General features: G+C 36.6%; 2 protein-coding genes across 4 annotated transcripts in view; one reads left to right on the top strand and one right to left on the bottom strand.

Moving 5' to 3' along the window:
- Positions 1-79,839: 79,839 nt before the first annotated feature.
- Nipbl (Nipped-B homolog (Drosophila)) lies at positions 79,840-254,181 on the top strand. 3 transcript variants are annotated; one of them, XM_013018583.1, is made up of 47 exons: positions 79,840-80,367; positions 149,447-149,589; positions 152,172-152,337; positions 153,479-153,606; positions 157,047-157,146; positions 157,948-158,099; positions 161,080-161,240; positions 161,958-162,054; positions 169,074-169,700; positions 176,569-178,194; positions 190,321-190,503; positions 195,073-195,270; positions 196,059-196,130; positions 196,211-196,300; positions 198,191-198,294; positions 200,680-200,766; positions 202,888-203,119; positions 204,215-204,366; positions 205,335-205,415; positions 205,848-205,948; positions 207,403-207,541; positions 209,318-209,400; positions 210,425-210,557; positions 211,397-211,540; positions 214,198-214,287; positions 215,149-215,363; positions 216,030-216,132; positions 216,578-216,676; positions 216,780-216,926; positions 219,459-219,593; positions 220,455-220,553; positions 221,336-221,389; positions 226,319-226,427; positions 228,632-228,768; positions 232,365-232,505; positions 232,667-232,760; positions 233,144-233,298; positions 233,669-233,759; positions 236,712-236,885; positions 237,448-237,638; positions 241,172-241,279; positions 241,948-242,148; positions 246,151-246,297; positions 248,620-248,894; positions 250,480-250,654; positions 252,151-252,339; positions 252,890-254,181. In XM_013018583.1, the coding sequence occupies exons 2-47, from the start codon at positions 149,526-149,528 to the stop codon at positions 253,253-253,255; spliced, it is 8,415 nt and encodes a 2,804-aa protein (XP_012874037.1). In that variant the 5' UTR covers positions 79,840-80,367; positions 149,447-149,525; the 3' UTR covers positions 253,256-254,181. The 3 variants fall into 3 exon arrangements, with proteins under 3 accessions (XP_012874037.1, XP_012874038.1, XP_012874039.1); XM_013018584.1 differs by having other exon boundaries at positions 252,151-252,380; positions 252,890-252,974; XM_013018585.1 differs by lacking the exon at positions 176,569-178,194.
- A 16,339-nt stretch (positions 254,182-270,520) lies between these two features.
- The window catches only part of LOC105987311 (chromosome unknown open reading frame, human C5orf42), a 97,704-nt gene continuing 87,724 nt past the window's right edge, over positions 270,521-280,500 (bottom strand). The window contains exons 46-54 of the mRNA XM_013018523.1: positions 279,525-279,893; positions 278,917-278,993; positions 278,313-278,480; positions 276,961-277,019; positions 276,210-276,464; positions 274,760-274,884; positions 272,479-272,568; positions 271,739-271,902; positions 270,521-270,997 (exon numbers count right to left, since the gene is read on the bottom strand). Of these exons, the coding sequence (XP_012873977.1) occupies positions 270,824-270,997; positions 271,739-271,902; positions 272,479-272,568; positions 274,760-274,884; positions 276,210-276,464; positions 276,961-277,019; positions 278,313-278,480; positions 278,917-278,993; positions 279,525-279,893 (1,481 nt within the window). The 3' untranslated portion in view covers positions 270,521-270,823. The remainder of the gene's footprint in view (positions 270,998-271,738; positions 271,903-272,478; positions 272,569-274,759; positions 274,885-276,209; positions 276,465-276,960; positions 277,020-278,312; positions 278,481-278,916; positions 278,994-279,524; positions 279,894-280,500) is intronic.

Genomic DNA, 280,500 nt, shown 5'->3' with positions numbered 1-280,500 from the left:
ATATATATATATATATATATATATATATATATATATATATATATATATATATAAAATACTCCAAAGGCAATCAATCAATCCCTTTTTTCCACCAAGAGAACTGAAGGACTAAAGGAAGAAGAAACTTGTATTATCTATGAATCTAAATTTGGAAAGTAGAAGGGATAGCCTTCATTTATAAGCAAATCCTAAGTTTCAGTAAGTTTTTAAAGCAACGATCAATGTCTAAAGCTTCTTAATCAAGAATATTTATGTAATTGGTGCAAAATAATGATCATAGAAGTAGAAGAGTCAGAGAGTTCTAAATCCATTGCTAAGTATGGTATTGTGAAAACAGAAAAGGAACTTGTGAAAAAGGATATAAAATAAGCAAAGGTCAGTTTTATTGGATGTCATTGGCCAAAATACTTTATAATACGTAATCAAAAAAAAATCTCTCAAGGGAAAATTATCAAAATTCTCTCTGGTAACAGTTGAAAGGCAGTTAAATTGACCTTACCAACCAAACAATTATAGCACAAAATAATAGTTAAAACAAAAACAGCAGTAGGAGAAGCACCTTTCATTAGAAGATCAAAGTTCTGCACAAACATTCCCTAATTAATTCTTTCCACAGCATCAGGAAGTTATTATCTAGCATTTTCATTGATAGTAGTGAGTGTTTTACCAACAGTAATTAGATGTACCTCTTATTAACCTTGGGAAGTAAGTCAGTTTCATTATCCCCATTTTAAAGAGAACCAAGGCAGTAAATAAATAAAGTCAGAGTGGAGACTGCTAACATAATTCTCATATAATCATTTCTGATTTTTATGCTCTGCTAATCTTTACAATATAAAAGCAGCTTTCAAAAATTGCCTCATCTTAATAATCTTCAAAAACCCAGTAGGAGCTAGGTACTGGTGGCTCACATCTATATAATCCTAGCTACTCAAGTGGCTGAGATCTGAGGATTCTGATTCAAAGTCAGCCCAGGCAGACAGATCCAAGAGAACCTTTTCAGCAATTTGTCACCAAAAAGCTCGAAGTTTAGCTGTGGCTCAAGTGGTAGAGTGCCATTCTTGAGCAAAAAAAAGCTCAGGGATGGTACCCAGGACCAGAGTTCAAGCCCTAGTACCAGTACCAAAAAAAAAAAAAAGGAAGAAAGAAAACACACACACACACACACACACACACACACACAAAAGGTAGAATTGTGTCTACAGATTTTTTTTTTTTTACCTCAGGTATATATACACACCCAGCCCTTCACAATGATGGTTACCTGTTTTGTCTGCTTTGGAAGTTCTAATTCAAACTATGGACCCAGGGTCTAGAAAAAAAAAAGTAGCTTCCCAGGCAGAAAACACCCATTTCCCTGAATAGTTCCCCTTTTCAGAGAAAGAAGTCCCCAAGCATTTGAGGCAGGTAGTGTAATGAGTTTTGTAAAATCTAGTTTATCCAGGTGCCAGTGGCTGCAGTGGCTCATGTCTTTAATCCTAGCTACTCGGGAGCTTGAGATCTAAGGATTGCAATTCAAAGCCAGCCCAGACAGGAAAGTTCATGAGACTCTTATCTCCAATAAACTACTCAGAAAAAGTTGGAAGTGGTTCTGTGGCTCAAGTAAGTAGTAGAGCGCTAGCCTTGAGGACAAAGAGGCTTAGGGCAGCACCTAGGCCCTGAGCTCAAGCCCTAAGATGGGCCCTCCAAAATATCTAGTCTAATCATGAACTTATTAGCAGACCTGAGGATCACCAGACAACTGAGGACCATGTTGAACAGAAAGATGAAACCTATTACATATGAAAATAAATGAAAAAACTCAGAGTGCCTAATGACTTTAGGGGAAAAAAAATCTTATTGAAAATAATGTGAACTAATTGGCCTTGGAGAAGAGAACTCAAAACTAGGCAATCAGATTTAGGAAAGTTTTGGCTAAAATAGAATCAACTTAAACCTACTTAGAAGGTTTTTTGTTTTTTTTTAAATCATATATGTCATTTCTTTTCAGAAAATATAAACATCCATATGAGTATCTTTTAAATTTTTCTGTTATTCTATTAGCCTTCATATTTTTATGAGAAAATGTCATCTGTGTATTTTATTTGCAACTTAGTTGAACTGTCAGCTGAATGTTAGCAATTATAGCAAAATATGAATAATAAAAATAAAAAATTGTCAGATCATAGCCTGACCTCTTTTTTCCTACTGCATGAATTTTGACTATATCAAAGCAAAATAAATTGGAATTAGTAAAAGGCTATTTTCCATTCATCTGGCTGACAATTAAGCTAAGTGAGGAAAATTTGGCCTTGAAGTATGTAGAATGTTATTCAACATTTATTCAAAAAAGAGCTCAAGCTAGTCAATGTATCTTCAGCCACTATTTTGCAAATGATGTTCTGCTATCTTGGAAAAACTGCTTGAGAAACCATATATATATATATATATATATATATGTACCTTTTAAATCTTCTTTTAGTTCTAGGGCATCATACTAATTCTGGTCAAATGTTTGTTTTCTTTAATATCATACTGAAAGTTTGATCTGAGGAGAACATCAATTGGAAGCCAAACATGAGCTATGACCGAATTCTACAAGTACAATATATCCTAAAGGCTCACATTAGGGGTAATTCCAAAAGCAGGCACATGCCAACAACCTAACAAGTCAACACTGTCGGAAATTCCCCTTTACTATTTTCCATGAGTTCTTGCTATTTGGCCTCCCTGAAGAATTAAAGCCAAAAGCATTCCATGATCTCCTTTTAAAGTGATTTCACTTCCTAATGGAAGTACTCCAATTTTGAGCAGAGAAGTATAACTGGAAATTCCTCCCTTTGAAGGAATTCTGAAAGCCTGCTACACTGTCCCCCTTAACTTCCCTTCTGTGGGGCGCCCAGTTTATTAAGCCCCTTTGGGAACACCATGAAAGATCTGCTGAAGGGACATGAGCCCCCAAGGATGGTGAGCAGTGGAAAGCAACAGGAACCAGGGGCTGGGACCAAACCAAAGGCCTCAATCTCATCTTCCTTCCCCTGTAGCACCCAGAGGTGCTCATGGACAGCCAGTGACTCTTGTCCTTAATCTTGCCTCCCTTCTAATGAAGCTGTCCACACTTAAACCAAGGCAGGTGCTGAATCAAGAATCAAGGTCTATTTACCTAGTCCACAGGTTAGTAAAGGCTGAACGGGATAAATTAAGGCACCTTGGAAATGTTCAAGTAAGGTACCACTGTCATATCTTGACATTCGAGGCTACTTTGCCTCCTAATAATAATAGTAATCATTAGTAGTTGTCTGGTAAGTCTTAGTACTTATAAACAATACCATGAAGTACACTTATTTCATTTTTTACAGACTTATAAAACAGACATGAAGAGGTTAAGCAACTAACTTACTAGGATTGAGGCTTCATTTTCTCTGACCTCAGAACCCACTCATTCAACCATATCTTCATTAACTATGCATATTGCCTTGCTCCATAACCTCAGAAAACAGAGCCGTAAGGCAGAAGGCTATGTGATAGGTAAGGCTATGGGATGCTTTTTCTTGAGGAAGTGCAACCTCAGGGAGCAGGAGTGAAGGGAACAGGGCCCAGGGCAGGGAGGCACATGCTGGACTAACCTCTGCTACTGCTGTTGACTGCTCAGTCAACAGACTTTCCCCTCAAGAAATCCTATCAATTATCGTATCAATTATGAGGGGGAAAGGGCAAAATTTACCCAGTGACTCCTAAGTTTACCTCGTAGGCTAAGTCCTCCCCCACTTCCAAGCTGCCCTTTAGATGGATATGAATCCAGAGACGTGTTTCTTATTCATATTAACAAGGACTCTAGGGCCTGAGGTGATGTATATAAATAGGCAGCACAGAGGGAAAAGGTTGTCAGCTTACACTTGAAATCAGTCAGAGTCTGTGTAGAGAGAGGAAGAAGGCTCCTGAAGTGGTCTATCAGAGGGGTCATGTAAGTATCATGCTTGGGTTTTTTTCTTGTCTATGGAAACTAAAAATAAACAAAAAGACCCCAAAGTAGAAGAGAGCCTATTGTGTGTGTATAGGTGTGTGTGCCTGCCCTGGGGCTTGAACTCAGGTTCTAGGCACTGTTCTTGAGATTCTTTTTGCCCAACAACAGATCCACTTCAGTTTTTTGTTTTGTTTTTGGTGAGTAGTTTATTGGAGATAAGAATCTCATGGACTTTCCTGCCCTAGCTGGCTTTGAATCATGATCCTCAGACCTCAGCCCCCTGAGTAGTTAGGACTATATACATGAGCCACCATCACCCAGCAAGAGGATCTATTAGGGAAAGAGCAGGAGGCCGGAAGGTTAGGAGGATGGACACACCCAAAGAACAATGTATAGAAATGTCACAGTGGAACTCATAAATTTGAACCGTTAATTTGTGTTAATCATTATAATGTTTTTTTAAGACAAAAAGAAAACCTAGACTTAAGAATCAGATTAAGACAATGAATCAACCACAGGAAAACCAGAGAGATTCTATTGAACAGGTAGCTTTTTCTTCTTCCAAATGTATTGATTATGAAACTTAACAAGTGACCTCCAAATCACTCTTTTCTAGAAACAAAATGAGTAACTTCAGGTTGTATAGGGTCATGGTTAAGATTAATGTGGTAAGCCGGGCGCTGGTGGCTCATGCCTGTAATCCTAGCTACTCAGGAGGCTGAGATCTGAGGATCGCGGTTCAAAGCCAGCCCGGGCAGGAGAGACTGTGAGACTCCTATCTCCAATAAATCACCAGAAAACCAGAAGTGGCGCTGTAGCTCAAGTGGTAGAGCGCTCGCTTTGAGCTGAAGAGCTGAGGGACAGCACCCAGGCCCAGAGTTCAAGCCCCACGACCGACAAAAAAAAAAAGATTAATGTGGTAACTTCAGCATGATAACTGAATAGTTCTATGACCCATAATTTAATTAATTCTTTAAATACTTGTAAGTGAAAAAGAAGTTGGAGGAAAGGGGAAATGGTCTTATGTACATTAAACTCTGTCAGGATAGTGCGCTGACAAATGGAGTAAAACCATAAACCATTCATATGAAACCATTCATATGTAGCAAGCTACAACTTGGAAAATCATTGAGATTCTCTACCACAGGACTTACAGTATAGACCACGCACGCACGCGCACGCGCACACACACACACCCCACATACACACACTAACCTGAAATCTTCTCATACCATAATAATAACATATAATCCTTTCCAACATTATTCACCTATAAAAACCCCTCAGAAACAACTCAAGAAAGAATTGGGAAGCATTTCCTAATGTCTTCCCTCACCAAAGGCTAGGTAGGTATTCCCCTGTGTTCTAATAATGTCTTATGCATATATCTGTGCTATCACTCTTTTCAACTTGTGTATAATTACCTGTTTAGATGTCAATCTTACCCAAGAAGATGTATAATCTTTAACAGGAGGTGCTGGTGTCATAGGCCTTCAAGTTCCCAGCACAGCATTGTATACTGTAGCATGTATTAGGTCCTCCAGGAATATTTTGTAAGGGAAAAGTTGGAGGTCTGAGGAAAGCAGAGGCCTGAAACAATCACTGAGAGGAGTGTGAGAGTTAGCAGGCCAGGGAATCAGGGAAGTATTCAGGTAGAATACATCTGAGGTTGCTTGTTGAAGTTACCATGGAAATTATTTGTCTACCTGTGTTGACTTTCCCACTAGCGCCTAACTGGAGAGGTGAGGGCAACGCTGAGCCAGGTGGTATGGATCTTGAATTGTATATGATTAAGATTCCAGGAGAGAGTGATATTAACAAAATGGTAAATGGTATGTCCGGGTTTCTGAAGAATGACAGCTGAGACTCCAATTAATGGATAATTGGTTAGAAACAGTTGCAGATTCAAAACAATGATGGCATCAGACTCATATCTAGGACATGCCAAAAGATGGACAAAAACTAGTCCTGTAGTCCTAAGCCTATAAGAACTTACATATGCTTTGACCATGGATACTGATGGACAGTTGGAATAGGGATCAGTAAAGTAAGAAATTGCCCATTCTCAGACACATCTAAAATCTCTAGAGACAATTCCAGTTGTCAGACTGGAAAACAAGATGACAGGAAGGGTAGAGCTGATCTGCTGATACCTAAGAGTAAAAACCAAGGATGCTACTAAATGTCTTTAATCAATCCACCCCTACCCCAACCACACCCAAAAAACATCACACAAGGGCTGGGAAGGTGGCTCAGTGGTAGAGCGCTTGCCTTGCATGCTTGAGGCCCTGGGTTCAATTCCTCAGCACCACATAAGCAAAAAGAAAAAAGCCGGAAGTGACACTGTGGCTCAAGTGGTAGAGCACTAGCCTTGAGCTGAAGAGCTGAGGGACAGCACCCAGGCCCAGAGTTCAGGCCCCATGACCGGACCCAAAACAAAACAAAACCAAACCAAAAAAACCCCCATCATGCAGCCCAACATACCAAGAGTTCTGAGGTTGAGAAATTCCAGTCTCTTCTTCCTCTGTCCTACGTGTGACAGAGGCAGCAAAGAAAATATGGGGGAAGGCAAAAGATAAGACCTCACAGCTTTCTGCTGAATCTTGGGGCATCCCTGTGATAGGAGACACGGGCAGCTTCAAATGCAATAAGAGATGCAATTTTTTTTTTTTTTTTGGTCATGGGGGCTGAACTCTAGGCCTGGCTGCCATCCCTCAGCTCTTCATCAAGGCTCTACTACTTGAGCCACAGTGCCTCTTCCGGATTTTTTCTTTTTGCTTATGTGGTGCTGAGGAATCAAACCCAGGGCCTCATGCATACGAGGCAAGCACTGAGCCACCTTCCCTGACCAAGAGATGCAATCTTGATAGGCCTAATTCATAATCCATGGTAAGATATCTCTATTAACCACACATGACTGGAAAAGCTATGAAGTCTGAAATGCCATCAGAGAAGAGTCAGGAAAATACAACCAAGTGTGCTTAGAGGCAGTGAAAAAAATACATACCTTAAAAATAAACCATCAAGAGATATCTGAATATCTACCACTGCAGTCAGCTAGTTTAACAAAGTGGTTAAAATACTAACTGGTTCAGCAAGAAGAGAGTGCAGCAGAAAGGCAGAAAATGCAAAGGAACAGAATGTTTTGGAAAAGGGTAGAAGTGCCCTTGAGAAATAAGGAAAATCCCTCTTGTTTTGGATCAGGTTCCCAAGAATCAGGGCCTGAGATAGGTGCTGTTAGACAAGAGAATCAATAAGAGAGTATGATCAGGCAAAACACCTTCCATTCATTTCCCAGGTATCGTAAACTGGATGGCTTGAAACAAGAGAACTTTCTCACAGTTGTGAAGGCTGGAAGTCTGAAATCAGTGTCAGCAGGATCAGTTCCTTCTGAGTACACTGAGGGAAAACATCTTCCCTGCCTGTTTCTTAGTGCTCAGTGATGATGGCCAGCGATCCTTGGTGTTTCATGACTTGTAGATGAACCACTCGTCTATCTCCATCCACTCAAGACCCCTGACTTTCCCCCTATTGCAGAATGACCTCTATTCTTGAAGAGAATCTCATTTCCAAATAAGGACACATCCTGAGGTAGTAAGGATTTGGACTTTGACATATCCTTGTTGGTAGGTAGGTAGGTAGGTAGGTAGGTAGGTAGGTTGGCTGGTTGATTTGGGATTTAGTCTTGAGATGGGATCTTTCTTGTGTAGTCCAGGCTGCCTTGAACTGGTGATCCTCATGGCTGTACCTTCTGAGTACTGGGATTACAGGCATGCATCCCTATGCTGGCTCAACATGTGTATTTTGAGAAACACAATCCAACTCATGACATCCTGTAAAGGACAAGGGTACAGCATAGCACAAGGGAGAAGTCTGGCGGAGACATGAGTCTACCTCAAATCCCAACCTCAGCCTTAGTCACAAGGGACTCTGAAACCTAAACAGCATGACAAAATTACCTCCGCCCCTCCCCATTAAAAGAAGGGCTACTACTCTTTTTCTTTTGTACCACCAGAATTAATTCTCTAACTCTCCCTGAAAGTATTACACCAGGCATTTCTGAGTTAAAGTTTCATTCAGACTAGAGCAGTTGTCAGATTTGGGGCACCAGAGATATAGACAAATGGACCCTAGTCCTATGTTTCTGACCCAAGGTCAAAAGTAGGAAGCAAGAATTTAGATTTACAACAACTTCCTAGGTGAAACTCTGCTGCTGGTGTAGGAACCATACTCTGAAAGCCACCGATTTAGGGCAGTTGCCAGAAGGGTGGAACTAGAAGTAGCCAATAACCAACACTTATGGCCTGGAGATGAGCCTATGTGGCCTAGAGGCTAAAGTGAATCTGGCCACTCCATCTTTCTGTACAAATCCAAGGTATGTGGGAGTGGGAAAATGAACCTACCAGGGCTACAGGGGAATCAGTCTCCTACGAACAGAGGCAGCATCTTGGTAGAGCAAAGAAGAGGAGAAACCCTCAAGAAAAGAGGTTATGGAAAGAAAGTAGCACTGTAGACTGCCCAGTTGCCTGCATGAAAGCCATCCAAAGGAACTTGTTTTTTTTAAACAATCAGTGAGCCGAGTGGGACATACAGTAATGATGCAGGTGATTTTAAAACTACAAAATCATTCTTGAAACTCTGCCTGCCTGGTGACCAAATTGGCTGCCAATGCCGATTCACTTTTTTTTTTTTTTTGGTCTCTGAGTCATTGAGTGGCTGTCAACTATGCAGTAATGCCTCTCAGTCACTCGGGGGTCCTGAAGGAGCCCATCAAGTGTGCTGCTGTCTGGTTTTTAACTGGTAGAGACAAAGCTTTATGGCAGCTCTAAGTTATGGCTAATGCTTAACTGTAAGGCTTTTCTAGTAAGATTATATAAAATTGCAGCAATTTGACTGAACCTAACAAAATGTTCTATGGATAGAAAGGAAATTATTTCAAATGCATTATATGAAAGACAAATTAGCATAAGCAGTTTGAAGAAATAAGAGTAAAAATAAGTAAAAGGAGTATAAAATAGATTAGCCTTAATGTCCATGGAGGTTGCCGGAGGAAATATCTGGCAATAAGGTGTGTATTAATTTAAGCGCATCAGACTGAGTTATGAAAATAGATGTTTAGAAAATAGCAGAATATCTTCAGACAAAAGGCATTATAAAAGAGGCTTTCTAAGAATGTCTTTCTATTTCTAGCTGAGTAGAGAGTAGAAAAGTTTTCATGCAATAAGAAGAAAAGCTTTGTTAAGAGACTCAACAATTTTGAAATTGGGACCCACATTTTAATTAGGTAGCCCCCCTAAAAAGCCTTACAGGACAAAAGACTAGAAAAGCTGGGTTTTGAGATATCTATAATTTCACATTGGAAGAGTACTTTCATTTTTCTTTATATAAAATAAAAGTACATAGTCATTGCATAAAATTTTGGAAAATGCACAATATTTCTAATTCTAAATGTATGTGCTGCTCATCAGAGTACTTCTTGAAGGATTAAGAAAAAAATCAACTGTGAAAGACTGAGAAAAGGGGTGACATGGCTCAAAAAGAAATGTACTCATTACCTGGTTTACATAACTGTAACCCCTCTGTACAGTGTACATTACTTCTACAATAATAATAAATTACATTATTAAAAAAGAAAAAAATCAAATGGTATTCATGATCTGTGCACAGAAATAAAATTATGGAATATATAATTTTTTCATTATTATAATTGAGATTATATTGTATTTATCACCTGGCATCACAATTTTTCCACTTGATCATAAACTATTTCAATATCTAAAAGGGTTTGATTTTGGGATTGGGTAGCAAAAGCCATAGGCATAGCTCAAGAAGTAGAGCGCCTGTCTCACAAGCATGAGACCTTGAGTCTAAACACTAGTATTTCAAGATGAAAAAGTATAATCAAAAGGGTCCTTTGGATTTACATAAGTCACCTTTGTTTTTACATTTGATACTTTGCTACTAAATTACAGTTATCAAAAAAATTCCAGGGTTATCTAGAAATACAGTGTTATCAGGAAATTCCAGGGTTTCTACACTGGTAACAAAAGCCAGAGACAAAATAAGCTGTTATAGTTGATATTAGTGCAGGAAGGGGCAAGTGTGGGGAAACAAAAATCAGTGTCCTACAATTATCTGTCCATGTTCTAGAAAGTCCTATAAACTCCTTCTTCTACTCTATAATATTGTCAACCTCAATTATAAAATAAGTGAAACTCTTAAATATCTCCACCTAATTCTGGCTATCTATACCAGTGTGCATGTCTGTCTGTGTGTATGTAATATATGTATGTGTGTGAGGAAATAAGGGTACCTAGTAATCTTGAAAATTATCTTTTCCAAAAAAGCATATTAACTCTATTTTTTCTGATTATAATAAGTAGAAGTTAGGACTTTGTATAGAAAATGTGACCATGCTTCATGTTCATGGAAAAATAGTGTCATCTTTAGCTAACTTACTATGAGAGCACAGTGTACTGGTTAGGAGTAAATGTATCAGGTAAGAACCATGATTTTGATGTCAGTTGGTATATTAGTCAGCTTTATATTGCCACCACAAAATGCATGAGGCATCTACCTTTTTAGGCTTTTTTTTTTTTTTTGCCAGTCCTGGGGCTTGAACTCAGGGCCTGGCCACTGTCCTTGAGCTCCTTTTGCTCAAGGCTAGCACTCTAGCCCTTGAGCCACAGTGCCATTTCAGGCTTTTTTTGTTTTTGTAATCCTGAGGAATTGAACCCAGGGCTTCATGCATGCAAGGCAAGCACTCTACCACTGAGCCACTTTCCCAGCCCTAGCATCTACCTTTTTAAAGCCCAAAGATTTATTTCGCTCCTAGTTCTAAAACTTCAAGTTTCAAATGGGCTAGGCTCTATGATGAAGGCAGTCCCTTGGCTATCTCACTTCCTGGATGGTAGAGGATCATAGCAGAATATGTGTTGGAGCAAGTAGACACATCATGAGCAGGAAGCAGAGAGAACTGAGTAAAGCCAGCCTTGCTCCTTTTGAAATCCTCTCATGAGAAGACAATGCTCACATAAGAACTGCCCTCTGAACACTTCCTGAAAGAGGTAAATACTTTACTTCCTACTAGACCTTGCTTGCTTGCTTTTTTTTTTTTTGGAGTCAAAGTCTCCCTATGTAGCCCAGGCTGGCCTCAACCTTGTGATCCTCCCACCTCTGCCTCCTAAGTGCTGAGATTGTAGACATATACAGCAATGCTCAACTAGACCTTATCTCTTAAAGGCCCCAAAGGACCTTCTCATATTGTCATCTTGAGAACATGAACATGAATAGGATGATACAATTAGACTATATCCAAACCACAGCAGTTGGTGTGGATTCACATCCCAGCTCTGCAGCTCTGATCTTTATCAAGCTATGTAACTTCTCTGCACCTCAGCCTACAGTCTTCAATCCACAAATGTAAGTTAGGAAAACATATAGCACACCATGAGTGTATAGACCAGATAGCTATTGTTATTTAGGTTCTAAAAATTCAACTTTACTGACTTTGGAGATAAGAATAAAGGTGATATTGATCACAAAAGCAATTTGACCCATCATTCCACTCATGGAGCCAATGCATTTTGTAAGTGAGAAGGGAGGTGTGCATCTGCAATCCGGCAGGTGGGACTTGGGCCCCAAATATACCTGTGGAGGAAGCTAACATTTAAAGCGAAGTGTTTTTCCTACAGCCAGGCCCTAAACACAGCCAACTACTTCATCTGTCCTCTCAAATGAAGAAACAACATGGCATTCCAGTGCCAGGAGGAAGAACTGCCACATTGCTCTCCAGTGCAGTTCCTTCTTCAGTGATTTTTTTTCGGGGGGGGGGAGGAGGGGAGAGAGGATCAATGCATCTATTTGTGACTATTGAATTAAATTCTGATCTCTAAGTTATCACTATACCATATATTTATGTTTGTTTCCTGTTGCTGTTGTTAGAAAATCACCACAACTCGATGGTTCAAGACTATAAAACATTTATTCTTTCATAGTTTTGAGGCCCAAAGTCCAAAAATAGTTGCCTTTTGTGAAGCAAAAGTGTTGGTACACCTGTACACTCTCTCTCACACACACACCTGTACTCTCTCTCTCTCTCTCACATACACACTTGTTCTCTCTCTCTCTCTCTCTTTCTCTCTCTTGGGGGCCAGTGAAGAATTTACTCCTTGAGTCTTCCGGTTTCTGGTAGCTGCCAGCATTCCTCGCCTATATCGTTCTCATATCCAACTTCATGGCTGCATTGCCTTCTCTTCTTTGGTCTATTATTAAACCTCTCAATGCCTCTCTTATAGGAAGATACATGTCATTGCACTTAGAATTCCCCCAGAATATCCAGAATAATCGCCCCACCTCAAGATCTTTAACTTAAACCCATCTTCAAAGTTGCCTTTTCCATTTTAAAGTTCTAGAATTAGAATAAGAACATATTTTAGGTCATTATTCAATCTATCAAAATTTTCATTTAAACTGTACATGTATGTGTATGTATGTGTGAGAGAGGGAGAAAGAGAGAGGGAGGGAGAGAGAGACAGACAGAGACAGAGACAGACAGACAGACACAGAGAGACAGAGAGTCAGAGAGACAAAGAGAAAAACAGAAACAGAGACCAAGAAAGAGACATAGACAGAGACTTCATAGTAAAGCCAGACTGTGGTTTGATTTGGGTACCATTGAGCCAACCCAGCTATGTGCATGGCACAAACTGATTTCCACAGACAAGCAATTCTTTATTGTTCAACGTGCTTTATAATCTGCTTTTAACACACCAGGTGGGTCTTTCATTGCAATATTTTCTGAACTGTAGCTTTAACAAAGCAAGTTCTAGCGTCTCATCCTCTCCATGTGTTGTTTTCTGTAAATACACATTTGGTCTTGTGTGAATAAAGAAGTTTCTGGAGCCCCGTTTCAGGATCCATGTATCCCATCCCATTCATATGACTCTACCAATACTTCATCCTCACTAGTTTTTCAAATGCTTTCAGGAACAACCAGTTTTGCTAAGATATTAAATATTTTAATTTTCCAGTGGAAGCCACAAACTATCTTTCATCAAAAGACAAGAATTATATGTGTGGGCATAACATCTAACGTTTTCGAAAGAAACTTGGAAGTTTGAGCTGGGCACAGTGGCTCTAGCTAGTAATCCAAACTACTTGGAAGAAGAAGATTTGGGGATGATGGTTTGAGGCCCACCTGGTTAGAAAGAAGTTTGAAGAACCCCATTTCCTCTGATGGCTGGGCACATTGGTTCACACCTGTTGTCCCAGCTACAGGAGAAGTACAATGGTACATGGTGAGTGTCTGTCTTCCTAGCAACAAAGAGAAGTCCAGAATCAAAGGCCAGGCTAGCCTAAGCATAAAGTGAGACATTACCTTGAAAATAACACTAAACAAGGGCTGGTGGTGTAGCTCAAGCAACAGAGTTCACCTAGCCCAGCAAGTGAGGTGAGGCCCTACACTCAATCCCCAATACTGCTAAAACAAAAGAAGATGGAAACTTAGAAAATGAACCCTCTCATACATAACTATTGACTAATTTTTGTTTTCTTCTCAATTAAAAGGAACAGAGGATTGCTTAGGGACTGATGCTAACAAATAAATAATGGCTACAGTGCACCTGGAGGATTACATCCATGGACAAGGATGGGGGCGGGGGTGAGGAGTTGTCAAAGTTATTTGAAATTTGGTCCCAAATAAGAAATTCATCTTTTTAACCTAGAAAATGATCCAAGCAACAGAGGGGACAAAGGAGAATGATGAAAGGGGTGACTGATCAAGAAGCACCAGACATATAAATAGATGTATTAATTTGTAACCCCAGGACTAGCAAGGTGGCTCAGTGGTATAGTGCTTGCCTTGCATCCATGAGCCCCTCAGCACCACATAAGCAGAGAAAGCCAGAAGTGGTGCTGCGGCTCAAGTGGTAGAGCGCTCACCTTGAGCTGAAGAGCTGAGGGACAATGCACAGGCCAAGAGTTCAAGCCCCACGACCGACAAAAAAAATAAATAAATAAAAAAATAAATTGTAACCCCATCTAAAGATTTAATAAAATAAAATACATATATATTTAATATATTTTTTAAAAAACAGTGAAAAAGATTTGAAGTAAAGAAATTATCTGTCCCATGCTACTTGCAATTAGTTTTTTTAGGTATACCCAATATAACACAATATTCTTTTTTAGGAGGAAAATAATAATAAAAATTATAACAGTAACTTAATATCAAGGATATCTTAGGAATTTCATTATATTTTATTAGTAATAAAAACCCAAAGAAGAAGAAGTGGGAAGAGAAAGAGGAGGAGTAGATAGAAACTAAACAAATGAAAATTGTTATTTTTTCACAAGGAAGTATTCTGAAGTTGTAGGATTCTGAGATGGTGTATGGCAGGTCCCAGGCATTTTTGTCTTTCTACTTGGCCATCCTTAGCTAGTGCTTCCTGGTCTCAAGTTCACTAATCCAACATCAGTATCATAATCCTATTCTAGGAAGCAGAAAAGGGAGGGGCACAGAGTGTAAAGCACTTGGTAGTTTATTCTAACTTCTTTTAGAGTAGCTAGCCCATGGTCTTCTGAGCTCCTCCCACTTTATAACTCCTTGGCCAGAGTGCTGACTTTTGGCTACTTCTGATCGTAAGAAAACTGGGTGGGGGGTTAGGGGGGAGAGGTTTTTTTGTGTGTGTTTTTTTAAATTTTGGTTGTTTATCTCTTACATTAGTCTGCTAGGCTTCTAATTTTAAAAAGTACCATAAGCCGGGTGCCAAGGGCTCACACCTGTAACCCTACCTACTCAAGAGGCTGAGATCTGAGGATTATAGTTCAAAGCCAGCCTGGGCAGGAAAGTCTGTGAGACTCTTATCTCCAATTAACCGCCAGAAAACCAGAAGTGGTGGTGTGTGCTAGCAAAAGAGCACAGGGACAGCACCCAGACCCCAAGTTCAAGCCCCATGAATGAAAAAAAAAAAGTGCCACAGACTGGGTAGCTTAAACAATAGTAATTTATTTTCTCACCATTCACAAGGCTGGAAATCCAAGATGCAGGTGAAAGCAGGGCTGTCAGATGACCATTTTCACCACTATTCCTCCTGTTTTTGTATCTTCTTCTTAAAAGGATGTCAAGCTTATTGGTTTAGGACCCACCCTAGTGACTTCATTTACCTTTAATTACCTCTCTAAAGATCTTTTCTTCTAATATAGATGCTTTTTGAGGGACTGAGGATTAAGACTTCAACCTATGAATTGTAGGAGAGCACAATTCAGCCCATAACACTCCAAATGTAATCCAGGTTCTGATGGTAAGAAAAGAGGAGGAAATTCATTTATAATAGACCTTACAATATCAGTAAATATACTATACTGCTTTACTTTCTTTAAACAATAAACAAATAAAAACAGCTTCAAAGTTGTATCATATGTGGTTAAATATTTAAAAGCAACAACAAAAGGCCTGTCTGTGTACTGTACTTAACTTTTTTATATGTACAAGACTCTCTCCAAATCTCCTTAGATACATTAGGAATGCTCTGAAAGATGTTGAACACCAATTGTATTAGCTTTACATTACTATAATGAAATGCCTGAGATAATTCACTTACAAAGAAAAAAGTTTTACTCAGCACTTGGTGCTAGTGCTTCAAGTCCAAGACTAAGTCCTATTTGCTTTTCAGCCTCTGGTGAGAACACCAGACAGCAGTAATGAGGAGTTTGAATCAGAGTGACTGCTCATACCACAAGCCATTAATAGAGAGAAGACTAGTAGGATGAACTGAGGACATTCCATAAGGCATCATCTTCTAAAGCTCCACAGCACCTCCTAATAGGACCCAAGTGTTTAACACGGGAATTTTCGAGGTATACTATCTACATTTAAATCATATTAGCAGTTACCACACAAAGGAGCATTTTCTTTCTTTTGGGGATCACCATTAAGATTCACTAAAACTTTTATAATTCAGTTTATAATTAAGTCAAGCTAATTACTTCTCCCCAACTTTTTAGTGTCAGATGTTTGTCTCTGCCTTGATCATTAAAATAAGGACAAATATTTGATTTTGTTGTTAACATCTTTCCTTTGATTTTTATTAGGTTATACCTCAATTAAGTGTATATAAGAAACTACCTATATTTTTTATTACCGATGTCTGTCTTTTGAAAGCTTTAGGAAAACAAAAAACAAAAAAAGGGAAAGCTTTCGGAAATGCTACATCTTGTTAAAAGTTTGAAAAATGTTTTATTAAATTTCCTTTCTTGCTTTGATTTTTTAAAAATATAACAGCTCTATTGAAATATTTCCCTTATCAGATCATTCACCCTTTTACAGTGTAAATTCCCAGCATATTTCCCCCGACATGTTGTACAACCATTAGCACTATGTATTTTCATCACTCCTAAAAGAGACCTTATACCTATTGTCAGCTACTCCTCATTCCCTTCCTTTAACTGTGACAACCACCAGTTTACTTTTTGTCCCTGTGGGGTTTACCCACCCTAAATGTTTCACATAACTGAAATCACACAGTAATATCTATTTATTATATTTATTATCATATTTAGAAACTTTCACATATTATGGCTTCAAGGTTTATTTATGTTGCCACATATAACAGTACTACATATATCTTTACAACTAGGTGCTATTGCATTGTCCAATTCTTGCTTTTTTTGTTGTTGTTATTTGTGGTACTTGAACTCAAGGCCCACATGCTGTCCCAGAGTTCTTTTGCTCAAGTCTATTATTTTACTACTTTGAGCCACAGCTCCACTTCTGGTGGTTAATCGAAGACATAAGTCTGAAGGATTTTCCTGCCCTGGCTGGCTTTGAACCAGGATTCTCAGATCTTATTTTCCAGAGTAGCTAGACTTATGGGTGTGAGCCACCAATACTGCACTTGCTGTGATTTAAAGATTGTATTACCTATCAAAAAATTTTGTATCAATCATCTGATTCGCTAGAGAAGTCAGAAAAACCTTCTTGAAAATCTAGACCCAGCTTTATGGAGTCCTTATGGACATCAGCTGTACTATCTACAAAATGAAATGTTTTCCCCTATCTCCTAAACGGTCCAAGCCTCAGAGTATCTACTATAGCTTGGATCTGAAAATGTCCCTTAAAACCCTATGTGTTAAAGGCTCAGGTACCAGATCTGGGCTTTGTTGGGAGGTGGTAGATCCTAGAAGAGGTGGAGCCTTATGGAAGGCAGCTAAGTTACTGGAAGTATGCCCTTGAAAGGAGTACTGGAACTCCTAACCTCTTTCTCTGTTTTGCTCCTTACACACCAGGAGATGAGATTGCTACCACCATGTGTTCCTGCCCTGATATACTACTACAGGCTCAAGGCAACTGCGTCAGTTAACCATGGACTGAAACCTTGAAATCATGAGCTGAAACAAGCCATTCCTCCTCACAAGTATGTTATCTCTACTATTTTTTCACAGCAACAGAAAACTGAGTCTCCAGTGAGCCCGCTAGTCCATTTTTCCATGAAATAGGCAGACATGCACTTCAATTTTATCTAAACTGGATATATGTTCCTATAATGGAATTTTTAATGTCCTTTTATTTTTCAATTGTTTTGAAAGAACTAAGCTTTCATAAGGATCTAAATTCATATATGATTAGATTTGTAAATACCCAGGCTCAGAAAAAAAGATAAAACCAGAATAGCAGTGGAAAATTCAATTCCCAGAAATTATATATTGTGGGATTAAAAACCATATCACCTAGTACTACTTCTGAAATGAACAAAGAAGATTCTGCTTTCAGGATTCTTAAAGAAGGAGGAATTTATTCAGCAAACATACACACACATAATGTGTGCCACTTGTATTTGTGAGCACATCTGGCTCAAAAATAAAAGAATCTAGTAGTCAAGACCCAACTGCAAATTCTGCAATCTACACACAAAAAAAGAGACAAGTCACACCCATCACATTTTAAAACATTTTTTTTTGCATCTGGTTTAAATGAACTTGGAACAAGATGCCTGTTATCAACATATTGTGTATTCTCATTCCAGAATCTGTCATTCAATTCACAGGGGACTCTGTGGGTGGGAGTTGAAAGTGTAGATGTCAGAATTGATTAATCTATCATTGTGTATTTTATAGTGGGAAGAGAAGATGGAGAGCAGCTGGGTAAGAACTAAATAAGTGCAGAACATCTGTGTATATATAAGTGAAAAGAACAGGCTTGAAAGAGTAGATAACAAGTGATTAATAGGATCAGAATGTCTTAGTGAAACACATTCAGGAAGATACATTCAGAAATTCATTACTTGAGTGAAGTTTCTGAGAATCCAGAAGATTCGCAGAAGACATGTCCAGAAGACATGTCAGACTCTCTCCCCCAAAAGATATTGCACCTTGCTCCTCTTCCTACCAAAAAACAGGTACAAAGCTTAAGGTACCTCTTGAGACTTAATAACAACATATGCTGCAATGCAGTGTTTAGTTCTCATCCATTTATAAAGTGACTCTTGAGGTAGCCTGGCCTACTTTGGAAGGTCCCAAGAAAAAGAGAATCTCTCTAGGAATGTCCTTCTTGATAATATGTCTCGTAAAGTTTGAAATATGTATGACTGATCTGAAAGAGTGCATTCAAGAATCAGGGCCCAAGCTCTCAGGTTTCATCAGAGAGGCCACACCCACCTTCTGAGAAACAGCTGTTGACTTGCTATTGTGTGCTACTAGAGACTTTAGAGGTACACTTACTTGTATTTGTTGTTGCTGCAACCAATTACCATATATTTCATGACTGCAAATGGTCACTGAAAGAAATGACTTTTAAATATTAAGCTGGAAATATGATCTTATATAGAAAAGGGTCTCGTGAGTGTAATTAAGCTAACAATCTTCAAATGTGCTAATAATCCTGTATTATCTAGGTAGGCCTATATTTAAGAATGAAGTCACAAATGTCTTCACAAGAGAATGGTGATGAAGAATTGGTAGACAGCAGAGAAGAAGAACACACAGAAAAGATACTGTGAAGATGAAGACAGAGACTAGAATAACCGAGTTAGAAACTTAAGGAATGACAGCAGTCACCAGAAGCTGGGAGAGATGAGGAATGGAGTCTCCCCTAGAGGTACAGTCTTGCCTATGCACAGTGACACTGATTCCAGTCTTGTCCACCATGATAGGAATAAATTTCTGTTGCTTTAAGCCACAAAATTTGTGGCTATTTCTTACAGCAGCCACAGGAAACTAATACTATGACTTACTAAAATTCACTCGCTTAATATTCTGAATGCCTAAAGTCTTAAAATCAGTTTGACCAAGTTAAGATGAGTATGTTGCAGGAGGACTGGTTCATTTCAGAAGATCTGAGGAGAGAATCTATTCTCTTGTACTTTTTAGTTTCAAAGAGCTATAGCCCTTGGCTTCTGGCTTCTTTCTTCAAAATGCATCATTCAAGATGCTATTTCCATCATCACATTGCTTTTTCCTCATTCTAACTACTCCTCCTGTGTCTTTCTAATTAGAAACATTATTACATTGGGTCTGTCCAGACAATTCAGGGCACTCCTCCTTTCTCAGGATGCTTAAATTCATTACATAAGGAAAATCTTTTCACCATATAATGTGACATCCATGGAGTCTCTAGATTTGAGTGTAGACATCTTTGGGGGTCTTTCTTTAGTCTATCATGCCATCAAACCACCAAGTTTGAAGTGAGTGTGCAACCTTATCTTCCCATTATGAGCTCAGGTGTTACCCCATCCAGTTACCCCATACCCCCCTAAAGTTGTGTGCGGCTACACTCCACCCCCAAGAAAGACCACTAAGTTCAAGCCGGTTCTGATTGATACCAGCATTTTACATAAACATGTGGCTTTTATTCTTATTACTCCTACTCCTGATGCTCAGCCATGAACTCCCTCATCTAACAAATAGTCACTGATGACAGTTGTCTAGGGAATAAAAAAATAAAACTCTCAATAAAAGGTTTTCTGATCCTTCTACGTAATATGTGGGCACTTTCTATAAGTGGCCTTCTTCCATACTACAGTTCTACTTACATAGTCCATAAGGAACAAAGGGGCCGACAGATTCAGTGAACAGAACTTTGAGCAAGTAGTCCATGTGCATATCCCCTTGGTTTGGAAATAGAAATGCCTAAAATACAGATGAACACCAACTCATCGGGAAAAGCTATGTATTTAGCTAAATGGGCAATGTCTTGTAAAAAAAATAAGGATGAAAAAATAGAGATGAGAACACAAAGACTGATAAGATGGTAGGGCAGATTGTGTTTTCTAAATATGGCCACACCAACATCTCTCATTTTACATGTCTCTCATGTCAATGTAACATTGACAATCATCCATTGAGGGATCAGATCTATATTGTTTTCTTAGTGACACAGATAATGTCATATGATTTCCAAAGAAGGCAATAAAGGTTTGTTTTTTGTTGTCCTTAGAGGAGACTCACCTTTGGAATCAAGTGACTATGTGAATGGAAGCCAAACAGCCACAAGGAAAAGCCACACATCTGTTCCAGCTTCGGTCCCAGCTGAAGAACCATTGGACAGAAAAAAATTGTGAGTAAGGAAAAGAATGCAGCCCCAGCTTTTACTCAACCTAAGTAACATCAAGTACAGAAGAGATGTATTATGACTCAGAGACCTCCTAAATAGCAAATTCATGTGCAAAGTAGTATCTTAAACCATGAAGTTGGGATGGTTTATTATATATACCACAAGATGCATAAACTCGAAGAATTGGCTCAAAGGTAAATGCATTTGTTTCCATGGTAAGTACTAAACCAAAGATCAACCACCACAGATAAGGCACTCAAGAATCTTCTGGACAAGTAACACTTGTCTGGGGATATCAATCAGACTATTTCCCAAGCACCTCTTGCTTACCCAGTGGCACATGAACAGGTTGCTATGATCCTTCACTAAGGATAATCTGGCTATTTCCATTGCTGAGTGATCAATCTGCCAATAGTAGAAGTTAGCCAAAGTCCATGATGGAGTCCCATAAGCTCTTTTCTGGTACCTGTTTGATTATATTGAAAACCTTCCATTACAGAGAATCAGCACTTGTTCTGGCAGAATAGAGACATATTCTAGATTTGGGTTATCGTTCCTGTCAAATTTCTGCCAGCAAGACTATCCATAGACTTACTAAATGTCTTGTTCATTCAACTATTGACCAAGGAACTAAGTGTACAGCAAAATAAACAGTGATGAATTAGTGCCTATGGCAGTCACCAACATTTTCCTGTGTCCCATTGCTCAGAAGCACTCAGCCTTATAAAACAATACAATGGCTTATCAAAAATTCAGTTAGGGTGTCACCTGGGAAATAATATCATGTTAAGTTTGAATGCTTTCCTACAGGAAGATACAGGCTGAAAAACAAAAACAAAACCCAAGAGGCCAACATGGAGTAACAGGGACCAGATTTATCCTCCAAGCTGTAACAACCGGAGATGAAAGGGGGAAAAAAAGGACACAAGAATTTGATAAATCAGCTTTACAGACACTAGACATCCGGCAAAGAAGGACAGAGATTCCAGAGAACAGAAGACAAGCTGTGTGACTTCCCTGGCCTGGCAGCTTGAGAGGATTCCAGGCTATCGTACACAGGGAAAGCCCAGGTAGAGCCTGGAGGACTCCCTGAGTTCAGAAGATGGAGCTGAGAGTCCTAGGATACCCAAAATGACAGCATTCACATGAAAGGATACAAAAGGAAGGAGTTTCACAAAGAAAGACTCCAGAGATCTGCAGCAGGGTAACAGTCATCCTAGATGCGTGAGGAAAATAGCCTAGGCTAAGGAAAGAACAATGTGAAATCTTCACAGCGAACAGTGTCTTGGTGCCCATACAGGCCCTGGATAATGTTCACCAATCAGACTGGAAAACCTCCCAATCCATAAGGTATTGGACTGAACATTTGAAAGACTCTTATCTCAGAGTGGGAAGTAATTAACTCTAGACTGATTTTAACAAATCCCAAAGTAAGATCCAAAGGAATCAAAATGTGTCCAAGCTACAGCTTGGGCAGCACATCAACAAAGCTCAAGAAATACAAAGGATAGCCCGAGTGCGGTGGCTCACTCCTATAATCCTAGCTACTCAGGAGGCTGAGACCTGAGCATCGAAGTTCAAAGTCAGCCCAGGCAGGAAAGTACGTGAGACTCTTACCTCCAATAAACCACTAGAAAACCAGAAGTAGCGCTATGGCTCAAGCAGTAGAGCGCTAGCCTTGAGCTGAAGAACACAGGGAAAGTGCCCAAGCCCATAGTTCAAGCCCCATGACCGACAAAGAAAGAAAGAAAGAAAGAAAGAAAGAAAGAAAGAAAGAAAGAAAGAAAGAAAGAAAGAAAGAAAGAAGGGAGGGAGGGAGGGAGGGAGGGAGGGAGGAAAGAAAGAAAGAAAGAAAGGAAGGAAGGAAGGAAGGAAGGAAGGAAGGAAGGAAGGAAGGAAGGAAGGAAGGAAGGAAGGAAGGAAGGAAGGAAGGAAGGAAGGACAAAGGATAGTTGTGGTGACACACCACTTTAATTCTAGAGTTTGGGCAGATGAGGAAGGAGCATTATCTGTTCAAGGCCATCCTGGGCAACATAGCAAAAGCTTGCTCCCAAACAAAGCTGAACTCATACCTTTAATCCTAGCTACTAGGAAGAGATCTGAGGATCACAGTTCAGAGCCAGCCCAGGCAAAAAAGTCTGTGAGACTCTTATCTCTGCTTAATCACCAAAAAGACACAAGTGGCATTATGGAGCTATGGTAGAGCATTAAACTTGAACACAAAAAGCGTAGGAATCGAGCCCAGGATCTGAGTTCAGGCCCTAGGACCAGCATGTGTGCTTGCCACCAGAATATTTATAAAAACTCAAAAATATATAGCACTCAACAAGGTATAAAGGTATAAACATATAAAGGTAGACCTTTCTGTACTACAGAGATTAAAGCACTACAAACATTTCCCTGTTTCCCCTCACAACTAGAATCTAATTTGTTTTAACTTGTTTTCTTTTGGCTTTTTTTTTTCAATTCAGATATATTTTATGTGACCTGGAGCAGAAATAAAACAGAAGCATTTTCTTTGATACTTATCTAATGCTAAAGATTCATATACTTACTTTAATCTGCAGTCACATTACTGTATCTCTGTAGGGACTTTAGCATACTGTAGCAGTAGCAACAGTGGCAGAGGATTTCTGGTTCACTGAGTAGAGCTGATTGAAATCAGATGTTCCAGAGGGAACATCCTAATTTTGTACCTTCTAAACAGTGGCAGAGGTAAATACTCTTCCTTGCTGTTGGGTACAGTGGTGCATTATTGTGCAAACCATTCTCTAGACCCATCAGCTCCTATATTGTTGGGAGTCTCAGGCAATCATGTGAAGAGACCTATCTAGTGAGGTACTAAGGCCAACAATATAAGTGAGGAACTGGGGCATCCTGTCAATGGACTTGCCAGCGAACTGTCTTGAAAGTGGATCTCCAGCCCTACTTGAGCCTTCCCAGGTCTGTATTCATTCCTAGCTTATATTTTTGGTTGCAACCACACAAAGGAGTCTAAGCCAGAATCTCCAAGATATCTGCTCCCAATCTTCTGGCCTAAAGAAACTGAGACACAGTACTGGGAAGGTGGCTCAGTGGTAGAGTGCTTGCTTTGCATGCATGAGGCCCTGGGTTTGATTCCTCAGTACCACATAAACAGAAAAAGCCAGAAGTGGCGCTGTGGCTCAAGTGGTAGGGCACTAGCCTTGAGCTGAAGTGCTGAGGGGCAGTGCCCAGGCCCAGAGTTCAGGCCCCACAACCGACTGACCACCCCTCCCCCCAAAAAAAGAAACTGAGATACAAAATATTAGTTGTTTTTTTAAACCACTAAGTTTTGAGTGGGTACTTTGTTACATGGCAATAGCTAATTACTACAGATTCCTGAATGGGACTTGTTTACATGAAGCAGATACAATTCCAGATGTTTTAATATAAAAGAGATATAAAAAGACCACATTCCCCACCCTCAAGTTGCCAATAAGTAGGAAATAATATAACATGGAAGATAATAACAAAGGAAAGAGGGGTGCTGAATTCTAAAGTAGTATCATAAGAATTCTCATTGACTGGTTGTTTTCAAATACTATATTCTTTTCTACCTGTACCTGGTTGGCTTTCTGTCTGATGATATCAATTCTTCTCTAATTCAGATATATTTATGGTTTTTTTTTCCACTCAAAAACCTGACATAAGTGGTTCTATAATGGAAAACACTGTATGAGAAATGAGTATATTTGGCATGAACTTTAAAGGATAAGAAATGATCTCAACAGATGCATGGAGACAACAGATGGCATTCACTATAGAAGAATGATAAGAAAAGCAAAGAGACTGAGAAGTGCAAAGTATTTTACTAGGTATAACATGATCCTACTTAAATAATGCTGCCCACTCTGAATTGAGATACACTGGGTACATGTAGGTACACTATGCCTGTTAATTTTGAAGAATGCAATTGCCTTGACTTACACAAGCCACCCATCAACCAAAAAAGGTGAACACACCCAAAGGAATGAGTCATGTATTTTTTCTACTGTTTACCTGTCTCATATGTTGTTTAACTCACACATCCCAATTAAAAAAAGAATAATTTGCTTTTTAGAAAGATGATTGTCATAATTGTTATTAAATATTATCAATTGTTATTAATTGTTATTAATATTATCAATGCCTGGGGAAGAAATGTCACCTAACTCACAATATTCTCTCTAAAGAACTTTTAGAATTTAGTATAACTAGTAGGATATGGAAGAATGATACACTTGACTCTTAACTACATGAAATGTAAAATAGTCTGATATCTAAGAGTAGTTGGAACAACAGTTTCTTTGGTAACATTACATAATGATTAGGGAAATTTTCTGACTACCTGTAATGTAATGAAAATGAAGATTATTTTAGAGCTGCCAAGCTATATAAATAATAGCTATAAGTCAGATTAGAGTGCTTATTCAACTCACATATTAGATACACATATTAGTTCTTCCAAGAATATTTACATAGCTACTGTGTGCTAAAGACTGTTCTAAGGATTGGGATAGAGGGAGTAAATAATGGATAAAATGGAATTCTTCCCTCAAAAGAATTTATAATCATACAAAGGGAGAGAACCATGGAAGAAAAAAGCTTTATTCTCTCTGTCTCTCCATATAACATATACACACACATATATTAAAGCTTTATTCTGTCTCTCCATATGTGTGTGTGTGTGTGTGTGTGTGTGTGTGTGTGTAATTTACTCCTTCCACTTTCCTTTAATAAAGGCAAATGTATCATTCTTCCCAAAGAGTCACAGAAGGGGCAGTACAGATTTTTTTGTATCTCTAATGACTTATTTTTTTATTTTAGCATATATTAATTGTACATGGTGGTATTTCCATACAGACACAACATATCTCCTGATTAAATTCTCTCTTTAATTGGTCAGCACAGATTTCTAACCTGAAATGAGTATGAGGAGAGATGGTGTGTTTAACAGATTTTCCTACATGGGAGGGTTTTCTTAGGAATCACCATCTGGTCTAAGTTTCACTAATGGAAAAAAAATCTACTAATTTGAACAATACCAAATAGCTTATTCCTTTTCTTTTTCTTTTTTTTTCCTTTCTGGACATCATCTGGAAGGCACTGATAATACAATATTCAGAAAATACCCATATGGATAATCAAGAATTTGCTATGAATATATTCACGTTTCTACAAATGACTATTTTCTCCTGATTTTCCTAACTCACCTAGAAGATTGTAATTTAGGAAATAAACTATGAACGAATCTTCAATTAATGTTCTAAGCATGATACTTGCTTTGGATGTTTGACTTAATCATGTACCTTTTCATTAGAATAAAACTATTAACATTTGTAAAGTACTACATTAGAAATAGGGACATATCTTGAGGTACAAATCTGGAAATGGTGCATATTTCTATGTATTTTTCATATTTTATCAGATGTGTAAGATGCCACTATAGTTATTAATTGTATTTGAATTAAATTGGTCCACCAATTGATACCTATCTATCCTTTGCACCAAATACTGTGCTAAATACCTCACAAACAATTCACTTTTCACAAAAAAAAATTTATTACCAAACAAAAACAAACTCAGACTTATGGAAATGTCTTCCAAGAATTCTATACAACTTCACTCAACAGAATGACCCCAAAATTACTCACAGCTATCATACAAGAAAGTATATTTAAATTAATGCTACAAATCTCAAAAATCTCCAAATACCTAAAAAAAAGAAACAACTTTGGCACAATTAATTAAAACTTGATAATAATAGAAAAAGAAACAGGAGATTCTGAAGCTGAATGGAAGAGTAACTGATTCAGCTCTCAAATACCAACTCCATGAAAAACAAAGTCAGCCCACATACAAACACACATTCAACAGGGTAAATGGAAAACAGAACTTATGTTCAAGGTTACAAATCAAGGGAAAAAGTAGTCTTAGCTATAGCAAAAAGAGTTTTTTAAAAACCCACTTATTCTCTATCAGAGTTTAGAATACATGCAGAGAGAGAGCCAAGCATAAAAAAATAATATGCACAACCAGGAAAAATAATCTGGCACATTTTTTAAAGGAAGGATGAAAAAATAAATATCAAAAGAGGAGGGAGAGGAAATATTGAAGAATTAGCAGAAAAGCTCAAACCAGAAGAAAATTCAATCCAAAGAACAGAGGGGAATTTCTCTAACGTTCACCACTAAGAAAATTAAAAAAAAAAACCTAAGAGATAAGACAAATATGAGATAAAAAGAGGGTGGGTGAATCTAAGGAAAAGTTGAAGAATATAATAAATAGTATTAGAAAGCTAAGTGCCTGGCTGGGGATGTGGCTTAGTGGTACAGAGCTTGCCTATCAGGCATGAAGCCCTGGGTTTGATTCCTCAGGACAACATACACAGAAAAAGCCAGAAGTGGCATTGTGGCTTAAATGGTAGAGTGCTAGCCTTGAACAAATGAAGTTCATGGAAATAAAGGCTGTGTATGACAAACCTATAGCCAGTATTATACTTAATGGTGAAAAGTTAAAGCTGTTTCCTCTAAATTCAGGAACAAGACAAGGATGTCCACTCTCTCCACTCCTCTTCAATTTAGTATTAGAATGCCTAGCTAGAACAATAAGACAAGATGCAAACATAAAGGGGATCCAAATAAGGAAAGATGAAGCGAAACTCTCCCTCTTTACAGATGACATGATCTTGTATTTAAAGAATCCCATGGATTCCACTCCCAAGTTACTTGAGCTGATCCAAAACTTCGGCAAAGTAGCTGGGTATAAAATTAACCCTCAATGCCGGTTGCCGGTGGCTCACGCCTGTAATCCTAGCTACTGAGGAGGCTGAGATCTGAGGATCATGGTTCAAAGCCAACCCAGGAAGAAATGTCCGTGAGACTCTTATCTCCAATTAACCACTAGAAAACCAGAAGTGGTGCTGTTGCTCAAGCAGTAGAGTGCTCACCTTGAGCTGAAGAGTGCAAGGATAGCGCCCAAGCACACAGTTCAAGCCCCATGACCAACTAAAAAGAAAAACAAAATTAACCCTCAAAAATCAATGGCTTTTATATTCCTTTTTATTAAAATTGCAATGAAAGGGAAAAAAATCAATGGCTTTTCTGTATGCCAATAATGAGAAGAGTGTGGCTGAAATCAGGAAAGCAACTCCTTTTGTAATAAATAAAAATAAAATACCTAGGCATTAACTAACGAAGTGAAGGGCCTCTATGTGAAAACTTTAAAAACCTGAAAATTAAAGCAGAACTAAGTGGAAGTGGAAAAACCTCCCATCCTCCTGGATTGGGAGGATTAACATCGTGAAGATGGCAATACTGCCAAAGGCTATCTACAAATTCAATGTGATACCTATCAATATCCCAACCTCATTCTTCAATGAAAAAATTTATATGGAACAATAAAAGACCCTGAATAGCAAAAACAATCCTTAGCAGAAAGAACAGTGCTGGAGGAATATCAATGCCAAATTTCTAACTCTACTACAAAGCCATAGTACTCAAAACAGCTTAGTACTGGCACAAGAACAGACCTGAGGACCAATGGAATAGAATTGAAGACCCAGAAATGAACCCACAGACCTATAGCCATCTAATCTTCGATAAGGGAGCTAAAAAAAATAGAAGAAAGACAGCCTTTTCAGTAAATGGTGCTGGCAAAACTGGTTAAACACCTGAAGAAAACTAAAGTTAGATCCTTACATATCACCCTGCATCAGAATCAACTCCAAATGGATCAAAGACCTCAAAGTCAAAGGAGACACCCTGAAAACATTATAGGAAGGAATAAGAGAAACTCTAGAGCTCCTTGGCACAGGCAAACTTTTCTTAATGAAGGCCCAAAAACAACAAATCAAAGAAAGCTTGGACAAATGGGATTGCATGAAACTGCAGAGCTTCTGCATGGCAAAGGACATAGCTAGCAAGATCAATAGAAAGCCCACGGATTGGGAGAAGATCTTCACTAGCCATACAACGGACAAGGCTCTCATATCTAAAATATACTTAGAACTCAAAAAATTAAATCCCCCAACAACAAATCCTCAAAGAAACAACTGTCCACTTAATAAGTGGACTAGGGGGAGAGAAGGGGGGGTGGGAGATGGGAAGGGATGGGAAGGGGAAACAAAGGAGGAGGCAACAATGCTTGATAAGGAATGTACTCATTACCTTGCCCATGTAATTGTAACCCCTCTGTACAGTATATTCACAATAAAAAAAAGAAACACTGAGAAAAAATAAGTGGGCTAAAGACTTAAAGAGAGACTTCTCTGAAGAGGAAATAAGAATGGCCATAAAAGAAATGCATCAAAACAACATTGAGATTCACCTCACCCCAGATAGAATATTTATAATCAAGAAATCTAGTAACAACAAATGCTGGAGGGGATATGGCCCAAAGGGAATACTACTGCATTGTTGGTGGGAATGTAAACTTGTACAGACACTTTGGAAAGCAGTATGGAGGTTCTTCAAAAGACTCCACATACAGCTTCCCTATGACCTGGCATTTACCCAAACGATCACAAAGCCATACTAAATCTACCAGCACAACTATGTTTGTTGCAGCATTAGTCACTATAGCTAAGATGTGGAACCAACCCAGATGCCCCTCAGTAGACGAATGGATCAAGAAAGTGCAATATGTGTGTGTGTGTGTGTGTGTGTGTGTGTGTGTGTGTGTGTGTGTGTTGGAATTCTGTGCCTCCATCAGAAAGAATGACACCACCCCATTTGTTAGGAAATGTAAAGACTTGGGAAAATTATATTAAATGAAGTAAGCCATAGGTCTCATGGTTTCCCTTATTTGCAATAACTAGTATACATCTAGGATAATCTTACCAGACAAGCAGAAAAGGTCAAAGTCTATGTACATATGACCATATAAGATAATGCTAAGCAAAATGAACTGCAAGATAGGGACACAAGAGGTTTTATCTTTGTCACTGTTGTTTTAATGTACTATGTGATTTTTTTGTTTCTTTTGTATGTTCTTCCACCATGTTTTCACTGTATTTGGTTCCAGTGCCCTGCATCTTGTATATATATTTTTCTAATTTGGGGAGGGTAAGGGAAATAACAAAATGATGAAACAAGGACACAAGTTGATCCATTGTAACAATGAGATGTACAAGACACTATGTTGAAAACGAACTTTACAACTTGGGGAGGGGGGGAGGGAGGAGTTGTGGAGGTGGGGAGGGAGGGATAGTAGTGGAAAACAAAGGAGGGGGTAACAATGCTCAATAGGAAATGTACTCATTTCCTTACTCATGTAACTGCAACTCCTCGGTACCGTATCTTTTCTTTTTTTTTTCTTCTTTTTTTTGGGGGGGAGGGTCCGGTCGTGGGGCTTGAACTCTGGGCCTGGGCGCTGTCCCTCAGCTCTTCAGCTCAAGGCTAGTGCCCTACGACTTGAGCCACAGCGCCACTACTGGCTTTTTTCTGCTTTTGTGGTGCTGAGGCCTAGAGTTCAGCCCCCCACAACCAACCAAAAAAAAAAAAAAAAAACCAACATGTGTGTGTGTGTGTGTTAAGAATAAAAAAAGAAGCTCAGGGACAGGCATAGGCCCTGAGTTCAAGCCCCAGGACTTGCAAAAACAGAAAAAAAAGGCTAGGTGCCTGTGGCTCATGGCCATAATCCTACCTACTCAAGAGGCTGAGATATGCGGATCCCAGTTCAAAGCCAGCCCAGGTAGGAAAGTCAGTGAGACTCTTATCTCTAACCAGAAAACTGGAAGTGACACTGTGACTCAAAGTGGTAGAGCACTTGCCTTGAGTGAAATAGTTCAGAGACAGTACCTAGGCCCTGAGTTCAAGCCCCATGATTACCACCACCACCACCACCAACAACAACAATAAGAGAGAGCAAATTTATATGAATTTATAAGAAACAGTCACAACTAAATATTTAGTCACTACTAAATATTTGAATTACATCTGACAAAGACTTGAGAGAACCACAATATTTTTTAAAGGAAATTAATACAGAGAAAAACAGAGATGGAAAGTAAAGGCAAATAACTGTTTTATCTAGAAAACCACCATTAGGGCCATGAAAATGCATCCCTCGAGTCTCCTATAAGGGAAGTACTACTTAGCAAAAATACCAAGTATCATCATGTGTTCATTATAACTTCAAAATAATAATTATTAGGCCTACCACATGATCTTATTACTCAATCCTTTAATAAAGCACATATTTCTATATCATGAAAATTTAAATATGTGTATTTTGTTCTGTTGCCAGGTTTTGAACTCAGGCTGGGCACTGTCCCTAAGTTTTTCCACTCAAGGCTAGCATTCTACCACTTGAACCACAGCTCCACTTTTAGCTTTTTGCTGGCTAATTGGAGATAAGAATATCATATAGACTTTCCTGGGCTAGCTGGCTATTCTCAGATCTCAGCCTCCTGAGTAACTAGGGTTATAGGTTCAAACCACTAGTACCTGACTATATTATTGATTTTGTGTGTGTGTGTGTGTGTGTGTGTGTGTGTGTGCTAGTTCTGGACTGGAATTCAGAGCCTAAAAGCTATTCCTGAACTTATCTGATCAAGGCTAGCACTCTACCTACCACTTGAGCCACAGCACCACATTCTGGACTTTTTGGTGCTTAGATGGAAATACGAGTCTCAAGGACTTTCCTGCCTGGGCTGATTTTGAACTGTGATCCTCAGATCTCAGCATCCTGAGTACCTAGAATTACAGACTTGAGTCACCAGTGCCCAGATGTATAATTGATTTTAATACATTTATTCAGTCCTCTTAATAACTCTTTAAATTTTACTTAAAGCTTTTTAAAACATTGCTCTGGTAATATTTCATATACCCTTGTATAGACTTTACCAGACTTCCCAAAGTATATATTGTACAAAAAATTGTCAAGAACTCCTACAGTTCTATTCCAGGAAAAGCTTGTGGTCCATTCAAATATATAGCACATCAATAAAAACTCATATAATTAAAGGGTTCTGATGCTAAAGATTTATTAATTTTGTAACAATTTGATCATTAGTAGCAGCTAAAATAGCCATTTTCAGCAAAGGGATAGTACCTGAATGTCGATAATGGCAGAGTCACAAGACAGGGATCTTTGAATCATGGAGAAGCCATACTGTTACTAGCTCTTACCAACAACAGTAACTCCCAGACTCCTAATAAATGGTAGAACTTGGGAGAGTCATCCATCACAGCATCTAGCATATATACAAGTGAAAATCCTTTTCAAAAGTACAGCATAGAGGTACTTTTACATATTTAAATGTTTTAGCTTTTTTGTCAAAAAAGAAAATGAAAGGCCAACCATCTATGCATCTCCTATAGCAAAAGTTATCTCATCACTCCCTACTCAAAATGCCCCCAAATCTTCTTATTAGAAAAGTAGTGCTTTAAGAGATGCGTTTGCTTAAATGAGTTGGTAAATGTAAATGTGTATGAACTCAGGCCTCTGTTCATAATAAGCCCAAACTTGTTTGGTAGCTCAGTATGAAATCTGAACCCTAGTTACTCTTTCCCTTTATTCATAAGAGCAATACACCCATCAAATGACTTTGTATTTGTGCTTTGACCCTAATTAATGTTTCCTGTGGATATTACTTTTGAATTATGTAGTTCAACCATTCATGTTCTTAATTTTTGAGAAATAAATGTCAAATTTTTAGAAAGTTACACATCATTAGTAATTTCTCAAACATGAGTTAACTTTGATTTTTTTTTCTGACATACTAATTCCCCATATGAGTTCTTTCCCTTCAGCAGCTAAGACAAGGGAATCAGTTAAAGTATTTTTCAAGTTCATAACCAACCTCACAAGATTAGGATGTCTAGAACCAAAGATCACAAGAAATACAAGTTAGGTAGACATGGTGGTCTTTCTGCCTAAAAGATCTGCTGCACCTATCAGCTCCTGTCCATTTGACAGGGCCTTTTTGCTCATCTATTTTCAGTGTCTCTATGGCTTCCTTGTCTTCTGTCTATCCTTAGCACTTATGTCATGGCTTTATATGTTATGGCTTTATATAACTTAGTTTCCACCAGGTATACAAGGATAAAAGTGGGAATCTAAGACAGAAACTAGCAAGAGCAAAGTTTGAAGGGAGATGGATCCCAGGTTGACTTCTCAAGCCAGACTTCACTAAAGTGACTTTATTTTTTAATGTATTCAGTTTTGTGTAAGAAAAGAAAAACTTAGGGATCCGAGCCCAAAAGAGTCTTACCAATTGTAGTAAGATACTATTCTTATAGTAATTTAAGATTCATCTCCAAATGTGCCTTTAATCCAGGCTGACCCATCCCACATGCGTAAGTAGCACAAGCACTCAGTGAAAGTAAAGGTGAAGTCCTAGCTTTCCTCCTTGAGACTGTCTTCTGCTCTTCTGCTTCATTTTCTCTATTTTTGAGTTCCTTCAAATGGAGTAAGAGGGCTTCTCTTTCAGATACCATTTTATCCTCTTCCTAGTTAAAGCCTGGGGAGCCCACAGGATGCCTATTAGAACTGTTGAATCCCCAGATTCTAGAGTTTGCTATGGATTAAGTGATGGAAGAATCAGAAGCATGTGTGAAAAGCACTGCTGTAGCTTACTGTCACTAGCCTGTGACACTATTTGGCACAGAGTAAGGTTTCAATGGAGTAGGGTTAAGTGACTATGAAAGGGATTTGGGGACCCTAGCCATTCTTCTCTCTCTCCCTCTTCCTTCTATCCCTTCCTTTTTCCCTCCTTCCTGGCCACCATGAGAGGATTAATCTTCCTCCATAACATGCTCTTGCCACCCCCAATGTACTATGCCTCCATAGGTTAAAGCAAGAGAGCCAAATGACCATGGCCTGAAATCTCTGAAAATGTAAAACAAAATAAACATTTTTTCCCTTTAAGTTGATTATCTCAGGTATTTGTCATAGTGAGGAAAAGCTGCTTGGCATTGGATTAAAGATTTGGGTAAGAAGAAAGAAACAGTGAGGGCTAGGCAGAGAGGGAGCCTTGGTGAAAGAGGCCCTGCTTCTCATGGCCTAAACCTGCAAAGCCTCCAGCCTTCCATGGTACAATGAGAAAGGAAAGTGTTAAAGTCTCAGTCTCTAGTCCCTGACACCATTCTATTCTGGGAGAGCTGCAGTTATCATCAAACAGCCTGTAGCTATCTGGGGAATTCTAGCAAGTAAGGAAGTAACTCAGGAAAGGGCTGTTAACTGTTTCCTGATCATCTTTCAGTATATACTAGTCAGTGCTCAACCAATGGAGTAGCAACAGTAGGAGATATGTATATATCCTGTGTGTATGTTCCCAGTTATGCTGGTCATACAAGTCCAAAGTTTACAGAGCAAGCAGAAGGGAAGATCACAAACAGGCTAGAATGCCAAGGGCAAAGATTAAAGTTTGCTGTTCATGGATAGAAGTCTGGGAGCATTGCTCAAATGGTAGAGCAAATGCCTAGCAAGCACAAGGCTCTGAGTTCAAACCCCAGTACTACCTAAATATTAAAAATAAACAAACTAGAGTGTAGGATATTCTCTTTCTCTGCCTCCATTCCTCTACCTCCCTCTCTTCTTTTCTACACACAAGGAAGCTCTATGCCACCCTTTTAAGGTCTTCTACCTGGTTAGGTCAAACCTACCCAAGTTAATCTATTTTAACTGATTAGAAAATGGATATCATTTGTAAGTGCCCTTCACAGCAGCACCTATATTTGTGTTTGACTGAGTAACTGGGAGAAGAGTTATATGTATTATAAAATAATTTTTGTCCATCTTCACCTTCAGCTCTAAGGATAGAATTTTTCCTACCCAATACCATAATAGAAAGGGAATTCTGAAAAATATAGTTTAACCTGGTAAACTGACATACCACAAAACCATCACATAGGGAAAATTGGCAGGGAGAACAAGAGGAGGGTACCAGTCATCCCTGTTAAATACTACATGCTATCAGTTACTAGGAGCTATCAGCTGACAAAGGTCTTACAAAGGAAAGCAACTCTGTTGATGAGAGAGACCAAAGACTTGAGTTCTCGGAAAAATACCCCTTCATGATCCCAAAGAAAGCCCACTGCACCCTTGACTAGGTGTCCTCTGCTGGATGAGGAATGGAACATCATTCTTGAGATCCAATTCTGAGGCCCAGTTTTGTGGGTCCTTCCTTCTATCCAGTGGTCCTTGTTCTCATATCATCTGGTGAATTGTTCAGGTTCTGTAACACAAACTAAAACTTCTTATTAAAAATTTTTAAATTATACCAAAATATAAGAAACAGAAAATTATCTTGTTTTATGTAGATTAGGCACAATTGCATTGTTAATAAAACCAACACCATCCATGTTCAGGACACTTCTTGTTTTTCCACACTAACACTCCATTTCCATTAATCCACAATTACACATCTTTCCTGGCCCTAGGCCCTGGAAACCACCATTCTGCTTTCTGTCTTTATGAATTTAATTGCTCTGGGTACCTCATATAAGTGGAATCATACAGCCTTTGTCCTTTTGTGACTAGTTTTTTTCACTTAAAATAATGTCCTCAGGGTTCAGTCATGTTCTAGCATCTGTCAGAATTCCCTTTCTCTTAAGGCTGAATAATATTCTTGTAAGTATACACAGTATTTTGTTCATCCATTATCTGTTAATGGACACTTGGGTTGCTACTACCCCTTGGCTATTATGTTCAATGCTGCTATAAATATGAATATACAAAAATCTCTTCGAGTTCCTTCTTTTAATTCTTTTTAGTATGAAACACATGGGTAGAACTGCTGGATGCATTATATTTCCATTGCTATCTATTCATTCATTCATTCATTCATTCATTTTGATATATTTTTTGGCAGTACTGGGGTTTGAACATAGGGCTTTATGCTTGTTAGGCAGGTATTATACCACTGAGCCACATTTCTGGCCTTTTTTGCACTTTTTTTCTGGGGGAAGGTTTCAAGGTCTTGTGCTCTACCCTTGAGTCATTCTTCACACCCTTACACTGTTTCATTTGCTTACTTTCAGCAAATAATGAATATGGATACTATTATTTATTATTGAAAATTGATACAATTTCCCAGCATAAAAAATAGAATGTATTAACTACATGCTAATTTCCATTCATATGTAACTTATCAATCACTGGCTTCAATCCATCAGTTAGCTTGGTAATTGTTTAGTTTGTTGTCCCTGTAAAGAAATCTTCCACTTACTCTACAGATGGTTTTGAGATAGGGTCTCATTTCATGCTCAAGTATGCACCTAGATGACAATCCTTCTATACTACCTTTCCATAATGCCTGGGTGACAGGCACATGCCACCATGCCCAGCTTCCTCAACTGAGATGGCATCTCATGTACTTTTTTTTGCCTGGTCAGTCCAGGCAAAAACTGCAACCCTCCTGACCCAGTTTCCCACTTGCTGGGATGATAGGCATGTACCATTGTGGGAGTTTTGCAAACTTTGACCAGTCTGACCTGGAACTACAATCCTCCTGATCTCAGCCTCCCAAGTAGCTAGGATTATAAGCATTAGCCATCAGCACCCATTTTCTGATGAAATGCCATACGGTTTCCACAGCAATGGAACAATTTTGCTTTACTAATGCACTTACAATGTAGCACACAAAGTTTCCAATTTCTCCATATCCTCACCACCACTTTTATTTTTCTTGTTTTTGTTTTTATAGTACTCATTCTAATCACTGTGAGTAGTTCTAGTTATTTTAAGCAGAAGGGGAATTAAATACTTTAAAAATATCTGGAACACTGGAACAGCAAGCTCTATACTAATCTTACTGAACACTACGAACTCATCTTCTGGGGGAGTGACTACATTCGTCACAGTCACAAATTGAAGGGAATCAAAAGGCTGTTGTTATCCCCACTGGCTAAAAAAAGATAAACAAAAAAAGGACCATTGCTGAAATGACTGAGTTAGGTAATGAGTCACCATCACTGTTGTGGAAGTTAGCTATGGCTACAACGATGCTTAAAAACCTACTCAACTCTTCATTAGCCTACTATGCTTGTGAGCTTGCCACTGGTTGATCTCAGTCTAGCTTATCAGGAGCAATTCCACCAAGGGAGCTCTGCTCCACAGATCTCCCCTCCACCTGTAGGGCACTCACAGGATTCTGGAAGAAGTTTCATCTTAAGTTGATGCTAGAAGGTGAATGGAAACACAGGTTTGAGTTCAGACTGATACACCAATATGTCTACCTATACTTTCAGCTTTGCCTCTTGCTCATTTGCATGCTAAAGGGCAGAAGAACAGGGAGGAGAGAACACTAGAATCAATAAGCTCCGAGCCAGTGTCCTCATGTGCACCTGCAATCCCAGTCCTCAGAAGACTGGAACAGGAGAATCACAACTTCAAGGCCCAGGTTGGGCTCCATAATGAGTCCTGGATTCAGATGCAAAACCAAAACACAATTTTTTTTAAAAAAGGAAGTTCCTGATTCTGCCACTTAATGATCTCAGCAAGTAACAACTACTTTCCCTATATTTGCCTCCGTGTATCCACAGAACTAGAGAATAGATCCTGGAATACTGCCATTTTTTTTTTTTTGCCAGGATAAAATAGCCAAAAAATAGTAGAAAGTAACCACTAGTACATCTTTCTTCTGAAGCCTACACAAATGCATCTCACTAGCAACTCTTAATGAATATCAAGAACCTAAGCTGCAAATTAGTCTGAAAAATGATAATTGGGGCTAAGTACCAGTGACTCACACCTCTAATCCTAGCTACTCAGGTGGCTGAGATCAGAGGATCATGGTTCAAACCCAACCTGGGCAGGAAAGTCCATGAGACTCTTCTCTCCAATTAACCACCAGAAAACCAGAAGTGGTGTTGTGGCTCAAGTGATAGAGTGCTCACCCTGAGCTGAAGAGCATAGGGACAGTGCCCAGGCCCAGAGTTCAAGCGCCATAACCAAAAAAAACCCAAACATTTTTAACTTTTTAGCATCTGCAGCACCAAAACATCATACGAGGAAGTAGGAACTAAGCCAAATGATCATTGGCCACATCCAACATACGTGGCTGCACAGTCCTAACACTGAGGTCTCCTAGATAGCAGGCGTTATTGCATTTGACTGGCTCTTGTGGTATCTAATGAACAAGATAATAAATACACTTTATTTAGAAAACTCCACTTCTGGGGGTGTTTTACTACCTGGCTACCCAGACTTCTTTTAGAGCAAGATCTGAGGAGTCACCCCACAGCAAGACTGCCATTATGTCAGACATGCTAAACAGGATCATTTATAAATGTGATCTTTACTAGCCATGAACTTGAAAAACTAATCCTCTCAAATTTTAGTTTTGACTTTTAAATGTTATGGGAGAAAAGCAGTCCTAGAAAAAGAAACCGATAACTTTTTTTTTTTTTGGTCGTGGAGCTTGAACTCTGGGCCTGGGCACTGAAAACCGATAACTTTTGTATTTTAAACTTAAGTGAGGCTTAAGATAAAATAAACTACATTGCTTATTTAGATTGTCACCAGCTTCCTAAAACAGTGTTGTCTTTCAAAATAAAAAGAACGTGACAGTTTGTACAAATGTTGTTCCTTTTTATGCCAGTCTGGGGCTTGAACCGAGGGCCTAGGCACTGTCCTTGAGCTTCTTTTGCTCAAGGCTAGCGCTCTACCACTTCAGCCACAGGTCCGCTTCCAGCTTTTGGAGTAGTTAATTGGAGACCAGAGTCTCACAGATTTTCTTGCTTGGCTGGCTTTGAACTGTGAACCTCAGATCTCAGTCTCTTGAGAAGCTAGGATTACGGATGTGAGCCACCAGTGTGTGGCTGTTCTTTATGTTTACTGTCGAAGTCCTTAATGAATATGGATGACCTTATCTCTGACCCTTCTTTATGGAACATATAGATCTTGAGAAAGCTGTAATCTGCAACTGAACATGTAGTCAGAAACTGTCAGACTCCTACTGTTATTTTTGATAATTGAGGGACTCAAAGAGTACCTAGGGAGGAGCAAGGGCCAGGAGGTGATACTGGTTGGCAAAGAAACAGAGAGGAAAGCCAATAGTTACAGTGGACATGGGGGGATTCTGGAAATTCTACACCCCTGACTGAAGAGCAATTGAGAGTAAATTAAGAAGAGAGTTGAACACAGTAAGAAAGGCTGTGCCCTGGAGAGAAAGCCAAGCCCACAGTCAAGGGGGGAAAATCTGCCATCTGTTGTTTATGAAAGAAATAAAGCCACACTTTGTTAAAGACTCATGTTCAAGTTGCTAAGATTAACATCGAAATGACACAAATTTATTGTGAACCAAATTGGTATTAGGAAAAGCAAGGAGGGCTATATAATAGGAATGGGAATTGGTGATGCAAAAAACTAATATCTGAGCCAAACAGAAGACACAAAAAGTAGAGTGGATAAGGGCTGGGGATGGAAAAGAATAGGCTGCCTTGCTACTTTGACTTCCACCAAGTTAGAGACAGAATGCAAAGAGGAGTTTGTCAGAACTGGAGTGAGACATGGACATGGTGGGTCAAGGCAGGCCCAAGGTGCCAGGCATCCAGCACAGAGAAATAAAGCACCATTGGCCAGAAGGTCTTCAGAATCCAGCAGCTGCTACAAAGACTCACAGACTTCTACTTGTAAGAAAAGCCAGCTCCTAAAATACACAATGCTCAGGAGACCCAATGCCTTGAAAATAATATGCCAAAGGGGTAGAACTTGACAGATCAGGCTACAAACAATGCGAGACAATAAATATCAACACTCTTATTATAGAGACAGGGTCTGAGATGATCCATTTTTAAAAATTATTTTCTTATTTTAAAAACACAATTGACTACAAAATACATAAAACATCTGTGCTTTTAGAAACATTTTCTGCTATTAATTTTTAATACATAAACATTGAATAGAAAGCTAAATTATTAATAAATTAGTTTATCAAAATCAGGTTTCATAAAAATTGCTTCTAGAAAGGACCTTTTATAGAAACAAGATTCTGCAAAAAACACAAAGAAACAAGTCTAGAATCTGCCATTAGTCTTATCTCTAATAATGACTATTGTTTCTAGTAACACATAAAAGAAAACACTATATACCTCAATTTCAATATTCAACCATTTCACAATATCAGTCAAATATGCAAACTATGTAAATGATTAAATATCATCGAATATTTAGAGGAGGCAAAAACTCGTGCTCCCTTATGCTTTCTGACACAGACCATATGATACCTGAGGTCAATGCCAGCTTAAATTATATAGTAGAAGACATTATAAATACATGACTGTGTGATTTTAAAGTTTATTGAGATCTATGTTGCCCTTCTGAAAACAAATAGATTTGTGCAATCAGTTTAAAGACCACTATACTATACAAGTATTGTCCCCAGACATTTTTTTTTGGTCATAAGTCTTGAACTCAGGGCGAGGGCACTGTCCCTGAGCTCTTTTGCTCAAGGATAACACTACCACTTTGAGCAACAGCCCCACTTCCAGTTCTCAGGTAGTTAATTGGCTTTGAACTGCAATCCTCAGATCCGGTGTGAGTGACCAGCATCCATCCAAGAAAATTCTTTCTTTCTTTTTTTCTCTTTTTTATGTCTTTTAATTTTTGGTCTTTATTTTTTATTTTTATTCTTTTACCAGACCTGAGGCTTGAACTCTAGTCCTGGGCAGTGTCCCTTCCCAAGGCTAGCACTCTACCACTTGATCCAAGGTGCCACTTTTGGCTTTTTCTGCTTATGTGGTGATGAGGAATCGCACCTAGGGCTTCGTGCATGCAAGGCAAGTACTCTACCATTTGGTAGAAGAGCTGAAGAGCTGAGGGACAGCACCCAGGCCCAGAGTTCAGACCCCATGACCAACAAAAATAAAAGAAAAGAAAAGAGAAGAAAAGAAACAAATTCAGGATAAATGCCAGGTATCAGTGAAGTTAACCAATATCTTTTAAAACTTTGAAATTGAAAATTTCATATATCCATATAAATCTTTGTCTTTCTATTTCACACTGAAATAGCAAACTAGAACCTGAGCAGTTGTACCTAGTTAATCAGCACAGGAGTGGTGATGCCTAGTAGTAAGATCTTCTGGCCAGAGACAAAATGACTGTAAGACATCTAATAGCAGGACAAATTGGAACATAGAAAAACTGTACTTGTTGTGATAATTTTGACCCATCAGCTAATCTGAATGAGTTTCAAAAGTTTGCCTTTAGCAAATTGCCAACAATGTTAGTTTCCAGAAAGCAATTTTACTTACTTCATTTTCTTCCCTTTTTTTTTGCAAAAACTTGGCATGACTTTCAAGAAAAGAGAAGAAACAAAAATAGAGGCTTGTAGATCTCATTTTTAATATGTTTTAATGTTATGATCATTGCTACTCAGCTTTGAATGTTATAATTATGTTATTTAAAGCAGCCTTCAAAAAACACCAATAGTATCATCTAACTATACAGAATAAAGGCTATGAAGTGTCAACTATAACTTTCAAACTGTTTTGTTTAAATCTTTAAATGACTCACAATAAACCCAAGATGAGTGAAAATAAGTCAAAACTATTTCTCCATAAACCTTTGATCAAGTTGTTCACCCCAAATGCAATTCCATGTAACTATTCTGTGTGCATGTAGTCTTCTAGTCACAACTCAAGATTCCAGATGCTCAACCTAACTAGCTCTAATGAAGAAACATTTATGAATTGCAGGTAAGGTTTCTTACGAGATATAAGACTAGCAAGCTTGTGCAAAACTGGAATTGAGAAATGGAAAGTTACCTGTTCTACTTTTCAGGAGCCATATGACCTGGTCCTTCTCTCTCTTGACTGGATTCTCCTGCTTGTCAACCATAATTTCATACCCTGGATTCTCAGCTCCACTCATCTCTACCTGATGAAATGACCTTTTGTGTTTCTTAAGTGTCTAAGAAAGGGGCTTATGATTGGGTTAGCAGAGCAACCTATAGTAGACTCCCCCTTGCAATCTCTGGAATAAGAACCTAGATCAGAGAAGACAGATAACACAATACTACATTTCAAATTTTACATTGTCTTGGTCAAAATTCTACTGGAAGCCAAAACTCATTTAAAATAGAGGGACTTTAATTCAAGGAATTTGTATCTTAGGTGATGGAAGAGCAGAAAGTAAAGCAAGGCATTATCTAGAGATGAGTAGCTGTGGGATATTACTGGCAACCCTGAAAGCCGCTTTCCTTGGCATTTTCAGCTCTCATTCAGCAATGCCCGTCAATCTACCTTTGGCCAATACAAGGCAGTTGATAAGCGCTTCCTCTTTTTGTTTCAGCTGAAAACTTCTATACTATATTTCTTAGGTTCCTCAGAAGATGTCACAGAACTAAATATCACTCTATTTTATTAAAAGTATGACACATCAATGGGCATATCAGCACAAGATATTCTGATTTTATCCCATACCTCTTTATCTGAAAATATTTAGCTTCTTAGCTTGCTAAATGATCTTTTATAGTTTTAAGTAACCTTCTGATTCAAGGACAATATTTTGGGAAGAAGGGTGAGGGCCCAGTCCTAAAAAATATGGCAAACTTTTGAATCAATGACCCATAAGTGGTACTATATGGGGTGGGGATGTAGCTCAGTGGTAGAGCACTGGTATGGTCAAGGTCCTTGTTTCAATCCCTAGCATCATAAACAAAAGCCAAATTATCAAACAGATATAAATCATGTTATGCCTCCAATGGTTTCCAAGTGCTGAAAACAAAGTAGAAGAAACATTAGCCCTTCTTTTCATCATTACAAGCAACGTATTTCAGAGTCTATGCTTCCCTTCTATGCAACTTTTGGCATTGCTATATTAGATTTTTTTTTCTTCCTAAGAGCTAGGAAACATCAGAATTTCACTGAGCTTGAAGCTACCACTAGCATCTGATTCCATTGCTCTTTTTGTGCCAGTAGACAGTCAAAGAAATCAGGTATTCTTCTGTTAGAGAAAATGGACCTGACCGAGGATGAGACCTGGAGGATCATAGTTTGAACCCAGAACAAACAAAATAGTCTGGGAGATGCCATATCCAATTAATCAGCCAAATGCCAGACTGGAAATATGGCTCAAGTGGTAGAGCACTAGCTATAAGCAAGAAGACTGAGCAAACGTGTGAGAACCCTGAGTTCAAACCCAAGTACCAACACACATACACACAAAAAGGAACAGCTCCCCTCCAAGAAATAACTTCCTTCAAACATCATGATCTATATGGACGAATCAGGGTATGAAGCCATATCTGACTAGATGCAAAGCTGATGTCTGTTCTTCTGTATCACAATACCTTGATCCAAGCTAATTGGCTTTTTAAAATTTATACAAACTATATAAAACTGTGATTTTTATTGTGATATTATGTGTGTGCATATGTATGTGCATCTATTTGCATATACATACATTAAAGAAATTATACATAAACTTATAGACATTAAACACACAGGTATAAATATATGTTTATGTGTGCATATACATATAGTATACATGCATATAATGTGTGTATATATATACATACATATATATATATATTATATATATATACACACATATATATCACTTGTGTATATGCCAGCAATCAGCAATGGGCTTGAATGAAGGACCTTGTGCTCTTGCTTAGCTTCTTTGCACAAGGCTGTTGCTCTCCACTTGAGCCTCATCTCCACTTTCTAATGTACTTTTTCTTTGCTTTTAGTACTGAGGATTGAACTCAGGGCCTCACACTTATTTTGCAACCGTCTACCCACTTGAGCCATGCTTACTACTTTTTCTTATTTCATGCACTCCTCTCTTCCCCTCCTGGTGTCCCTCCTCTTCTTAATAGTCGCTTCTACTTTCATGCCTTGTTTTGTCCCCCAAGATTCCACATATGATAAAAAAAAACATCTGATATCTATCTCCCTATTAGTCTGGTTTATTTCCTTTAGTGCAATGATCTCCAATTCTTCCCATTTCCCTGAAAGTAACAAAATTTTATTCTTCTTTATGGCTTAATGACAAACATGTATATATAAAAAATGGAGTTAGATATTAATCCTTCTGGCGTGTCCAACGTTAAGATGAGAGTATTGGTTTAAAAATGCATTTATGTTTAATTAAATGCAATGATGCACTTTCTTTTCTCCAGAACTTTAATTTCTGATTTATGCTTTTCTGTAGATAAAGTGATATGGAAAACACTTAAAATTCTGAATTTACCAGCTTTCACACTAAAATTGAGAAATTATCATCAAGCTATTTCACTGTTGCAAAAGCATCCAAGTTGGGATGCCAAAAGATATAAAGTAGGAAAATCAGCTAGAAGTGGGAGCTGAGGATAGCACTTGTCCTAAAAATTTCTTCACAATCTCAGAAGCTTCCAAAGGGGTGGGAGTGTGTGTGGGGGGGACAAAGAGCAAAAATCTGCCTACTGTGGGTAACAATCTGAGATGTTCAGTGTAGATGTTACTTTTGACTCATCTTTGTTTCTATTTTGGCTAAAAAGTAGTAATTTTACACTGCCACCCATACAACAAGCAGAACATGATTGTGTTGATCAATTTACATAGTTGATTTCATGTCTGTCATAGTATTGAAAATTATGCTTATTCTCATCATGTAGGTATAATGCTATATGGTATTGATATATTGTGGGGAGAAAAAAATGGAAGCAGGCTACTGGGTAAACGACAGGCCAAGGACAGAGCAATGTTTCTTAAACTGTGTTGCATGGATCACAAGATTCAGAGTTGTAAAGAATTCTTGATACAAAGTCTAATTCCTGACACCCTTGCCAGACTTCATCCTTCATCTTGGAGAAGCAAGACATAGAACCTGCTTTTAAGCTATCCTGGCGATAATTACATACACTAAATTTATATTCATCATAAAATATTGAGTCTTTTGTCTTAGTTCTGAGGATTTTTTTTTTTTTGGTGGTGGTAGTGTTGGTGGTTGTGGGGCTTGAACATAGCGCCTAGCCACTGTTCCTGAGCTGTGTTGCTCAGTACTAGCACTCTAGCTCTTTGAACTACAGCTCCACTTCCAGTTTTCTGGTGGTTAATTGGAGATAAAAGTCATGGACTTTCCTGTCCAGGCTGGCTTTGAACCAAAATCCTCAGATCCCAGCTTCCTGAGTAGCTAGGATTACAGGCTTGAGCTACAAGTACCTGGCAATGCTGATGATTTCTTCCTGAGACTGAACTCCCAGGAATCACACTAAGCAAAACTCAACCTGGGAAATAGCTGAGCAGAAGTCTGCCAAGGGGCTGCTTTTGTAACACTGGGATCCAGGATGCTACCTGGATTTGTGATCCTTCACTATTGCTAGTTTGCCCTTCTACTGTGTTTCTTAGTTGAAAAGAAAAGAAATCAACTATATAAAAACAAAAACATTTACATATCAGGTCAGATTTTTATGTGTATAAACCCCTATCTGAGGCTAATGGAGGGTACCTGAGAAAGTTGTATTAAATCTTTCAGCTCATGTACTCATTGTCTTCTTAAGTACTGCTTTAGTGTAATCAATTCCTGTGACCTAAAAGCATCGCATTACTCTCTAAAATGTTATTGCCCAATTCCATGGGGGCAATCTATATTGAAGATTTAACACATGAAATAATTTTACATATAAGTTATAACATATATAATATTTGTTTAAACAGTAATACACAGTGTCCACTGTGGAGAGTGAAAATACAGCTCTCAAAATGGGAGAAAACATTTGCAATTCATATGTTCAATGAGGGACTAATATCTAGAATATGTGAAGTACTCTTTTTTTGGGGGGGGGTCCGGTTGTGGGGCCTGAACTCTGGGCCTGGGCACTGTCCCTCGGCTCTTCAGCTCAAGGCTAGCGCTCTACCACTGAGCCTTCCCAGCTCCGTGAAGTACTCTTACAACTCAACAATATCGAAAATTCAAAAGTTGGTAAAGGACAAACATTTCACTGAAGACTATATCTAAATGGCCAATATGCACATTAAAAATATTGCAGTGGTGGCTCCCATCTGTATTCCTACTACTTGGGAGGTAGAGATCAAGGGGGATTTTGGTTTAAAATGAACCCAGGCAGAAAATTTACCAGAACCCATCTCAACCAATAGCTGAGAGCATTCCAGCTATTGTGAGGCTAAGATCATGAGGATGATTTCAGACACACTTGGTGGAGGTCAGGGTGGAGAAGGGAGGAAGCTCATAAGATTCCATCTCAACCAATAGCTTGTCTTGGTGGTATGTATCTGATATCCCAGCTATGCAGGATGCTGAGATCAGGAAGACCATGGTTCCAGGTCAGCCCAGACAAAAACAAGTTTACAAGGCCCATCTCAACATAAAATTGCCAACTGATTTAATTTCACATAGAAGAGGAAGCAGAGACACAGACAGACACTTGTCACATATCATTATTCATAGACACATTATTTATGATAGTGCAAAAAAAAAGCTTCAAATGTCTGAGTAGAAAAAACTCAAGTGTCCCTCAGCTTGTTTGGATAAAATACAGTATATTCATACAGTGGAATAGTATTCAGCCTTAAAAACACAGAAATTCTGATACAGGTTACAACATCAATGAACCTAGCAAGCATGATGGTTAAATGAAACATGCCAGATACAAAAGGTACACATAGCACAAAAAGACACAAATATTATTATATGATTCTACTTATATGAAATACCTATAAAGGAAATTCAGAGAGATTATGTGTGAATCTAGAGACAAGAGAGAAGGGGAAGTTGTTGTTTTAATGGGCACAACATTTCTGTTAGGCATGATGAAAAGATTCAGAAATGGATAGTAGTGACTATTGCACGGCATTGTGAAGTACTGAATGCCACTGAATTGTGTACTTCAAAGTGCTTAAAATATAGTTCCACTTTTTGTAATAAAATACAAAAGTATTATTAAAGTAATATACCTAAAGTATAAAAAAATTTACTACACTGATTATTTATTTACTGTTGTGCCTGTCCTGGGGCTTGAACTCAGGGACCTAGGCACTGTTTCTGAGCTTATTTGCTCAAGTCTAGCACTCTACTACTTGAGCCACAGTTCCACTTCTAGTTTTTTTTAGTGCTTAACTGGAGATAAGAGTCTCACGGTGTTTCTAGCCCTGGCTGGCTTGGAACCATGATCTTCAGATCTCAGCCTCCTGAGTAGCTGGTTTGTAAATATACAATCAGAATATTAGGTCAGCCAAATGTAATGGCTCATGCCTATAATCCTAGCTACTTAAGTGGTGAAGATCTGGAGGATCATGGCTTGTACCTATCCCTAAGCAAAAGTTAGGAAGGACCCATCTTAATAAGCAAAGTAGACATGATGGTGCATGTCTGTAATCACAACTCCATAGGAGGCATAGGTGGAGCAACTACAATCTGATACCAGCCAAACCTGGGTAAAAACACAAGGACTTTAAAAAAAAAAGTAGCTAAAGTAAAAAGAAGATAGTGGCATTGGATTATGCTTGCCTAGTAACCATAAGGTCCTGAATTCAAATTGCAGTACCATTCAAAGGGGAAAAAATATACACATGTAAAGGAAATTTCTGAAGTTTTCCAAGTTTCTTCAAATTTGAATGGCTTTATTATCTAAAACATTTGTTAGATATGGGTTAAAAAATACTTTTTTAATCTCTTTATAAGAACACACTCTATACTATTAGAATAAACAATGCAAAATTAAGTTAAATGATGATAGCAATATAATTCAGAGTCAGTGTAGATATTAATATTTATTAATCCAGCTATGGAAATTACATGTGCCAGATAAATATACATCTTATCAGCTTTCTATCTCTGAGGAGGTAGAAACTCTACCAAAAATTTCCATGTAGTGAATTTTCTTCTGTAGTCATAGGCAATATTATGAGTTTTTAAGTTTAACTAAATGTGTATTTCCTGGAAATCCCCTCAGACATTGACAAAAATGATGTCAGCTATTATGGCAAGATCTGCTCTTTTGCTTACAATTCCAAAAGAAATTTCAAAGATAAAACTGCAATGTGATCTGTACTGTGAAAAATACACAATGCACTCATAAATTGGTGAACAAGGTCTATAACTACACGAAACTGGGAGACCTAGTAAGCAATATAAAAATATGTCTTTGTTTTATTACTTAACTGAAATATTCACAGTGGCATACTCATTGCGTCTGCAGCACATGGAAGTTATTGTTTCTGTATTAGGTTAGAGCTATAAGATCTGCATTATTGATTATTATTTCCCCTGGGTTCACACGAGCCATTTAAATATACTGAAGCAGTTAATATTTCACTAAAGTAATACTTATTTCCTACTCAATTAATATTCAAACAAATCATTCCTTTTAGCACGCTTCTTTGTCTTCTCATTCTGAGCAGAAGTAAAAATTACTGCCAGTCTCTGTGTTTTTCTGTCGTTACACTACTACGTTTTCTTTTGAGTTTACTTTTCTACATAAAATATTTCAAATGAATTCTTAATAGTTTACAAGTAAAATATATTAGACGGGACGTGGTAGTACACACCTGTAAACCCAGTTATTTGGGAGACAGAGATAGGAAAATCACAGTTTGAGGCCAGCCTGGGCAAAATTCAGTAAGACCTTATCTCAAAAAAATACACCAAAGGGGGCTGGGAAGGTGGCTCAGTGGTAGAGCGCTTGCCTTGAATGCCTGAGGCCCTGGGTTCGATTCCCCAGCACCACATAAGCAAAAAGAAAAAAGCCGGAAGTGGCGCTATGGCTCAAGTGGTAGAGCACTAGCCTTGAGCTGAAGAGCTGAGGGACAGTGCCCAGGCCCAGAGTTCAGGCCCCACGACCGGACCCCCCCAAAAAATACAGCAAAGGATTGGGGGGCAAGCTCATATGGTAAAGTGCTTGCTTAACACATACGAAGTTGTGAGTTCAAAACTTCAATACTAACAAAGAAAAAAAGTAACTTCCTTCTTTTGGCTAGGTACAGTGGCCCACACTGCTAATCAAGGCAAATCTCCATGAAACCCCAACTCAACCAATGAAAAGGTGGGCATGGTAGTATACTCTTGTCATCCCAGGTACAAGGGAAGTGTAAATGAAAATATTCAGCCCAGGCCAATCCTAGCAAAAATTAAGATCCTATCTCAAAAGTACCAGAGCAAAATGGGCTAGGGTTCAAAAGAAAAAAAGAGAAAGATAGAGAAAGTGAGGGAGGAAGGGAAGGGAGGAAAGAGCAAAGGAGGGAGGGACAATGGGAAGAAAAAGGAAAGAAGGCAGGAAGGCAGGAAAAAAGAAGGAAGGAAGGAAGGGAGAGAGGGGGGAGGGAGGAAGGAAGGAAGGAAGGAAGGAAAGGGAGGGAGGTAGGGAGGGAGGGAAAATGATTGTGTTTATAACTCACATGGCATTGTTTATTGAATAACATCCATTTAAATGTGACATTTATTTCAATAATATGAGAAAAGGAATGCGACAGATCTGTATACATGAAAGATTTCTGAAATAATACAACAACGCAAGATGCAGAAAAGTGTATGAAGTTGCTCACATTTATAACTAGTACTTTATTTATATACATTAACTTATTTCATCCTCACAATAAAATTACAAGCAATTATAATACATGACTTTTTGTTTTAGAAATGAGAAAACTGAGGTAGAGAGATACTAAGTAATTTGTCTGTGTTCCATAGTAAGTGGAAGAGCTTGGATTCAAATCTATACAGCCTATTATTGGTCATGGGGTTTGAACTCAGAGCCTGGGCACTGTTCTTGAGCTTTTATGTCCAAGGCTAGAACTCTACCACTTTGAGCCACAGGACCATTTCCAGGTTTTAGATGGTTAATTGAAGATAAGAGTCTCAGAGATTTTCCTGCTGGGGCTGGCTTTGAACTTCATTCCTTAGATCTCAGCTTCCTCTGTAGCTAGGATTACAGGGATGAGCCACTAACATTCTTTTTGCATTAAAAAATCTATTAGTGTATATTAATTGTATGAAGTAGTGGCATTATGTAGCTTCATTGTGAAATTTTCATGTAGCTTCATTATGACATTTTCATACATGTATATCATGTACTTTGATCCTATTCAACCTGCCTTCTCATTAGCCTTCCCCATTAGCCTCTCCTGTTTTCAAATCCAAGAAGATTCTGCACTCAGAAAACTATACAATATCTTCCATGCTATCTCCATACTAATGAAATAGAAACCATAATATAGATAAAACCATAATCCATGTGGAGAAAAAGTTTTAAAAAACTGCAATGAGGAGTCAAAACACAAAGAAACTTGGGGCAGGCACCCATACTCATACTTGTAATCCTTGCTACCCAAGAGACTGAGATCTGAGGATCATGGTCCAAAGCCAGCCCAGAGGCAGACATATTCAAGAGATTCTTTTCTCCAATTAATCACCAAAAAGCCAGAAGTAGAGGTGTGACTCAAGTAGTAGAGTATTAGCATTAAGCAATAAAGCTCAGGGACAGCACTCAAGCCTTGAGTTCAGCCCCAAGTTCAAGCCCCAGGACCAGCACATACACACAAAAAGGAATAAACTTGGTCCCACTGTGCACTTAGAGAATGGAATGCATAAAATATGCTTAAAATATGGGGCACAGGAATGGAAGGAAGAAGGGTAAACAAATGTAGTTGTAACATTCAATATACATAAAATTTAGGCTATGTAACTTGAGGGTAGAGTTGAGAGGGAGAAAATGGATGAGAAAGATGGATGAGGTGACTTTGATCAAAAAGAATTGTACTCATAACCTGATTTAGGGGATTGCAATCTTTTTGTACAACTACTTTTTTAAAATTTAATTTTATTGTCAAAGGGGTTGCAGTCACATACATAAGGTAGTGAGTACGTTTCTTGTCAAACTTGGTACATACCCCCTCCCTCATTTTCTCTAGCCTTCTCTCCCCCTAAGCTCCCATCAAGTTGTACAGTTTATTTCCAAATTATTGTCTTGTAAGTATCACTGTTGCATTTGTTCGCCCTTTGTCCTTTGTCTCAGCATTTTGTTGTTCCCCTTCCTTTCCCTAATCAGCTATATAATTCCCAGGGCACCAAAATCAAATACCATGACAACAGGGGATAAGCCATAGGAGGGAAAACTCGAAAGAAAGAAAAAAGAAATCACATAGTATATTAAAAGCAACAACAAAGAAAAACCTCTCGTTTCCATATCTTGGAGTTCATTTCACTTAGCATCAATTGTCTTATATGGTCATATGTACATAGCTATTGAGCTTTTCTGCTCATCTGCTAGAACTATGCTAGACACGTACTAATTATTACAAATGAGGGAAGCCATAGGATCTATGTTTCTTTGGATCTGGCTCACTTCACTTAATATGATTTTTTCCAAGTCTTTCCATTTCCTTATGAATGGAGCAATGTCATGCTTTCTGATGGAAGCAGAGAATTCCATTGTGTATATATAGCACATATTCTTGATCCATTCATCTACTGAGGGGCATCTGAGTTGGTTTCATATCTGGGTTGGTAAATAATGTTATAGTAAACATGGTTGTGTTGGTAGCTTAGCATGGCCTTGCTTGTGATCATTTGGGTAAATGCCCAGAAGTGGGATTGCTGGGTCATGGGGGAACAATATGTTTAGTCTTTTGAGGAATCTCCACACTGCTTTCCAGAGTGACAACTACTTAATAATAAAATGAAAATATAATTTTTCCTAGAATTTTCCCCCTTCACTCATCTTTTTTAATTTACTAACTTTCAGCAATGAAGGTGTCAGCAACACTCACTCTACTAAGCTACAGTCTAGGAAGATTTGTCTTAACCATGTCAATATTCCAACAGGGGCTATTTTTCATAGTACAATTATTTTTCATGGCAAAAGATTTATATTATTTGACATATAAAATACATATAAATTTGGTTAAGTTCAGAATAACAATCCCTAGGATCTTAAAATGTTACTTTAAACATTATATTAATATATACATCTAATTTCTGAAATAAAATTAAATTTTAGCCATATTAAATTCAGCCTCTTAACTGAGCTAAGAGAGGTTTTTATTTTCTCTTTAATTTTAGCAGCAGTAGTGAGGACTGAACTCAGTACCTCATGCCTGCCAAACTAGCACTTTACAACTGAACCACATTTCAGCCCCTGAACTTAGTATTGTTAAGATTTACCTATAGACTGCTTAGTATAAAATTATCAATGTTGGTTTACAAAATGATTATAATTTATAAAGTTGTCATAAACATTAGACCAATAATTAGAAATTCCAGTATAACTTAAAAACATTATTTTTTAAATCCATACCATTCTTTTTATGATTCTTTCTTTTTGGAATGCTCCTACTATTCCTCCACTTACTAAAATCCTGTTCCTTCCAGTAAAGCAGATTAGTACTAACAATCTGGAAGATATAGTAAAAAATATCACTAAGACACTAAAATATCTTTGGTTGAATACTATGATTGGAAGAAATACTTTATAAACAGTTTGAAAACATATCTTGCTTCTATAAAAGTATAAAATTGTTGAAATCCAAAGGATAGGAATTCTACATCATTATTATGTTTTTCCATTATTGAACAGGGCATGCAAATTTGAGCTGAAATGGAGTTCTAGACAAAAGAAAAAAGGTTTCACATAACCACAGCAGGTATCTTTCTCACCTTGCCCCCTTAACCATTTCAATGCTCTGGGTTTAGGGAGCCACTATATTATTATGCTATCTGAAGTGTCCATATGATTGAGACACAACTAATTTCTTATTTCCTTAGTGATTTGCCACTTGCTATGCTACTAGTGGGAAGTTAATCATGTGATAGTTTGCAATGTTATTAATCTTCCTATCCTTGCATCTTGTCATTCTAATTAGATTACTTTGAGAGCAGAGAACTATTTTTGGTCTTCTTCATAACTTTGCTTTAGGTTACTTTGTAGGGATTATGAAGATAAGGATCAAAAGCAGAATAAATTAAAAATTAAATATAGTCATAGTACAGCATTCAGTATGACTAGATATTTAGAACATGAATTAGATACTTTCCTCAATGTTGAATACCAAAGTCTGAGTATGTAGCATACAAGTAGATTTGAAATTCAGCATCTGTAAGAAGATTATGTACATTTTCTATACAGCTGCATTGCTTTGATAAATGACTGATAGTTACCTAATACATGTTTGCTCAAAAATACTTGAGAATTCTCATTCAGTGCTTTCCAAATTTTGGAGAGCACAGACTAAAATTGCAGAACGTATTTTGATGCTAATACAAGATTTGTCAACGTATTAGCTGGTGAGAAAGATGTTTAAAAAATATGGCAGTGACTCATACCTGTAATCTTAGCTATTCAGGAGGCTGAGATCTGAGGATCATGGTTCAAAAGCCAGCCCTGGCAGGAAAGTCCATGAACCTCTTATCTCCAATAAATCACCAGAAAACAGATGTGGCACTGTGGCTCAAGTGGTGGAGGGCTCGCCGTGAGCTGAAAAGGACAGCGTACAGGCCCAGAGTTCAAGCCTCTCAACCAACAACAACAACAAAAAGAAATATGGTAACCACTATCTTTGTAATAAAAGACATTGTAATACCAAAATATTGAGTCATATATCCCCCCCAAATGAAAGAATCCTTCAAACAATTTCATTGAACAGCAATGTCATCATAGGATGAGATATCTTTTTTTTTTTTTTTGTCGGTCGTGGGGCCTGAACTTTGGGCCTGGGCGCTGTCCCTCAGCTCTTCAGCTCAAGGACAGCACTCTATCACTTGAGCCATAGCACCACTTCTGGCTTTTTCTGCTTATGTGGGGCTGAAGAATCAAATCCAAGGCCTCATGCATGCAAAGCAAGCACTCTACCACTGAGCCACCTTCCCAGCCCCCCTCTGATGAGGTATCTTTAAGTAGTTATAGTACCCTATCTCCATTTTTAAGCAAGGATTAAAGAAATAAAAACATTGTCCCCATGGAACAAAACAATGGAAAGAAGTAAGATCCGAATAAAGCTTCATGACCACAGATACGTGTATTACCAAGGATTCAAATGACACAAATGGTCTCATTCAAATAAGAGGAAATGAAAATACTTGGAAAAAATTATATTAAGTGAAGTAAGCCAGATCCAGAGAAACAAAGGTTATGTGGTTTCCCTCATTTATGGTAGATAGACTATGCCTATAAATCTATAAGTAAACATGTTTGAGTAGTATTCAAGTAGTTACAAATGAATTAACTGAAGTATGATAGACATGGAGTGGAGTCTATCATACTATGGAGTCTTTGGAGCTCAAATAGTATAATATTTAAGAAAGACTAGGTCAAAGCTCAACAAAATCAGCAACAGGAAATGGGTACTTGCAAGAGAAGGAGGTGGGGTCAAGGATAGAGCGGTAGATAAATGAAGGGGGAAAACTGAGGTAGAATGTAGTCAAAAATTCACTATGTATACCACAAAATTAAGAAAAGTGGTTGAACCACTACTAAATATCCCCATGCTGCTGATCACATGTATGGTGTATAACATGTGAACACTGTTATATATTACAGACTGTGATAGACAATTTGCTCCAGGAAAGTTGAATGAACTTGTGACTTAGAAATTATGTAATCACTTAATCACAATCAAAAAAAAAAAAAAAAGAACTTCGGGAAAGGGAGGGAGGGAGGGGATGGTAGGGGAAAAACAATGGAGGGGCTAACAAATAAAAAAAAAAAAAGAAAAGTGAGGAAAGAGGTGGGTCATAGAGGGGTATGAAAATGTTAAAAGGGGTGATATTGATCCAGATTCATTGTATTCATAATATGCTTTGTTAAATGGCACCTCATTTGTACAACTACTTAATGATAATTAAAAACAATTTTTTGAGAGTTGAAAGTTCCCTGATAATTGTGGAGGATGGCATCTATTATGGTTTCTTTTCCCACAGTCTCCCTTTAATCACTTGGTCCCCAGCTGGTGGTACTATTTTGGGGAGGGTAGAAACTTTTGAAAGTAGGACCTCGTTGGGGGAACTGGGGGCGGGGCATGCCCTTGCATGTTCTACCTCGTCCCAGGTGTCTTCCTCTCTCTGCTTGTAAGCTATTCTGCTCCACCATTTTTCTAGCCAAGATAGAAAAGTCTGAAAACATGAGGTCAAATAAATCCCTCTTCCCTTAGGTTCTTTATGTCAGTTTTGTTTTTGTTTCTTGTCATGGCAATGTAAGTAACTCAGGAGCCAGGTTCATTTTATGAAACAGAGAACTTTAGAACTACAAGCAGAATTTTATAGCAGCCAGAACCTCAGATTTAGGGCCCAAGCCTAGAGCTTGCCAACTCAGGATTTGAGTTTTCATTATTCCTACTAAAAATGAATCATGATTTACCACTCTAAGAATTGTATTCTAAATAGGAAAACCTAAAGTAGGGGCAAAGTGATTAAAAAAAAAACTACACTCACTGATAGAAAAGGATTAACTGAGAAAAGAAGGGAGTAGAAATATGATTCCCAATAAAGATAAACCTGTACTGAGGGGTAAAATCAAAGCAAGTAAGAAAACTGTTGCTGTGAAAGAACAGCCATAAAACTAAATGGAAGATTCATTCTCAAAGAAACTGAAATAATAGTAATAAACAAAACATAGTTTAAAATAATCATTATGTTTTATATCTTCAGAGATAATGGAAGAGCTGGGCGTCGGTGGTTCATGCCTGTAATTTTAGCTACTCAGGAGGATGAGATCAGAGGATCATGGTTCGAAGCAAGCCCAGTCAGAAAAGTCTCCACGAACTCTTATCTCTAATTTTACCACTCAAAAACCGGAAGTGGCTCTGTGGCTCAAATGGTAGACCACTAGCCTTGAGCACAAAGGGGCTCAGGGACAGTGCCCAGGCCTTGAGTTGTTCTGGGGCTTGAACTCAGAGCCTGGGCGCTGTCCCTGAGCATGTACACTCTACCTCTTGAACATCAGCTCTACATCCGACTTTTGGATAGCTTATTGGAGATAAGCTCATGAACTTTCCTGTCCAGGTTAACTTCAAACCACTATTCTCAGATCTCAGCCTCCTGAGTAAGACTTCAGATATGATTACCAATTCCTGGCTAGTAATTTCTTGTAAATGAAAAAGAAAACTTGAAGAGTAACTGAGAACACAACATAAGAAAACAAAGAGATGGGAAGTAGAAGAGCTGTTAGGAGACATGATAGAAGGATTGAGAATTTCCTGTATAGATTAAAGAGTTCTAGAAACAGAGACTGGAGAAAGTGACCAGAAAATTTCCAGAATATAAATAAATGTGGAAATTAAAAATGCAAATTTGTATATTCTCTCTCTCCTCTCTCTCCCTCTCTCTTTCCTCTCTTCTTTTTCCTTTCTCTTTCTCTTTTCTCTCTCTCTAGGCAATACTGGGTTTTGAACTCAGGGTCTCAGGTTTGCTAGACTGTCAATCTACCACCTGAGTCATTCCCTTCATCTCTGGTTCCTTCATCTTCAGACTGTGTGAGCCTCTGTGACATTCTTTTAACTGAAAAAGCACAAAAGTTAGACTATGTAACTTCTGAGGCCAAATCATAAAATACAATCATTACCATTCAATTCTCCCTTGAAATGAATGCACAGAGACACAGACATCCTTTGTGAGTTGATCATAGAAAGACTCCTTGAAGAGAACTCGAGCCTACAGACTTTAGCTCTATCTGAACCCCCAATTTTTTCCAGCTATGTACATGCCCTACATTGGACAGAGTTCCTTCGTGTCTCAGTTGAGTTACTACAGCTGACAACATATGGAGCTGACACAAACACCCCACCAAAGTTACATATTTGTGGGGAAAATAAATATTACTCTGTCAAGACACTAAGTATTTGATGATTTGTTATTCAACACTAGACCACTGAAACACATTCAAACACCATGGGATCATTACATACAGATTTTTCAATGAAAAAATATTAAAGACACATTGAGAAAGAAAAAAATCAGTTCAAAAGAAAGAAATAGATTCAAGAAACGATAAGCAACAAAAGTGGGATCTTTTGTGAAAATAGTATTATTAACTAAAAATCTAATACCATTTATTTATATTGAGAAACAAAACCATGAAACTACAATGGAGATAATGCAAAAGATGGATTTTCAGATAGGGTGCTAAACTTATTAAATATTGATTCCTGGAAAATACAAAGTGGAGTATATAAAGCAATATGTAAGTCTTTGAAGTTTCTTATCAATGATAGGAACAATTTTAGTTTAACTCCCAGCATATGACTATAATTTCTGTATGTTACTATGAATAACTCTGTGTTTCATGTTGTAACATAATCAGATTTGTTGAGAAAGAGGGAAAATGAGTAGATGTATATGAGCTAAACAATCTGAAGGAAGCAGGTGTGGGGAGAAAATAATTTGTGAATGTGCATATATACCGAAAGATCAGTGAGGAAAATAGAATCTTATGTGTAATGTAAGTGCTGGAATTCAGCTTACTTATTTAATGTGAGGATTTAAAACTGTGATAAGAGGCAGGCAAAATGTGGTGTCAAATTCAAAAGAAAGTGTGGTGATCTGCCTTGTTTTCAACTTGTTGATATCTGATGAAAACACTTTTCCACAAGCAAGACTGATGAGCAGATGGTGCTAATAAGGCCAATTAAGTGTTAAGCTTCTGGAAATGTTTTTGTTGAGTGACATCTTCAGACTGGTTTCTGCTTACATGCATCTTAAGCCATGTGTTTCTTAGGTACAATAGTATTAATGCTTATGGTAACTAGAATGTTCATTTTCAAGAATACAGACTTGAATAAGACAAATAAAAAACTTTTTCCCTAATTCCTAAGATGGTCTGGGAGTGACAAGATTCTAACCCCTTTGGGGGCTTGGGTTGGGGGAATAAATGGGTCAGTGTAGATAGATCATCAGTTTCCAGTAACTAGTGCATGAAGAAATTTTCTATAGTCTGCAATGAAAAATGCAATGAAAGAAAGAAACAGATTCAAGAAACGATAAGCAACAAAAGTAGGATCTTTTGTGAAAATAGTATTATTAACTAAAATTCTAATACCATTTATTTATATTGAGAAACAAAACCATGAAACTACAATGGAGATAGACACTGAAAGTAAAGGGGTTTGGGTTTTTTTGTGTTTTTTTTTTTTTTATGGAGGAGGGGTGCTTTTCCCCTCTTTCAATTTTGATTTTGTCCTCCTCTGGTGTTAGGTGGATACTTCCTGCTTCTAAAGTACTTCAAGTATTTTGAAAAGCAAAAAAATAAACAAAAGGATTATGCTTGACATTTCTTTTTTTTCCCAGCACATCTTGTGTAAGCTCTAGGATAGAAGATAAAATCAAACATTATATGGCACTATTTAGTCTTTCATGTGAGTGAGTTACGAAAAGGTAAAGTTAGATTTGGGTTAATATTTAAGTAGAAAGTATAATGATACAAAATTATAGTAAGTAATCTTACAAATAGATGCTGGAAGGTCATTGATAGGAGATATTACCTGCTGTAGTTTTTGTTATATTTCTTGTAGTAATACAAGCTTTACAAATATTTTCAGTCCTTGCCAAGGCATTCTTAGTTGAGGCATAGAGTATTAAAATATTTTTAAAAGAGTCTAACCCTCACTACAGGTTATCTCTCATATCACTCCCACCTACAGTCCCCACCACCACCACATACACCATCCCTAGAGGCAACTCAAACCATAGCCTCTCCTTCTTACTCTACCATTTTATTCTAACTACAGTCCTAATATTCTGTAACCATAAAAATGAAATAGCTAATTGTAAAACAGGCTGATATGATTGGTTGCCTACCATTATTTCCCCCACTTTTTATAACTGATATGGCAATGGAAGGAAACTTGATTTTTTTTTTCCCCTAGCTGACCAGAGCATGAACCATAATTACTGTAGACTAATGGTTTGTGTAACAGAGTTCTGGCTAATCCTGATAAGAAATATATCAAGGGAAGTCTAAGATGCACCAGCATTATGAGTATGAACCATTGAGTCGAGAACCCTCCCTAGCCAGGCACCAGTAGCTCATGCTTTTAATACTAGCTACTCAGGAGGCTGAGATCTGGTGATCACAGCTCAAAGCCAGACTGAGCAGGAAACCTGTGAGAATCTTATCTCTAATTAAGTACCAAAAAATCAGAAGTGGAGCAGTGGCTCAAGTGATAGAGCCTTGAGCAAAAGAAGCTCAAGGACAGCATCCAAGCCCTCAGTTCAACCACCAAAAAAAGAAAAAAGAAAAAAAAAGAAAGGAACCTTAGCTAGCATTACACAGATGCCAGAGGAGGTCATTTTGTACGGAGTCCTCCTGCATTTTGTTTTGTGATAGATAGATAACTAGTAGATAGATGATTGTTTTCTGAATTATATAGCCAATCAATGGATGATCTTTTAACTTTCAACAGAAAATCTTTTTTTTTCCTTTGCTGTACTAGGATTTGAACTCAAGGCTTGCAATTGTTTTTATTCTTTGCTTGTACTAGGATTTGAACTCAAGGCTTGCAATTGTATGGCTTGCATTTTACCACTTCATCTATGCTTCTGGCTTGGCTTTTGTTGATTTCTTTGGAGATGGAATCTCTTGGACTTTTCTGTGTTGAGCTGGCTTCAAACTGTGTTCTTTTGGAACTCAACTCTTTAGTAACCAGGATTATAGGTATGAGCCCCCAGAGTTTGGCTTCTTAACTGATTTTCTGAAAATTAAAAGACAATGCCCTAACTTGTTTAACTCAACTTTAAGTACTGTCTAATGCTTTTTAATAGTGCCTTTTTTGAAGAGAAGTAGTTTTTGAGGCTGTGTTTTGCCACAATCTTAATCTCATTTCTAATAAGCTTTTATTACTATAAAGGAACTTCATGAAATTTATAAAGAATTAAGTATTCTTAAAGTCCCCATTTTATGGACCTTCCTGGGCTTTATGAATGTGCAACTTTTAAAGCACAATCAAAAGTCCATATCTACGGTTCTTTCATTCAAGCGCTCTAGATGTGAGCACTCAGCCATGGAGAGAAAGTATCTGGAAAAGCAATGATCTATATTTAATATGTACAGACTTTTTCATGTCCTTCTCCCCTAAAAATGCAGTACAGAAACTGTTCACATAGCATTTATATAGCATTAGCATTGTAAGTAATCTAGAGATGGCTTAAAGTATATGGGAGGATATGCATAGATTATGCGCAAACACTGCTATTTTCTGGATAGGACTTGACCATCCATGGTTTTTTTTTTTTTTTGGGGTCCGGTCATGGGGCCTGAACTCTGGGCCTGGGCACTGTCCCTCAGCTCTTCAGCTCAAGGCTAGCACTCTACCACTTGAGCCACAGCACCACTTCCGGCTTTTTTCATTTTGCTTATGTGGTGCTGAGGAATTGAACCCAGGGCCTCAGGCATGCAAGGCAAGCGGTCTACCACTGAGCCATCTTCCCAGCCCGGGTTTTGCTAGTCTCAAAGCTGAAATGGAAAGGAATGGTACTGGAACCCACACCCCATATAATCTCCTCCTAAACTCCATTCTCAACATTAGAATGTATTTTCAGGAAAGACTATTAGAAAGTATAGCCTCAGGGTGATTTTTTAAATCAAGATGCTAGAATGCCCTCAGGCAGTGATTTTTCTCCCCAATGTATGTACACAGATCACCTTCATCAGTTACCTGCAGGGCTTGTTAAATTTTTTGTTCTAAAATGCTAGCTATTCAAGATACTCAGATCTGAGGGTTGCTGTTTGAAGCTAGACCTTGCGGACAAATTCTTGAGATTCTTATCTCTTTAGTCACAGCAAAAAACTGGAACTAGAGGTGTTGCTTAACTGGGTAGAGCACTAGCCATAAGCAGAAAAATGCTGAGCTAGGGAGAGAGCAAGACCAAGTTAAACTCCTAGAATCGTCAAAAGAAGAAAGCAAAGGCAGGAAAGAAGGAAGGAAGGAAGGAAGGACAGAAGGAAGGAAGGAAGGAAGGACAGAAGGAAGGAAGGAAGGGAGGAAGGGAGGGAGAGAGAAAAAATGAAGGAAGGAAGGAGAAGAAAGAAAGGAAGGAAGGAAGGAAGGAAGGAAGGAAGGAAGGAAGGAAGGAAGGAAGGAAGGAAGAAAAGAAAGAATGTCATGGGAACATGGCTCAAGTGGTAGCTTACCTGGCATGAGCAAAGTTTAATCCCTACTACAGCAAAAAATAAAAGGTGTCAAGGAGATAAGAATGGCAGAAGACAAAGTACAGAGTATAGAAATTGCAAAATTCAAATGCCTAGATAAGAACAGAACATAGGCTGGGCACAGTGGCTCAGGGCACTAGCTACTTCAGAGAATGAAGATCATTGCTAAAGGCCAGCACAATCATAAAAGTTATTGAGATTCTCTCTCAACCAATAGCTGGGAGTGATGGTACACACTTATTATCCCAAGCTATAAGGAAGCACAATACTTGGGAGCAGTGACTCACAACTGTCATCCCGGAGACAAAGGGAAGAACAAATAGGAGGATCACAGTCCAGGTAAGCTTGGGCATAAAATGAGATTCTTTCTTGAAAACAACCAACACAAAAGGACTAGTGGATCAGTACATGCAGTGTTGAGTCTGCATAGCAAGCATGAGGCCCTGAGTTCAAACCCCAATATTGTAAAAAACAAAAAACAAAAACCCACAATCAAAACATGTTCATTATGTGAAAGAAAAGGGCCAGATATAATTATCAATATCAAAACAGAAAGTTCATGTTCTCTCTGAATCCCAGCTTAGCCACAAGGCACTACACAGGGGGATTGTTCAGTGTAGATGAGTCTTATTTTTTTAAAAGAAGCATGAAAGTTTCCTAATTCTAAATGTGGTCTCAAGAGAACTTTAAATACTGTGTAAAGCCAGTAGAACCCATCTTCAAGGTTGAATTTGGCCTCGTAGCATATACTTGCAAACACAGAGTTTTGCCCTGGAAGGTAAAACAGAAAACCTAAATAACTACTGCCATTCCAAATTAACTAGGGGTGAGGTGGTAGATAAATTTAGAAAATTATGAAATGTATTCACCCCCAGTTTTCTGAGTACCTCGCAGCATTATCCTCAATCTACTAAAACATTGAGTCAACCATTGGCCTGGTGGGGAGAGAGTTGGGGAGAAAAGACCAAGCTTGTACTTACCTGCTGATGTTCAAAAGTGCTTTCCTTTTGTGGACTATGTCAGAAGCAGTTCGTAAGCATGACTGGATAGAGTCAGGCTTGAATAGTTAAGTCTTAATCTTGAACAGCTGTTTCCCACAGGTAGTTTCAAAGAAGCTATGGGGAATTCAGTGTTCTTCCATTCAGTACTATCTTTTCTACAAAATAGAAATGCATTCTTTGAATGCAGAAAAGCATAAGAAATTACTTGATATCATGTCAACTATGTAGCAGCAAAACATAGGTAATCAGACAGGGAGTGGATGTGGAGAGGGCTAGCAGGTAAAGCATCCATTTCAGTAACTTGGGAGTTAAAGTTCAAAGAGGCCTAGAAACAGGAAGTCACATCAGAGTTAGATAAGGACAGTAGCTACAGAATAGGGCAAGTGGGCATCTGTGGGTCTCAAAAGTCAATGGAGATAAGAACTAGAACGGCCTTGTCCATTATAGTTCTCTAGTCAGCTGGGGCTTGTGATCACTGGGAATAAATACACCTAAACTGAGATGTGCTAGAAGTATAAAAGACAGTGGATTTATAATATATCATAAAAGAATTTAAGATCTTCTCAATTTTTAAAGAATGATAGTCTTTTAGACATATGGGATAATATAAAATATGTATCATTAAAATTAATTTCACTTTTCCACTTTTTTCTTTTTCATATAGCTACTAAGAGGTCTAAAATAATAGATGTGCCAGGAACTGGTGGCTCATACCTATAATCCTAGCTACTCAGGAGGCTGAGATGTGAACATCAGTGTTTGAAGACAACCCAGGCTGTTATCAACAATTAACAGCCCAGGCTGTTATTGGGAATTAACCACATAAAATCTAGAACTGGAGGTATGGCTCGAGTAGAGTGCCAGCAGTGAGAGAAAACACTGAGTAAGAGGTCTTAATTCAAGGCTCAGTATGAACACAAATAAACAAAATAGTGAATGTGTTATATACTGTATATCCCTTGGTCTAGAACACACAGCACTAAGGCAAGAGGAACACCAGGACCTCCAGAGACATAGATGGCAAGGTACGTACTCCCTGATTAAGTGAGGGAGAAAGAGAAGGTGTGTGGGAATTAGGGTAGTTGTAGGTTTAACACTTAGAGAAGAACATTAGAGAAATAGATAACTGTGGTAATACACATGCCTGATTATGTTACTAAAATCCCCCAAAGGATTGGAAGTTTGGAATGCCTTCTCCCAACTACTCTCAGAACACAGAGTTTCCTAGAAAGTTCAATTAGTCCTGGCTCAATGGGAATTCAGATTTCTATCCTGGATGTGGGTTAACTCCATCCTAAGCTGTGTTGGAGCCTGAGGGTAGATTTAGGTTTATGCAATTACAAGCTGTTTACTGTTTAGCTCTCCTTCCCAGAATAAGGAGGTCATCTACCACTTGTATACAAAATAATGTCCTGCATGGAAGTTTGTACCTTATTTTCTGCTTCCCTGTACAAGACTAATAAAAATCTTGGTGAATGGAACCTTGGGATCTCAAGCTGGTGGAAGTCTACAGGTCCCTTAGTACTCCTTCTGGGACTTCTAGGTTGCAGGGGAGAGAACCAAGGAAAGGGGCCATTTCTCCCATGGACCTAACAGTCATGTGGCCCATTGGCATTTTACAAGGATTTTAATAGAATTTCTTGTGCTCAGACTCTATTACATGAAAATTAGAATATTTTATAAACATTCAATGAAGTTGGAGCAAATAAATCATCCTACAAAGAACCCCTATAATCCCAACATTGTAACAGGAAGCATTTGTAAATATACTATGCTCTTACAGTATGCTATATCACAGTATTAATCTCATTTAGTGAATTAGTTGCAGTTTAATGAAGTTATTCAGCCAGATGCTGAATAAATGCCAAAACAGGGAGCTACTTTTCACATTTTCCTTTCAATCAAGCCTTCACACTTATTGGAATTTCGTTAAATCTGTATCTATAGATATTTATTTCTTAGCACTTTCGGGTAATAAAAATTCAAGTATTTCAAGTAACATAAGTACATAATTCCATCTGGATTTTTAGAAATGTTTCCTAAATGGTACTCATTGTTTTTATAACCCCCTTCCCAGTTAATCCTTTCTTTAATTCTGTCAATTACTCCTCTACTCAAAACTATTCACTAGTACCCCTTCTCACTGAACAGAAGTCTAAAGACATGCTTATCTCAAGCAATTCTTTTTTCTTTTTCTTTTCTTTCTTTTTTTTTTTTGGTGTGTCAGTGTGGAGCTTGAACTCAGAGTCTGGGCACTGTCCAAGTTTCTTTGTGCTCAAGGCTAGTGCTTTCCCACTTGACCCACAGTACCTCTTCTGGTTTTTGAGTGGTTAACTGGAGATAAGAGTCTCCTAGGGACTTTTCTGCCCAGGCTGGCTTCAAACCCTGATCTTTAGATCCCAGCCTCCTGAGTAGCAAGGATTGCAGGCATGAGCCACTGGTGCCCAGCTATCTCAAACAATTCTGACCTTGGCCTTGAATCTGCAGCCATTTTCCTTCTTGTAAACTCTCTTCCAGAATCCTTGTTTTTCTGCAAGTACCTCAGGGCCTTTGCACTCATTGTTTTGTTGATTATACTCACTTACTGAAAATTTGTTCAAATTATTCTCCTCAATGGAGCGTTTTCTCACTATCCTTCCTCTCTTCTACTCCTGGTCTGCTGTTTTCCTAGCACTTCCAACGCCATATATGTATTTGTGATGGCTTATTTATTGTAATTGATGTAAATGTCAGGAAAATAGGGATCTATCATTTGCTTCACTCTTCCAGAAACAATACAGCCTTCTTGATGTTCTACTGCCTGCAATTCTTTCCTTCACCTTGGCCTTCACCCTTGTTTTCCCTCTGCTAGAAAATGGATCCCCAGACATTGACAGAGTTCACCCCTCACTTCTTTGGTTCTCTTCAAATGTTTGTGTCCCAGACAAGCCTTGCCCTGACTGTCTCCATCTTTCTCCATGCCTTTTATTTTTTTTCATAGTACTTATCACTTTATATTCCAATTTTCATTTAGTTTATTGACTGACTTAAAAAACAATAGCACACTTTTCATTTAAAATGGTTCCTTAGTATATGTTAATTCTCCAATAAATATCAGTTAACTAATAAACAACTATGAGAAATACTTTCAAATTTTTGTAGACATGGGTGCAATATCTATTTGTCATAAATATACTAATTTATTTTATCTTGATTTATAAATAGTTTAAAAAGATTCCATTTGCATACAATTCAAACACATGAAAAAAATTTAAAAATCTAAATGTTTCATAATGGTACAGAAAAGTGATGCTCGTCTTATGACCTTTGGTCTTATGCTAGTCTAGAAAAACCACAGAGCAGATAAAGTTTGTCTTCATCCTTCTTTCTTCTCTTCTCCATGAACTTAATCCTGCCTGTTTTTTTTTTATTACTGATCAGTTGAATGTCTTTTTAGAAATACATGTTGTACTGAATATCTAACAATAATTGATGTCTATTAGTGACCCTAGAAACCTAGGCTTACTGTCTCTTCTTCTCAGTCATTTAACTACTTCTATCAGAGAATGCTGTATGACTTGTTCAAACTTGTATTTTTAAATACGATAACTAACCTTACAGAAAAATATATTAATTCAAGAGGTATGTATTTCTGTAACCTACTTAGTGGATAATATAAAAAAGATAACAGTACCTAAAGAAAGAGTATAGGTAAGGCAGGTATAATTACACCCAAATATATGAATTTATTGTGAAAATTAAGTCTCAACTGCTCATTTGCATGAGGTTCCTTGGAGTGATCCCAGGCATGTGTTTATATTTTGTTCTCCAAATGATTTCTATGTTGACATTTTTATTAACATGTGTTAATTCTACATATTCATTGGATAAAAATTAATTTTAAATACACAAAGAACTCAAAGAAAAATATTAAAACCACAGTAAATTTCCTATTAGTGTTCACCAAACTAACAAAGTAACCTATTAATCACACTCTAAAGTGATGAAGTTGAAATGGATGTGAACACACCATATTAGTGATGTTGTGCATTTGGACAACACTACAGTTCTAAATAATAGTTACATAAGTGTTTATAACTTTGTAAAACTTTTCAAAATCAACTTAAACAAAAAGGGAAAAGCTTTTCATAAAACGGTGTTTAACAAGGTTTTATTTAAAACAGTGTCAGTTAATAGTGATCGTTTAGATCCCAAGTCAGTGAGTCGCAAGCGTGGTCATAGTTATTATTAGAATAAAATGTTTGTGTGAGAGATCTTAAAGCCTAATATGTATTTTTAGGACTGGAGGCTTCAGGGTGGAAATTCTTCCTTGGGCAGTCTAAGCTCTGTGGGAAGGTTCTATTAACTTGAAAAATGGAATCATGGGAAATTGGTAAAAATGAATCACAGGAATCACATGTATGAATATTAACAAAGGTTTGGTGTTTATAATATACAAAATATTCCTACAAATAAAAATATATATGTGATATGACATTGTTTATACAATGGCACAAAATGAAATGAAAATGGACAGTAAGTGTAAGATTTTTGGGAGGAGGGAATATACCAGTACTTAGCTATGAACTCAGGCCCCAAACACTGTCTTTTAGCTTAATTGCTCAAGGTTAGTGCTCTACTACTTGAGCCACAACTTCTCTTCCAGCTTTTTGATGGTTAACTGTATATAAGAATGTTCTGGACTTGTTGCCAAGGCTGGCTTGGAACTGTGATTCTCAGTTCTCAGCCTCCTTGAATAGCTAGGATTACAGGCATAAACCACCAGCACCTGGCAGGTGAGGAGGGGAAGGAAGAGGGGTAAGGGGGAGGGAAGGAGGGAGGGAGAGAGAGTGGGGACAGAGAGACACAGACAAATAGAGAGCAAGAGAGAATGAGATAGAGGAAGAGAGCATAAGAAGGAGGGAGGGAGGCAGGAAAGGAGAGAAAAAGGATTTATTTAGATTTTAAAAGATAAATGAGTGAATCCAAAGAAACAGAATATATGGTAGGTTTCACTATAGTAATGTGCATTACGGATGGATATTCTATTGTACTCTGTGGGATTGTAAATTGATAACATGTTTCTGGAAAGGCAGTTTGACAATAGGTACCCAATTTTTAAACAGGTAACTGTTTTTGATCCAGCAATTCCACTTCAAGAAATTCTAAAGTAAAAGTAACTCAAAGATGAATTACAAGGATATTTTCTGTGGTACTACTGATATGCATTTAAAAGTTTAGAAACAATTACCCTTTAACAGTGATTGATAGTCATAGATATTGACCTATATTTAATGACAGATGACATTATTTGATTAAAAAGCAGTGTATAAAATAGAATACATAGAGAATTATACAGTTATACAATACTATATGTGTGTGTAATATTCGTGTAATATTAGATGGCTGGAAAACGGGCAAAAGTTCAGCAGTGATTAATTGCTGGGCAATGGGATAGCAAGTGGCTTTCTCTGTTAGGCCTTTGCATCCTGTTTCGATTTTTGAGGCAATGCTCATACACAACAATTCAAGTCAGAAAAAAAAAGTTTTCATTTTTAAAAAGCCATTTCATATATTTTCGCAATCTTTGTACAGCTTTATCCTGAAAAAAAGGATTCACTGAAATCCACTTAATTTATGTCATCAATTATGTAAAAAGGTAAAAATACTGTTTGTTACAGTTCGAGTGTATTTTTTTTTATTGTCACACACATTAGCTGTCCAAGGCTAGTTTCACGGTTACATGTCATCATATAATATAAAGCAGCCGAGCAATCCCACCCTTTCCATCACTCTACCTTATAGGGCAGTTATCCTAACGCTGAATATATCTAGATAGGTATGTATGTATTTTAAAATACTGTTTTTCTCACTATTGACATTTTAAAAGTATGAGGGAGAGCCAACTGTTAAATAAAAAAACTTGTATTCACTTTAGTATAATTTCCGGCCTTTCCCTCGCCCGTCCGCCCCCTGCCCCCTCCCCCCCCCCACGCCGCCCCTTCTCACGCGGCGCTCAGGGCACTGGGTTGGGCCTACGGCTCCGCGGGGCTCGGCGCCGAGCTCGGCCCCGCCCCCAGCCGCTCGCTCCACCCCGACCGCCCGTGGACCGTTCCATTTTCCCAGAGCGGCGGGGGGAGGCGGAACTTCCTTGGTATTTTAGCTTAGTTACCCTCCTACTGAGTAAAGGACCGTCACCGTCACACGTGCGAGCAGCGGAGACAAGCACAGTACGGCGACCTGGATGAGAACCTAAGCAAAAGCGAGGGGAAACGGTCAGTGGAAATCCTCTCACCGCTCCTGTAAGCACCCCGCGGGAGAATGGTGCGATCCCAAACTTCCCGCTCAGGTCCGAGGCGGCGTCAGGGTCTTCTCCTCCCTCCTCGACGGGAACTCGGCCTGTCTCTGTGAGTGGTTCTCTCTCCAGACACAACAGACGAGTCCCTCTTCCGGGTTTCTCCGAAACGGTAGCAGTCGGTGGCAGCCCCGGGTCCGGCCCGTCGTTCCTCGGGGGCGCGGCCCGGGGCCGAGGCGCGCCGGAGCCGCCTCGGTCCGGAGCGCAGGCTCCTGCCCGGTGCCGGCTGAAACACTGACGTAAACGCACGCTTCTTAACGCGAGTCAACGGCTGTGGAGGTGGTGTCGGCCCCGAGGAGGGGAAACCCCGCCCTCGGTTTACCTGAAGAGCGGTGTTACTGCCAGCGATGATTCCCTGACCGTGGGAAGGGGGTTTGGTGCGTGTTTTTAAAATAACGAAGCAAGAGGAATGAGGGGAAAATGAAATCCCAGCACCCACCTGCATCCCGTCTTATTCCGTTCGCTTCACTGAAAACCCTGATGAAATTTCACTTCCGAACTTCAGTTGCTCAGGAGGAGCCCACACGTCCAATCCGGGCTTTTATCCCCCTGCCGCAGTTCCACGCTGCCTCCAGGAGGCGAGTGGTTATTCAAATTGTCTTCCATTTTCAGTTAAACAGTTTAGCTGGGAAGACTTAAGATGCCCACATGAATAGTTTGTGGAAATGAAAACTGCGCGATGGGAGTCTGGTGGTTTTCTTACTCTGCTGAAGCATGTTTTATCCTCTGCTTTTAACCAATGAAAATATGAAAGCTTTTTGTTTTTTGGCCCAAGGTTAGCACTCTACCACTCTGAGCCACAGCTCCAGTTTTCTGGTGGTTAATTGCAAAGAAGAGTCTCAGGGACTTTGGTGCCTGGCTGGCTTTGAACTGTGATCCTCAGATCTCAGCCTCCTAAATAGCCAGGATTACAGGCGTGAACCGCCAGCACTTGGCTTGAAAAGTATTTTAAACAATTGTTCTTAGCTGAGTGTTGGTGGCTCACACCTGTAATCTTAGCTGCTCAGGAGGTAGAGAGATCTGAGGACCAAAGCCAACCCAGTGGAAAAGCCTCTTGACTCTTATCTCCAGTTAACCACCTAAAAGCCAGAAGTGGAGCTGTGGCTCAAGTGGTAGAGTGCTAGCCTTGATCAAAAAAGCTCAGAGACAGAGCCAGGACTGACACACACACACAATTGTTTTTGTTTTTTTTCTTTTTGGTCGGTCATAGGGCTTGAACTCGGCCTGGGCGCTGGCCCTCAGCTCTTCAGCTCAAGGCAAGTGTTCTACCACTTGAGCCACAGTGCCACTTCCAAAATTGTTCCTTTTAAATCAACTAAAGTCTTCTCAGGATTAGCAATCTTTTTATTATGAGAGTAATAATTTCACAAAATTGGAAACAAAGATGTAAAAAATGCTATCATTCCATGACTAATGTAATGACTATTATTATTTTGATATGAATTCTTTTTATTGCTGTTTATTAAATTGAAATCATAAAGGGTTTCATTTTGACATTTCCATGCTTGTATAAGGTACTTTGATCATATTCACACTCTATTACTCATAGTTCAAAACACAAGTTCATATTCACTCTATTAATTTTAGGAATAAACAAGTCTGAAAGAATATTAGTAATTTTTTTCTAGGACATATAAGAAGTAGTGACTAATAATGCTATAGCATTCATACTGTTTTGTGATAACTTACATATAAGCTGACATATATAGATTTTTAACTGCATGTTCATGGGAAATTATGATGGCTCATCATTCGTATTTGTGTCTTTACTGTTAATTGTGATGGGCCAATCATATTCATCAGAGAAAAAGACACAATCTTATACTTTAGTAACAGCATATTAATTTCATAGTAAAGAATATTTGTTTTTAATTTCAGCAACATGGAAAGTTTCAGAAAAATTGCATAAAGATAACTGGTAATTTTTGGCTTCTAAGGAAGATGTTAAAGAGGAAAACATTTAAAAATTTTCTCAAGCAGCATTTAAAATATTAAAAATATTACTGATCCTTGCCAAATATTTATGTGAGTCGTATGTGGTAGATATTTAAAAATAGACACATTGGGTTATTTTGGGTAATTTGCCTCGTGAAAGTCAGTATTCAAACATCCTAATAATAAGCATTTATTTAGCATGATAATGGGCTAAGCAACAAGTATTCTTTCTTATCTATATGGTTTAGCCACAACTATTATTTCTAATTTGGGGTAAGAGAATTGGGATTTAGAAAGTTTAAGTGACTTGACAGGATAGAAAGTGCTACATCCAGTTTTTACTTTTACTGAGATGCTGGGGATTGAGCCCAAGACCTCATGCAATATATACAGAGTTGGGTTTTTTTTTCTTAAATTTACTTTATTGTTGTTTTAGAGGTGATATACAGTGAGGTGACATTTACATACATCAGGTTATAAGTACATTTCCTTTCACATTGTGTCATCTGTTCCCTCATTCTCTCCCATTCACTCTCTCCTATCTCCACCCATGAGTTGCATAGTTCACTTCCATCAATATTCAGTGCACTCAACTGCTGGACTTTTTCATCCATTTTCCTTTGATTCTGTGCCCTTCCCCCACCCTCTCACAGATGTGCATGTGAATATACCATAAATGCATACAGAGTTTTAACCATTAGGTATACTTTCAAGTATGCTTGAATAAGTGAAAAGGCAAATTTTTTGGCTTCTCCTTTCGACACATCTGATACTTGGTAGTATCACATTTACCTAGGTAAAAGTGATGTTACTAATCTAGCAGTACAAGTGTTGGGGTAGGCATCATATACAAAGAGGAATGCACTATCCAATTATGTGTGTGGTGCTATTCCTAGATAGCACAAACTTTAGATTTTACTTTTTTTTTTCTTCCATTAGTCCTGGGTTTGAACTCAGGCCTGGGTACTGTCCCTGAGTTTCTTTTGCTCAAGGCTAGTACTCTACCACTTGAGCCAAAGAGCCACTTCTGGCTTTTTCTGTTTATGTGGTATTAAGGAATCGAACCCAGGGCTTCATGCATGCTAGGCAAGCACTCTGGCTCAAACTGTATTGGTTTCTTATGTCATGATAATGAACTAATTGGAAGTCATTTTAATTCTGCTTATAATAGGTCCAAATTTGCTGATCAATTGCGATTAAATAGGATTTAGGATTATTAGAGAAGACACTGAGTGTTTATCTATTTTTGTGTGTGCCAGGACTGGGGCTTGAAGTAGAGCAGGACCTTGGTGCTGTCCCTAAGTTTTTTTGCACAAAACTAATGCTCTACCACTTGAGCCACAGCTCTGCTTTCAGCTTTTGAATGGTTAAGAATCTCACAGACATTCCTGCCCAGGCTGGCTTTGAACTGTGCTCCTCACATTTCAGCCGAGTAGCCAGAATTCCAGGCTTGAGCCACTGGTACCCAAAGGATTGTTTTGTTTTTGAGAGGCCAAACTGAGTAATGGTAAGAGGAGGTGGGGCTGATTTGTTCATTGGATGAAACATAAAGCACAGAGTAGAGGAAGAATGAATAGGATGGAAAAATGGTAAATGTTTCTGTAAGTGACCTGGATTCACAATTTGGCCTATAGTCAGCTTTGCATTTTTGCAAAACAGCTTTTTTGTTCATTTGCAACCTTTCTATTCTGCTTTTTATATAAAAAAGGAAAACATATTTTTCCTTATTATTAATGTAATTTATATTTATCCTAAAAATGCTGGCAAGTACAGATAGGCAAGAAATAAAAATAAGCTATCATTACTAAAAGATAATTTTGTTTAATTTTTTTAGGGATAAATTCTTTACTCAGATCTGACTTTGTTCACTGGAAGTCATTTCTTGATGCCTTTTCTAATGTCATCATTCTTTTCTTTGGATTAAGACAAGGTATGAGTTATTTTCCTTCCTTTTAAGTTTATTGTTACAAAGTCTTACATTATTAAATAAAAATTAGATAAATATACTATATATATTAAATATACTATATATATTAGATAAAATATATATATATTTTTTGAAATGTTGACTGTGGTAACAAATGAATTTTTACTATGCTTTGGTATGGGCTCATTGTTAAGATGCTTGCCGGTAAGAAAATGGTTCATGATGAAACTATTGCTACTTTATTAGTATAATTTTAAAAGGAGACATAGCTATTTTTCCATTATGGAAACATTAACAATGTGTGTGTGTGTGTGTGTGTGTGCACGTGTGTGTGTGTGTGCGTGTGTGCGCGCCAGTCCTGGGGCTTGAACTCAGAGCCTGTACACTACCTCTGTGCTTTTGAGTTCAAGGTTAGCACTTTACTACTTGAGGCATAGCTTCACTTCCAGACTTTTGGTATTAATTGGAAGATGAGTCTCACAGACCTTCAATACCTGGCTGACTTTGAACCATAATCTTCAGATCTCAGTCTCCTAAGTAGCTAGGATTACAGGCATGAGCCACTGATACCCAGCTTGCACATTATCAAAATTTAAAATATAGTTTAAAAAATTCAGATTGTTCATACAATTCTACTAGCCCACATTAATCACAACTTGTATAATAAAAGATACACATAAAGTAAGAATTACTTATTGATTTGCTTTTTTGGTTTTAAAATTATGATTAATATGAGATCAGTTGTTTTGAATATCATTGACATGACTAAAGTGACTTTACACTACATATATATATAATAAACGTCCACACTGTAACATGACATTATAAAAGAACTGACCTTTGAGAGGTTTAGTTTACCCCAGTATTCACTACTGCATTTGTACCATTTAATTGCAGCCAATAGTTGCATTCTGAATTTGTATGACTACTTATATATCAATGAAATCTTCCAATAAAACTTTAAAACTTGACCTAATTCATAAAGAAGACAGGTTTCCTTCCTATGGAAGTAGTGTTCAATATTTTTAGTGAATAAACGCATGAAAAAATGTAAATATGGCCCAAACTTGACCAAATCTCTTGTGTTAACATATAAATGTTTGGTCTTTAATTTTTTTTTGATGCAATTAACTCAGTTCTTATAGTTCTACTTGGAAATAATGAATAGACAATATATTCATTCAGAAAGCACTCATCTTACCAGACATTTTGAATCTCCTAGACGCTGACAGTAATACTAATTATTAATTAGTTATTATAGTCCTCCAAATATTTGTGACAAAACAGGTTGTATTTATAAGGGAGAGTGGAAATGATTCTGTTTTCTGTACTTAATGAAAAATCACCTCATTACTTCACTACAACGTCCTACTAAAATTTATCCCGTTTCTTATATTAAATGTATATAAACTTAAAAAAGTTCAATCTACTTACTTTTATAAACTGTACACACACACACACACATATCTACATATAACATTATATAAGTAACTACATTATATATATATATATATATATATATATATATGTATATGTATATATTTGTGCTGGGACTGGGCCTGGACAGTCCCTGTTATACTCAGTGCTAGCAATGTACTGCTTGAGCCACAGCTCCACTTCTGGCTTTGTGTACTTTTCTGCCTGGGCTGGCTTCCAGGCTGGCTTCCAGATGGCTTCAAACTGCAATAATCAGATCTCAGCCTCCTGAGTAAGCTAGGATTACAGGTGTGAGCCACTGATGCCTGGCCCGAACTTTTTAAATATGCCTACTTAGAATCCAGTTTCAGCTTTAAATAAACACAGAATTACAAAGAAATGTTCGCTGTTATAGCTGAATAGTGATTCCTCATGGCTGTAAGTTGTTTATTGTTTTTCCATGTTAGATTATAATACTTGTCTACTTTTACATATCTGAATTTCTTCTGCTTAATGGCTGGTAAACTTTCTGCAAGTTTTGATCCACAGTTCACTACCTATAGTAGGAAAAAAATCAGAATCCTAATATTTATATGTTTTACTTATTTTTAACATCTGGTTTTAAAAGAATTGTTTTTCATGTCAAATATTCTTCCTTGGGCTCTCTCTAGTTTGATATAAGTATATTGTTTCTAATTTGCTTACAAGATAACTGACAATTTAAATCATCACTCTATCCAGATTTGATATCTGGTAACCTTCCCCTTTGCTTGTTGTTTTTTGTTTTTTAATATACTAAAGGAAAAAGAAGAGAACAGCTGCTATAACAGTTAAATTCAAAACAGGAAGTCATGTGGTCTCTCCCAGCTACCTCACAACTGATTTAGCTCCCCCTGGTGGCTTACATTATAATTATTTTCTTAGGGTAATAGAGTAGTATTACATAGATGAAAATTTGGGGGTGAATAAACTTTGATTCAATAATTAGCAGTCATATTCTCTGCTGAATTTTGTGTTTAGCTAAGGTTTCATTTAAGATAGGACCCTTATATCTACCATCAAAAGGGCCCTAGAATCAGTTTCAAAACAAAAGTTTATCATAGTTATGATTCTCCTGCTTTAATCTCTTGAAATGTGAAGAAATCTTTTAATGCCTTTTAAAATACCTCATAAGATTATATTGAACTCTACACATAGTATATACGATGAAAAAGAAATGAAAACTTAAGTTGTAATGAAATGTTCAAAATTAAGATATTTCAGCGCAGTATAATCCTTATCCTAAAGTTTTGAACAGATTTTTTTCTCCATACCATTCATACAATATAATTTCTCTAATTCTGTACAAGATTCTGTTAAGCCTCCTTTTAAATTTCACGTATTTTAAGTGCATTTATTTAAGTATATAGAATGAGTTTGATAGCAAATGAGAGCCAACTATCTTGTTATGCTTTAGGAGAAAAACCTTTTTTCAAAGTTTTTTTAATTTTTGGAAGAAGGATTAAAAATATATTTTAAAGGTATAACTTGTTCTTATAATTACTCTGTAAAAGACGGTAATTTGCTTTGCTCTCTTATGAGTTAATAACATGTATTTTCTTGTTGTGAAGTTGAAAGATAGGGATAGGCAGAAACAATCTGTTTTTGCCTTACATTTATTATTTTGCTGTATCAGATAATAGTTTAGAAAAATGTACTAAATAGATCATTAATATAATCAATATAGATCCACTAGGAAAAGAATTCCTCCTCCATAGTTCACATTTTTGCCTACAATTTATTTTATTTCTGACACTTCACCTTAAGATTACCTTCCAGAAACTAGTATCAGATTTCAAAAATATTCTCACATCTCCTCTACAATTCACTACTTCATAGACACCAGAAAATTTTAATTCCTTTCTATTTTTTTTGATTTCCCATTTGCTAAAAAGGTAATAAAAGAAAATAAGTTAAAAAATAAAAACTCACGCTTTTATTTTTGCTGTATCCATGTCATACAGACTTACAAAATGCATGTCTATTTTAAGACACATATTTTTACATTCTGAAGTATAGTCATACTTCAGCATTTAAAATACTTCTGTATTTTAAATGCTAGTCCATAGCACACTAAATTAATAATAATTTATACTAAGACCAAGAAAGAGCTAGTTAACAGTAGTCTAAGCAGATACTTTAACTACAAGCAAATCTATGCAAAAGAGCCTTCATATCTACTATAGATATTTTAAGTTTTAATAGAACTTGTATCCTGGTTTCATAGGTCAAATAATTTTAAACTGGCACTTCTCTAGATTAGCTCAGTATTGAAATACATGTATACTTTAACTCTCTGGTTCACATCTAGCATGTGTGAAGGTTCCAAAATTCAGCTTTCATGCAGATTTATTACCTTAAGTAACTTTATATTGAAATCATATGCTGCAATGCATTTCCTTTTCTCTACATTGCCCTATTCTATGTAGTGCTCAGTGACACTTGTAGTATATATAACCTGTGACTGGTAACTTTGATTTAAAGATATAAGAAAGACATAGTTACACAAAAATATAAACCATAGTTAGGTCAGGATTACAAACAAATTTCATGGAATAAAATCTGTAACTTTAAAGCAAATTTTTAATTATGGGAGAAAAGGACAATTAATTATTACTTAATTATAGGAGAAAAGGACAAAACTTATTCAAAGAATAAAAGGCCAAGATGAATGAGGTACTGAGGGTAAATTTTTAATTTTAGCAAAAATGGAGAAAATATATTGAATTCAACGTTCATAAATAGCACCACAAATTTGATTAAGGAACTTTAAAACCTTGTAACAAGAACATATTTACAGAATGTTGTCTGATAATTTAGTAGCCATTTCCAATAGAGCTTGTGGCTCAAGTGGTAGCGTGCTATTGTTGAGGAAAAAGCAGCTCAGGGCCTGCGCCCCAGTCCCTGAGTTCAAGTTTTGGGACAAGCACATAACTATATAACATACGAAACATACATAAAGTATTTGTCTTTTACACTTTTCCTATCCTTTAAAAATTTGTTCCTATTAGAGATTTTTATTAATTTTTTTGTGCCTGTCCTTATGCTCTTGCTTTTCTGTTCAAGGTTAGTTCACCATTTGAGATATACCTCTAATTTGGCTTTTTGGGAGAGTCTTAAGTACTTTTCACCTGGGCCGTCTCTGGATTGCAATGTTCAAATCTCAGCTAGAAACGTGAGTAGCTAGAATTATAGGTATGAGACACTAGTGCCTGGTTAGAGATAATTTTATAACTAACAAAGGATAGCAGGCAATTCCAATGATTTTATGGTAAAATTTGTGTATTTATCTTGAAGATTGAAAATTCTTAATAAATTTATAACCGTCAGTTGTACCAATTTTTGGCAATCCAATTCATACACAGCTATCACTTAAAACCCATTTAAAATGTTTTATTAAGTCTTCTGTACTTCATTCACTAATCAAAAATGCAATGGGATCTAGGAATATTCCCAGCAAATAAAATTGAGTCAGACAACTCATTCCTTAAAGCAAAGATAGGCAATGTTGGCTTGGCTCAACAGTTTTTTGGACTATTCTTCATCTAAATTTGACAAGTTAAAGCATAAAGGGAGGGAGGGAGGGAGGGAAGAAAGGAAAATACCACCATAAGAGTAAATGATTCTATGTAAGATCCTAACTTTGAGCCAGCAGGGTAGTGATGGCCTTCAATCCTTGCCCAGGATGGCTGAAGCAAAAGTATAGAGAGGACAATCTGGGATACACAGGGTGTTTCAGGCCAGGGTAAACTACATAGTGATAACTTGTCTCAAAAATAAATAAAGTTTAAATTTAGGAAAGCAAATTATTGATTTACTGGGGAAATACTGATTAGGTATTCCAACGAATTGATTCTATAACCAGAAAAATCGGTGTAAACCATACATAGTAAACCCCTCAAAGACACTGACCTTGTTTACTTTCACTCATTATTTATATGAGGTGCCTACCATAAAGCTAATTTGCATTCATTATGCCTCCAATGTATATTTGAGAGAAACTAAAAGAATTTAGATACATCATAGTAGCACTAGAACTTTCTACCATAAAGTGTAGCTGCTGCAGTTATCTAGACATGCAAAATTACAATCTGATCAGTAGCATTTCAGAAAGTATACAGGGAGATAGCTGTGCTTCCATAGGCAAATTGAAATATTAGTATTTTGAAACTGAATTAAAAACGTTCTGAGCTATGTACATATTAAAGACGTTCTTAAAATTGATGGACAAATTTAATATGAACAATTTGATTTACTAAACACTATTAATTGTATTTACTGGTAATTAAGGCTTTCTAAGGGGAGGGAGCAATATTGCAGTTTGAACTCAGGACCTCCTAAGACTGTCTTTTCTTGTCCAAAACTCAGCAAATGAAATACAGAAAATTTTATAAAAACATAGGTAAAACCCATGCTTAGGTGTTTTAATTTAAAGGTCTATTTTTCTAGCCACTAGGAAATAATAGTTCTCACAATTGTTTTTAAAATGAAGTTGATTTATTGGTATATCAGGGTAAATGTAAACGGACAGCAAACTAAATAGTGAATGAAAATATCCACACTAAGTCTGACCTCAGCCTTCACTAGACCTTTTCTATAAAAATAAATCTCTCTGGCTTTTCCTTTGCTTGACAGCATAATTAAGTAGTAACAAAGCAGACATATGTGGTCCTGCATATAAGGCCTTGCTAGTAGTCTTAGAAACATGCAACTTTTGAATCATATGCTTGGCACACATTTTTGTGCCCAAAACTTACTGAAGTTTTACTGTAGCGCTGGATTTGGGCCAAGCCAACCAAATTCTCAGACTTTAGTTCAGTCAAAATAGCATGTATTTTGCAAGAAAGAGGGTAGTTTTGCTACACTCAGTAGAGCACAATGAAGCTCACTATAGATATGATCTGATGATAAAACAGTCCACTGGTCCTTAGCATGCCCACTTACAGAAACCTAAAAGCAGGTTATTATCACTAGTCCGTTGAACTTTTGGTGTGGCTTCTGCGAGCTTTCAAAAAGTGTATTAGTGATCTTTTTCCAGAACTCAATATACTTGCATATTCCTCCTACATACTTTTCCAGTTCTTACTACTTTGAAAGTTCTCTGTAGCATACAAATAAATTAGCTTTATATAGGAGCATATTACGGATAGGAGTTCAGAAACGAGGGGAAGAGGTATCAGGAGCATCTACTGTGTGGCATTATTCTGGCATAGGACACCACCACTGAGGAAAAGTCAAACCCCTTCTCCTCCTGGAACTTACCTTCTGCTGGAGAATGAGGGCAAAATATGCAAGAAAGGCTCCTTGAATGTTGCAAGGGAGCTTGCAGCTTCCATGGTGGCCAGGGAAGCACCGAGGGGACATTTGAGCAAAACTCGGAAGATGAGAAAGCCGACTCTAGGATATTGTGGGGAAAGAACCCAGCCGAAGGACTAACAGGCAAGAGGTGTACTGTCAAGGCTACTAAGACAGGTGCCTCCCTAGAGAGGGAGGGCGCGGGAGACCGCTCCAGGCCGATCCTAGACCCTCACTGTGAGTTCTAGGGCAAAAGAATGACCGACCTGTAGGCACGTGCTCCCCCAACTTCAGTGCATCAGTCCACACACGCAAATGCCAACGCTGCCATTAGCTGAATTCATTAAATAACACATTTCGTCCCGTATGACTGAAAGACGCTTACCTACTGCACTTTTTACCAGAAGAACAGCCCCCTTGTAATGTATACAGAGTAACAGAACTGCGGGTGAAGAAGTCACTGCGTTTAACACAACAAGGAAATACAACGGGCACAGCAGTGTACGCATGATCACACTTTGTACTCCAGCCTCGACCAAGGCCTCGGCATTTCCAACAGACAAGAGGAAAGCGACGATCGGAGCGCTCGGGCCTCGGGGCCGGAGCGAGGCCCGCGGCGGGCCGTCGGTCCTCGGGGCTCGGCTCCACCCCCACGGAGACCGGTGCGCCGGGGCCGGCAGCGCCGCCCGCCCGCAGCTCGCTCGCTCGCTCGCACGCACAGCGTCGCCTACCGGCCTTCTCCCGACTGTTCCGGGGGAAGCAAAACCACCGCCAAGGAAAAGCAAGTGCAGCAGCGACCAGATTTCCCGAAATTAGTGCATCACAAAGCAAACACCACTCCACCTCGATCCGGCCGGGAGTCTTCACACGTCCAACGACTGTTCTTAACTTCACAGACACAACCGAGACGCCATTAAGCCAGGCCTCTCAAAAGAAGAAGTGAACGATACATCCATCCGCCCGGCTGCGGGGACACCGCTGGGGAGGGAGGGCGAGGGGGGGCAAGCACCGTCGCCATCGAGTCGCAGGCGGCCTCCGAGCGGCCGTGCAGACCGTGGCTCCCAGGCGCCCAGCTCGGCCTCCATCGCCGCAGTCCCGGGCCCGTGGTGCCGTCCGGGGCCTGAGCGTCCGCACGCCCGCGCTCCTCCACCAGAACTCGGCCTCCAGGAAAAGAAAGCCCGGGTAGAAACCGGAGCCCTAGCGCCGCGGCACAAACGCCGCCTCGCAGGACCCACAGGGCAGGCAGCATCCACAGACGCCCAGAGCAGAAGCGCGCGGGAGCGGAGCCGCCGCCGCCGCCGAGCCGCCGGCCGCCGGCCGCACCCCGGCCCTCAGGAGCGCGGCGGGCACGGAGCGGCGCGGCGAGACGGGAGAGGCGAGCCGGAGTGACGGCGGCGGCGGCGGTGGCGGAAGTGGAGTGGGGAAGAGGGGGTGGTTGTTAGTGTTTGGCGCCGGCGGAGGGAGTCATTCCTGCAGCTGCACTTCCGGTCGGCATTTTGTTCTGAGAGGGAGAGACGGAACGAGAGAGAGAGACACACACAGGGCTCCTTCCCCCCCGCCCTCCCCCCTCCCTCCGTCGGTACCGACTCACCCGACACCACCAAGCCGCAGGGAGGGCCGCCCCCGCCGGCAGGAGGATTGGTTCCCGGGCCTGTGGCGATGCCCCCCCGGTAGCGCAGGCCCCCGGCCGGGTGTTTGTGAGTGTTTCTATGTGGGAGAAGGAGGAGGAGGAGGAAGAAGCAGCAGCGATTTGTCTTCTCGGCTGGTCTCCCCCCGGCTCTACATGTTCCCCGCACTGAGGAGACGGAAGAGGAGCCGTAGCCACCCCCCCTCCCGGCCCGGATTATAGTCTCTCGCCACCGCGGCCTCGGCCTCCCCGTGGATCCAGACGCCGATTCGCCCAGGTAAATTCCTGCTCTTTATTTCGGCGGCGGCGGCGGCGGCGGCGGCGGCAGTGGCGGCGGCGCCAGGTCCTCAGCGTCTCTTCTCCTCGCTCCCCTCCCCGCCGCTTCCTCAGCGGCCCCGGGTCTCTTCCACGGGCGAGTCGAGAGTTCGCTCCTCTCTGGTGGCAGCCACCCCGGGTGGTTGGTGGTTTTGTACCCTCTCCCGGCCGGCTCCCGTGGTGGGGACTGGGCTCCTGCCGGGCGGCCGGGGAGGCGTAGGCCCGACGGAGAGTGCAGGCCGCGGGCCAGCGGAATCTACTTGAGCTCGGGGATTAGGAGAGCTCCGAGCTGAGCGGAGCGACTGCTGGTCGGTGACAGGCCTCGCCCGGGAGAGGAGCCGTAGCTAGTGAGGAGGCGGAAACAATACAACTAACAGCGAATGTGCCCTGTTCGTCCCCATATTTACAACTTTCCCGGTCCGGGAGTGGGGAACGTCCCAGTGAAACAAACAACCCCCCTTCTTCCCCCTGTGACCCCATGAAGGGAGGAAGTAGTTTCAGTTAGTGAGACAAATGTAAATACTCAGGAAGGGAGACCGTGGTAATTCTTTCTCTTTGCAAAACTTGTTTGGACCTTACAAAGTTAATAACAGGCTCGTTTAGGAAAGAAAAAAAAAGAATTAAATCGTCCACATGTATATTAACTATAGAAAACCATAATATAGTAGACACCGCACATTTGCCCCCCCCCCCAAGAGCTTTTATTTTGACAGTGTATTGCACATGGGCTTTTTATTCAGAGATAAGTATGAAGTACTTGACAGGTTTTCTCTGCCGCCTTATATTTGTATGCGTTATGTAAGGACAATTTAAAACGACTGTACATAAAGCACTCAGGTACTTCCTGACCTAAACGTGGCCGAGGTTACAGAGTTTTAAATGTCACGAGCGTTGTGCCGAAATGAGAATAAAATCAGTTTTCTTCGAAAGGGTAAAAATCAAGTTATACGTAAAAATCCTTGGGATGTAAAAAAAAAATGTAGAAAGTGCCATCCTTTTATGTCAGGGCAGATCTTCTTGTGGTCCCAGGATTGTCATTGGCTGTTTGTGCCATGATGTTTGACTGTGTAATGAGAGAGGTGTCATTTTAATAGGTCAAATGTATCTTCAAATGCTGGAGAAAAATATCACTTCGATCTTAACAAGTTCCAGTTCACGAGTAACTTAAGTGTTTAGAGTTTGTTTGTAGAGGCTCTGGTATTGTAAATTGGTGTAAGAGGACAGTGGGGGAAATACTAATTTAAAAGTCATCATCAGTCTGACAAACTGCATAGAAAAATGTACGTACCTGAGTTACTTTTTGATACTTCGTTTCATATTCTCTGTGGGAAAACTGATTCGTTAAAATGAAGCAACACTTCTCAATAAAGTCCCTTGTTTTACTTGTGGGTGTCGACATTGGATCAAAATTTTGGTGTCTTATTATTGTTACTGTAAAATGAGTTTTTGTGGGATAATTTCTGAGTTTAGCATCCTGCTTACAATAAATTGTTCCATATTTGCAGAAAACATACCGGTAAATGTTAAAAAGAGTGAAGTTAATATAGCTGTCACGTACTAGGCATGTTTTTAATGCTATAAATCCGTGTAGTAGTCAGTAGCGTGTCCGTGATTTGTATTGGTCAGGGAGCAGTTTGAATTTTAAAAAGCCTGAAGCTCCTGCTGAGCCCCAATCCCGGCCTCCCTCCCTCCCACTAATCTCCTATTCCTGTCTTTGTGCTGCCTGCTCCTGTTATACACTGTTTGCTACAGGGCCTCAGGCGTAGGGCGGGTGGGAGTTATGGGGGGGTGGGGGGAGGGAGGGTACGGGGTGCACGCATGCCAGGGAGGGAATGTTCAAATGAACAGATCTGAAGAGTTAGGTTTGGATGGGATGGATAGAGTGGGATAAGCGCTTCATTATAAATGTTTAAGGGCCTTTATATGTTGCTATGATTGTCTTGATAACTTTTACTTAAAATACTGAGATGCAAGTCAAGGGATGAACTACTATAGATACTGGAAAGGAGAGTTCTTAGTTTTCATCAACAACTTACTTTTGAGTTTTATAGTTAAAGAGAGCCTTATGCAGATATTTGAATCAGTGTGATATAGATACCAATTTTATATGATTTTTTTTCTTGAGTCTTTGGAATTAGGTTACAGTTATTTCTTCATCTTATTTTTCCAATCTTACATATATAATAATTTGTAAGTAATAGAGGTGTGGCTAGCTTTCATTAAGATTGCATGATCATTACTTGAAAGTACAGTTGAAGATTTTTGTTGTTTGGCTCAGACCAATGAAATGGGTCCTTTTTAAAGAAGAAAATTCAAAACTTGAACTTTATAGCAGTTGGAAAAGACAATTTGTGTCTTACTAAGGGATACAGGTAATCTGTTGTACCTTCTATGTAGATTGAGATACTCACCAGTGAGTTATTTTACAACCCTACCTCTCCCTTTAAAAAAAAAAAAAAGAGGCAACCATGAAACAGTCCAATAGCTTTATAGTTCTAGTTACACTATTTGGAGAAATATTCTTAATATAGACTGAAAGGAAATCTCAATAGTGTGGTTTATTTTTTTAATCTCAAGATTTAATAACTTGAGAACAATTTTAAAATAATGAAAATCTAGTAAATCCAAATATAATATGAATACTTAGTTATTTTTAGTGGTTTTGTTTGTTTGTGTCGGTCCTGGGGCCTGAACTCTGGTCTTGGGCTCTATCCCTCAGCTCTTCAACTGAAGGCTAGCGCTCTCCCACTTGAGCCATAGCATGATTTCCAGCTTTTTCTCTTTATGTGGTATTGAGGAATTGAACCCAGGGCCTCATGCATGCTAGGCAAGTACCCTACCACTGAACCATCCTCCCAGCCCCTATTTTTAGTGTTTTAAAATGTGTTTATAGGATGCTTCCTTTAAAAAAAAAAAAACTGTTGAACTGTTTACTAAAGTTATCTGAATGTGTTTTTGAACCTATGCTAGGAGTCACTACTGTTCACCTTCAAGAAGAAAAACATGGTATCTGAAGAAAGATTTTTGGAGGGTGTCTTTAGGAATGAAAAGTGAAAGTTTGTACTATGGTAGTAATACCAAACAATTTTGGTTCAGTATACTGATTATTATTTAATTTCAGAAATATGTTCAAAGCTGTACTAATTCATAAGGGACATTTTCTTTGTTTGATATGAGACTACCAAACTCAAACATGTAGTTTCTAGGGCTTTCTAAACTAATTTCATATTTAAAATTTGGTACCAGTCCATCATCAAACTCTCATGGAAACATCTCAACCACCTGTGTTAGATTTTGACATAGACTATTGCGGTATTTTTACTTTTTCAAAATAAGAGTAAATAAAAGCTTTGAGTTTTACATAATTTTATTTAATTTTGTTCTTAGGAAAAGCATAATTTGTAAGTAATTTGAAATTTTTAAACTAATATTTTACTTTCATATTAAGTCATGGAAGGTCTGGGATAAATAAAATTCATTTTAGAGAAATGTAGATAAACAGAAATGATTCTGTTTATCATATTTAGCATAAAAGAAATAGTATGTTACTGATTGTTAACAGTAGAATTAATAGCTTTACAGATATTAAAAATAACTTTAAAATTATTTTTAGGAATTTTTCTCTATTTCTAGCAATTGTCACTTGCAATTGTCATAATTCTTTGCATTTAAATTATTTACTTTAGCCTGAGTCTGTTTACAAATACCTCATATTCCTGTGAGAGAAATAAGCAGCATGATTTTTAATCTTTATGAAAACCTTGAAAGAGGCCTTGTGATAAGCATAGATGCATATAGTGGTGAGTCAATTAAAGGGGTTCTTTGACACTTCCTAGAGATGATACTTGTTTATTGATTGTGTTTTCCTGGCATGAAAATAGTAATTTTACATTACAAATTCTAATCTCTTGTATATGTGTTTGGTATTTGATTCTTTTATTTTCCCCTGTTTCTAGTAAATATTATGTAAAATTCTTTTATTTGTAAAAAAAAGGGGGGGGAACTTTTGTTTCTATTTGAGTTTAAAGCAGTTTTTTTTAAAAAAAAATCTCTTTAAGGTCCTCATGATATCAAAGGGTATTTTATGTGTCCAGAATAATTTTCCTTAGTAAGTATAAAGTAATTAAAGTAATTTTAGATATTTGTTCTTGCATGTGATTTTTGTTTTGGTACAAATCTGGAGTTAGTTTTAATGAATTTTGTCAGATTGCATTTTAAGGCATATTCCTTTTTATTCCTATAGTGGTATTATTAAAAGACATACTTGATATAGCTTTGCCAACTAAGATTTTGCCTTAAGAGGTTTTAAAGGCTTATTTGCTAGGAATTGTGTTAAGTATGTCCCTCAGAATGTCATTTAATTTTCTTAGCCAACCAATGAAGTAGAAATAGTTAATAACCACAAATTACAGGTGAAGAAACTGAGGCTGGAAAGTGTTAGAAAATTGTTCAAGGTCTTAAAATCAGTAAATGCTTAATTTGATTTATATTTATTCTTTAGAACTCAGAGATGTACGTTTTTAATTTCAGTAATTTCTTTTTTCTAAATATTGGAGTTTGAACTCAGGACCTCTCATTTGCTAGGAAGGTGCTTTACTACTTGAGCCATTCCCTCATTTGTTTTAGAAAATCTTAATATTCCTTGGTTGTTGCACTGATTCAGCATTTAGAAGTTATGTAGTCAAAACAATCATGTGCTCAAAGCAATTAAGTTTCATATTCAGCTATATATTGTTCCTATGGTATTTTTTTAATTCAGCAGACCTTAACTATTTTAATTGTATTAAGCAGTATGAGATTTTTTTTTTCTTCAACGTTTTTTAGAATTGATTGAAATTGTGAAAACATTTTTAAGGAAGAAAAAATTTAGTTTGGGAGAATTATTTCTTAACAATGGATATGAGCAGTTTTAGTATTGTAAATAAGTCTATAATGTGACTACTATTTTTAAATTTCAGTATTTATGTAGCCAGCTAGCGCTGATCTTTTCAAAGACATCAACTTGGGAAGTTACATACTTATTCCAGGTGGTATACTTACTGCAGGGCTGTTGCTATTACATAACAACCTTATGGGAAATCCTTTGTGAAAAGGATTTATTCTTTGTGGTGAATCTTTATTTTTAGGGGTTTGAATTTGAGTTAAGTATAGTTTTTAAAACCTTAGAATTTCATCTGTTGGTTTTTGTTTTGTTTTGGATCAGGTACTGTGTTTAGTTTGTTACATTTGTAACATGTAATACTATTGTTTTCACATTCCAGAAACTGTACCAGGACCTTTATGTTATTTTTTCAAGGTCTTGACTTTGGTTCTTTTTGTGTTTATGTGTCAGTCCTTGGGCTTGAACTCAAGACTTAGGCACTGTCTCTGAGCTCTTTTGCTCAAGGCTAATGCTCTCTACCATAGAGCCACTTCCAGCTTTTTGGTGGTTAATTGGAGATTAAAGTCTCACATACTTTCCTGCTGGGCTGGCTTTGAACTACCATTCTCATACTCAGCCTCCTGATCAGCAAAAATTGCAAGAATGAATCTCCAATATCTTGGCTTGAGAGTTAAACTGACTTACTTACAGAATGATTAAGTGAGTAGCTCCAGGTTCACACCTAAGTGGAGAAAGTACTATAGAGCCAGTGATTTACCTGGTGGCCTTAACCACTACACTATGTATCATGATTTGAACCTCCAAGTTATCCACAGAAGTTACAATGTTTTTGTTTTACAGACATGGAAATAGAAACCTATTAGATTTAAGAAACTTGTCCTGGGTGGTAAATCTGGCAAGTGTTAGAGATAGAAGTCTGACACAAATATGACTAATTCTAAAATGTCTCTATTCTTTCTATTCCACCATCTTGCCTTTGAAGAGAAGGGGACGGTGAACAGTCTTAACTCTGTTGCCCAGGCTGAACTCTAATTTGTCACTCTCCTGCCTTAAGCCACCCAGATTACAGGAGTGCACCACCATGTCTAGCAGTACAACTTTTGGTGAAAAGAGTGGGTTTGGTTATGAAGTAATCTAATTTTGTCTGGCATGGTTTATATCAATCCTCAAAGAAAAATTTGTGTGGTGGTAGGAATGTAATCTAGTAGTGCTTTATTCATTCATGCTAAGCACATGCTTAAAACTGAGCTATAGTTATAATCCTCTCAAAATAGATTCTACAAAGTTTTAGTGTGTTATGGCTAATTCTTTATTTGATTGTAGTGTGTGTGTATGTGTGTATACCCACACATGTGATGTGTGTGTATGTCCATCCTGCGGCTTGAACTCAGGGACTTGGCACTGTCCCTGAGCTATTTTGCTCAAGGCTAGTGCTCTACCACTTGAATCACAGCTCCAATTCCAGCGTTTTGGTGGTTAATTGGCGATAAGAGTCTCACAGACTTTCCTACTTGGACTGGCTTTGAACCACTATCCTCATCTCTCAGTCTCCTGAGTAGGATTGTAGATGTGAGCCATCAGCTCCTGTAGATTGTAGGCTTAAAAAATATACTTTGTTACTTTGCATCAGTTAGGCTTATATATGTAAATAAGCACTTAAATAGGATTTTGATTTTTAAGTATACAAATTGTAGAATGTATTAGATCTATGTACCTGTGAAATAGACAGCTTTAGAAGTTTGGCAAAGTTAGCTTATTTTTATGATAATTGTGATTCATGAATTAGTTTCTAAAAATGTTAAGTGTTAAAAAAAAGTTCCCAATAGTAAATTAAAACAATTTATGTAGGTAAATTGCTTTGTCATCTTACATATATGAAATGTGTTTAACAGATTTAACTCCTTTAAAAGTTTTGCTTTGTATATACTTGTCCTTTGTCAAAAAAGAAATACTTTTTTGTATAAATATGAAATTATCAATATTAATTTTAATATATACATATATTTAAATAAATACACACCTCTCCTGAGAAATTAACAAGCTGTATTGGATTTTTTTGTTGTTACAGTTACCATATTTAGGTCACTTGTCTTCTTCTAAAGAATTGTACAGTCTTGTATAGATGAGATATAGTTGTTTCCATAGGATTTTTTAAAAAACTATTCTAGATAAGAAACTTTAAATCTAGCAGTGTCTATGAAAGAAAAAAATCATAAAGTCATGCTATGGTTTACTTTTAAAATGGGAATTTTTATGATTGTTTTTTATGATATTTAGTTTAGTTGCAAAACAAAAAACTTCAAAATTAAATATATCAAGGAAATATATCACTAAGTTTTATCAACACTAACACTAAGACTTGGCAACCCTTTTAGTATTTTAAAACTGCTTCTAGACTTGACTTTTACCTAATAGGATTGTGGGTTGCCAATTTCAGTTAACTAAATTAGTCATCTGAATGTAGGCTATATGTAGTTTTATTTCTTGGAATGGCCAAGTTGAAATTTTATGTGGGTTTAAATTGGACATAGCTCATTATTACTATTTTTAATAAATTGACACTGATCAAAGATACAGTATTCAAGATGCATGTTCAGTTGAAACTCCTTTGTACAACTATGTAAAGATAACAAAAATAAATTTCAAATAAAAAAGATTGATACACATGCAAACATTCCCCACCTCCCATCTTCCCCTCCCCCTTAGAAGATTCTTTTTTTTTTTTCAGGTAAGGGGTAGGTTTATTCAGTAGACCTGCTGGGACCAGGCAAGGTTGGCACTCCACGTGGCTGGGAAAGGAAAGAGGAAAGAGAGAGAAAAGAGCTAGAAAAGAGAAAGAGAGCAGAGAGAGCAGAGAGCTAGAAACAGAGAGAGCTAGAAACAGAGAGGGCCCCTTAGAAGATTCTTGCATTGAAAGTTAGAGCTGAGTATGGATGGTTCATGCCTATACTCCTCGCCACTCTGGAGGCTGAGACCTGGAGGGTCACAGTTCAGGTAGAAAAGTAACAGTTCAGATAGAAAAATCTGAGACTCTATTTCCAATTACCATGCCAGGCTGGGAGTGTGGTTTAAGTGGTAGAGCACCTGCCATGAGCAGGAAAGCCAACCAAAAACCTTAGGCTCTGAGTTCAAGCCCTCCTACTCCACAAAGGGGTGGAGAGATGAAAGGAGGAAGAGGAAGAGAAAAGGAGGTAGGGGAGACAGAGAGAGGGGGGAGAAAGAGAAGGAAAGGGAAATCTAATGACCTAGTGGATATGGCATACAATTATAATCCAAACACTGGAGGCGCTGAGGTTAGGAAGATCCAAAATTTGAGGATGGCTTGGGCTACACAGTGACTTCAAGGTTGGCCTGGGCTACAAATCTCTAAAAGAAAGGAGCAGGGGGAAAGAGAAGAAAGGAAGGGAGAGGAAAGAAAAGAGGCTTAAAACTATTGCCAGCTGGCTGCTGCTAGCTCAGACCTGAAATCCTACCTGTGGATTTCTGTTCAAATCTAGCCTAGGCAGGAAAGCCCATGAAATTATGTCCAATTAACCACCAAAAATCCAGAATGGAGCTGTGACTCAAATGAGTTCAAGCACCCAAGGACCAGCACCCAAAAACAACAACAACAAAACCCTGAAAGCAAATGACAGTTTGTGAAAGGGATAAGGAATCAACTATTTATTTCATGACCTCCTTTCAGGTTATTCCTAAAGACACATACAACATACCTTTATTTAACTTTTAATCTTTATTTTTTGTGGTTTTGGTCTGTATTTGTTACTACCTTTTTGTCTTTCATTGTAAATGGCATTTTTACATATGTTGGATAAATAGGTATTTGTTTGTGAACAGTCTTGTAATTTGTTACTTCTGAAATAAAGCCTAGAACAATTTGAAAAGCCTTAAATTCTGAGATCTAAGTTCAAATAGTGCCAATAAAAAATTGACATTAATCAATCATGAAAATGTATATCTTAGTAGTCTTCTGCTTTTCTTTGAAAATATGCATTTCAAATGTCAAAGAGCAGAAATTTTTAGCAAGAATGAAAGTATAAGGCATAACATTCATTAAGAGTTTCTCTTATTATTTATTCAATTTCATAGCAGTTGTTTATAACTGCTATGTTAGTTTATAACTTTATTTTTTTATGATAGTGGAAATTGAATTCAGTGCCTTGTGCTTAGGTTGGTGCTTTGTCACTTGAGTTGCACTTCCAGTCCTTTTCAATGAAATGGAATCCTGTAAACATTTATTCCATAGGCTGGCCTCAGAACCTGGATCACCCATCTTGGCTCTCCTAGTAGCTTGGATTTTGAGCTTCTGCCTCTGAGTTTGGCCTATAACTTGTATCTTGATAAAATAATTTATTCCTATATTTTTCAGCCACATAGTGCTTGTTCTATTTTAAATATGCCTTCCTCCTCCCTTCTTTAGTCCTCCCTCATCCCTTCTATGCGATGGATATCTAACTGGGCCTCATATTATTGATAACTTCAAGATACTGACTTTTGTCTTACTCTGTAGTCCTGACTGGCCTGAAACTCACTTTGTATCCAAGCTGGCCTTGAACTTGTGATCTTCCTGTCTCAGACTCTTGAGTGTTGGGATTTCAAACATTATGTCTTTGGATCTTCTCATCTTTGAACTTCGGGTTTACATATATCCCAAACGTTGCATGCATAATAACGTTGTATGTAATAAAGTTGTATGTAATAATGAATCAAAGAAAAGTTTAAAATAGTTCTATTTTTAGTTGTAAGGACTGTGAAATGGAGGATTTTTTCCATTCAAGTCCTTTGGACAGTATAATTGGATGCAAGATGCCGGGGTGTATTGCAAAAAGGTACATCTCTAAATGCTCCCTTATTTTAATTTTAAAAGTTGTTATAGTTTAAATTTTTCTATGTGTAATAATGGAGATAAGCTAAGGAGAACTACATTATTGCATATCAAAAATGCTATTCAGTTTAATTATTGACATTTTCTAACATTCAAAAATTATATTCTTATGACCTTTAAATAGTTGTATAAAACATTTAATTTTTGTTGTTGGTGGTGGTGGTCATGGGGCTTGAACTCGGCCTAGCACTCTACCACTTGAGCCACAGCACTACTTCTGGTTTTCTGGTGCTTTATTGGAGATAAGAGTTTCACGGCCTTTTCTGCCCAGGCTGGCTTTGAACCACGATCCTCAGATCTTAGCCTCCTGAGTAGCTAGAATTATAGGTGTGAGCCAGCAGTGCCCAGCCTTATTATTTTTTTAAAAAGATTTTATATTGTATCTTTTTATTTTCCTTTGGTATTGGGGTTTGAACTTGGTCTTACACTTGGAAGGCAGGTATTCCACCACTTGAAACATACCGTAAGCCCCATTAAAAAAGTTATGCAGTAATATTCTCTCCTAGGAGTTCCATTAGTTAGAGAAGACAGCCATTTAGTCTATATGGTATAACTCTTATAACTCTTTTTTTTTTTCCCGGTCGTGGGGCCTGAACTCTGGGCCTGGGCACTGTCCCTCAGCTCTTCAGCTCAAGGCTAGCACTCTACCACTTGAGCCACAGCGCCACTTCCAGCTTTTTTTCTTTTCGCTTATGTGGGGCTGAGGAATCGAACCCAGGGCCTCATGCATGCAAGGCAAGCGCTCTACCACTGAGCCACCTTCCCAGCCCCACTCTTATAACTCTTACAAAATACCTTAATTTTAAATACGAGAGCCCAAGTATATAAACAAAGTATTTAAAGAATAAATACATATTTTTGATAATTCTATTTTTTCTTAAAATACTAGAAGTTATTCTAATAAACTGTGTGTCCAGGCTGACTCTCAAAATAAAAAACAAGCTGGAAAAGGAATAGATTCAAGTGATATCTGACAAAGTATTACAATGTCTGGACTGAATGATCAGCTCAGCTGAAGGTACAGTTATAGAAGACAAATCAAGGATTATATTGTTTCTAGTTTAAGTAGTCTAGTTGATGGTAGAAACATTAATTTACTCGATTTGTTTGGAAGAATGGTTTCTCTCTCCCTCCTTTCCATCCCTCTCTCTTTTTCTGGTTTAACTGGGTGTGGGACTCGAAAAAGTTTGAGATGAATTCAGATCTTTTTATTTGGCCTTTTAATTTCTAATATTTTGATGACTATCAGAGATTCCCTGGTAGAAAACTGGATCTGGGGACAGATTGTGAGTCATCAACATAGAGGTAAAGTGAAACAAGTCATGTGAATAAATGAGATAAATAGGAAAAGTGAGTAGAATTAAGGTCGAAGAACCACCTTGGGAATACAAGTATTTAAGAGTAGTCAAGGAATAGCTCTTTCTATCAAGGGTAAAAAAGTACCAGGCCTCATAGTAAGTATATGCCAGTAATCCTAGAACTTGGGAGAAGATGCAGGAGAATCATGAATTCAAGGCAACCTGAGCTGCACTGTGAAATACTTGCCTATTTGAACTTGCCTGTTTGAAAAACAACAAAAGTCTAAAAGTGAGAAGTCAGATGGGAGAGGATGTTGAAAGGAGTGACAATGAACAAAATACCTTGTATTCATAAACTGCTTTGTTATATGGCAACTCTTTTGTACAATTAAAGATAATAAAATTAAAAAATAAAAAATAGAATGGGTCAAATACATGCAAGAATAGTAGAAAGGAATGTCCCTGAACATAAGAGAGAAAGCTATCTCAAAAAAGGAGGTGGAACCCTCTGTATAGTATCTTTACAATAAAAAATTAAAAAAAAAAAAAAAGGAGGTGGAAAAGGTCAAATGAAAGGATCAGAAAATGATTTTCTCATAATCTGCTTCTGCCTAAAGTAAACAGCACTGTTTTTCTAACTTTAACCATTACAGGATAGGGTATGATGGTTCCTCAGAATAACCTATGCTTTATATTTGGCATAAATTTACAAACATTAAATTTAAAGCAAAATGTAAACTCAATTTCAGTGAATTTTACCATTCCTCACTTCTTGTTCTACTGTCTACATGTTATAGGTTCAAAATACATTTTAGTGAATGCCATTATAATAAAGGTCTAGTTCACCTGCTTGGTAAAACATTTAACTTAACAGCATACACTAATACAAATAAATGCCATTTAATAATGTCAACTATATTAGATTTTGAAGGGTAAAAATGGGCAAGTAAGACTAATAGTTTTGTAAGAATAATACTAAGCTCTGAGAGAAATAGCTAAGGCTGATCATTATTTTTCAATAATATTGTTAGATAAATGTTCCCAAAGTTAGGAGTACATTAAATAAAATTCAGTACCAATAAACTACTGATACATACAAATGAAACCCAAAAGCTCTCTGCTAAAAGAAACCAGACACAAAATGCTGTATACTATATGATCCTATTTACATAACAAATGCAAATGGAAAGGTAAAACCTTAGGGCAGAAATCAGATTGGGTTCCAATGGTCTAGAGATAGCAATCTGATCACAAAAGGACTACAAGGGAACTTTGGGGAGTAATGGAAATATTCTGACTGTAATGGTAGTACTTTTTGACTGTAATAATGGTAGTATCTAAACTATAGGACTTCTGACTTAATGTCCAGCATGTCAACTAGAACAGTTTGAAAAAGGCATATTTTTGTACTTTGGTTTTAGCCTATTGTAGTTCTTGTAGGTATCCACTCTTTTTCATACTTTTTAAGTGTTCAGAAGTAGGATAGAGAAGAAAGGTAAAAAAGAAGGGCTTTGAAAGACATATGTTCTGAAATGTTCATTGGAAAAACATTTTCACTTTCATTGGAGGCAGTAAAAAAACTAAAAGGCCATGGATATACCATTCATTTGATAGGCATGAGAACATTTTTAATGAGTCAGATACGTTGTGATTATATTACCTGCTTATAATATAGGAATTATAGCTCATAGTTTTCTATAACCTTATAAATTAAGAAGCTTTATATACCCCTACTTGAACAATCTACTCACAGCTACTGGTTTAATTACTTGGGAGTCAGTCTCTCTGAGAGATGGTCTCACTGTGTCAGGACAACTAGAACTAGAAATCATTCTGCTTCAGCTACAAGTGCTGGTGTTAAAGGTGTATACCACTACACCCATCTGTGTGTTCCTCTATTATGATGGACATCTTAAAATGTAACACTAACTGGATAATCAAGCCAAAAACTAAAGTAGTAATATATGATATATTTAAATCCTAAAGCAGTTTATAAAGGCTGAAAGAAGAGCCAGTTTGGGTTATTGGATTCTGGTGGTGGCTTACAAATAGTAAGCACTCAAAAAACATATATTTGGGTGTTGGGAAGATGGCTCAGTGGTAGAGCGCATGCCTTCCATGCCTGAGGCCCTGGGTTCGATTCCTAAGCACCACATAAGAAAAAAGAAAAAAAAGCTGGAAGTGGCGCTGTGGCTCAAGTGGTAGAGTGCTAGCCTTGAGCTGAAGAGCTGAGGGACAGCGCCCAGGCCCAGAGTTCAGGCCCCACAAACGGACCCCCCTAAAAAATATTTGAATAAATTAGTTTGAATATATTTTAAAATTGGGTTGTAGAACTAATTGGAGAAATGAGTAAGCCTTACTAAATATTGAGCAAGTTGTATAGAGGAGAGAAAACAGGAAGACCCAAAAAGGTAGGATAGTGTTGACATTACAGAAGTGGCGTAGTTTAATTATTACTTGTACTTGGACAAATAGGTTTGATTAGCTAGGTAAGAGAAAGACCTATGCACAGGAAAGCTTTACATTTATTCTATTTGTACCTTACTTCAGCTTCTGGATCCCACATTCTGTATTGTTAAGAAACAAATTGATCTGGGTGCCAGTGGCTCATTCCTATAATCCTAGCTACTTAGGTAACTGAGATCCAGAGGATTGAGGTTCAAAAAGCCAGCCTGGGTAAAAAGTATGCAACACTCTTCTCCAAACAACTAGCTTTTTGTTGGTGTGGCTCAAGAGATAGATAAAAAAAAGTTAGCCAAGCAAGCATGTGACCCAGAGTTCAGAGTATTAGCAAAAAATGAACAAAAATATCCAGTTGATAAGTTCAAGATTAATGTGATCCATGTAAATCCAGATGTGCATATCAAGAATTGGAAGGTGTTAGGAGAAAGGGATTTCTTTTTGGTTCCTAGTATATGTCAGGAGTCGTTATATTACTCTCCATATTTATATGAAGGAGTTTACATATCAATTAAAATGGCTTATTTGTAATAAATTTATGAGTGTCCTAAAATTCTGTGTATGAATCAACTAGCTGTTTAGTGCTGTCAATATCTGTACTAATTATCATATGGCTTAATTGATTCTGATGGTTTTTTTTTTGTTTTTTTTGGGGGGGGGTCCGGTCGTGGGGCCTGAACTCTGGGCCTGGGCGCTGTCCCTCAGCTCTTCAGCTCAAGGCTAGCAACCACTTGAGCCACAGCACCACTTCCGGCTTTTTTCTTTTTGCTTATGTGGTGCTGAGGAATCGAACCCAGGGCCTCAGGCATGCAAGGCACGCGCTCTACCACTGAGCCATCTTCCCAGCCCCTCTGATGTTTTTTAAGTAGAAAATAAATAATCACTAATATTTTTAGCTTAGCACCATGGTCATGTTTGTAATCCTAGCTACTCTGGAGACTGTCATCTGAAGGATCTTGGTTTGAGGCTGTCCCAGGTAGAAAAGTTTGAAAGAATTTTTAACTCGTAGCTGGGTGTGATGGTATGAACCTGTCATTGTTGCGTATGGCTGATGATCACTGTTTTAGACCATCCCTGGCCAAAATCATTGAAATTCCTCAGTGAAAGAAACTAGGTGTGCTTTTTACCCCGACTACAATGTGAAACCTAGATGAGTTACAGTCCAGGCCTGTACCTAGGCAGGAAGGAAAACTCTCTCTCAAAAATAACCAGCACTGGGCTGGGAAGGTGGCTCAGTGGTAGAGTGCTTGCCTTGCATGCATGAGGCCCTGGGTTCGATTCCACAGCACCACATAAGCAGAAAAAGACAGAAGTGGTGTTGTGGCTCAGGTGGTAGAACGCTAGCCTTGACCTGAAGAGCTGAGGGACTGTGCCCAGGCCCAGAGTTCAGGCCCTACCACTGACAAAAACAAAACAAAAAAACCAGCACAAAAAGGGGCTAGAGGTGTGACTCAGTGGCCTGCCTAGCAAGCATGAGGTCCTAAGATCAAATCCTAGTTCTGCAACAACAGAAAAAATTGTAGCTCAGGAACTCCATTTTTTTTAGGGTGTTTGTTTGCTTTTTGTTTGTTTGTACTGGTACTAGGGTTTGAGCTCAGGGCCTTAAGCTCTTACTTAGCTTTTGTACTCTTGGCTGACGTTCTACCACTTGAGCCAGAGCTCTATTTCTAGCTTTTTGATGGTTAATTGGAGATAAGAATCTCATGGGCTTTTCTGTCTGGGCTCCATTTGATCCACAATCCTTAGACCACAGCCTCCTGAGTAGCTAGGATTACAGGTGGGACTTTCTTAGTTTTCTTGGAAACCAGAATGATATACAGTTTTCTTATATGTAAGATTAAATTGTGGAGTTAAGAGTTTTAAAATATTTAAGAACTTTGAAGTTGGAAGTTTCTCTTAAGTTTTTTTGTGATTCCTCCGCCCCCCCCCCCATTATAAAAGCAGTGTGTGCTGGGCACCAGTGGCACTGAAAAAGCTTAAGAGACAGTGCCTAGGCCCTGAGTTCAAACCCCAGGACTGGTGCATCTGTGCACATGCACAGACACACACACACACACCCCAATGTAAAAAGATTACATGCTATTTAGAAATAGGGAACATACACAATTTCAAAGTTGTTCCTTATTTTTGCTAGCTTTAAAAATAAAATGTAGAGTAATTGTAGTTAAATATTTACATGTATTTATGGTAACTATATTGTTTTAAGGTTGTACCATAGCTTCTTCTATATTTTTTGTTGTTCAAAATTATTTCAAATGTTAGCCAATTTTCTGTCAGTGAGTGAACCATAACTAATTTATTCTATTGTTGATTATGTACTTTCACTTTTGTCTATATAAATAATGAAGCAAAGAATATCCTTATATAATTTTTGTATATGTAATACATATACAATATATCATATATATAATGTTTTTCATTTTGGGGGCTTCATTTTATGAATAGAATTTGGGCCAAAAGGTTTGACTATTTTTATGACTCTTAATAAGTATTTCCAAAAATAGTTTTACCTTGTTATAATCTTTGGTTTCTTTCATGTTTTAATTTATACTGTAAATTCATTTTATTTTTCACATAGAGTATAATCCTATTATAACTATTCTTAGGTCATTTAAATGCTGTGATCTCTTTTCAGCACATTGCTTTCTGATGATAAAAATTATAGCTTTTCAAACTATGGATCATTTGAAATTGATGTTATCACAGTATCTAGTTACTTGCCAGGTGACATTAGCGAAGCTTATTTCTTCTACTGTAAACTGAACAGATTCTCGAATGTTAGGATTTCAAAGACTAGTGAACAAAACAAAGCAAAGAAATCTGGAAGAAAGGAGCAATTTCTAGGAATAGAATCATAGTTCATCAGTTGGTTGTCTGCAGAAAGTGGCAAGGAAGTGTGACTTGGAACATCATAAACAGAAAAATCAGTTTCTAGGTTGTACCTATTACTTAGTCTTAATATTTGAAGTATAGAACGTTCAGTGTGATGTGGACATGGCCGTCTTTAGTTCATGCAACAGTGGTTGTGCCCTGGGTCTCTATATTCAGGAACTATTAGACATTGGAAATGGTAAATAAAAGACTTCAAGGATCTGACAGTTGAATAAAGATTGTGGACAGACAGGTAAACAAAATCATGTTGCCATATCTTAAGTCCTGTGAACAAAATGAACATAGTACAGGAGAAGCACTGAAGGAAGATCATTTAATTTAACACTACTGAGGAAGTAAATCAGAAAAGTTCTCTTTGGAGAAGTGGTATGTAAACAAGACTTTGCCTACTATTGTCAAACTTAAGAATTTGAGACAATCGTTTCTCGAGACACTGCTTAGATTATCATAATGTAGGATTGAAAAGCGGTGTGCCAAAAATATTTGAAATCACACAAAGGGAATCAGGTAGAGATTTTGAAGGTATGCATCTACTTTGCTAAGAATTATGTATTTTTAGGAAATTAGTACATTTATTATCTTTAAAATACTGGATAGTAGTCAGGAAATGAGATGCCAAGAAAGCTAATGGGAATTGATGCAAAGCTCAGTTGAGATAACATATAGAGAAGGAAGCCAATAACAGAAATTAAAGAGTTAACCTGGTTATAGTTTAGAGATTATATTTAGAAATTGGTAGGTTGGCAGATACTCTAAATTCATTTAGAAAATTCCAAAAAAAAGGAAAATGGTGAAAAAAATTAGAGTAAAAATACAAATTAGCACTTCTACATAGAATAAAATCAGAAATTATAAACTGACTACTCTCCTAAGTATCTTGTACTTAAAAAATGTCTTTAACAGTCAAAATTATATCTTGTATGTACCTCTTTTAAATAAATGCTTTTTTACTAAGACTAAGTCCATTCCACAAATATTTTTGTTTACAGCTACCTTTCTAAATGTCGTTGAAACATATTTTGTTGTCAAATGTATTTTCACATGGGAACTTAATTTGTGACATTCTTAATGGATTATTAAGAAGGAAAGTATTTGATAAGAAGCAAAGAAAAAAGTGTAATCAGCTATGTCACTCATTTGTTCCCCTTCCCTCCCTCCCTCCCTCCCTCTCTTCCTTCCTTTCTTATTTGAACTCAGAGCCTTGCATAGCTTGCTTGCTTGACACTGTCACTTGAGCCATGCCTCTAACCCTGCTGGACTAGCTTCGAACAGTGAGCTTCCAGATCTCAGCCCTCTGAGCAGCTAGAATAATAGACAGGAAACCACTGACACCCATTCACGTCACATCTTTTTTTGTTGGTTGTAGAGCTTGAACTCAGGGCATTGGGCACTCTCCCTGAGCTCTTTTGCTCAAGTCTAGTGCTCTACCACTTTGAGCCATAGAACCACTTCTGGTATTCTGGTGGTTAACTGGACATAAGAATCTTACAGACTTTCCTGTGGGGCTGGCTTTGAACTGTGATTCTCAGATCTCAGTCTCCTGAGTAGCTCAAGTTTACAGGTGTGAACCACTGGTGCCCAGCCTCAGTTCACAGCCTTTAATTAAAGTGTTTACCTTCTGATTTTTGTATCCAAGTCCTACCTTGTTTCTATCATGATCTTTTTTTTCCCCACTAAGTAAGATGGCTTATCAGACTTGTTTCAGGTTAAAATACTTTTTCCACCAGTTCATATGTCTTCCCATCTTCTAGTTATATAAATTATATGTTGACTTGTCACTGTTTCTTATCAGCTGCAAAACTAAGGCTTATTTGTTTGATTTTCACCTTATTTGTCTTCTACAATTAAAGTATAAAATTGAAGTCTAAGAAGGAAGGCCTGTGCTGCTTTATGAAGGTTGTTTGTTTGGATTAGGTATCTACCAAGTATTTGATAACTGATAGCTCATCTGGACTGGTTTGAAGAGATTTGGAAAATACCTCACATTCTCACAAACTATAAAAAAATTCACTCTCTTAAAATGTACAATTTAATATTTATTAGTATATATAATTGCTTCTTGTCCATGGGATATATTTCAAGATCTCTGTGGATAACTTCAAACCATAGATAACATTCAATGAGCTATATGTACTACCTTTTTCCTATGATAAAATTTAATTTGTGAAGGCTGGGCGCTGGTTGGCTCATGCCTGTAATCCTAGCTACTCAGGAGGCTGAGATATGAGGACCTTGGTTCAAAGCCAATCCAGGCAGGAAAGTCCATGAGACTCTTATCTCCAAGAACCACTAGAAGTGGTGCTGTGGCTCCAGCGGTAGAGCACTTGCCTTGAGCTGAAGAGTGCAGGGAAAGCGCCCAGGCCCAGAGTTCAAGCCCTACAATAGACCAAAAAAAAAAAAAGTTTAATTATAGTTATATATAGTCTCGTTCATAGTATCATATTGTGCTGTGTTTACTCTTCTAGTGATGATATTTAATGAAAGCACATTGTGGTGTATCTTTGATTTTATCCAAACTGCTAACATAGTACTCTTGTGTTTTGGTGTCATTACTAAGTAAACTTGAACATATTCTAACAGACAGCCAGTCTGATAACCTATACAACTTCTTTTCTTTTCTTTTCTTTTCTTTTTTTTTTGTCAGTCATGGGAGCCACAGCACCACTTCGGATTTTTTCTGCTTACGTGGTGCTGAGGAATCCAACCCAGGGCCTCGTGAATGCAAGGCAAGCACTCTATGTAAGCATTATGCCCACCTTTGGTCTTCACCTCTCCCAGATCTGAGCTCTTCCCTGCCCTGGAGCTCCAGCCACACAGCTGGCCCCTCCCTCTCTTTGCCCAGACCCACTTGAATTCCCATCTACCTCACTTCCCTCAGACCCTGCTGCTACCTAGATAGCGGAGGCTGCGATGTGCTCTCTCTCCAAGGCAAATATGGCTCCTCCAATAAACCTTATAATTTTCTGTAGTGCTTGCCAGCCTCTGCGTGGTCCCCTAGGATGGATGTTGATGGATCCTTTCACTACCATTGAGCCACCTTCCCAGCCCACAACTAATGGAATGTAGTGCATGCAACTTGGATACATGGGATAAAAAGTTGGACAGGATGGGACAGAGCAGGGTAAAGCATTCAAAATGACACACAATTTAAAACAAATTACTTCTAGAATTTTCTATTTAGTATTTCAAATTGTTGTTGACTGTAGGAAACCGAAATTCAAAATAAAAGAGGACTGTTGTATTTACAAATGTGTACTCATCATCACTGTCTAGTTTTAAAGCATTTTATTACCCCCCAACCCAAAAAAAAACCCTCCTACGCATTAACTACTCTGTAAATTCCTTTTGTCCCAGTCCTTAGGAATTGCCAATGTACCTTCTGTTGCTATAGATTTTTTTATATGTTTTTTATATGTAAGTAGAATTATACAATGTGGAGTTTTGTGCCTTCTTTTTCCTGGTCATGCATAGTGTAGAACTGCATTCCTTTTCATGGCATAGTAGTATTCCATTATGTGGACACACCACATTTTATTTGTATTTTATCAGTGGACAGATATATAGATTGTTTCCAACTTCTGATTAATATGAGTAATGCTGCTGTGAACTTCACAAGTACATCTGCATAGATGTGCATTCTTTATTTCTCCTTGATATATAACATGAGTAAAATTTCTAGATCATATGGTAACTTTGTTTAAGGAACTACCAGGCTGTTTTCCACTGTGTTTGCTCCATATTACATTCCCATCAGTGGTGTGTGAGGATTTTATTTTCTCCACATCTTTGTGAGTACTTGTTATGTGATTTGGCCTCTATTTAATTGGGTTGTCTGGTATTTTATTAATGTGTTATTAAATATAGTCTAGGTACAAGTCCTTTCAAGTGATATGATTTGCAACTATTTTCTCGCATTGTATGTGTTGTCTTTATGTTTTTCTTTGGTTGCTTTTGCTTTGGATACCAAAGTAAGACACTATTGCCTAATCCAAGGCTTTGAGTAGTCTGTGTGTTTGGTTGTAGCTGTGAAATTCAGTCTCTGATCCATTTAAAATTTTTGCATATTGTATAAGGTTGGGAGCCAAGCTCATTTTATGTGTGCCTATTTAATTGTCCATCACCATTTGTTGAAAAGATTCTTACTTGTTGAATAGTCTTGGCATCATTGTCAAAAATCAAGTAGCCAGGGTCTGGGAATATGGCTTAGTGGTAGAGTGCTTGCCTAGCATACATAAAACCCTAGGTTCAATTCCTCAGTACCACATACATAGAAAAGCCAGAAGTGGTGCTGTGGCTTAAGTGGTAGAGTGTTAACCTTGAGCAAAAGAAGCTTAGGGACAGTGCCCAGGCCCTGAGTTTAAGCCCCAGGCTTGACAAAACAAAAGCAAAAAATAAAATAATTAGCCAGACGCTGGTGGCTCACAGCTATAATCCTAGCAACTCAGGAAGCTGAAAGCTGAGGATCCCAGCCCAGAGAGTCCTCAAAACTCTAATCTTCAATTAATCACCAGAAAACTAGGAATAGAGCTCTGGCTCAAAGTGATAGAGCAAGAGCCTTTACCATAAAAGCTCAGGGACATACATGTCTGGGTTCAAGCCCCACAACTGACAATTAAAAAAAAAAAAAAAAGGAAGACAGATGGTGGTAGTAAGTGATTGTAATCGTAGCATTTGGTAGTCTGAGGCCAGAAGATCACAGTGCATGGCTGACCTGGGCTTAGGGTGAGGTCCTGTCACCCAAAAAAAAAAAAAGGGAAGTGATCAGGGTTGTTACTCAGTGGTAGAGTGCGTGTCTCACGTTTGTGAGGCCCTAGGTTTAATCTCCAGCACCAGAATAATAATCAGTTGAATGTACATGTAATAATTTATTTCTGCCCTTAATTTTATTCCATTAATCTATGTGTCTATCACTCTGCCAGAACTATATTGTCTTGTTAATGATAGATTTGTAGGAAGATCAAAAGTAGAAAGTGTAAATCTTCCAACTTTTTTTAAAGATTGTTTTGAATAGTTTAGATATCTTTCAATTTCATATGAACTTTAGGATCAGATCTCCATCTTTTATAAATATAGGCAGCTAGTTTTTTATGGGATTATGATGAATCTGTAAAGTTTGTAAGTTCTTCAATCAGTGAGCATTGGTGACTTCTCATATTTATAAGCCTTAATTTCTTTCAACATTGCTTTTTGAGGAGTTTTTTGGATTGTGATTTACAAGCCAGCTCTTTCTACCATAGCCTGAACCTGTTTCAAGAAAACTTTTTTTGTGTGTATGGACTTGTCCTTGGACTTAAACTCATGGCCTAGATACTGTCTGTGCATTTTCATTGAAGGCTAGCACTCTACCACTTGAGCCACACCCCCTCTTCTTTCTTTTAGGTTGTTAATTAAAGATGAGTCCTATAGACTTTCCTGCCTGGGCTAGCTTTAAACTGCAATCTTCAGATTTCAGCCTCCTGAGTAGCTAGGATTTCAGGCATGAGCGACCAGTGTCTTGCCCAATTGGTTTTTGAATTTTATATCCTACAACCTTGCTGAATAAAGTCTTGTAACTCAATACTCCTTTTTCCTCCTCATTCAGGAATAATTCCTGTTTGTTCCTTACTTTGAGTTTTTCTGCACTTGCCAATAGTAGTTAAAATATAGAATTCTGTTAGTCTGCTCCTTTGTGACTTGAACAAATGGTTCTCAGTAGGGCTGTGAGTGTGGCTCAAGTGGTACAGTGATTGTATAGCAAGTATGAAACCCTTAGTTTTGGGCTGGGAAGGTGGCTCAGTGGTAGAGTGCTTGCCTTGAGCTGAAGAGTTGAGGGACAGCAACCAGGCCCAGAGTTCAGGCCCCACGACCAGACTCCCTCCCCTCCAAAAAAAAAGAAAAGAAAAGAAACCCTTAGTTTCAAGCCCCAGTAGCAGCACACACACATTGCATGATTCAAAAAAAAAAAATTGTGACCATTAACTTACATTAACATCTTCATTTAATGTATTTGGACTGTAGCATAGGATTAAAAATAGAAGATTGTGGCCTAGAACTTAAAGCAGTGTGCTTTTACCGTAATAAGGCATCCCACGTGTATGTTGCAAGAAAAAATGGTCAAGTTTTAGTTTTTGTCGTCAGTGATACTGTTATCACTAACAGAATATTCTTTGGTTACTTCCTGGGTTTTGTTTTGTTTTTTGTTTTCCTTAGCATTTGTTAAATGCTTTTTACCTGTTACTTACTGTCATACTTAATAGGCTTGACAAAGAAGTCCTCATAAGGTAGATGATATTTTCATTTCAGTGATGAAGACATGGATGCTTAGGCATTGACATAATTAGCTCAAGAAGCACAACTTGAAATAGGAGGCAGGAGAATTTGGACTTGTCTTTCTGATTGTAAAGCCTAGTCTTGAACTCTTAATTGATGTTCTGTACTGCCTCACTACCTGTAAGGAAGATAAGCCCTTGTTTAGTAATTTTTACTTTCCATTATCAAGGATACTTTTTTTTAATCATTGATGCTTACATGTTGGTTATATTAAACATGAGAGTTAAGCCATAATAAATAAACTTGAAAGTAGAATTTTAAGATTGGGTTTTGATTTTTACCTTAACTCTTTGCTTTTGGAAATCAAATACAGGATTTGCCCATTGTTTTGATGTTGCTATATTATTTAGTGGTGGTTTCAAAAATTTCCCTGTTCTTTATTTTCAGATGTAGGCTTTGGAAACTCAGAGTCCTACGATTTGCATCCAGAGTGAATAAACAGACTAGTAAAACAAGTCCTAGGGACAGCCTCTTATATGGTTTCAGGGCATGAAATTATAACTTAGAGAGGGATGAGTTGAAATTGAAGAGTAAAATAACTCAAGTTGAATTGTTTTACTTTAAATAGTTCCTATGTCTACATTAATAGAAAGCAACATGATTGATTGAGGTGTACTTACAGGTATATTTTGTTTTGAGTCTCTGTGGAAACTTTATAGCTTGCTTTCTTTGTGGTTTGCCTTTCTTTGGTGGGTTTTTTTTTTGGGGGGGGAGGGGTTTTGTTTTTGTTTTTTGTGTCAGTTGTGGGGCTTGAACTCAGGGCCTGGGCTCTGTCCCTGAGCTCTTTTGCTCAAGGCTAGCACTCTACCACTTTGAGCCACAGCTCCACTTCCGGTTTTGGGGTGGCTAATTGGAGATAAGAGTCTCACAGTGACTCTGCCCTGGCTAGTTTTGAACTGCAGTCCTCCGATCTCAGCCTCCTGAGTATTTGTGAGGGTTACTGGAGTGCCTGGTCTTTCTTTCAGAATCTTATATTCAAATGTAAACCCAGTGTGTGCAATTGAGTTTGTTGAGTTTTTTAACATCAGGATTTCATAAAAAGAAATTTAACTTACAGAAGACATTCAAAATTTTGGGTGTGATGTTCAAACAAAATAAAATTTAAGCTGGATTTAAAGTAACTGATAATGGGCATCTTCTAAAGTATTGTTTTCTAAGTCTGTGACAGAAACTCCTGACTTTCTGAAACTTAAAAAAAAATTTAAACCTTAGTCATTCTTTCTGTGAGGTTATTTCCTAATTTCAGGCAACCCCCATCCCCCCCTTTCCTCTTCCATTTGTAACTACAAATCTCATTTTTCATACCCTTTGAAGCATCCTTTCCAGAGTAAATCAACTTCTTAGTTTTAATTCTTAAAAAAATATTTTAGCCCCAAAATGAAATAAGCCTTTTTACTGAGTTTTTCTTTTTTTAGAAGTCATTATGAAGGAATAGATATACTTTAGTTGATAATTGGATAAGTACTAGTTGTATTTTGTTTATAAAATTCAGAAGGAGTTAACCACAAGTCTTTTCTTTTTTGTTCCTTTATGTTTACAAAGTATAAAAGAATTTCACTAAAATTGTTATTTTATTCTTAGCAGTGGTGATGTTAATACAGCTCTAATGGTAATATTTTTCAAGAGCTTTTGGGTTTGAATATTTTATTTGCATTGTGTAATCTTTACAGTCCTTTGAGGCAAAGATAGATATATGATCTTCACTTTACAAATGAGAGACTAATGCGTACAAAGAATATGATTCCCCAAAAGATGAGTAAGGGAAGTCTCACAAGCAATTCATAGTAATATAATTAACAATAAATTCATGGTTCTCCTAAATTCTCTTAAAACTCTTAAGTTCTTTGAGGTCAGGAACTTAATATTGCTTACTGCTTTATTTCACAAAGTATCAGGCATATGGTACAAGATAAGTCTCCCTCCCCCCCTTTCAAAAATAAATGAGAGGCAAATTTGTTCATCTTAACTGAAGTCTTCTGGAGGGAATTGATACTAATTTCATTTGTATGCATTTTTTTCCTTTGCCTTGGAATACCATTTCCCCTGTCTTTGGCAGGAAACTATCAAGTTTGAATTCCAAGAGAATTCTGTCTTTTCTATAATGCTTTCTTTGTCTCCTTTCAATAGGGCTTGCCATTCTCTTTACTTGTCTTACTCCTTACCTTCCTCACTTCTCTCACCTTTATTATAACATCCCTCATATAGTATTGTAGCTACTTTCTTCCCCTAGCCTGGAAATCCTTTGTAGGTCAGAAAAGGGCACAGTGGTAGACTGTATAGTATCTAATGTAGTTAATGTCAGCATTCAATATAATTTCTGGCAGTTAGGTACTCCCTGAATATTTGGGCTGAATAACGCATATAAACAAGCTAAAAATAGACATTGATAAGTGGTTTGTTTGAATACTATATCCTTTAGACTGCCATCATTTGCTTTGATTTTACACTATTCCTTAATTTATGAAATTTTCTTCTAGCCTGCTTTCTTTCAGAAATACTAATATTTGAGGAGATACTATGTTTACTAGCATTTTCCAAGATTTTTTTGACATCTTTATTCTCTAGGGTGAATTTTTTTTTTTTTTTTTTTGTCGGTCGTGGGGCCTGAACTCTGGGCCTGGGCACTGTCCCTCAGCTCTTTAGCTCAAGGGTAGCACTCTACCACTTGAGTGTCAGCCCCACTTCCAGCTTTTTTCTGCTTACGTGGTGCTGAGGAATCGAACCCAGGGCCTCATGCAATGAAGGCAAGCACTCTACCACTGAGCCACCTTCCTAGCCCCAGGGAGAAAATTTAAGAAAGAATAAAATGAAAATTTGGAACATGAATAAGTAGCCAGATGTATATGAGTGAAAAAATTGGATTTTTGTTTGTTTTTAGAATTTCAGGATAGAAAGGAATGTATTATAGAATCCTTAATCAGAATTGTATCTGTGGGGCTGGGAAGGTGGCTCAGTGGTAGAACGCTTGCCTTGCATGCCTGAGGCCCTGGGTTCGATTCCTCAGCACCACATAAGCAAAAAGGAAAAAGCCAGAAGTGGCGCTGTGGCTCAAGTGGTAGAGTGCTAGCCTTGAGCTGAAGAGCTGAGGGACAGCACCCAGGCCCAGAGTTCAGGCCCCACGACCGGACCACCCCCCCAAAAAAAGAATTGTATCTGTGCTTACTCATACCACATATTATTACATAGGATTATGAGGTTAAATTGAGCTATAAATAGAAATGCTTATCTATAGACTAAGATTCTATGTTTTTTGCAAAAGGGATTTTGTTAAGCAATGTACCACAGATGAGATTTTTGTTTTGTTTTGTTTTGTTTTTTTGTGTCAGACCTGGGGCTTGAACTCTGGGCTTGGGTGCTGTCCCTGAGTTTTTTTTTTTTTTTTTTTAACCCAGGGATAGTACTCTACCACTTGAAACAGTTTCCCTTCTGGTTTTGGTAATTAATTGGAGATTAAGAGTCTCAGAAATTTTCCTGCCCATCTGGCCTCAAACCTTGATTCTTAGATCTCAGCCTCCTGAGTAGTTAGGATTACAGTAGGCATGGGCAATGAAGGCATTCTTAAAAATTAAGAATCTCTGGCATCACAAAACAAAAATATTAAAACATCTTCAGAATAGTATGGAAACACTGCCTGGTAGTAAGTTTTATCTGGTTTTGGTGGTACATGCTTGTAATCTCAGTACTCTGGAGGCAAAACCATAAGGATCATAAATTCCAAGCATAATGAATGACTTTAAGCCAGCCTGGGCTACATAGTGAGACCCACTCTCAGGGGAAAAACAAAGCAAACCTAAATACTGTATTTGTTATCTGTTGGTATAGAACAAATTACTCTTGAAGTTAGCAATTTAAAACAGTATACATTTATTATCTCACATCTAGGAATAACTCTTATTCAGTGTATGGTCTTCCTATAGTCAAAGGTATAGTTATGACAAGGCGTGGCTGACAAGCTTTCTGCCTCTGCTATGGGTGGGCCACAGATTGTTTGTGGCTCTTGGCTAGAAACCTGAGCTCCTTGCCATATGAGCCTCACTTTAGTATAGCTCACAACATGGCATCTGACTTCTTTTAGAGTAAAAGAAAGAAGGTAATATAGCAGAAGCCAGTCTCTTTGTAACCCAATCTCAGAAGTGGCATGCCATCATTTGGGCTATATTGTGTTTGTTAGAAGCAAAGACTAAATGTAGAGAAAACTCAAAAGGAGGAGATTATATGCAAAAACATGAATAAGTGGAAGATGGCATCATAGGGGGCCATTTTTGAGGGTACATTCCACAGTGCCTATGAGGATACTATGAGTAGTTCAGTATTGCAAAATAGAAAAACATTGAACAAAAATCAGCTCAGGGAACAAATTCAGTTGCTGGATTTTTTTTTCTGCATAAAGTAAATTGCCACAAATTATTATTGAAGAATAGAAATGTGTACTTCCTTAGGAATTAGTTGGAAAAGTAATAAAGAATGAATTTGACTTTTTGCTGTGTATTTCTCAAGTCTTTTCCTGTGTTAGGAGATCCACTAATGGAGATTCTTCCTTGAAAATATAGGACCTATTAGTGAGTAGTTGAGCAGAAAAACACAATTTACTTAATAGGTCAGAATTAGACTTGAATATGGAGTACCTTCTTGCTTATAGTTTTTCAAGTGTGAAAGACCTCATTTTTCCCATTTTTTTCGTGTTGAATCAGTCTTACTGATACATGTAAGATGATGAAAATATAAAAAAAATTTGAGAGTCCTATTTCAGAGTTATTGATTTGATCTATTTTTAGTAACTTTAATGAGATGTCGGAAAAACTTGACATAATGTTTCTAAAACTTACCTAAAAATTAAAAAAAATCCAGTTAATGAGGAAGGAAAAACTTAAACTTATCTTACTTTATATTAAAATATCTTTAAACTATAGTAGTTAAAACATCCATGTATGATCATTGGTAAATCAATCGAAGAAAGCAATCCTGCTAAGGATCTGTCTTTCTGAATTAAATATTCAGTTATTTTCATAATATACCTAACATGATGTATATAGTAAGCAATATGTAGTAAATATATATGAAGTTTGTAAAGGAATTCTATATTATCAGGCCTCCCAAAACAATTTTAAATAGTGACGATGATATTAGCAGTATTATAATTAGCTTGAGATCTATCTTAAGACTGATTTTAACAAGAATGTATTTTAGTTAAGTACAATCTTGATTGCTGATAACATGATTTTTCATCTTGTTAAAATCATTCTGTTGAGCCAGGAGCCAGTGGCTTACACCTGTAATCCTAGCGACTCAGGAGCCTGAGATCTGAGGATTGAGGGTCAAAGCCAGCCTGCGTAGGAATATTTGTGAGACTCATATGTCCCACTACAAAGCACCAAAGTGCCAGAAATGAATGTTACTCTAGTAGTAGAGCTCAATCCTTGAGCAAAAATGTTCAGGGACTGTGCCCAGGTCCTGCGTTCAAGCCCTATGACCAGCGTGTAGCTAATTGGTAGAATGTTTGCCTAGCATATTTGAAGTCCATGCATTCTCCTGCCTCAAGTAAAGAGAATAACATGTTATAGAAGTAATTTGACTAAAATTAAAATACATTTGGCTCAGAAAAGACCAAATAATTAGATATGGGTAGTGGAATTATAAGTGCCTTCTCGTTTTATGTTCAGAACAAAATATTTACATTATATACATGTATATGTGAACATACATACACACACTAACTATACATAAGAAGTAAAAAAGCCTTAATCTTTTCAAAATGCCTTTTAACTACAGATGTTAAAAGGTAATAACTAAGTAAATGTCTGGTAGGTCATCTCAAAATTACCAAGATTTTAGTAGAAAGATGTGCAGAGAATAACTCACAGTAAGTGAAAGTACAGATGGTAAATGAACAACTGAATAAAAAATTTTAAATAGGTCTTTGATAAGGCATTTTCCATGTAGTCTAGTCGGTGGTACCTACCTTTCCTAGAAAAACAAGGGTTTCAGGGCTAAGTACCAATGCTTTGAGGCACAACCTAACCAAATCTAGTGGCATTATTCAAATTTTTGAAGGGTACTGTGATTAACACAAAGAAAGATCTGTAAATACTTAGTGACAGTAAAATACAAAAGCATTTAATATTCTGCAACTGTCAAAATTGTTCACATGCTTAAAGACAATCTCTTAAAATAAAAAAATATAAAGGGATGAAAATACATTGTTTAATCTTGCACACTGCTTTTTCACTTAAAATATGCCTTAAGTTTACACTTAATAGCTTTCTGACTTTCAAATGAGTGAAACACATTAAATAAAAATTATTTTTATTTGGGGGTAAAGAGATGAAAATACCCAATACTTTAGTATTCACTTAAATGTTGTTTAATCTTGTACATTGCTTTCTCACCTAAAAATGCGTCTTTTTTTTTTTTTGGCCAGTCATGGGGCTTGAGCTCTGAGTCTGGGCACTGTCCCTCAGCTCTTTAGCTCAAGGCTAACGCCCTACCACTTGAGCCACAGCGCCACTTCCGGCTTTTTCCTGCTTATGTAGTGCTGAGGAATTGAACCAGGCCCTCATGCATGCAAGGCAAGCACTCTGCCACTGAGCCACCTTCCCAGCCCCAAAATACATCTTTTTCCATTTAATAGCTTTCTAACTTTCAAATGAGCAAATCTCATTTTATTTATGAATATTCAAACTTTTGTTCTTATATTTTCTTGATGGTTTCATGTAAAAATTTTCTAAGCCAAAAACCAGTCTTCTTTGGAGGTGGAGAAGAGGCAATCATGGCATTTGAACTCTGCCTGAGCACTGTCCCTGAGCTGTCGTGCTCTACCAGTTTGAGCCACAGCACTACTTCCAATTTTCTGGTACTTAATTGGAAATAGGAGTCTCAGGAACTTTCCTACCCCAACTGGCTCAGATCTCAGCCCCCAGAGTAGCTACAATTATTGGTGTGAGCTAATGCCCCTCCTTCCATCCCCCCCAAAAAACCCAGTCTTTATGAGATTTGTTTTTAAATTTAGCAGTAGTTAAGTCAAAATTTATTGAGCTTATATGTAGTTTAGTAATTTGTGTGGTAATTACACAGGGAGCATAGAATTGAAACTACAAGGATTTTAAGAAAGGGATAGGTATTCAAGATACTGTTTCATAAGTGATTGAAAGATGGCATTGAAAAATAATTCCCAAGTTCTAGTTTGTTTCTTTTTCTATTTGACATCTATTTCTATTTGCATCTATAGATGCAAAATAATGCATCTAGATTGTTGTTTTGTATCCTATTCACAGCTAGTTGGAACTCTCAGATACTGAGTTCCAAAATGCTTTCAAGGTGTACTTGAAGTTATGAGAAAGTATCACCTTCTGTTGAAAACTGGTCTAGACTTTTAAAGAATGAATGTTAGCTCTGTTTAGAATAGGTTAATTTCATGTTACAGTGTTCATGATGAAGCTTTACATGAACATGAATGAAAAGACTTAGGACTCCATGTATAAAGGACTCCTCTTATTCCAAAATTGATAACTTAAAAATCTGAAGAGATTTTTCACTCTTTGAGTGAAATTTGAATGCACAGGCCCGGAGCTGTTAACTCAAGCCTGTAATCCTAGCTACTCAGGGGACTGAGATCTGAAGATTGCCGTTCAAAGCCAGCCCGGGCAGGAAAGTCCATGAAACTATCTCCAGTTAACTACCAGAAAACTAGAAATGGAGCTGTGGTTCAAAGTGGTAGAGTACTAGCCTTGAGCTAAAAAAACTCAGGTACAGAGCCCAAGCCCTGTGACCTAAAGAAAGTCCAAGCCCTGCTACCTAAAGAAAAAAAAATTGAATACGTATTTCTTAGTAATTCTACTTTTGGGAATCTAGATTAATGAAATCTTAGGGCACATAAAATTTCATGCTCATTTACAGGTTTATTATTGGTAATGGCAAAAATAAAGGTTAAAGGAATTTGAGTTAACTAACAACCACAAAAACCCCACATACCTAAGTATATATATAAATAGGAAAATGATTAAATAGTATGTACATTTATTGTTTTTCTTGTTGGCTTTTTGTGGTCATTGTTTTTGTTTCAAGGTGGAATCTGTTGCCTCACTGATCTCTTTAACTCGTAAGTGATTGTCTTGCCTTTAGTCTCTGTAGTAGTGAGGGCAACAGATGCACATTACCATGCCTAGGATAATATTATACATCTACTTTTTTATATATATAAAGAAGTTAGACTGTATCCTGGGCAAATTGTTAACGAATACTATATGATTAAAGGAAAAAAACGAAAAGTAAATTGGAACAGCAATAGTAGCATTATCGCAGTTTCTACAGAAAATATGTGGACATATACATATATGTATATCTAGATAAGGTCTGGAAAATTATGTCTTATGTTGTTTAAACAAATAAGTTTTTTAAAGGTTAGGAAAGGAACAATTTATTTTGTAGCACACACTGCCCCATTATTTACATTCATTTGCTCCAACTATCCAGTTGCACTTAGTGGAAAAGACTACCTATTGAATTTCTACCCAAAAAACTTCTTCAAAAAGACCTAGTAACCAATGGAACAATAAACAGCACTGTCTTTTCATCTGTAGTACAGAATGAGAAGTTACAATATTTTGACTTATCTCTCCCATGTCATATTCACCTATTTGTTAGGTTCATCCTATACAACCTCTTTCCCATATAACTATTATCTTTATTACCTTTACCTTAGTTCACATTTTTATTTATTTATGCTTGTATTGCAGTAGCCTGAAATTAGTTTCCTTTTTTCATCACTACATGGTAGTTTCTTTTAAGTATATGCTGGTTAGCATTAGTACTCTTATCTTAAATGATCTGACAGAGCAATTAGTGTTTTATATATTTTCAGCTGTGGATACTATGCCAATAATGTTGCTTTTGCAGATTATACCTCTTCACTCTACAAAGAAATACCTATATTTTTCAGTGCTGGGGAATGAACCCAAGGCGTTCAAAGCACTATCAAAACCTTTACCTAGACTGAACTATACTCCCACCCCTAAAGAAATAATAGTATGAAAAGTAGATAAAGCAAAAAGAAGTTATAGGAGCTGGTATTATTGTTTTAGTATTGATGAACTATCTGTAAATACAGGGATTATAGGCTATACACCAAAGCAACTCTTTGGTTGGGCAAATGTTAAGTAGCCAGATAAGTTATAGCCATGATTTAAAATGGATATATTTGGAATGGATATATATATAGGTGGATTCCACCTAGTAAAATGTGTTTTGAGAGTGGGAATTCTATAATGGGCAATCTTTTCTGATCTTTTTGTAATATCTTTTCAGTATTGACTTTTTTATTCTCATGATGTCCTTTTGAGAACTGGCCAGCTGAACTAAGAAGGAAAATGATTCTTTTTATCTGTGTCTTAGACTTGGCTTTGTCTAAATACTACAAAAATCTGGAATATTTACTAGAACCTGGTCAGTTAGTTAAATATTCCTTAAAGAAGTTTCCCATTTGGAAGGCATCATAGGTAAGGGATAGACCAACAGATACTAAGTGGCATCGCAGTCCTTTTATACTTTGAGATTCAGTTTTAATGAGCAATTATTGCTTAAGGAATATATCATATTTCTTGTGGGTATGGGCAGAAAACTATTTTAGAATGGTTGGCTTACACAAAGTGAGTTGGCAAGAGCTATGACTTCATTCTCATGCCCAACTTTTACTTTAATGCTGCCAATAATTATCTCCTCTAGGAAATTTACCCTGTTTTCCTTCTAGCCTTTTCCATTCAGAAATAATACTCCCCTCCTCTAAACTTACTTGAAACTTGTTTATGTCCTTTGTACATTTTTTATCTTGTTCTGTAGTTATATGTGTTTCTTTTTAAAAAATCTACATTCTACACTTGAAATTTTTCTGAGAGGAAGGTTCATGCCTAACTTTTCTGTCTCTCATAGTACTTAATACAAGACTGTACATATATTGTGTAGAGGCTCAATCAAACATTTCTGATCAAATTATTAATTGAAATTTTACATAGGAAAAAGTTAATGAGCCATGCTCTTGTGGCTCACTCCTGTAATCCTAGCTGGAGGCTGAGATTTGAGGATTGTGGTTTGAAGCCAGCCCAGGCAGGAAATCCATGACAGTTAATCACCAAACAGCCAGAAGTGGAGCTGTATTTGGTTCAAGTTATACAGTGCTGTTCTTGAGCTCAAAAACTCAGGGATAGTGCCCAGGCCCTGAGTTCAAGCCCTAGAACCAGCCAAAAATAAATAAATAAAATAAAAGTTAATGAATTCAGGTATTATCCTTCACCTACCATGAAATGTTTTTTGCTCCAGGGAAAAATTAGCAAAAATTATAAATATTATACCTAGTCATTGGAAGTAGGAAAATGGTGTACTGAAGACAGTAGCATCCAGTGCAGTAAAGAAGAAAGTGGAGATGTAGTTTTGGCTGTATTTTTCTTTTTTTGCTGTATTCTTTATTTACAAACAACACTGATCAAATTTGTGTTTTAAATAAGTCTGATATAATAAGTTATCTCTAGGGATTATAGAACAAAGATGGGAACCCAATGAAGCTATTATAAAAGAGGGAAGAAAAAGCCTAACATCCTAGAACAGAGGCAGTTTAGTACTATACAAGTAAGTATATTTAAGAAATACATGTAAAATGGATGACTTCTTTCTTCTTTAGTGTCTTTATTAATGTGTGGGTAAGACAGATGGAAAATATCTTGACTAGGCTTCAGAGATTGGATGGAGTGTTGTGATACTCAGTGACATTAAGAGAAGGAATACAGCATGGATAGTACAGTAACTTTTTTTTTTTTTGGCCAGTCCTGGGGCTTGAACTCACCTGGGCACTGTCTCTGAGCTTCTTTTGTTCAAGGTTAGCACTCTATCACTTGAGCCACAGTGCCAATTCTGGCCTTTTCTGTTTATGTGGTGTTGAGGAATCGAACTCAGAGCTTCATGCATGCTAGGCAAGCACTCTACCACTAAGTCACATTCTTGGCCCCAGTACAGTAACTTTTGTGGCTGAGTTGAGTTTTGAATATTTTGAGTTTGAATTGTCTAATGTTCAGCAGTCGTTGTATACGCAGATTCAAATAAGAGTAGCTATTATTTGTCCTAGAAAGCATGAATTGTAGAGTTTTAATGCCTTTTCTTCTCCAGTGCCTTCTCTGGTGTCACTATTAGATTAGAAAATTTATGATTTATTTTTCTACGTTCATTTTCTCATATATATAAGTTCTTTCAACCTGAATCTTTCTCTCATGAGAGGGAAAAAAAATCGATCTAAATTGAGGAACATTTTGCCAAACAATTCACATTAATACCTCAAAATGTTATTGTTAAGTGCAATGGGGGGGTGAGTCTCAACAGGATACATTGTATGCATATATGTCAAAATGAAACCTGATGCTGATAAAAATAAATTCAAAATGTCATTGTCTTGAAAGATTAAAAGAGATTTGATCGATTGCTCTAGGCTAAAGGAGATTTGATTGATCCTTGATTATCCCTTTAGAGAGAGCATTATTAGGACATTTGGGGAAATTGTAATGTAGACTACATATTATAATGTCAGTGTTTAACTTAAATCTGATCATTCATTGTTATGTAGGAAAAGCTTTCTTTTTCTTAGGGTAAAGTGCCATAATCCCCTAACTCAGGTAGATCTCACTATGCTGCCCAAGCTGTCCTTGAAACTTTGAGTCTAGATATGTTGCTCATGCTGGTCTAAAACACCAAGTCTCACAGGCTGCTTCCAAAACCCTGAACTCAAGGGATTCTCCTGCCTTGGCCTCCCAAGTGCTGGGACTACAGACATGTACCATTTCTTCTACTTAGTTTTATTAATACATACGAAGGTTGTATTACTACATGTATTTTATTTATTATATATGTTTGTACTTTTCTCCAGAGGACTTAGCCTGAGATTTTTCCCTTTGTAAGCAAGACTATTAAGTAAATATACTGGAGTTATTGTGATCAGTTATCAATAAACCCTGTTTTAGTTGGAATAAAGTAGGTGAACCCTGTAATCTCAGTGGTACCACACACAACCAGCCCTTTTTTTTCTTAAGGCTAGCCTTGGACTACTGTCTTCCTGCCTGTTGCCTACATAGCTGGGATTAGAGGCATGAACTATCTTGCCGGGCTTATTTGTTGAAGTGGGGTATCACTAACTTTTGTCCAATCTCTGTTTCCTGAGAAGTTAGGCATGTATCACCATTCCCACAAAAAAAATTCCAATATTAAAAGTTACTTGGATAATTTAATTTTAGGGTGGTTGTTCTAAAGTGCTTATAGTCAGAATCTGTTATCTAGACACCTTGGTTGACTGGATCCCTCTACCAACCTTACCAGGTACTTTATTTTATTGAATGAGATAAGTTGTACACTAGAAACTGTTTCCTTTCTGGGTGTTGTTCTTTCTTCAAACTTAATTTTCTCCAGACATCTATTTCCTAAAGAAAAGGCAAGTTTATGAAATATCTTTCTCAATACACTTTACCCAAATTTGAAGTTTCCTAATAAAGGTAGATAATGGCATTTTGGCAGTTGCTTTGTAAATTCAGTTAGGTGTTTCAGTTTACTTTTCTTAAAAAATATGCAGAAGGGAAGTGGCACTGTGGCTCAAGTAGTAGAGTACTCCCCTTGAGCTGAAGAGTGCAGGGACAGCGCCCAAGCCCAGAGTTCAAGCTCCACGACTGACCAAAAAAGAGAAAAATGCAGAAGATGAACTCTATTTTCACAGTTATTCACTAGACTATTGCTTTCATTGGGAAGAAAAGAAAAGCAGCAGATAGATTTCTGTGAAATTTTCAAAAATACAAGTTAGCCATTGGCTAAAATTTAATCATTTCTTATTTTCAAAATTGAAAATACCATTGTGTTTCATATCAATTGTTTAACAGAAAAAAAAACAAAGAAATCTCTGCAGTTTTTAGAACATTTACTTTTCATGAATTTTGCCACCCAGTTAAAGTTATTTTTTTTGTTTTGTTTTTCTCTTAATTTGTTTATTTTGTTTTGTGTTGATCTTAGGGATTGAACTCAGAGATATTATACCTTGAGCCTTTCTGCTCAAGGACTTTTCTACCCTGGCTAACTTCAGATTGTGATCCTCAAATCTCAGACTCGTTAGTAGTTAGGATTACAGACATGAACCACTGGTGCCTGCCCTAGTTAATTTTTATTTATTTTTTTAATGTCTTCATCAACTTTTTAAAAACCTTTTTAAAAGCCTTCCCTACGTATAAGACAGTTGACAGTTAATATTTTTCATATATTTATGTTCTACATTATCTTTATGGCTTTTATTTTGTCAAGTACTTCTGTAACTTAATATTTTGGTCCTTGTTTGAAAAGCATGGTTTTGAACATAATTGAAGTTTAATGTATTCACAGCAACAGAAAAGGAACTTTCAATTTTATTGTAAGATTTTGTACGTTTTTTTTTTGGAGGAGGGGTCGGTTGTGGGGCTTGAACTCTGGAGCCTGTCCCTGAGCTCTTCAGCTCAAGACTAGCGCTCTACCACTTGAGGCACAGCGCCACTTCCAGTTTTCTGTTGTTTAATTGGAGATAAGAATCTCACGGCCTTTCCGGCCTGGGCTGGCTTTGAACCATGATCCTCAGATCTCAGCCTCCTAAGTAGCTAAAATTACAGTTGTGATCCACCAGTGCCCAGCAAGATTTTATAAGATTTTTGTGTGGCAAATGCATGACAGGGAAGCTTTCATTTGAAGATCTTTTGTTTATATACTCAAAGAATCAACTTTTAAAAATATAACAAATTGTTTATGAATGATTAGAAGCCTCTGTTATTATCAAATTTTTAACTGCAGTATTCATATAATTAGAATTTTTAAGGTATCATACACACAGGTATCTGTAGCCATCGATATCAGATGCCATCAATACCAGGTGACTCAGCAAGCAAAATATGAGCTTTACTAGAACTTGATTGTCTTTTAAAAAACTTGTTGTCATGTATTCTAGTTTATCTTGTGATTCTAAAATGTATTGTGACATTTGAAACTCATTAGTATCTTTTATGTCTTTGATGTGACAGTATTTCATGTCTTTCCAGATATACATACTATTACAACTATCATTTTGCTTATTTATATAAGAGAGAGGGAAGACAAAAGCCTTTATCAACATCATTGATAAATAAAAGGCTTTTCAGGTACCACAAATGGAAGGTTTTGAGAGAGTGGTAAAGCATAAGTGATATATTTATATTTGTGTTTCTTTTTTTCTTTTCTTTTTTTTTTTTGTCTGTCGTGGGGTTTGAACTCTGGGCCTGAGCTCTGTTCTTCAGCTCTTCAGCTCAAGGCCAGCGCTCTACCACTTGAGCTACAGCCCCTCTTCTGGTTTTCTGGTTGTTTATTGGAGATAAGAGTTTCACGGACTTTCCTGCCCGGGCTGGCTTTGAACCGTGATCCTCAGATCTCAGCCTCCTGAGTAGCTAGGATTATAGGCATGAGCCACCGGCGCCCGGCTTATTTGTGTTTCTTGAAGGGTACTTATTCAATCATTCTGCCAATTTTTATAAATATTTCAACAAATAAGTATTCTAAAGAAAGATATTTGTTTAGGAGGTAAACATAGGAGGATTGAAGTTAAAGGCCAGCATGGGCAAAAAGTTCATGAGCACTATCTCAAAGAACAAGCCAATCCAAGTATGGTGGTACATGGCTGTAATCGCAACTCTACTGGTGGCAAAGGTAGAAAGGTTGAAGTTGAGGCTTGTCCCTAGGGAAAGCATGAGACTACCTAAAAATTAAGACATAAATAGCTGAGGGTATTGGTAACTCAAGTGGTAGAGTGCTTGTGACTGGCCACACACATACACACACACAAACAGAACAAAAAATATTAAGTATGGTGGCACACTGATGCTAATATTGTGAAATAATATTGCTTTAGGACATACTTTAACTCTCAACTGATACTTCACTGTATCAATTTATATATAGTTGATACTTAATTTCTTTTTTTATACTTAATATTTTAGTAAGACAAACTTGAGAATCCCATGCTGCATTATAAGGATGTTCTATGTTTAGTCTTTTAAAAAATAATAATTAGAACCAGAAAGTGTTTCAGGTCATAATTATGAAATTTCTATTTATTCTGAAAAAATGGACTATATAATTTAAATTTATTGTAAAGGTGATATACAGAGGGGTTACAATTATAAGTTAGGTAATAAATCATTTTTTTGAACAGTGTTACCCCCTCCCTGAGGGGTAACTTTTTCCCCTCTTAACCCCCCTTTCCCTCCTTGTAAAGTTTATTTCACTGTTGCATTGGTTCATCCTTTCTCCATCATTTCTGTGATTCCCCTTCCCCAAATTAGATAAACTTATGTACAAGACAAAGGATTCAGAAATTTTAAAAAACGATGGCAACAGGGGATAAATTAAAAGAAAAATAGAGAAAAAAAAGAAATAACTGCAAACACTACAGTAAAGCAAAACAAAACCGAACCTCTTTGTTTCCACTTCTCGGAATTTATTTTGATAAGCATCATTTTATATGATCTTATGCATATAGTTATTGAGCCATTGTGATCCTCTCCTAAGAATATCCTAGATAATGTTGTAGTTATTACAAATGTGGGAAATCATACAGCTATGCTTCTTTGGGTCTGGCTTACTTCACTTAATATAATTTTTTCCAAGCCTTTCTATTTCTTTATGAACAGAGCATTCTTTCTGATGGAAGCATGGAATTCCATTGTGTATGTACATATGTATGTATATGTATGTGTATATGCATATATCACATTCTCTACATCCATTGTCCAGTGTGGGGCATCTGGGTTGATTCTATCTCTTAGCCATGGTAAATAATGCTGCAGTGAACATGGTTGTGCTGGTGGCTTTAGTGTGGCCTGGTTTGTGGTCATTTGAGTAAATCCCCAGGAGTGGGATTGCTGCATTATAGGGATGTTCTATGTTTAGTCTTTTGATTAATCTCCATAGTGTTTTCCAAAGTGGTTGAATAAGTTTGCATTCCTACTAACAGTGTAGTAGTGTTCTCTTTTGGCCACATTGCTATCAGCATCTGGTATTAGTTTTCTTTATAATGGCCATTCTAACTGGGATGAGATAGGATCATAATTTTGATTTGCATTTTTTTATGGCCAGATATGTTGAACATTTCTTCATGTGTCTATTGGCCATTCTTATTTCATCTTCAAAGAAGTCTATCTTTAAGTCTTTAACCCACTTCTTAATGAGGTTGTTGTTTCTTTGAGGACTTGTTTTTGGGGGATTTAATTTTTTTAGTTCTAAGTATATTTTAGATATAAGGTAGGATGGGCTATATTCTGTTATTAGAGGGTATCAAAATTGTCTTCTAGCAAAGAAAACTATGACCTGTTTTGTAACCGCCACAATGTCTACATATCACATCTCAATAGCTTGAAAACATTGTATAGTTTATTTGGCATCATTAGTCTGTATCTGAGATTTTATCTTTTTGTTTCTTTTTTTCAGAGTCTGTATAAGCTTATTTTCTTAAAATACTTTAATTTTTAATTATCTTAAAGTAGTTGTACAAAGGAGTTTCCATTTAACAAAGCAGTTTATGACTGCAATGTCTTCATCAATGTTAACCCTTTAAACATTCTCACCTATCCTCCTACCAATTATTTCTCTCTCTCTTCTTAAATTTATAGTATATACATTGGATTTTTGTCTGAAATTTCCCCCATAAAATGCTTTATCAACAAGTTATAAATAATTTTTGAAAATACTAAACTCAGAAAGTTATGTCTTCAACCTCTTTTTTAAAAATGTTTTTTATTACTGCCTATTTCCTACTCCCATATTTTTTAATATAATATCCTTGAACTTGACCTTTAAAAAATTTGTAATCCTTAGCTACTCAGGAGGCTGAGATCTGAGGATTGTGGTTCAAAGCCAGCCAAAGTAGGAAAGTCTGTGAGACTCTTATCTCCAATAAACCACTAAAAAACATGAAGTGCCACTGTGGCTCAAGTGGTAGAGCGCTTGACTTGAGCTGAAGAGCCCAAGGACAGTGCCCAAGCCCAGAGTTCAAGGCCCATGACCAAGAAAATACTAATTACTAATTTCTGTACTTTTATCTCTTAAACTTATCTGTTTAATTTTAGAATTAGACACATCATGTTAGGTAAGATCTCATCTGAGATTACCCCATTTGGGAATATATTCTTAGAAATCATTGTTCTAGGTTCAAAAGAGGTATGTATAAACTAATCGGAGGCAGAATGTGGTGCTCCATGCCTATAATCCTAGCTGATTAGGAGGAACACAATTTGAGGCCAGCCTAGGTGAAAAAATTTTTTTCAGTCATGAGGCCTGAACTCTGGGCCTGGGCGCTGTCCCTAGGCTCTGCAGCTCAAGGTAGAATTCTACCACTTGAGCTACAGCGCCACCTCTGGCTTTTTTTTTTCCTACTTATGTGGTGCTAAGGAATTAAACCCAGGGTCTCATGCATGCAAGGCATGAACTCTGGGCCTCGGTGCTGTCCCTAAGCTCTTCAGCTCAAGGTAGAGCTCTACCACTGAGCCACCTTCTCAGCCAGGTGAAGTTTTTGTGAGACTCCCATCTCAACCAATAAAAAGCTAGTATTAATGGGTTGTTCCTGTCAGTCCAACCATATGAGAAGCATAAATAGGAAGATTTTGGCTTGGCAGTCCTGAACATAAGTAGGAGGCTTTTTTCAAAAAGGTCTTGGAGCATGGTTCAAATGCATCACCTAATTTATTACATAGAGTTACTATATTTGATCACTTTATGTACCATAGCAATTATGTTGAGAAGACAAATGCCAAAAAGCAAACCATTGGAAAAGAGGTTTATCTTTCTTTACTTGTGGTAAAGGGAATTCAAAATATTATTGATGAGGAAGTGGCGCTGTAGCTCAAGTGGTAGAGCGCTAGCCTTGAGCTGAAGAGCTGAGGGACAGCGCCCAGGCCCAGAGTTCAAGCCCCATGACCGACAAAAAAATATATATATTATTGATGATAGGACCAATATATTCATGAATGATTTGAAAGTATTGATTGCCTTTCACCTTTAAGTACCTTGAGCTAACTTCTCAGTACTATCTTTGTAGCAAATTTTAAAAATACATGTAAAATTATTTTATCTGATTCAAGCTTAGGCTTTTGTGAGACAGATATATTTACTCTTTCTGTGCATAAGTTGACAATAGTATCTTTAGTGTTATCTTTTGGTCTGTTAACTGTAGTAATCTTTGAATAGTATTGGTGGTGATTGTTGTTGGTAGTAATCTTTGAATAGTATTGGTGGTGATTGTTGTTGGGCGCCCAGGCTCACACCTGTAATACTAGTTACTCAGGTGGTTGTGATCTGAGAATTGCAATTGGAAGCCAGCCCTGGCAGGAAAGCCCTTGAGACTCATATCTCCAATTAAGCAATCCCCTTACATCCCCCCAACCCCCACCCCTGCAAAAAAAAAAAAAAGCCAGAAGTGAAGCTGTGGCCCAAGTGGTAGAGTGATATCGCCTTGAACACAAAAGCTCAGGGACAGTACCCAAGACAAAGGAACAGCGGGGAGATAGTTACCAAGATTGTTTATGGAAATTGCCCAGTTAATTGTATGTTAATTCTCCTTCCTATGGTCTGAAAACATCTTATGGCATTTAGTTAGATTAGTTCATTTTACATTTTCTTATTTAGAAGAGCTTTAAGAAGTTAGTCTTGTTCTGTTTTGATTTTCTGTGTAGGGGCTATATTAGGTTGGCTACAATAATATTCATGGAGATATTACATGTTAAATAAGTGATAAGACCTAGGTAACACTCTAGGTCTAACCTTTACCAGGACTTTCATAAAAGGCCCTATCCTTCGACAGTTTGGCTTCATAATGCCAGTATCTTTGTCAGTATGTGTGTGTGTGTGTGTATATATATATATATACACACACACACACACACACATATATATAATTTTTATAATATATAATTTTTTGTATCTTATGTTCAAGTAAAAGGTAATAATTATATTTTTGGAATTTTTATTGTGATTTATTTTTTTAAATAAAATATTTTATAGTGCTTTTAAGGAGCTATTTTACCTACTTACTAAGGCAATTTATAAATGTACATAGGTTTATATTTGGCAAGAATTTAATAATTAGTACTTATATAATATAGCAGAGTGTCTAGTATATAGAAGATACACAATGAGTGACGCTAATTATTGATAATAATATTTTAAAACATGCTTTTTCCGCGTGCGCGCACGCACACACACACATGCACTTGAACACCATGCCTCATACTCTTGCTTAACTTTTTCTTTTTTTTTTTGGTCGGTCATGGGGCTTGAACTCTGGGCCTAGGCGCTGTCCCTCAGCTCTTCAGCTCAAGGCGAGTGCTCTACCACTTGAGCTACAGCGCCACTTCTGGTTTTCTGGTGGTTTATTGGAGATAGGAGTCTCACGGTCTCTCCTGCCCGGGCTGGCTTTGAACCGCAATCCTCAGATCTCAGCCTCCTGAGTAGCTAGTATTACAGGTGTGAGCCACCAGCGCCCGGCTTTCTTGCTTAACTTTTTCATTCATGATTGGTACTCTCTCACTTGAGCCACAACTCTACTTCACTCTTTTTGCTGGTTAATAAGTGATAAGAGTTGGGAATTTTTCTGCCTCGGATGCTTTGAACCCCAACTCTCAGATCTGAGCCTTCTGAGTAGCTGAGATTATAGGTGTGAGCCATCAGCAAATAGCCTATCTTGAGACTCTTAGTATTTACTGAGCATCTTCTACAATTTTATACATTATCTTATTAATCTTTAAAATAACTGTGGGGTTAGATACTATTGTCCTCATTTTATATTTGAAGAAACTTTCAAAGACACTGGTAGCCAAACACATTCAACTAGTAAGAAACAATTATCATTCTAGTAATTGGTTCTTGTTAAAGTTCCACACTATTTGTCAGGTTATTCCTCTTGAGACTGAATTAAGATAAATTATATACATTCTTTGACTAAGAGTATTCTATACCCTGTCTCCAGATTTGTAGATTATGGATTTGCTTAAATCTCATTCTGTATATTTGCTTATTTTTATTATTTATTGAGAATAAGTGATTACATAAATTTCAGAAATTTCGCAGCATTATGGGATAGTGATACTTAGTTACAAGCACAATTTAACCTTCATGAGGCACATTGTCATTATCATGGTCTATAAAACTTATGAACTCTACAAACTTTGACACTCTTGACCTCATATATACATATGCATATCTGAGGGAAGTTAGGAGGAAGGCACAGAATGAGAGGGAAACCGGAAAAAATACAATAAGGAGCCCATCAACTGTATTGAACATTGATTAAAGTAAACTAAGCAACTCAAAGGCAGCGATGGCAGGGAGGGAATGAGAAAGAAGGAACAGCTTACACTAAGTAAAAGGAAAGAAATGTGCACCCAATTTGGAAAAAAATAGCTGTAGTAACAATTTTCTTATGACTTGTGATTTTGTGGGTCAGAAATTCAGTCAGAGGTAGCTTTGTTTATGTGTTATTATTGGAGGTTTACTCAGGTATATTCAGCTGGTAGATGGCTGAATGGTCCAAGATGGTGTCAGATACACATATGCTACCTTGGTGGAGATAGCCAAAACAAGATAGACCAACAGGGACAACAGCTGAACCACCTGCGTATGTTTTTTTCTGGTATGTGAACATTTAACAGGTGACTTAAGACTTCCAGAAAATGTTGAAACATGCTGGGTGAAAGCTGGAAAAGTTCTTATTACCTAGCCTTGGGAATTTCTACTGAATTTTATTAGTAAAGTCACATAATTTAGCCCAGACTCCAAGGGTGAGTAATTAAGCTTTACCTAAGTGTTGAGGACTGACTAGAAAAGAATTTGTGGCTGTTTTAATCTGGATTCAATCACACCAGTTGTTTCAGATTGTATAAATTCTGTTGAAAAATGAATTGGTCATAGAGAATACAAATGGTTTTATATATTTGCTGCCACAATTTAAACAGTTCTTGTTAGAATCAGGTCAGCTAAAACTAGAGTTAATCTGGAGTTCAAACAAAATGTTTAGTTGATTTGAAAGGAGAAGTTGGTTTTGTTGCCATTAGAATAATAAATATTTTCTTTTAGATTTTTTTAACTCTCCTAATACTTGTTTTATAATTACACGATAATACCATATACTTTATTTCACATGCCTTAAGTTTAGTAGTAGACATAAAAGAAGGAGAAGCAAAGAAGCCTCTCCTGTAGTTCTTAGCTTCTAAGCTAATGTATCTTTTTTCTCATGAGTATTATAACCCTTAAATATAATAAATAATGTTTTCTAACATGATACAAGCTAATATTGTACTGAGGGGAAAAATCAACACCAAGGTAAGTTTTTAGTTTAGAATTCATATTATTTGTAATTTATACTAAAGCCTATGGTGTATTTTAACAGTTTTGGCTTTTGTTCTGAATGAGACATGAAGCCATTGAGGGACTTTTGATCAGAGAGGAATGATACCTTCTGACCTATATCTTAACAGAATTGGCTGTTACGTCAAATTACTAAGAATTGTGAAGGAGGAAAAGACCAACTGAGATTCTGAAAGGGAATGGCTCAGAAACAGTAAAATTATAGATAAGCTTTGAAGGTAAGGGATTCATGATCTAAAACAGGGATGAAAAAGAAATCAAGGAAATTCCATGAGTTTTGGTTAAAGGAACTAGTAGAATGAGTTCAGTCAAAATGAGAGAATATTACAGAAGTTGGTATAGTTACTTAAGGAATTAATTTTAGAATTTGAGAGTTTGAGATAGTTATTAAATACCTAAATAGAGATGTCAAACAGGCATTTGGATATACTGAATCAGTCTAGAGGTCAGGAGAGAGAGTTTGCCTGATGTGCCTTAATATACATAGTGTTGAAAAATCTATGATACAGGGTAATCAAAAGAGAATAAAGAAGTAGTTATGGAGATGAAAGATCATTGAAAGATTTTTTTTTTAAAAAGAAAAGAAGGATGCCAGAATTAATGCCACACAGAATATAATTTAAGGTTAAATATACTAAATATGGAAAAGAAACACAGAAAATGTTTAAATAAAAGATAAAGTTTGTCAAGAAAATACTTTTGTATATTTTTTGTAGATAGAAGCTCATGAACCAAACAGTTTACAAAAATATTTGAAATATAAATTTAACTTAACAAAATACGCTTATGTAGTGAAAAATTTAGCATGGTATTTTCAGCATTAGATTTAGTAGACAAATTGGAAGACAGAGATTTTGGATAGTATACTTTTTGATAAATGTCCAAGGCTATGCCAATCAGAATTGGAATTTACTAATAGACAAGTTAAAACTTGAAGTCCAGGGAAGGAAGTAGTTATTTAAAACCAGTTACAAAGATGGTCATTATTGTTACGACAAATGATATTGTGAAGAACACCTGACAATATGGTTAGTTTAGTAAAAATCACAGGAAGCTTTCCAGAAGCAGTTACCAGAGTAAGATTTGCTATTTTTAGAGGTTGGGAGGAGGAGTAGTTTACATGTAAAAAAACTGACTAGGTTAAAAGTTTCAAAAGTCTATGAAGAAGAAAGATCCTATGGAACAACAACAAAAACAAAATTCAATATGATTGCATCATATTGAGAGATAGAAGAGGTTTGTATGGATAAGAGCCTGAGAGGGGAGGAGGCAAGAAGTAAACAAACAATGAAAATGTTCTTGGGATTCCTTGGACCAAAACCAAATAATCAAGCATAGAAGTTGTAGAAATTGCATTCTTTTCAAAGATCACAAACTGATGTCCTTTTAGTCAAATTGATACTGTGGACTTGTTTACCTTAGCCTATGCAGTGTTTACATTTTGTTTTTAAGAAAGTAGCCAAGATTAAAAGAGAAAAGGGGGGGGGGAGAATGTGTGAGAGAGTGTGTATGTGTGAAGGGCAGCCAGACACCCAAGACTCATGTCTGTAATTCTAGCTACTTAGGAGGCTGAGCGCTAAGGATCAGTTTGAAGCTAGCCCAGGCAAGGAAGTCTATGAGACTTAACTCCAATTTGCTTCCCAAAAGCTGAAGTAGAACTGTGGCTCAAGGAGTAGAGCACTAGCTTTGAGTTAAAAATTAGGGAAGTAATAGCACCCAAGCCCTAAGTGGGCTTGAACCACACAAAAAAGTCAGTATCACTAAGCAGTTCATAGTCTAATATGAAACCTAGAATTTTACAAATAATTCTTTAATTATTGTATCTTCAGTTATTGCAGAAATGAACATATGTAAATATGGAATTCAAAGTAAACCAATTTAAGGTATTTGAAAAAATTAACAGTGGTTAAACTAACAGTGGTTTTAAAGATGGAATAGAATAAGTGAGACCATCAGTTTATAGCTCACTGTTATATAATTTACAATGCCCACGAAAACTTTGTATAGAAGTGTGATAAGTATTTCCATATATGTTAATAATCTGAGTGGAAAGTATCTGAAATGCTCTTATTGGTTATTAACGGTTATTTCTGGTATTACAGGCAAAAATAACAAGGTTGGAGGCAGGTGATTAGGCCACAGAATTTTCTCTGTGATGCCTTCCTTTTCCTTGCTTCCTTTTACTAAATGAGGTTGTCTTGAGTGTTCAAATACTGTATGTGCCTACAACCACTTACAGTGTTCCAAGTGAAATTAACACCAAATGTTATTTCAGTTAGAGTCTTTTACAGTTTCTCATCTTTCCAACATTTTTTTGGTCTGTTACAATTTTGAAATTCAGCTAGGCTCCTGTAACTTTATAACTTGAAGTTCTGTGACAGATAATTGCTACTTGATAGGTGAAAATAGAGAGGATGGTGGTTCAAGACCACCCTGACAAAAAGTTAGCAAGACCCCCAACTAAGTAAGTAAGCTGAATGTAATAAGATGCCTATGATTTCAGCTGTGGAGGAGACACAGGAAGGAGGATTGCAAAGTCTGTGTCTGGCCTGAACAAAAAGCATATAGACCCTATCTTGAAAATAGCACAGCAAAAAAGGACTGGGAACATGGTCTAGAAGATAGAGTGCTTGGCTGGGAAGTTGGCTCAGTGGTAGAGTGCTTGCCTTGCATGCCTGAGGCCCTGGGTTCGATTCCTCAGCACCACAAAAAGAAAAAAGCCAGAAGTGGTGTTGTGGCTCAAGTGGTAGAGCTCTAGCCTTGAGCTGAAGAGCTGAGGGACAGCGCTCAGGCCCAGAGTTCAGGCCCTACGACCGGACCCCCCCCCCCAAAAAAAAGAAGGTAGAGTGCTTGCCTGATGTCTTGAATTTTGTGAACCCCAGTAATGCCAAAAGAAAAAGATGATCAAGGACATGTATTTTCAAGGAGGGCAGTACCACTCCCAAGGGGCAGTTTGCTTCTCTTTTTGTGTAATGAGAGATTTTGTTCTAAAAGTAATGAAGCAAAAAGAGCTGGAAATATGACATAAGTGTTAAAGAGACTGTCTAACAAGTCCTAGGCCTTGAGTTCAAACCCTAGTAATAACCACCTCCTACCTCCCCCCCCAAAAAAAAACTACTGGGAAACAGCATTTATTTTCTCTTGATACTTCAAGGTTAATGACATGTAGACTTAATCTTTTCTATTTTCAATTATTAAGTGTTATAATAATGAATTGTTGGATTTTGCGTAAGTTTCTCAGTGTCTTTAAAGTTTCATATGGCTGTAGTTCTTCATTGTATTATCATGTTTGACATGAATAGATTTGTAGTTTAACCTAAAATTCCCAGGATAAATCCTACTTATTCATAGTATGTAATCATTTTTATGAATTACTCAATGGTATACTAATAAATATTCTAAAATAATATTTAAATCCAAATTCATATGTTTTGCCTGGCTTTGGATAAAACTGGTCTCTGGATTGCATTGGAGTGTTCTGTATTTTCTGATAGAGTTTATGAAAGTTTGCTATTGCTTATTTATTTTGTAACTTTCATTAGTAAAACCATATGTGCCTGGAATTTTTTAAAAAATCGGTAGCACTTTAGTGATTAGTTTCCTTATTTGTTATAGATCTATTCAGATTTTCTATTTCCCATTAAAGTAATTCAGCTTTTATAATTTCTCTAGAAATTTCTATTAATGTAAGTTGTCTCATTTGTTAAAGTTATTCATAGTATCTCTAATTTCTATGAGGTCAGTAGTGATATACTCCTTTTTTTGTTTTTTTGTAGTTTTGACCTGCTCTTCTCTTATTTACTTGATTATTCTGAGGAATTGCTATGCTGTGTTTTGTTTTTAAAAACCAACTTTTAACATCATTGTGTTTATGTTTTGTTTTCTTCTTTTTCTCTGGGTAACATTGGACTGTTAAGATGAGTTGGGAATGTGCTATGTGTTTTCTGGAAGAGTTTATAAGAGTTTGCTGTTGCTTTTAAATTTTGTAACTTTATTGGTTAGAACAACTGTGCTTAGGCTCTACTCATTTTTCACTTTAGTCTTTTTTTTTTTTTGTCGGTCATGGGGTCTGAACTCTGGGCCTAGACACTGTCCCTCAGCTCAAGGCTAGTACTCTACCACTTGAGCCATAGTACCAACTTCCGGCCTTTTCTGCTTATATGGTGCTAAGGAATCGAACCCAGAGCCTCATGCATTTAAGGCAGCACTACTATTAAGCCACCTTCCCAGCCCACTTTAGTCTTTTTTTTTTTTAATTAATTTGCTCCTTTTTTCTGGTTTCTTAAGTTTGGAAAGTTAGGACAATTTGAATCTGTATTTTCTTAAGAAAAGTTGAAATGGATCACAGTGCTATAGGGTTTGCCTAGCATGTACAGGCCCTGAGTTTCATACCCTAGTACTTTCAAAAACAAATGAATAACAAAAGATACAAATTGAGTCTCCCTAATTTTAAATTCTCCAAAATCTAAAACTTGATTTTACAGCATTTTGTATGTTCAGATTGTGATGTTTAGGTCTATGCAAATATTTCAAAACCCTAAAACATCCCAAATATTTTAGATAAGGGATTCTCAACCTGTATAGGCATGTATAAGCATAATGTTTCCTAGAAAAATTGTGTATACTGAAGTTTGAAATGTTGTGTCTAATTTTTATTTAGTTCATAAATGCTTTCTCTTACAATTTCTTCTTTGACCTGAGGGTGTTTCTCAGATTTCTTTTTCTTTTATTTGGGGTTGTATTTTGTTGCTAAGGGATATTCTTTGTATGACTCAGTTGTAATTTACTGAGAGTTTGTTTGTGGCCCCAATATGTGATAAGTTTTGGAGAATGTAACTATTTGCTTAAAGGAATATATATTCCGAACAATCATTGGAGAGTTCTGTAAATTTAACTTACTTCAAACAAAGTAGATAGTGTTTCAAAAGTCTTTTATATCTTTGCTAATTTTCCCTATGGAAATCTCTCTCTCATTATTATTTCTTTCTTTAATTTAATTTTATTGTAAAGGTAATGTACAGAGGGGTTACAGTTACATAAGTCAGGTAATGAGTACATTTCTTGTTGTGGATTCTTTCTTTCATTTATTTTATATAAATATTTATAGAATTGTAGTATTTAGTATGTTTGCATGGTATTTTTCAAAACATACATCCATTTCAAATCAGATATTTTTCATTTCTGGTGTTTAGTCTTAGAGCAAGAATATTTTGGTGTTTGGCAAGAGAGTGTAGCTCAGTACTAGAACATTTGCCTAGTGTGTAGTAGGCCCTAAGTTGGAGTCCCAGAATTTAAAAAAAAAAAAAAAAAAAGTCTGATTTCAGGATGGAAAAAGAGGAATCTAAATTAGCAGTTTTAAAACACTGCAAAAAGAAGCTTATTTTTAATACCAACTTCATGGTAATTTTTCAGCTTAAATTTAAACCAGGCTTGGTCATGCTACCTGTAATCACAGTACTTGAAAGCCCAGGGCAGGAAAATCTTGGATTTATGGCCAGTCTGATCTACATTGTAAGGTAGAGGTCAAAGTGAACTACATACTGAGACCTTGTCTCCAAAACAAAATTTAAATATAATGTTGAGTAGATTTTCTTAATATTATGGATTCACAAATCAGTAATGAAAATTAACAGATTTCATATAATTTAGTTCACATACAATAACAACTGTCTTATATTAATCTCCCTTACTGCCTCATCAGCTATATAGCGTTCTTGGTTGATACATAAATTACTGTTTTTACTAGCTTTTTAAAGATCTATTCTCGATGTTGTTGAAGATTTCTCCCAAGAATTTTAGATTTCTAGTCTGTAAGAGTTCAGCTCTCATTCTACCAATCATAAGAGTGGTGGAGGTTGAGTAATTTCTAGTTTACCTGGTAGGTTTCTGTCAAAATAAGATTCCCTTTCCAGTAAAAGCAGTCATGAGACTTCTAATACATACAGTCTCAAAGATCACAATTTTAACATCACTTGATTTATGTTCATGTATAATTTCCTAACATCTTTCTAAGTGTATGGTCCTATTTACCATACGAATTTTTTTATTGTGAAAATACTGTACAGAGGGGTTACAATTACATGGGCAAGATAATGAGTACATTTCTTATCAAGCATTGTAGCCTCCTCCTTTGTTTCCTCTTCCCAGCCCTTCCCAATTTCTCCCCCTTCCCCCCAGCAAAGTTGTAAAGTTCATTTTCAACATAATGACTTGTACATCTCATTGTTGCAATGGGTCCACCTGTATCCCTATTTAAACGATTTGTTTTTTCCCTTCCCCTCCACAAATTATACCAAACTCAAATACAGTGAAAGCAGGGATTATACCGTGGGGGAGGGACATACAAAGCAACAAGGAAATAATCTTATGAGTGTGTTAGAAATAATCGCATGAAAGAAAAAAAAGACATTTGAATACATATCTTAGGGTTCATTTCCCTAACATCAACTTATCTGACCTTTTCTTCTTGACTCAGACATATACTAGTTATTGCAAATAAGGGAAACCATGGGACCTATGTTTCTTTGGGCCTGGCTTACTTCACTTAATATATTTTTTTCCAGTCTTTCCATTTCCTAACAAATGAGGCAATGCGATTCTTTCTGATGGAGGCATAGAATTCCATTGTGCATATTTACCACATTTTCTTGATCCATCCATCTACTGAGGAGCATCTGGGTTGGTTCCATATCTTAGCTATGGTAAATAATGCTGCAATAAACATAGTTGTGCTGGTAGCTTTAGTGTGGTCTTGTTTGTAAACATTTGGGTAAATGCCCCAAAGTGGGATTGCTGGGTCATAGGGGAGCTCTATGTGGAGTCTTTTGAGGAACCTCCATACTGCTTTCCAAAGTGGTTGAACAAGTTTACACTCCCACCAACAATGCAGTAAGGTTCCCTTCTGTCCACATCCCCTCCAGCATCTGTTGTTATTAGCGTTCTTGATTCTAGCCATTCTAACTGGGGTGAAGAGGTATCTCAATGTTGTTTTGATTTGCATTTCTTTTATGGCTGGGGGGTTGAGCATTTCTTCATGTGTCTATTGGCCATCCTTCTTTTCTCTTCAGAGAAGTTTCTCTTTAAGTCTTTAGCCCACTTATTATTGGGCAGTTGTTTCTTTGAAGATTTGTTGGGGGGTTTAATTTTTTGAGTTCCAGGTATATTTTAGCTAGGAGACCTTTGTCTGTTATATGGCTAGTGAAGATCTTCTCCCAAACTGTGGGCATTATATTAATCTTGCTAGCTATGTCCTTTTGCCATGCAGAAGCTCTGCAATTTTATGCAATTCCATTTGTCCAACCTTTCTTTGATTTGTTGTGTTTCTGGATCTTTATTAAGGAAATTTCAGCCTGTGCCAAGGAGACCTAGGGTTTCTCCTATTCCATCCTGTAATGTTTTCAGGGTGTCTGCTTTGACTCCGAGGTCTTTGATCCATTTGGAGTTGATTCTGGTGCAGGGTGATATATAAGGATCTAGCTTTAGTTTTCTACATGTAGTTAGCCAATTTTGCCAGCACCATTTAGTGAAGAGGCTGTCTTTCTTCCATTCTATTTTTTTTAGCTCCGTTATCGAAGATTAGATGGCTATAGGTCTGTAGGTTCATTTCTGGGTTTTCAATTCTATTCCATTGGCCCTGAGGTCTGTTCTTGTGCCAGTACCAAGCTGTTTTGATTACCATGGCTTTGTAGTAGAGCTTGAAATTTGGTATTGATATTCCTCCAGAGTGTTCTTCCTGTTGAGGATCGTTTTTGCTATTCGGGGTCTTTTATTGTTCCATAAGAATTTTTGGATTGCTTCTTCTATTTCCTTGAAGAATGAGGTTGGAATATTGATAGGTATTGCATTGAATTTGTAGATAGCCTTGGGAAGTATTGCCATTTTCACGATGTTGATCTTTCTAATCCAGGAGCATACCATACAAATTTCAAACCCTAACCTAGTGTTTAATATGATCCCACTGTTGTGCTAATATGACAAATTTTGTAGAATTTATTTTCTCATACAATTGAGATTCTGCACTTATGAAATGCCGATGAAGTAATTAGAATAAATAACTAGAGAGAATATAACTGTCTTTCCAGGTGCCTTGTGTGCATGTAATTTAGGAGGTCATAGAAGAGATTGCAAAGGAAAATAGTAGAAAAAGCATTTGAGAAAAGTGGAGTTAGAGGGGGATAGTAAGTGAAATTATGATGCAACAAAGGATATTTTTTAAAAATGTTTAGGTGTACACAGAAAGTTAGCAATAGTATAAGGAAATGCTGAGGAGAGCATATTTAAATAGTTCAGTGAAGTTAAATAGAGTAGTTAAAAAAGACCAGTGCTGTAAGAGTAGAGTTTTATTGCAATAGGGGAACTATTAAAAGGTATAGAGTAGCCAGGTGCTGGTAGCTCATGCCTGTAATCCTAGCTACTCAAGAGGCTGAGATTTGAGGATCGCAGTTCAAAGTCAGTTCAGGCAACAAAGTCCGTGAGAAATTTATCTCCAGTAAACCACCACAAAACTGGAGTGGCACTGTGGCTCAAGTGGTAGAGTACTAGCCTTGAGCTGAAGAGCTCAGGGACAGAGCCCAGGCCCAGAGTTCAAGCCCCAATACCAACAAAATTTAAAAAAGGGTATAAATTATCAAGGAAGTTGAAATTTAGAATAAAAATTTGTGGGTTAAGTTTGTAGGTGTTTTATTTAGTTAATATGCTTATATATACACATTGTATATACATACTAGTATGTATGTGTATTATGTATAAACATTTAAGGGTTAGTCCTTGAGTAGCTTTATGATAGCTAGAAGTAGATAAGTGTTCATATTTAATACTAATAGTTAATTGCAATAATCAGGTGCCTCGGGGTAAGATTTTTACTCTTAAGTAGGATCAGGAAAGGAAGAATTGACTAATCATATAGACCATGACAAAAATTTAAAAGCTTATAACCTGCAAGTTTGGGTTACTGATAGAAGAGATGTGATAGAAATTGTAAGATCACCAAACCTGAGTTGTATTTTGGAAGTATTTTATTAAGGAAAATGATTGTCAGGTATATTGACACATTTATACATTGTTAAAAATTTGTGCTGGGTCCTGGCAGCTCACACCTGTAATCATACGTACCCAGGAGGCTGAGATCTGAGAATTGCAGTTGAAAGCCAGCCTGGGCAGGAATGTCCATAAGACTCTTATCTCCAATTAACCACCTGAAAACCAGAAGTGCCACTGTAGGTCTAAGTGATAAAGTGCTAGCTTTGAGTGAAAAAGCTCAGGGACACTGCTCAGGCTCTTGAGTTCAAGCCGCACAACCGACCAAAAAAAAAATTGTAATGCTACTAATCATGAATGTATTTGTTCATAATGAAACTGCAGAGAAAATACATGAATTTTTCAAGAAGAATATACATGGCCAAATAGCAAGAGTTGGTGAATGACTGACCAACTAACTCGTCATCCCTAACATCCTACTTTGCTCTTTTTATTCTAAATTCAAAAGTGAATCATATTTGTACCACTTCCTTGCATGCATCTTAATTCTACCCCCTTTTTCTTTGAATTTTGTCTCTTTTAACAATTACGATTGAATCTCTGTTGCAGCTGAATCACATTAGATAAGAACAGTAAAACTATGATAACTGATCTCACTTTAAATTAAGGCAATGGACTAGTAATTGTATTTAATATCTTTGGTCTAGTCATTCTCCTAGATAATTTATAATTTCTGTCCTCTCCTCAAAACATCCAACATTTCTTCTTTCATCTTTAGCTGCCAAACTTATTGTTTCAATGACAATATGAAGCATTCAGAAGTTTTTATAAATACCTTACATAATTTATCATTGTCTTTACCAACCATTACCTGTCAGTCTTATTCAGAAATACTATACTTTTCCTTCTGTTACTGTAGATGAATTGTCCAGATTCCTAAAGCTGGTTCCTAACACTTCTACTTACTTACAAGGTCTTACTTGCTTATAATCAAAAATATTATCTTCTCTTTCCTGTGTCTTCACCTTTTCTCTCCCCACTTTTTAATTGTCTTACTCCCTGGAAACCTATGCTCTATTTGAGGGCATACACTTGGGAGTTTTGGAGAATAATGTATGGAATATACTTTTCTGTGTGTCATTTATATTTTTATTTCCTTATCCAAATGTACCATTCACCCTGATTTTTTTACCTGTTTATTTTTCATAATATTATTCTGATAACACAGCCTCCTATGAATGAAGTAGCATGTGATGTTCATGAGCATGTGGATATATTACCTTTAGTTGCCCAAGCTAGTCCCTTAAAATTGTCCTATATGTTTTCCTCTCATTCTCATTGTTCAAGTACTCAACCAAGTTTGTCTCTATATATCCAGCTCTTTATATCACCTGATATGTTTTGATTCATAGGCACTCATTGTTTCACAAATATATTTCCTATTTATTCTTCCTACCTACAGTTTGATGCCTTCTATATCCATAGTCTTGCATAGAGTATATTGTAATACTTTATCTATTTATGTCACTCTCAATATAAAATCTTTTTGTGGTTCTTGGTAGCTTTCAGTCAGTCCTTTGGACTCCTTAACTTAATATACAAGGTTTTCATTTCCAACCCCCTGCCTTTTTTTAAAATTTATTTTCCACGATTTTTAAATTTTACTCATCCAGAAGTACTTGTTATTTCTTAAATGTATTGCCCTGTATGACAAATATTTGTCTTTACACTTGCTTTCCCTCTGTCACTTTCTACTCTAGCTTTCACAATTCATTATGATAACATCATTCTTAGAGTTTTCCTGATCTCTATCTCAATAGTTATCATCTATATCATTTGAGAGAATTGTTAGAAAGTTATATTCTTGGATGTTAGCCCAGATGTAAATTTAAAACTTTTGTGCTAAGGCACAGCAATCTGTGGAGCACAAACATTTTCAAACCTCAGCATGCATCGGAACTACCTGTAAAATTTTTTTTTGGTCCGGTCGTGGGGCCTGAACTCTGGGCCTGGGCGCTGTCCCTCAGCTCTTCAGTTCAAGGCTAGCGCACTACCACTTGAGCCCAGAACCACTTCCGGCTTTTTTCTTTTTGCTTATGTAGTGCTGAGGAATTGAACCCAGGGCCTCAGGCATGCAAGGCAAGCGCTCTACCACTGAGCCAACTTCCCAGTCCCTACCTGTAAAATTTTTTAAATACTAGCTCCCATCTCTGAAAAATTTTGGTTCAGTGGTATGATAAATTAGCTCGTTTCTTGCCCCTTCCTATATTTAAGACTTTTGTCATATGACTGTGCACTTCCCCTAAAAAGGCAGAGAATATTTCCCTTCCTTTGACTTCAGGTTTGCAACTGGGTTTGCTATGGGGGAGCACGTTAACAGGGCCAAAGGCCTGAAAAGCACTTGTGGGATTATCCTTCAACATTAGTGCCTCTGCTGTCTTTGAGAGACCAAAATGTTTAGCCTGGCCCATGGTTTCTTTCTAGGAGGAAGTTGAAACTTGTTGTTTTGTTTTGTTTTGTTTGTTGGTCATGGGACTTGAATTCTAGGCCTGGGCACTGTCCCTGAGTTCTTCAGCTCAAGGCTACTCTCCTCCACTTAGCCACAGCACCACTTCCATTTTTTGTGGTGGTTTATTGGAGATAAGAGTCTCACAGACTTTCCTGCCCATGCTGGCTTTGAACCGTGATCCTCAGATCTCAGCCTCCTGAGTAGCTAGGATTACAGGCTTGAGCCACCAGCCTTAAACTTGTTTTAAGCTAACAAATAGTATTTAGAAAAATAGAATTTGATGTCTCCAACATACACTCAAGTAGTTGGCAGATACATACACTGATGTTGTATAGTTCACTGTGTTGCTAAGCTATGAAATTCAGTAGATTGTATGTACCACTACTGAGGCTTGAACTCCAGGCCTGGACACTTTCTTAGCTTCTTCACTTAAGGCTAGCCCTCTATCAGTTGAACCATAGCATCCCTTTGGCTTCTTTGGTTATTTGGTGATAAAAATTTCATGGATTTTCCTGTCTGGGCTGGCCTCCAACTGTAATCCTCAGATCTCAGCTTCCTGAGTAGCTAGGACGACTAGAGTGTAGCCTTATGGCTTATGAACTAGGTTGTTTAAAATAATATATAATTTCTTTTTTAAAATTTCATTTTGAAATAATGGCAGATTTACAAGAAGTTGAAACAAATGAACAGTAATAACGCTTCACACAGCTATAATGCACTTTAAAAATCATGATGTTCATTTTGGTACAGTTGAAGAGCTTAAAATTTAACCAGTCATGTATGCATTATTTGGGGTAGAGGATTCTATATTATCTCATTATATGTGTACTTATATGTAACTATCACCACACAACATATAGAACTATGTCATTGCTACAAGAACCACTCCATCAATAGCTATATTCCTATACTTTCCATCTTTCACATGGCACCACCTACTAATCTATTCTGTTTCTCATATTATGCGAAAAACATTTAATAAGTGGAATCGTACATTATTGTGCCCTTTGAAGAATAGCATTTTTCAACTCATCATCGTTATTTTCTTGAGTATGTGAAAATAACTTTTACTGTTAGTAATAGCATTTTATATCATGGGTATAGTGTAGTTTGTTTAAACATTGCATTGAAGGACACTTGATTTTTAATTTTTTGAATATTATAACTAGAGCTTTTATCAATGCTTGTGTGTAAATTTTTGCATGAATATGTCCTTTTTTGGGGTTGTGGAGCTTGAACTTAGGGCCTTAGCTCTGTCTCTGAGCTTTTGTGCTCAAGGCTAGTGCTCTACCACTTAGAGCCACTGCATCACTTCCGTGTTTTCTGGTGGTTAATTGGAGAAAAGAGTCTCATGGACTTCCCTACCCCAGCTGACTTCAAATCATGATCCTTAGATCTCAGCCTCCTGAGTAAAGCTGGGGTTACAGGTGTGTGTGTGGCTTGTGAGCCACAAGTGCTTGTCTTGAACATGTCTTCGTTTCATACATACCCAAGAGTCAGTGCAATTTTCTTTTTTATTTAACATTTGTGTGTAGTTTTAAAGATGTACACCAAGGCAGTTGTGAAAATCTTGCTGCTTTTCAGAGTACTTAAAGCTCTAATTCTGTAGTTGTTATTTACAATTTCATAAGTGAGGTGATGATACATTTCTTTTTTGGAGAGTGTCACCCTTTCTCTTTCTTCCAGTTTGAATTCAATTTTTTATCCTCCTCCCTCATCCTCCCCAATACTGAGAATGTGCCAACACACCCAGCTTGAAGTTAATATTTTTAGGAGTATGTGAAAAGATTCACAATTGAGCAACTGTAGTATGTCATGCTTACTAGTGTGTGTGTGTGTGTGTGTGTGTGTGTGTGTAAGCAACTAGTAAATTACTTTTTATTAATGATAAGTAAAATTAAAAGCCTCTATTGACTTGGTCTATCAGGCCAATTATGATCTAACTTGTACATGATTTTTGTCCTGATTTGTATTACCCCATAGTTATCTGCTAACCACATAGTCACTTTTTATTTGCCTAAGATCTTGTCCAGAGATTTGAGCATACTAATAACTCCCCATCCCCATTACCTTTTCCTCTTCTGCCCATCAAACTCTTACTAGTAAGATATTGTTAATGATATATTCTCTCTCCAATGTAAATTTGATTATCTTCTCTTTGAGTGCCTGTTCTTTTCACTTAAACAAGCAAGCATACAAAACACATAGCTATAACAAAGGTATCTTAATAATCAGAACTCAGAATCAGATTGTGAGCAAGTCACTTAGCTTTTATGTGCTTAACTATTACTATTTTACCATTTTAAATTGGAGGAGTAAAATAGTATCTTTTTTATAAAATAAGTTAAAAGAATTAAAATGTGAATCCTGTGGAATAACTAGGCATATACTATGTAAATATTATCCATTGTTATTATTATGGAGTTCATCAAAATATGTAATTACATTGTATTCACTGCATCATCCCTACTGAACTCTTACACCTTGAGTATATTAATCATGTCTGTTTTGTTTACCACTCCAGAAACACTATGTGTCTGTTACTAATCTAGGTGTTAAGTATTAAGTGCATGATGGTCTTCTATACTTTTTTAAAAATCATGTAAGCAGTAAGAAGAAAATTAGTCATAAATTTCATCACCTCCTGATAAGAATATGTTCATATTATCAAGTATTGGTATACAAAGGTTAAATTTCTGTACTTGAGAAACTTCCAATAGACGTTATTTTGTTGCGTTTTTAAATTAGCTTGCTGCTCTTTTTATATAAATTATTTTCAAGTTTAATTCAGAAACATCTATATTCCTCTTTTGCTTAGATTTTTTCCTTTTCCCTGCCTCTACTCCCTCCCTCCTCTTTCTCCCTCTCTCTTTTACTTTCTTTCTATCTCTCACTTTTTCTTTCTCTTTTTCTTTTTCTCTCTTCCTTTTTTCTCTTTCTCTTTTTTTCTCTCCCCTCCCTTTTCCCTGCTTCCCTCCCTCCTTCCTTCTTTCCTTTCCCTCCTTTTTTCCTTCTTTCCTTTCTTTCTTATCCAGGGGCTTCAGCTCATTACCTGGCACTGTCCCTGAGCTTTTTGCTCAAGCTAGCACTCTTCCACTTGAGCCACAGCTCTACTTCTAGCTTTTGAGTGGTTAATTGGAGATCAGAGTTTCCCTGACTTTTTAGTGTCTGGTCTGGCTTCAGACCACAGTCCTCAGATCTCAACTTCCTAAGTAGCTAGGAGTAAAGAAGTGAGCCACTGGCGCCCAGCTTAGATTTCTTTTTAAACAGCAAAGTGTACAGTCATGTAAGGTAGGGTTTTTCTTCTTAATCCTTTATTTTGGTTTTTTGTTGTTTTTGTCGTGGGTCTTGAACTCGGCCTGGATGCTATCGCAGAGCTCTTTGGCTCCAAGCAAGCCCTCTACCACTTGAACAACAATGCCACTTCTGGTTTTCTGATGGTTCACTGGCAATAAGAGTCTCACAGACTTTCCTACCCAGGGTTGGCTTTGAACCGCAATCTTCAGATCTCAGCCTCCTGAATAGCTACTGAGCTATTTTAGGTATTTTTAATTAAGTCAGCTATCACATATGTGGACATGAGAAGTCACAAGCTAATATCCCAAGACTTTCTAAACCAAGAAACAAACAAAAAACCAAGCAAAAATGCTATTTTAGAGTTCACCATTAAATTAAGAAGTTTGTTCAGGTACCTTTGTTTGGAATCATTACTTTGGAGGTTATAATACAATTTATAAAGTTATTTGATTGTCTTTACATTAACATTCTGCTTCAAAAGTTAATGGTACTAGATTTTCCTTCTTGTAATCTTTGTTTCTTAGAAAGTTTACTTTTTAATAACTATGATCATTAAATCAGAAACCTAACTTTAATCCCTTTTCTGAATGAAAGTTAATGACAGAATTTAAAGAACTAAACGTTTTATTTTAAATGCAGAAAAGATACACTATTTGATATTAACAGATCTTCATGTCATGATTAGTTCATTGAACATGGGATGCTAATTTGGAAAAGGATATATACTTAACTTTTGCTATCATTAACATATACATATATGTATAACTCATAAAATGGAATGGTGAAAGATTTCAGTGCAAAGCTTAAAAGTATTACTATAATAGATGTCAGAAATTACTTCATTTATTCCTTATCTCCTTGCAAATTGAACTATTTAATATAATGTGGAACTTTAGGTTCTCAATAATGAGATAATAGTTATTATCTATTATCAAGTACAGGTGTTTTAATTCAACCTGTCAGTTTATGAATGCAGTGTATCCTGAATCAATATCACTGGTTCCATAATTCTCCCTGAACTGACTTTTTCAAAAGCTTATAATACCTGAAAAATTACCTCAGTATCTTAAAAAATTACTAGTTATATTATTTACTAGTTATATCTGGCACTCTTGAATTTTTTATGCACTTTCAAAACCAATTAGAAATATTTTCTGTGGAAAAAATGGTTTAGAGCTAGAAAATCTAGAAGGAAGGATGCTTTTATTACTGCTGACCTCACCATGGGATAGTAGTATTTTGGATCCAATAAAAAGTTTCCTCACAGTGGAACAAAGATACAATGCCTATGTGCCTCTGATCATGCAAAATAATATCTATTGAGATGAACTCCAGGAAATGGAAACAAGGCTTTTTGTTTGTTATATGTCTTAGAGAGCTTAAGGGGAGGCACAGAAATGGAGAAACAAAGGGCAAACAAATGCAACAGTGCTACTCACTAGATACTATGTTTAAAATGAACTATACAACTTGTGAGGAAGATAGGAGGGAAAAATTGGGAGAGTAAGAGGGAAGGGGTAACATTGTCCAAAAAGAAATGTATTCTACCTGACTGTAATTATTACCTCTCTGTACATCACTTATATAACCAAAAAAAATTTCAAAGAGTTTCTTCAACTGAAAAACATAAACTTTTGTGGAAAACTTATATGTGCAAGATATACAGAAGAGGAAAGAATGTTCCAGTACTTATTACCCAACTTCAGCAGTCTACAACATGATTGATTAGAGTTTTATTTATACTTGCACCCTTTTCTTCAATCACTGCTCAGTTATTATTTTCATTATTGCCTTTACAGTTTTTAAGAGTTTGGTAATATTTCTATACCATAACACAGACATCTTGGCTTTACAGATTTGAAAAGCTGTTTAGCATGATTTAGAACATTTTCACCACACTGGAAAGTTTATACTTGTCCTTTTGTAATCAAATCTGTTCTGTTCTGAAGTTTTTCTCTTTACCTGTGATGAGTCTTGCCAGTTCAAGAACTTTTACTATATTTGGAATTACACAGTATATGCATTTTTTATTCCACTAAGCAAGTTTTAAGACCCATATTGTGTATTTCAGTATTACTTATTATTATAAAGCAATATTCCTTGTGCCAAGATAGAAGAAATTATATATCATCTCTTGTTGATGAATATTTAAATTATTTCTGAGTTGATTCTGGAACAAACCCGTCAAGAAAATTTTTAAATGGCTTCTTGTAGACTTGCTTGCTTTCTCCTGCATAGATATCAATGTAGGCAGAAAAAAGGAATAATTCTTTTAAAAGTTTGTTGAAATTAATAAGCTTATATCATGATCAATTAAAAACAAGAAATAATGCAATTACCAATATAAAAAATGAAAGCATATTTTAGTAGTATTCAGAAGAATAAGGATTATATTAGGATCAATCTTAAACTCTTTAACAAGAGTTTAACAAGAGTTTAAACATGAGTTTAACAACTCATGAGGCTGGTGTATAAAAACCTGGCGAAATTGATGTATCTGCTAAAATTCCTTAAATATGTAGTAAGTCAAATTCCAACTGTCTGTTGTATATTGTGGCCAACTAGAGTTTCTCTAAAGAATGTAAGATTGTCCAGTATTACAGAATTGATGATACTGTGAACTGTTGATAGAAGTACAGTAGAGCAAGTAATATCGTTGTACTAATTAAGCTTCAAAACTGCAAAATTTCTTAGTTATACCACCAACAAGTGTAATTCTCAAAGAACAATTTGTCAAATTAGGTTTCATGATTAAAAATATTTTTCTCTTCAAAAGATGTTAAGAAAATGGGCTAAGCAAAATATGGGAGATAATAGTGGCAAGTATTTTATATCTGAAAGAATATGATTTTTACACAGAATATATAAATAGTATTCTCAAAAGAGAATAAACAAGGCTGCCAAACCTCTGTGTACATTTGCACTTACTGAACATCAAAGCAGAAATTGTTGATTTGGCAGTTGGAAAGGGAAGAGATCAGATTTGGAGCTTTGAATTTGAGAGTCATTAGCTTAGGAGTATTTTTAAATAATGATTGAATAAAATGAAATAGGGAACGGGGCAGGAAAATAAGAGGATTCAGGAATAATATATGTAGTTAGAAGATAAATGAATTATTCAGAGAAAAGAGTGATAACTGTGTTGAATGCTAGTTTAATCATGGGAGATATGAGGCTTATGTATTGAATTTAGCAATGTCATTGCCATTAGGAACCACGTGGTAAGATAGTTGGTGCAGTGATGGTATTGAAAATATATACAGTGTGGGTTCAAGAGAAAGAGGTGAATATAAGCAATGGAAGGAATTTCACTTGAAAATAAGCAAAAATAGGAGCTGGGAATGTGGCTCAGTGAGTGTTTACCTTGCATGCATGAGTCCCTGGGTTCCTCAGTACCACATAAGCAGAAAAAGCCAGAAGTGGTGCTGTGGCTCAAGTGGTAGAGCGCTAGCCTTAAGCTGAAGATCTGAGGGACAGCGCCCAGGCCCAGAGTTCAAGCCCCACAACCGGCAAAAAAGAAAAAGAAAAAATACTAAGTAATTTTTGTGATTGGGAGACTCATATTTTGTCTTTGCCAATGTATGAGTTTTGAACTTAAAGCATCTCAGCTGCTGTGCTGGCTTGCTCAGCTGGCATTCTACCACTTAGCCATGCCTACAGGCCCAGCTTTTGCTGGTTATTTAGAGGTAGTTTGGAAGACTTCTGCCATGCTGGCTTTAACCCAAGATTCTCTACCTCTCAGTCCCTTGAGCAGTTAAGATTATAGTCTCAAGCCACTAATACCTGGTAAGATCTTACTTTAGTGCGGAGACCAGCTTGAATTGTTTGTGCTTCTCTTCATTACTGGGATAATAGGAGTGTGCCATAATTCCCAGCTATTGGCTGAGATTGGAGTTCCTGAAATAGTTTTTTCTTATAATTTGTATGCATCTAAAAAAGTCTCTCTATTCCTTTAGAAAACATTATACAATACAAAAATCTGCTGCTTTCTAATGATGTTGAATAAAACAGCCCAAAATGATCTAACCTTCTATGTATTAGTTTTACAATTTTAAAATTTAAATTTTCCCACTATTTACAGTAGAAAGCCTGCCCTCTTGTGGATAATTTGGTATTGTTCAGCTATAAAAGCACTTTACTTTAGATTTTATACTAAACTGTGTATTATTTTGCTACAAAGTTGAAGCCTATATCTTAATGTTACAGTTATTTTAAACTTAAGATTTATTTAGAAACAAATAATCATTCAATTTTGCATTTCTGTTGCCATTATTACTTTATAGTTTTGTAAGATAGTGTCTCAAGACTTTTAGAGGTTTGAATTCAGGCTGTTTCATTTGTACTGGAAAGAAAGAGATGAGAAAGAAAATGTGTGTGTGTGTGTGTGTGTGTGTGTGTGTGTGTGTGTGTGTATTGAACTAACGTGTGTGTGTGTGTGTGTATTGAACTAAAATCCCCAAAAGAAAGAGATGAGAAAGAAAACGTGTGTGTGTGTGTGTGTTGAACTAAAATCCCCATAGAATCACAGAAATTTTCTCCATGGCCTCCATAAATTTTTAAGATTATTCTGGGGTTCAGAACTTTTTTTTTCCTCATGTAGTTTTGTATTTTCCCATGTATTAGTGCAATTAGATGTTGTACAACCACTCTTCAGGGCTATGCAATCAACTAAATAATGTAAAGTCCTGTTTCAGTCCATATAAAGTGTCTGTACAATTGTTAAAAAAGCAAGCAAGAAAACCATTTACTGTTTCATTTTTCAGCCAAAATACATGTATGTTGTAAACTGCTTTTTTAAAAGAAAAAGCAAATCTCAGCCTGTTTTACCTATTATGGGTTTTTCCCCTATATAGTAATACTTAGTAATATAAATATATCCTATATTATGGCCAAAGGGAGCTCAGCGTTTGAAAATGCTAGTCTCCTGAAAGAGCTTTATAGCCTTTTCTTTTCTCTTTTTTAAATGAAGGTGTTTTGAATTTTAGAAAAGGCAAGATGTTATAAAGGAAGTAAAAATGTTCACAGTGTAACTGGGAATTGTTTTTTTAAACTAAGATTTACAAACGATCTTTTCATGTCTTAAATAGGATGTAAAAACAAAATCAGTTGTTGAGTAGGTAGGGAAGTGGAATCTGAAGGTAGCTTGAATGAAGTAACAGTATTCTACTGGAAAAGAGCAACTAAGGAGTAACTATGCTATATAAAATAGTATGTAATGCAACTTTATTTATTTATTGAATCTTTGTAGCTTTTGAAATTTTATATACGATACAATTCCCAAAATGATTTCAACCAGCTTATAATATTAAATGCCATATAAATTGGGAAGATAAAAGTTTAGTAATTTGAAACACTGACCATTCAAAGCCAAAAAAATAATATTAGCAAGGAAGAAATGTGTTAAATAGCTATTTTACATAAGAAACCGGGGTTTATTTTAAATAATAACAATTAAACAAAATAACCACATAATGTAAAAACAAAACAAAACTGAACTAGAGGTCCAAACATTTGAATTCCAGTCTTGGTCTCTGCAAATTTCTAGTTCTTAGACATTAAACAAACCTTTAGCTTCTCTGAAGAACTTCTACTGTTTTCTGTAGTTTTTTATTGGTTTGCCATTCTATCATAACAGTGTGAATATATCTTTTTTTGTGGTTTTATGTTCATTAGCTTTGCCTGAGAATAAAATTTGTTTAGTATCACCTAAATTCAAAAAGTACCTGTAATCCTAGCATTTTTCAATCCTACTGGGAAGATTAAAAGTTTGAGGGCAGCCTAGGTTATGTAATGAGACCCTGACTAAAAAAATAGTGAGACCAGGCCTGCGCAGTTACATATTAATACCTTTTTCCAAAGAAAAAAAAGACAACCTGAGTTCAAATACCAGCTTTGCTACAGACTGTTTCTTTAGCTACAGAGTATTTTGGTTCTGAACTTAATGTTTGCATCTATGAAATAGAGATAATCTTCTGATAATGTCATTATAACTAAGGAAAATACAGTGACAGATAAAAAGTGGTTACCCTTATTGAGATAGGAATTCTTTGGGATTTTATTATATTTTGGAATATTTGTTTATACATAGTGTAAGATTTTGGGGATAAGTCCAAAGTCTAATGATGAAATCCATTAATTTTATATAATAATTTCTATTGCTTTGTGTGCGTGTCTGTGTGACTGTGCCTGTGTCTGTGTTTTGGTGCTGAACCTGGCACTGCCTCTTTTGGTCAGGGCTATCACTCTACCACTACACAGCTTCATTTCCCACTTTTTTTTTTTTTTTTAACTAGGTAAGTGCAAATAAGAGTCTCACAGTCCTCCTTGCCCAGGCTGGCTTTGAACCACAATCCTCAGAGCTTAGCCTCCTAGGATTATAGGTGTTAGCCACTGGAGCCTGGTTGATTTTACACCCCCCCCTTTTTTTTGAACTGTGACCCAGCATACAAATGAGATCAGGTACAGAATTTTTCCCCTGATGATGTCATGCCAGTGCTAAAAATGTTCACTTCTGGACCAGACTAGGTTTTTGATTTTTGACTAGTAATGTTCAGCCTGTATTATTTTAACTATTGACTCCTTGCTGTGTAGAGTGTGTATGTGTGTTTTATGTATGTGCTACTGGGGTTTGAACTTAGGACTTCCTGCTTACTGGCAGGTACTCTACCACATGAACCATATCCCCAGCTCTTACTGCTTTGTTTATTCTTCAGATAGGATACATAAATTTCTTGCCAAGGCAATCCTGGCTAGAGATCCTGTTTTTTATGCTTCCTTCCTCAGCTAGGATGGCAGGTGTGTGCACTGTGGTTGAGATGGGGGTCTCATGAACGTTTAGTTCTCACAAGCTACTAACTAGTCTTTCCTGTTTCTGCCTCCTCAGTGGCTAGGATTATGGCCATGAACCACTGTACCAGTTTTTTTTTTCTTTATTGTTTTCAAAAAGTGATGGGGATTGAACCCAAGGTCTTGGGCATGCAAGATACGTGCTCTACCATTGAGCTAACCCTCCACCCCTCGGCTTTTGTCAGTTTCTAAATTTCCACCATGACCATCATTCCATGTCAGTACTGCAGTATTTTCACAGAACTTTATGCCTCCATCATCTCTCAATCACTCTATCATTATTACATTCATTTTAATTGAAAGCTTAAGCTTGTTTATATTAAGAAACATTGTCCCCTAGACTTAACCTTTCTCACCATATTCTCTAATCAAAGTGTTTATGATATGCCCTGCATGTTCTATTATTCTTTAACACCTGGCACAGTGCCTTCATATAATAGATGCATACTATATGTTTCATAGATAATTACTTAGATTTTATAGAAAGCTATGTATAGAGATAGTAGCAATCTATGTATAAATAATAGCAACCATTATGTTTGTACAGATAAGTAAGACTCATAATTTTTTCACTTTATTTCTATTTTCTCCCTCTAGAATATGTATTCTCTAATATTCTTATAGCTATACTCAAATTTTGAAAAACAGAGGCTATTTCTATCTTGTTAACTATGGTCCTTTACTTGTGTCTATGATACAGTGACAAAGTACATATTATTGGATATAATCATAAAAGATTGAATATCACAGAGCTATAGTATGTTGTGGAGGAGTTTTTGAATGGGTTTGGAGAAACTATTGATCTGATCTAATATATAGGTCTAGCTTTTTTTTTTAAACTATCTTAACTACCAAGTGTTTTACTTAGTAAGAGAAAAATGCAGACTGAGTGTAGTGGATTATATCTGTAACCCCAATTACTCAGGAGAATTGTGGTTGAGGTCAGCTTCATCAAAGATTTAGGGAGAGTCCTTTAAACAATAATCTGGGTATTGGTATAAAGTTACAAAAAAAATCATTGTGGCCAGTCAACAGTGGCTTACATTTGGAGGCTGAGATCTGAGGATCATGGTTAAAAGGCAGCTGGAGCAGGGAAGTCCATGAAACTTATCTCCACCAAACCACCAAAAAGCTGCAAGTAGAGCTGTAGCTCCAGGTATAGAGTCTTGCTTTGGGAGACAAACCTAAGGGAAATGTTGATGCCCTACGTTCAAACCCTAGCCCCAGCACAAAAACAAAAAATTCATTGTGTTTTGGTGACATCTATCAGGAATTTTTAATTCTGTTCTCTGTCTCTGTCTCTGTCTCTGTCTGTCTCCCCCTCCCCCTCCTCTCGTTTTTTTGTCAATCACAAGGCTTGAACTCAGGGCCTGGGCGCTGTCCCTGAGCTTTTGTGCTCAAGGCTAGCACTCTACCACTTGAGCCACAGCTCCATTTCTGGTTTTCTGGTGGTTAAGGGGATGTGTCTCAAGGATTTTCCTGCTCAGCCTGGCTTCAAACCATGATCCTCAGATCTCAGTCTCATGATTAGATAGAATTACAGACATGAGCTACCAGCACCCAGCTTTTCTCTTAAAAGGTATTTGATGTCAATGCTAAATGCATAGTATTACATTAAATTTATTTAGTGGTTGTTAGAGAATCACGTTGAGAGCAGAGTCCATTGTGTAGCAAAAAAGACAAGGTAGTCATTAGCTTTAGAAGGAATTGGATTGCTACTCAGTTTGGGGGTCCATAAATGCTAATTTTAAATCTCAGTTGAACTATACATATATTATGTAATTTTTCTTCATCTTTATAATAAAAATGTTTGGAGGAAAAGGAAATTGTCAGTATTAACTCCCTTAGTTAAAGGGCTGTTGTTTTGAAGTTTATAAATCAAGAAACTTAGAAGTTCTCTTCAAAGTAACTAGCAAATGTAATGTCAAAAAGAGAAGCATTGAAGCACGAAACAGTTGCTGGGTGTATGCCTTCTGAGTATATGCAAGAGGTCTTGGGTTTACCACCATCATAAGAAAGAGAAATGGGGAGAGGGCAGTGAACAAATAAACTAAAATAATTCACTTTTCTACTTTAGCCCTTTGTCTTAGTTGATGAATTCTTATAAAGTAATTTAGTTGTGTCTGTTAAAGTATTTTATCATTATTAATGCTCATGTTATTAAAGTGTTATTATCCTGTTCATTAAAGAATAACTTTCACAAGTTAGCAGAAAGATAAATGTTCTGTAAGCCGTATAGAAAAATTGGGGAACTTCTTTGCAGGGCATGTACATATAGGTATGTGTGTATATATATGAATATATATGTGTGCACACATACATATTTAAAGAGAATGAATTACATCATGATAAATACTAGGTGTTTCAATCATAAGTTGTGAGGAAAAAAATACTGGCTATGCTTTGGTCATTTCTGTGATGGCATATTGGTGAAGTGATTTTTTTTTTAAAGCAACATGCACTTATGAGAAAACAAAAAGTACATGAAGATTAATGATGCAAGAATGAAACAAGTTTGAAAGATGTACAAAAGCAATATATAATTTTCAAAATAAAATTGGACAATAAATATTATATAGTAGAACAGATTAGGGTAAGATGGCCTTGGTGTGAATTTCAGGTTTTATGAAGCAGTAGGTAGGAACTGGACCTGTGTATTGGAGAATTAAAGGATTTGGAATAAAGTCAAAATGGGCTGCCTAGGTAAGGAATATCATAAGGATATACACGGGGAGACAAGAAAACACAAGGTAGCTTCAGGAGAATTTAGTTGGATAAGCCTAGTTGGAGGATGTGGTTTACATAGAAGAGTTTAGGCAAGTTGATTAAGTAGTTTTATAAAGGAGTTTCAGCTCTAGAAGTCAGGTTATGAGTACATACATAAAATTTTAATGTGTTTATAAATTGAGAAGAAATTATAGTGCTTATTGAGGCTGAGTACCCTTTTCTCTAGTGGTTAAATAACAGACTTCTGGAGCCAAATTACTTTTTTATTCTGGCTTCACTAGTTACTTAAACTCCTTTTAAGTTTATTTCTTCATTAGTACAGAAAATAGTAGTGTCTGCCTTACCTGGATTGTTATGAGGCCTAAATCACTTAGGGTATGCAAAGCATTTTTTATTGCTTAATGAATTCTAAGTATATATGGATAATGACTGCTGTTGTAAACAAAAGCAAGAATTTAAGTGATTAAGCATTCTCCACGAGTAAGATATTTGACATATTTCTACAAATAATTTGTGTGTGTTTGTTTTTTAATGTTGCAGTGTTTGGGAAATGGAAAGTAATGACAGCTGGCACCTGAACTGAGTACTTTTATAGGCAACACCATTCCAGAACTTCAGGATGAATGGGGATATGCCCCATGTCCCCATAACTACTCTTGCGGGGATTGCTAGTCTCACAGACCGTAAGTTTGGTTCATTTATCTCATTTAAGTTCTGTTATGTTAACATTCATTTTATTTTATTTGTTTTTTGGTGGGTCCTGTCCCTTGAAATCTGGGCCTGGGCACTCTCCTAGGCTCTTTTTGCTCAAGGCTAGCACTCTACCACTTGAGCCTACAGCACCACATCTGTCTTTTTCTGTGATTAATTGGATATAAGAGTCTCAAGAACTTTTCTTTTATTTTCTTTTTTTTTTTTTTGGAGGGGGGGGTCCTGTCGTGGGGCCTGAACTCTGGGCCTGGGCACAGCTCTTCAGCTCAAGGCTAGCGCTCTACCACTTGAGCCACAGCGCCACTTCCGGCTTTTTTCTTTTTGCTTATGTGGTGCTGAGGAATTGAACTCAGGGCCTCAGGCATGCAAGGCAAGCGCTCTACCACTGAGCCACCTTCCCAGCCCCTCTCATGAACTTTTCTGCCTGCGCTGGCTTTAAACTGCAATCCCCAGATCGCCGTCGGCCTCCTGAGTAGCTAGAATTACAGACATAATTTACTGGTGTCCGGTGTTAACATTGTGTTTTTTTTTTAATAACAGCAAAGTTTTAAAGATTTCTAAGTTGTCATACATGTGGAAAATTGTTTCTTCTTGTAGACTCATTAAGAAATGGTAGCATGTGGTGATGAAAGTTCTGCTTGACAAAGATATCACAAAGCTTTAAAAATTGCCAAAACTAAAAAGGCATAAGCTTGTACATAAGAACTTTTTGAAAACACAAATATGTCAATGAAACTGCCTTTCAAATATGAAAATTTAACAGTCCAGTTTACCTAATTTCTTAATGATGCTTATTTTAGATGTCGTTTTGACTAATCTACAGGAGTTTGTCATAAATATAAGCAGCTTTACTTTACTCTGACAGCGTTACTACTGTTTGGAGATTCAGTTAATGTAACACAATGTTCAGCAGTTTTTGAGGGGAGGCAATGTTAACTATTCATTGACTTTGAACAGTGGTACAAACTCTACCCACAGTGTTCGTCTCTGTGTTATCCTACCCTGAATAAGTAGAAGGGAGAAAGAAAGAGAAAAGGAAAGAATAGAAAGTGAGAAAATGATACTTTTCTTTGTTTGGTATTATATAGATATATAAGAAAGAAGATTTATAATAAAGATAAATATTAACATTACAATAATACATTACTACATAAATATAATTACATCATATTATCTGTAGCATAGATTACATACATATATGCAGAAATTATAATAAAGTTATCATGTATAGTGCTGATGTATATAATAGAGGAACTATGACAAAATAGCTTCAAGAAATGTTTTAGTCCGTGTTCATCATTGTCTCCCAAATATTATCTCTCTGGGTTTTCTTTTTTGTTAATTTCCATTTGGTATGGAGTAAAATAGGGAACTGTCTACAGCTTTGAGCTTAGGAAACTAGCTTGAGTTTTTACTACTTTATTGTAGGTAAGCCATAAATAATTTTGTAGTACAAAATTAGATCTAATACTTTGTTTTTTTCTCACGTCATATCTGATGTCCTTCATATTTTAAAAACTTTTGTTACTCTAGTAAACCATATTTATTATGTAATTTAATTTTTGTGTTTTTATTAATAGAAAATGTATTGGAGTTGAACAGCATAATCATGTAATGCTGATTAAAAATTAAGTCCAACATGGTGAATCTGACATTTTAGAGTTCTTACCTTCAGTTTGAATAAATGAACCAGTTTCCATTAGATAAAGAGACACTAAATAACTTTATTTAAGCATCTGCAAATCATTGGTTATTTTGTTTGGTATTAGAATAAAAATTAAGAAGAGGGAGAATTATGCAGGCAATTATGATTTAGACCAGAATTCTATTCTTCTTCCAGAATACTATGCTATGAATGTTCTAATGGGAGCTGTTTATTCCTTTTTTTCTTTTCTTTTTTTTTTTTGCCGGTCATGGGGCTTGAACTCAGGACCTGAGTGCTGTCCCTGAGCCTCTTTATGCTCAAGGCTAGTGCTCTACCACTTGAGCCACAGTGCCACTTTGAGGTTATTGGAGGTAAGAGTCTCACAGGGACTTCTCTGCCTGGGCTGGCTTTGAACTGTGATCCTCAGATCAGCCTCCTGAGTAGCTAGGATTACAGGTGTGAGCCATCAGCACCCAGCTTATTTTTGTTTGTTCTTAAACAATTAAAAGTACATTACCTGTCAGTTTAATATAAAGTCAAGTATTGTTACTTCACTTATCTGTCAGAGCATACTACTGATCTTGGAATTCTTAAAAGCAATAATGAAATTGTACATTGTAAGTTACTTCAGTTTTAAACTTACCTTTTTGGTTAGTATTTATTTGTTAGTAAAAGTTTCAGAAATGAATATAAAGAGCTAAATTTCATTCTTAGTAGTATAATATATAATGGCATGAGTGATATATTGAGTATTTGCTGGGAATGAATTTAGATTTATTAGGGAGGAGAAGCAATGCTTTTTAATTGTTACATTGCTGTTTATAATTTATCTTAATATTCAAAATAAATGAAACACTAAAGAGATTTCTTACAGTCACTTAATTCCTCATCTGATTTTATTCCAAATAGTCCTGAACCAGCTGCCTCTTCCATCTCCCTTACCTGCTACAACTACAAAGAGCCTTCTTTTTAATGCACGAATAGCAGAAGAGGTGAACTGCCTTTTGGCCTGTAGGGATGACACTTTGGTTTCACAGCTTGTCCATAGCCTCAACCAGGTATCAACAGATCACATGTAAGTACAGTCAGTTTTGCATCTAAAGTAAATTAGAAAGTTTTTCTCCTACTAAGACAATTAGTATTCATTCTAATGTCAGTATCCAGTTGATAATGACATTGTCATGATGTGATGATGAGATAATTAGGAGATATAAGTATACCATAGTTACTTTGTGACCTAAGATCTGTGAAACATAGCATATATGTTTATATAATAGTACAATTTTATAATTTAAGATAAAAGTCATAAATTATATGTGTATACGCTTGAAATTTTTTTTACTACAAATAACATGTATCTGCCATAGCTTAATACCACAAAACAAATTAAAAGTAAAATCACAGGCTCTTAGCTGTGGATATTCTGAGAGCGAAACTGAGAAATGATTCATTAAAATCAAAAAGTATATTAATATTATGTCACTCTAGAAATCTGTCTTAATTTCTTATTTTATTTATTCCTATGCTGAAAATGTTCCCAGAAAAGTTTATTGAATATTACTTGTTATACCAGCTTTTAAAGTCTTTATTGTAGGATCCAGTGAGTGTTTCTAGAACAACGATGTATAAAATACACAATTGAAAACACTGCTTGTGTCTGACAGGCATAATTGTAGTTTAAATCTCTACTTATTGAAAGTAGAAATGGCTTCTGTATTTAACCATTTCTTTGTGGTACCATTACTTTATTTGCAAAAAGTCTGAGATTTTTCTAAAAATTATATAACTTCTCTATCTGCTATTAATCAGTGTGTATCTGGAGGACATTTCTCAGAAATTGAATTATAATCATATTCAGATATAAGGCAGAGAAAATATGTTCAAAGCCTAAATATCAACTTTTTCCATAATTATACTTCTATCCTTCCATTATTTTGAATAGTCTAAAATAGAGTCGGCTTATTCTCTATTTTAAAAATATTTTGTATATTTTTAAGCAAATGATCATTTTATAAAACAATATTTATCAGTATCATCTCATGTAAGAAATGGAAGATTAAAAAAATTCTGTCATTTTGATCATTCCTTTTCTTCCAGGGATATCACCTTTGAGAATCCATGCTGTTAGACATACTCAAGTCATTTATTTTTGTTTCATAAGCATCTGAATAAGTTGATCACTATTTTAATTTTTTTATTTGCTTTTTCAATAACAGAGAGTTGAAAGATAACCTTGGCAGTGATGATCCTGAAGGTGATATACCAGTCTTGTTGCAGGCCATCCTTGCAAGGAGTCCTAATGTTTTCAGGGAGAAAAGCATGCAGAACAGATATGTACAAAGTGGTGAGGTTCTTAATAATTAAATTGTACAGTATATATATAGACATATAAGATAACTATAATAATACATAATAATATATATGTGGTTTTTAAAATTTATACTTTTTGTGTTTGTGGGTATTACTTTAGTTTAAATTCATGTCATAACTCTTGGTAGCAGGCACTCTACCACTGAGCCACTTGTGTAGCTCTATATTTTGCTGGTGTTTTTGAGCTAGAGTCTCCTTTCCTGGCAGGACCCACGTATCTTAGGCTTCCCTCTGTAGTTAGGATAATAGGCCTGTGCCATCATATTTACCTTTCTATCAGGAAGGAGGAACTTTTCTACCTTAGCTGGCCTCAAACTGTGATCCTCTCAATTACAACCTCTTAAATTGCCAAGAATATAGGTATGACCCATCAGTGCCTGTGTTGGTCCCATATCAAAACTTGTTTTACACATATTTAAATTCAAGTGCCTGTAACAGGCTGGCTTATTACCTAGGAAAGCCAGTTTAATACTTTTAATCAAATCAAGAAAAAGAGGAAACCTAAATTGATAATAATGCATCTTATTTAAAATGTGACTACATTTCTTGGAAAATTAGACAAAACATTGAAAATATAAAAAGGATTATAAACCAGCCCAGGAAAACATTCTCAACATGAGTTGGGCATGGTGGGTCTCATTTGAGATGGAGGATCATGGTGCCAGGTCAGCCTCGTCAAAAGCCAAGAGGCCTTATCTGAAGGGGTGCCATCTACGTGTTTGAGTACTTGTCCAGCAAGAACAATGCCCTGTGTTCAGTCCTCAGTGCCCTTCCCCAAATTGGTTTATAATAATAATTTTGACTTATAGTGTTATGAAATCATAAAAGTGTTTTATTGTACACATAAATTTTTATGTACTGAAGTAGTTGGTTAGAAGCATTATTCTAATCTAGAACTTCTACAATTGAATTTGGCAAGTCAAGTGCTAGCTTGGCTTTCAAAACTAAAGGAAGAAAAGAATAGTCTACATAATTTTAGATGGTCCAACATAGCTCATTGATTAACTATATTAAGAATGTTGCTAGATTTGTTGTGATTTGCTTTTTTAGGCAGCAGCTCCACGAAGCTCCTAGTTTCCTAGTTTTAGTTTCCTAGTTCTTTTCCTGTATTGTTATTTGGTTGGGCTTTTTAATAATAGCTTGTTAATTTTATTGTATATTTCTGGGTAGATTATATATTTGAAGTAATTTCTTATTACCTGTTTCCCAAAATACAACCATAGGATTAATTCTGTCTGACATCAGTTATGTAAGGAAAGAGCTGTGGTTTTACCAGAACAAATAACCTAGATTAAAATTCTAGGATTCAGTAATAAAGATAAAATTAAGATTTATGGAAGAAAACTAGAATTCAAATAGAATAAAGAAGATAATTGAATAAAATAGAATAAGAAGATAATTGACTAAAAATATTAGTAGGTGTTTTAAGTGTAAGAGACAATGAGTGAATTTTTTTTTTTTTTTGCCAGTCCTGGAGCTTGAACTCAGGACCTGAGCACTGTCCCTAATGCTTCTTTTTGCTCAAGGCTAGCACTCTACCACTTGAGCCACAGCTCCACTTCCGGCTTGTTCTGTTTATGTGGTACTGAGGAATCGAACCCAGGGTTTCATGCTTGCTAGGCAACCATTCTACCGCTAAGCCACATTCTTAGCCCCTGAAATAATTTTTGAAAAAGGGAAGTTACCTATAGATATTTATGCTGCATTTTTATAGCCTATATTTTTGAGTATTTAACTTGTCAGGTAAATCACCCTAATAAAAACTTACATGTATATTTGGGTTTTATAATATTTATACTTTTTAGGTCAAAATATTTTATTTATATATTCTACTTTGTAAAAAGATACACCAAATTTTTTAATTAACTAATTGTATGTTGTGAGTTTTCAAAAGCATTTCCCTGATGGTACAGGTTAAATTTTATTTTATTTTAAAATGTAAATATAATTTACAGACATGGAGAAAATTAGTAATATACAAATCACTTTAATCATAGTTATTTGGAACTTGGAAGCAAATCGGAAAGGCCTAACCAATTTTGTTTAGACCTTTTTTATTGTTTTTCATGCTGGTGTTGGGGCTTGAACTCAAGACCTCTCACTCTAGGTTGGTCTTACCTCCAATTAACTACCAAATAAAGCCAGAAATGGAGGTGTGGCTAAAGCAGTAGAGCAGTAGCTTTGAGCATAAAAGCTCAGCAACAATACTAGACCCTGAGTCAAGCCCCAGAACTGGCACCAAAAAAAAAAAGTTCTTAAGCTATGAACAGAATAATTTTTGTATTGAACTAGTTGGAAACGAGAGCTCAGTAATTAAAATTTAGACTACCTACATATAGTAAGAAAACATGCTATCTATTACTGGTAGACTGCGAGGCAATTTTGAGCCCTAATATTATTCCACCAGTGACTTTATTATTACAGTCCCATCTGTAATATTTCTGGCCAAATAACTTTTAATATGTGTGTGTACATATATATATATGTATATATACACACACACACAGATCTGGTAAAACATACTTTTTATGTCAACAACTGGAAACAAAACTTAGGAACATAAAAGGATGCTACCAGCCACACAAAAGATATTGGCTATAGAAATCATGAGAATATTTACTGAAAATAAAAAAGAGAATTGATAGTTTATCATAGATTTTTATCTTTGATTTTTAATGTTTAAAGCTGAAATTTTATTTAATATAAAATACACTAGGTTGAAAAGAAATGAGAATCTGAAGGTTATTTTCATCCATTAGTGAAGTAGTCACTTAATACCTACTAGGTGGCAAAAGTTATTTTGGAAGAAAGAAGAATTGTATTTTGTTTTGCTTAAAGGCTTTCAGATGGAAAGTGCAGGAACTCAAACTTTGGGCCATCAATAAAGTACTTTTCAAAACCTAGGTCTCAATCACAACAAAAGACATAGCTTTCGTAAAGTTGCCAGGTACAGGCAGGTATATGATAAAGTATTTCCATATAATAATAAAATAATAGAAAACTACCTAAAGACTTGTGGAAGAAATATGTAGTATGGAAAGTGATGGTTTAAATGGTTTAAAGTTCTAAGTCTAAATTATAAAATGTTGAGTGAGCAGATAAATAAAAGTTGATTTTTTTTAAATCAGGCTTAACATTCATTGAGTCCCTAGATTTGGTCCCTAGCACTGGAAAGAAAAAATAATTTTCATCATAGTCTCTGTTTCCTGATTAGTTTGTATGGAAAATGGTCTTTTAATAAAAATAGTATTTGAAATTTATTTTCTTATTATGTTATTTTTGTACTTCAAAAATTAAAACATTGATCAAAAAGAATTTTATTGAATGTCCATGGAAGAATGAGTTAAGTAACTCAAGGAAGGAACACTTTACTGCAAGAAGAAATTAATGTTTAATATTTTTTGTGTTACATAGGAATGATGATGTCTCAGTATAAACTTTCTCAGAATTCCATGCACAATAGTCCTGCATCTTCCAATTATCAGCAAACCACTATCTCACATAGCCCCTCCAGGTAATATATATATATATGTATATATTTATGTATATATGTATAATTCATTTATTAACATCTGTCTTCAGTGGAGAATAGAGTATGTACATTTAGTTAAAGGTGAATTGCACATAGTTACGTAATGCTTAGTAATCCTATTAAACACTTGCCTTGTTATATGTATAAATACAGTAATTGAAGTAGCTACCATTTTACTAAGTAGATTTCATATAGATAAAAGAATGTGTGAAAATAGCTGGAGCTCAGGAGTAGAGTGCTTGTCTATTACAAACAAAGTCTTAGGTTCAATTCCTAGCAAAGCCCCAAAACAAACAAAAACTGCCGTGTTTAATATACTAGCATTTTTTAAAGAAATAGAACTTAATTTAGGGACCATTATTTTATATTTCTTAAAGTGATTCATGGTTTTATGTGAATAAAGTAAATGAATTGTATCAGTGTTAACTGCTAAGTCTAATTTATAGATTGTGAACTATGAATAGGTTTTGTGTTATTTGACTATTTTGCAAATTTTTCTCTATGCATAGATTTTATGCTATGTTGAAAATGAACTATACAAGTTCTGGGGGAAAGGTGTAGGAAGGGAAAAATCTCGGAGAAAATGAGGAAGAGGTGACACTGTTCAAAGAGAAATGTACTCATTACCTGACTTATGTAACTGTAACCCCTCTGTACATCATCTTTATAATAAAAAGAAAAAATAGTTGAAAATATAGAATTCTCTGAGCTATTTTATTTTATGGCAGTGAAATTTTAATAGCATGTTTAATCTGTTCCTGATATTCTTTATTTGGGTTCTAGCCGGTTTGTGCCACCACAGACAAGCTCTGGGAACAGATTTATGCCACAACAGAATAGCCCAGTGCCTAGTCCATATGCCCCACAAAGCCCTGCAGGATACATGCCATATTCCCATCCTTCAAGTTACACAACGCATCCACAAATGCAGCAAGGTAAGTTTTTTGGTAATACCAAAACAAGTGTAAATCCTAGTAAGATTGTTTTTTAAAGTAATTTTAAAAACACAAACTAAAATACGATACTGTACACTTTTGCCTAACTTTTTGTTATTTTTATTAGATGGCTTAAATTATTAAAAGTACATTACATTTATCATTTGATAATTTATCATTCAGGAAATGCAAAGAGCAGTATATTTTATCTGTTTGGATTAGGTTATAAGTAAATTAAGAACTATTCTTTTGATTGGGGTTTTTTGTTGTTTTTTTGTTTTAGTTGGTTTTTTGGTTTTTGGTGCTTGTCCTAGGGCTTGAACTCAGGGCCTGCACATTGTCCATAAGCTTTTTGTTGTTGTTCAAGGCTAGTGCTCTACCATAGAGCCACAGCTCCACTTCTGGCTTGTTTTAGTTAATTGGAGATTAGGGTCTCACTGACTTCCTGCCTGGGCAGCTTCAAACTTCATTCCTCATATATCAGCCTCCTGAGTAGCTATGATTACAAAAATGAGCCACTAGTGCTTAGCTAGTTCTCAGTATCTTAAGGCTGACATTATTGTATCTTTTACAGTTACCTTGCCCTTTAATTATTGTATGGCTACTATATTATTGCTAAGATAAATTACTTGTATTTTTGGAGAAATATTTCAGAAAATTAGAAGAAATAATTTAGTTTTTATCCACCGTATTGTGAAATTTAAATATTTGATCTTCATTGTTAGCTCCTATATGTGTATTCTTGCTTCTCTTTACTTTGTAAAATCAATCTTCATTTGTGAACTTTTTAACTTGAAAACTTAATTATCTGTGAAAATAGTCAATTTCTGATTTCCCAACATTAGAAAACAAAATACTAACTAGAGACCATTTTACATGCTAACTCAAGGAGAAGCTATATATGAGCAAATCATAGATTTAGAATAGAAAACTACAAATACCTAAGTGTACATTTAATGAAAGACATATAGATAGGACTTTTGTGAAGAAAATTATAAAACTTAAAGAAGTAATGGAAAACCCTTTAAAAAGTTAAACTATTTTCATGGATGGGAAGATACAATATGGATTTCTCAAATCCATAAATTTAGTATAACATTAATAAAATTCCTGAGGAGGGTTGTTGTGAAACTTAAGCTACTTTATAAAATTCTAAAGAAGAGTAAAAGGCTAAGAATAGGCAGTTTGTTGTAATATTAGTACAGACACATAATGTAACACCTAGTGAAGTAGAACATGATGAAACTTGTAGAAATTTTCCCACACCTATGAACAAATAAAAACTTAGTATATAGATCTTAATTAGGAAAAGAATGATTTCTTTAATTAATCTAGCAGAGGCAGTTAGATATCCATTTGGAAAAAAATAACCTATGCTATACTTAAAAATAATGTATGTAAGAATCATACCATAAAAAGCAAAATCATAAAACTTTTATAAGAAAATATAGGAGACTGTTTTGCAACTTTGTTTTAAGGAAGAACTCTGATAATATACATGAAGAAAGAATGTTTCACTAATAATGAATAAAATACAAATTAATGTGATTATAGTATAATTTCCCACCCTTAGAATAACAAAAATTATTGCTACAGATATATACTGACAAATACAAGTGGATATTTGGGGGGGGGTTGTTTTCCTTGCCAGTTCTGGGGCTTGAAAACAGGACCTGGGCTCTGTCCCTTAGTTCCACTTCCAGCCTTTTCTGTTTATGTGGTACTGAGGAATTGAATCCAGGGCTTCATGCATGCTAGGCAAGCACTCTACCACTAAGCCACATTATAAATAATTTTTATAAATTGATTTCATAATCATTAGAATGGCTTGAGTTGTAATACCTACATTTAAGTAATCATATGTATAGGTATTGGTTCCTGGAATTCATGTTCATGTATACAAAGTCTATGTTCAAAAGCATGCATGCATTGCAGTATTGTTTATGACAGCAAAAATTTTAAGCAATCTAAATGTTTCAATACAAAAGTGGGTAAACAAGTTGTACAATTACAACAGAATATGTCATTTATTTAAAACAGATGAATTAAAAACTATAGATATAATAATAGATAAATCTAAATACAATATTGAATCACAAAGCAAAATATAGAAGGATATATAAAAATACCATTTTTATTTGTTTGTGTGTTTGTTTTTGGTCAGTCGTGGGGCCTGAACTCTGGTCCTGGGCACTGTCCCTAAGCTCTTCAGCTCAAGGCTAGCACTCTACCACTTGAGCCACAGTGCCACTTCCAGCTTTTTCTGCGTATGTGGTACTGAGGAATCAAACCCAGGGCCTCATGTATGTAAGGCAAGCACTCTACCACTGAGCCACTTTCCCAGCCCTAAAAATACTATTTTAAAGTTAATACAGAACAGTGATGTGTTATTTAGGACTATGTTTATTTACAAGTAAATTACAATGTTATACATTGGAGAGTCAACTCTAAAGACAAAATACTCCCTTTTAGGGAATGGGGAGGAGAGAATAAAGGAGGTAAATACACCAATAAAGAGTTTAACCAAGCCAGGTGCCAGTTACTCACACCTGTAATCCTAGCTACTGAGGAGGCTCAGATCTGAGGATTGCGGTTCAAAGCCAGCCCAGACAGGAAAGTCTGTGAGACTCTTATTTCTAATAAACCACTCAGAAAACCAGAAGCTGTGCTGTGGATCAAGTGGTGGAGGACTAACCTTGAGCTGAAGAGCTGATGGAGAGTGCCCAGACCCAGAGTTCAAGCCCCATGACTGACAAAAAAAAAAAAAAAATAGAGTTTAACCATACTTACATTATGCTTTTTTCTTCTTTTGAAAATAGATCTCATTATCATTTGGCAGAATGTGTAAGATTTGACCAAGTTGAAAATTAGTATATGAGTATTCATTCTGTCATTCTGTATAACCTCTATATAGTTGAAAGGGTTTTGTGAATAATTATACAGTTTACATCATAAACTTTTTTATTCTTATTAATTTCAGCATCGGTATCAAGTCCCATTGTTGCAGGTGGTTTGAGAAACATACATGATAATAAAGTTTCTGGTCCGTTATCTGGCAATTCAGCTAATCATCATGCTGATAATCCCAGACATGGCTCAAGTGACGACTACCTACACATGGTGCACAGGCTAAGTAGTGACGTATGTAATGCATTAGTTATTATTAAGGTAATAAAGTAGCACTAATTATTTGCCAAATACCTAGTATTTTTATTTCACAGTTCAGACGGATATCTACTATATATAAAAAATTATACTAGGTGCAGAGAATTTCGCTATGAATAAAACTCGTCAGCTTTGTCAAGAGCAGTGTAAAATTTAAGTTTTACTTTAATACAACTGATGTGAAATTAATAATAAGCCTGCAATTATTATCTCGTGGCTCTTTTCCTTCTTATAAGATTTGCTCAAAATTTTTTAATCTTAATATTTAATGTTGCTTTGATACTATTAAAATATTTCCCATGTTGGAAATTTGTCTAATGGATGGAGCTGTATTTTTATGTAACCTGCTTAAATCTAAAGGCTAACTAACAGAGATGACAGTAGACTACTCTGAAGACATATACGACTTTATAGGATGTTTACAGCTCCTTTTATAGAAATAGTAATCCAAATGGAGCACACTAGTAATACCAATTTTCTTATTCATTGCCATGCTTAGGCTGTTGATTCTTTTGGATACAGTTTCAATTCTTCTAAGATATACCATGAAGAAAACAGGAAAGTGCAGAAGAATTATGCTATTGAATTCCAACACTTTACCTGTCAGTAATTTATGTCTTTTATTGGTTCTCTTTAAGATTTCTATATGCCTCTCCTGTCATTCAAGATACAAATTTTATATTCTATTCTTAGGATGGTGATTCTTCAACAATGAGGAATGCTGCATCTTTTCCCTTGAGATCACCACAGCCTGTGTGCTCCCCTGCTGGAAGTGATGGAACTCCTAAAGGTAATATTGTAACCAAAATTACTTAAGCATGTTTTAAGTTTAATAAAGAACTCACACTTCTTAAAGTAGACAGTAAAAGGTTATTTTCTATTGTTTTTCATTTTAGAAAAAATTATGCCTGGATGTAAGCAGGTCTAGATAAAGAGGGACTTATTCTAGTTATTAGTTTATTCATCTCTCAATTCTTTAAATGGCATTAAATTATAAGAGTTTTCAGGTATATCTAGTATCATTCTCCATGATAAATGATCTTTAAAATCACTCTTAAACATTTAAAACTTTTTGCCAGTTTTCTCTGCACTTACTCCAAATATTAAAATTCTTTTCGATTGGAACATGCATGGCTAAGTTGGTAGAATGTCAGCCAGTGAGGGAAAGCATCAAATGCTGAGTTCAACTTCCAGGCTCAGACCTAAAACAAATATTATGTAATATTACAGTCACTTATTTTCTTCCTACTCTTTCATAGATATTTTGAAAAATATTCTTCTCTACTTATTTCTCAAGATTTCTATTAAACTTTTTCCCTGGGTTTGAACTCAGGACCTCATGCTCAGTCTGCTTGCTTGCTTGCTTGCTCATCTGGTGATCTAATACTTGAGCCATGCCTCAGCTCCGTTTTTGCTAGTTATTTTGGAGATGGGCTTTTATGGACTTTTCAACCCAGACTGGTTTCAAACTGCAGTCCTCTGCATCTCAGTCTCATGAGTAAATAGGAGATGTTTATCACTGGAGCCTGGTTCTATCGTTGTAATGTGTAATTACAATTTTTTGCACTTTTTCCCTTGGCTATTTAGCATTGATTTCTTTTGGGAAAATTGTTGTCTGCCAAATTACAATTTTTATTTCTAGGCCCTCCCTCATATATTACTGATAATTCAAAATCATTTTCAGAATTATTTTTACTGTTTCTTTCACCATTCTCTTCTCTCAGTGGTACTTTAATCCAAGGTCATCTTGACTTAAAATTTTGAAATTATCATAAAATCATTTCTGTCATTTATCAAGTGGAACCTGCCCTGTTACCTTTCTATATCTCTCACATCTTTCATCTCTGCTTATCTAAAATTCTGTTCTTATAGCTCTGAATAGTCTTCCCTAGTATCCTGAAGCTATTAGTGATTTGTTTCTCTCAGAAATAATCCTAAACTAGCTCATGTAGATGAATATTAACTTTCTTTATCTTTGAGTTCCCAAAGAGTACTTTGTATGATTTTGTCTGTAGTAGACACAAAAGAGTTTGAATTTAAGTCTAGGTTAGAAATATTTAAAAGAATATATTTAAAATTCAGTCTGATAATTTTAATTATTTCTTTTCTGGAAGAAAATACTTCACTTTTCAAAGGTAGCATATGATTAATTTCAAGATATATGATAGCCAGGTACTGATGCTGAGATCTTAGGATCAAGGTTTGAAGCCAACCCTGGCAGAAAAGCTCATGAAACTGTTATCCACAGTTAACCAGCAAAAAAGCCAGAAGTGGAAGTATGGCTCGAGTGGTAGAGTGACAGCCTTGAATGAAAAAGTTAAGCAAAAGTATGAGGCTCTGCGTTCAAGTCCTATTATTGTCACCACACACACAAAAACAGATAGGTGATAATATATTTTTTTATCCTATGAGAGTTTCTAAGTATGCCTTTCAAAAACACAGACTAGCCTGCCTCATATGGCAGACTAAAGGTTTGTTTTGTTTTCATAAAAATATTCTAATTAATTTTATCTGGATATTTTTCCCAAATTAGAAGTTAAGCCCTTATGAGTCATTTTAATTCTATAAGTGTATGAATTATCAGGGAAGGAAACTCAACTTTTTTTATTTTTATTAATTTATTGTTATTATAGAGGTGATATACAGAGGAGTTATTTTTACATAATCAGGTAATAAATACATTTCCTTCCATACAGTATTATCTGTTACCTCATTCCCATTCCCTCCCTCCCATCTCTACCCATGAATTGTATAGCTCACTTTCATTAATGTCCAGTGCATTACACTGCTGCACTTTTTCACCCTTTTTCCTCCACAGACTTCTGTGCTCCCACAGCTATGCACATGAATATATGAGGCATATAAGGTAAAGAATACAGAATCATCAGCAAAAGAAAAAACAAATTAAGAAAAGAGTCCTTTGTTTCCATATCTTTGGAGTTTGTTTCAGTATGTATGTTATTTTATACACATATAAAAAGGCGCTTGGGTATTACACCATTATGATTCTCTATCCTCTTTTGGTCTCATTGTATATATCAAGAATCCTATGTAATTTGTTATCTCTCAGCACATTTTAGATCTAACTTCTGCATATCAGAAAGAACATGTGCCATTTGTGTCTCTGATCTTTGCTTACCTTGTTCTGTATGTTTCCCTGCAAGTGACATTACTCTTTCTGATAGCTATGTAAAATTTCATTGTATACAAGCACCATTTTTGGACCCACATATCTATTATGGGGCATCTGGGTTGTTTCTGTATCTTGGCTATTGTGAATAATACAGCAATGAACATGGATGTGTAGGTGTCCTTATATCCTGATTCATGATGCTCAGGGGAGATGCCTAGTGAGTGGTATGGCTGGGTCATAGGGAAGGTCTATGTTTGCTGTTTTGAGGAACTTCGAGACTGCTTCCCAGAGTGGTTATATTACTTTACATTCCCATCAGCAATGAAGTGTAGGGTTCCTTTTTCCCCACATCCCCACCAGCATTTGTTGTTAAAATTCAAAATGTTGGCCAATCTAACTGGGGTATCTCAGGGTTTTGATTTGCATTTCCTTTATGGTCTGGGATGATGAGCATTTCCTCATGTTTCTTTGCCATTCTTTACCACTTCTGAGAAGCCTCTCCTTAGCTCCCTTGCCCATTTAGTAATTGTGAGGGGTTGGTGTCTTGAGCTCCTTGTATATGTTGGATAGGCCTTTGTCTGATGTATTTGTGGTAGATCTTTTTGAAATTGGTTGGCTGTCTTTCCAGTTTGGTAATTGTGAGCTTAGCTGTGCAGAAACTTTATTTAATGTAGTTCCACTTGTTGAGTCTCTCTCCTATATGTTGTGCCCCCTGGGACTTCCTACCTATACCTATAAATTCTAATGTTTCTTTTACAGTAACTTTAGAGTTTTGGGTCTAACATTGAAGTCTTTGATCCACTTTGATGTTAGTGCATGGTGACAAGCAGGGATCACTTTTAGTTTTCTGCATATGGCTGCCCAGTTTTCCCAGCACCAGTTGTTCAAGAGGCTATGTTTTTCCAATTGTATGTCTTTGGCTGCTTTATCAAATATCAGATGACTGTAAGCATATGATTCTTTTTTTCTGGGTCTTCTAGTCTGTTCCATTGATATTCTAGTCTATTTTCGTGCCAATACGAAGCTGGTTTTGTTATCATGGCTCCATAGAAGAGTTTGAAACCTGATACTGCGATACTTCTCATGTTGCTTTTTTGGCCTGGAATTGCTTTGGCTATTCTAGGTTCTTTTGTTGTTCCCTATGAATTTTTGGATTGTTTTCTCGATTTTAGTAAAGCGTGTCATTAGGATTTTGACAGGAACTGCATTGTTTATGTGTAACATTTTTGGTAGTATGGCCATTTTCACAATATTGATTCTACCTGTCCATGAACATGAAAGGTCTTGCCATTTCCTGGTGTCCTCTTTGATTTCTTTCTTCAGATTTTTATAATTTTTGCTTAAGTTAATTCCTAGGGTTTTTCTGTTGTTTGTTTGCTTTTTGAAGCAATTTGGGGTCTGATGTCATTTAATTCAGAGGCTTCTTTGCTTTAGTTTGGTTGACCTGTCCTTTGGTGAGAGTAGGATATTAAAATCTACCACTATTATTGAGTCTGTTCTGTTCTATAAGTCCAAAAGTGTTTGATGTATTTAGTTGCTCCATTATTTGATGCATAGATATTAACTACTCTGATTTCCTTTTCATGGATCATTCCCTTTATTTCCATTAATGACTTTCCTTGTCTCTGTATAATTGTAATGGGAAGTCTGTTTTACCAGATATCAAAATGGCTACTCCTGCCTTCTTGCAGGATGCATTTGTGTGGAAGATCTTTTTCTATACCTTCACTTAAGAGTTTGTTTTTATCTTTGTGAGGTGGGTCACTTGGAGACAACAAATGGATGGGTCCTGTTTTGTTTTTGTTTTGGTCAGTTGTCAGGCTTGAACTCTGGGGCTGGGTGTTGTCCCCATGCTCTCCAGCTCAAGGCCAAGTGTTCTACCCTTGAGCCACAGGGCCACTTCCTGTTTTTTTGGGATTTTTTAATCCAATCTGCTATTTTTGTTTTTTTGTTTGGGGGTTTGAGTCTGTTAATGTTTTGAGCTACTGTAGAAAGATATGTCACGTTTCCTGCCATTTTCTTGATTTCCTATATTTTGTTCCTTTCCTCTTCCCGTGTTTACTAAATTGATCTTCCAGTCATTTTTGTCTGATGTGTTTTTTTTTTATTTTGTTTTCTTCAAATTGTAAAGCTCCCTTTAGTATTCTTTATAATGCTGGTTTAGTGTTTATGAATTCCTTTAAATTTTGTTTATCATGGAAGGTTTTAGCTTCACCATCAAATGTAAATGATAGCTTTGCTTGGTATACCAGTTTAAGTTGGCAGTTGTTGATCCTCAGGGCTTGGATTATACCATTCCAGACTCTCCATGAGTTGATAGTTTGTGTGGAGAGATCTGTAGTGATTCAGATTTTCTTTCCATCAAAGAAGATGCAGCATCTTCTTTGAGTTTGCAGCATTTAAAATCAATTCCTTGTTTTTCAAGTCTTAACTTCCTCCTCCCCTCCCCCCTCACCCCAATTGTGGGGCTTAAATTCTGGGCTTGGGCCCTGTCCCTGTGTTGGAAAGATCAAGGCGAGCACTCTACTGCTTAAACCACAGCACCACTTCTGGTTTCTAGTGATGATAAGAGTCTGACGGACTTTGCTGCCTGGGCTGGCTTTGAACAGAGGTCCTCAGATCTCAGCCTCCTGAGTAGCTAGGATTACAGGCGTGAGCCACCGGTGCTCAGCTTCAAGTCTAACATTTTTACTATGATGTGTCTAGAAGTATTTCCTTAAGTCCTGTCTAGTAGGGATTCTATATGCTTCTGTTAGGTTGGTGAAATTTTCTTTTCTCTCTTAAGATTGGGGAACTCTTATTTTTACTGAATAGATTTTCAATGCCTTGAGTATTGAATTCTTCCCACTCGTCCATCCCAATTATGCTTAAATTTGATTTTTCAGCTCAGTCTTCCAAGTCTTGGATTTCCCTTTGGTAACTTCTGAATGTTTTTCCCACACTTTTGACTTTTGTATCTCCTGTATTTTTCATGTCATTTGTTCTGTTTCCTATGGATTTCCCTGTGGCTTGCGCTTCTGAGATCAGTTCTCATAATGTTAATTTCATCTTTTAATGAGGTGTGTAGTATCGTTTCTTTTATGGTTCTTTTGTCCTCCATTTCTTCTTCAATCTCACTGGCGTCCTTCCCTGGATTCTTGTTGGCTTTTGGATTTGGATTGTTGTCTTGATTGTTCATGAATCTTGAGGTCTTTCATTGTGATTTATACATTTAGGTTTAGGGAATTGTCAGGGCTGTGGCTCAAGCTTGGAGAATATGGGTTGAGGGAGAGTAAGGAAGAGCTCTGTCCCCTTTGTCTGGTGTCCCTTCTTGGGTAGGAAGGAAGGGTCCAGGCCAAGCTCTGTGAGTCACCACCAGCCACTGGTCTCTCTCTTCTTCTGTGCTCTTGGGTTCTAGCACTGTGGGAGTTTTCTGCATCTGGATGCTGCAGCCTGGTTGGTCAGACCCCAGAGTCCTGGGCAGCTGTGGGGCTGCTCTTATGGCTTAGCTGTGCCACAGACTTAGGATGAGGAGTTGGGGGAGGGCTCTTAGTGTTTTTCCTTCCTTGTATGTACAAGTTGTGAGGGTTTTTTTCCATTTCTGTGCTTCTCTGTTTATGTATTTGTTGTTGTCAATCTTTTGGGGACTAGTACATGTTAGGACCCTAAATCTCTTTATTTGATTAGAGAGAACTAGGGTGAGTCTCTATTATTTCACTGCCATCGTCCCTCCATAGTGCAAACTCAGCTTCTAAAAAGAGACAACTTCCAAGGTAACATAATTTGTAGGTCAGCCACCAAATTTGAGCACTTACCAATCAAGGATTGTTAGGGTAAGATATTATTTATGACTTGTAGAGACGGTAACTAAGGGATAAGTAGTTCATCTGACATTTGAGGGAAGATGAAAGACAGATTTAAAAGAAAAAAAAAACTTCATGTAGGTACTTGGCTACACTACAGTGGCTCACACTTGTAATTGTCTTATAAGGCAGAAATGTAAGGATTGCAATTTGAGGTTAGCCTGGACAAAGATTTAGTGTAAACAAGCTAGGCATCATAGTACCCAGGGGGCAGAGGTGGGATCAAAGGCTGGTCTTGGGTAAAAGTGAAACTATATATGAATAACAACAAAGTAAATAGGTATTGTAGCACAGCTTAATTAGTAGATCAACTATCTGCCAAGCACAAGGACCTGAGGTCAAATCCCAGTATAAAACACACACACATACAACACACACTTTAAAATATAAATGTAATAAACAGTTTCACAAATGTATTATTCATCAAAGGCTCAAGGTTTACTCATGAAATTATTTCCCAGCTAGGCTTAAAGGGGTGAGTACATTGTCAGTTACTCTTAATTTATATTTAGATAGAGAGATAGATGTACTATGTAGTCACCTACTTAATATTTTATCATACTATAAAAATACAAAATTAGGCTGGGAAGGTGGCTCAGTGGTAGAGCGCTTGCCTTGCATGCCTGAGGCCCTGGGTTCGATTCCTCAGCACCATATAAGCAAAAAGAAAAAAGCCAGAAGTGGCTCTGTGGCTCAAGTGGTAGAGCGCTAGCCTTGAGCTGAAGAGCTGAGGGACAGCGTTCAGGCCCAGAGTTCAGGCCCCATGACCGGACCCAAAAAAAAAAAAATACAAAATTAAATTAACTGTTTATTTCTATTGAATTGTTTTTCTAGGATCAAGACCACCTTTAATTCTACCATCGCAGTCTATGCCTTGTTCATCACCTCGAGATGTTCCACCAGACATCTTGCTTGATTCTCCAGAAAGAAAACAAAAAAAGCAAAAGAAAATGAAATTGGGCAAGGATGAAAAAGAACAGAGTGAGAAAGCTGCAATGTATGATATAATTAGTTCTCCATCCAAGGACTCTACTAAACTTACGTTAAGACTTTCTCGTGTAAGGTCTTCAGACATGGACCAGCAAGAGGATATGCTTTCTGGTATGGAAAATAGCAATGTTTCAGAAAATGATATTCCTTTTAATGTGCAGTATCCAGGACAGACTTCAAAAACACCCATTACTCCACAGGATGTAAATCGCCCACTAAATGCTGCTCAGTGTTTGTCGCAGCAAGAACAAACAGCATTCCTTCCAGCAAATCAAGTGCCTGTTTTACAACAGAACACTTCAGTTGCTACAAAGCAACCCCAGACTTGTGTGGTACAGAATCAGCAACAGGTATCACAACAGGGACCTATATATGATGAAGTGGAATTGGATGCATTGGCTGAAATTGAGCGAATAGAAAGAGAATCAGCTATTGAAAGGGAGCGCTTTTCAAAAGAAGTTCAAGATAAAGGTAAGATGGTCTCATTTTTACCACTTCATGTGTGGTAATCTGTAATTCTTTCTTTTCCTCAAGTGTTTTTTGTTCTAACAGTTACATTTCAGAAGTTAAGTTCTGAACTTAATTTTTCATCTGCAACAACTTTGTCAGATTTGCTAATTTTGTGTCATATATATATCATCAATGCATGATGTGATTTAATTTATGCATTACCATTTCCAGATTACGTGCATTTTTCTCTAAGTTATGTTAATATAATTGTACAGCTTCACCTTTGTTTTCCTCCCAAACAAGGTTAACCATCATGGAATGACCTTAAAGTAGGTACATTTAAATGAGCTTTATGTATAAGCTTATTAAGCAGTTAGCTATTTTACTTGGTTTATAACTCTATCTTAATGATGTGTTTTAGTTAAGTAAGCAAGTTATGGTAAGATTCTTAAGTTAATATTAAATAGCAAACATTCAGGATCAAGGATCTTTAAATGGGGATTACAATTAAATGTTCCATTTTACTGTTCAATATGGGGTGGAGTTTGAAGGCATACCCATACTATGCATTTATATGCTTACTTACTGCGTTATCATCAAATAGAAGTAAATCCCTCACAAATGGTTTGTCATTTGGTGTTTCCTATGTACAAAAGTCTCCTGAATATCTAGGACTGATGATCAGTAATTGAAAATAATATACTTATGCATTTGTTATTTTTACAAATACATCTATATACATTTCATTTTCCAGAGTAAAAGTGTGCTTCAAAATTTATTTTTATGACCAAAATATTAATGGGATGGCATATCATTCCTATATTCCTTGGTATTTAAAGAATATAACTCCTTTATGTTTGAATAGAGCTCAGGTTTATATGTAATCTTGCTCATTATGTAACAGGATCATCACTAAATAATTGTGTTCATATGCTGAAGATTCATATTTTAATGTTGAAAAAGTTTATTTAGAAAGTAACCATAATTTTTGTAAGGCATGTAAATTAAAAGTAGGCACAGTAAAGACATTTCTTTCAGACATTTCTGAAAGTATTTTACTGACAAGGGATTGTTTGTTCTTTTAAATTTTGACATTTATCTTTAGAGTTAAGATTGAGTAGAGGGTTGCTGAATTTTTTTTTTCTGTTTGTAATATGGGGTTTAAGAAATAAATAGTCAAGCTGGAAAGATGGCTCAGAAGTAGAGTGCTTGCCTTGCATGCCTGAGACTTTGGATTTGATTCCTCTGCACCACATTAGCAGAAAAAAGCAGAAGTGACACTGTGAGCTGAAGAGCTGAGGGACAGCGCCCAGGCCCAGAGTTCAGGCCCCACTACCGACCAAGAGAGAGAGAGAGAGAGAGTTATATAGGATCCAAAGTGTATTATCTCTAACCTCTTGCAAAAGCATATATAGCTTCTCCTTATAGTATTAACCTATCCAAAATTCCCAGTACTGTCAATTTCACAAAAAATAAATAAAATTTTGATTGCCTGACCAGAAATTTTAGTTGCATCAAGAACTGAATTTTCTTGATCTGTATTATAGAAAATTGTGTTCTTGAATAGAAGTATAACTTTTTCAATAACTTTTAGTGGTTGGTGATAGGAATAAAAAGAAGAAATGGCAAACAACCTTTGGTAATTTTCTTGATTTTTTGTTCTATCACATTTGTTAAAATTAAAGTTTTTGTTCTTTAAATGGAATAAAATGAAATTAGTTAATAGATTTAATATTGCATATTAGTGGACTCAATTTTATATTACTGTCTAAGGGAAAGGAGAAAAACAAAATCAGATACAACATACTGTTCTTGCAGAAATTTATATATTTTACTTTCAAGTATAAACATTTTTTTCTTTTCTGTAATTTGTGATGGTATGACTATAACAAAAGTAATAGAGCTCAAAGAACAAAGTTGGCTTAGAGTTCTGGTGAAGATGCAAAAATATTTGTTGCTGTAAAGATTAAGGTAGGAGACTGGAAAATTGACTCAAGTGGTAGAGCATCAGCCAAGAGCAAAAAGCTGAGGGAGAATGTGCACTGGTGGCTTACACCTATTTATCTATAATCCTAGATATTCAGCTATACAGGCTGAGATCTGAGGATCACAGATCACAACCTAGGCAGACAAATCCATGAGATATTTATCTCCAGTTAACCAGCAAAAAGTCAGAAGTGTGTTTCAAGTGGTAGAGCACCAGCCAGGAGCAAAAATGCTGGTGGAGAACTTGAGACCCTTTGTTCAAAACCCAGCATTGGCAAAAAAAAGAGTGGGAAAAAAAAGATTATTTTCCTATTGAACTTGGCATTTCTAAGTAATTTTTCTATTGATTTATATTTACAAACATGGAATTAAAACCTTTGGTTTTTGAAGCCTGCTGTTTAATATTCAGTTTCTGTTTTGTGTGATGCGGTAGTATTTTTTTTTATGTAAGAAGTTTTCTTGAAGGTGCATTTGTTGTTCCAAGTTTGTGAGGTCATAAATAAAAGTAAAATCCTTCTAAAGTGATGATTTTATAGTCAGCCTTTGGGAGAGGAAATTGATTCTAAAATTGGTTTTTAATATATTAAAAGAATTTTTTTTGCAATTTTTGAAGGAGCAAACACAACTAAATTATCTGATCAATGTGGGTTTACCGAGAGTTAATGTAGGATCTGATGTTGTTTGCCAATGTATTCATTTGCCATGAGAGAAATATATTACTGTCAACTAGAAACCAAAACTTACATCTTAAAAATAAGACTTGAAAGTTCAACAAACATAGTTGATAATTGTGGGCTTTTAATAAAAAGGAATAATCTTAAATTTATTATTTTTTTTTTTTAGTGTGGGGTAGAACCTAATTCCACTCATAGGAAATATTTTTCTTACTGTAGATATTTATGTCCCTGTAGTCTATTCTTCCTTGTTTGGACACACACACACACACACACACACAAACACACACACACACACAGAGTCTGATAAAGTCAATTCTTAATGTAAAAATAGTCCAAGAGGACCTTTTTCTTAATCTTTTTTGCTCATAGTTTTAACATCTGTAATTATGTAAGCTAATTTAAAAAGACTTTCATCTTTGTTTCTGAGATAATCTATAGGCATCAGTGTCTTCTTTGTGTACTGAAAATTCCTTTCTTTTTGTCAAAGAAATTCCTTTGTTCATCTTTACCTATTTTATCTTTTCCCGAGGTCCACTTTCCATGTTAGCAAGTAAAAAGGAATGGCCTGATTTCACTAATATTTTTACGTTATTATAATTCTCTTGTACTATAATCTAGAAGAAGAAATTGACATGTTGAGCAAAAACAAAAATGCAAAAATCTGAAATCGAAATTCAGAACTTTTCAGCATCAAATTTGAGAACATTTGAAGTTTTTTCTTAATTGGCTACTGTTTGTACAATTATTATGCTTTCTGTTTAAATTGTTTTTCACTTACGACTTACAAGTTGGTGATACAGTTGATTTCTGATGAACGTAATTGAGTTCAGATTTTCTGTCTTGATCTTTATTTTAAAATGTATGCCTCTGGATGACAAGTATTACAGGTTTTGAAGTTATGATATCTCATTGTACATACTTCCTTAAGGAGTATATGAATTATCATAGCTAATCTTAAGGTTCCTATTGTTGAAGAGAGCTTAAAGGTAATCAGTGTCCCACATGTTAAATTTATTCCTCTTAGATACTAGAAATGGTTTTCTAACATTATTTTCAAGTTATCATGTAATTGAGACATAACAAAAGTTAAAAAGAAGTTACTAATACAGACTGAGAAATACTTTATAGGAATATATTCATAGTAGAACTGAATCAGACCAAGTAAATCAGAAAATGATTGTTCTTCCTATATCCAAGAAACTCTGCAACAATGTTGAATTTTTCTTCTAGTTTTACAGAAGTGAAGTGCTTTCAACAGTTGGAAAATTAAAACTTCATATTCAGCAGTATTTTATGTACAGAGGAAAAATTAGACTTTTATTATAAATATTCATCAACTCTGTAGCTTAAGATAGTTAAATTGAACATAATTTCTCTGAAATTACTATATTTCCCCAAATTTTATTTTAATGACAAAAGATAAATTAGAATGGAGACAGTGAACCAAGTGCCTAAGGCTCATGTCTATAATCCTAGTTACTCAGGAGGCGTAAATTTTAACTACAATCACAAGACAGCCTAGGCAGAAAGCTAAGGGACTGTACCTTGGCCCTGAGTTCAAGCCATAAAACAAGCACAAATGAAAAAAAAATAATATAAAAGAGTGATCTATGAACTCTGAAGTATTTTGTAATCCTTATAAAAATCAGCCTTCTGTCTGGATACCAATGGCTCTTGCCTGTAATCCTGCCTACTTGAGAGGATCTTGATTTGAGACCAGCCTGAGCAGAAATATTCCCAAGGCCGTGTCTCAAGTAAGAGCTGGGCCCAGTGGCAAATACCTAGCTTCAATGGGAAACCTAACATACGCAAGCAAATCCTACTCAAATACACATGCAGGGAAGAATTGAGACCCTGGCCAGGCGCTGGTGGCTCACGCCTATAATCCTAGCTACTCAGGAGGCTGAGATCTGAGGATCGCGGTTCAAAGCCAGTCCTGGCAGGAGAGACCCTGAGACTCTTATCTCCAATAAACCACCAGAAAACCGGAAGTGGCGCTGTAGCTCAAGTGGTAGAGTGCTCGCCTTGAGCTGAAGAGCTGAGGGACAGCGCCCAGGCCCAGAGTTCAAGCCCCACGACCGACCAAAAAAAAGAAAACAAAACAATCAGCCTTTTAAACTATTTTAACATTTTCTCAGAAAAAAGATACTACTCAGTCATAAAAGAGCTAGATATTTATGACAAAGTCTTTAGTTTTCTGAACCCATATCATTGTACTTCTTGCCTATGTTTAGTGATAATTCTAGTGATTTTTCAAAGCATATTGGATTAAAATTTGGAAATCTTTTTTTTTAAATTGTAAGGATGATGTACAGAGGGGTTAAAGTTACATAAGTCAGGTAATGAATACATTTCTTTTTAATAGTGTCACATCTTCCTTTGTTTTCTCCCAGTTTTTTCCCTCCTAGTCCTCTCCCCTACAAGTTATATAGTTCATTTAAATGTAATGTCTAATGAGTATCACTGCTGCTTTAGTTCACCCTTTGTCCCACCATTTTATGTTCCCCTTTACCCAAAAATATAGAAATCTTAAATTATAGTATATTAATTTCTAGACCTTTGACATAAAAGATTTAATGGATAAGGTGAAAGTGTCCTATTTATGATCTAAGAATTACTTACTGTGTCCAAAATAAAATATTTTGTATGACAGGTTTTTTTTTAAACATACTATAAATTTAGCTCTGCATGCTTTTTTCTTAGGTGTTGATGCAAAAAGCATCAATATAAACTTTTTCCATTTTATTTGTAACTTTGGAGACAATCTAATGATAACATAAGTTTTATTAGTAGTAGTTATTTTGTGAATGGATCATGTGTCATGACAGACTTGATATCTGGGAAACAGAAGGAGCATGCTGGGTTAGTTTTACAAAAGATAACTAGCAGATAACCTGAGTACATTTGTTAAGTCATGCTTCTCTACCAGGAAGCCACATTCTCAGCCCCCAAAGTAAATTTTAGTTACGTATGATTAGAGTTTAAGTTGGAATGAGCTGCTGCTTCTTACAGTAAGACTTTGTTGTAGAATAGAAACACTGTCATTAAAATGTTTTTCTGAACTTTGTTCCCCAACATCAGTGACTGTTTTTCACTTGTCAGTTTGAACTTTTAACATTTTAGCCTTATTCCTGAAATGGTATATCACATTAGTGAATTACAAGAGAATCTCCTCATGTTCCAATGTCTAAAAAAAAACTTTAAATAAAAACAGTTAAGCAAGTTGAATAAGTAGAGAAGACCTCAAGATGGTATAAATGAAACTATTAAGAACTAGAGATTCAGTCTATAGAAAATGACCTACAGATCTTTGCAGAAGTAGAATCATATATAACTTAAAAATACCATAATATTTTCCACAATGGCATATTTGTGCTTCTGTGTGTATTTGTTCTTTCTTTTCAGAATACTATAATTATTTATTTCTGAAGCCAACTTGTAAACCTGTAAAAGTTTATGTTGAAGAGCTTTTAAGTATTTTTTTGCCAGTAGAAATTGCTTAAGAAGAAAAATTCTAAAAATGTTCTTACATGTTTCTGATTAATACCTGTGGTATATATTGCTTGCTTGCTTCCTTATTCTAAATTTACTTCTATCATTATATCTTAACTTTTAAATTCCACATGTACTGTTAACCACTCTTAAGAAATTTGAATTATGGGCCAAAGGTTTATGACAGATTCTCATTTTCCTCATTTCCATTATTTCAGCAACATAACACATTTTCTTTTTGGTTTCATTTATTTACATATTTAACTGGAATAAAAGTTTATATTTCCTATTTGATATATTGACAGATTTAAGGCTTTTACTCGTTTTTGGTTAACAGTTAAAGTGATCTTAACTGAGAGTATATTATTTATAACTGGCTATCTTATTCCTATATAAGAATCTAGTTTATCCTTAATATATATGAACATAAATAGACAGTTACATTTGATACATTATAAATTCTATTCATTTTTTGTCCTTACATACTCTCAAAAAGTATGATGTGCACTTTTTTTTTACAATAGTTATTAATACTCATACATTTCAGCAAGCATGAAAATTTCCTCAAACCTTAGTTTTTAAACTATATTATTCATGCTTACTTTTGTATATGCATATTTACATTTTCATTCACTAACATTTAAAAAGAATGGTATTAATAAGTCCATATGGATTTTAATAAGATGAGAATATATGTCTATTACTGATAATGAATATTTATCTTTAAATTTCAGATAAGCCTTTGAAAAAACGAAAACAAGATTCTTACCCACAGGAGGCTGGGGGTGCTACAGGAGGTAATAGACCAGCTTCTCAGGAGACGGGTTCTACGGGAAATGGGTCAAGGCCAGCATTAATGGTTAGCATTGATCTTCATCAGGCAGGAAGAGTGGACTCTCAGGCTTCTATAACTCAGGATTCAGACTCCATAAAAAAGCCTGAAGAAATCAAACAGTGTAATGATGCGCCTATTTCTGTTCTTCAGGAAGATATTATTGGAAATCTTAAATCTACACCAGAAAATCATCCTGAGACACCTAAAAAAAAATCTGATCCTGAGCTTTCAAAGAGTGAAATGAAACAAAATGAAAGTAGGCTATCAGAATCCAAACCAAATGAAAACCGACTGGTGGAAACAAAGTCAAGTGAAAGTAAGTTAGAAATTAAAATCGAGACCCAAACAGAAGAAGTTAAGCAGAATGAGAACAGGACTACCGAATCCAAACAAAATGAGAGCACTATAGTTGAGCCTAAACAGAATGAAAATAGACTGTCTGACACAAAACCAAATGACAACAAACAAAACAGTGCCAGGTCAGAAACATCAAAATCAAGACCTGAAACCCCAAAGCAAAAGGGGGAAAGTCGGCCTGAAACTCCAAAGCAAAAAAGTGATGGGCGGCCTGAGACCCCAAAACAGAAGGGAGAGGGACGGCCTGAAACTCCAAAGCAAAAAGGGGAGGGACGGCCTGAAACTCCAAAGCAAAAAAATGAAGGCCGGCCTGAAACACCAAAACACAGGCATGAAAATAGGAGGGATTCTGGAAAGCCATCAACAGAGAAAAAACCTGAAATTTCTAAACATAAGCAAGATATTAAGTCTGATTCACCTCGGTTAAAATCAGAACGAGCTGAAGCCTTAAAACAGAGACCTGATGGGCGATCTATTTCTGAGTCACTAAGACGTGACCATGATAATAAACAAAAATCAGATGACAGGGGTGAGTTAGAGCGACATCGAGGGGATCAATCTAGAGTTCGAAGACCAGAAACACTGAGATCTTCTAGTAGAAATGAACATGGCATTAAATCTGATGGTTCAAAAACTGATAAACTAGAAAGAAAACATAGACATGAATCAGGGGATTCAAGGGAAAGACTATCTTCTGGGGAACAAAAATTAAGACCTGACAGTCCTCGTGTTAAACAAGGAGATTCTAACAAATCAAGACTTGATAAACCTGGTTTTAAATCACCAAATAGTAAAGATGACAAAAGGACAGAGGGTAACCGGAGTAAGATAGACAGTAATAAAGCACACCTTGACAATAAGGCAGAATTCCCAAGTTACTTGTTGGGGGGCAGGTCTGGTGCATTGAAAAATTTTGTCATTCCAAAAATCAAGAGAGATAAAGATGGCAATATTACTCAGGAGACAAAGAAAATGGACATAAAAGGAGAACAGAAAGACAAAGTAGAAAAAATGGGATTAGTTGAAGATCTAAATAAAGGAGCTAAGCCTGTAGTTGTTCTGCAAAAACTATCTTTGGATGATGTTCAGAAACTTATTAAAGATAGAGAGGATAAATCAAGAAGTTCTCTTAAATCTATCAAGAATAAGCCATCAAAGTCAAATAAAGGTAAGAATACGTCTCATGTCATTTGTATGCTAATCATCTATAAGTTTTAAGGTTACTAAAAATAAAACAGTAGAAGCCTACAAAAATTAAAAAGCTGCTACACAAAAATAGATCATTTCTATAAAGTAATTTTTTAAAGAGTATACATAAAAAATATTCAGTGAGTTTTTTTCTCTTATTCATAGTTGACCTACTCAGTCATGAATTTTACATCCATTTGGTTACAGGGATGTTCTTTTTACTGGTTAATTACATCAAATATTTCTAAAAGTTGTTTGTTAATCAAGTGAATGATGTATTAGAATAGCTGTATTTAACTCTAAAATGATACGTTGACTGTAGAGACATTCTATTTTACAATTATATTAATTTTTAGCATCTTAGTAAAGCTGTATGATTTATTAAGGACCAGTGTTAAAGTTCTTTCAAAAATACTAAGTGTAACACTATTTTCTCATGGGCTTATTTAATTATTGGTGAATGGATTGAATTTGTATAATTAAGAAAAATTATTTCTAAGGTAGTTGATCAGATATATTTTATATTTTAAAAAGTTTGTTCCTTTTTATATAAAGGTAATAGTGAATGGTATTCACCTAGTAAAGTGGGTTAAGTTTGTGGTGGTGCTACTGGTGGTTTTTTTTTTTCACAGTTGAATTATATTCTCTGGCTACTTGAGTAATATTTCATGTGAGAGAATCCTAAGTGGCAGTTGGGAAGAAAATATAATATTGTATTTCAATGTATAATTATGCTTAAAATATAATTAATTTTCATTGTTGTTTTGGTAGCACTGGGGTTTGAACTCAGAATCTGATGCTCTACCATTTACCTAAATCCTTAGCCCTTTATTTTTTTTTAAATAACCTCAGGTTTTGGCCCAGGCTGGTGTTGACTGTAATTCTTTGTACATAAGCCTCTCCAGTAGGTTGGATCACAGTGTATACTGTCACACCTGGCTTGTTGGTTGAGGTGGAGATTTCACTAAACTTTGTGGGGGAGGGGGAAGGGAATGGATGGCCTCCAATTGCAGTCCTGATCTTTACCTTTGGAGTAACTGGGCTTAAAGATATATCACCACACCCAGCTTGGTTTTTCTTTTAATGACAAGACCTCTTTAGCTCATGCAATCTAATCATGTAATATAAACAAATTGAAATATAATTTTGAAGCACTAGAACTGATTTGTTTTCATTCTATGAAAGAGCTTTATAAAGAACTTAGATTTTTGCTTGCCTACAAATAAATAGTGAAAATCTAGACTTACACTCCCCAGTATGCTATTGAGAGTAGCCTCTTTGGGCTATTTAAATTGAAATTCATACAAATTGAGTAAATATCAAAAACTTTCTCTTTAGTAGTCACTGGCCATTGTATTACTCACTTAGAGAACACTTACATCATTACAGAAAGCTGAATTGTATAGCACTGCAATATATTAGGCCATGTGGAAGGTATGATTATTATTTTTGTTGCATACTATTTTAGCTTGTCTACCCAAAAAAGCTCTCTTCAGTGACATGTAGGTGCTGCTTTTTTTTTTTAAACATGGTCTTTATCAAGCATTCATTTTTCATGGTGTATTTCGTTTTGTTTTTCAGAAATTAAAATAAGTATGATTGCCTGCTGAATCACTAACTGCTTACTCTTCTAGTGACTTTTCAAATTATGGCAATCAGACCTACAAAATTAGCAGTTTATTTTACTTAACTTGAATGACTCTTCATAATTGTTGTTAATAGAAAAGAGGTTATATAATGTGGGGACTAGCACTAGAACCTATACTCTTTTGAAGATTTCCTTTCAAGATTTTCACTGAAAGTTCAGGGGTAGCTTACATTTATAAAGATTGAATTCAGCAGTTTTAGATAAGTAAATTGAAAGATGGAAAGTGGTACCGTCTTGTTTCCTTGATCTGGATCATCTTTTTCTCCTTTACCATCTCAGCTCATCAGCTTTGCTTTCTAAGCTCTGTTTTAACAGTCTTTTACAACTGCTAACCAACACTAAGAAACAATATAGCTTCAACTTAGTAATGGTTATATTATTTCCCATGATTTTTCACACATAATTCCTTTGTCTGTAAATGTCAAATAGACTTGTAACATAAGTGTTAGACATGTTAGGTCATATATGTAGATGAGTCATCTTCCTATTAGAGTAGTATATTGTATACATGTGCATGATTATGTATGCATATACATGTATTATCTACAATTATATGCAGAGCTTTTCATCAGAATATTGTCTCAGTCCTTGCATTCATTTCAAGATGCTTTGTTAGATATCTTTTGGCTTGAATCTTAAGATCCGTGTCTATTATTTTCTTTGTACCAATGTTCTAATTTTGGCTTTATTTGAAATATCTATTACTAACTTAGCAGTCACTGAGTTATGTATGAGTTTTTCTTATTCTTGTATTTGAAAGACAGTTGTGGGTTGTTGACTGTGTAGTATATATTACATGTATATATTACATGGTTGTTGGCTGTGTTGTATACATTACCTGATTTTCCTTTGAAGATGTGGTTTTTGTAAGTAAAGGAATTAGTCTTAAATATTTGCGTGATACTTTTGTGGTTGATTCGGGCTCCGTTTTGGAAAAACCATAAATTTTTATCTTTATCTGCTGTTCACATATTAAAAATTCATTCTTTGGGATAATTTGAAATTCTTTTAATATCCTTTGGGCTGACAAATTTGGACTGAATGGAAGAGATTTACATTTATAGCTCCTAATTTAGATTACTTATTTTGTCTTTTTATGAGCATATTAAATGTAGTGATATTAGTGAGAGAGGTCTTTGGAGAATATTCATTATAGAATTTGTAATTACCTGTGGTTGGATATGGTTTTAGAATAATACTTTGAAACTATGTGCTGATGATTTCCATTTGTAGAAAATTTTGGTACTAATTATGACAGTAGATAGTTAATACTGATTTTTAAAGAGCTACATTAATAGAAACCTTTTTTCTGGCAATTTTTGAAAATTCTTGTGTAAACCCACTACAGATCATAATACCAGAAACAGAGGAATCAAAACCTTGAAAAATTTTACCCTTTCAAAGCTTGATACATTTAATTAATTAATTACTTTTGGTCAGTCCTGGGGCTTGAATTCTGGGCCTGGCCGCTGTCCTTGAGCCCTTCAGCTCAGGGCTAGCACTCTACCACTTGAGCCACAGCACCACTTCTGGTTTTCTCGTGGCTAATTGGAGATAAGAGTCTCATGGATTTTCCTGCCGGGGCTGGCTTTGAACCACAATCCTCAGATCCCAGCCTCCTGAGTATCTAGGATTACAGGCATGAGCCACCAGCACCAGGCTAAAATACTTGGTACATTTGATTTTTCAACCTAAGAAACCAGTTTCCTTCCTACTTTGTATAGTTAGGAATACCAAAATGAATATTACAATAAGAGCTAGTCTGCCCAGTTCTTTATAATATAAAAAAATGTAGGCAATTTTCATTGAGCTTACTTAATAAAGTTTTTAAAATATGACTTTATATATATATTTCATAATCCATTTATATTTGAAGATACTGCTGGCACATTTATTTTTCACATTGTGTATATGCATATTAAGTAGAACATCACATGATCCCTGGCTTCTGCTTTACTGTATTGAGTAGTGGCCTGTCATTTACATAATAAATTTCATTGAAAGAATTGTTTTTTTTCTTTTTTTTAAGTATTTTTTTTTGGCACCATTTTAAAAAGAGGTAGCCAAGTAAGAACAGCACCACGCACGTGGTATTCAGGTAAGTGGTAGGTTTATTCATCGTTCCAGCTGGCACAAGGCCATCTTGGTCCTCCACGCGGTAGGGAAAGGCTTGGGAAAGAGAGCTGGGAGATCTGGGAAAGAGAAAGAGCTGGGAAAGAAAGAGCAGAGCTAGAAAAGAGAGCATCTGGGAAAGAGGTGGGAAAGAGCAAGCTAGGAAAGAAAAGAGAGCTGGGAAAGAGAAGAGAAGGAAGGAGCTGAGAAAGAGCTAGAAAAGAGCAGAAAGAGCTAGAAAAGAGAAGGGAGCTGGGAAAGAGAAGAGAAGGAAAGAGCTGAGAAAGAGCTAGAAAAGTGCAGAGAGAAGAATGTTTTTTGTGTGTGTGTGTGGTTTGATAACTGAACACTGGTGAAGCCTTTGTGGTGTTAGTATCAATATATTAAAGTATAGTACTAAAATCGAGTATTTTCTTAAAATATTTTCTTTTGCCTCGTTAAATATAAATTATTTCAGTTGCTACAAACTAACCCTGTAGTATTTTGTCTTCATAAAATAACCTCTGGTTTGATTGCTAGTAGAACCTGTCCCCAAAGCAGCTAACAATAAGCCACATCTCAATGACCTGTAGTTATAGAGACGATAACTATATAGTGACTCAACTTACAAAGTAGGTGTCACTTTGTTTCATTTTGAGTAAATGTAAAAAACAATATAATAAGCAGGTCACTGGTGGCTCATGTCTTTAACCTAGCTATTCAGGAGACAGATCTGATTGTGATTCAAAGCTAGAGAGTCTTTAATCTCCAATTAACCTCAAAGTAGCTGGAAGTGGAGCTGTGACACAAAAGAAAGCACAAGGACAGCATCCAGGCCCTGAGTTTAAGCCCAGGACACACACACACACACACACATTATATTTTATATATATTACATATTTATGTTTTATGTGTAATATGTTTTCTATATTTTAAATATAAAATATTTTATAATTATATAAAGTTCAATGCATTTTATATACTATATCTTAGATGTTTTATATATTGTGTATATTTTATTGTATATAAAATATTTGTATGTATTATATAATATACATATTATATAATAATATAACAGCGTTTATAATATAACCATATATTGTTTATTATATATTTATATATTATTATATATGTTAGTATACATAAAATGTATATTATATAATATACACAATATTGTAGGCTTTTTGTGAGCCAGCTGTCTCTATTGTAGTATGAAAATAATCACTGTTTGTAAATGAATGCAGGTCATTGTGACCCAATAAAACTATCTATATAAATAACTAATAGGAAAAATTAATCTTGCAGGCTGTATTTCCTAAGGCCAATGGAGATAAAAAGTTGACATTTTATATAAGTGGACATTTTATTATAACTTTATTATTCTCAAATAAATACCTAAAACTTGTACTTTCTACTTCCTTTTAAGCAAATATGTTCATATTAAAGGTAAATGTATACTTTAAAATTATTTTCAAACTCTGGGCTTGAGATGTGGCTCAATTGGTAGAGTACTAGTTGCCTACCAAGCAATATAAAACCATGGGCTGGGAAGGTGGCTCAGTGGTAGAGTGCTTGCCTTGCATGCATGAGGCCCTGGGTTTGATTCCTCAGCACCACATAAGCAAAAAAGAAAGAAACCGGAAGTGGTGCTGTGGCTCAAGTGGTAGAGCGCTAGCCTTGAGCTGAAGAGCTGAGGGACAGTGCCCAGGCCCAGAGTTCAGGCCCCACAACCGGACCAAAACAAACAAACAAAAACCTATAAAACCCTATAAATACTTAAGCACTGCCAAAAAGAAAATAATTTTCTCTACTTTCTGTTTAATATTTTTAATTATAGAACTGGCCAAATATGTATTGTAGCAGAATGCTTAGCATTTCTGAGTACTTGTCTTCTTGTAATGGATAAAACAAATATATGATATATAGATATATAACAAATATATAATAGTTTAAGTATGTACAGATTCAAATTGCTTTTAAAAACTGTCACATTGCAGCCAGCCACCAGTGGCTCACACTTGTAATCCTAGCTACTCAGGAGACTGAGATCTTATAATTGTAGTTTGAAGGCAGGAAGTCTGTGTTACTCTTATCTCAAATTACCAAAAAAGCCATAAGTGGAGCTGTAGCTCAGCAACAGAAACTTTGAGCAAAAGAAACTCAGGAGAACTGGCACTGTGGCTCAAAGCAGTAGAGTACAAGTCTTGTGTGGAAAAGGCTCAGGGACAGTGCCCAGACCCTGAGGACCCCATGGCTAACAAAAAAAAAAAGAAGACACTCAGGGGCAGTACCTATGCCCTGAGTTCCAACCCCAGGACCAGCACCAAAATAAATAAAATTATATACATATAATTATATGTTATATAATATACTATGTATGTTATATTTAATAGTCACATTGCAAATTTTGAAATCTTTTTATACTTTATGGGTATATTTCTCTATAATTACTGATACAGAAAAATTATCTTTAAGAATTTCAAAAAGAATTTTATGCATAAATGGTGTTGTATAACTACATATTCATTCTGGTCATTGCACTATTCCTTTAGCTAATATTTCTGGATGTCTTCACCTCTCTAAAACTGTTAAGATACTCCAGATAAAATACATTGTGATTGTATCAAATTTATGATATTAGAGAACAATTGAGTAACAACATGTATTTCTTAAGGAATTGGGTATTGGGGATTAAAAGTAATAGAAAAGCTTTTCAGTTTGGGGAACTTAAAACATTTTGGCCAATCTTTAGAGAACAGTAATATAAAACTAGCTTGGTTATAAATTAAACAAAGTTTTACTCCTGTTTATGTTAAACCATGTGGTAAAGGTACTATTCCAAGCTAGTGATAGAAATATTATGTTACTAAAATTCTGTACACTTTCAGCCTCATTTAATAGTCCATTGAATAGATAATAATGTGTTTTTATTTTATTTATTTATTTTTAGTGCTAAGTATTGAATCCAGGGTCTCATACATGTTAGTAAATTGCTCTGATACTGAGCTATGCCAAGCCCAAATATATATTTTAATACCTGATCAGATACTTCAGTGGTATAAATACAACCATGTGAACTTTCATATGCATTATACCATATTTTCAGGTTTCTAGATGACTGTAACATATTCTGTAGTTGATAGTATATTGAGCTAAATCTCCCGCAATTGGATATCCCAATATGTAGCATTATATATTAGTAACACTATCACTTTCTAACATAGTTAAATTCATGGCATCTATTTATTGTTCCCCTACATCTTTGATGTAGACTTATCATATAACTCCTACAGTATTTCTGGGTTTTTTTGTTGTTGGTTGTGGGTTTTGAACTCAGGGCTTGGGTGCGATCCCTGAGTTCTTTTAATCAAGGCTAGTGTTCTGCCACTTTGAGCCACACTGACTTTGAGTCTCTTTGACACTTTCCTGCTGGGGCTGGCTTTGAACTGCAGTCCTCAAATCTCAGCCTTGTGAGTAGCTAGGATTATAGGCATGAGCGACCAACAACCGAGAATAATTTCTCTTAAAATACATTTCCTGCATATAGAAACCCAGTCTATGGTGAGGGAGGGTACAGTGGTTTTAAGAAATATTTTTAAACAACTTAAAGAAATTCTGAATGATTTTAGGTTTCAACAAGACTTCAAAAATATAACATTAGCACCTTTTAAAATCAAAATTGCCAGGTTTACATAATTAAGCTCTTCGATATAACCAGTTTTCCACCAAGTTATAATGAGTAAATCCATTTGAACATATCAAATGATTTATCTGTGACAGTACTATGGCTGGAACTGAGAGCCTCCTGCTCATATTTGGCTTTTTTCGCTCAAGACTGGTTCTGACTTGGGCCACATATCCACTTTTGGATTTTTGCTAGTTAGAGATGAGTCTCTTGGACATTTCTGCTTGGGTTGGCTTTGAATTTCATTCATCAGATCTCAGCCTTCTGAGTAATTAGGATGACAAGCGTGAGCTACTGACACCCGACTTTTTTTTTTGAATCTTTAGCTTAAAAAATATTAGACAGGGCTGGGAAGGTGGCTCAGTGGTACAGCGCTTGCCTTGCATGCATGAGGCCCTGGGTTCGATTCCTCAGCACCACATAAGCAAAAAAAAAAAAACCAGGAAGTGGTGCTGTGGCCCAAGTGATAGAGCACTAGCCTTGAGCTGAAGAGCTGAGGGACAGTGCCCAGGCCCAGAGTTCAGGTCCCATGACCAACCCCCCCCCCCAAAAAAAAAATTAGCCAGATACTACACTTTGGGTTAGATTCATCTAGAGAGACCCTTTCAACCTATTCACTTGTATTGAAAAGTAGCAACCATACTTTAAAGCACTTTCAAACCTTTTTTGTATTGACTAAATAAGGTAAGAGATTATGTAATAATACATGTAAACACGTATTAAAAATACATATCTTTACTAAACAAAACTCAAATTTTCTGTTCTCTTTGCCTTTACACATGCTTGCTGTTCACAAACCACAAAGTTGGTTTCACAACTTGCTTGAACCACAACTTGAAAATTACTACTAAAATTAAAAAGACCTGCCAGTTCATAGATCATTGTAATACTTAGAAGTATTCCCCAGATGCCTTCAGAAACAGAAAATAGCTACAAATTTAACCCTAGTAACTCCTCCCTGAGTTGCTATTAACATGCTTCTTCTGCTTTTGAATTTGGGGGGGAAAATTTTTTGATCCTATAAAAGCCTTACCAATCTTGCAGCCAACATCTGGGATATCACCAGAGTTTTCTATTTACCACCACCCCATGTAAGTGTCCCCATGTAAGTGCTCAGGCACTTATGTCAAAGTTTTTTCTCTGAGGCCAGTATTTTTATTACTTTGTTGTTGTTTTAGAGGCAACATACAGTGGAAATACTTTACAGGTAATAAGTACATTTCCTTCCTTTGAATAGTATTATCTGTTCCCTCATTATATCTCATTCCCTCCTTCCCATCCTTACCCACAAGTTGCATGGTTCACTTTCATCAATGTCCACTGCAGCCAATGGGCTCCACTGCTGTACTTTTTCAACCTGTTTACTGCTGATTCTGCGCCCTCCCACTCCTTCCCTCTGATGTGCATGTGTAAATATCATATATGTGGTAAAGAATACATAGTCATCAGAAAGGGAAGAGACAAATTTAGAAAGGGTCCTTTGTTTCTTTATCTTTGGAGTTCATTTCAGTATGTATATTATTTTATGTACATATGAAGAGGTGCTTGAGTATTTCTCCTTGGTGATTTTCTCCTAAGACTATCCTCTTTTGGTCTCACTGTATATGGGTGTCTAGAATACTGTATAATTTGTCATATCCCATTGCATTTTAACTCTAACGTTGATATATCAGGGAGAACACATGCCATTTGTCTCTCTGAGCATGGCTTACCTTCTCACTCAACATGATTTGTTCTAGTTCCATCCATTTCCCTGAGAATGACATTATTTTATCCTTTCTATTGGCTGTGTAAAATTCCACTGTACGTAAGTACCATAGTTTTGGGATCCAGTCATCTATTGTAGAGCATCTGATTTGTATCCATATCTTAACTACTGTGAATAGTGCAGCAATTGAACATGAATGTACAGGTGTCCTTGACATATCCTGGTTCGTGATGCTCAGGTAAATTTAGGCCAGTATTTTTACAACTAAAAATTTTTACTAATCTTCTTGTATACGTGCATTTACTGAGGATTTTGCCTATAATGCAGTCTTACTGAGTACAATCTTCCTGCCTACCCCTAACATAAACCAGTATTACATTTTCATTAGGTAAAATTATTGTCACTTATGTCCTTAAAATAGGAGACTGAAAGTTTTATAACAACTCCTCCGTAAAACTGAATAAAATCTCTAAAGAGATATGATGTGTTATTCTTCTGCTTCAGCTAATACGCCGATTTCTGTAACTTGAATTATTTGATTATATATTTTTATTGTCTTTAATTGTACAAAAGGGTTTCAGTTTCAACATATCAGTTTATGAGTACAATGTATATTATCAATGTTACCCCTTCCACTATTTGGATGTATTTCTTGAGACTTTATATGCTTTAATTACTACTGTGGTTTATTTTCTTTTTATAAGCACTATTAATTGAATGTTATAAAAGATAGTGTTTTGTTGATTATAAGTTGCTAATATGGCATGCTATAAGCCACTAAGGGGTTTTATTTTGCTCCTAATTCATAAAATGTATTAGATAGACATGACTTTTATACTTTCATGCAAAGATTTACATAGGTAAGTAATATAAAATTGTGTTCTTTAGTAGTCATCAAGAATACATTTTTTGAATAGTTTTTACTTATGCTTTGTGGTGTGTGTGTGTGTGTGTGTGTGTGTGTGTGTGTGCGTGTGCGCGCGCGTGCGCGCGCATGCACACATGTGCACATTTGGTACCAGGGTTTGAACTCAGGGCCTTTTGTTGAGTTTTCTTGCTCACAGTTGGTACTGTACTACTTGAGTCATACCTCCAGTCCAGCATTTACCTAGTTAATTGGCAGTGAAATCTTACAAACTTTTTGCCTGGGCTGACATGGAACCTGTATCCTTCAGGTCTTAGGCTCCTGAGTGGCTGGGATTACAAGCATGAACTACCAGCATCTGGCACTTATACTTTATTTTCAAACTATCAGAAAAAAATGCAAAATGCTGCAGACCTTTTTTCTACATAGAAATTATATATGTTTGTGGGACTAGATAGTATGATGTTAGTAATTTTTATTTTAAAGGTCAACATATTACATATTTTAATCTTTCACAAGGAAACAAATTTTGATAACATTTCAGTTTAATATTCCCAGTTGTACACATTTATAGTTGAAAATATTTAGGTCTATTTTTCTACCTTGTGTTTAGTTAAACATATATTGATTTAAGGAAAACCTTGGTCTGGGGATGTGGCTTAGTGGTAGAGTGCTTGCCTAGCATGCATGAAGTCTGGGTTCGATTCCTCAGAACCACATAAACAGAAAAGACCAGACATGGCTTAAGTGGTAGAGTGCTAGCCTCGAACAAAAAGAAGTTCAGAGACAGTACCCAGGACCTGAGTTCAAGCCTTAGGACTGGCCAAAAATAAAAGAAAAATCTCCCTAATCTTAGGATATTAACATGTTTGTCAAATAGATAATAGTGGGTAAAATGTATAAAGCTCACATCATAGAGAAATGTTAGGTAAAAATACATAAAGCTCAGGATCATGGAGAAAAGGAAGGGGTGCTAAGGCTTCTCCAGCTCCTGTCCATGGTATTGAAAAATATCATTAGTTTCAGAGTATATATACTTATTCCAGACATGTATATAACAAATTTGGGTTCTACCAAGAATAGGACCTATACTATCTGCTTAGTCATGTTACACTAAGTCTCTAGCATCAGAAAATACAAGCTCTACATGGTGTGCACACCTATGATCCCAGTACTTGGAAGAAAGAAACCTAAGGATCATGAGTTTCAGTACAGCCCTTGAGATCTTATCTCCAAATGAAAATACAAACAAAAGGGCTAGGGGATTTTACTTAAGTGGTACAAAACTTGCTTATCATACTCAAGGCTCCTGGTTTCATTTACCATTGACAAGAAAAAAAAAGTTAGTGTGGGCAAATGAAAGCATTAATCAAAAATCATTGAATAGGGGTTAGGAAGGTGGCTCCGTGGTAGAGTGCTTGCCTTGCATGTGTGAAGCACTAGGTTCCATTCCTCAGCACCACATAAGGAAAAAAAAACTGGAAGTGGCACTGTGGCTCAAGTAGTATAGCGCTAGCCTTGAGCTGAAGAGAGCACAGACAGCACCCAAACCCAGAGTTCAAGCCCCACAACTGACCCCCCCCCAAAAAAAAAATCATTGATAGAATTAGCCTTGGTTATTATGATAGTGTCATGTTTTTAAATTTTTTAACTTAAAAAATTTTTAAATTGTTACATGAATATGCATGTACACACGAATTGTTTCATCCATTTATTGGTAAAAGGGTTATAGTTGTGGTAAATGTAATATTTTATTACAATCAAAAAGTAACTTAGGCCAGGCAATGGTGGCCCATACCTGTAATCCTAGCTACTCAGGTAGCTGAGATATGATGATCGCGGTTCCAAGCCAGCCCGGGCAGGAAAGTCCGTGAGACTCTTATCTCCAATTAACCACCAAAAACTGAAAGTGGTGCTGTGGCTCAAAGTGGTAGAGCGCTAGCCTTGAGCAAAAGAGCTCAGAGACAGCGCCCAGACCCTGAGTTCAAGCCCCACAAACAATACCACAAAAAAGGTAATTTAGAAAATGTACTCTTTTGGGGCTTTTGTGTTAATTTGGTTAAAATTTTTATCTTCAGGTTTAATAATTTTTTTGCATTTTATTAATAGGTAGTATAGATCAATCAGTGTTAAAAGAATTGCCCCCTGAACTCCTGGCAGAAATTGAATCTACCATGCCACTTTGTGAACGTGTGAAAATGAACAAACGCAAGCGTAGCACAGTTAATGAAAAGCCAAAATATGCTGAAATCAGTTCAGATGAAGATAATGATAGTGATGAAGCTTTTGAATGTAAGTATCCCATTCCTTTTTTAAGAATTAAAAAGACAGATTGATGTGCTTGTCTTATAAATTGAGGGTTAACAATAGCAATAGCATGGTTAATTTAATTCTTAATAACCTAGTATAGCAATTTTTAATAATTTTAAAAATGTATGAAATAAGATCAGTTGGCACCAAGAAAAAATTTTAAATAATCTATAATTACTGTTTTAAAATGTAGTTAATAAACATTTATTGAGCTACTACTATATACTACTCATTGAAAATCAGAATGCAAAGAAAATTTGACCCTTCTCTCAAAGAGTCTTTAGTCTATTGGGGGTAATATTTAAGTAAATGATTGTAGCAATAGTAATAGTAAATACAGGATGCTATGGGAACACATTGGATTGACATCAGTTTCAGAGTTGGGGGGGGTTCAGAAAATGCTTACCAGAAGAGGTGACACTTAAGTTGACTCTTGAAGGACACGTGGGAGATAGCCAGTTTAAGAAACAAAATAAAACCATACTATCACTATACTATGAATGGCTTAGCCATATTATGGATTATCTGTGTGGTTTGGACCTGGCTTCTCCTTTTTGCCCAGCTGTGTCCTGGAATTCCTCCCTTGTTTCACTGTTTTCCAGAGCTGGCTTCTTCACTACACAGCTACCTCTCTACAACACTGTGATCACCTGTCTTTGCACTAGACTTGCTATACCTCGCCTGTCTTCCTACTGGTCCACTGAAAAAGTTCTTCTCTTTTATCCTTATCTTCCTTCTTCTGGAGCAAGAGAATTGAGCCTAGCCAAGAGGGGTCAGCAACTTGTTTGACTTAAACGGCATTCAGTGGAAACAGACTATGGGAGATCTTCACTTGTGTGCCAGCTGACTTAGTCATATTGACCACAAGAAGTGGAAAGACCACCAGTGTGTTCTGCCTTTTCCAGCTAGTATCTGTAGATTGAGGTGTGACAAGCAAGGGCAGGAAGGACAGATGCATGCTGCCATTTTTAAGTGTATATTGCTGATGGAAGCGCTTCATCTCCAAAGTTTTAAATCAATGTTTATTTACTCTGATCTCTTAAAAATTGTGAGCTCTTAAGCTAGAGCAGTAGACTATGAATACTGAACAAATCCAAATAGTTTTAAAATTGAAATATATAGCTAAGATATTCTGACATTTAATTTTATGTATAATTGTTACAATTTGTATTATCATGAGATGTATTTACACATAGTGTATTATAATGACTAAGGTTAATTTTTTTAATCAAACATTTTGGTCATATGGGAACATGGTTAGCTTTGGAAAGCGAGAAAGGAAACTTGGTGGCTCAGAAACTCACTCCCATTTATACGCATGTTTTTCTACATTCTCTCATTCTCCCTAGTACATCACCATTTCTAGAACAGCAGAAAAGATTTTTAACTGCAGTTTTATTTTAAATTACATTTCAACTCCAGTTGATTGGTAGTAGCTGCCTGCATTGCTAAACTAATGACAATTCTGAAGCTACCTCACAGTTAAGTGAAAAGAGAGCATAAGGAAAAATACGCAGTAATTGTAAAACATATGAGAGGCAGTGCTATACATTTTTGTTATCAGTGTGGCCATAGTTCTTTCCCTTGCTCTCCATTATGAAAGATAATGTTTCATTTTATGGGAACATTTGGCTTCATTTTAAAGCCATAGATCCCGTTATATCTCTGCTAAAGTATATTGAAAGCTAATACAACTTAAAGGACCTTAGTTTTAACCTCCTCTAGAAGGAAGGAAAAAGGGAAAGTTTCTCTAGATTTTTAAAAAGATTTCACAGTGTGTGTTGCGTGCTATTTTTCTTGGTTTATTTCAATAGAAGTACCTTTAGAAAAAGGACCATTTATGGGAGCAGAAAAAGATGTTCAACTGGTAGTTGACATCAATAGCAAGAATATACCACAATAAAATCAGTAGTGAAAATATGGTACAATTTAAATGTAAAAGTACAAGAACATTAATTATAAACATTATACTGCTTTGACTTTTTGAAATTTGATAAATAGTTTTGTTCAAAAAGTAAAGGAGTAAGAAGTGACTTTGAAGTTAGGATAAACAGAAGTGAATAGCCGTAGCATAAATATGAGGTCACTGAGTCCCCAGGAAAACTGGGAAGGGAGAATATAGGAAGCGAAAGAGAAATATAGGAAGCAATGGGCAAATAAATACAGGTAAAAATTGGAAAGGGAAAACAGAATGTCAACCCTGTTTTATGTGGCTCTCAATTGAACTTCTTCCCTTACCCTGATTTTCCCAAAATAATAAGGACAATAGAGAGGACAAACTAACCTCAATGAGTTGAGATCCTGGCAACCTTATTGCACCACATAATAATGTATCATAGAAGTTGAATTTTTAACTCACTCCTTTATATCCAAATGGCCTAAACTTTAAGGAATGTGAAATAAAAGTCTCCACAGTCCATACATAGTTTTTCTCAGTAGAACAAGTTATCTGTAATTTCTGTTGACTAGAAGATCTTTCAAGTATTTTCTCATGATAAAAAATATTTTTGTTTGGTCGTGGGGCTTGAACTCTGGGCTTGGGTGCTGTCCCTGCACTCACTCTGCAGCTCAAGGTGAGCACTCTACCACTTGAGCCACAGCGCCACTTCTGGTTTTCTAGTGGTTTATTGGAGATAAGAGTCACACGGACTTTCCTGCCCAGGCTGGCTTTGAACCGTGATCCTCAGATCTCAGCCTCCTGAGTAGCTAGGATTACAGGCGTGAGCCACCAGCACCCGGCTCATGATAAAATTTGAATACTGGGAATATGTTTTTTAGGAAATTAGTTAGCATGGAAAAAGACTAAAATAGATCATATATTAGTTTTGGTTCATAAGCACAAGACCGACCTCATATTTGAAATGGTAGAATACTACTTTCTGAACCAAGTTTGTTAGTTGCCAATTTTTTATTTGATAGACATTTCAGTATTTATTAAAAGACAATTTATTATATATTATATAAAAATAACTCTTATTCTTTGTCCTCTTCCAGTCCCACTCCTATGTCTTCCTCTTCCTCTTTCTGTCTCCCTCCCCTTGTCACACCAATGCTACAAAACTGCTTAAATTCACATAGGACAACATTCATCATGAAGGGAATGTTAGCGCATACACTAATCATACTTCATAACCAGATTTATGTCTTAATTATTAAGGAAATCATTGAAGATTTGAATATATCCATTCAAAATTGTTCTTCATATAAACCCTCTTGCTATGCAAAAATGATCACAAAATGGAAACAGAGTTATCTTTTTCTTCTGTATCCATAGAGTGGACAGAAGTGTTCAAAACCAGAAACCAAACTAGATTCTTCAAGAGGAGTAGTTAGGTTAGCATATAAAGGTAAGATTAGCCAAAGTGTGTAGGCATGGACAGTGACCCAAGCAAGTATAATTAGAATGCAGAGACTGGTGTCTTTAAATGTCAGCCGAGTAAAGGATTCAAGAGATTTGTCTTTTGTATTCGTGTAAGGATCCATAAGGGATTCAAAAAGGAAGCCACTTACATGGAAGCAAAGAAATCAGACAAATATTTAGAAAGGCTAAAGAATAGATCTTGATCATCAACAAGTGGTTACTGGTAATAACTAGTTTATGATTACAAAGTTGGATACATCCATTCTATAGTTTTAACTTGGTGGTCCCTCCATCAGTTATAGTGAATATTGGTCAGTTGTGCTGCCCTCTACTTAACACTGCAGAATTTTCTAATGAGTTTTTCTTACTGAATTGTGACTGTCCTGGGACTCAGAATTATTTTCAACTTAAGGCTTTAGGCAGTTCTTATTAGTTGATGAAACTTGTTATATCAAGTGAAATCTCTTTGCTACATCTGCTTAAAGGGTCCTGTTAGTATTCATATGCATATAAACCTCAAGGGATGGGAAAAAGAATGAAGATAACATATAAGCATACTTAACATGTATAAGCTCAGAAACTTTCCTTCTTGGATTTAGCAAGCCTTCATTTTTTTTTTTGGAGAACTGAGGTGTATTCTATCTCTGTAGATATGTGATGTGAGATCCTCAGACTGGAAGTTATTGCTAAGTTATGGATATTAACTTAGCAAATAATAGATGAAATTCTTGGTTATCATATTCTGTAATGTGTTCTCAAAAGTTAACTATTTTGTCCAAACCCTGTTCTCCATCAATAATCTAAATGTTTTAAGGTGGTTCTGTCTTTTTTTAATCCAAATCCTAAATAAAGGTTGTTTTGTAAGCCTTAATTAATCTTAAAGTTCACATACCTCTTTAATGACTTACTGACTGCCTTTTATTGAAATGTACACTGTGATCTAATTCGTAGAGCCTTCCTGTTTATTAGCAAGCTGAGTTCATGTAAAAATATTTAACTCTAGCCAGATTATGCTAAAATTACCAAGTCTTTCCATACCATAATTTAAACTTCATGAGAGACAGAATAACCCAGAATTTCCTAGACCTACAAAATGAAGATTCCCCTCTCCATGTGGTTCATTGTAAAGTACAGGTTTTAGTAGTCTCTTCAAATGAGGTAAATTATTTGTCATGGGGATTTGCTTCTAGCCTCTAGGAAACGGCATAAAAAAGATGACGATAAAGCTTGGGAATATGAAGAGCGTGACAGAAGAAGCTCTGGGGATCATAGGAGAAGTGGCCACACTCATGAAGGAAGAAGGAGTTCAGGTGGTGGTCGTTACCGAAACCGAAGTCCATCAGATTCTGACATGGAAGATTATTCTCCTCCTCCCAGCCTTAGTGAGGGTAAATCATCAGTGTCAATGGATTTTTTACATAATTTAACTTTAGGAGGGGTGTGTGTGTGTGTGTGTGTGTACACTAGGGTATTAATGGATTTTTTACATAATTTAACTTTAGGAGGTGTGTGTGTGTGTGTGTGTGCACTAGGGTATTAATGGATTTTTTTTTACATAATTTAACTTTAGGAGGTGTGTGTGTGTGTGTGTGTGTGTGTGTGTACGCTAGGGTATTAATTACCTGGGAACTGTCCCTTAACTTTTTTGCTCAGTGTTAGCTTTCCCACACTTAAGCCATAGCTTAACTTTCAGGTTTTTTGCTGGTTAATTGGCCATGAGAATCTCAGACTTTCCCTCCTGAGCTGGCTCCAAACTAAGATCTTCAGAACTTAGCCTCCTGAGTAGCTGGGATTACAGGAATGAGCCACTGGCTCATTGAAGGTTTTTTTTTTTTAATTTTGTTATGAGAAACTCTCAATTTCTACTTTAAAAATGTATAGTTTAGAGCCAGTAGTAGCCTATAGTCATAGCTACTTAGAAGGCTGAGACCTGTAGGAAAGGATAGGAAACTTACCACCAACCAACTGGAAGTGGAGTTATGGCTCAAAGTTGTAGAGTACCACTGACCTTGGCAAAAAAGCTTAGTGACAGCGCCTAATCTGGAGTTCAAGCTCCACACCCAACTAAAAATATAGTTTAGATTTGTAATCAGTTTTTTTTAACATTTAATTGATATTCAGACACAAAAATGGAAATTGTTCCTGCGATTCAACATTTCTTTTTGTTCATTTTTAGTTGCTAGAAAAATGAAGAAGAAAGAAAAGCAGAAGAAAAGGAAAGCTTATGAACCAAAACTAACACCTGAAGGTAGCATTTTAACTTATCTTTATTTATATTCTTTAGCTTATCTACTCAGAATGTAGACATGAATGTTTTTTCTTTTGCAGAAATGATGGACTCTTCAACTTTTAAAAGGTTCACAGCCTCAATAGAGAATATTTTGGATAATTTGGAAGATATGGATTTTACTGCATTTGGTAAAAATCTTTTTAAAATGTATTTCTTTAGCCTTTGTATATCATTAAATTTTTGCCACTCTATAGACTACATCCTGATTTATGGATATCAAGAAATGTGAAATTTAGTTGTAGAGTTCAGTCTAGTCCTTGTTATAAAACTAGTCCATGTTATAAAATTTAGTTGAAAAGTCAAGTATTAATTTTATCTTGATAATTATTGTCTTAAGAATCGTGAGTGTATAATTACTGTCACAGTAGGTTGAAGTACTGAAGAAAATATTTATATGTAATGTTGATTCAATATGTCCCAGATGTAATTAGAAGAAGTAATAGGAATCATTCTTGTATTCATTTATTGTAGTGTTCACTAATGTACTGTGTACCAGTAGGATGTTATGTACTGGAGATATTCCATCTCCTGATGTGAAAAGATATAAGTAACCCTATATGAGGGGAAAAAATGAAACCAACTAGAATCTAGAAAGGTCAATGTTGTATTTGTGTGTTACTTTCACAATTACATAAAGATTATAACTATAAAATGTATGTCTATAAAAGTACTGCTTATAATATATAGAACTACTCTCAACAATTTAATGCCACCTTCACCTGGTAAAAACTCTTAGTGCCCAGTATGTGCAAAAAACTTTGTAGCATACTTCTTAAATTATTTAATCTATTTGAAGATACCTTAATAGATATGTTGCTTTTTATTTTAAAAGTGTTTTTTAAATCTTGGCACCTGTAATCCTTGCTACTTAGGAGGCTAGATTTGAGGGTTTAACTTTAGCCACAAGCCAGTAGTGGCTCAATGGTATAGCTCGAGCCTTGAACAGAAAAGCTAAGCAATAGTACAAGATCCTGCTGGGTGCCAGTGGCTCACGCCTATTATCCTGGCTGCTCAGGAGGCTGAGATGTGAGGATCACAGCTCAAAGCCAACCAGGGCAAGAAAGGCCATGAGACACTTATCTCCAATTAACCACCTAACAACCAGAAGTGGAGCTCTGACTCAAAGTGGTAGAGCACTAGCCTTGAGCAGAAAAACTCTGCGAAAGAGCCCAAGCCCATGATGAAAAATAAAAAAAGAGTTCAGTCTAAGTATTGGACAAAAAATTTTGTGAGAATTATCTATTTAGGTACTTTGTTTTTCCTCATTATTTGGAGTATTGTTTTCCTTTTTAAAAAGGTTACAGTTCTTTGCTGAGAAATTGAGAAATTTCTATATCTTTCAGGGTTTCAAAAGATAAACAAGTACACTCTTTGATTACGATACTTTGAGGAAGAGTTATTTGCAAATAGACTAATTACAAAGGCATGGGAAAGATATTGCCAAAACCCGGGGTGTTAACAGTCTTAGAGTTATTAACACCCTGTGCCCAAAAGAATAAAGAGAAAGAGAAATCACTAGAACTCACTCAATAGGAAAAACTGTTGTAGGGTAATCTTGAAGAAACAGTACCTTTTGGACAGAGCCATTGCAGGAAAGTTCGGAAGAAAGGAGTCAGTAATAAAAATAGCTGGACCTCACTCTTTTCTTTGCTCTTCTGATGGAGCACACTGGCCAAACCCCAACAAAAGCCAGAGGGGATAGGAGACTGTTGTTGTAGTTTATATAGTCCTGCTCCTATAGCATAGAATAGTTAAGAAGTGTTATTAGTGTATTTATAAATAGTAAAGACAAGATAAATATTTGTCTTCCAAATTTAGTTAGAGCTCTAATTTTACTATTACCTTCTTCCATTTAGGTATATTGCTTTAGGGTTATAGAAGCCTCTTACTTTGTTCAATTTGTTTATATCTGTGTGGCCAAAAATATTATTAAAAAGCTAAGCTTACCAATTTGAGCTATTTCTTTTATTATTAACTGTATTTATTTTTATATATGTATACTTTTTTTGGTGTTTCAGGTGATGATGATGAAATTCCTCAGGAACTGCTTCTAGGAAAACATCAGCTTAATGAACTTGGCAGTGAATCTGCTAAAATTAAAGCAATGGGTATAATGGATAAGGTATCTCAGTGAAGTAAAATTTATAATTTTTTAATATAGGTTTCATGAAATTAAAGTTTTAGTAAATAAATAATAAAGAATCATATTATGGTTGTCTTCTGAGAATCTAAGCAAATTAATTCTTAGGGAAAACCTTAATTCAGAGAGATACTCTACAGACTATTCCAAAGGAAACAATGCTTTCAGAGAGACATGTGCTTTGATTTTTTTCTCCCACTGGCTTTCAGTTTTTTACTTTATAAAATTATTTAGATTATTAAGTGCTAGGATATACTGAATTTTCTTTGACTTTCATCCCTCAGAATTGTGAAACTATAAGCTATAATTTTAACAAATTACTTCCCATACCATATACTGTTACAAGTGTTTAATTGATTGCTATTAAATAAGTAGCCTCATTGCTATAGACAGGAACTACCTGTTCCTATAGAGTAAACTTATTAGACCTAATTATTTTTTCATTGATAACTTCAAATAATGACAACATTGAGAATTGGCTTCCCATAATCTTTATTATTCACCACTTACCCTCTAGAGTACACCATGATTGCTATGAAAATACAATTTCAAGACAGTTTCCTTCTCTGCTCCTAACCAGGGTCCTTTTCATTTGGAGTTTTTACTCTGAGTCTTAAGTTGTCATGTAGAAATGTTTACCCCAGAATAGTAAAAGAATTAACTTTAAAACATTGTATTGCCAGGAGCCAGTGGCTCACACTTGTAATCCTAGCTACTTAGGAGCTGAAATCTGAGGATCACAACTGGAAGCCAACCCAGGCAGAAAAGTCGCCATGGGACCCTTATCTCCAATTAACCGCTCAAAAAGCAGAAGTAGAGCTATGGCTCAAAGTGGTAGAGGCACTAGCCTTGACTACAAAGAAGTTCAGGGACAGCACCTGGGCCCTGAAATCAACCTTAAGCCTTTGTTTTTTTGTTTTTTTTAAGTAACCTGGAATAAGTTTTTGTTTTTATACTTTTACGTAAGTAGCAATAATAAGTAGATACAAAGTTATTGATTTTTTTATTTAAATAATGCCTATATTTGCAGTAATGAATGTGCTATAACGTAGTCTGTTACTTTTTTGCCATCCTAAGGCTTGAACTCAGGGACTGGGTGCGTTCCCTACTGCTTTTTGTGCTCAAGGCAAGCACTCTACCACTTGAGCCATAACTCTGCTTCTGGCTTTTTGGTGATTAATTGGTGATTAAAGTCTTACAAAGTTTCCTGCCCAGTCTGGCTTCGATCCTGATCATCAGATCTCAGCCTTCTAAGTAGCTAGGATTACAGTCGTGAGCCTCTGGCACCTAGATCATAATTTCGATTGTTAAGGCCCAACATACAGATAATTAACCAAGAATGTGCAGGTAGTTTGTATTGGTATTAGGATGTATTATTTTATAGGAATATATAACGCATATGTCATATATAGGAATATATCAACAATATTCTGGGGTGCCCATGCCAGTCTTAGGTATTCATTTTATAAATTCCATAATTGTATGAGGCTGGTGTTTGTAGCTGCTGCAAGAGGTAGATATGTTAAGTACTGTCAACATGTGGATGTTTTGGCAAAAGTTTAATCATAATGTTAAGTGATTGAAATCTGTATTTGGAGAACTACTTGTACTACTCCCATATAACTAATCAAAACTGAACTTAATCCCCAATACTCTATTGATATCATATTTGAATTTTCTGACTAATTTGATTCAATATCCTAGAAACATACTACAAAACTAAAGACATCTATTTAATCAAGAGAAGATGAGCTAGGCACGAGTGACTCACACTTGTAATCCTAGCTACTCCAGGAGGCTGAGATCTTAGGATCATGGTTCAAAGCCAGCCCAGGCAGGAAAGTCTGTGAGACTCTTTTCTCCAATAAACTACTCAAAAAACCAGAAATGGTGCTGTGGCTCAAATGGTAGAGAGCTAGACTGGAGCAAAAGAAGCTCAGTTCAAGCGCCAGGACTGACAAAAAAAAAGACAATGCAAGTAACAGTTGCTTGTATGCACATGGGCGTGTGTGTGTGTGTGTTTACTTATCAGTGTCTCTGGCACAACAGCAGGGGGACTGGCATTAGAACAAACTCAATTTTACCTAGATCGATATTAAAAATTGAGCTGTGAGCTCAGGCTCATGTATATATACTGATTCTGTGTTTGTTCATCTGTCTTTTAGAACAGATGGTTGTGTAAATTCAAACTTGAGTAAAAGTTCTAAGTGGGAAAACTTTTTTTCCATACTCTTTCAGAGTAATGTTAATGTTATATTTCCCATGGCCCAAAGAAAATAATTCTACAGATTGTTTCTTCAATAATGCAAAACTCTTGGCAATGATTGATAAAAGAATTTTATGTTTCCATTTATGTTTCTACTTTAGCTTTCTACTGAAAAAACTGTGAAAGTCCTAAATATCTTGGAAAAGAATATTCAGGATGGGTCAAAGCTTTCCACTTTGTTAAACCATGTAAGTTTAAGATATATGTTGTTCATTTTACCTTCAATATCATTAAGATAATAGAATGTGCTAACAACCTTGATTTGTAGGAAAATTTTCACATGTTAATTTGAGCTTATTGTCACAAGTATGTTTATTAATATTATTAATAGGATTTTACTTTTAGTGATTAAAAATTAATGTTACATAGTGCTGCCATAAAGTAAGAATAATACAGATGTAAATTTCTTCAGTTAAAGGATTTAATCTTAGTTTATCATCTTTCTTGTTATGAGTATGTTTGAATTTCCTTCCAATTAATTTCCTCTTTAACAGTGTTGATGTCTTACATTTGCTAGGCAGGTGCTCTACCATTTGAGCCATTTCCTAGCCCTTTTTGCCTTAGCTGTTTTTCAGATAGTATCTCATGTATTTGCTTAGGTTAGCCTGGATTGTTACTCTTCTACCTAAATCTTCCTTGTAGCTGGAATGACAGGTAGTTCACACTTCCATGCCAGGTTTATTTGTTTGAAATGGTACCTTAACTCTTGTGCACAGTGGCCATTATCCTCCTGGTCTCCGTTCCCTGAATTAAGATTAAAGGCTGAAAGACACCTTACATAGAAATAAGGTTCTTTTCATTACATGATAATAGTCTATAATAAGACTGATGGGGAGAGTAGGTAGATACTATTCACTAGGGTTGGGCTAACAAGGAGAATGGAGAGGTTGAAATACTTTAACTATGGAAATAGAATAATGAAACCTGTTTGAATTGGTTAGGAAAAGGGAGGGGGGAAGAGAGGAGTGAGTGTGGATAACCTGGATAGTAATACATACACTATGTATATGTGGTATATGTGGAAATGTAATAATGAAATTCCCCTGTACCACTAATGTAAGCTTGTAAGAAATATTTTAAAGAAAAATGCCAGATAATAAAATACTACTCACTTAAAAGAAAAAAAACAGGTTTTAGGAATGATAAGTTAACAGTAGTACAATACAAGCAAATAAAAGCTCTATTACTTACCTGTTTGTTTATTTGTTTTTATTGTATTGGTACTGGAGCTTTAACTCATTACCTGGGTGCTGTCCTTTAGCTTTCTCACTCAAGACCTGCACTCTACCACTTGAACCACTTCTGGCTTTTGTTTTGAACTATCATGTTAAACAGACAAAGTTAATTTATATGTAATGTATCCTTAAGCTAAAATTTTAGATCTACATAAAGTACACAAAAGGTAATGATAACTATAACTCTGTCACTAGATTATCCCAAATGGTGAAAATAGGAAGTAGAATATATTGTGTTTGAAAATATTGAACAACAAAAAGAGAAAACAAAGGTGAGACAAAAATCTTGTCTAAAGTAGGGTATTGCTCAATGGTAAAAGTTGTTGCGTTTCAGGCACAAGGCCCTATTTGTTCTCCAGTATCATTTTAAAAAAAAAAAAAACAAACTTCAGGAGAATTCCAAGTTTGAAGCCAGCCTGGGCTCTATAGTAATACTCTATCACAAATCAAAAGCAAAAACAGCAAAAATCTTCCCTAAAGTAATGTTCATATTTGTATGTTATTCTAGTCTTTCAATCTAGTTTTCTTTTAGGTGTTATTTTCTACCATTCAAAAATCAAGTACATCGGGGCTTATAGAATTCAGGCTCTTGCTTTCCCACAAAGACTAAAGACAGAGGTTTTAGCTTCAGGAATGGACCCAAATAAACAAATCTTTTGACTTGAGTTCTCTCAAGTAAGGACTTTAAGGAAAACTAGTGTCATCTTAATGATGCATTAAGTATTTGTTCAACTTCTGATAGGTCAAGGTTAAATCCTGATTGGGATGAGAGCTCAGAGGAGTCTGAAATTTGTTCAAGAAGAGAATTTGTCAATCTATACAATTTGGGAGCGGAGAATATATTGGTCTTATTGATGGTGCTGAGATGTGAACATGGAGTCTTGCACTTCCTGGCAAGAAATCTTACCTCCTAAACTTTACTTCCAGTTCTTTGTCTATGAGATAGTCATATTTTTTTCTAAAATTTTTTAAAAATTAAAAAATTTATAAGGGCATCATAATTTTAAAATTTGTGCTGTACACTTAGATATGTTTATTTTATGTTAACAGTGTTGTTTATGTGCTATTTTATAGAATAATGATACTGAAGAAGAAGAAAGATTATGGAGAGACCTTATTATGGAGAGAGTTACAAAATCAGCAGATGCCTGCCTTACAACTATCAACATCATGACATCCCCTAACATGCCAAAAGCTGTGTACATTGAGGATGTCATTGAAAGAGTTATACAATACACTAAATTTCATTTGCAGAATACACTTTATCCTCAGTACGATCCTGTTTACAGATTAGACCCTCATGGAGGTTAGTTTGCCCTTTTATATTTATATAAATACTAAAATTCCTGTTGTATATTTTTCCTTGATTTAAAATGATCCTAAAAGTGTCATAATATTATGAAAATCATAATACATATTGACTTTTTTACTTGATTACCAAATAAGTTAATATAGGATTTTTCCATTATTTTTGTAGCAACTATAGATCTACCATCCCTAGTCAAAAAATCCAAAATGCTATGAGATCTGAAACATTTTGAACATCAACCAGACATTTAGAAGGTTTTGAATTTGAGAGCATATCAGGTTTTAATAAAGTATATTTAAATATTCTAAAATCTGGAAAACTTTGATATCTAAAATGCTTTTGATCCCATGCATTTTGGATAAGGAATAGTCAACCCATTTTTATGTGTAATTGAAGTAATTTTTAATGGTCAGAGAAAAATTCCAGACAATATTAGTTTTTTGTTGCACTGCTGCTGCTTCCAAATTTTACCCAAAATAGTATTCTAGAAAATGTGTTTAAAAACATATGCTCTGGGGGCTGGGAAGGTGGTTCAGTAGTAGAGTGCTTGCTTTGCATACATGAGGCCCTGGGTTCGATTCCTCAGCACCACATAAGCAAAAAGAAATAAGCCGGAAGTGGCGCTGTGGCTCAAGTGGTAGAGCGCTAGCCTTGAGCTGAAGAGCTGAGGGACACCGCCCAGGCCCAGAGTTCAGGCCCCAAGACCGGACCCCAAAAAAAAAAAATGCTCTTTTATTAACTTACATTAAATGAGCAATGAAATATTTATTGCGTGTAAAATACAACTAATTACCTATAGCATAACTCTACTCCTCTAGTGGAAGGAGAAGAAAAATGAAGTAGATTTCAGAAAAAACAAAGTATCATAGATTATGTTATGAATATTTCTAGTAGAGTATCTTTATAGAATTATTTTTTCTTTTAAAAAATAACCAGTTTTATTTGCCATCTTGTTTTTTTTGTCTAGTACTTTTTTCCTACTCCCCCCTTACACACAGTGTTTTTATGTTCTTTTAATTTAAAAAACAGAACTCTGTGAACAAATACCAAAAGCTAATTTTATCCTTGTCTTGATTTTTTGTTTTGTTTTAGGAGGGTTATTAAGTTCAAAGGCCAAGCGGGCTAAATGTTCTACTCATAAGCAGAGAGTAATAGTAATGCTTTATAACAAAGTCTGTGACATTGTTAGCAGCTTATCAGAATTGCTAGAGATACAACTTCTTACAGATACAACAATTCTTCAGGTAAGTTTCTTTGAAGTATTTTGTGAATGTCTACAGGAAGAAATATGACATTCTAGAGAATCTGATTAAGTCCAGTATTACCTTGTTTACTCAATAATGTATTTAATTTTACTCATTCAGAGTATGTTTTATCTGAGTTGGGAAAAAAATTTTTTGAAGGTATTTTAGTAAGTTTTGAACAGAAGACCAATGAACCTTGTGAAAGTCTTCAGATGTTATTTCCTTTACAGTAATACATCAGGAAATTTTACCCATAAAAATCTAGTGTTTTTGTTTTTGTTTCTGTTTTGGTTGGTTGTGGAGCTTGAACTCTGGGCCTGGGTATTGTCCCTGAGCTCTTGAGCTCAAGGTGAGCTCTCTACCACTTTAACCACAGCACCACTTCCCATTTTCTGGTGGTTAATTCGAAATAAGAGTCTGTGTCGGGGCTGGGAAGGTGGCTCAGTGGTAGAGCACTTGCCTTGCATGCCTGAGGCCCTGGGTTCGATTCCTCAGCACCACATAAGCAAAAAGAAAAAAGCCGGAAATGGTGTTGTGGCTCAAGTGGTAGAGTGCTAGCCTTGAGCTGAAGAGCTGAGAGATAGCACATAAGCCCAGAGTTCAGGCCCCATGACCAGACCCCCCCCCCCCAAAAAAAAAAAAAAGCAGTCTGTTTCATGGACTTTCCTTTCCTTGCCTAGGCTGGCTTTGAACCATGATCCTCATATTTCAGCCTCCTGAATAGCTAGGATTACAGGCGTGAGCCACCGGCGCCGGCTTTTTTTTGTTTCTTTATATCCATGTGCCATTTATTATCAATCTACATTTACAATAAAAATGTGGAGAAAGGAGTAGGTGCTAACTAGGTGAGGGAAAAGAAAATGTCTCCTGAGTATTTTCTGGTAAGTTATTTGATGTATTGGAATTTAGGGAGATAGTTACTGAAAACAACTAAAGATATGTACTAATTGTTCTTTTGTATTTTCCAGGTTTCATCAATGGGAATAACGCCATTTTTTGTGGAAAATGTCAGTGAACTGCAGTTGTGTGCCATTAAGTTAGTCACTGCAGTGAGTATTGTATTTTTAATGAACTTTCAGTAAAATAATACAAGAAAATTTAGCAAATTTAAGTCAATACTATTAAAAACTAAATATGCTTTTACAGACATTTTCTTTTTTTTTTTTTTTTTTGGTTGTGAGGCTTGAACTCTGGGCCTGGACGCTGTCCCTCAGCTCTTCAGCTCAAGGCGAGTGCTCTATCACTTGAGCTACAGCGCCACTTCCAGTTTTCTGGTGGTTTATTGGAGATAGGAGTCTCACGGTCTTTTCTGCCCAGGCTGGCTTTGAACTGCAATCCTCAGATCTCAACCTCCTGAGTAGCTAGGATTACAGGCATGAGCTACCAGTGCCCAGCCAAACATTTTCATTCTAGATGGTTGATACTATCAAATTGTTTTCTCTTAATATTTAAATAATTCAAATTCTATAATTACTACACAGGTATTCTCAAGATATGAAAAACATAGGCAGTTAATTTTGGAAGAAATTTTTACTTCACTTGCAAGATTACCAACAAGCAAGAGGAGTTTAAGGAATTTCAGGTAACTGACTTTAGCAGAAGTAAAATATAATGATGGACTATACTATACTGTAACCATCTTATATTCCTCATCATTTCTTATTTGTATTTTTACATTTATGTATAAGAATAAATTCTGTTACATCAACAAAAGTACCTTAGATGCTTTGTAGAATGTTTGACAGCATCCCTAACCTCTCTACTTATTATTGCTAATAGAACTCCAGGTATTTCCAGGTATTGGAAGTCAAAATCATTTCTGGTCTATAAGAAAAGCAATAGGATATTTGCACAGTAGTCTCAAAAGCAGTCTATTTAAAGGACTAATCCTTTAGTCAGTGTTAAGTCCTTAAGTAATATTTCAGAAAGATCTCTAAAATATCACTCTTAGCCATATAGAAATCAAATATGAGAATTAAATGCTCCTAATTATGAAGTACCATTGTTGAAGGAACTCTACTGCTATGGTCAGGACTTTTGTTTTTGACATCATAAGTAATTTTCATTATCATTATCATAGATACGTTATTCCTAGCCTTGTGTATAGGATTATTTTTAACGTGATTTGAAATGTTTTCTACAAAGTAATTATTTTTATCTTAATTATTGTTTCGATTAAGAGTGCTTTTACTAACATCTGTTCTCTGTTAAACCTGAAAAAAAAAAAACTATCAACACACAGAATTCTCACATTCCTTTTTTTTTTTTTTTTTGGTCAGTCATAGGACTTGAACTCTGGGCCTGGGCACTGTCCCTCAGCTCTTCAGCTCAAGGCAAGCGCTCTACCACTTGAGCTATAGCGCCACTTCCAGTTTTCTGGTGGTTTATTGGAGATAAGAGTCTCCTGGTCTTTCCTGCCCGGGCTGGCTTTGAACCCGATCCTCAGATCTCAACCTCCTGAGTAGCTAGGAGTACAGTTATGAGCCACTAGCGCCCGGCCAGAATTGTCACATTTCTACAACATTTGTAGAACAAAATACACATGGAACTTGAGTTTCCACAATGGGTGCCACCAATTCTAGCACAGGGTATAAATAGTTGACTCCATAGCAAATTTTAATACCAGATTACTACTTTGCATTCAGCAAATGATTACAGAATATGTAGACATTCGGAAACCTTGAAGATTTATATCATGTTTTTAAAAAATTAGTAATTCTTGACTATAAACCTTCATATTAAATACTGTATTTTACTTTTTATTGTATTGTACTTTGGTCGTTTGAGCATGCATAGGCATTTTTGTGGCTGAGATGTAGCTCAGTGGTAGAATAGTTGCCTAAAACATGAAAGACCCTCAGTTTTCCAGAACCAAAACTTTAAATAAATTTCAGAGTAATTAGATACATGAACACTGTATAAACAATGATTCCTAAAAAACAAAAGAATCTTGAAACTTTCAAATGATGGTTTTACAGGTATAATAAGATTATCTTTATACACCATATAATTTAAATTGTTTCTTCCTCATTAAAGGTTAAATAGTAGTGATATGGATGGAGAACCTATGTATATTCAGATGGTTACAGCACTGGTTTTACAACTTATTCAATGTGTAGTACATTTACCATCATCAGAAAAGGACTCTAATTCAGAAGAGGATTCAAATAAAAAAGTAAGGAAATATTATGTTTTAATAACCTTGTACTTTAATGGACAAAAATACCTATATTCTCTGCATTCTTATAAAACTAGAATTGTTAACTAGGGATTCATGGCTGGGCTTTATCGTCACTTACAGAATTAGAGATTTGGGGAAACCTGAATTCTGGTTCTGACATATCCACAAATTATGAAACATACAAATGAGTTTAACCTTGCTGGATTTGTTTTCAACTATAAAATGAGGGTGCTAATACTGCAGGCCTACCATCCTTGTGTTATAAATTTAAGTGAGCTATTGAATATGAAGCAATATTATAATTAAATTGAATTAATGAGGAAACTGTGTGTATGTCCTCCCTATGACTAATTCATAGATACAGTTTGCTTTTAGTTTTATAATTTCCATTGAGTCTTATTTTTCCAAGTTCTATAGTTACACCTCAACAAAAATTAAGTAGAAACAAAAATCATTTTATTATGTTATAGTCTGTTTAGTATGCATGTGTATTTAGTAAGCATATAATAATTAATGACATAAATAAATACTATCCAAAAAAACTGAGACTGTTTTGACCCACCTAATCCTATTATTTGTCTTTAATCTTCTTTTCCTTAACCATTAGTGACTAGTATCATACTATTTTATCTCTGTTCTATCCTGTTTATCAATTTGAAGGTGAATAGGGTTATTGTGGTTTTCAAATTTATATAAACAATGATTAATTTTCTCATTCAACATTATTTTTACAAACATACATTCGGTTTGTCCTGAGTTAAACTTATAATGGTATCATAATTTAAAGCAAGAGTTTCTTTGAATATATATAAAAGTAGAATTACCAAATTATATTTATTCATTTATTCATTCACTAACTCTTCATGTACCAAGTGGTATTTCAGTTTACATTCCTACATTTTGACTTTGCCTATTTTGATTACTGTGAAATTCTATTGTGTTTCATTTTGTAAATTCTTCTTTAATATTACTGAATTTGAACTCTATTCCTTATATTTATTCACTCTTTGAGTTTCTAAAAGCTATGCATTAACTTTATTTGCTAATATTTAAATTTCTAATGACCGTATGGAATTCTCCTTTAAATTGTTTTCCAGTGGTTTCATAAACACTGAGGATAAAATATTCTTTGGTGGTTGTATTATTGATTGCTTTATAGTTCTGCATGTGTTTTATCACTGAACTATATCTCTAGACCTTGGAAATTCTGTACTTTTGGTTACTTTTTGTTCTGATTTGAATTTTAAGTAGCTACTGATACTACATTTGTTGGCTTCATTTCTCATTCTTGCATATTTTAATAGATTTAGCAGGAGATCTATCATTATTTGTTGTTTTAAAGTTTAAAAAATACATTTAGCAGATAGGTTCAGTGGCTCACACATCACATATCAGAGTATCCTAAGCATTTAATACTTATATTGCCAGGCACTAGTGGCTCACACTTGTAATCCTAGCTGCTTAGGCAGCTGAGATCTGAGAATCACAGTTCAAAGCCAGCATGGGCAGAAAAGTCCCCATGAGACACTTATCTCTAATTAACCACTCAAAAACCAGAAATGGAACTGAGGCTCAAAGTGGTAGAGCACTAGCCTTAAGCAAAAGAGTTCAGGGACCAGCACCCAGGTCCTGAGTTTGAGCCCCACAACCACCAAAAAAAATTTTTTTTAATTTATTACCTGTATGCAGTAATAATGTGGCAGTATCATCTATCTAACTTGTTTGTTGATTGTTTCTAATATCTTTATCAATTCATTTTTTCCACACTAGGTTGACCAGGATGTTGTCATTACTAACTCTTATGAAACAGCTATGAGAACAGCCCAAAACTTCCTTTCCATCTTCCTTAAAAAGTGAGTGACCCAATGGAGAGTAAAAGACAAATAATTACGCATGGACCAGATTAATTACACAATCCCTAAACATTCACACAGTGTAACAAAAGGAGGATATTCTTGAGAGGATCACAAAAGCTGTGTGTATATGACGATATAAAATGATACCGATCGAAATGAACTCCAAGAAATGGAAACAAGAGGTTTTTTAATTGTACTGTTTGCAGTTCCTTTTCTTTCTTTCTTTCTTCTTTTCTTTTTTCTTTGGTTTATTCCGTTTTGTTGCTTTATTTTATTTCTGTACTCTTTGTCTGTCTGATTTGTGGAGGGGAAATGGTGGGACTAAGGGTGAACCCATTCAGCAGTGATACTTACTAGACATGTTGGAAACGAACTATGCAACTTGGAGGCAGTGGGGGAAGTCTGGAGGAAAAAAATTGGGAGAGAATGAGGGAAGAGGTGACAATGTTCAAAAGGAAATGTTCTCATTACCTGGCTTAAGTAACTATAACCCTTCTGTCCATCACCTTTACAATAAAATTTTAAAAATAATAAAAGTGAGTGAAATTACATAAATTTTTATGTTAAAATAGTTTAGGAGAAAGATTTTACCATCATAATCTGTAGAGTATTGAAAGTCTCAAATTATGTAAAGTTGCTTATTTTGGTCCCAAAGTATAAGTACTAGATTAAAGTTCAATAACTTTTCTTCACTATATTTGGGCGGTCTATTTCAGTAGAAAAATTTGTGGAAACAGATTGTTACTCAGCCTAGAATATATGGTGAGCATGTAGATGGAAAAACAGCTGCCTTTTTTTTTTTACGTTCCATAACTGCCAGAAAATAATGTTAATATTGGTTAATAAACAAAATAACAAGGGAAAATGGAATTTGAGAAATATATTTATTTTAGACAATATTTTAATATTTTCCTTATGTCTTGTTACAAAATACAGAGAAAAAAATACTTAGCAAAATTTCAATCAATATAGTAGGCATGTTACCTAAATGGATGTCTTTTCATTATTTGTTTTTGAACAGATGTGGTAGTAAGCAAGGTGAAGAAGATTACAGACCACTCTTTGAAAATTTTGTTCAAGATCTTCTTTCAACAGTCAATAAGCCTGAATGGCCAGCTGCTGAACTACTCCTTAGTTTGTTAGGGAGACTGTTGGTAAGAGCATAGCATTTAAAGATTATTAGATTTCTAGAAGACAACATAATGAGGATGTACTCTGATTCACAGATGATGAATTCTTTAAAAATGTGTAAGGAAATACAAACATTGCGTTTTTATTTTTGCATGTGAATAACAGTACATTTATTGTCAGTACCTGTAGAAAACGTTAAAGTATACATTTTATACTTGCATTTCTTTACAGAAGATATATAGGCTTTAACATGGTCAGGGAGCTTTTTTGTTTATATAATTTTGGTTTAAGGTGCTAACGTTAGTTAAAAATAACTCAGTAGTAAATCATAAGTTATAGTTAGTCTTTTCTGATCTTGTAACTGACTAATATGAACACTTTGTTGACTTTTTGGTACTTTTTAGTCTTCAGGTAGAATAGTAGGGAAACTGAAAAGTATTATTATGATCATCCTTTATTTCTCATATACATTTGGAATTGAACACTGTAAATTGTTACAAAGTTTTTGAGGCCTGTTTTGTGATCTGGAAAATATAATACTATCCAAAAACTGTGGTGATGTTTCAAAGATACTAAAATTTTACCCTAAGAAATTATTACTCAGTGATATCACATTTTGTATAAACAGTTGAGCCAACACTTAAAAAGTGACTGTATTTACGAATGTATAAACTGTAGTTTTATAGAAATAATAAAAGTATAAATTTCAGAAAAACAGAAGTTTGTAAAAACAACTTCATGGGACTGTACCACAAGAAGTTTAAATTCCTAGTAGTATAACATAAAATTTGGAATTCAGATTACTTATTTCTATGTAGTATTAGAAACCCATTTAATTTAAGCCTGCTTTATTTGTTTTTAGGTTCATCAGTTCAGTAACAAGTCAACAGAAATGGCTTTAAGAGTGGCATCTCTTGATTACCTTGGAACTGTTGCTGCCCGACTGAGGAAAGATGCTGTTACAAGCAAAATGGACCAAGGATCTATAGAACGAATTTTAAAACAGGTATTGAAATAAAGAATTAAAATTATGGATATAAAAACAGTTAAATGGGGCTGGGAGGGTGGCTCAGTGGTAGAGCGCTTACCTTGCATGCATGAGGCCCTAGGTTTCATTCCTCAGCACCACATAAGCAAAAAGAAAAAAAAAGCCGGAAGTGGCACTGTGGCTCAAGTGGTAGAGCGCTAGCCTTGAGCTGAATCGGTGAGGGACAGTGCCCAGGCCCAGAGTTCAGGCCCCACAACCGGACCCCTCCAAAAAAGTTAAATGCTTTTTTTTAATATTGTTACATTAGCCTTTTGTCTCATTTTGTAGATTCAAAGAAAAGTGGTTCATCTTTATTTGTGGTACTGGGGATCAAACCTAGAGCCTAGTTCTTATTAGGCAAGCACTCTGCCACTGAACTACATTACTAGTCCCCAAGTAAGATTTATACTTTTAAAAGTTGGCTTTTCAAAGGCCCCTAAAGACAACACTTGACAGTGAATTGTGGTCTAATTAGAACCTCCAAATGGATTATGTGAATTCTTTGTTTGCTATCATTGTATGGACCACTATTATGAATGTGTGACACTTGTTTGTTTATATTTGGTTTTGATAATTAAGTATATAGTTTGTTGATAACAGGTCTTATCTATGTATGAGACCCTGGATTCAATCTTTTACTTCTGAGTTTTGGACATCTTAGTATATGGGAGAGAGGAAAGGAGGGCTTCTTTTCAGTTTATTAGAGTGTTCATCCTGAAAGTGTTTTATTTCCTTTTTATCTTTTTTAAGTACCGATGAGGTACTACATATAAAACTCCTGTTTTTTTTTTCTTTCTAGTTCTTTCCTACACACAGCTTCAACCATGTTAGTAGAACTGCCTCTTTTTCTTTCTTTTTTTTTAAATTGTACTTTGTAGTTTGAAATAAATCTCAGGCATAAATAAAAGTTGTAAGAATGATACAAAAAGTGCTATAAATCCTTCAACCAAATTCCTTACTGACAACTTACTACATTGCTTTATCACCATCAAATATGGTACTACCATTCACATTCTGTTTAATATACTAAAATCTCTTACCATAATTTTACATTCAAACTGTCTAAGGTTTGGCCAGTGAGAGAATGGTATTTCCCAGTATTTTCTAGAGTAGTCCTGATACCTCTTAAGTTACATATGACTATATAGATAGTGTAACTCTAGGAGAGGGATCAGAAGCATTCTATAAATTAGTTTACAATGTTAAGTAGCCGATATTTGAATGCATCACTTTCGGCACACTCATAGAACATCGATTATTTTATCTACCACTTGAGCCACAGCCTCCACTTCTAGATTTTTGGTAGTTAATTGGAGATGAAACTCACAGACTTGCCTACTTGAGCTGGTTTTAAACCTCAGTCCTAAGATCTCAGCCTCCTGAGTAGCTATGATTATAGGCGTGAGCTATCTGAACCTGGATGGCTCAGTAATTGTTAACAGAGCTTAATGATTCAGTTCTTTTTCACACTTAGATGGGTGGTAAATACCTATTATAATACTGTTATAATACTGTTAATATTATTTTTACTAGTTGTATATTTCCATATTCTATATGAAGCATACTGTGTTCCTATTATTATTAATAAACACTACCTCCACCATGATCATTTTAAAAAATAACTCCACAATACATATGAATATTGGTGCCAACAGTTTGTATTACTAGATAAATTTTTGGACATGTCTTTTTTATTCAGTCAGAAAACTAGTACCAGGGCCTTCTTACCTCCAAAGAGTTAACACATTGTGATAATTTTCATAATAGCTACCTAAGAACTTTTTAAAAGAAGGTGACATGTAGTTTATCAATATAAAATCTAGGGGCTGGGAAGGTGGCTCAGTGGTAGAGCGCTTGCCTTGCGTGCATGAGGCCCTGGGTTCGATTCCTCAGCGCCATATAAGCAGAAAAAACAAAAGCCGGAAGTGGTGCCTGTGGCTCAAGTGGTAGAGTACTACCCTTGAGCTGAAGGGCTGAGGGACAGCGCCCAGGCCCAGAGTTCAGGCCCCACGACCGGACCCAAAAAAAATAAAAATAGAAATAAAAATAAAATATATATATATATATATATATAATCTAAATATACATCAATTAAAATTTTTCAGAAATATTTTTCTATTTCTTTTAATTGTTAATAGCTATATTTTAATTTTTTGTTGTTGATGATGGTTGAACAGCTTGAACCCAGGGCCTGGGTGCTCTGAGCCTCTGAGCCTTTTTGTGCTCAAGGCTAGCACTGTATCACTTTAGCCACAGCACTACTTCCAGGAGTTTTTTGAGTGGATATTTGGAGATAAGAGTCTCTCAGTTTTCTGTTCTGGTTGGCTTTGAACCACTGCCCTTAGATCTCAGAGTAGCTGAATAGCTAGGATTACAGCCATTGGCACCCAGGTACATTTTAATTTTTAATACCAAGATTCTTCTCTCACATTTGTGTTTTTATTGAGATTATTTAAGCATATAAGTATCTGGGGCATGTTGGTGCATGAGAGTAATCCTAACAGAACTCAGGAGGCTGAAGCAAGATGTTTGTAAGCTTGAAGCCAGCCTGGGCTATACAGTGAGATTGTATTTCAAAAAATATAAATCAAATGAACAAAACCACTAATACCTTTTTGGTTTTATTTGACTTACAGGTTTCAGGAGGAGAAGATGAAATCCAACAGTTGCAAAAGGCATTGCTCGATTATTTGGATGAGAACACTGAGACTGATCCTTCACTAGTTGTAAGATTCTTTTCTCCTTTTAAAGGGTCCTTGTTAAATCTGGACAGAAGAGAAATCTTAATGATTGATTTATCTTATAGAATTCTGGTTATAGACGTATGGTAAACCGAATTTAATGCGATTAGAAAAATATTTGAAAGTCTTTCAACAGCTTATTTTTAAAGCCAGATTAGATCATTAGTCTTTACAATGATTATGGACCACATGATCATGACTTATTAGCATAATAATTGACATGTATGTATTTAAATACTAATTTTCAATGTATATCTCACAGTGTATCCAAAATAATTAGCTTGGTCAGCCATGCATAAAATTTGTAAACAGTATTACGAAACAGTTTGCATATACTGGACTTTTTTAACCTAAATTGTACACAATTAAGTCATTGGACACCTCTAAATTGTTTAGCCAGCTAGAACTAGTAAAACAAAATTTTAAAACACAAGAACTCTTCTACCTTTAGTTTTTTAATCATTTATTACATAAATTTCTAGTTGACTTATCACCTTTCTGTATTTTGCTGTTTTATGTGTGTACATTTTTATTATTCATAGTTGTAGTCTATATTTGATATAGTTGAGTAATCTTGACATTAATGTAATTTTTAGCAAAGTTAAATATAGTAGTATGTTTTCTGTGTTCCAAAATTTTCCAGATTTTCTAGCTTTTTTTAAGCCTGTGTCTTTTCTAGAAGTTACATTGAAGCTGAATTCAAACCTTATTACCACCAAAAAAATAAATAAACTTTATATTCTAGATAGTGAGATTTTCGTTTTCTGGATGGTCTAACTTTATTAATAACTTGGAAATGTTAGTAATTTCATCAAGTTCAAATCTATCTAAATTTTTTTTCCCCAGTTTTCCCGTAAATTTTATATAGCCCAGTGGTTCCGTGATACAACTTTAGAAACAGAAAAAGCAATGAAATCACAAAAAGATGATGAATCATCTGAAGGAACACATCATTCAAAAGAAATTGAGACAACTGGTCAAATTATGCATCGAGCTGAAAACCGAAAAAAGTTTCTTAGAAGCATTATCAAAACCACGCCTTCTCAGTTCAGCACATTAAAGTAAGTCCAGTGAAAAAAAATGTGTGTATTGAAAGTAGCCATTTTATTTGAGTTGAAATTATTTACATGGACTGAGAAGGTAGCTCAGTGGTAGAGTACTTGCCTTGCATGCATGAGGCCTGGGTTCGATTCCTCAGCGCCACATAAGCAGGAAAAGCCAGAAGTGGCACTGTGGTAGAGTGCTAGCCTTGAGCTGAAGAACTAAGGGGACAGTGCCCAGGCCCAGAGTTCAGGCCCCACGACTGGCCCCCCAAAAAAAATAATTATTTACAAAGAGGCAAAGATATACTTTATGAAACAGGAACAAACTATTTTTTTCCTGCCATTGGCTTTTGCTCCAAAGATCATAGCTGAGATACATTATAAAAAATAAAAATAGGATTGGATTCAGAAAAGTACTCTACCATTCTAATTTCCAATTGGTAGTTATTTACAGAAATGTTTACAATGAAAAAAAGGTTACTTTAAAACTTTAATTTCCAAATCAGCCTCAAGTACCCTAAAATCAGAGTTCACTGAGGGTTAAAAGCTCCCAAATGCACTGCAGCTGGTGAGATGATATTTCCCCTACTCCTCCCCACCAAAATCTGCATCTCTTATCAGTGCTTGACAATATATTTTTTGATACCCATTTTCAAAAAGTGTTTTATTACTTTCCTGTTACAGGATGAACTCTGATACTGTGGACTATGAGGATGCCTGCTTGATTGTTCGATATTTGGCCTCTATGAGGCCGTTTGCCCAGAGCTTTGATATTTATTTGACCCAGGTAAGCTAAAGCAAGATTTTTTACTTTTCCAATTTTGGTTGATTGTGGAGTAGTGTATAATGTCTCTTCATTGTTGAGCAAAGATACTTAAAAGAACATTTATTTCTATATTTTGTATTAATATCCTCTTCTCCTGGTCATTTAAATGTTGATAAGATTTTTAATATCCTTGATCAAAATTGTTTTAGTGGTGCTATAAGGATTTTGAAAAGGAAACATTCTCAATATGCTTACCTAGGAATTCCAAAGTAAAGTCTACTTATTTTATAAATAAATATAAAATGCCTCAGTTAATCATATGTACTGATCTTGAAGTTAAAGTTTTGGATCAGTAAGATAATAGATTATAATAAAGAAGGTAAAGATTGATTTCTATTGTATGTTTTATATTTTGTTAAATTTTGTATTTTCTAAAATTTATGAGATGTCAATGTTTGCTTGGCAGATACTACGAGTTCTTGGTGAAAATGCAATTGCCGTTCGAACAAAAGCCATGAAGTGTTTATCTGAGGTTGTTGCTGTAGACCCCAGTATTCTAGCAAGGGTAAAGAGATTAAAAATAATAATAATAATTTTAACTTGTATTTTCTAGTGAAATTAAAAGATTAGCTCTATTTATAAAATTACATTTTCTTCATTTTCTTTAGCTTGATATGCAGCGAGGAGTTCATGGACGATTGATGGATAACTCTACTAGTGTTCGAGAAGCAGCAGTAGAATTACTAGGTCGATTTGTCCTTTGTCGACCTCAGTTGGCTGAACAGTATTATGATATGCTAATTGAAAGAATATTGGTATGCATGTTTTGCCCTTTTTATAACAATTTGTGAATATAATTTTGAGTATTGCATCTTATTTTAAAACTGTTAAGCTGGAAAATATGTGCGTGAATTCTTTATTTAGATTGCCTAATCTATAAACTAGGGTGATGTTCTAAAAGAATATGTTTTCAAGAGGCATGCTGCTCAATTTATAAAACAAATCGTTTATGAAAATCAGATCCTTTTTTAGTTACTGTTTCTTATATAAGTTTAAAGTGAGTATAAAAGAGTATTAAATATTTTTGGACAGGCTCTAGAGTAATTACATATTTATGTGTATTATATATTACATAAGTGAAAAAATATTTAAGTAGTAAGGAGTAAGTATAAACATTGATATGTGAGAATACATTTGGATCCCTAAATTGGTTCACATATTTCCTTAAAGCTGAATTATGATGTGCTGACACCTGCAAGTTAAACTAGAAAATTATTTGAAAATCAAGAGCAAACTTATTAAATAAGAAATACTGTTCTAGGCTCATGTTTATATTCCCAGCTACTCTTGTTAGAGATCAGCCCCAGCAAAAAGTTAACCAGCCCTAGCAAAAAGTTAGCAAGATCCCTATCTCAGCAAATAAAGCTGGGTATTATAATGTGTGCTATATTCCTATTCTTTGGTAAGTATTAAGTAGACTGTATCAAAGCTAGCTTGAGCATTAATGAAAAATTTTAAAAAATGACTAAAGTAAAAATGTCTGGTGGCATTGGCCCCTCCCTAGTAAGTATCAGGCCCAAATTCATACCTAATATCACTGGGGAAAAAAGAAGGAAATACTCTTCTACTGATACATTCTGTTTGTTTATACCCTAGACTTCTCTGGCCCTGAAGCATTTTCTTAGGAAACAAAATATTGGCATTAGGAAAGAACTATGAAGGTCAGGAGGTGTGGCTCAGTGGTAGAGTACCAGGCTAGCAAGTGTACCCGGAGTTTATCCTAGCACCATAAAAAGGGGCTGGGGGAGAAACTCATTATAGACATGTTGACTTCTTGTGGAATTCAATGTAGATGCTGTAGTAATCGAAATTAGGTATTCCTGCAGCAACATGAGCTTATTACTTTTAGTCTAGAATATGGATATTATATGATAAAACATTATAGTTTTCAGATTCAACTATAGGCATACAATTTTTGTTTAAAATAAATAATTTTAGGAAAATGCAGAATAATTCATTTCCTCGAACTGCTTTAGTTTTTTCAGTGTCAAAAGATTTAATCATCCAGGCGCAGGTGGCTCACGCCTGTAATCCTTAGCTACGCAGGAGGCTGAGATCTGAGGATTACAGTTCAAAGCCAGCCCGGGCAGGAAAGTCTATGAGACTCTTCAGTAAACCACTCAGAAAACCAGAAGTGGTGCTGTGGCTCAAGTGGTAGAGTGCTCTCCTTGAGCTGAAAAGCTGAGGGACAACGCTCAGGCCCAGAGTTCAAACCCCATGACTGACCAGAAGAAAAAAAAAAAGATTAATCAACAAAATTTCCAAAAATTTAATGAACTCTGACAAAGTTAATCCTCACAAGCATTTTACTACTTTTCTCAAGTATACTTTGTAACACCTAAAAATCAGGATACCATCCTAGAACCGGTATCGAACCAAGTTAATAGTCTCTAATATATAATACATAGTTTATATTCAAATTTTCCAGTTCACTCAAATGCCTTTTCTAAAGCTTTTTTAAGAATCAGAAGTTTGAACATTGGAGCTCAGGTCCAGTAGTCCCAGCTATTCAGAAGGCAGAGATCCAGAGGATTAGGTAGTTTGAGATCAGGCTGGAGAAAAAGTCCTTGAGACCCTGACTCAACCAATAAAAGCTGGATGGTGGTATATGCCTCTTATCCAGACTATATAGGAAGCATAAAGAGAAGAATCCATCCAGGGAAAGTAGGTGGAAGGCAAGTCTCACCATGAAAACCAAACAGGCTAAGCACACAAATGTTGGAATACTTGATAACAAGTAAGATCCTGAAGTCAAACCCTACTACCACGATAGCAGAATCAATAATATCAAAATCAATTCAAATATATAATACATTTTAGCAAATGGGTTGTGCCTTAAATGGAAGATTATATGTTTACTTTTTTTGTTTTTATCATTTCCCCCTCTACAAACTATATTTAAAAGATTAAAATATTTTATTTCTCCATAGTTTTATTAATTTGATACTTTATTATATTTAATAGTTAATCTCAAAGGTTTTGTTAGATTTTGGCTAATCTTTATATTTATCATCCTATTTAAATCTGGTAAGCTTATTCTTTAGTCTTGAGGTCAGTGCTAAACTGTAGAATTTGTTTCCATGTCATAATTAATGTATTTAATGGAAAAACAACATAATAAAGTTATTTTATAATAGGAAAATATGTGAAGATTATATAGACAGTGTTTATCTTGTTAACAATTAGTATAATGCTTCTGGTGTCTGCTTTCAAATTTTACTTTTGTATTTCATAGACCTACAACATCTCAATTTTTATAACATTTAAAAATATCTTTTTGTTATCAGGATACTGGAATCAGTGTCAGGAAAAGGGTAATAAAGATTCTAAGAGACATCTGTATTGAACAACCAACATTTCCAAAAATTACAGAAATGTGTGTAAAAATGATTCGCAGAGTTAATGATGAAGAAGGCATTAAGGTGAGATGAAACATCATTTTATTGTAAAATTTCTTTTTCATTAATATTTCAAATAATTTATGTATTTATTGCATTTAATTTTTTATTTAATTTGTAGATTTTATGACAATAAAATCTAATCTTTCTCAACCAATTCAGCAATTATAGTATATTTACTTTATTCTAGATTCTTCATTCTATTTAAGAAATAGAAATTTTGATTTGCAGATGTTATGTGCTTGGTTTTCTAAATTAATAAATACTTAATTAAAACTTATACAAACAAAGTGCTAGTTGACGTGCCTATAATCTTAGCTATTCAAGAAGCTGAGATCCAGAGTATTGCTGTTCAAAGCCTGTTCAGGCAGAAAAGTTCATAAGACCTTTTTCTCCAGAATAGCCAGTAAAATACAGGGCTAGAGGCATGGCTCAAGTGATAAAGTATCAGCCAAGCAAGCAATCTGAGCAAGCACAGATTATGAAGTTTAAACCCAGTACTGCAAAAAATCAAATAAGCCGACTTGTTTCCTAACTTCAATAGTATATGTAGAACATTTATTTCCCCTTCGCTTTTAAGTTTGTTAGAATTACAACTTTTTTGTAATGTTTCTTTGAAGTAGTAAAAATATTTTTGAGTATATATTACAGAGCAGTTGTTATAGTATTACTCATACAAATTTTTTTAATGTTTAACAAAGTTTATAGTCTTGAAAAGTTTATAAGGTTGAAAACTTAATTGATGGTTTTTAATGGTTAGGAAAGTTATTCCAGAAACTTGTATAATCTTTTACCTTAGCTAGTATTGGACCTTGATGATAATTTGAGATTAGAATTTTGTCATGTTTTTGGTAGTTAGCTAATTTGAACATTTTTCTCTTCTAGAAATTAGTTAATGAAACATTCCAAAAACTCTGGTTTACTCCAACTCCACACAATGACAAAGAAGCAATGACGAGAAAAATTTTGAACATCACTGATGTGGTAAGAAAGATTGAAACAAGTGTAGATTGTTGTAGATGAGAACCTAGTAGATATCCAACCCATGTTATGAAGAAAGAGAGATCATGTGATGAGAGATTTGGTTAATTGACATTTAGTACTCCCTCCTTTACTTTGTGTTTCTGGAGATAAATCAAGAGATGCAAGTAAGATGAGACTGGTGTTTCTGCATATACGAGCTTCTTGGCATTCACTAATGTAAGCACTCTGTTGAGTTTATTGTGCTCCAGTAATTGAAAACAGAAAAAAGAAGCAGAAAAACATATACAAAGGGCATAAACTTTAAAGATAGTAATTCTTGCCTTTCTCAGAAAAATAACTTAGATTAATTTCATTTTACTATACATATATGTATGTCTTATAATTTCTTTCAACCACAATATTTTTCATGTTTCAGTATAAGAAATTCTACATAGTGAATTATATGATTGTCTCTATTTTCACTTATATCTTTAAATCTTCCACCTAAACAGGAACAATTATTTTCATTTTTACTGTTATTTTTCAAATGTAGTGCTATATTAATCCTCAATAAATTGAGCTAATTTCTTTAATTCTTCTAGGATGTTTTTACTATAGAATTTATAGCATTGGCAAGTATTTGGAGTACTGAAAAATTATTTACTTTAAAAATAACCTTTTTAAGTTGCAAAAAATTGAGGCACATTCTTCAGGTGACAGTGGAACAAAATTTTTTTAAATAAATTTCTAATTCATATTACCTAACTTTTATTTCTGATTTTTCATTCCCTTTTCACCCTTAGGTTGCAGCATGCAGAGATACTGGATATGACTGGTTTGAACAACTTCTTCAAAATGTAAGTGTTATTTTGTGTTTTGAGAGCATGAAATTTGATAGAATGTCAGTTCTTCATAGAGTATAATATTTTTTAAAAATATATTTTAGAAACTTGGAAATAAAAGTATTTATCATCTAGCTTTTGAAGTTATCCCATTTTTCCAGTCTTGTTTTGTATTTCATTTTATTTTTAGTCTTTTAGACAGGGTTTTTCTTATATTGCCCTAGCAATATAGAGGTCACTTTAATGTTAAACCCTGCTTCAGCCTTCCTCTCCAGACTTACTTTATCTATCTTCCTCCCATTCTTTTTTTGTTGTTGGTTTTTTTAGCTATAATATGTTTAAAATAATCTTTTACTACCTATTATTCTACCTATAAACATTAGTAGGTATTTTAATAGATAATGACTTTTAAAAGATAAACATAAACAGTATTATCTACAAAATAAATAAATACTTGGTTAGCTCTAGACACAGATCAAACCTCAATTTTGAGGGTAGTTGATAAACAATACTATATAGATGGTGCTTAATAGAATTGAATCACATCATGTTGCACATAATGTCAACTTTAGATGTTGTCAGCCTAATGCATCTATTATAAAGTCTTTCATTTCTTTGGGGTTTTATTGCTTTGCTTACTGCCATTTGAGATCTAACTCTTTCTATGTAGGTTAGGTTGACCTCAAACTCATGATCTTCTTGTCTCAACCTCAAACTGCTAGGAAGCAGGGATGTGCCTCTACGACTAGCAGTAATAGATATTTTTGTTTGTTTGTTGTGCCAATCTTGGGGCTTGAACTCAGGGCCTAGGTGCTGTCCCTAAGCTATTTTGCTCAATGCTAGTGTTCTACCTCTTGATTCACACTTCCACATTTGGCTTTTTGATGGTTAATTGGAGAAGAGAGTCTCAGGAACTTTTTTGTACACGTTGACTTCAACAAACCACCATTTACAGATCTCAGCCTCCTGAGTAGGTAGGTAGCCACTGACACCCAGCAAGCAGTGTTTTTTTTGGGGGGGTGGGGGGTCCGGTCGTGGGGCCTGAACGGCGCCTGTCCCTCAGCTCTTCAGCTCAAGGCTAGCACTCTACCACTTGAGCCACAGCGCCACTTCTGGCTTTTTTCTTTTTGCTTATGTGGTACTGAGGAATTGAACCCAGGGCCTCAGGCATACATGGCAAGCACTCTACCACTAAGCCACCTTCCCAGCCTGCAGTGTTTGTTTTTGTGATTACCTACATTTGTTAGTTCCATTACAAGTTGAAACTGCTTATTTTTCTTACCTTATAAACTTGTATTGGATTAGGATTCTTCTTTTTTAAAAAAAGGAATTTTAAACCAGGTGCTGATGACTCATGCCTATAATTCTAGCTACTTAGGCAGCTGAGATCTGAGGATTGTGAATTCAAAGCCAGCATGGGGGCAGGGAAGTCCATGAGACTCTTACCTCCAATTAATCACCCAAAAGCAAAACAATGGCTCAAGTGATAAGGCACTAGCCTTGAACACAAAATCCCAGGGACAGCACCCAGGCCTTGAGTTGTAGCTCCTGGATTGACACCTAAAAATAAAGAAATTTCGCCATTTTTTTCCTGGTTGATTATACTGATAAATTGTGCTTTGAATTATAATTTGCACAGAAAATGAAAAGTAAATGCTTGATTTCTTTGTTAATTATCAATTTTTCAATGAGTTTTATCAACCTTCAAAGTTGCCTAATATGTGAACTAATAATAGATTTTTTTGTCAATGACTTGTTTGAAAATATTGAAGTCAGGAATTTTTTTGAAGTGCAGATTGTCCCGTCTTTGTGCAATAATCTCTTTAAGTTGATCCTGTCTACTTCCTATTAATCCTTTGTGATCTATTTTTTCCGAATATCTATCTACCCCAGATTGATTTTCCAAAGAACCTCTTGTTCTCTGTAGTTTTAAAAGTCTTTTTGTAGCTGTTCAATAGTGATTGTTATAGTCCTGAGTCTTTTCACAAAATAGAGCTATAATGATTTACTCTTTAGAAACAAAAGTGTAAGAATTTATCCTTGCCTACCACAAGACAACAAAAAAAGAATTTATATTTCCACTCAGGCAAAAAGCCTGAGATTACATAGAAAAAATAGCTGGGAGTGTAGCTCAAGTGCTACACTCTTAACATTGAACAGAATGAAAGAAGATTTAGAAGTGTGTTTATTATGATTTCATTGGTATTAAGTACATAGGAGAAATAAAGCTAACCTGTATGGCACAAAAATTACAAAATTAATTGCAGATTTGAATTGGGACGAACATGAGGGCCTAAATCAGTAGTTCTGAAAGTTATCAATATTATTTGGGAATTCTTGTAAATTCTCAGGCCTTAATATACCAGACTCATAGTCAATAACTCTTAGACTGTAGCTCATTATTATTCTCTATTTTAACATTTTTCCCCAGTTGATTCTGAAGAAAGTAAATATTAAAAATCACTGTTATTTATCTTGATAAGGGCTTGAAGCATAATTTGAGGGGAACAAAAGCATAGAATTTTTAATTCTTGTTGGGAATTATTTAAATACATCGCAGAGTCCATTAACCTTAAAAGATTGGTAAATTTCATTGCCTTAAAATGAAAAACATTTATAAATCAAAAAACATGTTAAAGAAATGGAAAGCACAAGTCACAGACTAAGAAAAGATAATGTATACATGTTCATCAAAGGATTTAATATTGAGACTATGAATAGAACTCTTGTCCTACAAACGATTATAAGAGTCCCAGTAGGAAAGTAAGTGAATTTCATAAATTGCATTTTATAAAGGAAATAGAATATGTGTTATAAAGCATTCAACCCCATTAATAATAATAGTATGAGAAATACAAATCACAAACACCTTTATACCATTAGACTGGCAAAAATTAGTCATAAATATAATGGAAAAGAAAAAATTTACAAGTGAGCACACCTATAATCTCAAATAACTCAGAAAACTAAGACCCTGTCTCATAAAACACCAAAAATATAGAAAGATGGATTAAATTTTTATCTTTTTGAGATTGCTAATAACTGGGAAAGCAATACAGATTGCCCATCCTTAATTTGAAAATCCAAAATCCTCCAAAACTTTCAAGTTTTGGAAAATTTCATGTGTGGAAAATTTCACCCCTGACTTCATGTGCAAGCTTGCAGTTAAAGATTTAAGGATATTAAAATTACTAGAATTAGGGTCCGTATATATCCAACATAAATGAATTTCAAAAATTGTTGTATATAGAAAACAGTATTTTAAATATCAGCAAAAGTGAATAGTATACAGCCATGTCCAATAACCTGGATTATAGTTAGGTCATAATGTTAAGTAAACAATAAGTCCTCCAAGACTACATCAAGCATGCTACATTTTTTAAATATAGATGGGGTGAATTTGATAGAAATATATACATACTGTAAATACAAATAAAAACCAAGTATGTTACTTCTGTTGGAAATTGAAATTCAAAGAAAACTATAAGCAGATGGTACAGAAGATACTATATCCATATGTAATATAAATACATATTGTATATATAGCATATGTAGACATAGCTGTGAGAGATGATAAAAAAATTAAGGAAAAAAGAATATAGAATATGAGAAGGATTCTTTCTTGAGCTGGTATTGTATGTTATTATTTGTAATTAATTAACATAAAAAGCACGAAAAAAAGTAGGTGGTGATTGTTTTATGAACCAAAATTAATTCTTTTGTTGTATACATGATATCTTTTACTTGAAAATAAAAACAGGGATGAGGAAGTTAGTTTTATCTTCTTACCCCCAAAATGACCAACCTAGAATGTGATATTGATACTACTTTATAAGAAAGTGAACTGGGTGCTGGTAGCTCACACCTGTCTGCTCAGGAGGCTGAGATCTGGTTCAAAGCCAGCTCAAGTAGCAAAGTCTATGAGACTTTCCATATAACCACCAAAAAGCCAGAAATTGAACTGTAGCTCAAAGTGGTAGAGAATTAGCCTTGAGTACAAAAACCTCAGGAACAGGGCTGGAAAGGTGGCTCAGTGGTAGAGCGCTTGCCTTGCATGCATGAGGCCCTGGGTTCGATTCCTCAGCACCACATAAGCAAAAAGAAAAAAAGCTGGAAGTGGCACTGTGGCTCAATGGTAGAGCGCTAGCCTTGAGCTGAACAGCTGAGGGACAATGCCCAGGCCCAGAGTTCAGGCCCCACGACCAGAACCAAAAAAAAAAAAAAAAAAAAACCTCAGGAACAGCACCCAAGCCCTAACTAAGGTCCAGCACCAGCACCAAAAAGAGAGGGGGACCGGGGGCGGGGGGGAGGAAAAGAAAGTGAGTATAAAGTGGGTCAAGGAGAATTCCTTTAATAGCTCCAGAATTATATCACCTCATCATTATTTGTAAAACAGATAAATCTTAAGTGGTTTTTTTTTCATTGACCTATGATTATGATTGTAGAAAATCTGATTACTTTTAGTTATAGGCTATAGTTAGACTTTGTCCTCATCTCATTGCATTTTTTTTCAGTTTTTGTTAATGGTTTAGCAAAGGAAAACTGAACAAAAATCTACCTTTGGTATTTTATAATTTAAAAATTAAGATGTGATTCAGATATAGTTACAGTTGGTAATTCTTCAACTAGTATTAGATCCTATTCTTTAGTTTTTGTCTGAGTAAAGGGGAAAAAAGTCATCTTTCCTATATTGAATATCATATCTCAAATCCTACACATAGCAGTTTAAATACTTCATAGTAAAGTTGTTTGAAAATATTTGTAAATTATTGGTTTATAAGGTATTTTGTAATAAATTTTTATTTTATTTACTTGCAGTGTCAATTTAAATTGTTAATGACAAATTGAAAAACATATTGTTTATAGACACGTTTAATGTGTTTATATTATTATTGCCTAATGAATAATTATACCGGGATTTTTTTTATATGTATACATATATAGTTGTTGAAGTCTGAAGAGGATTCCTCATATAAACCTGTGAAGAAAGCTTGTACTCAACTTGTTGATAACCTAGTTGAGCACATTCTTAAATATGAGGAATCTCTAGCTGGTAAGATATTTTAAATATTGGTCCTTAAGTTAATTTTATAAAATATATTTAAATACTTTGGACACTTCTCATATTTTGCCTCCCAATTCTGCTTGCCTAGTAAATAGTACTTTACTTTTAAGGGAAATTCGGTTATTATACAAATATCTGTTTGATGTTGCATTCAAGATTATATTGTTAGAGTGACTAAAATTATCTAAAGCATAGACCTCATTTCTTTTAGCAGTATGCTAAAAGCATAATCCTCATCTCTTCTACATACCTTATAGTAACATATATTTAGATGTCACATTGAAAAAGGGTAAAAGTAAATCTAGGAGCTAATATGATTTAGTTAGTGGCACTTACCACATAATTTATTAGGTGTCTTTAATTACATCAATGTTTTTGGAAAGAGGGAATGACTTTATTATTAAAATGTTTTTAAAAGACCTATACTACATTCTTGATTTTGGTTATAATTGTTACACAGAATTTTCTTAATTTTGAGCTAGAATCTATTTGAATTTTTAATTGGAAGTTCAATACTAAAAACTTTTCTTTGTTTAAGTCACAAATCTGAAATTTTGTCAATTATAAATGATTTTATAAAAATGTAAAAGTCATAATTGGTACCTGTTACGTAAAACACATATGACTAATATTACTCCCCATCTCCTAATTCAACAATCACCATCAATCATTCTCCATAATGGGGATATAACCTTTAATAAGAATGCCAAGTATGGCACCCAAAATTGTTAATGTCCCTTATATTTTTAATATATATTATTTATTGTAAAAATACTGTACAGAGGGGTTACAGTTACATGAGTAAGGTAACAAGTACATTTCCTATGGAGCATTGTTACCCCCTCCTTTGTTTTTCCCCTACCATCCCTTTCCTCCCTACCTCCCCAACTCCTCCCTTCCCCGCAAAGTTGTAAAGTTCATTTTTAACATAGTGTCTTGTACATCTCATTATTACAATGGATCAACCTGTATCCTTATTTCAGCTTTTTGTTATTTCCCTTCCCTCCCCAAATTAGAAAAATGTATATACAATATTCAGGCACCTGAATCAAATACAGGGAAAACAGGGGTTTTACCATGGGGGAAGAACATACAAGAGAGATAAAAAAAGATCACATAGTACATTATAAGTGCATTGAAAACAACAATGACAAAGATAAAACCTATTTTGTCCCTATCTTAGGATTTATTTTGTCCCTATCTTGGGGTTTATTTTGCTTAGCATCATCTTATATTGTCCCTTATATTTTTATAATTTTTATTTTACTTTTTCACACTTTTATTGTGTAACTTTAACTCATCTTGTTTTTTTTCCCATCTTATAATTTGGTGGTGATTCTAGTACTTATGGTCTTTTTTTTTTTGTATTTTATTCATGGTATTTAATGTTAAAAAGTTGCTCCTCATCCTAAAACTTCATTTAGTGCCTAACAACCCACATTTCTATCAACGTATTCTTTCCAGTTAAGCAGCATTTTGTTTCATTCTAATACAACATTGATCCAACTTGTATAAATAGTCTTCAACCAGATCAACATTTCTTCTCTTTTTTTGGTCGGTTGTGGGGCGTGAACTCTGGGCTTGGGCGCTGTCCCTTGGCTCTTCAGCTCAAGGCAAGCCCTCTATTGCTTGAGCCACAAGGCCACTTCCGGTTTTCTAGTGGTTTATTGGAGATAAGAGTCTCATGGACTTTCCTGCCTGGGCTGACTTTGAACCACGATCCTCAGATCTCAGCCTCCTGAGTAGTTAGGGTTACAGGCATGAGCCACCAGCGCCTGGCTTCAACATTTCCTTTTTCCTTATTGCTCTTTGCTTTTGTCCTTCTTTGCTTGCTTTTTTTCCATATTCAGTTCCATATCCATATTTAGTATTTATAAAGTAAATTTAGACATAACCAATAACACATTTATTTCCAAAAGCGCATTTCTGAACTTTCCAACTTTAATTCTACTTTTTAACTCCAGTCTTATGCCTCTCAGTCTAAAATTCATAGTGTTCATTATGTGGCCTGTTTACCTATCCCTGGGTATATAATTTCTATAACATAATGAAATGGAATGCAGAAAATCTTGTGTCATAAAAAATATGAGTCCATTTTATTAAGGCAGAATTTGGTATGTATGTAGGTGATAGTACTCTGTAACTTCCACTGCTTTGTCATATTTTGATATCTTATTTCTCTGTTTTTCCAGACTCTGATAATAAAGGTGTGAATTCTGGAAGATTGGTAGCTTGCATAACCACTTTGTTCTTATTCAGCAAAATAAGACCCCAACTCATGGTTAAACATGCCATGACTATGCAACCATATCTTACCACTAAATGTAGTGTAAGTATAGAGCTGTCTTGCTTTGCCTTCTAACATGAAACAGTATTTTTAATTTAGAATTCACATATATCAGCCACATTCTCAATGTGTTTGATATTCTATATATTCTATTATTTTTAACAATATGTCTAAAACCATTAATTTTCTGGTACTTATATAATAAATTCAGGTTCCCTCTTCCTACCAAACATATTAATTGCTTAATAAATGTTCTGGCAATTTGAGACAGAGGTGAATGAAGCAGTACTACTATCTTTGTTAAGACAGTAAGTATCTCATTGTATAGAACAGACTGGCCTGGAACTATCCTTGAACTCACAATCCTGCCTCAGCCTCCCAAGTGCTAGAATTATAGGGGTATGCTGTTACACTTACCTCATAGTTCCTGTCTTTATGAACTTTACTATCTTTCTGATTCTGAAATTTGTTTTTTGCTTGAAAATTTATAATGTAGTTCATGTTGTTATGATAATAAGGCAATATATGAATATAGAGAATCTATATCATCCTAAAGGTAGTAGTAGGCTATTATTTTAAGTTAATATTAACATATACTAATTTTCCTAAAGTGAAAATTTAATAAAATATTGCTCAAATAAAATAATAATATAATGTAATAGTATGATTTTGTCTTACAATTTGTTACAATGAACTTTAAAATACTCTAATAATTAACAAGTGTAAGTTTCTGTCCAAGCTTGTCTAAAACCATGATCCTCATAATCTCAACCTCCCACAAAGCTTAGGTGATAGGCATACACAACCAAATCTAGCTGCCAAATTTATTTCTTTGTCGGTCGTGGGGCTTGAATTCTGGGCCTGGGCTCTGTCCCTCAGCTCTTCAGCTCAAGAAGAGCACTCTACCACTTGAGCCACAGCACCACTTCTAGTTTTCTGGTGGCTAATTAGAGATGAGTCTCAACGAACTTTCCTGCCCATGATGCAGGCTTTGAACCACAATCCTCAGATCTCAGCCTCCTGAGTAGCTAGGATTACAGGCCTGAGCCATTAGCGCCTGGCCAAATTTATTTTTAAAGCAAGCTCATTCTTAAGAAATTCTGGATGTTTTAATATATGCATATTCACAAATACAAAGTTTGGTTTAAACCAGACCATAGGGCAAGATGTGTAGCTCAATGGTAGAGCACTTGACTGGCTTGGTTAAATCCCTAGCACCATTAAAACAACCAAACAATCTAAAACATCAGTGAATAAAGATGGAAAGTGCATATCTGTATAAAATAGAGGCTATTTACCTCTTGACATCCAAGAAACAATGACTTGAGGGGAAAGGGCTGGGGGCCCAGTGCTTTCAAGGGCATGCCCTCAACTTCCTTCTACTAGACCTCTACTTTTCCCAGTAATTCCATGAGCTGACAACCAAGTCTTCAACACATGACCTTTGGGGGGCATTTAAGATAAAAACCACAGCACTATTCATATACATATAACTACTGCTACATTCTTTTTTTAACAGATATATAGGACATAGACTTAGGTTGTTGTGTGATTTTGATTTTAAATATTAAAATACATTTTAAGTATTATAGGCAACTATTCATGTTGCCGATAGATACGTATTACAGACTTTTTAGAAAGCTATATATGATTGTCATATATTTTCATAATCTTTGCAAGTCTAACAGATCCTGACTTCCCAGACATTAAGCAGTTGAACTTGTTTCTCAGTGCATTGATTATTCATATCATTCTACCTTTTGAGTTTTCAAACTTATTTCAGATTTTGATATTTAAAACTGTATTTTATTCATTTCAAATATTTCTTGTATTACAATCTGTTTGCTTTTTCCTTTATAACCGCCATCATTCTTTTAATTTTTGTCATAAATTTTAAGACATTTTGTTTACTCGATTTTCAAGTTTAGTATTGAAGTAGATATTTCCAAAAATGCTATTTTTTAAAAATAAAATGTTAGCATTGATTATGTAAGTGAACTTATCCTGTCCAGCAAAATTCCTCTATAACCTAACCTACTTTAACTCACTTTTTTAAATTTAAATTTTATGGTAAAGGTGATGTTCAAAGGAGTTACAAGAGTACAGCAATGAGTACATTTCCTTTTGAACAGTGTCACCCCCCCCAATTTTCTCTGTTTTTTCCCCTCCCACCCCCAAATTGTATAGTTCATTTCTAACATAGTGTCTAGTGAGTATCACTGCTGAATTGGTTCACCCTTTGTCCCACTGTTTATATGCTTCCTCTTCCCCTCCCCAAATCATATAAACTTACATACAAGAGTCAAAGAGTACAGAAATCAAAAACAGTGACAAAAGGGAATAAAGCAAAGGAAAAAAAAGAAAAAAATAACTACAAACAGTACAGTACAACAACAACAAAAATTCATTTCCATTTCTTGGAGTTCATTTCAATAAGCATCGTTTTATGTAGTCGTATGCATATAGCTACTATATCTCATTCACTTTTTTGCAAATTCTTTATTGTGATTAAATGATTACATAATTTCACAAATTTCCACAGTATTGTGGGATAGTGATGCTTAGTTAAAGTCACAAACACATTCCAACTTTCATGGGGTAAATTGTCTATCGTGGTCTATAAAGTTTGTAAGTTCTATGAGTTTTGGCAATAGTTATTTCTTCCACATCAGGTGATATGTACATTCCTTTCCTTTTGCATAGCATCAGCTGTTCCCTCTTTCCCACTCGTTCTCCCTCCCATGCTGCCATTGAGTTGCTTGATCAATGTCCAGTGCAGCTGATGGGTCCCACTGTTGTATGTTTTTCCCTGATTCCCTCTAGTTCTGTGTCCTCCTCCTAGTTTCCCTCCAGTGTGCACATATATACCATATAAGTGATCAGCAGTATGGGGTTATTTAGTATTGATTCGACCAGATGAGTGGAGGTCCTTTGTTTCTCAAGTCGTGTTAACTTTGTCGTATCACCTTATGTTTTGGATTTAACATCTACTTATCAGGGAGACCATGTGCCATTTGTCTCTTTGCTCTTGGCTTACCTCACTCAACATGATTTCTTCTAGTTCCATCCATTTCCCTGCAAATGCCTTTATTTTGTCCTTTCTAATGTTTGCATAACATTCCATTGTATATAGGTACCACAGTTTTTTGATCCATTCATCTGTGGTTATCTCATTCACTTTTTAAAATACAGCGGGAGAAATAAGGAATGACAAGATTTTTGTGTTTTTTAGCAAGAAGTAGCTGGAGGTGCCTTTGCTTTAACTAGTGTTACTTCTAATAATTAGAAAAGTAAAAATACATTATTTAAATCATCCTTTGTGCTGAGCATACCTGTAATCCCAGCACTTAGAACACTGAGATAGGAGAATTACAAGTTTGAGAACCAGAATTCCACTTCTGACTTATTGGGGGTGAGGGTAGTTTATTAGAGATAGAATCATACAAACTTTCCTGCTTGGGATGGCCCCTGAGTAGCAAGGGTTACAGATGTGTGCCACAAGTGCCAGCTTTTTTTTTTTTTTAATTTTAACTGAAATTTTACATACAGGATACTCTATCCCTACCCCAATAAAAAAAGATGTATGTAATCTCTCTTAGGTTTGAGTATTCATAAAGCATTTAATTTTATTCTTCTAGACCCAAAATGATTTCATGGTTATCTGTAATGTTGCAAAAATCCTCGAGTTAGTTGTACCACTGATGGAGCATCCAAGTGAAACTTTCCTTGCCACTATTGAAGAAGATCTAATGAAGCTTATCATCAAATATGGCATGACTGTAAGCATTGTTTACCATCTCCATATTAACTTGTTAAATGTTGTATATCAGAATTAAGTTGCAATATATTTTACTTAACGTAGATATGTGTAAAAAAAGAAAACTATTTTAATATCTTGTCTTTCACTTTTACTTATATGCTAACATTCTTTATCTTTTAGGTAGTACAGCACTGTGTGAGCTGTCTGGGGGCTGTTGTAAATAAAGTGACACAAAATTTTAAATTTGTATGGGCCTGTTTCAATAGATATTATGGTAAGTTCAGTGCCTAGTTTTGAAATTATTCTAAGTTTTGCAAGTATGTTTAGATCATTTTAACACATTTTATGAAGGGTAACACATAGGAAGTGTGTATAGTTCACACTCAGAAACAGTAATGACTATTACATTTTGTGTTCCCTTAAAGACCCACTGTCATTACTTCAGAAATTTATCTCCTAAGTAAAAGCTGGCAATTTTTTCTGCCCACTATATAAACTAGCTTTATTATATTTTTAAGCTATAGCATGTACATTTGTAATTCTAGCCATATTTGGTACTTAAAATAATTAGTCAAAATAGTTATCCTTTTTGTAATTCATTGGTAATAATCATTTGAAAATAATAACTCAAGGATAAATATTTCTTATCTCTACTAGGTGCCATTTCAAAATTAAAAAATCAACACCAAGAGGACCCAAATAACACTTCACTTCTTTCAAACAAACCAGCACTTCTTAGGTCGCTCTTCACTGTTGGAGCACTGTGTCGGCATTTTGATTTTGATCTGGAAGATTTTAAAGGAAACAGTAAGGTAAATACTTTAATATTACTTAATATACTGTAAAGCACAATGGGGTTATAGTGTATGGATTATATTCTGACACAAACTTTTTTACAGACTGTTAACTTTAAATATCACTATTCTGAAATGAATGATACTGGTTAAAAAAAAAAAAATTTTCCAGAGTTGGGAATTGAACCCAGCGTCTTGTGCTTGGCTAGGCAAGCACTCAACCATTGATCTGTATCCTAGCACAATTTATTTATATTTATATATAAACAAAGTTCACATGTGGAAATTCTTATGGTTAAGAACTTTTTTCCCTTGATGGTTGACAGTTGATCTATTCTTCAGTTTTGTATTCTAGAATACTTTTAATATCCTTCAACTCTCCTCTTAGGTTAATATAAAGGATAAAGTACTTGAACTGTTGATGTATTTTACAAAACATTCAGATGAAGAAGTACAGACAAAAGCCATCATTGGTCTAGGTAAGTTCAATCTAAATTTCCTTGTAGTTTTTAGCTCTCTTAAGAGTGGAATAAACTTTTTTTAAAAAAATTGTTCATCTAAATTGTTGTTTTATATATATGCAGTAGGATATGAAGTGCAGAATCAAAGGACTGGGAATTAAAATCACCTGAATTCCATTCTTACCTCAGCCAGGGACTTTCTCTGTGAACACTACTCAGAGATAACAATATTATCTCCTATCCCTAATTCCTAGGATATCTTAAGAACATTTCAGCCAGTCTTTGGTAGTTCTTGCCTGTAATCCTGGATACTCAGGAGGCTGAGATCCAGAGTATGTCATAGTTCAGAGCCAACCAAGGCAGAGAGATTTAGGGGACACCATCTCAAAAATAACCAGTAAAAAAGAACTGACTGGGAACATAATCCAAGTGGTAGAACATAAGCCTTGCAAGTAGGAGGCCCTGAGTTCAAACCTCAGTACCACCAAAAACAAAAAAAACTTTATTAAAGCACTCTGATAAAGATGGTATAGAACATTATACTGTTTACATATTAAATTATTTTTTCATTGCAAAGCTTTGTCCATTATATGCCACTTCAAGTTACTGAGCACTGTCCCTGAGCTTGTATGCATGTATGTATGTATGTATTTAATTTGCTCAAGGCTAGCAATCTACCACTATAAGCCACAATGCCACTCCCAGTTTTCTGGTGGTTAATTGGAGATAAGAGTCTCACAGACTTTCTTACCTGGGTTGGCTTCAAATCATGATAGTCAGACCTCAGCCTCCTGAGTAGCTAGTAGTACAAGCATGATCCACCAGCATCCAGCTCTACTTTTATTTATATAGAAGTACATATTCACTTAACCAAAAAAGAAGAGTTTGATTTTATGCCTTTCCACATCATTTTCCCACTATATATGACTTATCTAGAAAGGAATTAAAGTATTGGCAAATAAAAAGATAGTATTAAAAAAGAAGAAGACAGTATTGAAGTACCTGGATTGGAAAAAAATCTTTGGCAGTACTAACTAGGCTTGAACTCAGGACCTTGAATTTGCTTGACAGACTTTCTACTACCACTTGAGCCAAAACCCCAATTCTTTTTTTGCTTTTAGTTTATTTTTCAGGTAGAGCCTCTCATTATTTTTTTTTTTTGGGTCCGGTCGTGGGGTCTGAACTCTGGGCCTGGGCGCTGTCCCTCAGCTCTTCAGCTCAAGGCTAGCGCTCTACCACTTGAGCCACAGCGCCACTTCCGGCTTTTTTCTTTTTGCTTATGTGGTGCTGAGGAATCGAACCCAGGGCCTCATGCATGCAAGGCAAGCACTCTACCACTGAGCCACCTTCCCAGCCCCGCCTCTCATTATTTTTGCCCATGGTGACCTGGACTGAGATGTTTCTATATATACCTTCTATGTAGCTGGGATTATGGGCATGAGCCACCACACCTGGATTCTTTTTTCTTTTTATAAAATAAAATAAGAATATCCAAATTTTAAGCGTTTATTGTTATTGTTTGTTTTGTATAGATATATATAAAAATAATCAGTAAATTTCATAATTTATTTAGGAATCGTCACATTCTATAATATAATATTTATGGGTAGTTATTGTAATTAGTTTTGTGGACAAAATGAGTAATAAAAAGAGTTATTCAAACCTTACATTAGTGATATATATATATTTCAGTCTTCCATCTCTTTCAGAAAATTAACTGTAACAAAGATAGTAAAACTCACAAATACAGTAAACTCATTTACTAGGCAATTGCATTGGTGCAGTATTACCTTCATGCCACTATTTCATTAAATAGGGAGTTTGGATATAAGTTATAGGAAATGGCAAGATCAGTTGAGTCACAACTAATTAAGAGGGGAAATAATGAAGTTTTAACTTAAAGAAGAGGCACTTAAGGCCTAGCGTGGTGATTCATGCTTATAATCCCAGCTGCTCAGGAGAGAGAAACAGGATGATCAAAGTTCCAGCCAACTCAGAGAGTTGGTATAAGACCCTATCAGAAAAACAACCTGAAAAGCAAAATGACTGTTGGTATGACTAGAATGCTTGCCTAGCAAAGGTGAGAGCCCTGACCTCAATCCCTAGTATTGTCAGAAACCAAAAGGAAGAAAAGGAAAAAATTTTTAAACAGTACTATTTGCAAAGTAGAATAATTAATAAAGACATCCTGCCTGGGCCATAATTCTGTATGACCTTGGGCTAGATCACTCTGGTTCAAGTTGAGTTTGTTTTTCATTATTAATAATGTTTGCTATCATTCAGGGTCTGTTTTTTCTCAAATTAGGGAGCATTTGTATGTGAACAAATTTTGATAATACCTTGCTACTTATTAGTGACAATAAAATTCAGAATTATGGCCTATAATGCCATATGCAAAAGAAATGGGAGGAGATTTTTAGCACTATTTTTCAATTCTGTTTGATTAAATTGACATTTAATATTATTCTTAGGATATATGTTAATGTAGTACATTCTTTTAGGGATCTGAAAAAAAAACGTTTACAGACATTACTTCTTAAATCCTAAAAACATCCCTGTAAGGTAGGTGGGTGGTAAATATTATTGTCCCCATTTTACAGATGGAGAATTGAGGCACAGAGAGATTTTGTGACTCACCTAAGGTCACACTACAAGTCAGTGGTGGAGCCAGGAATAGAACCCAAGACTCTTGACTCCTAATCCACTCCCCTAGCCACTAGGCCCTGCTCCCTCCTCAAGGTTTCCTCTTGTGTGAAATTCTCCTTTGAAATGCAATTTCTTGTTTTTAATTCATGGGGAAAGAAGTACCTGCTCTAATACTTCTCTAGGTAAGGCCACTAGCATCTTCTTCCAGTCATTTTGTTTTAACTTTTTGAAATAAGGAGCACTTTGTATAATTTAATATTTTATTATGTTATATATTTAGTTTGGGTAGGAATATATGAAGAGTTTTATTTTCCTCTTTCTTAGGATTTGCTTTTATTCAGCATCCAAGTCTAATGTTTGAGCAAGAAGTGAAGAATCTATATAATAATATTTTATCTGATAAGAACTCCTCAGTAAATTTAAAAATACAAGTGTTAAAAAACCTCCAGACCTACCTACAAGAAGAGGATACACGAATGCAACAGGCAGATAGAGACTGTAAGTGAAAATATATAACTACATACACACACACATAAATCCTGTACTAGGGTTTGAACTAAGGGCCTGAAGCTTGCTCAGCTTGTTTGCCCAGCTATCATTCTACTACCTAAGCCACACTTCCAGCTTGGCTTTTTGCTGGTTGAGCTGGTTTCAAACTGATTTTCAGGATCTCAGCTAGGATTAAAGACATGAGCCACCAGCTCCCAGCTAAAATGTACATTTTTGAACTTCATAGTACAGCTATGGTTATGATACTGTATGATGAAGGAATTCAGTTAAGAGTCCTTAGCTGAGGTCTATAAGTTTTCAGAGTATTCTTAAACTCCCTAAAATACATAAAGTTTGGGACATAGGCAAACATTAACATTTTGGGGGGAAAGTTAATTACAGCTCTAACTGGGTTTTCAAAAGGGCCTCTGTACACAATTGTAAGTGGGCAGAGGAGGTGGTGATGAGAACTATTGAGCTTGAACCATACATTTTTTTGTTTTGTTTATAGCCTAAATTTGGAGTAGTTAATATGCTCTTAATAGATAATTTGCTTTGCTTTCTTTTGTAGGGAAAAAAGTTGCAAAACAGGAAGACTTAAAAGAAATGGGTGATGTTTCCTCAGGGATGAGTAGTTCCATCATGCAGCTTTACCTCAAACAGGTGCTTGAGGCGTTTTTTCACACCCAGTCAAGTGTGCGCCACTTTGCCCTAAATGTCATTGCATTGACTCTAAACCAGGGTCTTATTCATCCTGTTCAGGTAAGCAAGTTTTAGAAGGACCTAACTAAGTTGGCCAGATTAACTGCCAAACCATGACCTTGTAATTAAGAATATGTAGCTCTATATTACTACTTTTTTAGACATGGGGCTTGAACTCTGGGCCTGAGCACTCTTCAGCTCAAGGCTAGCACTCTACCACTTGAGCCACAGTGCCACTTCCGGTTTTCAGGAGGTTTATTGGAGATAAGAGTCTCACAGATTTTCCTGCCCAGGCTGGCTTTGAACTGTGATCCTCAGATCTCAGCCTCCTCAGTACTAGGATTACAGGCATGAGCCACTGACATCCAACTTATTACTTTTTTTTAAACTTCATTCTGAATTGAGATTTACAGTGTCAACCAGATTGTCGTGGAACTTCTGAGTTCAAGTAATGATTGTGCCTTAGTCTCTTGAGTTGTTTTAAACTGTTAATCTAAAATTTGAATAGTCTCTTATTTACCATTACTATGGAATACCCATATATTTGTATTTTTTCTATTTCATAAACTTCTCATTCCTAGTGATAAAATAGATAGAAGGCAGTTTTTATAAGTAGAGATGATAAAATTCTTTTAATCCATAGTCACCGTGTGTGTGTGTGTGTGTGTGTGTGTGTGTGTGTGTGTGTGTGTGAGAGAGAGAGAGAGAGAGAGAGAGAGAGAGAGAGAGCTTATGAGAGAGAGATTATGAGAGAGAGATTATGAAAGAGAGTACTGGGACTTGAACTCAAGGCCAGAGCTCTTTGCCTCTTAGATTTTGTTGCTCAATACTAGCACTCTACCACTTGAGCTACAGCTTTACTTCTGGCTTTTCTGGGTGACTAATTGAAGATAGAGTCTCACCAACTTTCCTGCCCAGGTTAGAAATCCTCAGATCTCAGCCTCCTGAGTAGCTAGGGTTACAGATAAAAGCCATCAGTGCCCAACTCCAGAGTCATGTTTATCCCTAAGAACTAACAATATATAACATCAAAAGAGTTTAAAGGTATTAACAGGTTCAGTAAGATGGAGTTTTAGTCCACAGAAAAGCAAATTTTATGATATGTCTAGTTTTTGCTTTTTTATGTTGGAGGTAACATCAGCTACCCAAGCCTTGCTTCAGGATGAAATTATATAATAAATGATTGAGTTAGGTGAAGTGTTCACCTAACATGCATAAGACCATGAGAAAATACATCAGTGTTGCTGAGGATTGGCAGCTAATTATTATATGGTCAGGAGAGTGCCATAGAGACTACAAAGATGATTTACTCAAATTGTCAAAAATCAATGCTTTTCAAGACTTTTTTAACTTTTTCATATATACTAATATATTATGAAATATATTGTTTCCTATTTATAAATATTTCATATAATTTTAATAAAATAGGAAAATGCATTTTTCTCTTGTATATTTAAATATATTATGTTCTTTTGTGTCTTCAAGCATGTTGATAAATATTTGGTCAGTTATACAGATTGAGATTCTGCTATCAGAAATAAATACCTGGAACTAGAATTGTTTCAGGTGTTAGAATTTTTTTTATTTTGAAATAGTTGCATAGATTTTACCAGTCATTTATCCAATATGAAATACAAAATTATCCAAAAACTTTTTGAACATTATGTTGGCATGTAACAGAAGTTTCAAGTTTCAGGTGTTTTTGTTTTTGTTTTTAGTAGAAGTATTTAACCTGTATCTGTTCCTATAATCCCATACTCCAAAAGGTACCAGAGGGATTATAAACTGGGGCTAGCCTAGGATGATCTACATCGCAAGTTGAAGACCAGCATGGTCAACATAGCAAAACCCTATCTCAAACTCCTTTCCCTTTAAAAAAAAAAATAACAAAGAAATGGTACTAGTTGTAGAGTGAATTCCTTTATACTCTTTAGCTATACTCAGTATTTGTTAACGTTTTACCACATTTGCCTTCTCTTTTTACATCTGCTTTTTGTGAATTATTTGTTAATTTTTAGATGGTTTGATTTTCTTACCTCTTAACACATCAGCATATATATATTTTTTTTGGTTGGTTGTGGGGCCTGAACTCTGGGCCTGGGCGCTGTCCCTCAGCTCTTCAGCTCAAGGCTAGCACTCTACCACTTGAGCCACAGCTCCACTTCTGGCTTTTTTTTCTTTTTGCTTATGTGGTGCTGAGGAATCGAACCCAGGGCCTCATGCATTGCAAGGCAAGTGCTCTACCACTGAGCCACCTTCCCAGCCCCAGCATATATTTTTTAAGAACTAAAATACTAGTTTGTAAAAAACATAATAGATTATGTGATTTAGGAAATTCAAAAAGTGATATATTACTTATATCGTGTAATTCGTTTTCACATTTTGTAGTTTAGCCAGTAACTCTTTTAGTGTGCGCTATTGGGACTTGAACTCTGGCCTCACACTTCCTAGATAATACTTTGTCACTTGAATAGTTCATGCTTATTGATCTTTGTTGCTTGGTCCAGTCTCAGATTCTGATCCTTATCCTTTTGCTACATGGAATCAGTGGCTGATATTACAGGTATTCACCACTATACCCAGCCTACAAGTAACTTTTTTTTTTTTTTGTCAGTCATGGGTCTTGAACTCTGGGCCTGGGCACTGTCCCTCAGCTCTTCAGCTCAAGGCTAGCACTCTACCACTTGAAGCACAGCACCACTTTCGGTTTTCTAGTGGATAATTGGAGATAAGAGTCTCAGGGACTTACTTGCCTGGGCTGGCTTTGAACTGTGATCCTCAGATCTCAGCCTCCTGGGTAGCTAGGATTCCAGGTGTGAGCCACCAGCACCTGGCTACTTTTTTTTTTTTTTGATCATACTAAAATTTAAACTCAGGGATAACTGGCTGGCTTGCTTTCTTGTTTGTTGGGTGCTCTGCTACTTGCCTAGAGGCCAGGCTTCTAGCCTAACTCTTGCTGGTTATTTTTGGAGATGAACTTTCTCAAACTTTTCTGCCCAGCCCAGCCTCAAATCAAGATCCTTCAGATCTCAGCCAACTGAGTAGCTAGTGTTATTGGCATAAACCCCTAATACCAAAGTTATGTTATTTTTTTCTAAACACCTTCGTGATTCACTTACTGATTCAGATTCTTTTTTTTTTTTTTCCCATTGTCACAGTTCTAGGGCTTGAACTAAGGGCTCAAGGTCTAGGTTCTGCCCCTTAGCTTTTCCACTCAAGACTGGCATAGCCACAACTTGATTTCAGCTTTTTTTTGGTTAATTGGAGATGAGAATCTCACAGACTCTTCTGCCCAGGCTGCCTCCTAGCCTCAGCACTCAGATCTCAGCCTCCTGAGTAGCTAGGATTAGAGGCATAAGCCACCAATACGAGGCTACAAGTTGCTTTTTACCATACATTACTTTTACATAGTAAATTTAGTCAAGGGTAAAGAATTCCTGGATTATGTATTTGTAATATAGTACCTAGCATTTATATGACAATCCTATAAGACTAAATTCACCTTTCACAGGTATACAGATTTTAATATATGTTGATGTATATAAAGTTTATACTACAATAATGTCTTATAAAAACTTTATTTTTATTTCCAGTGTGTCCCATATTTAATTGCCATGGGCACAGACCCAGAGCCAGCTATGCGGAACAAAGCTGATCAGCAGCTTGTGGAAATAGACAAAAAGTATGCTGGATTCATTCATGTACGTATTTTAAGTAGAATAACCTAAATTTAAATGTCTTTCTCTAGTAAATAACTTCTTTGTTGACTTGCATATAGATAGGACATTGGTTTTAGAATGAATGTTTTACTTAGCACTTTTCTTCTTAACATGAAACTAAATCTGTACTTCAACATGTTTGAGTTTAAAAATAAGTCTTTATCAGTAGAGTCAGATGTAACAGCAGAAAGGTGAAAGGAGTATAGAGAGTGAATGAGGATGAATATGTTCAGAGTACTTTATTTGCCTATATAAAAAGAAGAATGAAATCTTTAGATTGTTTTAAGAAAGGGAGAGGATGGTAAAGGAGAATAACCTGAATTTGTTGCATACATGTATGGAAATGTCACAGTGAAATCTCCTTTGTACAACTGATATATGCAAATTTTTTAAATACAGTTAATATAACTCTTCAGGATGGAGTCAGAAGTTCAGCAAGCACACTGAACAGTGATAACTTGTAGGCTTCAGTTTTTCTTCTATACAAGGGAATGGCAATAGATGATTTCTAGGTTTCTTCCATCTCTTTGTTTTATGATTTTACTATTTTCAAATAAGAAAACCAAATAATGAGTAAACATAATGCTTAAAGTATACTTTAATTTGAATCTCAATCTCTCTGACAAATATGACGCTTTTATTGATTTCAGATGAAAGCAGTAGCTGGCATGAAGATGTCATACCAGGTACAACAAGCAATCAACACGTGCCTAAAAGATCCTGTAAGGGGTTTCAGACAAGATGAGTCCTCTAGTGCTTTGTGTTCACACCTTTACTCCATGATCCGTGGGAACCGCCAGCACAGACGAGCCTTTCTCATCTCTTTACTCAACCTCTTTGATGACACAGCAGTAAGCATAAAAACTTATTTTTTTTAAAAATAACCATATTAATAAATGTTAGTACATGAAATGTGTTTTTTTAATCTGCTAGGTTAGTTATAATTTATAGAAACAAAATTGAAGGGGAAATTGAGGAATGTATAATTCTGTCTCCAGAGTAATGTAAAATCTCTGATCACAGTTCCTATTGTCATGTAAGCAATGTCATTAAGATACCATTTTGAGAATAGATTACCTTAGTAAACAATAAATAAGATTAATTTTTTTCATTTCTATAGGACTCAAATATTGTTCTAGATTTTTGGCCACTGAGATCCCCAGTTCATCTTGATTTCCTTAATGAGTTCACTTTTTGAGTATTGTGATATTGTAATTTTTGGCTATTACCCATGTTGCACTGAGTATAACCATTACCCAAGAAAACAAAAGGTTCTATTCTTTGTGTTTACCTTTTAATTTATACATTTATTATACACAAGTATTTATTCAGCACCTGCCATAGTGGGTAGCCATCTATAAGAGACTATAGGATTTAAAAAAGACAGGAGCTGCCCACATACAGCAAATATCACAGCATCTCCTTCAAAAATGTTTGGAATATAATTTGCCATCTCATCATCATCATTATGTCATCATCAATGTTCACTCTGTATAGGACACTGTGCTAGGAGTACAAAATGATATGATACAGACCCACAGGAGATTTTATTTTCATTTAAAGGGGATAGGACATTTTTTTTTTTAAAGTAAAAGGAAGGTTAGTGTATCCTGAATGCCTGATTTGTCCTGATGATACTGTTTCAGTCCTTGTCTTTTCTGGGCTTCATTCCTATGTATTTTCAATGCCTGTTCAATATTATCAAGTGGATGTGCTTTCATTTCATCATTTGAAGTTAGGAATCCAGTTCTCATAATATGCTTTCATCTGACTGCCTCCAACAAATAATGTCAGAGGAGGAACAAATCACTGAAGGCCTAGAGATTAGATAAGTCAGATCTACTGCATAAAGCAGAGGAAGAAGATGATCTGGGGAGGGATAAAAATACAAATATAAGAACATGAGAAATAATGAGTAGCATGTCACTTGACTGGGTCAGAAAAGTCATACTGAAACATAGTAATAGAGGATCCTAGAGACAAATGGAGGACTATTGAACATGTTTAAATAAAATATTGGAGACGTGTTAAAGAGCTTAGTAGCATGACTTTTTCGTCATTGTACTTATAGTAGGAGTAATACGTAGTTGACAGTTGGAAAGAAAAGGATGGATAGTAGGAAAAGAAAGAAGAAATATTCTAAAAAGGAATAAATTATGAATTAAATTACATGAGGGCAGAGGATAACTGGAATAATTTTCTCCTGAGCACCTGAGAATAATGCATCTGTTGTTAAAGGCAGCCTAAAAAGTTTCCTTGAGAAGATCTAATAAGGGAGTAAGTAGTCAAAAACATAGGAAGAGAAAACTGAGGAAGGAAAATATGAGTAGTAATGTCAGATGCTACAGGAAAGTCAGTAGAGTGAAATGGTTATTTAACCTAGTGCTCAATGAGGAACAAAAGTATGTTTTAATGAAAGAATGCTAAATAATAAAGTCAAAAAATAAAATCTCTTTGCGGCGGGGAGAAAGAATAGTAAAGAAGACATAAGAAGACCAATCTAGATTATTCTTGTTAAAAGTTTAATTTTGAGCCAGGCACTAGTTGCTCATGCCAGTAATCCAAGCTACTCAGGAGGCTGAGGATCTGAGGATCATGGTTCAAAGCCAGCCTGGGCAGGAAAGTCCATGAGACTTTTATCTCCATTTAACCACCAGAAAACCAGAAGTGGCACTGTGGCTCAAGTGGTAGAGCACTAACCTTGAGCTGAAGAGCTCAGGGACAGCACCTTGGCCCAGAGTTTAAGCCCTACAATCAACAACAACAACAAAAAAAAAAAGTTTAATTTTGAACCAGGTATGGGTGACTCATACCTGTAACCATAGCTACTCAAGAGTCTGAGATCTAAATAGCACAGTTCAAAGCTATTCTGGGCAGGAAAGTCCATTGGACTCTTGTAGCAAAAAGTTGGAAGTAGAGCTGAGGCTCAAGTGGTAGAGCACTATAAGCACAAAAGCTCAGGGACAGCACCCAGACCCAAAACACACACACACACACACCCAGACCCAACACACACACACTGTGGTATTAGAACTGATAGATAGCTCATGCCTGTAATCCTAGCTACTGAAAAAGCTAAGATCTGAGAATTGAAGTTCAAAGCCAGATGGGGCAGAGAAATCTGAGAGACTCTTATCTCCAGTTAATCACCAGCTCTCTCTCTCTCTCTTTTTTTTTTTTTTTTTTGTCCGTCATGGGGCCTGAACTCTGGGCCAGGGCGCTGTCCCTCAGCTCTTCAGCTGTAGACTAGCACCTCAGCCCCACTTCTGGCTTTTTCTGCTTATGTGGTGCTGAGGACTCAAACTGAGGGCCTCATGCATGCGAGGCAAGCACTCTACCACTGAGCCACCTTCCCAGCCCCTTACCAGCTTTCTTATCTCCAATTAATCACCAAAAAGCTGGAAATGAGGCTGTGGTATGGCACTAGTTTTGAGCAAAACAGCTTAGGAACAGCGCCAGGCACTGAAGACCAGCATTTAAAAAAAAAATAGAAAAAAACTGACAGATGACAGAGGATGTGGTTTTGTAGCTGCATTTTCTCAACTGTAATTGTAGATGTTGATATATAAAATAGATTTAAAAATCTTCTAGATATTGATGATAGCAAATTTGTTCTTTTTTCTTATGGAATATTTTGCCATTACTGCTGCTGCTGTTCGGCTGTTTTATGTTTGAATTCCAAGAAAGTAGATGGCCTACTATCTATTTTTTCATTTACTCGTTGGTTTTTGAGTTGGCAATATTTTAAGAGAAATTTCACTATTAACATGTCTTTGTCGTTCTATTCTTTGATATATTTTTGTTCTTCAAGATAGGGGTCTTTCTATGTTGTCCAGGCTTGACTTGACCTACCGAGCTCAAGTGATACTTCTGCCTCAGCCTCCTAAATGCTTGTTTACAGCATATCCAGCTTATGACAACTTTTTTCTTTTGTTTATATTTGATATATTTGTGAAATGCAGAAAATTCCAATATCAACTAATGGGCCCCTCTCCTTTTTTTTTTTTTTTTTGGTGCTTACACTGGGGCTTCAGCTCAGGCCTCTGGCATTCTATCAGTTGAGCCACTTCTCTGGTTTCATCTTCTTGCAGGTTAATTGGAGATGTGAATTTTGTGGATTTGTCTGCTTGGGCTAAGCTCCAAACCTCAGTTCACAAATCTCAGCCTCCTAAGTAGCTAGATGTGAGCCACTGGCACCTAGCGCAGCTTTTTTTCCTTAAAGTTTCATGTATGTCATAGTTTTTTATAGTATAAAATTGGTAGTACTATCATCACAACTCTAACATTCTGTGTATAAAGAGGAAAGTGACATATGTTTTATTAACACGTGAGTTTGGGGATTTAGTACTATAATTACCACTTATTTTTGAGGGCTGAATAGTAACTGTGTGTAACTGATCTCCCATATGGGTTATACTCAGAAGCATAATGACAGATAATTAGGAATTCATATGTATACTTTCTGATGTGGTATGGATTTTTCATAAAGGTCCCATATACTTACAAGAAAACTTTAAGTATTTTCACTTGGGTGCACTAAAAAATTTCACCTCTTCCTTCTTGGGAAGCTATTATAAAATCACCTAAGATTATTTTATCAACTCCATTTCTGTCCCTTCATTTTCTTTACACTTTTCTTCACTTTTTACCCTCTCATCCTTTGCCTCTTTTTCCCCTTCTCCTCCTCTTCCTTTCCTCTCTCCTCTTTCTCTTTCTCTCCCCGGCCCCCTTCAGTTTCTCTTTGTCTCTAATATTAACTGAGGTGAAAGTACCCTGCAATAATTTTATCTACAAGCTATTTGGATGGGTTTCTAGGTTATCCACTAAATGTGTACCTTTTTTTAAAATTACAGAAAACAGAAGTGACTATGCTCTTGTATATAGCAGACAATCTAGCCTGTTTTCCATACCAGACACAGGAAGAGCCGTTGTTTATAATGCATCATATAGACATTACACTCTCAGTTTCTGGTAGTAACCTACTGCAGTCATTCAAGGAGGTAAGTTACACACATTACTATTCTTAATGCATCTATCAAAGGACAGGCATGTTATTTTCACTGCTTTTGTTTCTCATTCTTTTATTCTACTTACAGGTATTAAAATTTTTTCTGAATGAACTTACTGAAATTTGGGCAGTAATAATATTGGGAGAAGTGGGATACTAATTCATTTCTATTCAGAGAGATCTAAACCATTCCATTTCTAGATCATTTAGGTGGATTTTTTACACATATATGGGTTGTTCTGTTGATAAGCCATCCCACTTCTTTATTTCCCTCACTTTAAGCACTGATCTTGTTTGAAGTCCATTCATATATCCATTTAAACCCCATTTAGAGTACCTGGCTATTAAGCTTGTAATGCTGTAGATCACATTGGCACACATGAAGTTATATAGATGTGGAATATATAGCCTACTTAGGAATCAGAAAATATGTAACACAATTGATCTTACTTTCAAAATATAATGGAGTTTAAATATTATCAATGTAAAATTTTCTATAAATTTATTATAATAAGCCTCTCTTCTGTTATGAAATTAATTTTAAAAGCACCTGATATGTCACTAGGTATATAGTGCACTCCATAAGTTGAAAACTAGATTGTTTTAATATACCTGATAATGTAGTTAGATCTCATTTTATAAAATTGTGATGCTCAAAATTCAGTCTTGTTAAAGTAGCAAATCAGGGAAATTATTTTAGAAAATGTAAGGACTGAAATTTAAGAGGAATTTAAACCCTTGCTACATAACATATGGACCACAACCCAGCAACACCAGCTTTACCTGAGAGCTTGTTAGGGCTGCAGAACCTCAGACCCCATATTATACCTGCTGAAGTATTAATAGTCACCAAAAACCTTGAGAAATTAATGAATTCCCAGCAACTGTAGCCATTATGAGATCTTATTTTTACTTCAGTTTTATAGATATACTTAGAAATATTTTCCCTGATTTTATTTCTTAACAGTTAAATTTTGAATAGCTGCTTTTGTAATTTGGTTTTCTTCTTTGACTATTTCTTTTAAAGAGTTAATATTTTCAGGAAGTATAAAGAAATATTACTTAATTATTCAAAGAAAGTTGTATGTTTTCTTGCTGAAAAATTCTAAAAGGGGAGTATATTTAGCCAGGTACTGGTGGCTCATGCCTGAAATCCTTAGCTATTCAGGAGGGTGAGATCTAAGGATCACAGTTGGAAGCCAGCCTGGGCAGGAAAGTCTGTGAGACTTTTTTTTGGGGGGGGGAGGAGCGGGGGGGAGGCTCAGTCATGGGCCTGAATTTTGGGCCTGGATGCTGTCCCTCAGCTCTTTAGCTCAAGGCTAGCGCTCTACCGCTAGCTCTAACACTAGCACCACTTCTGGCTTTTTCTGCTTGTGTGGTGCTAAGTAATTGAACCCAGGGCCTCATGTACGCAAGGCAAGCACTCTACCACTGAGCCACCTTCCAACCCCTGTGAAACTCTTATCTCTCTAATCAGCTACTCAGAAAAAGCCATAGTAGAGCTGAGGCTCAGTGGTAGAGCATTAGCCTTGAGCAAAAAGAAGCTCAGGGAGAGCTTATGCTTTGAGTTCAAGCCCAGGACTAGCACAAAAATTGTAACAAAAGGAATAGGGAGGATAATTTGTTGGAAGATAGGAGTATGTAATCCTTTCATATTAAATTATAATTACTACTTTTCTTCTGCAATGGCTTACCTATATTCCAGATTGGTTTTCTGTTGGTTGGTTGGTTGGTTGGTTTGGTAGTACTAGGGTTTGAATTCAGGCACTCAAACTTAATTGGAACATTTGAGCTGTGCCTCCATCCCTTTTTGCTTTAATTGTTCTTTGGATCAGGTCTCAGGTTTTTGCCTAAACTAGAATGAACTGCAGTCCTCATGTAAGCCTCCAGCATGTGTGACCATATCCAACTGTTGTTTGAGATGAGGTTGAGCTTCATTTTGCCTGAGATGGTCTTAAACCATTAGTTCCCTGACCCCCACCTCCCGAGTAGCTAGGATTTATAAATGTGAGCCACTGTGCTCAACAAGTTAGTATTTATATAAGCAGTTTATCTTTTATAGTAATTTATCCTTAAGAGAAAATCGTTTTTCTTTGAGTATTTCAGAGGGTTCTTTTTGGAAGGTGTGGTCATGGTGTGGGTATTACATTGTTTCACCCCAAGACTTATTACATCTCCAGTTATAAAAAGCCAAGGGGATTCTAAAATACTAATATAAGGAAGCCTTCTGAAGCTGTTGAATGGGCATACCTATATTTCTTAATGGTATTTTACTTTTATTGGTTGAAACAGAAAAATTTCCTCTTTCTTTCAGTCTATGGTAAAGGACAAAAGGAAAGAGACAAAATCATCTCCTAGTAAGGAAAATGAGTCAAGTGAGAGTGAAGAAGAAGTTTCTAGGCCTCGGAAGTCACGGAAACGTGTAGATTCGGATTCTGACTCAGATTCAGAAGATGATATAAATTCAGTAATGAAATGTTTACCAGAAAATTCAGCTCCTTTAATTGAATTTGCAAATGTCTCCCAGGGTATTTTATTACTTCTCATGTTAAAGCAACATTTGAAGAATCTTTGTGGATTTTCTGATAGGTAAGTTTACATTAGTAGTAAAGGTGAGAAAAAAATAAATTTCTGTCATCATAAGGATATACAGACACAATTTGATTGCATGCTCACTTTTATATTAGAAATGTTCCTTTTAAAAAGTACACAAGGCCCTGGGTTCAGTACCTAGCATCTAAAGAAGGAAAGGATAACCCCTTGTATTGCTGCATAATATTCTACTCTTTTGCTATAATTTATCTATTTTCTTAACAATATTGAAAGAAAAAACGTATTCCTTTGCTTAGTGGTAATACATAACAAATTAAAGAACTTTGCTGGCCTCATTAAAAAGGTATTATTATAAAATCAGTCTCATCTTAAAATAGATTACAAATTAATTTTATAGAGAGCTTTGAGTTAAGAACCAGGTGTAGAATAGCTTTGCTGATCTTTAACAGAATACCAAGTAGTTGTTATAAAGTAAGAGATGAAGTACTGATTATCATAAATACTCCAGTGTTGTTAATAGCTCTTTTAGTTACTGGGGTATCTCTCGCCTACTTTTTGCCATCGAAAATTTTAGACTTACTTTATACCAATTGAAGCCTTAGATTATAAATGGAGAAGATTAGGTCAACTGGAAAGCATATGTTACATGTGAAAGGTTCTTTTAATGTTGTTTAACTGGGCATTTCGGGAACTGGAGGTATATATATAGCACAGTGGTAGAGCACCTGATGGACATTTGTAAGCCCTGGGTGTAGTCTCCAGCACCAAAAGTGGAGCAGGGAGGAGTTGGTTTATTTTTTAGGTTTCCATCAACTTATTGTCACAGGAGAAGGTAGGCATAGTGCAACTAGAGCTCCCAGCCTTTCAAGACAAATTAGAAATTGTGTGTGTGTGTGTGTGTGTGTGTGTGTGTGTGTGTGTGTGTGTGTGTGTGTGTGTGTGAATCAAGATTTTGTAGGATGGAGCAACTTACTTAAAATAATTAAAGCCCATATAAGATCTCAGGGTAGTGGTAAGAAATTTTAAGAATTGTAAGCAGAGCTTCTAAGAACACTCACACTGATTTATAAACTATTATTTTAGCTTCTGTCTAGAATATAACAGGTGAGAAGTTTAAAAAATTAGGAGGTAAACAGGTAGTTTTGAGTAATTGTATTTATTAAATTTCAGGATCACAGATACAAATGAGAAACTATTTTAAATAAAGTGATGCTTACTTACATACTGGATTTCTCAAAATTTGGTACTTTTTCATATCTAGGAATCTTCCATCCCTATCATTTTGATTGTTCCACTCAGGATACACAGTGGTGGAAACAATTGAACAATCGTATTTTAATCTTTGCTGTTACAAAATTTTATAGCTGTATCCAAGTTCATTTCTTGCAATCTGTATAATGAAAAGTTTAATACCAGGCTTAGTACAGCATACTCCTATAATCCTAGCACTCAGGAAACTGAAGCAGGAGGAGGATCATGACTTTAAGGCCAGCCAAACAGTTTGAGACTTCGTGTCCAAAAATGAAAAGTTTATTAGTAAAATAAAATTTAGCTACAATCATTTTGAATATAAATGAGTGCCTGAACTTTTCTTTGTTTTTGTTTTTGTTTTCCAAAACAGCAAAATTCAGAAATACTCACCATCTGAATCTGCAAAGGTGTATGATAAAGCAATTAACCGAAAAACAGGAGTTCATTTTCATCCTAAACAAACACTGGACTTCTTGAGGAGTGATATGGCTAATTCCAAGATCACTGAAGATGTGAAGAGGAGTATAGTAAAGCAATATTTAGATGTGAGTGTTAAAACTACAAGTATTTTCTTTTCACACTGACATCTCTGAACAGTAACTATGCAAAGTACTGTTTTTGTCTGTGAGTTGCTTTACATTAGATTTTTCCATTACACTCCTGATATAATTAATTTTTCTTTGGAAATGAGAGCTCACTTGTGCTTTTAGCAAAAAATTAAAAATTTCAGAAAAACATGTCTATTACTTGCTTCAATAAACTAACTGGCTTATATTTTAGTTTTTTATATACACTTACATAAGTAATACAAATATATATATAACATAAAAACACATACCTCACATATTTGTTAAAGTATATTACCTATATTAACTTATTGCCTACATTGCCTTATTACTTTCTTTGTTAAAGTATATACCTTAACAAATATATGAGTGTGGATGTATAAAATGTGCTTTTAAAATATCTTCAAGCATAGGCAAAAAGGTGAAGTGCGGTAGCCCATGACTGTAATCCCAGCACTCTTTTTTTTGGGGGGGTCCAGTCATGGGGCCTGAACTCTGGGCCTGGGTGCTGTCCCTCACTCAGCTTTTCAGTCAGCTCAAGGCTAGTGCTCTACCACTTGAGCCACAGTGCCACTTCAGCTTTTTTCTTTTTGCTTATGTGGTGCTGAGGAATCAAACCCAGGGCCTCATGCATGCAAGGCAAGCGCTCTACCACTGAGCCACCTTCCCAGCCCCGATCCCAGCACTCTTGAGGCTGAGAAGACAGGAGTATCACAAGTTCAGGGCCAATACATAAGGAATTAGAGGCCAGTCTTAGTGCAAGAAGGCATAAAACAAACTCAAAAACTCTGGGTTCCAGTGAATGCTCTACAGTATTGTGAATTCATTGAATGCTCATGAATATATACTTCATATGGTTGCAGTGTTAAATTTTGTTATATATATATTACCATGATAAAAACTTTAAACATTTTTAATATGGTTAGGAAACTATTGTAAAATAGTTTTATATTTTAACCTACTCAAAGCAACTAACAAATGAATATTGTGGGATTTTGAGTAAGGTTAAATCTATACAATAGTGTCCATACTATTCACAGGCTTTATAAACCTTACACTCTGAAGTGAAAAACTGTTATAATTTAAAATTTTTCAATATCTTTTGCTTCCTCTTGTATTTTCTTACCTTGGCAGAAAGCATAGAAGACAGTAGTTATTATCACCAGGTTGCCTAATTGATAAGATTAAGGGTTAGCAAAAGATGAATTATGGGCCAAGTCTAGCCAGCCCCAGTGCATGCTTTCTATAAAGTAATGCGATAGCTGTGCTCAGCCTGTAACTGCTTTTGTACAACAGTGGCAGAATTGTGTAATTGTGACAAACCCAAAAATAGTGCCTATCTCCCCTTCCCAGATAATTACCAGTCTCTGGTTTGGACAATAGTAGCTATGTTTTTTTTCCCCTACACCAAACTAATGCTCAATTGATTATTTTTATTTTCCTTCTTTCTTTGTTTCTTTCTTTCTTTTTTTTAGTTCAAACTTCTCATGGAACATCTAGACCCTGATGAAGAAGAAGAAGAAGGAGAGGTGTCAGCGAGCACAAATGCTCGAAATAAAGCAATTACCTCGCTGCTTGGAGGAGGCAGCCCTAAAAACAACACAGCAGCAGAGACAGAAGATGAGGAGAGTGATGGGGAGGATAGAGGAGGAGGCGCTTCAGGGGTGAGGCGGAGGAGGAGTCAACGTATTTCGCAGCGTATTACGTAAAATGATTTTTATGTGCTTATATATGTCAGTCTATTAAATGTACACCAAGTAATGTAATACTTAAAAGACAAAACATTTTGTAGATAGAGATTCTCTACTTAACCATTTATACATCATTTTGTAGAAAGTTTAACATAAAAGATAATAAAAAACAAAATGAGATTTATGCAGCATAAAAGGTTAATAATTTTCCTTTGAATTGTATTAATGTGTGTTATCCTTTTTATTGTTGCTAAGTTTTATGTAGCTTTATGGTTTATATGTATATATAATTTTATATATCAAGAGTAAAGACACGGGTACAAATTAAGAGTTATATGGTTTTACAAGTATATGTTAACCCCTTGGCGCTGGCGGTCACGGTGCGTCTCATTGCCGGCAATGGAAGTGTGCTGGGAAATCCCAACTCCCGGCGTCAAGGGATTAAAAGCAATAAAAACAATAATTTCACTAAAATTATTTTGTGTAACACTTGGTCTTTTTTCCCCCCCTCCCAATGTTTTAGTCATTGAGAAGGTCAAAACGAAATTCAGACTCTACGGAGTTGGCAGCACAGATGAATGAAAGTGTTGACGTCATGGATGTCATCGCTATTTGCTGTCCAAAGTACAAAGATCGACCACAAATTGCAAGAGTAGTACAGAAAACCAGCAGTGGCTTCAGTGTTCAGTGGATGGCAGGCTCCTACAGTGGCTCCTGGACTGAGGCCAAGCGCCGTGATGGCCGCAAACTGGTGCCTTGGGTAGACACTATTAAAGAGTCAGACATTATTTACAAAAAAATTGCTCTAACGAGTGCTAATAAGCTGACTAATAAAGTTGTTCAGACTTTACGATCCCTGTATGCCGCCAAGGACGGGACTTCCAGCTAATGAATTTGTACAGCAGCCAAATTTACAGGAATTTTTTAAAAGGCAGAAAAACTTGAAATATCAACATACTGGCAAAAAATTATATCAATTTTTTGAAGAGTAAGAGTGGAACCTGGGATGCAGGAACAAAAGAAGGAAATGTTGGGCAAACATTTTGTGGGAGCTCCCTTCGCTGTTGTGCAGCAGAAACAGATTCTCAGTTCATTTTTACTCCCACTGTATTATAGTTTAACAAAAAAAAATTGTTTATATCTTGGAAAAAAACTTTCTGTTTAAAAAAATAAACAAGTGAATGTTGGAAATTAGTCTGTTAATGTTCTTAATAAAGTGTTCTTGGAGTTTAACCTAGCAGCGGATGGCTTTCTTTAGCTTAGCCCAGTTTCCAGGGAAGCATTGTTTTTTCCAGGCTGTAAAATGGCAGAATCTCCTGGATATATAATTTATTCTGTTGAAAAAAAAAAAGCATGCAGTATCTATGACCTATCTGCAGAAGGAGTTTTTGTAAATGTAGATTTTGTTGTATTAGGTCACCCTGAAAAAAATACAAGAAAAGGGATCCCCAGGTGATCTGGTGGAGCGAATACTGCAATAAATTTTTTTACTTCTCTTTGTTACTTGTCTGTTTCCATTTGAATTTCTTATTGTAAAGATCTGTTTAAATCCATTTATATTATTTTGCAGTCTTTTATGTAAAGTTTATTATATCACTGGTTTTCAAAGCAAAACAAAATATTGTTTATACAATTTGTATAGCCTGACTTCTGAATATTGGTATCTATTATTTTCATTCCCGTAAGAGGGTGTAATCAATTAACTCCAGGGTTTTATTGTATCCTGCAATATTTAGTACTAACAATATATGATTTAGCACTGTGCCAAACACATTTTCAAGAGTACATTTTGATATAAAAAGAAACTATAGTTTATTCCTTGTATGCTTCAATTTCTTTGTAGTGATGTCATGATGGTAATATTTATTTTTTAAACCTTGGGAACAGGTAACAATTCTATTACAAAAAAAAACAGCATTTCTCAAAGTAATGCCATGTTATTTTAGAAATAGAGTTGAGTATGACACTTCATAAGTACACTACATTTTTCACAGATTATTTTTTAATGCTTAAAGTAATTTTACTAGTTGGGATGTTCATTTTCTATTCTAAAGGTTTTGTCATACAGCTTTTGGGAACAATTGTCATTTATATATTAGTTTCTATAAATACCTCAGCTAAATTGAGAAGAGGGTGTTTAATCTTAGATTTGCATGGCTGACACTCAAGGTAATAGTAATACCTAAAATTTACAATAGATGAGGTCTATTTCAAGTTTATTTTTTTAATGTGTACTTATTTTTAAATAACTGAAAAAATTGACCTCTAATATGCTGTTTTATGAAACCAGCAAGTAAATGAAGGTATTCAATTTATGAGGAAGTGACTGTCACAAAATACCCTTTTGTGAATACCTATTAAACCACTATGAAAATAACTCTTCAGGATCGATTTCCTATGTGAAATTCTTTCAGAATGCTTTATTGAAGGAAATGGCTTCTCCTTGTTTTCTTCCCTTAACTGCATGTTCGTTTCCCTTTTACTGTGAACTTTTCGGGACAAAACTAGATTGGGTTTTCCCTCATTGGAGTTTATATCACTATTATGTAAAAGCATTAGTAATATACCAATAAGTAAAATACCAAGTAGAGAAAATATAAAGTTCAGTTAGAGAGTACTAAACAATAAAAATATGAATTAAAAAGCCTGTTTTGAGCAGGGCAGCAGTGTCTCACACCTATAATTCTTGCTACTCAGGAGGCTGAGATCTGAGAATTACGGTTCAAAGCCAGCCTGGATAGCAAAGTCCATGAGACTCCTATCTCCAATTAACCACCAAAAAGCTGGAAGTAGAGCTATGGCTCAAGTGTAGAGCCCTAGCCCAGGCCCTAAATTCAAGCCCTAAGACACCCACACACACCAGTTTTGAATGCTTTGTATCTCGTGATACATTCTGTCACTTAACTCTCACAAAATTCTGTTTTGTCCCAATTTTATAGATGAGAAAAATAGGCCAAAGGATTCAGGAAATTAGGCTGGGGGCCAGTGGCTCACACCTGTAATCTAACCACTCAGGAGGCTGAGATCTGAGGATCAAAGCCAAGCCTGGGCAGGAAAATCCAATTAACTACCAGAAAATGAGAAGTGGTGCTGTGGCTCAAGTGGTAGAGTGCTGCCTTGAGCTGAAGAGCTCAGGGACAGCAACCAGGCCCAGAGTTAAGCCCTATGACAGACAAAAAAAAAGATTCAGTAATTTGCTAATGAGTGTCAATAAGGATTTAAATATTGAATTGGTATAATGTGTCCTCGCTAACCTAGTTAAATATTAAACATTAAGGTGAAGGATCCTTACTGAAAATAAACCACTCCCTGCAGGTTCCTGCTGGGATGTCTTCTTGGAAATCCTACTGAAGTAAACTGTAGGTAGTAAACTTTTTGTTGACTGTCATAGATGAATTATTGTATTTGCCATTCCTTGGAATTTTAGGAATTGGATGTTTTGGAATTTTTCATATATTTTAAGCTCTAATATTTTATGTATTAAATATAAGCCAAATGTTTGGGGGTTTTTTTGTTTGTTTGTTTGTTTTTGTCCAAGACTAGGACCCAGACTCACTGACTGATGTTTTCATTCATTGCCTGGCACTGCACCATCTGAGCCATGCCTCTGGCGTCCTAAAACAAAGCTTTCTGTATAAACAAGGTTTTCAAAATGTGGGAGATTTCTCAAGCATGATGTTTCAGGTCTTAACATAAAAGTTAGCTAAATTTCTGGCAGTCAAATATGCAAAAACCAAACTTATCCAAGTACATAGGGATTTACAAAGCTTAGTTTTAGTCTAATTTGTTCATTAGTTCTATAAAATCTAGTAAATCACACCATGAATTAGCTATGTGCTTTGCATATGACAGGCCCAGCACTACCCCAAAAAATTTTCAAGTAAGTCTTGTTAGACACAATAAAAACATCAGAACCACAGCAGAAAAGCTCATGAGACTCTTCAGTTAACTACCAAAAAGCTCCAAGTGGAGATGTAACTCAAGTGGTAGAGTGCTAGCCTTGAGCAGAGGTGGGGGGAAAGCCAAGTGAGCACAACGCCATGAGTTCAAGTCCCAGGACTGATACTGAGATGAATTCAAAAGACCAAAATACATAAGGCAGAGAGTTCAGAGATCTCGAGTTTAGTAGTCTAATGGAAGAAATGTTGAGTTTTTAGAGAAGATAATTTACTCTTGATATGTTAAGTAGTATGAGCAAATAGTTAAAAGTATGTAGGCAGTTTTGACAGGTGTAGTCTGTTTCATGAAACCAGGTAAGCCAGGCTGGGGGGAGGGTTGTTTTTTTTGGGGGGGTCCGGTCTTGGGGCTTGAACTCTGGGCCTGGGTGCTCTTCAGCTCAAGGCTAGTGCTCTACCACTTGAGCCACAGTGCCACTTACAGCTTTTTCTTTTTGCTTATGTGGTGCTGAGGAATCGAACCCAGGGCCTCTGGCATGCAAGGCAGCACTCTACCACTGAGCCACTTTCCCAGCCCCCAGGCTGGTTTTTATGTGAATTTCATACACAGCTAGTGAATTTATTGTATTCCATTTAGAAAGTACATTTTACCAGGAAAAACACGATTCTCCCTCCCTTAAAACACGTGCCACTTACGTTTGTACCAAAAATAGTCCAGGAGGTCCACATCTTTAGAGTATTGATCAAGATCTTAAACTGCAATAAGGTTACTTTTGTATTATACAGAACTCATTAGATTGCCCACTTGATATAGTGCCATTTGAAACACTTGCAGTAAATTGTAGTCTGTAGAAATCATAATTGCTGGGGCTACAGGGTAAAGCTCCATGGTAAAGCCTATTCTTAGCATTGGCAAGGATCTAAATTCTATCCCTAACACCTGAATAATAATTCTATCTTTTAAGACTTAAAGTTTCAAGACAGAAACTGGTGGCTCATGCCACCATGCTGAAATCCAGAGAATTACGAGTCAAAGCAACCTGGGCAGGAAAGTCCGAAAAGGCTCCCATCTCCAAAACAGAAAAGTCCAAGCTACAGGCGTGACTCAAGAGGTAAGATCCTGCATCTTGCACCAGCCCTGACTTTAAAACCCCATGAGGCAAAAAAAAAAAAAAAATCTTTTTTTAAGTTTATTTTAATGCCTTAATGTATTTTTCCCCCTCTAAACATATCCCCTGTCCTATTGGTTCTTTCTGAGAAACTGCAACTTTGCTGTAAATTTCAGTTTGTGTAGTTGACTAAATGGTCATAATTTTTATTTTAAAGTTTAACTTACTTGAGTAGCCAGAGTAATTGAAATCCCAGCTACTTTGGAGGCTGAAGAAGAACTGAGAATCTGAAGCCAGCCTGGACAACTTAGACTCTGAATAAAATAAGGGTTAGAGATGTAGTATGTAGTTAAATGCTAGAACACTTTCCTGGTACGTAAGGAGACCCTGGGTTAACAATGGGAGAGACTACACTTTTCCCTCCGTAAGTGAATGTGGTAGGAAAGTATGAGAAAGAATATACTTCCAGTAGACTGAGTCGATCATGTTCAGGGTGAGAATGGCAATTATTTTTTTCCCTCTCCCCATGCAAGTTCTTATTGAAGTATGTGAGGCTTTGGATCATTGAGTTTTTGACCAAACTAGCCCATTGGACATAGTGATTGTCTCGGGTTGGGAGAGGTTATCTAATTTACTTTTTTTTCCTCTTAAATTATTTTAACTTTTCATCTAGAGACCTTCCAATGTGCCCAACACTACATTTCAAGCAATTTCTGACCAATCTTTCTGAGATGTACCCCAGATATTTTTCTCCCTCTTTTTTTTTTTTTTTTGCCAGTCCTGGGCTTGAACTCTGGGCCTGGCACTGTCCCTCAGCTCTTCAGCTCAAGGCTAGTGCTCTACCACTTGAGCCACAGTGCTACTTCTTTTTCTGCTTATGTGATGCTGAGGAATCAAACCCAGGGCCTAATGCATGCAAGGCAAGCACTACCACAGCCAGCGTCCCAGCCCTCTCCCTCATATTTTTAAATGCAAAGCCTAAGGATCACTTTATAAATAAGTTATCTTTAATTATTACTACTCCCTTGATAACAAGTATCCATAATTTAAAGCTGAATATGATAATGCATACAACCTGAAGTCCAAGCTATTTGAGAGACTAAGTCAGGTTAAAAAAAAAAAAGAGCCCAGACGGTTCAAGTCTGGCTTGAGCAACATTGCAAAACTTACCATAAAACATAAACTCCAGGGGCTGGGAAGGTGGCTCAGTGGTAGAGCGCTTGCCTTGCATGCCTGAGGCCCTGGGTTCGATTCCTCAGCACCACATAAACAGAAAAAGAAAAAGCCAGAAGTGGCGCTGTGGCTCAAGTGGTAGAGCGCTAGCCTTGAGCTGGAGAGCTGAGGGACAGCGCCCAGGCCCAGAGTTCAGGCCCCACGACCAGACCTCCCCCCAAAAAAAACATAAACTCCACTTCTCAGAAATATTACCTTTTTTAGGGTCTTATTTTTATAGGTTCCTTTACCTGTTTTGTTACTTTCCATCCAAGTGATTTTAAATGACAAGTTTATTAGTTTCCTTGGGTTCTTAAGCATTTCTGGATAGAAAGACTACAGCTATTTTCTGGTGTTTACTCCTATTATTGTAAGTTTTAGAGGCACTTCATCTATCCTTCACATTCACAAATAATAGCGATTGAGCCTGTATAACTAGAACAGAGGTATGATAAGATAATAAAATAAGGAGAGATGGCTAATTCTCAGAGCAATGGTGATAAATGTCATCTAGTTTATTTAATCTGACTTGTAAAGACCTGTAAAGACCAAACCTGCAACTAGAGATAAAGAATTAAAGTAAGAAACAAGTTTAGATGTCAGAGGATACCCTGTAAACCAAAGTTCTGTCACTGATAATTCTGTGTAGATACTTCTTGAAATAAAGGGACCATGGGTTGTGATTATTTCTATTATATCATTTATGTGTATTATATTTATTTTTAGTAGAATATTAGTGTAGCTTTTTGTAATTAATCATTAATTTTCATCACAACCTTGGAAAGTTATTTTGTGTTAATTTATCAAATATAGTTTCCTCATACTTTTTATTAGTCTTTCTTCCACAAAGAAATGGCAGTGTTTATCATAAAACCTAGATGAGTAATTATTTTCCATATCCCATAGTTGAAAGTATATATAACTATATAAGGAATCTGAGCCATCACTCTATTGAGATGTTCTTAACCATTTGAGCATTCATGAACCCTTTGAAGGTTCACATGACAGTTAGGAAATTTCTCCTTAGAAAGTGGAATAAATTCCCTACCAGCATTATGCATAAAGTTTCCGTAAGTTCAGTTACTTCACACTTGGCCCATTTATGACCTGTCTTGGGAATCTATGCTAAACCATAGTTTTAGAGATCTTAGTCTAGTCCAAATCTTTTTCAAAAGCCCAAAGAGGTAAATTGATACCCACAAGCTATATGTTTAATAAGTTCCAAACTCTTATCTTGCTAATTTAGTTGCTCTTCCAAGGAAGATTTTATCTTGGAAAGAATTCAGTTTCCTGGTAAGTTCAGAATGTTAACTACTTAATGACTATATTGTTGATTTTTCCCCCCAAAAGATCCCAGTTTTGTGATGATTAGCGTACTGTTAGGTAAGTTGAGTGGGAAATATTTTGCTGTATTCTATTTTTACTTCAATTATCTTCTATATTACCTGGCTGAATACAGATAAACTTAGTTTAAAAGAATATCAACTTTAAGAGGACAGCATGTTTCTGAAACAAAGTGTAAAATAAAATCAGCACATTATATGGAAGATGACTTAAAACCATAATGTTTTGTGTGGATTTGTATTATTAGATTATTAAGTTGTTTACAAGGGATACTGGAGAGTGGGAATCCTACTTGAAAGTGAAATCAGCCCTTTGAGAAACTCTGCAGTACATGTATAGAAAGTAAAGAACAGTCGGATGTGGTAGCACGTTTCTGTAATTTCAATACTCAGGATGCTGAGGCAGGAGGATTGCGTAGTTTGAGAACAACCTGGTATACATAGTTAGACCTTGTCTCAAAAAAGGAAAAGAGGGCTGGGAATGTGGCTTAGTAGTAGAGTGTTTGCCTAGCATGCATGAAGCCCTGGGTTCAATTCCTCAGTACACATACACAGAAAAAGCTGGAAGTGGCACTGTGACTCAAGTGGTAGAGTGCTAAATCTTGAGCAAAAGAAGCTTAGGGGACAGTGCCTAAGCCCCAAGTGCAAGCCCAGGGTTGGCAAAAAAAAAAGAGTTAAGTATGCATTTTAATAATGAAATTTGGTTTTAATTATAGTTATTTGAAGAACTATCTAAAGGCAAAGGGTTAATGAAAGCTTACCATGCCATAAATAGGATAGAGTTAAAGGTGTCAAGGAGGGGACCATACTACAATAAACTCATGACAGAGAGACAGGAAGATGATGGTAGTAAGGATGAAATAAGGATTAGAGTGTTTACAAAATTAGATGTTTGCAAAATTAAAACAGCAGTATTTGACACTCGTTTTCTATGACAGATGAAAATGATCTTGTGTAAAAGACTAAAGCATAAGAGTATGTTAATCCAGAGACCAAGAATCAAAGAGGGTAGAAGGATACAAAATGCAGCAGTAAAGGGCAAGTTGGAAAAAATACCTGCCGTGCAAGATGTATAATTTAAACTTACGGGTAGAAATTTAGCCTGAGGATGAGAGCAGAATCTTAGGGAGAGAGATGTGAGGAAAAACAATATTAGCAGACTGAAATTCTGAGAAGCAAAGTCAGAGAGAGAAGTAGATGAGGAGCCAAGCATGCCACATGCAGCAGGTGGAGTTATGGCTCAAGAGGTAGAGCACCAGCCTTAAGTAAAAAAGCCAAGCAAGGGCTCCTTGAGTTCAAGCTCTAGTATTAACAAGCCACATTCAAGAAGGACTCTTTTTTTTTTTGAGGTACCAGAGTTTTAATTTAGGGCCTCCTGCTTGCTAGGCTCTACTGTTAAGCCACACCTCCAGCCCTTAAGTAGAGTATGGTCTACTCAAGGTTGTAATCCATTGAGCACTAGCTGCCATGTGGAGAATTGTGATGCTGAGCCTCATGGTTACGCCCATTTTCTTTAGTAGTGCTCAGCTGCCCAGTAAAGATGATTGAACGAGGCTTGATAGGAGGAATAGCTGAAGAACTAAACTGAAAAATGAGAGGATTAAAATCCATGAGTAAAAGAGCAAGAGCAATGAGAATAGCAGAAATAGAACATTAAAATGTTCTTTGGAATTTCCAAAAGTGGCTCTGGTATGAGATACAAGCATGTGGCCTTGAGAATGAGTGAAGAGACAGAAATCTGGAATCAAAAACTATATTCTGCATACTTTTTCTGAGCTAAAACTGGCTTATTCTTTCTTACCATACTAGCAGATTGTCCTAAAGATTACTTGGTATTGGCAATGGCTTCTTTAGTTTTTGCACATTCCATCATGTGACACATATTTGCATTGGTCATATTTGCATTTTATTGTTAGACATTTTATTGTTAGTGTCCCTGAAGAATCACATATTGAAAGCTTGCTCCCAAGCTTATGATGCTGTTGGGAACTCATGTAATCTTTAGAAATTGGGGTCTACTGTAAGGAAATTAGATCACTACAGTCATGCCTGAAGGAATGTTGGGAGTCCAGATTCCTTCTCTTTTACTTCCTGGCCACCATGAGGTAACTAGATTCCCCTTATGAATTTCTATATAATTTACAACAGTCAAGATAGTAATTGTGAGTAAACAAGCTCTTAATCCAATCATTATTTAACACTTCTTCTAAATAAAGATATAATGCCTTTGTGCTCCTCTCCTTATCCAGCCCTGGATGTGAGGCAACTGTTAACTCCATTCATGTGGCTGTCCGTCTGTGCCAGTTCTGCTACTTGAACCACATAGCCTTCTACTCTCCCTTAGCCTTTTTGCTCAAGGATGCATCAAAACCATGGTACATTGTTCTCTTCTTTTGTTATGCTCTGGTTCTGGAATGAGTGGAATACTGGTTTCATAGAGTAAGTTCAGTAGTGTTCCTTCCCTTTGCATTTTGTGGAAGAATTTGTGGAGCATTGGTGTTCTTTAAAGATGTGATAGAATTTAGTATTGAGCCCCTCCATCCTGAGCTTCTCTGTTTGGAAACTATTACTGCCTCAATCTCATTGTTTGGTCGTGCTGTTTAAGTGGTTCATATCCTGTCCACTCAATTTTGTTAAATCAGTTGTATCTACAAATGGTTTTCTTCTAGATTTTTCAGTGTATTTGAGAATAGGTTTTTAGTGTATTCTTTCATGATCCTCCAGATTTCTTTTTTCATTTCTATTTTTTTCCAGTCCTGGGGTTTGAATTCAGGGCCTGGGCACTGTCCCTGATCTGTTTCTGCACAAGGCTAGCATTCTACCACTTGAGCCACAGCATTACTCCCAGCGTTTTTCTGTGTATGTACTACCAGGAATCGAATCGAACCCATGCATGCTAAGCAAGTACTCTACCACTAAGCCACATTCCCAGCCCTCTAATCTCTACCTTTTTTTTTTTTTTTCTGTCGTTGGGCCTGAACTCTGGGCCTGGGCACTGTCCCTGAGCTCTTCAGTTCAAGGCTAGCACTCTACCACTTGAGCCATTGTGCCACTTCCAGTTTTCTGGTGGTTTATTGGAGATAAGAGTCTCACAGACCTTCCTTCCCAGGCTGGCTTTGAACCGTGATTCTCACATTTCAGCCTCCTGAGTAGCTAGGATGACAGGCGTGAGCCACCAGCACCCGGCCTCTCATCTCTACCTTTATTCATTCGTATCATCTTCATTTTTTCCAAGGGCTGACCCTTGAAGCAGAGACCTTGTCTTGACTTAGCATGCTTGCTCAGTGTTGTCACTTTATGACTTGAGACACGCCTCCCACAGCTTTTTGCTGGTAATTGGAGTCCACCTACTTCTGCCCAGGCTTACTTTGAATTGTGATCCTCTGGGTCACAGCCTCCAGAGGAGCTAAAATTACAGGCATGAGCTACTGGTGTTCAGGTCTTCTCCCATTCTTTTAGTACAATCTTTTGGTTAATAAGTCTTAGTATTTATTAAATAACCAACTTTTTTCTTGTTTCTTCATATAGTTTGTTTAGTCTCCATTTCATTAATTTCTGCCCTAATCATTACTATTTCTGGAAAGAAATAATAACTTTAACTTTGAGTTTGGCTTGTTTGTGTTTTTCTGGAAGTTTGTGGTGTATCAGTAGGCTATTTGACAGCTTTCTCCTTTTTTTAATGTAGGTACTTGGAGTTTTACATTTTCTTCTTAGCACTGTCTTTGCTGTTATCACAAAGGTTCTGGTAAGTTGTATGTTGATTTTAATTACATACAAAGAACTTTTGATTTCTCCGATATTCAGTGACTCATCATTACACAGTGTCTCCATGTGTTTGAATATTTTTGTAGCAACTTTTGCTGTAGTATCCATTATCATCCATTATCAATAGAATACTGAGTTATTTCGATTTTTCTGTATTTTCTAAGACTTAAATATCTTAAAATTTTATCTAGTTTGGAAACAGTTCCTTGTTTTCCTGAGAAGAATGTGTATTGTACAGACGCTGTATGAAATACTCTTCAGATTTCTGTAAAAATTCAACTGGTCATTTAATTCTGGGGTTTCTTTGTTTGGATGACCTATCAGTTTATTTATCAGGTAAGGTTTCACATTTTGCCTGAAGCTGGCTTCAGACTGATTCTTCTATAAACACCTTCTATCTAGCTGGAATCATCAACATGCCCAGCTTATTTGTTGAGATGGAGTCTCTTTTTGTGAGGGACAAGCCAGGCACCAGCGGCTCATGCCTGTAATCCTAACTACTTAGGGAGCTGCCCACACAGGAAAGTCTGTAAGACTCTTATCTCCAGTTAACCACCAAAAAGCCAGATGTGAGCTGTTGCTCAAATGATAGAATGCTAGCCTTGAGCAAATGAAGCTCAGGGACAGTGCCCACACCCTTTGTTCAAGCTCCAAGACTAGCACAAAAAAGTGGGGGTTTTTTGGTGGGATGCCTTTGCTGCCTTTGAATCATTATGTTCTCAGTCTTCACCTCTTACCTAATCCTGGAACTACAAGTAAGAACCAACGTATCCAGCTCCTCTCTCAGATCTCCGTTATTGGTTTGGGATGGAACTGGGGGCTATATTCAGAGCTATACACTTGCTCAGCAAGGGCTCTAGCATTCGAGCCACATCCTTAGTTCTATTTTGACTATCTTTAGACTTTTGATGCATTTTTTCCTATTCTCAAATTGCTTCTCACGTACAGTAACTTATGAAGGCAAGATTACATATTTATCTGTTAGATAAGGAACTAAAATTCCCTCTTGCCATTTGGAAGCTTAAGCACAAGTCATAGCCAACACATCATTCAATCAGTTAAATAAGCTAGAAATCAGAGCCCTACTCCTTAGAGTTATGATTAGATTGAGAAACTAGAGTAAAACATATTGAAATAAAATTAACAGCTCTATCATCAGTACTGCCAGTACAGAAAACATATCGTACCCTTGACTGAAACCATCAAGCTGCTGCTGTCTTCCCCAAATCTACACCTTGCAACCCATCCTCTGCAGAGTCCACAGACATGAGTCTCCTTCGCTGGCTTAGAGAACATGTGGCCCCTCACTTGTCTTCACATGGACTAAGGGTTTTTTGTTATTGTAGGGTGATATACAGAGTGATTGCGGTTACATGAGTCAAGTAAGGAGTACAATTCTTTTTGAACCATGTCTCTCCTTCCCTCTCTCCCAAGTTTTCCCTCCCTTCCCCACCTACAAGATGTACAGTTCATTTCCACATAGTGTGTAGTGAATACCATTGTTGTATTTGTTCATCCTTTGTCTACCTTTTCTGTTCCCTCTCTTCCCCTAACAAACTAACAAACAAAAGGAAGAGAAAACAAAAACAGCAACAATGGTGACTAAATTTTTTTCCTTTTTTTGGAGTTCATTTCATAAAATATCATTTTATGTAATCATATGCACATAGCCTTTGTCCTCCACTCCTATGCATACCCTCCTTTAACCTTACTGTGTAAATTTCTAGTTTTGTGGACTTGGGGTTTTTGTTTTTGTTTTTGGTTGGCTGTGGGGCTTGAACTCAGGGCCTGGGCACTGTCACTGAGCGCTTCAGTTCAAGGCGAGCGCTCTACCACTTGAGTCACAGCACCATTTTGGTGTTCTGGTAGTTAATTGGAGATAAGAGTCTCATGGATTTTCCTGCCTAGGCTGCTTTTGAACCATGATCCTCAGATGTCAGCCTCCTGAGTAGCTACAATTACAGGCATGAACCACCAGTGCCTGGCTTTCCTGAGCCTGTTTGTGCTCAAGGCTAGCACTCTATCATTTGAGCCACAGGGACGTTTGCAGTTGTTGAGTGGTTAGTTGGAGATAATATTCTCACAGGACTTTTCTACCCAAGCTGGCTTCAATCCTCAAATTTCAGCCTCCTGAGTAGCTAGGATTACAGGTGAGCCACCGGGGCCCAGCTAAATGTCTAGTTTTTAATGCAGAGGTTTTACTCATTATCCTATAGAAGTACAATCGAAGGGAAGTAACGTTTATCTCACCAATTAGAAATATAAATACATGGGGCTGGAAAGGTGGCTCAGTGGTAAAGCGTTTGCCTTGCATGCCTGAGGCCCTGGGTTTGATTCCTCAGCACCACATAAGCAAAAAGAAAAAAGCCGGAAGTGGCACTGTGGCTCTAGTGGTAGAGCGCTAGCCTTGAGCTGAAAAGCTGAGGGACAGCGCCCAGGCCCAGAGTTCAGGCCCCACTACTGGACCTAAAAAAAAAAAAAAGAAATATAAATACGTATTCCCACAGATACAGTGCCATAGGTTTAAAAAAGAGTTATTCTTGCCATTTTCTGAGTACACCAAATTATTTTTGTTTTTTAACATCAACCAAGATACATTATCTTGATAAACTAATTTGTGGAATGGAAACTATGCATAACTACTTAAATAAACAAGGGTGAGTAGGGGAGGGGTGGGTGAGAATGTTGACAGGGGTGACACTGCTCAATATGTTGTAATTCCTTTGTATTTAAAGATAATAAAATTATGATAAAAATAATTCATTTAAAATAAGAATCACGTCTTCTATTTGTCTCTTGCTAGGCAGGCACTCTACCATGAAGCCTTACCCCTGACCCTTCACCTGTGTGATTTGGGTTCTTCCTGTCAGGGATGTGGGTTTTCTCCAGTTAGCCTAACTGACCATTTAAGTATTCGAACACAGTACTAAAAAGCTTATTGAACAGTAGAGTGTCTAGGTTTCTCCCCTGGGCTCTTCTTGGGAGCAGTGGTCAGAAAGTCTTTTTCTGTAAAGCCAGGAAATACATGTTTCAGCTTTGCAGACCATGAAGTTCATATTACATTGCCGCCAGACAGCAGTGTGGACCAATGGGAAGACTGTGGTACAGTAAAACCTTCTTTAGGAGACTGGAAGGGGGGAGTGCACCTCGGGCCATGGCCTGGAGTGCTGGTCTCTGCTCTGAGGTGCTTGGTCAGGAAGCTGGCATCCTGCCTGGGCCAATGTGGCGAGGAATTTGTTGCACAGAGGTTACAGACAGAGAAGTGGCAGCTGCGGTGAATAGTATGGAAACCAAACATATGAATAAAAGTCTTACAAGAGCCATGGAGCCAAGGACCATGCAGGGAAAGTCTTGTGAGCAGCTCCTATTATCTCTCTTTAAAGCTAGAATTCTTTATCTCTGGCAACTGCATGAAACGGCTGTCCTTGTACTAGCTTTCCAGTGTAACTGCTGATGCTTGCCAATCACAGCTTTCCTATGCCTCCCGTGCCTAGATTTCTCTACCTGTCCTTTGTTCTCTGGACAGGCAAAGGCCATCCTAGCAAGTGTCTTTGTGTTGTTATAGGGTGCAATATCAGCAATGCCATACTTTGGAAGATGGAATTTTGGTGTCTTTATTATACAGTTAGCAGGCCGCAGGCGGCCCATTTTACCAAAGAACTGCAGCTCCCAAATACACAGAACACAGCTAGGAAACATGCTAAAGAGGAAAGAAAGAAGCAAAACAATACTAACAGTCTGTAATTCAGCTCCACTGGAGAGCTGAATTAGATGCCATGATGACAGGACACAGGACACAGTCACAGAGACACACGTGGCCTGGCGTCCTCACACCTATGCTGTTCCATGCCTAAACAGTGGCACGCCAGGTGGCCAGGTTACAGGACACTCCCAGTCCCAGGCACTGGACTGACAGGTTCAGTAACCTATCAGCCAACTGCGGGCCCATCTCCAGGGATTCAGGTATGCCCATCACCTGGCAGGAGGTGGGAGGTGTTACCATCCCCCACCATAAAAACAAGATAACATCTGTACTTCTCTGAAGCCGAGCCCTCCTAGCTCACCTTGAGCTAGGCATCTGCCTTTCAGAGGATGGCTTGTCGCACCTCTGGCTTTGGAACTGGGTGAATGGCTCCCCATCTCCTGCTTAGGCACCAGGATGGCGCAACCACCGTACTTCGGTGTTAAGGATTACAAGTCTTCCTTCCCAAATAGAAGTTCCTTTATATTGGACTGTCTGCTCTATGTTGTTTCATCTAGTAGTATCTTCTTTCCATTTTTATTTGCATTGATTTCCTTTCCCTTGAAAAGGAATACAAAATATTAACACTTTTCTGCCAGTGCTTGGGCTTGAACGTAGGGCCTCAAACTCTAAGCTTTTTCTCTCATGCCTGGCACTCTACACTTGAGCCATGCCTCCAGCTTCAGCTTTGGGCTAATAATTGGAGATGAGACTCAGAGTTGCCTGCATGGGCTGGCTTTGAAGCTCCATCCTCAGATCTTAGCCTCCTGAGTATCTAGGATGGTATGTGTGAACCGGCAATGCTCCCTCTGTTTGTGTTTTGGTTGGTGATGGGGCTTGAACTCAGGGCCTGGGAGTTGTCCCTGAGCTTTTTCATTCAAAGCTAGCACTCTACCTCTTCTAGCCACAATACCACTTGTGGCATCTGGAGTTATTTAGAGTTGAGTCTCATGAATTTTCTTGCCTGGGCTGGCTTTGAACTGTGATCTCAGGTCTCAGCCTCTGAGTTGCTAGCATTACAGGCATAAGCCACCAGTGCCTGACACCAGTCATTTCTAAATATTTTTTTTTAACTAAGGCTTGAGCTGGGCACTGGAGGCTCCTGCCTGTCATCATCCTAGATTGTCAGTAGGCTGAGATCTGAGGCTCACAGTTTTAAAGCCAATCTGGGCAGGAAAGGCCTTCAAAAATATCAACCAAAAATTAGAGCTGGAAGTTGGGTTAGTAGTAAGAGCGTCTGCTTAATAAGCACAGTGCCCTAAGTTCAAAACCTTAGTACAGTAAAAAACAAAACCACCACAAAAAATGAAATTCTAGTGGTCAGCCAGACGTGATGATACATAGCTATCATCCCAACTGTTGAGGAAGTTAAGAGGATCTCAAACCTAAGGCCGGCCGAGGCAAAATCAAGTTTCAAGTAGAAAAACTAGGGGAAAAGTGTAAGTGGCCCAGGCCTGTAACGTGATCTACTTAGGAGTCTGAGGTATTAAGATTGATGAGATTTCATCTTCAACATAACCAGCAAAATCAGGCTGGAGGCCTGGCTAAAGCAGTAGAGTACCAGCTGAGAAAGTGCTGAGAAAGAAAGTCTGGTGCTTTTAGTTCAGTGGTAGAGCACTTGCCTAGCTGGGTAAACTCTAGGTTTTTTAAATCTCCCAATCAAAAAGAAAAGTCAGACTGGGTTGGAAGCCTTGCCTAGTTAGCATTTCTGAAGCCCTGGGCTAATTTTCTTCAAGCTGAAATATTAGACAAAAACTTGGATCTGTAGGAAGTGAAAAAACACAAAATTTTAATTTCCTTAAAAGGAAAATAAATATTTAAAGCAGAACTCTGATGAGCAGGTAAAAGGGATTATCCTGTGGAAAAGGTTTTAGTTACGGTATGAAGTGTGAAGAAGTGTGAAATGAATGTGATATTGAATGATGCGATACTCTCTCAATAGACTGGTTAAGGAGTCACACTGCTAGCTTAAAACAAGCAGTTTTCCATCTATGTTCTCTTCATAGTCAACTAAGAGCCATAGAGCTCTTATTCATGCATATAGCTTCCTATATTTATGTCAGAAAAACAAAGAAATTTTTATGTATCTCAAAAGACTCCGCTCAGTGTTGACATCATATTTTTATAAAAACTGTTCTCGGCCGGACGCCGGTGGCTCAAACCTGTAATCCTACCTACTTAGGAGGCTCAGATCTGAGGATCGAGGTTCAAAGCCGCCCGGGCAGGAAAGTCCGTGACTCTTATCTCCAATAAACCACTAGAAAACCCGAAGTGGCACCATGGCTCAAGCAGTAGAGCGCTCGCCTTGAGTTGAAGAGCTGAGGGACAGCGCCCAAGCCCAGAGTTGAACTCTGGGCTTGAAGCCCCACGACTGACAAAAACAAAAAACCCCAAAAACCTGTTCTCTAGAAAATGAGTGAAAAGAATGGCACTGAATGATACTGAATTACAGTTCTAACGTGTGGCTTAGTGGAAGGCAGTCAAACTCCCCATCTGCCTTTGCAGTCAGCTTGTTGCAGGAAGTTGTTTTAGCTGAAGGATATGGAGAAAATCAGGCTTTATTCAGACAGTTGGCAAAGGACTACAAATAGCTTGTTGACTTACTGTTATCTGACAGAATTAATGCTGTGAAAATGGCCATATTGATAAAATTGGTAAATGGCTGAAAGGTCTTGTACACAACTGTGTTGTGTACAGTTCCAGAGACTAAGAGGCTGTTGTACCATGATTTTCACAAGATTAAGATGGGCCTCTAGAGCCAGGAGTTGGGTTTGCTGTCACCTCTACCCAACGCATTCAGCCTGGACATTCCAAAGGTCACAGAGAACAGGGTGGATGCGGCCTGGATGGAGACTGGGACAGCTGTGGCTGGCTGGAAGCTGGATTACTGCAAAGCTCCGCTTTGAGTGAAATGGCTGCTGCTGCTTTCACTCCTGTGCACGCTCTGCTCAAGTGTAGGACAATTTGAGTTTTTTAGTGAGATTGTAGTTTTCTACTCAATGAGAGAATTTTTTTTCCTATCGAGTTTATCATAAAAGTTCATTCTCAAAACGCAGAGAATCATAAACCACAAGTCAAGATGAAAAGGGTTTTTAATCAAATGTTTGAATATTCTGAAAACTTGGCTTGAAAGGTACTCATCAATTTTAAATTAGGTGTAAGGTAAGCCATCTCCGAAAACATACATCTCTAGTTAAACAACCCGTTCCTCAACAGCAAAATTACTGAGAAATGTTTTCTCTTTCTTGAAATGGAGATCCGAGTGACACTCTGGCTGCCGGTGGTGGATTCACACCAGTCCCTTCACTGTGTCACCGCCTTAATCCCGCAAGTCTTTCTGAAGACATCAGTGAGAGGCTGGCCTGTGCGGGTGGCTGCGCTGTCCTCAGCTTACAGGCCCTGGGCCCAGTGGACGGACAGGTCCTCGTCCTCCACTCCAGCCACCATGTCTTCAATGGCATTCCAGTCCAGTTTGCTGAGGACACTGCTGGTGCTCCGCGATGTGCTGTCCAAGCCGCCCACAGCAGGAGCCTCAGGCTCTTCCTCTTCAGATGGCAACAAGTCCTGGAGAATTGAAAAGATAGCTGTGGTTTGGCCATTGCTCAGCATCAAAGACCTAAAGGAAATGTGAGAGGAAGCAAGCTGTGGTTGCCCAGCACATCCTAACCAAACTGACAATGAGCTACATCCCACCTGACGCATCTGAAGGGAGGCAGGCTGGGTTTTGATTCTTGCAATGATGATCTGTTCTTACGGTTTTGTTATTCCCATACTTACTAATTCTTGGTAATACTGGGGTCTAAGCTGAAGGCCTTGCGCTTGCTAGACAGAAGCTGTACCATTTGAGCCACGTCCATGGTTCTTTCTTCTTTTACTTTTCCAATTGTCTCAAGTTTATGCCAGGGTGTCCTAGACCACAATGCTCCTGTTTAGGCTTCCCCTTTAGGTGGGCTGACAGATGGGAGCCACCACACCTGGCTTTTATCAACTGAGGTGGTATCTCACCAACTTTCTGCCTTGGCTGGCCTTGAACCACAGTCTTCCCCATCTCTGCCTCTTCTGTAGGCAGTACTGCAGAGAAAACCGTAAACACATATCAAGTGTTTACGGTTTTTTAATTAAAAAGAAAAGATAAAGTCAAGGAGATTTCTGAAACATAAATGCTAAGCTAAAAGAGTGGATATAGTTTGAACCACCGTTTTCAAACTGTCCTAACGCTCTGTACTTTCAAGTCTTAACAACAACAAGACCACCGTAGCACACAAGACAATCACTAGACCCACGGAGGCCTGGAACAATGCTTACTCGTAGAAGTGAACTGTGGCTCTCATGCAGAGTCCTGTGGACTTCTGAAGGTGCAGGCCAGGGACTCACCACCTCCTCCTCCAGGCATGGCTCCTTCACCTGAGGGGTGGGATCGGCACCACCATGCATTTTTGTGTGCAGACCACAGTATGGAATACTAACGCCTTTTGAGAGAAAAGAACAAACCCTGTATTAGAACTGATTCATTCACTCATGCGTTGGTTCATTTATCGTGACTTTACTATCAAAGTCAGAATGAGCACATTTTACTTAATATTCAAATTGCAAAGTTTGTATATGGCTCACTTTAGAGTTCCAGAAACGTGAAGCCCAATACCAATACCATACCCCTACCCCTACCCATACCCATGTCCTAGTGGACAATGAAGCCAGCACCGAGGGCTTTCTGTGGATGAGGACTGGACCTCACCACAGCCCCCTTCAAGCTACACAGGCCTGCACTGCGGGAGCTTTTACAAGCAATACAAGGAAAACATCCAGCTGCAACTGTTTTAGGGACAACGTGAGTGCCATAGTATGACCTAGACATAATGACCTACATTTATTATGTATTTACTTAAAAATCAATAAAAAATAGAGAATCTAGGCTTAGGATTCTAGACAACTGTGCCGCACAGCCATACTCTCCCATCCCATTCTATACTTGAGATTTATATGTGACCTGGAATTATTTAAAATTTAGCCTTGAATTAAGGAAATACCTATTCTTTATCTCTTACCTTTCTGGGAGGCAACTGGAACCTGTATAGCTTTCCTTTCCACTGCCGTGGCAGCCCCGGCTTTCTTCTGTATGGTGAAGGTGGCAGTCCCTGAAAAGGTAAAAACACTTTTTGTCCCTGCAGATCATCCTCGGTTCTTCACATATCATCCTGCATGTTCTTTGAGGACAGCTCTGAATCTGCTCACCAGGCCTGGCTTGTTGAAGGGGTCTGATAGGTACTAGCTCAGAAAGCAAAACAAAGCATGCAGTCTTTGAGACTGGGTGGCCTAAGAGCACAAATGTGATCATTTTTCAAATGAAAGTAAAAGAGCTCTTTAATAAAAAACTATTAAGAAAGAAACTGAAGTCATCAGAAGATAGATATCCCATGTGGAACTGGCAGAATTAATCTTGTGAAAATGGCCATGCTGCCAAGAGCACTCAATTCAATGCAATACCCATGAAAATCCCATGATCATTCCTCACAGGCTCACGCCTGTAATCCTAACTACTCAGGAGGCTGAGATCTGAGGATTGGGGTTCGAAGCCAGCCGGGGCAGAAAAGTCCCCATGAGACTCACCGCCAACAAAACTACTCAGAAAAAACTGGAAGTGGCTCAATGAATCAAGTCGTAGAGCGCTATCCTAGAAGTTCAGGGATAGCACCTAGGCCCCGTGTTTAAGCCCCAGGACCGGCACATATGCACACACACATAAAAAGTTCACAGCAAAAAGACTCCAAATAGCAAAAGCAATTCTAAGTAATAAAAGCACTCAGAGCACTCGGAGAGTACCATGACTGCATGATACCTACACAAAACAGACCCAAAGACCAATGGAAAAACAGAGAAGATCCACACCTATAGTCAATTAATTTTGAGAAAGGAGTCAAAAAGTACACAATGGAGAAATGGCATTCTTTTCAACAAATAGCACTGGGAAAACTGGCGACTTCAGAGGACTGAAACAAGACCTCTCTGTTTAATCCTGTAAAAAATTCACTACAGAAAGATCTGAATCTTAAAGTCTTCCACAGAGAAATATGGGAAAAATGTTGGAAGACAGAGTCACAAGTAAATTTTTCCTGTGTAAGACTCTAGATTTCAGAGAATGAGAGCAAGAATTGACAAATGGGGTCTCTGTCAAATTAGTTTCTTTTTTGGTCGGTCATGGAGCCTGAATTCTGGGCCTGGGCGCTGTCCCTCAGCTCTTCAGCTCAAGGCTAGCGCTCTACCACTTGAGCCACAGCGCCACTTTTTTCTTTTTGCTTATGTGGTGCTGAGGAATCGAACCCAGGGCCTCAGGCATGCAAGGCAAGCACTCTACCACTGAGCCACCTTCCCAGCCCTGTCACTCAGCTCTTAGCTGAAGGCTAATGCTCTATCACTTGAGCTACAGTGCCACTTCTGGCTTTTTCTGCTTATGTGGTGCTGAGGAATTGAACCCAGGGCCTCATGCATGCAAGGCAAGCACTCTACCACTGAGCCACCTTACCAGTCCCTCAAATTAGTTTCTGCACAGCAAAACAAACACCTATTAGAACTAAAAGAGGTTTATCTGTCTGGGGGAGGAAAAAGGAGAGCACAGAAATGGTAGGACAAAGGGTGAACAGAAACAGCAGTGGTACTTACTGGACAATAGGATGGAAATGAACTATACACAACTTGTGGGTGAGGATGGGAAGGAAAGTGGGAGAAAGTGAGGGAAGAAGTGGCATTATACTCTTTTATCTGACTTATGTAACTCTAACTCCTCTGGATATCACCTTTGTAATAATAAAAATTAAGTTTAAAAATAATTTTTGAAATAAAAAAAAATTATGTCGCCATTAAACTGAAATTATATAATCTGCAGGAAAATGGATACAACTAAAGGGTATCTATTGTGTGAGACAAGCCATACTCAAATAACGAAGTCTCCTATGTTTCACTTATATGTGGATATCAGACCTTTAAGACACTGCTGGTGGCTCACGCCAGTACTCCTAGCTACTCAGGAGGCTGAGGTCTGAGGATCATGGTTTAAAGCCAGCCCCGGCAGGAAAGTCCGAGACACTCTTATCCCCAATAAACCATTCAGAAAACTGGAGTGGTGCTGTGGCTCAAGTGGTAGAGCGCTGAAAAACTGAGGGACAGCACCCAGGCCCAGAGTTCAAGCCACATGACCTGTCAATTCCTTACATTTTGTTGAAATCAGAATTCATTTTCCTTAAGATTTTACAGTTTTTCCTAATAAAATCACAACCCTGGACACAAGGAGGATAGGCCCATACCCACAGGTCACAGAGCTTGGAGTCTTACCGTGCAGCTGAGGGGAGTCTTGAACTTGCCCAAGAGGCTCCCTCCTATGCGAAAGACCTGGCTTGGACACATGTCTGACTTTTGCATGATGACTTAATGGGAAATTGTGCTTCTGTGGATTCTCCCTAAAAGTGAAAATCACACAATTATTACACTCTTAAAATCTCTCTCATCAGTGATAAAGTTTAAGATTTAAAAAGCATAAATTGTCCAGGTTTAAGACATTCACTTGACATTGCTTATTCTCTACCTTACATCTGTGTTATATTTAACACATTATGAAGCACAACCAATTATTCTTCCCATGTTAAACCTTATTTTTGGGGGGGAGGGACATGACAGTACAGGGGTTTGAACTAAGGCTTCATGCTGGCTAAGCAGGTCCAAGGTACCCCTTGAGCCATACCCCCAGCTCATCCACTCATTCATTCATTCATTGCTGGTACTGGGTTTTGAACTCAGAACCTTGAGCTTGCTTGCTCACTCATCTAGTGCTCTACCACTTGAGCCACACCTCTAACCCAGCTTTTTTGCTGATTACTTTTTGGAAACAGAGTCTGGTGGATTGTTCTGCCTGGCCTAGCCTCAACCCTCCATCCTTCGTATCTCAGGCCTCCTGCATAGTTTAGGATTATAGGCATGAGCCACTGGTGCTTGGTTTCATTAATTCTTTTCAAAGAAATTTTTTAGTTATCTATTCATTTAATCCTATATATATTTGGCAGCTACTTAGATAATTAACTCCATTTTATTTTTAAAAGGCTCCAAGGAACCGTCAGTATTTTCAGCAGATTCAAAACTACACACAAGTGATCGGATGGTGTGTGGGTTTTGTTGGCAGCATTACTTTTAGGATCTTAACTAACATAATTGTGTTTATAACTGTAAGTCAAAGATAGTAATTCTTAGCAACACAGTACTACCAATTCATGTTTACTATATGAATTGTCCACCAACAGATATAACTGCATGTCTGTTAGCCACATGCAAGAAATTCTTCACTTGTGTACCGTAATATTCTAAATTTAATAAATTCTACCTGATTACTCATCCAGTCCCACTTCAGGTGAACAGTACAATAATAAAGACCTGAACAATCTTATCTGTAAGTGGACAGACATCACTGGTGTGTGTGTGCTTGTGTGTGCACAAGTGGCTGTTCCTGCGAGGGTGAAGACAGATGGAGAAACAAGGAGAAGTTAGGAGGCAAATTGTAGAAGCAAATCCCAACAGGAAGTAAGACAACAACGAAGGACTGAGCAGGTGTCACAGTCACACATGAGCATGAATGCTGTTATAGCTTCCTTAGAAATTCAATGCCATTTTTGCCTTTTTCTTCAGTGACTCTGTCAATCTCTATTTCCTAAGCAGGGTGCACGCGAGCACACTGAACTGGGGTAGCAAAGGCTTGCTGTTATTTTGCAAAATGCCTCACGGCGCCTCGTGTTACCTCGGTGGCGAAGACCACTGCAGCAGTCGGGAGCCCGCCGCGGGGCTGCGCTGGGCGGGGCCGCACTGAGCCCAGAAGCGCTGGACCGGGCTGAGCTGGGCGCGCCTGCGCGGAGCCCGGCCGCTCTGGGCGGGGCTGCGCTTGCCGGCCGGGGCTTTGGGCGCCGACGGCAGCTGTGCCGACTCTGAGAGCAGTTCATTCATCAGACTGTATGCCTGCGAGATTCGACGGCTGTAGTGAGCGGAGAGCAGCAATCTTCAAAAGAATGGACACGTCACGCACTCAGCAGGCGCTCTGCATTGGTTGGAGCTGCCGGCCTGCCCCGGCCTGCCCCGCGCCGGACAGGGTGTGCATTGCCCCAGCCTGCCCCGCGCAGGACAGGGTGTGCATTGCCCCGGCCTGCCCCGGCCTGCCCCGCGCCGGACAGGGTGTGCATTGCCCTGGCCTGCCCCGCGCAGGACAGTGTGTGCATTGCCCCGGCCTGCCCCGCGCAGGACAGGATGTGCATTGCCCCGCCTGCCCCGGCTGCCCCGCGCCGGACAGAGTGTGCATTGCTCCGGCCTGCCCCGGCTGCCCCTCGCAGGACAGGGTGTGCATTGCCCAGGCTCCGCCCGCTCCGAGGTGTCCCGAGGGAACAGCAGCAGCGTTCATCCAAGTCCCCAAACGGAAGGGTGCAGACATGGGAAAGCAAGCGGCGGCATGTGTGTGTGTGTGGGGGGGGGGGGGTCCCCGGCCGAGGCCGCCTCCCTACCTGTCCTTATCGTGCTTCATCTTCTGTCTCTGCCTGATTTCCCTGGAGGTCAGGAAAAACTGCAAGAAACAACCAGCGCATTCAGTACCCAGAATTCTTCTATTTAGGAAACAAGGCCAAATGCAGTTACGTTAGAGCATCACTTAATTAAAATAAGGGCCAGTTTAATACGTGTAATACAAAATGCACTTTACTAGTATCTCAAAAACAAAACAAGTATTCGCACAAGTGCGTCCCCACTGCAGGGTACGACATCCGACTACATCCGCACTCAGTGGCCCAGAGGTATGAAGAAAATGTAATGGGACACCAGACGGCTCCGTCCAGAGACACACTTTAAATGACAGTTCACCTACTTTCCTGTGCCATGAGCAACTGAAATAAAACCAGCTTATACAGAAGCTCACAGAATTTATTCCTAATGTTGCCTTAAAAATCAGGTGCTATTAACATTTTACTTCAGATTACAAAGTCATAAACTTTGATTATCATCTAAACATAATGATATGACCATCAAAGTAATGCTACTTTGTTTCACCCTTTGACTTGTAATTTATTTTATTTTTCTTGTGATACTAGAGGTTGAACCCATTGTTTAACTATTTTTTGTTAGTTGTGAGACTTGAACTCAGGGCCCAGGTGCTATCCCTAAGCTTTTTCTCTCAAGGCTAGTGCTCCACCACATTCAGCCACAGTTCTACTTCCAGTTTTCTGGTGGCTAACTGGAGGTAAGAGTCTCATAGACTTTCCTACTTGGGCTGGCTTTGAACTATGATCCTCAGACCTCAGCCTCCTAAGTAGCAAAGATTACAGGCATGAACCACCAGCTTGTTTAACCTTTTAAAGAAAAAAATATATCTGATCTGGCCATAAAAATGTTCATATTCGGGCTGGGAAGGTGGCTCAGAGGTAGAGCGCTTGCTTTGCATGCCAGAGGCCCTGGGTTCGATTCCTCAGCACCACATAAGCAAAACAAAAAAAGCCGGAAATGGCACTGTGGCTCAAGTGGTAGAGCGCTAGCCTTGAGCTGAAGAGCTGAGGGACAGTGCCCAGGCCCAGAGTTCAGGCTCCACAACCGGACCCAAAAAAACAACAAAAAAAATGTTCATAGTCAGGCTCAGTAAATAAATGCTAACAGTTTATAAACAGCTAAAAACCCACACTCAGATACATGGTACACACTACGTGGAGGTAGTTGCTTAACTTTTCCTAACTTAAGTAAAATGTTAACTTTCCAATCCCACAATTAAAATTTACATTCAAATTATGTTCATCTTTCTTGACTATTTGCCAGGAGAAAAGTACAACATACATGGTGTGACAATTCATTACTCTAGATTCTGCACACTTACTGGATTGCCTCTGGGGCAGAAAGGATCATGTTCCTGTCCCCTCTTTTGGGCCAGCTGATTCAAGTATTCTGCCATTCTTTCTTTTTGTTTTCTTTTCATCCATACTCTAATCTCTCTTCTCTCCTTCTCTGTTCGTTGTGCACCTCTGCCAGAAGAATGCTGAATCCTGGGAAATTAACAAGCAAGGAGGTGTCATTGGCTTCTCCATTCGTTATGGAGACAAGTGTCATGACTTCTCATTTGGAAAGATTCTGTGCTGTCCTGAAAGGCAGTGTATTCCTAAGATCTTTAGTCATTGGTCCTCTGAATGCCTAAGACTAAGCATCAGAAGGCTATCAGCATGGGCTGGGAATGTGGCTTAGTGGTAGAGTGCTTGCCTAGTATGCATGAAGCCCTGGGTTTGATTCCTTAGTGTCACATAAACAGAAAAAGACAAAATGGTGCTGTGGCTCAAGTGGTAGAGCACTAGCCTGGAGCAAAAGAAGCTCAGGGACAGTTGCCCAGGCCCTGAGTTCAAGCCCCAGGCCTGGCCAAAAAAAGGAAAAGAAAAAAAGAAAGGCTCCATAATGTTTGCCTTAAGCCTTTTCTTTCTCAATCTTCTTACCTGGATCTTTTCTTTCAAACTGGAATGCATGTTCACTAAAGGTTCTACTTTGGACTTCCTTACAGCTGACCCACTCTCTGGAGCAGAGCATCAGCTGCTTCCAGCATAGAACACAGGGGAGATTCTGACTCTGTCCCATCCGCAGGCACTGTGCACTGTGCACGCTTGGTCAGTCACCAAGGGTGGTGGGAATACTGTGACTGGCCCTTTTTTCAGATTCAGGACATGGTGGGAGGCGCGGGCGTCCGGCTTTCCCACTGACCTCGCCGGATGTTCTTGGCACTGCGCTCACTCCCCGAGGCTCTGGCTCTAACTCGGCCCTTCCCTTTCCTCACAGGCATTTCCCCACAGGTCTTTCTGTATCAGTCCCGCCATGACTTCTGCCTCTCGGGGAAGGTGAACTAACCATGAACTACAAGTGGTCAGAAAAGGTGGTAACAGAAGGAGGTTGGAGTAGATGTTAACAGCGAACTATCAAGTCCTACATGGCTTATTCTCAACACTGGCTCTCTTCTGGAGTCTGTATCTTGGAATAAATATGCCAAGCAGTGCCTCAAATGAAACCTTTCACTCAAGTCTCTAAAGAGCTTGTGTGGAAGACATTTCACCTGTGTCATCACAGCCTGTTTCTGGAGGAATGGTGTCCCATGTGACTCCAAGGGGAAAGAATTCCAGAAGCTTGTGTCTGCTTTCCTCTGGAACGAGCCCAGTGCACCTTTGCCCTTCACTCATTTTGCTTCCAGTGTTCGCTGTGTGGTAAGGCTGTAGCCAACATGGAGCGTGACTGTCTGCGGAGACCCCCGCGCCCCCATATAGGGTCAGATGCCATGGACACTGTGCAGACGGCTGGACTCCGCCTTCCACTGCTCGCTCCCTCTCCCTCACAAGCTTCTCTCCAAATAAAGCTCTTGTTCTCTTTGTCATCGGCCAATATATCCACAGTATCATCCACTGACTGGTCTGACACCTATCTACAACTGCATTTTACAACTTGCTGAAGAAATCACCGGCTTTCGTCACCTCTTACAGGTTCTTAAGTTCATTGCAGGTGTAACTTCACTCTTCATTCTAACCTGCCATCTGCGGACCGTGGATGACTCCAGTCACTTTCTGACTGGCTCCCATCCTAGCTGGACAGCTCTGTTGACTTCCTCTACTGCCTACAGCTAAGGTGACCTTGTGAGTGCCTCTCTTCTCCACCCGAATAAGCCTGCTCTCCTCAATGCACCTTCTCCAACCATTGCCATTCAGTGCTGATCATACCTTTGATATTATGTTCTATCTAGAGAACACATTCTTTTTCCACTTAGCCATTAACAGAATTTTGGTATTCGTCTAAGATATACACATCAAATCTCAGGACTGGTAAAGCTGCCCTCTTAGACGGACCTTCATCCCCTGGATGCCCATAGTGCAATGACTTAACTTGGTCTCCATTTGAGACTAGAAACCAAATTTTATCTTTGTTCTAATTCTTGGCACTTAATAGAATTTATAAAATCTTCATAACACGTACATTAATTTCAGAATGGAAGGTAAGGGGCTGGGAAGGTGGCTCAGTGGTAGAGCGCTTGCCTTGCATGC

The sequence above is a fragment of the Dipodomys ordii genome, unplaced genomic scaffold (genome assembly GCF_000151885.1).
Source record: "Dipodomys ordii isolate 6190 unplaced genomic scaffold, Dord_2.0 Scaffold41, whole genome shotgun sequence".
Lineage (NCBI taxonomy): Eukaryota > Metazoa > Chordata > Mammalia > Rodentia > Heteromyidae > Dipodomys > Dipodomys ordii.
Note: the sequence above shows the minus strand (reverse complement) of the source record. Positions and strands in the feature narration are given on the sequence as shown.

Bases quoted from the DNA above. Each gene is read 5' to 3' on its own strand.
- Nipbl (XM_013018583.1), top strand. From the start codon at position 149,526: ATGAATGGGGATATGCCCCATGTCCCCATAACTACTCTTGCGGGGATT. The intron at 205,416-205,847 runs GTGAGTATTGTA...ATTACTACACAG, and splicing joins CCATTAAGTTAGTCACTGCA to GTATTCTCAAGATATGAAAA. The intron at 226,428-228,631 runs GTAAGATATTTT...CTGTTTTTCCAG, and splicing joins ATATGAGGAATCTCTAGCTG to ACTCTGATAATAAAGGTGTG.